The 242,934-nt window shown below is 38.5% G+C and overlaps 8 protein-coding genes and 4 long non-coding RNA genes across 21 annotated transcripts; 8 read left to right on the forward strand and 4 right to left on the reverse strand.

The window, feature by feature from the left end:
• The first annotated feature begins 16,894 nt into the window (after positions 1-16,894).
• On the forward strand, positions 16,895-33,405 carry LOC105842974 (hematopoietically-expressed homeobox protein HHEX homolog). Its single transcript, XM_012697600.4, has 3 exons — positions 16,895-17,418; positions 29,076-29,251; positions 32,375-33,405. Exons 1-3 carry the CDS (start codon positions 16,983-16,985, stop codon positions 32,501-32,503), a joined length of 741 nt encoding a protein of 246 aa, XP_012553054.2. The 5' UTR covers positions 16,895-16,982; the 3' UTR covers positions 32,504-33,405.
• Positions 33,406-33,643: 238 nt separating this feature from the next.
• LOC101740767 (protein jagunal) lies at positions 33,644-38,850 on the reverse strand. The gene is made up of 4 exons (XM_004923221.4): positions 38,558-38,850; positions 36,380-36,521; positions 35,348-35,578; positions 33,644-34,769 (listed from the first exon to the last, which is right to left on the reverse strand). The coding sequence occupies exons 1-4, from the start codon at positions 38,644-38,646 to the stop codon at positions 34,638-34,640; spliced, it is 594 nt and encodes a 197-aa protein (XP_004923278.1). The 5' UTR covers positions 38,647-38,850; the 3' UTR covers positions 33,644-34,637.
• A 2,598-nt stretch (positions 38,851-41,448) lies between these two features.
• On the forward strand, positions 41,449-43,102 carry LOC101740907 (uncharacterized). Its single transcript, XR_005244890.2, has 3 exons — positions 41,449-41,689; positions 42,110-42,211; positions 42,924-43,102. It is a non-coding gene; the product is annotated as an uncharacterized LOC101740907 (long non-coding RNA).
• Positions 43,103-44,512: 1,410 nt separating this feature from the next.
• Positions 44,513-52,549, reverse strand: LOC101741050 (uncharacterized). The gene is made up of 8 exons (XM_004923222.5): positions 52,296-52,549; positions 51,572-51,697; positions 50,945-51,064; positions 49,295-49,458; positions 48,571-48,689; positions 47,440-47,557; positions 46,247-46,389; positions 44,513-44,643 (listed from the first exon to the last, which is right to left on the reverse strand). Exons 1-8 carry the CDS (start codon positions 52,406-52,408, stop codon positions 44,539-44,541), a joined length of 1,008 nt encoding a protein of 335 aa, XP_004923279.2. The 5' UTR covers positions 52,409-52,549; the 3' UTR covers positions 44,513-44,538.
• A 2,724-nt stretch (positions 52,550-55,273) lies between these two features.
• LOC134199124 (uncharacterized) lies at positions 55,274-59,964 on the forward strand. The gene is made up of 2 exons (XR_009973477.1): positions 55,274-55,500; positions 58,689-59,964. It is a non-coding gene; the product is annotated as an uncharacterized LOC134199124 (long non-coding RNA).
• Positions 59,180-75,577, reverse strand: LOC101741198 (jupiter microtubule associated homolog 1). 3 transcript variants are annotated; one of them, XM_004923223.5, is made up of 3 exons: positions 75,424-75,577; positions 61,182-61,367; positions 59,180-60,599 (listed from the first exon to the last, which is right to left on the reverse strand). In XM_004923223.5, exons 2-3 carry the CDS (start codon positions 61,348-61,350, stop codon positions 60,373-60,375), a joined length of 396 nt encoding a protein of 131 aa, XP_004923280.1. In that variant the 5' UTR covers positions 61,351-61,367; positions 75,424-75,577; the 3' UTR covers positions 59,180-60,372. The 3 variants fall into 3 exon arrangements, with proteins under 3 accessions (XP_004923280.1, XP_037867941.1, XP_062525296.1); XM_038012013.2 differs by lacking the exon at positions 75,424-75,577 and adding an exon at positions 65,213-65,528; XM_062669312.1 differs by lacking the exon at positions 75,424-75,577 and adding an exon at positions 65,302-65,427.
• Positions 75,578-78,157: 2,580 nt separating this feature from the next.
• LOC101741340 (gamma-taxilin) lies at positions 78,158-88,143 on the forward strand. Its single transcript, XM_038012084.2, has 8 exons — positions 78,158-78,383; positions 79,144-79,476; positions 80,139-80,336; positions 81,222-81,399; positions 82,036-82,142; positions 82,460-82,624; positions 84,690-84,821; positions 86,898-88,143. Exons 1-8 carry the CDS (start codon positions 78,309-78,311, stop codon positions 87,426-87,428), a joined length of 1,719 nt encoding a protein of 572 aa, XP_037868012.1. The 5' UTR covers positions 78,158-78,308; the 3' UTR covers positions 87,429-88,143.
• A 747-nt stretch (positions 88,144-88,890) lies between these two features.
• Positions 88,891-114,505, forward strand: LOC101741477 (tol-Pal system protein TolA). 2 transcript variants are annotated; one of them, XM_062669313.1, is made up of 5 exons: positions 88,891-90,613; positions 105,331-105,382; positions 107,342-107,838; positions 111,833-112,036; positions 113,534-114,505. In XM_062669313.1, exons 2-5 carry the CDS (start codon positions 105,349-105,351, stop codon positions 113,714-113,716), a joined length of 918 nt encoding a protein of 305 aa, XP_062525297.1. In that variant the 5' UTR covers positions 88,891-90,613; positions 105,331-105,348; the 3' UTR covers positions 113,717-114,505. The 2 variants fall into 2 exon arrangements, with proteins under 2 accessions (XP_062525297.1, XP_004923282.3); XM_004923225.4 differs by lacking the exon at positions 88,891-90,613 and adding an exon at positions 105,071-105,246.
• A 712-nt stretch (positions 114,506-115,217) lies between these two features.
• On the forward strand, positions 115,218-118,646 carry LOC134199125 (uncharacterized). The gene is made up of 3 exons (XR_009973478.1): positions 115,218-115,574; positions 115,719-116,093; positions 118,428-118,646. It is a non-coding gene; the product is annotated as an uncharacterized LOC134199125 (long non-coding RNA).
• Positions 118,647-121,822: 3,176 nt separating this feature from the next.
• LOC101741616 (ribosome biogenesis protein NOP53) lies at positions 121,823-129,422 on the forward strand. 2 transcript variants are annotated; one of them, XM_038012079.2, is made up of 8 exons: positions 121,823-122,077; positions 122,771-122,936; positions 123,323-123,536; positions 124,394-124,575; positions 125,320-125,439; positions 125,829-126,046; positions 127,697-127,893; positions 129,224-129,422. In XM_038012079.2, the coding sequence occupies exons 1-8, from the start codon at positions 121,956-121,958 to the stop codon at positions 129,391-129,393; spliced, it is 1,389 nt and encodes a 462-aa protein (XP_037868007.1). In that variant the 5' UTR covers positions 121,823-121,955; the 3' UTR covers positions 129,394-129,422. The 2 variants fall into 2 exon arrangements, with proteins under 2 accessions (XP_037868007.1, XP_037868008.1); XM_038012080.2 differs by lacking the exon at positions 127,697-127,893.
• A 2,496-nt stretch (positions 129,423-131,918) lies between these two features.
• LOC101747065 (mucin-2) lies at positions 131,919-223,251 on the reverse strand. Of its 6 annotated transcripts, none has more exons than XM_021353521.3 (8): positions 223,179-223,251; positions 221,748-221,877; positions 198,616-198,673; positions 144,742-144,811; positions 139,303-139,343; positions 138,541-138,706; positions 137,145-137,260; positions 131,919-136,630 (listed from the first exon to the last, which is right to left on the reverse strand). In XM_021353521.3, exons 4-8 carry the CDS (start codon positions 144,803-144,805, stop codon positions 133,202-133,204), a joined length of 3,816 nt encoding a protein of 1,271 aa, XP_021209196.2. In that variant the 5' UTR covers positions 144,806-144,811; positions 198,616-198,673; positions 221,748-221,877; positions 223,179-223,251; the 3' UTR covers positions 131,919-133,201. The 6 variants fall into 6 exon arrangements, with proteins under 6 accessions (XP_021209196.2, XP_037867961.1, XP_062525303.1 ...); XM_038012033.2 differs by having other exon boundaries at positions 221,748-221,788; positions 223,179-223,248; XM_062669319.1 differs by lacking the exons at positions 198,616-198,673; positions 221,748-221,877; positions 223,179-223,251 and adding exons at positions 184,567-184,765; positions 190,282-190,548.
• On the forward strand, positions 144,821-180,049 carry LOC134199126 (uncharacterized). The gene is made up of 2 exons (XR_009973479.1): positions 144,821-146,320; positions 179,823-180,049. It is a non-coding gene; the product is annotated as an uncharacterized LOC134199126 (long non-coding RNA).
• Positions 223,252-242,934: the final 19,683 nt, after the last annotated feature.

The raw sequence follows: 242,934 nt of genomic DNA on the forward strand, positions 1-242,934 counted from the left end.
TCAAATTTATTTTCTATTTTTTTGTTGAATTTTCTTTAAAAGCGTATTTTGTTAGTTTTTTTAAACTATTATTTATTTTTCATTTTTTAGTTGAATTTCAATTTTCTCCATTATGTTTTTTTTTTCAATTTTTTTTTTTTAATTTTGCATTGCCATCGGTCCTTAATAAGTATACCAAATTTCGAGTTAATCCGACGTTTTGAATGTGGGTCAAACTCATGTTCAAAGATTCCGTTACATACTAACATACATACGTCTGAAGCTAATAAAAGCGTATTAAAAACCAATACAAACATTAGGCGACATCTACCACGCAATGTTCTGTGCGGGTCGCGAGGGAAAATGAAGCCTTAACGTTAATTGAAGCAATGAAGCGAATGTAATTAAACCTGGTCGTTTATTTGGCATCTACCCCGTGTGCTCTAATACCTAACGTATTATATTTGCAACAGCCAAACATATGTAATGAATCTCAGTTCGCTTTATTATTGAGCGATTAATAGATTTCAATTTCGTGTATATTAAATGTACTACCACTAAGTACTCTAATTTGCTACTACTTTTAAAGTATATAGATTAATAGTATATAATGTACCTACATATTATAAGCTGGCACAATACCATCATCCTGCATATCTCTGCCACGAAGTATACATATACATTTTTTTATTGCTTAGATGAGTGGACGAGCTCACAGTCCACCTGGTGTTAAGTGGTTACTGGAGCCCATAGACATCTACAAAGTAAATGCGCTACCCACCTTGGGATATAAGTTCTAAGGTCTCAGTATAGTTACAACGGCTACCCCGCTCTTTATACCGAAACGCATTACTGCTTCACGGCAGAAATAGGCGCGGTGGTGGTACCTACCCGTGTGGACTCACAAGAGGTCCTATACCAGTAACCTATTGCTATCAGAAGGAATCATCGCCGTAATGACGCTGGTGGTGTTTCGGCCTCATGTCGAGCATAGTATTTTGGTACCTCTGGTAGTCACTTGACATCAGATCAGTCGTGACTTTGTCTACAGCATGAAAAAATACCAATACTCTAACTAATACGGAAGGTTTTGTGAGCCCGCATGAGTAGGTACCACTATCCTATTTCGACAGTGGTCATAAGTTCCGTATAGAATTGTGGGTTCTCTATACAACACTTGAAGATGGTGACCACGAGCCAATGGACTCAGATTACCACTTTTGCACCAGGTAGGCCGTGAGCTGGTCAGCTCATCCAGCAACAAAGTCGTTGACCGCGTCAATACAACTAAACACAACTAAAAACAACTAACAAAATAACTAAACAAAACCAGTTATTAAGCATTCAATCAATCTAAAAAGATTCCATATTAAATATCTCTCAAAAAAAAGAAAAGAAAAGAACATGAGAATTTTTGTTGTAAATACTCTGACGATTTCAGATTCGGTCGTAACAATAAAATATGCATTAAGAATGACGCTAATTACGTTTAATGCTGTCCTCGGACAACGCCGCCTCCTTAGATTTATAACGATCATTAAATATTGTTTATAAAGGCTCCTTGTATGTGATCCGAGATCTAGGGTTCTGTAGGTACAAATTTGAGGTAAAAAAATTGTAATGCTACAAAAAATAACGAACGGTTTAGCCGTCTAAAATAAAGAATTGATTTTACAAATACTTTTGTTTTTCTTTGCCAACAGGTGATTTAGGGGCTATATAAATATTTACTAACAATCACGCCACGTTAACTGGTCCCGTGCTAAGTTCGTAAAGAACTTGTGTTACAGGTACCAGATAACGGAAATAAATATAATATTTTTATTATACACATACATATATTTAATATACACCCATAACCCTGGAAAGACATTTATATTTATCATACAAATATCTTCCCTTGGCGGGATTCGAACCCGCGACCCCCTTGTGTAGTGACCATGTCACTTACCACTACACCAGACGGCCGTTTTGTATATATAGAAGCAGTTATAGACCAGTCCCTAACTAAATAAGTAAGCGGTTACTATCAGTTGTGCCTTAAGTCGATCTTGAGACTGATAACCAATTTAATAATTATGTAATCAATTCATTTCTGAATCAGACTTCCTCTATACACGTGCACCATTTGGAAATTACATTTATTTATTGCATTTGATTTTTTGGACGATCTCATCGCGCACCTATTATGGACAGCACAACATTAAAGACGTCAGAGATCTTGAGACATGGGGTCGAAGTTACAATTATACGTCTCAATTATAATATACTAGCTTTTGCTCGCGATTTCGTCCGCGTGAAATAGTTACTTGAGCATAACGCTAAATTTTACCCGATTTTGAAACATTATTTATGGTTGCTCCGTATGTATTGGTATTTAGCGGTAGGCAGCGGCTTGGCTCTGCCCCTGGCATTGCTGAAGTCCATGGGCAACGGTGACCACTCACCATCAAGTGGGCCGTATGCTCGTCTGCCTACAAGGGCAATAAAATAAATAAATAAATAACGTGATGTTATATAACCTATAGCCTTCCTCAATAAATGGGCTATCTAACACTGAAATAATTTTTCAAATCGGACCAGTAGCTCCTGAGATTTGCGCGTTAACAAACAAACAAACTCCTCAGCTTTATAATATTATTAATTAGTATAGATGTCGTGATCGGACACATCAAACGGTTGTTGTCATTTAGCAGAGTCGAGGTTTCATCGCTCGGGTTGAATTGAAGCACATTCGTTGCCTGACTTCGAAATACTTCCATTCCCAGTGCCCTTAGAGCCACTATCACTGCTTCTTCTTCTTCTCAGTCGTTCACTCCTGGCGGAGTGGTCGTGGTTACGTAAGTCTTAATATTTGGTTGCGGCTTTTGAGAGGCTTCTCCATCTCTCTCTATTTGTGGCGGTACGTGTACATTCAGTAAGGGAACACTTCGTAGAAAACTTAACCAAGTCTGTCCACCTTGTGGGTGATCGGCCGCGAGAGCGTTGACCGTCTACTCTTCCTTGAACCACTAAACGTTCCAAACTCCGTTTTCACTGCTAGCAGCAGCTAATCTATAGACCATGTGCTTGTCGAGCTCCTAGCGTTCGATGTAAAACTTAAGCCCCCGAAATTCTCAGCTGGTGCCCGACAAACTTCCTTCAGAGACGCTAGGGTATTTGTTAGTAAGCCCCTACCCTGTCAACTGAAAAACACTTAAACACGGGAACCTATCCTAGTGAAGCTCTGTCTTTGAAAGGAGAACCTTTCAATCTAGTGGCCGCGAAAGAAGAGCGACATATGCCCCCGTGACCATCACAACATACCACAACCACCATCAGTTTCGAGGAAGTGAGAAATTAAACAATTCAAAATCTGTTTATAAAATCCCACCAGAACCACATTCCATGGCAGCTCTACAAGGTATACTTATATCCGCTACCTGCATTCTCCGTCAATGATAGAATACAATCTCATCGATTGTAAAGCACTCGCGGCTCTGTAAAATAGTGCACGTCCGATACACACTTAGGTAGCAAAATCAAGTCTACACGTATCACAACTTCACGTGAAGTGTGCTCACGAGTGCTCAAAGTCGACAGGCAATATAGGCAATCTACAAACAATCACATGGACGACGAATATGTCACTACACTTACAATATTTAGTTCAGACTGAAGCTAATGTACATATTAATATGAATCAGTTGTTTTTCCATTTTTATTGTCACTGAAAGACAGAGACTTGGAAAGCAATCTCTGTTACTGTGCGTGAGTGACCCTGAGCACACGCTATTGTGGCCCGTGATATGATCGTCTTCCTTTGAAGGAATTAAAGATGTGGCATAAACTGTACCCACGTATGCCATTTAAAACATTCCTATCTTAAAAAAACCCCAAACATGACAGCCATTAATAAAGTACAACAAGAAAACAAGAATTAGAAACCTCTTAATTTTATTGGGACTCATAATAAAGACATCCACGATATATTTTTTTTAGAGATCGCCTTTATTTAATAGCCTCATCTTAATTGTTTAAAAGGGAACTTTAGGAACTATTGCCGGAGTAGGTAGTCCGAAAAAGGACCAGTTTTGAAGTCTTTTTACGGGCTTGTGGAGAAGTTTTTTTTATGTTTTTTTTTTTCGTAGAGAACGCTGAGTTTTTGATGGTCGATACGACGAATTAGCCGCTTCGTTTATTCGTTGTTTTTTAATTTCGGTGGCATTAGAACAGCAGAGATTAGAATGACCCTGACCAGCTTCTAACACATAACACTTTTTTTTTATGATTGAAAGATTACTGTTGGCCCGGAGGCCTTTCCAGTTTCACTAGGACAAGTGGGCGAGCAAAGGCTCAGCCAGGAGAAGTGGGATTTGCTAACAACTGCCCTAGCGCCTCCGAAGGAGACCTAACAAATCAAGAGCAATTGCTTCGCTTATGAATCTACTACCGCTGAGAAGATCCGGCGAGAAACTCAGCGGGCTGATGCATGGGTTAGGTTGCACGTTGACCTCTTTGTCGAGTTCGACGAGTACAGTTACCGGGGTCCCTAAGCCTGCTCCTAGTGTTAGAGCTGAAGGCGTCTAATGCAAAGGTTATTGGATCTGATGGATCCGTAAGGACGTGACATAATACATTGTGGTATTGTGCATAAATTGATATTTTTTTCGTAAATACCTTTATCTAGTTTTGTACCTGACTCTATGATTTATAAAATACTAGCTGACCCGGCAGACTTCGTAGTGCCTCATTCGATAAATAAAAGACCTAAACTTTTATATAGAATAAACTTAAAACAAACAAAAGGAATCCGTCCGACGGGGGACACGTCAAAGGGAAAACAAAATTGTTATTTTTATTTAATTCCGAGAATTTTCATATTTTTATACCTTTTAAACCTTCTCTGGACTTCCACAAATAATTCAAGACCAAAATTAGCCAAATCGGTCAAGCCGTTTTCATGTTATGTCGTGACAACGGAAAACGGGTTTCATTTTTATATATATAGATAGATTATTCCTGCCTTATGTTTTCGCAAGCGCATACGACCCGTACCATAATCATACCTGTATCTCTTTTGAAGGTTAAGACTTTAAAAATTTCAGTGTGCCCCACGTGATCGCCGAATAAAATTTTGAGTTTCTCAATTTAATAAAACTCCTCAATTAAAATCAATAGTTTATAATTAAAATGTATTTGTATGTTATCGTATAACTGATTCGTAATACGATATGACGAAGGGTCACAGAACTCAGGTACTGCGCTCAATCAATTTAGCGAAGGGTCGGAATATCAAACGGGTTAAGGGTCTTGTTCTTGCCATGGTAAACATCGCTAATCTCCCGAAAATAATAGGGTGTTTTATTATTTATGAAGCAGGTAAATGAGGGCGGTGTATGTCGAAGAGAAGTAAGCTTTCATGTGTCCTTAGTAAGATATTATTTTGAAAGGTCATCCTAGGGTCATTAACACCCGATTACGATCGGAATAAATTCCCGGGTGGAGCCAATGTCTTACGTCAAAGACATATCGCATACGGAATGCACATATCCGATCCTGTGGACCAAACGATAAACAGTCGACGTGGGCCTTAGCACGTCATTACGGATCCTTCCGATCCATTAACGGTGCTGTTAGGTACCACAAGCACCGATCACTGTCCTCGTCGAACCCGTCGCTTGCGACGAAGAACTCGTCGAGTAAATTAACCCATAGACACAGCCCACTGAGTTTCTCGCCGGATCTTCTCAGTGGGTCGCGTTTCCGATCCGCTGGTAGATTCTGCGAAGCACTGCTTTTGCTACACTCCTGGTTGAGTTGAAAAAAAACGGAATGCACTTTTTCTTGCCTCGGATGTGAATTTCCGACTCGCATTTCACAGGAGACAAGCCTTATAAAGAGATGAATATGCGTAATTTATTTACTTTTTCGTATTTTTAGATGAGTAAGCGAGCTCATGATCCGCCTGGTATCAAGTGTTACCGCAGTGCATTGACATTACAATAGGAATACCGCCCCCACCTTCACATATGAAGTTTAAGTCTGAACAGAATTCTGTTGAATTGTATTGGCTTGCAGCTCTGCCATCGTTGGAGCGCGAACGCATAACTACCTTGCGGCAGAGATAGGCAGGATGGTGGTACCTACCCGTACAGACTTAGAATGCGCCCAACCACTAGTAAATACCGAATAACGATCGCACCACGCCGCCATAGTGCTCAGGGTATAATACAATTCAAGAGTCAGGTATGTTTCAAATCTATGTATGAAAACTGAATCTATAAATGAACACCATGATTCCAAGCAGAAGGAATGAATTCTGTTCCGATGGTATGTGTTGGAAATGGTAATAGTACAAAGATGACAACGGAATCGGCACAAGCAATTCTTTACACCACTCCGTGGAGCATTTGGCATAATCTAGAGCGAACCAATGTTACTCGTTAGCGTACACTTAAAAACACTCTAACTACACTTTTCGGTAGGCAGCGGCTTGGCTCTACCCCTGGCATAGCTGAAGTCCATGGGCGACGGTAACCACTCACGACGAGGTGGGCCGTATGCTCGTCTGCCTACAAGGGCAATTAAAAAAAAGGAATGACTGTACTTCAATAAATACTACCTTTAACCAATTTATAACTTCGAAATAACATCGAAACACCAAAAATCACATCTCAATATTAATATTGCAGTACGGATATAAAATGCGATCGATTCAAAAAGGTCAGCACTTCGTAGATAAAGCCTAAATGCGGAATGACGTTTCAAGTCGTCCGGGTTTAGCGAGCCAGGTGGCCCGGAATAAAAATAGACTCAAAATCAATACAGTACTTGCCGAGATAGCCTTAGTGATGGGCGAATTCATTCCCGCGCGATTATCGATATTCAGTCTTTCTTTTAACACGCTTTTAGGGCTTGACCTGTTTCTATTTATGTATATGAGTAACGAAATCTTCATAAACTTTTAAGTTATTGTATAGCTTTTATCGCGGGCTTTGAGCGCGCCGATCGAATCAAGAAATTCCGTAACGAAAATAAAACCTAACACCCCCACTCCGCCTACTGTGTAGCTCGCGTTTAACACATTCACACGTTGCGCTTGTGTAGTGTTTGTGAACAAGCGCGTGGCGTGACGTCGCACTGCATGCGCATCGTGAAAAGTCTGCCCATCTCTCTCTCTCGCGCGGTCTAGCTTATGAGTGTGAAGGGGACAGTTAATATTTTGTTTTTGGAAATGTTTATAAATATAGCATAGTCTTATTTTATTATTGTTTTAATATTACATTATTATTGTCTAATTATAATTGCATAAGTTGATAAAAAATGCTATGCAATAGCTTTACCGCGGCACTCCCCGAGTGCCACACGTGTTTTTTTTTATTGCCCTTGTAGGCAGACGAGCATACGGCCCTATCTAATGGTGAGTGGTTACCTTCGCCCATGGACCTCAGCAATGCCAGGGGCATAGTCAAGCCGCTGCCTACCGTACTACTACAACTACAAGACAATTTTAAACATTGAAGAAAGATTTTTGATTGCTATTAGTTTTGCAGCATAAACAAACGAATTCATACCCCCTTTGTTAATGTTCTGCGATCGTGATATGTATTTCAGTAATATATTTTTTTTTTCGATCGAAATTATATATTTAGTCTTTGGTAATGTAAATACTATGGACCTTAAAAATAACAATAACGAAACCAGTCATACATTAAGTTATAAAACTTACTGAATTATGCCTTTTCCGTATGATATGTTTCTTCAGACTAATTTTACATGTCCACGTCACTATATTTATAAGGTGTTCCTTTAATCCCTATCTAAAAATAATTCCTAAAAATTAATTATAGATAAATATACAAAATTTTACGTCTTTTTATCTTAAAATGTGCCAATTAAGTCTTAGTAGTACAATACAAAGTATATGTTTAGAGATGACATTTAATTGAAAAAAAAAAAAAAAAAACACGTTATCGACTGCAAAACCAATTTCACAACACTACAAATCCCTTAGGGTTGTCAGCTCACTAAGTAATCGCCCATTATCTATATCGATTCGGAACCGCTACTGTCCGAATCGGCACCGCGGTCTACCCGCCCTCATTTTATCGCCAACTATTAATACATTGCCGGTTTGAAATCGAACTCATTTGTTTTGAGGAGAACCAAAACGACAATGTATAATTTAAAAAAGAATATAGTTGCGATTGTATAGATCGCGTAGTAGAACGCTACCGAACATCGTTTGACCTGTAAGGGCGAGCTAATGAGGCGATTGACGATAATTGATTCGATCCTTTTTTTTTTATTCTCTTCCTTTTTTTATTGGTTTTAAAACGTTGGCAGTTCTCTGATTTCTTCATTGATCTGTTTAGATTTTTTGTGAGTTATTTGTTTTTGTTCATGTCAAGAATGTTTTTTTAGCGAATAATTGTTTTAAATAAGGTATTAAGGTAATGATATAAAATTATATTAGGGTCAGGTTCGGCGGTGCGATCTGCTAAATCAAGATAAACGTAGGTATTATATGAACTAAGAACACGGCACACACCACTGCAATACATGACTGCTTGGCGACCCACCACCAGCAAATACAAGCTTGACGATTGCAGTACCCTTGTATAATACTAAAATAATGCTAATGCTGATTCTTTTTTTATAGCTTCGATGCGTGGACGAGCTCACGGCCCATCTGATGTTACGTGGTTACCGGAGCCAATAGACTCTAAGTTTTATAGTGCAACGGCTGTCCCACCTTTCAAACCGAAACGAATTACTGCTTCACGGTAGAAATAGGCGGGGTGGTAGCCCTATCACCCTCCTAACCGTGCGGGCTCATGCTCTACCACTAGGATTTACGCAGATGATAATATTTGCAGGTTTGATTCTGATAAAACTTCGCTCTTCCTTCACCGTGGAACCATTATTCGTGAACATTCTCTCGAGGATCGCTTAGTCGGCTTTGCGAGACACCCACAGGAGAGATGGGGGGTGCTAATCTAAGCCACCACACAGCCAGCCGCGTACCTCTATTAAAACCAACCATAATTCGGAGAGGCCATTTATTTGTTCATGTAATAATACATTAATATAATTGTTACGCTTGTCTGTCCTAAATCCGTAGACAATCTATGATATCTATGGGCTATCAGCTAATCCTTGTTAACATTGAAAGAACGTATTTAACTTCATAATCCCTTCTTGCAGGACATAGAGCACACTGTGCTTCGTTTTTATAAATAATTGTATTATGGCGTATTCATTTTCTACCTAGTACCATATGGCAGCTACTCCCATGTACCTACTTCGTTTTTGACGGCCTGACTTCGGAAAGCCCTTTGCCTCCCCCTCTAGTCTCACGATCTACACGAAGTGGGTTTCCTTCCATCACTGAGCTATACTGCAACTAATCATTTGAAGAGTTTAGAATGGAACTATTATATACATACGTATTGTTCGAGAACATCTTGATACTGACTCATACCCGATCCTGTTGACCGTATGGTAAACAGTCGACGTCGCCCTAAGCACGTCATTACAGATCCATTAAGGGTGGTTTTAGGTACCGCAAGCACCGGACAGCGTCCTCGCCGAACCCGTCGCTTGCGACTAAGGGCTCGACGAGTAAATTACCCCATAGACACAACCCATTGAATTTCTCGTCGATCGCGTTTCCGATCCGGTGCTAGATCATACTAAATTAGACTGCATGTTTTGTTGAAAAACCTATTACATTGTGAAATTTCATCACAATCCGTTCAGTAGTTTTTGTGTGAAAGAATAACGTGCTTCCATCCATACGCACAAACTTTCGTATCTAGTATCAGTGGGGCTGTCAACCGCTTCAATAGCTCTAACAGGTCAAGGATATTCTAAAATATTCTAGTACGAAACTTAAATTACAGTTACAAGTATTGCAAGAATATGGTTCTGCAAGATACATTTCCGTTCTTTTATAATTGCATCATACATTGCTGATTCTTTTGTTCACGAATCTTCCATCCACTAGTAAATTTAATTATCCTTCTTGTTCCTCGCGTAATTAAAATAAAATAAATAAATAAATATTTACTAACAATCACGCCACGTTAACTGGTCCCGTGCTAAGTTAGTAAAGAACTTATGTTACAGGTACCAGATAACGGAAATAAATGTAAGATTTTTATTATACACATACATATATTTAATATACATCCATAACCCTGGAAAAGACATTTATATTTATCATACAAATATCGTCCCTTGGCGGGATTCGAACCCGCAACCCCCTTGTGTAGTGACCATGTCACTTACCACTACACCAGACGGCCGTTAATTGAATCATATATCAGATTAAGTTAGGAAAATCAAGCTCATTTACTAACTACTAAAAACACTTTCGAATTGTTTTAATCTGAATTATTTAGCGTCCGTTAAACTAAATATTCTGATGGATCGCGTCAAGTATTTTTTGCAATTAATGCATCTCATCTATTTCCAACATCTTCGACCTGAATAAGGTTATACTAGGAACACATATAAATAAATATAAATAAATAAATATTTACTAAAAATCACGCCACGTTAACTGGTCCCGTGATAAGTTCGTAAAGAACTTGTGTTACAGGTACCAGATAACGGAAAGAAATGTAAGATTTTTATTATACACATACATATATTAATATACATCTATAACCCTGGAAAAGACATTTATATTTATCATACAAATATCTTCCATTGGCAGGATTCGAACCCGCGACCCCCTTGTGTAGTGACCATGTCACTTACCACTACACCAGACGGTCGTTAATATCTTATCGAACAAGTCGAAAGTATTTCACAGTACGAGATCAGTCAGTATCTTTTTTTCCTACCTATGCTTGAGAGCCTTGAGAGGCTATTTTAGCTCCTCCTTGACGTGTAGTTGAGCTCACGGGACTTAAGCCGGGAGTGTTGCTAACACTGGCCCTAGCAAGAGCAATGCTTCGCGGAATCTACCACCGGATCGGAAACGCGATCCACTGAGAAGGTCCGGCGAGAAACTCAATGGGCTGTGTCTATGGGTTAATTTACTCGTCGAGCCCTTCGTCGCAAGCGACGGGTTCGGCGAGGACGCTGACCGGGGTTCCTATGCCTGCTCCTAGTGTTAGAGCAGAAGGCGAATGCAAGGCTTACTGCATCTGATGGATTCGTAAGGACGTGTCTAGGGCGTCGACGGTGACTGATTCCTGATCAGGATTCGGGGAGTAGTAAGCAGCGGCAACGATAAGGCGATTATCATGACGCATAGCCTTATCGAAGTACCGTTCCGTCGCTGACTTCATGTATTTCCGGATTGATTCGAGGCCCAGGTCGTCGTGTAGGTCAACATTCCTCACGAACCACGGAACCCCGACGGCTAACCTGCAAATGCGGGACTGTAGGGATTGGAGGGTGTCTATGTGTGTGCGGGACGCGCGAGCGAACACCACACTCGCGTAAGTCATGACGGGGGTTCCTTCTACTCGATATCGAAAAGGGCGGTTCGACAAGAAGTCTCGTGTGATGAGCACGACACTGTCCGGTACGCCTATGCTGAAAAGTTTGGAAATCAAACCGTTGTGACAATAGAACTATAAGTAAACACGAACGAACAAAATTTTTAATACGCAAAATCGTTCGCCTAATGAATAACATAAGCTAGTTGCCCTCAGGCGTGGCTGTCTAATCCGATGTAATTATTGTTTATTAACACAATTTAACGATTAGATTGTAGATTCGTTTTTAATTTTTCAATTTAATAATCAGGACTGATCACTTTTTAATCCTCTATAGACAACGTTTTCAAAACGTGTTAAAGATTACAAGCATACGACATGGCTAGTACAAAATTGGAACACAAATAAATATGTAAATAGTTTGAATAAAACTTTGACTGGCAATGAGCTCTCTACACTTTGAAGAGTGGAGCATATTCTAGGATACAATTGAGAATTCGACATCAAGACAAAGGAGTTAAGATCAGTGGTGATAATGCCCTTTGAGTTTCTCGCCGGATCTTCTCAGTGGGTCGCGTTTCCGATCCGGTGGTAGATTCTGTGAAGCACTGCTCTTGCTAGGGCCAGTTTTAGCAACACTTCCAATTTGAGCCCCGAGAGCTCACCTACACGCTAGGGTAAAGCTGAAATAGCCTCTCAAGAATATCAGCCTAGGTAGGAACAAATAAAAAAAGGCGATAATCACCGTGTATTATTTAAGGGCTCTAGAAACCACTTAATAACACTTTGAGCTCGTTCCTCGGAAGATACGTAAAACCATTCAGCGGGAACACATTTCAGAGGCTATTAGATACCGTTGCGCTTCTACTGACGCTCAGACGAGATGGGCAGCAAAAGTACTGAAATTGATCTACTGAAATTGTAACGCCATCTATCCGCAGTAATTGGAAACTTTTGAAGCAGGCTACGAGCACACTGATTGGTTAGATTATACTCAACAATCGATATACCTTATTTAAAATTGGATAATGTAATGGAATGTAATACGGCTTTAGAAATAATCATTTAAGACGCATTGCCAATAAAATTCTGAGGAAATTGTTGAATGTTTTTAATAGGGATGTATAGTGGTTTGAACGCTTTCACACAAATTGAGTGTTATTATAATGTTTTTATTATTGCTTAGATAGGTGGACGACCTCACAGCCCACCTGTCCAGTAACCACTGGAGCCCATAGACATCTACAACGTAAATGCCGACACCAACCTTGAGATATGAGTTCTAAGGTCTCAATATTACAAGGACTGCCCCAACCTTCAAACTGATACGCGTTACTGCTTCACGGCAGAAATAGGCAGGGCGGTGGTACCTACCCATGCGGACTCACAAGAGGTTCCATCATCAGTAATTACGAAAATTATAATTTTGCGGGTTTGATTTTTATTACACGACGTTATTTCTTTACCGTGGAAGTCGATCACGAACATTTGTTAAGTACCAACGTATTTCATTAGAAAAATTGGTACCCGCCTGCGGGATCCGAACACCGGTGCATCGCTAGATACGAATGCACCGAACGCAATACCGTCTTTACCATAAGGGCACACGGGGCCCGTGCCCAGGGCCCCCGTTCTCAGGGGGCCCCGAAAGACCGACAATTTCTCTCACGCGCTTATTCTCAAAACATTTTTGTCAGGCACATTACACTTTTTTCAGTAATCAGAAGGTATTTACAAGGCGTATAATAGAAGCCTATAATAGAAGATTTTGCTCAACAGAAATCCCGAAAGAAACCGTTATCGGAATCTTAACCAAAAAACCAGCAGCATTTATCATTAATGGCATATTATATCATACTGTATTTGATTACCTATATATAATAAATGGTCTCATACTCAGTAATTTTTTTTTATTATAATTCGCTTTTTCTACTTTCCAAAAGGGCCTCAAATTCTTGTGTGCCCAAGGGCCCCATCCTAGTTTAAGATGTCCCTGACCGGACGTCTTATCCTTTAGGCCACGACGACTTCCACGTCACGGCTATAGCACACTTTGTCTCTCATATGTAAATTAAAACGATTTTAACTTCTTGATTGTTTTGGCCGGTATTAGTTTTCATTGAAACATGATTCACATTAAACAGGATAAATAAAAAGATACCATTGGAAAAATGCACCAGTTAAATAAACCTTAAAAAAATATTTTAATTTTTCATATATATCTCTCTCTTGTGAGTCCGCGCCGGTAGGTACCACCACCCTGCCTATTTCTGCCGTGAAGCAGTAGTGCGTTTCGGCTTGAAGGGTGGGGCAGCCGTTGTAACTATACTGAGACCTTAGAACTTATATCTCAAGGTGGGTGGCGCATTTATGTTGTAGATGTCTATGGCCTCCAGTAACCACTTAACACCAGGTGGGCTGTGAGCTCGTCCAGCAATCTAAGCAATAAATAAATAAAAAAATCCACAGTCGAAGTCACTGTTTCAGTGATTACACCTCCAATTAAATTCTAAAAATGTTATTTCAGTTCGGTTGAATTTCGTAAGAGCCAACAGTCCCCCAAAGGGCAGCTCAATTAATTAAAGGCAATTAGCCGCCCTTCCGGCTTCAACAAAAGGTAGAAAAACTCTGATCATTAATAAAACGACAAAAGGGTATTTCTAGGTGTAGTACTTAATTTTAAAACTCCCTTTTGTTTCAGAGATGTACCGAAAATCGGGGGTAAATACTGAGGGATGTTTTCGTTCATCTTTTTTTTTAAATGATGCAGTAGAATAGATGTTTTCGCCACGATCGATTTTTGAGTCGCGTGTAGCTGGAATAGTCCCTTAGGCTACCAACAAATAGGTAGGGAACGAAAAAGGGCGCGCAGTTTAATACAAATAATAATGAATATTCTTAAGATAAATTAAATTCTAATAAAACAAAACATGGGTGCATTAACTTAACTATTGTACTGGTGGTAGGACCCCTTGTGAGTCCGCGCGGGTAGGTACCACCGAAGCAGTAATGCGTTTCGGTTTGAATGGTGAGGCAGCCGTTGTAACTATACTAGAGACATTAGAACTTATATCTCAGGGTGGGTGGCGCATTTACGTCGTAGATGTCTATGGGCTCCAGAATCCACTTAACACCAGGTGGGCTGTGAGCTCGTCCACCCAACTAAGCAATAAAAAAAATAAAAAATAATGGATCCCGCACGGGAAGATCCCAGTGTCCGATCTAACTCTGCCGAGATATAATCACATTTTCAGGGTTGAAATATCTTTGAGGTACTTCATGTCTCAAGGTAGTGGCGTTCAAGTTTCGAAGTCCCTCCCAGTGGGTCCCTTAGCACGGATGAGCTCTTCTGCTCACCTGAAGAGTGATTAGTGATTCTATTGCTGCGATGGCTGCTCCGTCATACAATCTTTATGTGACGCTTGAACAAATACCATCGCACCGCCCGCCACCGGAGTAGAGTTCATCCATACTACTAGGAGCCACTGTGTTCATCCACAGTGCATTTACAGGGATTTTTTTGCCACGTGCCGTCCAGCTTTGAAATGAGCTCCCCTCCACGGTGTTTCCTGTGCGCTATGACAATGACATGTCCTTCTTCAAACGAGGCTTGTGGAGAGTACTTAACGGTAGACAGTGGCTTGGTTCTGCCCTTGGCATTGCTGAAGTCCATAGGCGATTATATCCACTTACCATCAGGAGGACCGTATGCTCGTCCGCCTACAAGGGCAATTAAAAAAAAATTCGAATTATATTTTATTTTTGTAAATATCCGTTTAATTTTCATAATAGACCAATTTTTTTTACAGATATAGACTATGGGTACAACTCTACCAATAGTCGGATTCGTTTCGTGATGTTTTGATAAACGTACGCTGTCTGCCCTAGTAGCGAAAAAAGTCGAGTCGCGGTATTCAAACATTTTAATATAATAACGTAATAATAGTCGTTCGTACAGGCACTTTCGCTAATTACAAGCTTTCAAAAGCACAGATTACGTTGACACTCGCTTATCCGGCCGCTACATCATTGGAAAAACGGGCGAAACTGTCATTTGTTACCGTTCGATTGACTTACTACGAATTTATTGGATTTTTTGGTGTTCATTTTCTAGCAACTTGTTTTTGAGGGAAATTACCTAACTGATATCATCATGGTTGGTGTTGTTTGTTCACCCAATTTGTCGTATTTAAATAATAACGTGGATAGTTTTATAGAATTTATTAAACACTAGCTGACCCGGCAGACTTCGTAGTGCCTTAATCGTTAAATAAAAGACCTAAACTTTTGTATAAAATAAACTTAAAACAAACAAAAGGAATCCGACCGACGGGGGACACATCAAAGGAAAAACAAAATTGTTATTTTTGTTTAATTCCGAGCGTTTTCATATTTATCTACCTTTTAAACCTTCTCTGGACTTCCACAAATAATTCAAGACCAAAATTAGCCAAATCGGTCCAGCCGTTATCGAGTTTTAGCGAGACTAACGAACAGCAATTCATTTTTATATATATAGATTACTTTAGTAGACACAAAAAATCTTTTAAAAAATTGCAGCAGTAATGGAGGGAAAATGCAATGATACAGATTATACCGATAAAATAGATTAACAAACTCAACAGGTGTTGTGTGATTGAAAAAGTATATTACCGAAATCTTTACACCGGAGTTGATGGCAGCTACAGATGTAACCATGGATGTTAACATCGCTACCGCTAAGATTGGTTTTTGAATTCGTGGGATACGAGGAGGTTAAACAGATTAATGAGGAATCAAACGTCTATCTCGTTGATAAATGGGTTATGGATGTATATTAAATATACGTATGTGTATAATAAAAATCTTTCATTTATTTCCGTTATCTGGTACCTGTAACAGAAGTTCTTTACGAACTTATCACGGGACCAGTTAACGTGGCGTGATTGTTAGTAAATATTTATTTATTTATAAATATGAGAGCACGTTCAAATCATCTAAGGTCCCCGGTACAGTCCTCTGCTCTCGCTAAAATTCGAGGGCCATTCTCGGACGTGGCAGAATATGAATCCAAAAATTGCTCATTGATCTGCTGAATCAAATTTGTTTGCCAACGGTAATGCCAAACGTAAAGATGGTGTGGCCTAGTTTAGAACTTTAAGGAGAACACTGAAGAAAGGAGTATAGATACTTTAAGATTTACATAAATTTTATGTATAACTTTTTCTTTTAATTTATGTTATTTAAAAAAATGATATGTCTATTTCTAAGTTTTTAATGATAACACAAAACCGAATCAATAAACACAATGAAGCTAAATGGACTGACGAACACAGAAGAAAATGTACAGTTTAAAAGAATCTCATTATCTCAACGACAACAAAAAAAAAACTTTAAGTTCGCCCTTCGCACGAACATAAACTCGCTTCGTCGCCAGTCAATCCTAAGTACACATCAGCAGCGTTTTAATCAGCACACAGATTATACATGTCCATTAAATAAGTAGCTATCAATTACCGAGCTTGTACTGATAATTTTTAACACATCGATAACGAACGATTCGGCAGTACACGTACGGCGGGCATCATGTGCGCTTGTAAGCAAAGGAAATCCTTTCTCATCGACGACATCCTTCAGGACGTGAGAACAAAGCCCTACGCGCCATTCAGAAACGAACCCACGAAGCCTTTGACGTGCACGAAGACGCAACCCAGCGAGAACAAAACTAAATCCAATCACGAAAATGCGGCCCGTCTCAACGCGGTATGTGAGGTTCGGAATGAAATGGAAATCGACAGAATGGCCTTCGAGCAGAGGAGGAACACGTATCCGTTACACCCTACGCCCATCAAACCGAACTTGACGTGGCCTCATCGGAAGGACCCGCTGTATTTGGAACCCCGTTTGGCATACTACAGTGACGCGGTGTTAAACAACAACCATTTATTGAGGAATCAGTTGGCTGCGAATAGATTTTTTTCCCATCCATACACGTTACGACAAGCATACGGCTTCGACAGAGGTAATTATGAACGAATTTCATTTAGCTATGGAAACAAACGTTAAGAAAAAAATATGTAGTAGATACGTAAAGAACTTTCCAAAGATAAATCTCGCGAATTTTTAGTGTTAATATTTTATTTTATCTTTATTTGTTTACACTAGTAATTTTGTCACTTCGTAGTTAACAAAACTTTGATTGTCTTTGTATACATTAAAATTGTATTGTATAAATATAACTGCCTTATGAGAAACTAAACGAACATCAAAACAATTGAAACAACTAACGCCATCTGGCGTCCTTCGTTAGAAGCAAATGAACGTTTATTTTTTTTAAAGTAAAAAGAATGCATTCATATAAACTAGTATATTTTATATATACTTATTTATTAAAGGATTTATTAATCTATCTAACCCTATCATCTATCTAATAATCTATCTAACCCTGTGATCGTGGCCGCTGGTAACAACTACATTCCCGATCCTGCGGACCGAATGGAAAGCAGTCAACGTCACCCAAAACACGCCATATCGGATCCTCCCGATCCACTAACGGTGCTTTTAGGTACCTCAAGCACCGGTCATCGTTCTCGTCGAACCCGTCGCTTGCGACGAAGGGCTCGGCGAATAGGTTAACCTATAGACACTGCCCACTGTGATTTTCGCCGGATCTTCTCAGTGGGTCGCGTTTCCGATGCGGTGGTAGATTCTCCGAAGAACTGCTTTTGCTAGGGCCAGTGTTAGCAACGATATCAGGTTTGAGCCTCTTGAGCTCACCTACTAGTTAAGGCTACGCTGAAATGGCATAGGTAGGAAAAAAAAATCAATGTATCTAATAACTTTTTTCATAATCCCGTTAGTTTTGTAAACCGAGTGAGCCCATGGACCTATGCGTTAACAACATAACGAGTTCTCTCTACATGGACGATGAAGTCGAATGTTAAGTGCTTAGCGAAGACATCAGATTGTCTTTTTTTTTATTACTTAGATGGGTGGACGAGCTCACAGCCCACCTGGTGTTAATTGGTTACTGGAGCTCATAGATATCTACAACGTAAATGCGCCACCCACCTTGAGATACAAGTTCTAAGGTCTCAAGTATAGTTACAACGGCTGCCCCACCCTTCAAACCGAAACGCATTACTGCTTTACGGCAGAAATAGGCAGGGTGGTTGTACCTACCCGGGCGGACTCACAAGAGGTCCTAGGGTTGTTTTCAATTTTACGGCCACAAAAGTAACGATTTCATGAATTTAAAATTTCTCTAATTTTCCAATTTTTTTTGTATTTAGGCGTGTTCAGAATAAAAAATGCTTCATCACAATCAAGTCAATCACTCATTTATTGATAATATTATGTAATATTCATGTATATTTTTCATTTTACGCATATGATAACGCCAACACGGATGACAATTTAAATAGGAACTTGTTTAAAAAGCTTAGAAATCGTGCTTCTTTTGTTTTTAATAATGTTCTAATATCCAGTTAGTTTTCCTATATTATTGCATTATTGAAAAATAGCAAACAAGTTAAGAGTTTGAATTTTGAACCAGTGATACGAATGAGATTTGAGATAGTTTTTAAAGTATAACTCCTAACTTAACAGTGTTCACGAATATATAGTTATAGGACCACGTGCCTGTTGTCATGACAACAAATTTACTGCACTTATAATTACGGTAACATTAAGGTTACGAGAATTAAATCAAATAACTCGCCTTTGGCCCCAAATTTGACGTTTGAAGTACGTATTTCATTTGAAAAATTGGTACCCGCCTGCGGAATTCGAACACCGGTGCATCGCTACCTACGAATGCACCGGACGTCTTATCCTTTAGGCCACGACGACTATAATGCCTGCTCTATTAGGATGTATACAGGTTGGCTTTCGGAAAGGTCACATCCTTCAAACTTATTTTCAGACTACCGAGACTAATAGCTTCACTATCGGCTGCTGTCCAGTGTCAACTCTGTTTAAGAACAACATACCCGTGAGTAAATGAATGATTCTTATTGTTCTACAGTAAAATAAACTCGAAATTTGAGGCTTTCCAACCGATGCTCACGACGCCTCCGATTTCGACTTTATTTTATTATAGAACGATAAGAATCATCCATTTACTTGAAAAACTAGAGTTATCAGAAAGTTGTGTCATTGATATCTTGACTACACAGGATATCCGCTAACATGATTCGCGATAGATTAATTTACAATTAATAGAGTAAGCTTTATAACATGTTAGGGCATTGTTCGGCGCATAAAAAGCAGACTGATTACTGATTGAAAAGAAACGTATAATAATTCGCAGTATTTCACTCAAAACCAATGTCTTCCAGGCAACTAAGAATTTTAGGATTCTCTCTAACCCAATTACCTATATATTTACTTATCTCAGTACAGCTGTTTAGCTTGTGTATCGACTATTATCTAGTATCAAAACCTAAATCAGTTTTTCTTTCTAAAGTGAAAAATCAATGATGGTATCCCGCATTGTTTTGAATGATACTTCTTGAAATGTGTTATTGAGGTACACGGGTAGGCGAAATGACAGCCATAATCTTAGGTTATTGGAGCTGGACCACAATACAGTTGTTCCTGCTCACATCGAGAAACGAATTCAAAGTCCCAGGTCTGTTATACCAACGGCTATCCCACCTACAGACCAGAATGAGCACTGCAAATACAGATAAATGTCTTTTAATCGTGGACTTTATCAAATAAGCGTTAGTCCTTAGTCCTTCAGCCTAACCCATGCATCAGCGCGCTGAGTTTCTCGCCGGATCTTCTCAGCGGGTCGTGATTCCGATCCGGTAGTAGATTTATTTGCGAAGCAGCTGCTCTTGAGTTGATAGGTCTCCTTCGGAGGCGCTCGGGCAGCTGTTAGCAAATCCCACCCCTCCTGGCTGAGCCTTTGCTCGCCCACCTGACCTGGTGAAACTGGAAAGGTCTCCGAACCACCAGTAATCCTTGAATCATAAAAAAAAAATTTTTAGCGCAGCCTTTCTGCCACTTTCTTTTATTCTTCCCTCTTTAGCAAATACTAAGTCATGTAGTTCCGTAGCGAGTGATGCACTGTCTTTGTAGGTATTGGTATTGCCAGCTGTAGCTGTCAACATCGAGATAATAAATCACGTGGAAGTAAACTCAATAAGGATTATATAACATAATTGACTGGTGATTCGAAAATTTTATTTATGGTTCAGATTAAAACAATATTACTCATATACTAATAAAATAGGATAATACATATAATTGTGATCGCTAAACTAAAAATGTAAGTAATCGTATTTATCGTGAGTTGTAAATGCGTACAAGTATGACAGGTTTTTGACAATACGTATTTCACAACAAAAATGATCAGTGTGCCACTTAAGTAATTGCAGGTATTACATTTACCGACACCCATTTTCATAAATCAAATTACAAGCTGTTTAATTGAAACAAAACATTTTTCTAATTTTGAAAAAAAAAGTGTATGTAAGTAAAAAAAGGTTTTTTGAATTCAAAATTTGAAAAAAAAAACTGTTATTTTTTTTCACTTAATCCCGTAACATTGTAAAATAAAAACCAGTGCGTTATGGGTGGTTTTAAAATTTGATTAGTATCCACAAATTTTATCTTTTTTTTTTTTTATGATTGAAAGTTTACTGGTGGCCCGAAGGCCTTTCCAGTTTCACCAGGACAGGTGGGCGAGCAAAGGCTCAGCCAAGAGGGGTGGGATTTGCTAACAACTGCCCGAGCGCCTCCGAAGGAGACCTAACAACTCAAGAGCAATTGTTTCGCGAATGAATCTACTACCGGATCGGAATCGCGACCCGCTGAGAAGATCCGGCGAGAAACTCAGCGGGCTGATGCATGGGTTAGGTTGCACGTCGACCTCTTTGTCGAGTTCGACGAGTACGGTTACCGGGGTCCCTAAGCCTGCCCCTAGTATTAGAGCTGAAGGCATCTAATGCAAAGGTTATTGGATCTGATGGATCCGTTAGGACGTGTCTAGGGCGTCGACGGTGACTGGCTCCTGCATGATCAGGATTCGGGGAGTAGTCAGCGGCGGCAACGATAAGGCGATTATCATGACGCATAGCCTTATCGAAGTATCGTTCCGACGCTGACTTCATGTATTTCCGAATTGATTCGAGGCCCAGGTCGTCGTGTAGGTCAACGTTCCTCACGAACCACGGAGCCCCGACAGCTAACCTGCAAAAGCGGGATTGTAGGGATTGGAGGGTGTCTATGTGTGTGCGGGCCGCGTGAGCGAACACCACACTCGCGTAAGTCATGCCGGGCCTTATGCAAGTTTTGTAAAGTGTCACCTTGTTCCGAAGGGACATTTTACTCCGCTTACAGATCATGGGGTAGAGTCTACCGAGAATAAACGCGGCACGGTCACGGACTGATTTTATATGCGGGCGGAATGTCATCGATGCATCCAGGGTAACGCCCAGGTACTTGACCTTCCTGGCCCAGGGTATGGGTTGTCTAAAGAGAGTAATCGGGGGTGTGAGATTCCTCCTCCTAATCCGGGAGGAAATCCGTGTGGAGCTTCCCCTCTGAAATAGCACCGCAGTACTTTTCGCTGGGTTGATGTCTATGCGCCATTTTCGGAACCACTGTCCTAGGGCTAGGGCTGCGCTCTGAAGCTTCTTCGCGATTAGGGACTTATTTCTACTAGAATAGTAAACAGTCGTGTCGTCGGCGAATAAAGCTAAATGGGTCGGCGGCGACCGGGGAATATCGTTGACGAATAAGCTAAATAGGAGGGGTGAGAGGACAGAGCCTTGCGGGACTCCAGCTGTGAGAGGTCGTGGGGAGGAGCGGGTTCCCTCGACTCGATATCGAAAAGAGCGGTTCGACAAGAAGTCCCGTATGATGAGCACGAGACTATCCGGCACGCCCATGTTGAATAGTTTGAAAATCAAACCATTGTGCCAGACTTTGTCGAACGCTTTTGCGACGTCGAAGAAGAGAGCTCCCGTGTATAACGGTTTTGGTCGATTAAGCCCCACAAGAATGTGCTCCGTGAGGCGGTGCACCTGTTGAACGCATGAGTGATTTGTACGGAATCCGAATTGTTCATCGATAAGAATGCCCTTGGATGAGACGAAGTCTCTGAGTCGTTTGTAGAGCAGACGCTCATACAGTTTGCCTAGAGACATGAGGAGGCTAATCGGGCGGTAGCTCGTCGGATCATTTTTTGGTTTACCGGGTTTATGTATGCCGATAACGTCCGCTTCTTTCCACACCGCGGGAAAGATACAGTTCGCCATAGCGGCATTGAAAATAGATGCCAACATCACGATGAGTTGGACGGGTAGAAGTTTAATAACGCGGTTGGATATACCGTCGGAACCGGGAGCCTTGCGAGGACGTAGGTCTTTGATCAAGTCTTTAACTTCCATCGGGGTGACGGGTGGTAACGCATCAGAGGGTGGCAAGGAGGCTCTGCGTTCTACCTCACTGTCTACTAATTCTACATGAACAGGGTCCACGGATTGAGTGCTGGGCGTGCACTGGGTTTGCAATGTATCGGCCAGCAGCTCTGCTTTTTCGTCATCATCGAACGCCGCGAGTCGGCCTGAGGGGCCTACGAGGGGGGGCATAGTTACTACCGTATCCGATTTGAGAGTACGAGCTAAGCGGTAGTAAGACCTTTGGGAGGGCGCGAGTCCTTCTAAGAAATCAGACCATCTGGCATCTCGGACTTCGGCGATGCGAGACTTTACGTCGCGTTGTAGGGCACGCATTCGAATACGATTTTCCGCGGTAGGATACCTGTCGTAGGCGCGTATCGAGGCGTTCTTAGCTCTAAGAAGTTCCCTAATATCGTCGGACAATTTGAAGCGGTGAAGGAAGTCCTCCGCTACAACTTGTTTCGATGACCTATCTAATGTCGAGGTGATGTGTGACGTTAAGATGTCTATGGCTTCAGCGGTATCCTGAGGAGACGGGATAGAGTCCGGGTTAAACGGGAGCGATGGTGGATCAGATTCAGCCAGGCTGATGCCCAGCGTGTGCCAATCCACCACAGTCCTCGTGACGGGAACGGAATCGGGAGCGCGACCGAGCTTCATAACGACGGGACGGTGGTCTGAATCTAACTCTGAAACTACTTCGATCGAGTGTAAGCGCAGAGTTACGTTTTTTAATAACGCTATGTCGAGTATATCCGGGCGATGCGCGATATTTAGCGGGTAGTGAGTCGGGGTTAGCGGAGCGACGATATCGAAGGCGAGATCATCGACTAACGCGTCAAGCCGCCTGCCATTCGGGGTTGTGGTGTGTGAGTTCCACCTGATGTGTTTACAATTTAGGTCGCCCGCCAGAATGACAGAGCTCCCCATACCGAGCAGCGCCTCGATATCACTGCTTAGAACGATCTTATCCGGTGGAAGATAAACGGACGCGATAACGATCGGCGCGTGTCCCGTCAGTGAGATTCGGCACACTGATGCTTCGATATTAGCGAGCGCGGGAGGATCGAGCGGGACGCAATGCAGGGCTCTTCTATAGTAAATGACGGTACCACCACCACGGGCAGAGAGCCTGTCGTTCCTGACCATGTTATAGTTCGCGATTTTAGGGTCACGGCGCGCGGGCTTAAGTAGGGTCTCCTGCACTAAAAAGATATCAATTTGGTGGTCACGCAAAAAGTCAGAAACCTGATCACGTTGATTTGCGAGACCGTAAGCGTTAAAAAATCCTATCGTTACGGATAGGGGCTTTATTCTACTTATATACGCCATTGATTACCGGCGGAGTGAGGGGAGGACGTACGTATTTAATGACGCGTATACGTCGGCGTATTCCTGCACAACGGCGATAAAGTGTTGTGCAGTGGAGGCAGCGCGAATGGCGTCGCCCAAAGCGTTAACGCGCTCAAAGTTGATCGACTGAAAGAAGTCGATCGCTAAAGCGAGATTGTCGGACGCGGTCGGAGGGCAAGTCGCGGGAGAGGGACGAGTCGCGGGGGCGGGACGAATCGCGGAGGAGGGAGTTGTAGCCGTGTTCGTGTACGGCAGCGGTTTTGCCCAGGCCGAGACACTGGGCACCGCCGCCGGAACGAACGCTGGCTTAGCCTGCGACGCAGAGGGTGCCGAGGCTTTGATGTCTGGGCCGGAAGCTCGGAGGCGGTTTTGGCGGGCGACGCGGCGATTTATTTTAGGGGCTCGGGGGCAACCACGGTAATTCGCGGGGTGACCCTGTGTTCGACACAGGACGCAGCTAGGCGGTTCCGTCGCGGTTTTTTGGTCGCGAGCGCAGAGGGCCGTGGCGTGATCGCCCAAACACTTAACACATCGGGGGCGCGCGTGACAGTTACGGGAAGAGTGCCCGTACAATTGACAGTTATGGCACTGGCTAGGAGTGCCTTTTTTATGGGGGGCTTCGACAGCGATACCAGAGAGCCTACAGACGGTCTGTGTGTTAAAGATTTTCTTACCCTCGGGGGTAGGCTGGAGAGCGACTAGAACCATATTATATGGCTCCCTACCGCGACCGGTGTGCATACGGTGCACAGAATTCACTGGTAGGCCTTGTTCTAACAGGTCGGCTTTTACGAGCTCTACATCTAACTCTTTAGGGATTCCGCGTATTACAACGCGGAGTTCGCGCTCCTCCTATAGCGTATACGTATGGAAACTTATACGCTCCTTACGGAGGTAAGAAGAGAGGGCCCTATGGTCGTCGGGTGTTTGAACCTTAATTTGAATGCCGTTCGCGAGGTTACGGGCATTCGTGAAATTTATATTTTTGGCCTTAAGGGCCAGGCAAACTCGATCCCAAGCTGCCTTCTCCTGAAGGATAACCGGGGGAGGGGTCTGGGTTTTATTTTGTGCCACCGGACGCGGCGACGGAGTGGCACGGGCTGGGGGCGCAACGGGAGTCTGAGGGCGGGGGCGCGACGCGTTCACGGCTTTGCTAATTTTAGCGGCCGCGGGAGCTCGAGACTCCGCGGCACGCTTCTTACCCTTCTGTACCAGGGTGAATCCATCCGTCGATGAGGCGGGGGCGAGGTCGACCTCCATGTCCGAGTCAGAGTCGGAGCACGAGGAGGCGGGTGCAGGCGACCTACGAGCAAGTGTAGGTGTTTTAGAGGGCGCGACGGAGGCCGCGGATGATCGCTCAGCTGAAACGATGGTCACGGCGGACGACGCAGCAGCTTTTCTCGCCAGTATAGGCGACACGGGAGCGGCAGGCACGACAGAGGCTGCGGTGCTCAATGCAGAAGCTCTGCACGCAGGTACAGGCGACGCAGGAGCAGCGAGCGCGGCGGAGTCCTCGAGAGGGCTCGCAGTGTGATTGGCCTTGAAGGCCAAAAACTCCGAGGCGAGCTGTGGGTGGCGAAGTCGGAGGAATTCCGCGAATACAGCGTCCATGATCGCTGAGTACCCAGGTGGGGCGGCCCCGGGTCTTGAAAACACTCGCCTTGCGGCGAGGCCCCAACTTCCCGGACCTGAGCGGTTCTATTGAACACAGGTGGCAATGCGGCGCGATTACTACAGGACAAAGAAAAAGCACAACAAAACAGAAATTACGAAAAGAAACAAAACAAATAAATACTTGCAGGAAACCACTTTGTCGGCAGATGTACCACGAACACAGAAACAACAAAAGGAAACAAAACAAATAAAAACTTCCAGAAAGAGCACTTAGTCGGCAGATGTACCACAAACACAGGCCGCGCGAACAATGGCCGGGCTAACAAAAGCCGGGCGAACAAAGACCGGGCGATCGAGTGGACGATGAGCACGTCCGCACGTGACGGGTGCCTCTATCGGAATGAAATTTTTTTTTTTTTTTTTTTTTTTTTTTTTTTTTTTTTTTTTTTTTTTTTTTTTTTTTTTTTTTTTTTTTTTTTTTTTTTTTTATCTACTCTCTAATTACCATCTATGTTGTTACGCGGCACTCCAATAACCCCTTTACACCAGGTATAACATGGCCTCGCTCTCATCGAAGAAATAAGAGTCTTGAAATCTCTCAAGTGACCAATCTAAGTGACATCACATACACACGACGCTAGTTTAATTGTTGCAAAGTGAATTCGTGGTACTCCTCTTGTTTCCCATGGGTTATGACGTGTCCTTCTTCAAACGTGGTTTGAAAACATTCCTCACTCGTAGGCAGCTCGTTAACGGTACCTCTGGCATAACTGATGACTAAGTATCTCATACCTTTGAGAGCTATAAAAAAGATTTTCAGGAGGTCTACGACTATTTTGACTCGGAATACTTTCTACAAAGTACCAATGAAACTTTGATCTTTTAATGAGTGAAAATTAACCAAAACTAAATGTAATGAATTACGTAATTCCGCTCAATGATTCTAAATAAATCAAATAAGAAATATCTTCATCTCAAAATCGCGTGTTAATGAAAAATATTCTTGCGTTTTGTTACATATTTCGTTCAAAAAATGTTACATCTCAATCTTACTTTTTTTTTAAATCGTGTAACTATTTTTTATAAGCTCCGTAAGAATCTAATCCATGAACAGATAATACTTTATCATTTTAAATACACATACAATATAGAAACGAATACATATCAATTATTGCTATCGATTGGTGCGATAAATTTTTTTGAAATATGTTACGATTTTTATGCTGTCAACTATGTTATTACGATAACGAAAATTTTCGTGTACTCAATTGCTTTTATATAATAAATACATCTAAATAACACGTTAGGTAATTTTCGGGTGATTATAAATCACTTCATTAAATCCGATCCGGTGTTTTCCGAGCGCTATGACATGTCCTTCTTCAAACGAGGCTTGCGGAGAGTACTTTGTGTTAGGCAGCGGCTTGGCTTCGCCCTTGGCATTGCTGATGTCCATGAGCGACGGCGACCACTTACCATCAGATGGGCCGTATGCTCGTCTGACAACAAAGGCAATAAAAAAAATTGTTCCGCGCTTCTCGTGCATCTGAAGTATTAGAACTATAGAAATTATTATAATCTATGGCATTATTTATAGATCTTTAAGTGATCCATAGAATTAGGTACACTTAGGGGTGATGTGTCAACTAAAGGGAAACTTTAATTAAACGTAATGATGTTTTTTTGCGTTTTATCATACCAGTCGGGTAGAAAGCATCTGATGACCCACCCAGTGTTAACTGATTATTTATATAATACTATGTACTATTTAACGAAATCTAAGTATACTTTTCACCAGCTTCGAGATTTATGGTTACCTTGAAAATTTGCACACATTTAAATGGAAATAATAATATTATAACTTTGAACCAAAGTCGTTACAATGAGAGCAAGATAAAAAAGAAATGACTATTTTAATTTTTAGTTCGTCTTGCTATAAGAGCTAGAATTTAGTGTTTCAAAAAAAATTAACTTGGAGATTCCTTTTTTTCCTGACTATTCCCTGGTAATCTTAAGGGCTATTCCAATTTCCAGCTAATTACTTAAAACTAGCTATTCAAATATCTCCGCTGCCGAGTTTTTTCAAACGTAGCGTAGTTTGAAGAGAACTTTGATTCAGGTTCCAACTTTTTCTACAAAATTTAATGTAATGTAGTTTACTTATATAGCTTAGCTACGATATCGATTGATATATTTTAGGACTCAGAGCAAAATAATCGGTTGCCAATGGCAGCTTCTGAAAATTTTAAATATAAAGAAAAATTAAAAAAAAAGTTCTTTTTCGTTTACATAAGAACGACACGATAACTTTTTAGCCCAAAAACTCACAGATAATGTAAAAATATAACGAAAACAAGCCATATTGTTTGTATTGTCGATAAGATTAATTGATACGAACAAAACACAGTTTTTTAATAAAGATTTCCTTTTATCGATCGTTGTCTTCCGTTACCACAATTTCTTTGTACGTAATGAGTAATGTAATTTATATCAGGCTTCTTACTGTTGCTGTACACACATGTGTTGTATCGCATATCTACTTTATTTCATCTATGCCATAATAGTAAAACTCTGAAAAATATTGTCTATGGATATTCGTTAAGAAAATACCAATTACTTCATAATCCTTGCAAACTTAATTCTCTGACGTAGACCTAATAATAACTATAATAATAACCTAATACTAATTATTATAACTTGATGTCTGTAACCATCCCTGAGCAAAAGGGTCGTAAGCTTCGAACAGACAAATAAACAGATAGCAAAACGAACTCACAAGAGCTTTTTTTTTCTTTCGATTCCAAACTTTTTTTTATTGCTTATATCGCGGACGATCGCACTGCCCACCTGGTGTTAACTGGTTACTGGAGTCCATAGACATCTAGAACGTAAATGTCGGCACACACCTTGAGATATGAGTTCTAAGGCCTCCGTTTTTACAGTAGAAAGGCTGCTTCGAACCGAAAAGTAACCTGCTTTAATAGGAGAAATAGATAGGGCGGTAGTATCCGCGCGAACACACAAGAGGTCCTACCACCAGTAATTATGCAAATTATATTTTATTCGGGTTTGATTTATGTTACACGATGTGTACGGTGATATTCCTTTATCGTGAAGTCTTTCGTGAATATTTTATTGAAAATTTGGCTTTTGGATTTTTTTGAAATCTTTTTGATTAGAAATTTAGATTCGAGCATCGGCACTGTCGCATCGCTCGATACGAATGCACCAAGCGTCTTGTACTTTAGGCCACAACGAATTCGTAGGGAAACTTTAATAAATTTCATTTGTATTCCAGTGCCCTCGAATTGCTGTAATCCATGGTGGGGTTTGGGGGGGCGGAGGAAAGGTGGCCAGGTTCGGTTCACGGCCGCTCAGACAGGCGCCTTGGAGCGTCGCTTCAACGCCAGCAAGTACCTCAGTCCAGACGAGAGACGAGCTCTCGCTACAACCTTGCGGCTTAGTGACAGACAGGTGAATGTTGCGATTATTATTTATTTATTTATTTAATAAAGGGAGAACCTAACATTCTATAATAACATAACAAATAATAAAAACAAAAAGCCAATTACAGATCCTCACAAATATAAACAAATTAAAAACAATAGAGAAACAAAAGGATAGAAACAAAAAAATTAAAAACAATCAGCAAGCAAAAAACAACATAAGGAAAGGAAAGAAAGAAGAAAGAAAGAAAGAAATCATTTATTCGCCAAGCATAGTGAAAATGAGTTATTACATAAATTAAAAGCAGCGTGTATGCTTTGTCATTATTTGACATGCGAATTTTAGTGCAGTGCATAGTTATAATAATATATAATTTACCATTCATTCATCCATAATTCAACTAATAATTAAAAATCCATTTATTTTCAATGTCATCCCCAAGAAAAACACCAGACTAATTTAAATGTACGCTTATATATAAAAGTCAAAAATTAATAAAAATCAGTTGTGCTACACATAACCGGCACATGGCCCCGCACCCTTTGTCCCGTCATCGCCCAGGAAAATTCGGGCACTCAGCTGACGTCTAGGTCCTGTGATAGAGGTGTAGGTAGGGTAGGGTATTGCTTAGATGGGTGGACGAGCTCACAGCCCACCTGGTGTTAAGTCGTTACTGGAGCCCATAGGCATCTACAACGTAAATGCACCAACCACCTTGAGATATACGAGGGCGGCACTGAAAATTTCGGGAATTAACGAAGTGACACAACATTACTATTGAAAAATGTATTTATTGCTTTTCGAAGTATTCTCCGCGAAATTTGACACATTTTTCCATACGATGGAACCAATCATTGAAGCAACCATTCCATTCGGAAGTTGGGGTCTCTAAAATGGCTGTTTTGTTGGCGTCCACAGCTTCTTCAGGTGATGAAAATCTCTGTCCACGCAATTTATTCTTTATTTTAGGGAAAGTATAGAAATCATTAGGGCTTAGGTCGGGGCTGTACGGCGGATGGTCTAATAATTCTATGTTTTCTTGCTCTAAAAACTCTTTTGTTCTGTGCGCGGTGTGAGAACTCGCATTGTCGTGATGTAGGATGATGCGGCGGTTGCAGTTCTCTTTACGGAGTTCAGAAACGACCTGTGGCAAACAAATGCTAGCATACCATTTTGCATTAACCGTTCTTTGTCCCTCAAGAGGAATAGTCGTAATATGGCCGGTTTTGGAGACAAACGTGGCCACCATTTTTTTGCAACACTCCGTGAACGAACAATTTTTGTTGGCTTTAACTCATTTTCGAACACCCAAACTCGTGACTGGTTTTTTGTTTCGGGTTCGTACGCGTATATCAAGGATTCGTCACCTGATACAATGTTGTATACAGCATTTGAGGATCCTGCGTGGAATCTTTCGAGAGTTCTGACGCACCAAGTAACGCGAGCCGCTTTTTGCTCTTCACAGAGCGAATGCGGTATCCATCGGGAAAACAACTTTTTTACACCTAATTGTTCATGCAAGATTATTTGTATTTGACTCATGCCAATGTCTAAAGTTGCCTGAATTTCGCGGTATGTCACATGTCGATCTTCCTCAATCAGCTTACGCACAGCATCAACGTTTTCTTGGGTGACTGCAGTTTTTGGACGACCTTGACGGGGATCATCACTGAGCTTGACACGTCCACGTTGAAACTCAGCAAACCAGCGATAAATTGTGGTTTTGGATGGGGCTTCATCACCAAATGCAGAAATCATCCGGTCAACACACTGTTTTTGTGTTAAACCACTTCGAAAGTCATAATAAATCATCGCTCTTGAATTTTCTCGGGTCAATTCCATTTTCTCAACGACTAAACAAGTTTGACAAAACCTCGTGATAAGACCGAGAATCTTTTTTTAAATAAATAAATGGTATTCGATTTTTAAAACCAAGGAGTTTTCAATTAAAAAGATTTTAATATGACAGGAACAGTGAATATATTCCATTCCCGATACTTTTAGTGCAGCCTAGTAAGTTCTAAGATCTCAAGTATAGTTACAACGGCTGCCCCACCCTTCAAACCGAAACGCATTATTGCTTCACGGCAGGGTAGGAAGGCACGGAAGGGTAGTCTTTGTAATGTAAAAACTGATACTTAGAACTTATATCTCAAGGCGGGTGGCGGCAATTATGTTGATGATGTCGGGTTAAGGTAACCACTTAACACCGGGCGGGCCGTGAGCTCCTCCATCTACCTAAGCAACAAAAAAAACCGTTATCAAAAATCATGAATAAAATCAATATTTGGTGCACAATTCGATAACTTCGTATGCCGATTGATTACCATCGAAACAAAGTCATTCGCAATACCTATCGAAAACAATCATATTAATGTTTTGAAATTCGTAATGTAATTTTTTTTTTCATTGCCTAGATGTGTGGACGAGCTCACAGCCCACCTGGTGTTAAGTGGTTACTGGAACCCATATACAATCTACAACGTAAATGCGCCACACACCTTGAGATATAAGTTCTAAGGTCTCAGTATAGTTACAACGGCTGCCCCACCCTTCAAGCCGAAACGCATTACTGCTTCACGGCAGAAATAGGCGGGGCGGTGGTACCTACCCGTGCGGACTCACAAGAGGTCCTACGACCAGTAATTATGCAAATTATAATTTTGCGGGTTTGATTTTTAATACACGATGTTATTCCTTCACCGCGGAATTCAATCGTAAACAATTGATAAGTACGTATTTTATTAGAAAAAATGGTACCCGCCTGCGGGATTCGAACACCGGCGCATCGCTATATACGAATGCACTGGACGTCTTATCCTTTAGGCCACGACGACTACTTTACTTTCCAAGATTAGCTCGTCCGTCTTCCAACAAGCTTATCTTATCATTTTACTAATGGTAGGGCCTCTTATGAGTCCGCAAGGGTAGGTACCACCACCCTTTACCACATTATTACTAATGCGTTTCGATTTGAAGGGTGGGGCAGCTGTTGTAACTATACTGAGACCTTAGAACTCATATCTCAAGGTGGATGGCGGCATTTACGTTGTAGATGTCTATAGGCTCCTGCAATGCTCCGGCTATGCAATAAAAAAAAGGTAGACAAAAAATGCCTGTAAAATTTCAATAACAAAATTTGTTTTTAAGGTAAAGACGTGGTTTCAAAACAGGCGCGCCAAGTGGCGTCGCACCACGCCGGACGCAGCCGACGCCGGCAGCCCGCCCACCGCAGACGAGGGTTCCGATGACGAGGTCCACATCGCTGATGACGAATGACTACGAATGACAGACCGACGGGATACCCCCCCTCGGGACCGGGCACGTAGACACGTGACGTCACAAAGGGTGCAGTCGTTCCCGGCATGGCAATCAACATCGCTACTGTAGCCTAAGCCGAATACAACATTACTTGTCGCGATTCCGATCCGGTGGTAGATTCATTCGCGAAGCAGTTGTTCTTGAGTTGTTAAGTCTCCTTCGGCAGCTGTTAGCAAATCCCAATGGTTAGCGGTAGGCAGCGACTTGGCTCTGCCCCTGGCATTGCTGGAGTCCATGGGCGACGGTAACCACTCACCATCAGGTGGGCCGAATGGCTCGTTTGCCTACAAGGGCAATAAAAAAAAATCCCACCCCTTCTGGCTGAGCCTTTGCTCGCCCGCCTGTCCTGGTGAAACTGGAAAGACCCCCGGGCCACCAGTAATCTCTCAATAAAAAAAATAAATAAATAAAAAATACTTGACAAAGCCACGTATAAAATAGGGGTTGAAGGATATTGTATAGAGCATTGTGACGCGACACTACCCTGGGGACGTCCCTGACGTTTCCTTGATACCGTGGGGCAGATGATGTATTAAATAACTCTTATTTAAAAGGCGGCAGGCTTGCGATACAAACCAGACTGCGACCTCATGTTTAATGATGGGTGCTGACATTCACGACGGGTGTCTGCGGGTTTCTGTGCCTCAGGTTGACCACGTAGACCGTTAGCCTATTCACCCATTGAAGCTTTAAAAAACACATTGAACGCAAAATTAAAAAATAAAATGTAAAAAAACACACCCTGTATGTATGCAGTGAGACTGCCCGAGTGAAGCCGCCTGCTCGCTTACGCCCTCGGGGAGTTAAACATGTTAAGTATTTAGGAGTAAGAATTAATTATAATAAAATATTATAACAAATTTTGGTTTATTTTTTTAATGAATCTGATTAAGAAATGATTGACGTCGTGACGGTCACATTGTGTCAACATGTGACACGTTGGCCTAACATTCTGAGGGTGTCACTAAAACACAGAGTTATCTGTGCACTAAAAACAAAGATGTCATTTGCATTTCGGCTTGCCGTATATGCGTTTTTTTTTTAAATTAAAAAACGTAAATAATTATATTAAAATTATTTCAAATTAAAACGCATCACTACAAACAGTACACAATATATTAATTACAGTATTTATAAACTCGTTTCGGGTCACGTTTTTACAAAAGAAAACTTAACAAATAAAAATCATCTTTTATATTATTAAAACTTTTCACTCGGAGTTCTACAGGACGGCGAACGCGCTGCGAGAGATTTGAATCATTGTTTGTGTCGAGTTCTTTAACTGAAGACATGAGTGGATGGAGGGGATATGATACAATTAGTTAATTTGGAGAAAAAGGGCAACAAACTTTTGTTATTTTTACTTTTTCTTCATACATAACTTTTAAAAGTATCCTTTAAGCCCAGAGTTTTAAGGTCTAGTTATAGGCACACAGCACCTTCATTCAACGTAAAAACTCAAAAATCTTAAATATGGTACTTAACCACTTCATCCGCTCATGTCTTCAAATGATAATCACTTCCTATTCCTACGATTCAAACGAACGATTTATAACAAATGTGTAGGAAAGCTGAGTCAACTTTATCTATCTCTAATTAATAACACTATCAATATGTATAACGGTCAGATCATATAATTACCTGGCTTAAAATGATAATACGTGAAATCAGATAAAACATTACGTTGAATGTTACCAAACATTGGATACATATCATAAAATACATTTTTGTTGTAATTTTTTATATATTATTATTAACTTTATATATATTTTACTTTCCTTAAATTGTACAAAACAGATACAGATTGCTTCTACTACTTCATCACTAATCAAACCTTAACTAGTTTCTTTAAAAAAATTCAAATTTAGGCCTTTTACAACCAGGTAAATTTATTTTTATTTCTCTGTTAGTATAATACAACCGCCCACATCGAGACATAAAGTTCGAAGTCTCAATTAATTTTTATAACAATCGTTGAATGGTGAATATTATATAAGTTCTATCACAAACAATAATTCAATCCCCACATAAGAACACTTTTACACTGGCAGTGTGCTAGACACAAACAATATTGCTTTAACCAGATACAGTTCTAATCTGATTTCCTGAGGGCTCCTCGAGCTCGCCAAGCTTTTAGTAAATTAAACGAGAAGTACAGTTGGAAAAAATGTACTTGTGATGCTAATAGCACGAAGGCATACCATAATAGGCCATAGGGGTAACCCTGAAATATAAAAAAAGATTATTGTAGTCTTACTGAGCGAGTTATCCAACAAAAATAAGCTTAATGTGAAGTTTTTTTGTTTATTTTTAAGAGTATAATATTATTATAAGCAAAAACAATCGTCACGGCCTAAAGGATAAGACGTCTGATGCATTAATATTTGGTAATGCAGCGTTAGTGTTCAAATCCTGCAGTACCAAATTTTGTAATGAAATACATACTTAAGAAATGTTCACCATTGACTTTCATGGTGAAGGAATAACATAGTGTAATAAAAATCCGTAAAATAATAATTTACGTAATAACTAGAGGTAGGACATCTCGTGAGTCTGCACGCGTAGGTACCTCCACCCTCCTATGGGTTTCGGTTTGAAGGGTGAGGCAACTGTTGTACTATACTGAGACCTTAGAACTCATATCTCAAGGTAGATGGCGACATTTACATTGTAGATGTCTATGGACTCTAGTAACTACTTAACACCAGATGAACCATGAGCTCATCCACTCTAAGCAATAAAAAATAATAATATAGGTACTACTTTTTAATTTCATCATGCGGTTGTGTATTCAGAACTCACCTGCCACAGTTCTATATCCACCTCAGAACTATCATCTTCATCATCATGTGACAAATATCTCCAAACATCCCCACAGTAGTACAATACACAGTACAATAACGGACAGAATCCTAATGCCACTATGCCATAAACATACTGCCGGAGGTGACGTATGTTGTTACGTTTGATTGCTGATAGACCAAGAAACGAGAGTAGCAACGACAAGCACCAGATGTATTCCCACCAGAGGGGCTGAAATAATTAAATTTAACAAATGTGTTTTGTGATACCACTATGTTGTTGTTGCATACCGTTTGCATAATGAAGGAATAATATGTGGAACAAATGCACAAAACCTTATAGAGTTGCTTAATTACTGGTGGTAAGTTCACCATTCTGTTTATTTCACTGCAAAGCAGTCTATCATTGCAGTTTGAAGGGTAAGACAACTCTTATACAATAGAATTGAAGCTTCAACTAAATTAATTTTGAAGTCGTCGTGGCCTAAAGGATAAGACGTTCGGTGCATTCGTATCTAGCGATGCAACGGTATTCGAATCCCGCAGGCGGGTACCAATTTTTCTAATGAAATACGTACTTAACAAATTTTCACGATTGACTTCCACGGTGAAGGAATAACATCGTGTAATAGAAATCAAACCCGCAAAATTATAATTTGCGTAATTACTGGTGGTAGGACTTCTTGTGAGTCCGCACGGGTAGGTACCACCGCCCTGCCTATTTCTGCCGTGAAGCAATAATGCGTTTCGGTTTGAAGGGTAGGGCAGCCGTTGTAACAATACTGAGATCTTAGAACTTATATCTCAAGGTGGGTGGTGCATTTACGTTGTAAATGTCTATGGGCTCCAGTAACCACTTATACCAGGTGGGCTGTGAGCTCGTCCACCCATCTAAGCAATAAAAAAAATAAAAAAATTATTACTAAAGGTTGGTAAAGACATTCACCTTCTGAAGTCTATGGACTTCTGTAGCCACTAAGCACAAGGTGAGCCATAGAAAGCATATACCTGTTTAAAGCATAAATCAACATACCGGTGGAATTTGCAACTCTTCAACTTCAAGTATAAATATGTCAAGTTTGTCAAGTACATCTGCAGAGAGCTTTGCCATCATCCCGAGGAACAGTATGTGGTGGAAGAACACACAGTACTTGAGGCGAGATTTGTTAAGTGCACTGAAAATATTTTTATACAAATTATCAATAATCATTTATTACTTCAACAACAGTATTTGTTGAAATTGACCTTTAGTACATGTGACAATTTTTTTAAAATTTATATTACTGAATCTGCTATGGGTACCATGACATGGGGTAAATTGGGATCCTGGGGTAAATTGGGACAAACCTGCGGAAGATTCTCAAAGTACCTGTAGCACGGAATCTACCTAATTTTGTTTATGTTAATATTTATCAATGTATAGAAGAAAAACCAAGTTAACTATGGAAGTACTAAATATGAGTTAAGTTGGTCCCAAAAATTCGTCAAATTAAATTGAAAATAGTGGTTGAAAAGTGCGTTTTGAAACAGCTTAAAGAACTTTAAAAAAAAGTAATATTATCGTTGTTTTTTCAATAAGATCACAGTTTATATAAGTTTTTAATACACCTGGAAATACCACAACAAACGGTAAGTTGCAATATTTTTATTTTAAATACAATATTTCGACAAAATAAAAAATGTATATTTTTTCCTTTCTTTTTGGGGAAAATTGGGACGTATGTAGGGTAATTTGGAACGAGACTGGAAAAATTAGGGACGAGAAAACACAAAATTGGAACGCCAAAAGACAAAATAGGGAAGGCTTGTTAGGGTTGTCACTGATATCTTATAATATATTTTTTAGCCTATACTATCACTTAATTGCGTGATGTAAAGAAGGTTAATGTGTTTATCAGTTAGTTTATGTAAGTATTATAGGTAAAAGAAAAGTATATATATAATTACTTTTTTTCGCGACATTTACCTTGTAATATCTGCCCGGTCGTATGTTCTTTATAGCAATAAAAAAAATTAAAAGTTAAAAGAACTCAACGAATCAAAACTTTTGTTATTTCAGAATCTATTCCCGCGTCGAATCATGATTTTGTTAACATTCACAACGAACACACACAAATAAAAACAGGCCTCAGATTTTAAATGTAACATTAATTAAAAATCCGAGATATCCAATTATGAGTGAGTGAATTAATTGAGTTTAGTTATTAAGCTTAGAAAGAATTTCTTTTATTTTTGTTAAGTAATCAGATAAAGCTGTTTTTTTATCTTATTCACCTGATTGATATCTTACTCTTGCTCAAAGATCATTTTGAAAATGTTGATTAAATAAAATTGTATTAATGCATTTCCAGTCCTTTTGTTTTCTATTTTTTATTCTATTTTATGATTTTGTTTCAGAGTTGTGATTTTTAAGAAAATTTAATAATAATTTTCTAAAATATAACATGCACATACTTTTTTTGATCATTGTATTGTTGATTATCATTCACGTCACATCGCTTCGGAATAGAAACCAGCTTAATTTACACTATGTTGTGTATTGTGCTTAAATTATGGATTGTGTAAAATTATGGATTTCGGTCTATATAAATAATTATATGGCACCTACCTATATATCGCAGTACTGCGAGTTGACAACCCTTACAAATATCCCAATTTAACCCTTAACCGTGTCAATTTACCCCGGACGCTGGGTAAATTGGGACGGCCATTATTTTACCGATTATTTCTTTAAAATGAATAATTAAAATAATGTAACGGTTTTTATCACCTAGGTACGTTCAAGACTCAACTTATTTCTTTGGTTGAGTAGTGACTATTTAATTGGAACTATTTTAAAATTCAATCTGAAGGTCGATTTTGTCCCTATTTACCCCATTGTACGGTACAATAAGTGAAGAGCAGAAATTGCAGAATTTTTGGAGAACTATAATCTTTAGTGACAGTAGACAGTATGACAGTAGAACACAATTTAAAAAAGTACAACGTATTTAGATTTATTTATCAACACATTGTAACCTCGACCATGAATTCCATATTCAAATAATTGGCGCGCAACCATAATTCGCTATCGACTGCTTTCAGCTAAAAATAAGTTGACAAGAACTGCTTACCAATTAAAAGTAACAATTACCATTATATTTTAATTTAAGTAATGGTTTAGTTAAGATTTCAGCTCTAATTTGAGTCATGAATATTATGTTATTCTCACCTTATGTGATACTGTATGGCTACTTTTTCACGATGTTCAAAATCAGCCCCGTTTGTCCCCGTCACCATAACACCACCGCGGGAAGCCATTTTCTGACTAAAAATAAGTACAAAACAACAAAAAACTATCCCGTTGTATAGTGCAGCCACACACTGCGTCTCATTCAAGTAATCCTGGCTAGGGTTCTTTAATTTCGCTTTTATTTTCGGATTTTTCTACCCATCTTGTTGAAATCTGTCAACTAGAAAGGAAATGTCAAAACGTGTGCCAAGTTGTCATTTCTCAATATTGTCAAAACGTTCCCTAAGACGCAAAATCTCTAGAAAAAATTAACTTTATACTCTAAATCATAATAATTTTAAAAAAAGCTTACACACTTAGAGTGTTACTTACTCTAAGTAAGTATACTTAGAATATTGCTATTTATTTCATCGAATGTTAGTTTAAAACATATTTTTTACGGTGTTTGGCATCTTTATTTCGATATCGTTCATAAAAACAAAGATAATATGTATTATTTGCTTTTAGGTAATTGGTGTTACGCTAACTCAAAAGTGTAGCGTGTTTTTTAATCTAAAGCATTTATGCCGGAAATGATAAAAATCACTAGATGCGTGAAGACTCGTGTGTCATAAAGCAGGCTCGGCCTAAAACGCGAGTTCACAAAATTTGTCCTAGGATCACATTTATATATATATAGCTTATGAAATAAAGTGATGAGTATCTTTTCACCGTATCCCTTTGGGAAATTCTTCCCTAACAGGGTGCTACACTTGAACGGATGTGAATGCGTTGCACCCAGTCTGTGAGTAAAAACCGTGGTGGACGAAAAAATTTGGTCCTCTATATTCAGATATTATGTATTAAAATACACCATAGAAATAGTATATTACTTACTTTTGGATATGTAGGTATATTACACATTAGAAAAAGATCAATGCCAACACACAATATTCAATATGTATCTACGAACGACTTCAGCACTATTTTCTGAAAATGTAGATATATCTACCTACTAAATTGCAAGTTATTCATCTATTAAGTGGTTGGTGTTAAGTGGTTACTGGAACCCATAGACATCTACAACGTAAATGCGCCACACACCTTGAGATATAAGTTATAAGGTCTCAGTATATGTAGTAGGCGGGGCGGTGGTACCTACCCGTGCGGACTCACATGAGGTCCTACTACCAGTAATTACGCAAATTATAATTTTGCGGGTTTGATTTTTATTACACGATGTTATACCTTCACCTTGGAAGTCAATCGTGAACAATAAAATTGTTAAGTACGTATTTCATTAGAAAAATTGGTACCCGCTTGCGGGATTCGAACACCGTTGCATCGCTATATACCAGGGGCTCCCAAACTTATTTCATCTACTGCCCACTTTGAGAATAATTTATTTTGTAGCGCCCCCTTTTTTCACGAACTTAAAAACCACTATAGGGAGAGCTCAGTCGGTGTTTAAGAGTCCTCCTAGATGAAATTACAAATCGCCACCAAAGCCTCTACACAGCGCCCCTATTTTTTTCTGGGTCTCTTACCGCCCCCCTTTAGGCCTGCAGCGCCCACAAGGGGGCGTTATCGCCCACTTTGGGAAAGGCTGCTATATACGAATGCACCGGCTGTCTTATCCTTTAGGCCTTAGCCTATAGGTCTTAGCCTTTAGGCTTAACGCTGAATTCATCCATAATTACTAGTGGGAAGACGACTTGTAACTCCGCACTACATCAAAACTTGAAATGTCGCCACCCAACTCGAGACATTTTTTTATATACTGAGAACAAATCACGCACGGTCAACCGGCTCCAATTTAGAATTCCGTATTATGGGCACTAGAGACCGACAAACATACTCATATACGTTTATATATACATATATAGAAAATAAACATCCAGGCAAAGAAACCTGTTCATCACATGAATGTTTGCTCAATGTGGGAACGAATCCACGACCCTCGGCTCAACTAAAGACTTTGTGACCGAAGGAAAGTCAATGTACCTTGACAGTTTTATACATATACATGTTTCATTCGTTTATTCATGTTGTTTTTTTTTTTGAATGTGTGATTACTGGTGGCCTAGAGACCTTTCCAGTTTCACCAGGACAGGTGGGCGAATAAAGGCTCAGCCAGGAGGGGTTGAATTTGCTAACAGCTGCCCGAGCGCCTCCGAAGGAGAACTAACAACTCAAGAGCAGCTGCTTCATGAATGCATCTTCTACCGGATCAGAATCGCGACCCGCTGAGAGGTTTCGACGAGAAACTCTGCGAAAATTAAGTTGCACGTCGAACTCTTTGCCGAGTTCGACGAGTACGATTATCAGAATCCCTAAGCCTGCTCCTAGTGTTAGAGCTGAAGGCGTCTAATGCAGGAGTTATTGGATCTGATGGATCCGTAAGGACGCGTCTAGGGTATAATAATACCCCCAACACTCACTCATTATAAGTAGTATGTAGATAATGGAACGGCATTTTTCACGACACCCTGAAGTTCGACAATAATTTCATCTAAACAGGGCCACTACACGAAATTCAAGGGTTCCTTCTTTAAATAATCCAGCTGTACAACTCAAGAAGAGAGTATATAATTATGTTACGCTACACGCCAAGAGTTATTTTTTTTTATTGCCCTTGTAGGCAGACGAGCATACGGCCCACCTGATGGTGCGTGGTTACCGTCGCCCATGGACTTCAGCAATGCCAGGGGCAGAGCCAAGCCGCTGCCTACCGCTTAATACTCTCCACAAGCCTCTTTTAAAGAAGGACATGTCATAGCGCTCGGGAAACACCGTTATTAATACACGTGATATTAATTATAAATTGAAATGTGCCTACTCTCATAAAGTATCGTTGATTTCCGTCAATTCGCAACGCATAACCAATTAGTCATCGTCATATCGATAATTTCAAAACAATCAACATAAAAGAAAAAAGATTTTTTAATTGTTCGTGCTGTGTTTTATAAACACTAATTAAAAGAACCAATTTTATTTTGCTTCCGCCATCACGAACGTTAGGGCGATTATAAATAAGACGAGTGATCCGTGAAATTTTTTAATCTGTCTCGAAAGTACTTAAAAATGAAACTGTTGATTTTTTTCGGTGTTCTAGCTTTCGTGGCTATTGAGGTAATAACTTTAAACTTCCATTTTAAGTAAATAATGCTAAAACTAAATAAGTAAATAATACTAAGACTGAATTAATTAATTTATATTTTTGTAGTAAGCATAGATTTGAAACGTGCATGGGATCCGTTCTTTAAGCCGAGAAGTTACTATTATGTAATTTCCCGCCCGCGATCTCAGGGAAGGGCAAAAATCTCCAGCACTAGATTTTGCAAACGACTCTTACATCCAAATTATAAAACAAAAGTTAGATAGGCCGCTAAGTTTCGTCTTTATGTTGCTAATCTCATGTTTATTTGGTTTATTGAATACTCTCTATGCTTTGATCAAATAATAATTAGATAGAATAATAATTAGACCTGCTTACAATTAGAAACCTCTGTAGCTGTTGGATAAATTTAATACATTAATTTGACTATTTAGCTAATCCATTCCAAACCCGTTGCCGAAGAAACTAAGAAGGATGAAACAACACCACCCGTGACAGTTACAGAGGGGGCCGCAAGAGCTGCCGGAGTAGCATCCGTAAGTATACTTAAGACCTTAGAAACTATATCTCAAGGTGGGTGGCGCATTTACGTAGATGTCTATGAGCTCCAGTAATTACTTAAGACCAGGTGGGCTGTGAGTTCGTCCACCCATCTAAGCAATAAAACAAAAATAAAAAAAAGTGTAGCTTACATTGTAAACTCCGTTGTATGAAAAAAATACTGGTAACATCGATCATATTTCCATATTTTTTTACCACAGTTAAAATCAAAACAGGTTATGAGACTTTTTGGCGGGAACGCGAGAGGTGAAGTTGTTTGATTTATTTTATTTTGTCTAATTAGTGTTTCTTCAGGTTTAAATGCGTAATAACGGTGGTTTATTAACTGTTTAATAACTGTGCAATTGCACAAATGTGGGAAAATGAAACAAAGCCACTCGACGTAACTTCTCGGGATCCTCCAAAAAGTCCACTGAAAAAATCTCAGTAGATGTCCACCATTATACTGAGATTATGTTTCATCCCATATCATCTCATTTCATTTCATTTCACTTCATATTATCATTTTTCATAAAAATAAGAATATAAATTAAAGTTAGACTTGACCTAAAGGTATTAGTTACCAGGTCATAAAATCCCTTAAAAAACAGGTTATGGCGGGAATCGTGTGTAATGTCAAAGCAAACGTTCAGTCGACAATCGACATTAATAAATTCAAAAATAATTACACATTGTACATGATTTCAGGATAAAGCTACTTCAGCGAGTACGAGCGCGTCTCAAACGGTTGCCACGGTGAAGGACGCCGCTGTCAAATCTGCAGCTAAATAATTTTAAGCAGAAACTAATTAGGGTAAAATGAACTTGTTTTAAATTTGTCAAATTGCATAGTAAAATTCAATAAATAAAATAAAATGGGACCCATATGATAAGTAGTTTTCTTTCTTTATGTGATTTTTTTTTGGCGGACCTAAGAATTGATTTAATACATTTTGTTATAATACCTACTTAAAAAAAATTGGGTGTTAAATCAGGTCTACATGCGATATGTACATAATTCCTTTTATTTTTTTAACCATTTTATTACCCAGTAACGACATTTTTAAAGTAAGAATAAAATGAAATGTCTGCTTCGATCAATATTGTTGATCGAAGTATGTTTGTGACGACAAATTAATTAGTCGTTACGATCGATGACATTAAATTCACGGTAGCTTATTAGGTTCTCATCATTATTTTAAAATTTATTTATAATTTATAAGATAACTTGCACATTCCTTTTTATAACACTAGGAGTGGGCTTAGGGACCCCGGCAACCGTACACGTCGAACTCGACTAAGAGTTCGTCATGTAACTGAATCCAAACATCAGTCCGCTGAGTTTCTCGCCGGATCTTCTCAGCGGGTCGCGATTCCGATCCGGTAGTAGATTCATTCGCGAAGCAGCTGCTCTTGAGCTATTAGGTCTCCTTCGGAGGCGCTCGGGCAGCTGTTAGCAAATCCCACTCCTCCCAGCTGAGCCTTTGCTCGCCCACCTGTCCTGGTGAAACTGAAAAGGCCTCCAGGCAAACTGTAATCCTTTCTTAAAAAAAAAAAACAAATAAACGGACGAAACATGAATAAAACTGTCAAAGTATATTGACTTCCCTTTGATCACAAAGTCTTTAGTTTTGTAATGGACTATAGTTAACGTCGGCTCAAAAAGCACCGACGTTGCAGTGTAGGATTCGTGTCAAAATCATATGATCATAAATGCTTTTCGAAATATTAATATCGCGGTTAGGTTCTTACGTAACATTCATTTTGAAGTCGTCGTGGCCTAAAGGATAAGACGTCCGGTGCATTCGTATGTAGCGATGCAACGGTGTTCGAATCTTGCAGGCGGATACCAATTTTTCTAATGAAATACTTACTTAACGAATGTTCACGATTGACTTCCACGGTGAAGGAATAACATCGTGTAATAAAAATCAAACCCGCAAAATTATAATTTGCGTAATTACTGGTGGTAAAACCTCTTGTGAGTCCGCACGGGTATATACCACCGCCCAGCCTATTTCTGCCGTGAAGCAGTAATGCGTTTCGGTTTGAAGGGTGGGGCAGCCGTTGTAACTATACTTGAGACCTTAGAACTTACATCTCAAGGTGGGTAGCGCATTTACGTTATAGATGTTGTATGGTATCCAGTAACCACTTTACACTAGGTGGGCTGTGAAATCGTCCACCCAAAAAAAAACCTTGTTCTGGCTGTTAACAAAAAAAATTTACCTACTCTAAGAAATTTTATGTTTACTAAATTACGCTTTCAAAGTTATCAAACTACAAAGTAATAAAAGTTTAATGCATGACTCGTTTATTTTAATTATGTCGTTGTGAAGAACAGTATATCCCTAACGCTGCCGGCTGTCGACAGCTCGGCGGCAGTGCGACCTGCCGAGCTCTCCGCGCCCTGGATCAACAGCGTCACCTGCCAAACAGACCCCAAACCTCAATGTGAAACTTAGTTTCTGGTGACATTTTTTTTTCCTACCTTTTTTTTTTTTTTTACCTAATCTGAGAGCCTTGGGAGGCTATTTCAGCGTAACATTAGCTAGTAGGTGATATAGTTGCCTGCTAAGATTTCAACCGTATCTCCAATATGCCTATTTATATTAGTACTATCGTAGGTATAATTATATCGAGTGACCACATAACGAGTGCACACGAAAGGCCGCGGTATGCTAGGAATGGTGACGTCTTGTGAAGAGCACCACCGCTCGGACTGATGACCACGACCACTCTGCCAAGAGAGCAAATGACAGAGAAGAAGAAAGTATAACTAGGCCGCTTCAGCAGTCCACTACGAGACTGCGATGAAACTGATCGACGCATCTGCCAGGTTAGGGGAAAGGGGAAGAACTAAATCACGATTTTTCTTTCCTACCTAAGCTTGAGAGGCTATTTTAGCGTAACCTTAACTAGTAGGTGAGCTCACGGGGCTCAAACCGGAGTGATACTAGCACTGACCCTAGCAAGAGCAGTGCTTCGCAGATTCTGCCACCGGATCGGAAACGCGACCCACTGAGAAGATCCGGCTAGATACTCAGTGGGCTGTGTCTGTGGGTTAATTTACTCGTGGAGCCCTTCGTCGCAAGCGACGGGTTCGACGAGGACGGTGACCAGTGCTTGTGGTTTTTAAAAACACCGTTAATGGATCGGGAGGATCCGTAATGACGTGTTTTGGGCGACGTCGATTGTTTACCATTCGGTCTACAGGATCGGGTATGTAGTTTCCAGCAGCCACGACAAGAGGGTTCTCATGTCTTGCCGCCTTCTCAAAGTGGCGCAATGATGCCGATTGTAGATACTTACTGACTGTTCTTACGATAACTATATTAACCTATCTGTGGAACTCAATTTTTTTTATTGTTGATCCAATTTGTTGTAGACTTTAAATATGTAATAGCAAGTACATACATTCTATAACCATTTTACGAAAGTATATCACTGCTGCCATGATGGACCTTCGTTCTCCCGGTCGAATTTTTACTGTTTATTAATACGCTTTTATTAGCTTCAGACGTACCTATGTCTGTTAGTATGTTAGTATGTAACGGAATCTTTGAACATGATTTTGACCCCCTTCAAAACGTCGGATTAACTCGAAATTTGGTATACTTATTAAGGACCGATGACAATTCAATATTTCAGAAAAAAATTGTTTTTTTTTTTTAATTTAAATTGAACTAAAAAATTAAAAATAAATAATAGTTTAAAAAAAATTAACAAAATACGCTTTTATAGAAAATCCAACAAAAAAATAGAAAATAAATTTTAATAAATTTGAATTAATAATAGTGTAAGAAAAATGATTTTATTGTTGGATTTTCTATAAAAGCGTATTTTGTTAGTTTTTTTAAACTATCATTTATATTATTACGAAAACCTCAGGCCATCGCAGAGGGAGTGGCTCCCGCAATGAGGACGGTCCGTGGTCTGTTCCCTATTGGTGATAATATCCGGTTTAAGCCCCGTGGCTATCAGCATAGGTAGGAAAAAAAAAAGTTGATATAGGCATATCTAAGTCTCACCTGAGGCATAGGTCCATGCCGACTGGTTTCGCTCGACAGTGGAACGGATCTCGGTTCTCTGTTATTCTCCTTTCTCCTTCTCTTGTAGTTCGATTTTCTAGTGCCGCTGTCGTGGCGCTTGCGACCGTATGTTGTGCATGAATCTGTTCATATAGATCGCATCTATTGTTTCTAAATACTAATTTGGCTAGGCTACACTATAAAAAAATATTAATGAAGACAAACCATATTCTATTTTCAATTTGACAGCAGACGTCAAGAACAAAAGTTTGACAATAAATAGTATGCATGCGTGTGTGCGTCAAATACACGGTATGTAGTGTGTGTAATGTTTTCTTTATTGATTTATTGTATCTTTTATGCATTATTTTAAAAAAATATTAGCATTGTGCACTTCTTCTCTATACTCTCTATAAGTGTGGAAAATTTCATACTCCTCCGTCCGCGCAATTTTCGTAAAAAGGGATACAAAGTTTTTGCTTCACGTATTTAATATATAGATAAGTCAACACAAACAAACGTCAATGTCGTCGCAGTTCAAACCTTTGTAAGTATTGGTGATAGCAGGAGTTTGCAATAGAAGACGTAGTGGTAGGAGTTTGTAATCAAGGATCACTTAGCCGGGTAGGTACCACCACCCCAGGCTTAAAGGGCGGGGCAGCCGTTGTTCTGTTACAACTGAGACCTTAGAACTCATGTCTCAAGGTGGGTAGCGGCATTTACGTTGTAGATGTCTATGGGCTCCGGTAACCACTCAAAACCAGTTGGGCCGTGAGCTCGTCCACCCATATAAGCAAAAAAAGAAGGAGTAAGTAATTGAGAGTTTACTACTAGAACGGATAAGTTAAGGGAATGTTGTCAGAACCGCTAAAGGCAGGTCGTGTACCTGCAGCCCTTGATAAGCTGCTGGATATACCAAAATCAATATTCCTATCCGACCGAATTATTAGTTAGTACCAAAGTAACATATAATATTAAGCTGAAATAATATTAAAATTAAATCTTTAATCTCGATCGACATATTGTAATTTAAGTTGCTTAGTCTTGAATATATGACTTAGAAATTGATCTTGAACATATGAAAATATCGGATTCAAATTGGGTTAACACAACTGAAGTGCAGGTAGACCCTGAGATCGTTTATCCATCTACAACAATTAAAACAAAAAAAGTCATTTTACGTATACGTTTACCGTCATTGTCACGAGGTTCGAGCGGTGGTAGGGAGTGCAACGGTATGGGAATCCTGGCGAGCTTCGAACGACGAGACTCAATCAAACGCACAAGACAGTCGAGCGCGGTCTGCCTGTTCTGTGTGCAAAGAATAAACAACAACCACTAAAAATTATACTGGTATCATGCTGGTAGTCATAATACTGGGCGTATTATGAACCCGCACGCGTAAATACCTCACGTCATTACGGATCCTCCGATCCATTAACGGTGCTTTTAGGTACCTCAAGCAAAGGTCACCGTCCTCGCCGAACCCGCCGCTTGCGACGAAGGGCTCGACGAGTAAATTAACCTATAAACACAGCCTATTGAGTTTCTCGCCGGATCTTCTCAGTGGGTCGCGTTTCCGATCCGGTGGTAGATTCTGCGAAGCACTGCTCTTGCTTGAAGTAGCCTTTTTTTTTATTATTGCTAGATTGGTGGACGAGCTCACAGCCCACCTGGTGTTAAGTGGTTACTGGAGCCCATAGACATCTACGACGTAAATGCGCCACCCACCTTGAGATATAAGTTCTAAGGTCTCAAGTATAGTTACAACGGCTGCCCCACCCTTCAAACCGAAATGCATTACTGCTTCACGGTAGAAATAGGCCGGGCGGTGGTACCTACCCGCACGGACTCACAAGAGGTCCTACCACCAGTAATTACGCAAATTATAATTTTGTGGGTTTCATTTTTATTACACGATGTTATTCCTTCACCGTGGAAGTCAATCGTGAACATTTGTCGAGTACGTATTTCATTAGAAAAATTGGTACCCACCTGAGATTCGAACACCGGTGCATCGCTCAACACGAATGCACCGGACGTCTTATCCCTTAGGCCACGACGACTTCAAGCCTCTCAAGGCTATCAGCAAAGGTGGGAAAAAAAACACCACAATCTAATCAATATCTGGCGCGAAGCAGTCATGCGTTAAAATGGTGCGTGTGGTCAATCCGCCGCGTTTCTACCTGTAGATAAACGTTCTAAATGTATGTTTGATAAAATGAATATATGTTCACAAGTGCGGCTGATCTCTAAGCAATTCCTGTTGTGTAAAATTACGAGTACCGACCACTTGTCGCAAATATTTGTATGCTTTACCCTACCTTGATTTCCTCAAGCAATGGTTCGAAGACAGTAGGATCTGTGGAGTCTTTGAGCGCCTCCCAACTCTTGAACAGCTTTCGGTCCGAAAGTCGAACGGTGCTTTCTAGTTCACGAACCTCTTTGGAAATAATATAATCCTTTAAATCAACGCTGTTTCGTGAGATCATGCTCGTGGAACACACAGACACAGGTGAGAAAATCTCCGTTTTCGATTTTAAGACCTAAAGTCGATCGCTGTGTCTGAAGAGTTCTAAAATTGATCAGGACATGCTTTATTTTGAAAAGGAAAACAAACCAGTTTCCTTTACATCAACAAATGAAGACAATCTATAAAACAGTGACGGTATTTACAACGTTTGGATCAGTCTATCTGATCTCGGTCCACGAAACACTGCAGAATGCGGCGCCATATTATCAATATGGAGGTTCCCGTACAAAAGACTAGACGGAATAATGCTACTGCATATTCTAACTCTACACGAGTCGTATCCTCAAGTGCCATATTTTGAAGCGAAGTAGGCGGGACAGTCGAAATCAAATGCAATTGTGACGTTGATCTTATGTCTGTAGATCGCAGAATTCAGGCTCTAATGCATCTATATGGGTAATTTCATAATTCAGTCGAGTCAGATCTCGTCTGCCGATCTTCGCTAATCCACAACAGGTAAATTTGCGGTGGCCGTCGCAAAAGAATACGATAAAAGGAAAACAAGAGCAGCACACCTGTCTCCCGCAAGTTATTGAGTTGAGCAAGAACTTGCTTCTTCTGTGCGCGCACAGCTTTCCTTTGTGTCCGCGTGCGCGATACGACGTCCCGTGCGTTCCGTGCTTCCGCGGCCAGTGAAGCCACTTCTCGGGCCTCTTGCTCTAACCGACGTTCTAGCTCGCTACGAGTTTATTTAATTATTTACCTCGTGGCGTCGCTAAGTCGTCGTGGCCTAATGCCTAGTTTACATTACGAAATTAGTGTCATGCATGTTGAGCTCAGTTTCACGAAAGTAGTTTCGATATATGCGAAAGTAATTTCGTTAAAAAATTAGCGTCGCGAACTCCACAGTATCGCAGTAACCATGGCGCCTTCAGCATCAAAGCTATAATTTGCTATATTCAATGTAGCTAAAGAAATGCTTATATACCTATAAACTTAAAAAAAGACTATCAAGAAAAAAAAAGTTGGTAGATTCAAGGATGGTCAACAAGAAGGCATTTAGGTGCAATGAAGTTAGTCTCTGAATTAGCAGATGAAGATCCTGAGAGTTATAAAAACTATTTTCGAATGAGTGAAGATAATTTTGATTTTTTACTGTAGGTGTTTCGGGACCCTTGTCATTGATATTCATTAATAAGATCTATATTTTTTTCTGTACTCCATCGTTGGTTTGCCATTTTCAACGCTTGAAGCGCGTCCGAACTAACAATACACACGTCCGCACAGCGCAGGCCCTTTCGCGACATTAGTTTCACGTCGCGTCTACACTATGAAATTAGTTGCATGACACTAATTTCACCAAAAAATCGCGCAGGGCACGAAACTAATTTGCATGCATGAAATTAATGCATGCATTACGAAAGTATTAAATTACACGTGAAACTGTTGGTAAAACGAATGTCACGAAATTAATTTCACGCCACTAATTTCGTAATGTAAATTCGGCTTAACGGATAAGACGTCCGATGCATTCGTGTTGAGCGATGCACCGGTGTTCGAATCTCAGGCGGGTACCAATTTTTCTAATGAAATACGTACTCAAGAAATGTTCACGATTGACTTCCACGATGAAGGAATAACATCGTGAAATAAAAATCAAACCCGCAAAATTATAATTAGCGTAACTACTGGTGGTAGGACCTCTTGTGAGTCTGCACAGGTGAGTACCACCACCTTGCCTATTTCTGCCGTGAAGCAGTAATGCGTTTTGGTTTGAAGGGTGGGGCAGCCGTTGTAACTATACTTGAGACCTTAGAACTTGTATCTCAAGGTGGATGGCGCATTTACGTTGTGAATGTCTATGGGCTCCAGTAACCACTTAACACCAGGTGGGCTGTGAGCTTGTCCATCCATCTAAGCAATAAAAAAAACCAAAAAAAAAACCTAATAGCCTAAAAATAGCAAGAGGCTGTTCTTAATGGCGTGTTTTTTAAATATAGTCCACAATTTCGATAGGTAACATAGCTAATGGAAGATATTTGTTGACACCAAACAGGAAATAGGTGGTATGCCAAGACATAATAATTATCAAAAAAAAAAACTAACTTATGTATCTTTAAAAATATAGATTTTTGTTTCAAAAAATACAGCTGCCCATGCTGGTTTTTTAACTCTCCAATACCAGAAAGCACCAATCGTATTTTCAAGCAGAATTCGCATTTCACCTGGGGTATTCTCCAGTGACCTTCGCATAAGACTGGATGTTCCTGATTACTTCCACTAAATGATGAAGCTGAGCGCAGAATTCCGGCAGCTGATCTGGAGTAAGGTATTGTCCGCCATACCTTCAGGATGAAAATAATGTTCATAGGATTTTAGCAAAATATGCTACATGATTAAGTAACTTACAACCTAAAGGATATAAGCGATTGGCCTAAAATACCTATTAATTTAAGTTAAAATGAAAATGCGCATAGCGATTTGATCTAGACAGCGAAGAGTTCGGTAAAGGTTCGGCCCCCCCACTTTTATTATCAGGTAGAAAATTTCCTAAAGAACATTCAATCAAACATCTATTCAATTGATTAGAACAGCTGGTTAGATTTTTACAAACATAACAACATTATAGGTACTATAATAAGTTAATAACTTCTTGTTTTAAAAAGGTACCTAACTCAGACTGCGCGTAGACATAGTTATTATCATAATTATAAATTCGGTCCATCAAATTGAAGAATAAATCATAGTAAGTAAAAGAAAACAAACAATTACTCAAAGATCTACATATACCTATATAACCACTCCGTTCTTGTAAATATCGAATATTTATTTAGGTTAAAAACTATTATTACCTTTGGTCTATTTTAGTGGCGAATTGTCCTGGATCAACAGAATTGACGTTAGAAGTAGCATTGCCTACAGGATCTATTTCTTCTTCATCGGTAGTCATGCTACCGCAGGCGATATTTTCGCTCACACTAAAAATTGGCATTTAAGTTATTGCAACAGTACCTACTGGTACCTTTGAAGCCCTTCAGACGGACGCCGACGTGATCATTATAATTTGATCGTCACGTTAGTTTTTTTGTGAAAAAAGAATTACTGGTGGCCCGGAGGCCTTTCACCAGGACGAGCGGACGAGCAAGGGCTCAGCCAGGAATGGTGGGATTTGCTAACAGCTACCCGAGCGCCTGCGGAGGAGACCCAAAAACTCAAGGGCAGCTGCTTCGCGAAAGAATCTGCCACGTTAGTCTGTTAGTATTCGAGAAAAATGACTGTAATGCAGGGTTCCACGGCAGTTTCTTTTTTGGTAGTCAAGGTTCGCATGTGAAACATAGTTTGGTGACATATTCTCGACTGGCTTTCTACCCTCAGCTAAAACCACATGGCACAGCAGAGCACCGAGCTCAACTGTCGCGTCGTATGAAACGGTAGCTCATATTATTTATTTCACAAATTATTAACACCGATACAGAATATTGTCAAAATTGGTTCAGTCGTTTTGGACGTTAAAATGTTACAGAGATACTTTATAATTACGTAATATCCATTAGTATGTATTTCTAGTGTACTTACCCTGAAGATGTAACTGAAAATCGTTTATCAAGCAAGTTGTACTTGTGATGGTCACCTCGGAGTCTACCGAGAAGCCTGCTGAGGAGACGGGACTGCCTCCCACCGCCCTCCATTATTCCACCCCAATTTTTATAAGCTAAACTGAATAATATTGCCGGAATGGTTACATTTTTTTTTGTTAAATTTATTTATATGGTTTTATAGTTTTTTTTTTCTCTAACTTTATTGCAATCGCAATGACGGAACGTCAATTACTGGCTATTCAACCTCCGTGGTATTTTTAAAGAGAGCGTTTGAGTGTAATAGGTCGCTGCGAATTTTTTATTGCTTAGATGGGTGGACGAGCTCACAGCCCACGTGGTGTTAAGTGGTTACTGGAGCCCATATACATCTACAACGTAAATGCGCCATCCACCTTGAGATATAAGTTCTAAGGTTTCAGTATAGTTACAACGGCTGCCCTACCCTTCAAACCGAAACGCATTACTGCTTCACGGCAGAAACAGGCAGGGTGGTGCTACCTATCCGCGCGGCCTCGCAAGATGTCCTACCACCAGAATAAACGCATGCAAGCCGTGCAGAATTAAACTTTCAGTTCATTGGTATTGAAATACGTAGTTCTCAAACACGTGTCACTAATAACTTATACAGGGTGGCCCATAAGTCCTTTGATATGAAAAAAAAATTATTAAAATAAAACTAATTACATTATGAATTAAATTTTTATTTACATAAAAAGCTTAAAAAACGGGAATTATTTTTTGAAAATAACATCTCCTAAATGTAATCCGTTGCGATCACGGCACTCTTGCAAACGAAGTCTAAAATTGTCGATGACTGCGCGGCACGTCACTGCTGAAATGCTTGTCATTTCTCTGCGGATGTTTTCTTTTAGGGCCTCAATTGACCGCGGGTTTGTGCGGGTATCTTCACATGACATCTCCCTTTCTTTACTCAAATAAACCTACAAAGTAACCAATTTGAAGTTTTATTTAACTTAGATTCTAACTTAATATAAGACTTGACCCTTTAGCCAACTTGGTTGTTTTACCTGCCTTCCAGACCTTGTTTGCCTTATGTCAGTATTTACATTTTCCAAAGTTACTGACTTCCTATTGCTAGTAGTGTCATTAGACTGTATATTGTCATTGTCACTCTCAATATTGTCATTGTCACTGCCAATGCCACTACTACCAATTGAATCTTCTATATCACCACTGTTATAGTCTCTTTGTCTATTAGAAGAGCCTTTGTAAATATTGTATCTATTTCTTTTAATCACTTGTCCTTGCTCTGTTAGAATATTGTATGCTCTATGTTTGTTTTTTTGTATTATTTTCCCCCTAAGATTTTTATTTTTACTATCCCTTATAAACACATTTTGACCCTCTGTAAACTCAATTCCTTTTTGATTATTTCTTCTATCATGATAATATTTGTATTTAATTTGCTTTTTCTGCAAACTATTCCTAACTTTCTTTAATTTATTTTTACCTTGCAAAGAAGATCTGGTAGGTAACAAAGTTACTGTTTGTCTTCCTAAGAGTAACTCATTAGGAGACATGTTAATTTCTGAATCTATAGGTGTGTTGCGATATTCCATCAAGGCCATATAAATATCTTTCTGATCAAAATCACATTTTTTAAACATTTTTTTAACAATCTGAATGTGCCGTTCAACCATACCGTTGGACCTCGCATAATATGCACTAGATTTAACTAACTGAAATCCCCATTCTTTCACAAATTCTTGAAATTCGTAACTATTAAACTGTGATGCATCATCTGTACATAGCTTTGTTGGAATACCCCATCTCGCGAACATCTGCTTTAATGCTAATATGTGACTTTGCGTGGATTGATCCACCATATTTATAATTTCCACATATTTAGTTAAATAATCTACAACCATTAAGTATATATTATTTTTATAGAAGAACATATCAGCTCCTATTATATCCCAGGGTTGTTTCGGTATGTCCTAGACTTGCGCAAAACATCACTTCCCAATGTAATATGATATGACATCACTTTTACAGATAGGTGATATTACTCGAAAACATTACACATCACTCTTAACATTACTCGGTGCGTTCAATAGATACTGTGACGACGAATACATTGTATCTATACACCCGAATCATTACTTAAGTGATGTGTTGATACACATCACTTAGGTAATGATTCGGGTGTGTCATTACAGTAGTGTATTACAATACAAAGTATGAACTTTGTATTGTAATACACTGTTATATTACTTGACAGAGATTGACTTATTTAATAATATAATAATTTTATTTTTTACTTAATATAATTTATTGTGGGATGAACGGATTTCATATGGCGACTTAGACTGCAATTTGAGCTCGACAATAATGTTAATATACGAGAGCAGTAGATGCATTGTTTCGGCGCGATATCCTCAAAGTGCATCCAAGGAGGACTGTACTTTCATTTAGACGCCGTTATTTCTTTCACTTATTAAACACGCATTAAAACAAATAATAAAACTATCTTCAAACAAGTGCTTAAGTAATTCAAATCAAACACAAAAATTAATATGAAATATTACTAAACAATTGCGAGCGACTAGCGATTTTACAAAAGTTGCGAATAAAAAATTAAGTAAGTACTTGCGGGGAACTACCGGCTGGCCGCATGAAAAATATAAACACAAATACCTATATTAAAATTCAGACGTACCATAGGTATAAAAATGTACCTAGCGGCCAGGACATACGGTTCAAAATCACTAGGAATAATTCCGTGTCGCTTGCTCATTTATTTTGCGTCGATCGGTCTGTCTCGCTCGCTCGGTTCCGTTCGTGTATTAAGCAACATTACACGACAAAGAAAGAAACATGTTGGGTGATAGTGTGATGTTTGTTTTCTTCGCGTAATGTGTGATGTTGCATTACATCGTAGAGTAATATTACCCGAGTAATATCACTCGCATTACTTACACATGTCTAGAATTTAGTCGCGATGGAGCGTTTTACCGGAGCGGACCGTGCGTTTTGTGTGCGCGAGTTTTATAAAAACGACAATTCGGCAACCGTTGCGCGGCGTAAATTTCGAGAACACAAAGGTTTACACAACTTTGACGACACTCCAACTCTTCAAACGATTAAGAACTGGGTTGCTAAGTTCGAGGAGACCGGTTCGACGTTAGATAAACCGCGATTGGGTAGTCCAATAGACATGTGTAAGTAATGCGAGTGATATTAATCGGGTAATATTACTCTACGATGTAATGCAACATCACACATTACGCGAAGGAAACAAACATCACACTATCACCCAACATGTTTCTTTCTTTGTCGTGTAATGTTGCTTAATACACGAACGGAATCGAGCGAGCGAGACAGACCGATCGACGCAAAATAAATGAGCAAGCGACACGGAATTATTCCTAGTGATTTTGAACCGTATGTCCTGGCCGCTAGGTACATTTTTATACCTATGGTACGTCTGAATTTTAATATAGGTATTTGTGTTTATATTTTTCATGCGGCCAGCCGGTAGTTCCCTGCAAGTACTTACTTAATTTTTTATTCGCAACTTTTGTAAAATCGCTAGTCGCTCGCAATTGTTTAGTAATATTTCATATTAATTTTTGTGTTTGATTTGAATTACTTAAGCACTTGTTTGAAGATAGTTTTATTATTTGTTTTAATGCGTGTTTAATAAGTGAAAGAAATAACGGCGTCTAAATGAAAGTACAGTCCTCCTTGGATGCACTTTGAGGATATCGCGCCGAAACAATGCATCTACTGCTCTCGTATATTAACATTATTGTCGAGCTCAAATTGCAGTCTAAGTCGCCATATGAAATCCGTTCATCCCACAATAAATTATATTAAGTAAAAAATAAAATTATTATATTATTAAATAAGTCAATCTCTGTCAAGTAATATAACAGTGTATTACAATACAAAGTTCATACTTTGTATTGTAATACACTACTGTAATGACACACCCGAATCATTACCTAAGTGATGTGTATCAACACATCACTTAGGTAATGATTCGGGTGTATAGATACAATGTATTCGTCGTCACAGTATCTATTGAACGCACCGAGTAATGTTAAGAGTGATGTGTAATGTTTTCGAGTAATATCACCTATCTGTAAAAGTGATGTCATATCACATTACATTGGGAAGTGATGTTTTGCGCAAGTCTACTAAATTCCCAGAAACCGAAGTTACTCCCCCCGCTTCCCCTGCACCGCTCACGCGCGCCCTTTTCGTTTTATTCAAATTTTACTTTTCAAAGGACTTATGGGCCACCCTGTATTATCATCATCATAGCAGTCCACTTAATAGCCCAAGAGCCCACGACAGCCAGACCTTCGTTATTTTATAAAAGCTAAAAGTTTCCCTGTGTATGTCTCCAACACAGGTAAGAACGACCCGCGATTATAGAGTTCCGGTTGTGGTTCCTTGGGCAGGTAACAGGCAGTAAAGGTATATAAAATAGTACCTTAAATTCGTTAAAGTATAAAGTTTTTTTATTTTTATTATTTACTCCAGAATATCTTTAGAAATCACGATATCCATTGCCGGACACTTTTTACAGTTCCTACCCCCTGCCGGACACCCGTAAACTTTAATTATACTTTCGTTATACTATAAAAGCTGAATTTTATATATGTTACTTAGGGACTTATAAAAATATGTTACCCCAATAGCCAGACAGTTTTAATGGTTCTTACATCTTGCCAGACACATTGAGAGCAACTGTTCAAGCGGGTGAGATAGAGTGTTTAGTCTATTGCGATATTTTACTGCACATCAGCTGTCATTTATGGGATTTATCGTATTGCGTACCTACGTATTGCGGACTGACGGGTCGGACGTCATGATAATCGCCTTATCGTTGCCGCCGCTGACTACTCCCCGAATCCTGATCATGCAGGAGCCAGTCACCATCGACGCCCTAGACAGGTCCTTAAGGATCCTTCAGACCCAATAACCTTTGCCTTAGACGCCTTCAGCTCTAACACTAGGAGCAGGCTCAGGGACATCGGTAACCGTACTCGTCGAACTCGACAAAAAGTCCGACGTGCAACCTAACCCATGCATCAGCTCGCTGAGTTTCTCGCCAGATCATCTCAGCGAGTTGTTCGGTCCCCTTCGGAGGCGGTCGGGCAGCTGTTAGCAAATCCCACCCCTTTTGCCTAAGCCTTTGCTCGCCCACCTGCCCTGGTGAAACTGGAAAGACCTCCGGACCACAAATAGTTCTTCAACCCTAAAAAAAAACCCAGACGGATAGGTAGAGCGATCCTGCCCAGTTCTACCATGAAGCGGTTATGCTTTGAGGCTTTAAGGGAACATCTATTATACAATCGTACTGAGGCGTCGAGCTTCTGTTCCTGTTACCAAGATACCAGGTAGACGCTCCTGGGTGACAGTGGACAGGCGGCTCCAGACCCTCGGGCAGATGTCGCTCTTCGTATTCAGTAGCAGTACCCTCACCATCTTTCAAGTTTTGACGTAGATACTATATAATATGATTAGGTAGTGTATTTAAGCCGGACAATATAATAATGTTATCGTTTCAAAAATTATGGACACACCTCCAACTCGTGTGTAGTTCAGTTTCAAAATATATTGAGAAATCACTCACCGTAAACTACATTAATTAATTTAAAAAAACCCAATACCCCGAACATACATTAATATTATACACACGCAAAGTGCACTTACATATTTTATAAGATAACGCTACTCATATGGTTTCTCAACTCAGCTTGTGACATCCATAGATAATATACATAAGGGGACTGGTGACATCGCTCATAACGTAAGCACTGACCGAAACTTGGAGATTTGTAAGACAGGTCTTTGAACCTAGTACAGACATTCACGTTAACATCTATGGTAGACTTTTCAAAGCAACAATTCTAATCAAAAAATTTCGTTCTATTCATCATCATCATTATCTTGCCATTCTCCCAATCACCTGGGGTCGGCGCAACATTTTTCTCCTTCCATGCTCCTCTATTACATACCATTTGTTCGCTCATTCCCCTCTTACACATATAGTCTTTCACGCAATCCATCCATTTCTTCTCAGGTCTACCTCTTCTTCTGAAGCCTTCCACATTTATAGTTAAAACCCTCTCACAAACCTCATTGTCATTTAGTCCCATTATTCACCATACGATCCCAAACGCGCACTTCTCAACTTCTCCGTCACGGATGCAAATTTCCAACTTCCTCTAACATATTCATTCCGTATTCTATCCATTCTCGTTACTCCACACATCCATCGCAACATTCGCATCTCTGCTGCATGCAATCGCCTTTCATCCACCGCTTTAGCGGTCCAACAACTGATCAATAGTAGACGGGAGGCCTGATTTAAGGCATATATCTTCCCTTTCAGAGGAAGCGAAATGCGAGTCACACGTGGTGCCCGTGACCTGCCGCCATTTCATCCATCCTGCAAATTGTGCCTCACAGTATGATCCAGTTTGCTGTTGCTTTGAATATCAGACCTTATCGGAAGTCTTGACGTACTGGCAAAGGTGCTCCGTCGAGAGCAATGGGTGTAAAATTGGAGACCGCCAAAATCACACAACAGGTGTTCAGGTTTGAATCTGCTGATTTTTACGCGAACACTCTCCTGCAACCTGCGTCGCCATTTCTCCAGTATGTTTTAGAACACAAGTCAGTTTTCCTTCAAAAAAATTCTTACCTTCAAATGTTTACTCTAAATTGACACAATTTTGTAATTTCATCATTGCATTGTATCGTTTTCTAAACCTTTCGAGTTAAATCTCATGTCAAAAAGAGTGCTTTATGTCATATTAAGTCCTAAACATAAGTCAGTGTAATGTTGTTCTAAAAGAATGATTTATTAAATAAAACACCATATTCGAATTGTATTGTAATTCATATAAAAATACAATCATTATTGTTTTATTCATTATACATAAAATCGCTTTTGCCGGAGTAGGCAGAAACACCAAGTATGCAAAACATCAAATGCTTCAAATTTAAGTACAACACAGTTTTTGAAACAGGCACATACATTTCAGTCTGTTTTACAAAAGCTACAATTTACATTATGATAAAAAACAAAAATCTCAAAATGAAGAATTGAAAAAAAGAATACAAACTTGGGATTTAAAATTGTAATATTAAAATGTTTGCTATCAGTTAAATTTGGCCGAAATAGTCTTTAGTTGAAAATATTGTGACATAGACAAAAAAAAACCTAAAAATTAAACACAAGTGAGCGAAGATAATAAAAAAGCTAAAATATAATGCAATTTTAAATAATCTCCTATTTAATGACAAAAATACTAATTAAAAGTGTTCCCAGTAAATAATTAGAACATAGAGTATGCGAGCGACGCCACACCATCACACAACATCTTCAAATCCTTCAATTACTCTCAGTTTTGAATCAACTCTGACCCTAAGTAGTGACCGCTATCAACAAACAGTAATCAAACACGTGTATTGCGTACTTTATAATAAGTTTGATGTAAAACTTGGTACACATATCGAGATTGTGGGTAAAATACTGCATCAAGCAAGCAAGGTCGAGTCGCTCCACGTCCTATCAGCAACAGAGCCCAAGGACCAGTCAAAACAATCAGTAACCAAAATCATTTAAACAAAGGCACATTTCATAACATGTTCCAAACCCAGCACTGGTCCCGGCGAGGCTTAGAGCGAAACGTTACAAAAATCTAGTCACAATCACAACCTTACCCTCCTAGCTTTAAAATTTAAAACGAATTGCTTTAGGCGAAAGTAAAATAGGAAGAAGGGCAGCTCGCGTGACTGAGATTTTTAAACTTAGTTGGTTAAACTATGAGCGAATACAACCAATTCTAGCATCACTAGCAGACAATACAACATTGATCATTTCAAAAGGCAAAATCGGAAACACACATTGTTTTGAGCATCTTTGATCACAATTGCAGAATTTTAAAAGGGCAACCGGAAGCGTACCTCAAGAAAAACTTAGCCTCGATACATATTTGTGACATAATGTGAGTTAAATGAAAATCGAAGATTTGATTGTACAGACTCACAGCCAACGGGTGTGGTTCGGTTTACCACAAGCCCGAGGAGAACCCGCCGGGGGGGACCCTGACGCGCTTGGGGGCTTCGGCCCGGGGCTGCTCCGGGGCCGCTCGGACTGGACTGTCGGCTTTAGGAGCGCGCTCTGCTGCAGCAGGTGCCTCCTGCTGGATCTGTGGCTCCGGGCTCTCCTTAGGAGTGGACTGACCGTTGGTCGCTACTGAAGTGCCGTTGGTCGCTTTCGGCTCATCTCCTTGTCCTGAAAGAGTCAGTTAGGCATTTAGTCAGATTTTTTCATAGCAAAATGATGGTTAAATGAATATAGTTATTTTATCAAAATTTTCATCAGTGTTGCATAATGTTATTTAATAGTGTTGATTTAATTATATATTTTTATTTCATACATCCACAATCCCAAATCTATAAATCAACTTGGTTTTTACAGATGTGTTTTTACGGATAACTACTAAACCATGCATCCGATTGACTTGAAACTTGGTATCCATGTAGAAAATACATGTACTTAATGGATAGGCTAATATTTATATGAGTGTTGGGCTCCTTAAAAATAATGAAAATAAATAATAATGTTAATTTTAAATGCCCAGCGAAGTGGGCGAGTACGGCTTAGTCTAAAATAAACAGATGATGACAAACTTTTGAAACTGTTCTGATAGACTTTTGGAATGACACATGAACGTAATTAAATATTATAATGGCGACACATCATGACGTGTAGAGTTGCAGTCATCGCTTGAGTATTACGTGATAGGAAAACAATATTTGACCTTCATAATCAACTCCAGTTCAGGAAATGAATATTACTATAACAACAATTTACCGTGGCTGAAAGTGCTCGTTGCGCTTGGTGGAACGGCACGGCGCCCGGTCCTCGGTGGCTCCGGTTCGGAATCGAAGATGTTAGTGTGGCCACCACCGGGGGGGCGGAGCACCCTGCTTGATAGACGAGCTCCGTCATTGAGGCCAACGTTGAATGGTGTTGAAGTCATTTTGTTCTTTTATTTATCTGTGGAAATAAGAAAAAAAAACTCTTGTAGGTTTATTCCGTTACTTTCTAATGTGAGACATGGATTTTGGAGAAATAAGAGTTTCTGCCTGATTTAGATGGGAATTTAAGAACCAGATGGATAAAGGAAAAGTAATTAGTAGTATTGTAGTACTTATGACCGAAAAACTGTCCTCATTGGTAATGGTCTGCCACAGCCTGTATACGGACCACACTCAATTATATTAGATGTACAAGTTACCAGTTTTTTAAGTAGATAACAAAATAGTGTTGTAAAATGTATTAACGTTGGGATAACATAAAATTTAGTCAGAACCGATTTTAAGAACAAAATGATTAATAATGCATGTACTGAAATCCCGACACAAAACTTAACTTAAGACTCCGTATTCTACGGTTTTATTATTTATTATAATTTTAAATGACAATTGAAAAAAAAGCCAAAACTTAAACTTCATAAAGATTTGCAGGGATTTCACATAAGCAATTTCTTTAGCACTAGGAACAAAACCCTCAGAGACAAATAAATACTTTAGTTTTCACATATTACTGTTTGCACTGAAATAAATTGCAAATTCGTATTAAGACTTATTTATGCGTACTAGACTTATTCGTGTCATCTTTATGCGTGACTATGCACGCTTTCGAAATCTACCTGAATAATCGGGTCTTCAATAGCAGCAGAGTTCTTTGAATCGAAATCCTGAAGACAAACACACCGTTAACTTAGCTGACTAGCCATTCAAACGCTAATGTCCGTTTCTATAACGGATGGTGGTACGTGTAACGTTTTATTTTTGTATTTCTTTTCCATAATTGAGGTTCGGCTTAGTGCGAGTATTGTCGACGTCGCCCAAAACACGTCATTACGGATCCTCCCGATTCATTAACGGTGTTTTAGGTACCACAAGCACCGATCACCGTCCTCGTCGAACCCGTCGCTTGCGCCAAAGGGCTCGATGAGCGAATTAACCCATAGATACAGCCCACTGAGCTTCTCGCCGGATCTTCTAAGTGGATCGCGTTTCCGATCCGGCGGTAGATTCTGCGATGCACTGCTTTTGCTAGGGCCAATGTTAGCAACACCTCCGGTTTGAACCCCGAGAGCTCACCTACACGCTAGGGCAGGGTAGCACTGATATAGCCTCTCAAAGCTATCAGCATAGGTAGGAAAAAAAGCGAGTAAGTCGCAAGCTGAAGCCTGTCCCGTTCCAATGCCGCTCTGTATTTTCAGTATCCGAAGATTAAACGCAATTGTTACAAAGAGAATTGCAAGTATTCACGGTCGACAGCATATTAGTTATGCACTTACTGTTGTATTCAACGATGTTAATGGCACGGACTTGAGTGTCTGTGAAGCCGCCTGTTCGTATTCAATTGCGAAAAATAAAAACAGCGCAAAAAACCGATTACGTTACTTTCGAAAATATAAAGAATCATCACATCTTCTTATAACAGACATTCTCAATTGTGAAAATCATCATAGAAACGCGTGACATGAAAATAACTGTAATTGTTGCCATATTGTACCGCGCTAGGAACTCAAAAATTTTTAGCTTATGTTTACGGTACAAATTGATAATTAATGATAAAACATATTAAGAAAAAAAAAAAAGGTTTTTAAATGTATGTATCAGTTACGTGAGGGATACAAATCCAGTCGTATCATCGTATAATGGAGAATAAATAAAATTACATTGAAATCAGATTAGGTCTGCGACTTGACACATGTCCGGTGGTTTTTTGTTATTATGTATCATCCTATTATTTTCATCTACCTTCATATGTATTAAAAATAAGTTCAGTCACACACGAGGGTTTTTGTTTCTAACATGACTGAATAATTAATGAAACTTATATTTTTTTTCCTTAGCAAAAAGAGTTAGGACATTAAAACTTATGCTATTAATAATTTATTTTCTTAGAGCTCTGGACAATACTACTTCAATTCATAAAGACACCATTTTAGTTTGGTTTGCCTTTTTTTATTGCTTTAGATGGGTGGACGAGCTCACAGCCCACCTGATGTTAAGCGGTTACTGGAGCCCATAGACATCCACAACGTAAATGCGCCACCCACCCTGAGATATAAGTTCTAAGAACCCAAGTTTAGTTACAACGGCTGCCCCACCCTTCAAACCGAAACGCATTACTTCTTCACGGCAGAAACAGGAAGAGTGGTGGTACCCACCCGTGCGGACTCACAAGAGGTCCTACCACCAGTTGCCTTTCTGGGTAATGAATTTTTTTATTTATAAATTTATTATTATCTAAGATTCAGCGTTTATGGACATAATTTAAAACAGGAGATCATTAAAACGTGTTCATTTCCTACGTCGCCACATAAATTCGTACAAAACAATCTTAATGGTTTATTATATGAAAGGAGAACGGTTATTAATTACACCGTGGGCGGCATGAAACAATTCAACAATCAACGGTTTGTATTCCGTAGACTGACAGTTCAATTCGCTAACTAAACAATGTATGGCTTACCTACTTTTAAGGAGATGCTTATCTATTGTCCAAATTTTATCGTTCATAGGCTCAACGTGCTATTTTTTTTTATGATTGAAGGATTACTGCTGGCCCGGAGGCCTTTCCAGTTTCACCAGGAAAGGTGGGCGAGCGAAGGCTCAGCCAGGAGGAGTGGAATTTGCTAGCAGCTGTCCCAGCGCCTCCGAAAAATACCTAACAACTCAAGGAACTACTTCGCGAATGAATCTACTACCGGATCGGAATCGCGACCCGCTGAGAAGATCCGGTGAGAAACTCAGCGGGACTGGCTCAACATGCTACATAGTAACACTAACTGACTGAGCGACGACTCAGTGATGCAGTAGCCCCCTGACTATTGCACCGGGGTCGTGGGTTTGATTTGCACATCGGGCAACACACATTGTGTGATGAATAGGTTTTATTTGCCTGTGTGTATTTTCTACATATGTATCTATTTAAACGCGGTAGGTACAGCCCACTGAGCTTCTTGCCGGATCTTCTCAGTGGGTCGCGTTTCCGAGCCGATAGTAGATTCTGCGAAGCACTGCTCTTGCTTGGGCCAGTATTAGCAACACTCCCGGTTTGAGCCCCGTGAGCTCACCTACACGTCAAGGAGAAGCTGAAATAACCTCTCAAGGCTATCAGCAAAGTTAGGAAAAAATGGTAGGTATTTACACTATTACACTATTTTTGATAGTTGAAAATTCGTTACAAAGAAGTTGTTCGCAAGTAATCATCGCAATGTAAAGGTATATTTTACATTGACTCTTATGGACAATTCAAGAGGATAACGAAGAATTTGTTAAATCGAGGAATGTTGTTATGTTAAGATTGCACTGTAATAAGACTCAACAATCCTCCTTCGAGTTACTAGTCTCTGGTTAGGTATTCGTATACAGACAAAGTGCAAAGTTCCTCAACTAATTCTTATCATGAATCAATATTGACGTATTTTATTGTGTTTATAAAATAATCAATTTAAAATTCTCCTCAACAAACTGGATGGCGATATAGATGGCCAGTCTCCATCGGGCTCAGTATTTCGTAGCCTCGTTATTTTGGTTCGATATTATTTTAGTAACCAACAACATAGAATATTATCACGAAGATAACACGTTCGATAAAACATGGTCCAGTGTCTAATTAGTTTCAGTTAGTTCACTCCCACACAAACCAGATTCGGCAGTAACGATAAACCCACTGAAAAACATGAAAAGACAATAGCGTCCACTGTATTTGGCTTAAAACAGTGAATCAGAAACGGTGGGTGTAGTTTTAAAATGTAATAAAATGCGACTCCCTATTCCCTAGTACGTGTACATTGTTCTGTGTATTGATATTCTTACCTTTAACAGTAATATGTACACACGTAGAATTCGACACAACCAAACGACAGAATGTTGTTTATTTCTAAATGTTATACTGCAACACTTACTACGCACATCGCATGATCTCTGTCCTACTAAGCAAGCAACCAACCAACCGTGTACAATGTGGAAATTTTATTACTGAACTGTTTGCAATACTACACAGGTATAAAAGGGTGACGAATATTCTAATCTAAGTACGAAAAGGTACACAATTTCGTCAATTGTCTTTATGACACGTCATCCGATAAGCAATTCTTGGTACGATTAAATTTTGACTTTCTGTATGAAATCATTGCACTGTGTGACAAATCGTAATTTTTCCCGGTATTGTTTACGTCGTATTTTTGTACCGAGAATAAAAACGCAATTAAAATGTGATAGGTAATTAAAAGAACGATTCATTTTCGGCGCAGTCATGACTAGACAATGTTAGGATTGAAAGTTTTAATCTGTTTTGTCTTGGTAAAGTTATTTATGAATTAGGTACAGATATAATGCGACAATGCCTTCGATGAATGTTACGCTTTTTATCTCACGCTGATGAGCAATAAGCGCAAGATTGTGCGCAATGCGAACATTATTGTATTTCTTAATAGTGAAGAAGGAAGAAACGTATTTTTAATCCAAGTGTATTTGGTAGAAATTCTTAGAAAATACAAGGTATAATCTTGTCCTCAGCAGAAAGCGTGCACGCGATAAAAAGCAATGGGGTTTTTACTATTAGCCATCCGTCATTTCAATTAATCTGATTCTGCATATCCGCAATGTCCGCAATTGTAAGTACACCTAAACAAACGGACCTTTCAACTGTTGTCAAATGAGTCGTCTATTATCAAAGGTGGCAATCTGTGCATTTGGACAAAAAAATGTTATTGATATGTCAATACAGATTGATTTGAATATAATAGTCTCCTTCAAAGAATACGGTTCAAAACCAGCATTAAATAAAGGTTAATACTTAATCTGTTATTTATCTAAGATGTCGTTCAGAAGAGTTTTGTGACTGCCAATGGAATCCAAAGTCAATAATTAGTTTTTCTGATTTACCAATAATTATCCAAAAGTCACATTGCCGGCTTTGATAATAGTCGACTCAAATTACTCCTCGCGAAGCATCTTGAAAACACTAGTATTCTGAACGAAAAACTTAAACAAATTTATAGTAGTTGTTTTTAACTTCTATTAACTGTAAAATTAACATCGCAATGTAATAAAACAAGCAAAATCAGAGCCTACAAGTCGTAAAATCGTTTGCATATCTTTACCGGAATTTATGATATCGGATATGGCGGTCGGCCAACTCAATTGGCGATACGAAACGAGAGGTCAATATACGAAATCGCGAACAATATCTTCAATTACATAGTCGTGACGAAAACTTGATTTATTAACTAAACAGTTTAAAATTGTTTATTATGTTAAAAGTGAATGTTTTCTATTAAGTCTAATGGCTGTATAAAATTTTTGTAATTTAATTCAACAGAACAAGATAAGAAATTGAGCCGTTGCGTAGGTTAAAGATCATCTTTCATCAAGTTGATGACATGAATGATAGTTAGGTTTTTGATGAAATGGAGCGAAACACCAATGAGATATTTACAAAATAGCTATTTTCTTTTTTTGCCCGGCGTTTTTTGGCCCACCTGGTGTTAAGTGGTTACTGGAGCCCATAGACAGCTACAATACAACGTAAATGCGTCACCCACCTTGAGATATAAGTTCTAAGGTATAGTTACAACGGCTGCCCCACCCTTCAAACCGAAACGCATTACTGCTTCACGGCAGACTATCTATCAGACTTCACTATCATAATGTATAAAAAAACAATTGAAGACTGCTAAATACACGGTGTCACGTTCAAGATGAAAATAACGGTTAGTTAAATAAATTACGTATAATAAAAAAAAACTCAGTTATAATAATTTTTAAAAATCATCGCAATTAGCTCCACAAAACCTCGAAAAAGAAAACCTACTCGCAATTTTCGGTAACTTAGAAACAGCCTTCATATCGTCGGCTTATTGCAAGAACTCATTAACTGCAAAAAATCACTAAATGCGTTTTTATCTATAATGGGCTTATTTTTGCATATTCTACAAAATGCAAAAACACACTAATTCCTAGCTGGCCAATTTTAGCCGTTACGTCTTTGGTAGAAAATTGATAATTGCAACTTTGGAAGTCAGGCATTTACAAAGATTCACTAAGCAGCACTAGTTATTTTTATTAAATGGATAATTATTTGTAAACAGCATACATTACATTACAGAACTCATTTTCAGCATCTAATTAATTTTATCAAAACAAGTGTAGTATAATATAGCCTAAAATTGTATTTCGATAAAATTCATTATTTACATTTAGTTAGTTTCTGTTATGAATCATTTCATCACAAATGCACAATAAGTAATCTTAATGATTTTTATCGATATTAATATAATTTAAATCATAATATTAAGATTTCCATAAAATCATTTATTCTTTTACATTATTTTTTCATTTTGTTGATGGCATGATTTTAATAAGTTAACATCGATTAAAATAACATAGTAACTTCTTGCAGGCTATGTGGTTCCTCGATTGTAGTTTAGTGAGTTATATAGGGTTTGTTGAAATGCGACAAAAGAGCTTGTCTAGGGAACATGGGGCATAGGACGAACCCGGGTGAGGGTGGGTTTGCGCGGGACGAAAGAGTACTGCTTCGCTCGGTCAGTTTGTGGCGAGATACGTTGATTACCACGCCTGTTATAGAAGTTAATGATTTCTGACAAAATGCAACGAAATCAATGTTTCAAACAAGGACGAGGAAACAAGATGTTAGAGCAATTGAAGTTCCGAACAACCTTCGCACAACCTAGCAAGCAAACGCCTGACCTACAATAGTATCATTCTTTCCACACCTGTAAAAGACGTTAAATGATACACTGGAGAACGGGCAACATCGTTATCTGAGAATCATACCAATGGACTACGATTGCCAACTTGTATTTACTGATAGGATGGTTGGTATGGCGTAGGGCAAGCCCGTACGAGTTGGTACCACCATCGAAGAGAAGCAGCCGTGCGGTTTGGTTTGAAGCGTGGAGCAGCTGTTATATGGAACAATTTAGATTTAGATTTCGGGTCTCAAGGTGGTGGCATTCACATTAACACCAGCCTTTTTTTATATTTTTTTAGAATTGAAGGGTTACTGGTGGCCCGGAGGCCTTTCCAGTTTCACCAGGACATGTGGGGTAGCAAAGGCTCAGCCAAGAGGGGTGGGATTTGCTAACAGCCGTCCAAACGCCTCCGAAGAAGAACTAACAACTGAAGAGCAGCTGCTTCTCGAATAAATCTACTACCCGATCGGAATCACGACCCACTAAGAAGATCCGGCGAGAAACTCAACGAGTTGATGCAAAAGCGTAATCAGTTTCTGTTATGCTTAATGCTATACTTAGTTCAAATTATCCACCTTGAGGTGATTGAACATAAGTATTTAGAATTGGGCCACACACATATTATTATGGAGGTCGATATTATGCATAGTGCTATCGAGAATCAAATGCGTCTTATGCTAATTTTTTATCTGATAGACCTCTGTAATGTTTTAAGATTGGCTAGATTGAACAGAAACCTAAACAAGAAAAAAACAGCAATGAAGCCGTATGAACCTATGTAATGAGCCACCTTGATATCTTGAACCTAAAAGAGTTGAGAAACAAATTAATGCTTAATAAGTCAATTGTAGGACAGAAGCTACAGTCGTTGAAAGTTAAATGCTTCAAGTTTGGAAAAACCGGCCTAACATTGTTCAATTTAGGTATGACTACGTTTCCAATTTTAAAGACCTAGCCTGCAGAGCTACACCATTGGTATAATAATATACCTGATAAAGAAGGTCCAAATTATCTTAATGAAGAAGAAACCTTTGATACATATATTTTTTTACCTAGATGTTTTTTATTTGTTTTATATTTTTATATGGTGTTTAAGCTCAGTTCCTAATTTTCATTAAAAAATACATGATTGATTGATTGACTAACAGGGAGAAGAAAATTATTTTTAGTTTATTATTGAAGCCGTCGAGGCCTAAAGGATAAGACGTCCGGTGCATTCGTATATAGCGATGCACCGGTGTTCGAATCCCGCGGGCGGGTATCAATTTTTCTAATGAAATACGTACTTATCCAAATATGTTCACGATCGTCTTCCACGGTGAAGGAATAACATCATGTAATAAAAATCAAACACGCAAAATTATAATTTGCGTAATTACTGGTGGTAGGACCTCTTGTGAGTCCATACGGGTGGGTACCACCACCCCGCCTATTTCTGCCGTGAAGCAGTAATGTGTTTCGGCTTGAAGGGTGGGGCAGCCGTTGTAACTATACTTGAGACCGGCGGGTTTGATTTTTATACACGATGTTATTCCTTCACCGTGGAAGTCAATCGTGAAGATTTGTTGAGTACGAATTTCATTAGAAAAATTAGTACCCGCCTGAGATTCGAATACCGCTGCATCGCTCAACACGAATGCACCGGACGTCTTATCCTTTAGGTCACGACGACTTCAAACTTAGAACTTATATCTCAAGGTGGGTGGGCATTTACGTTGTAGATGTCTATGGGCTCCAGTAACCACTTAACACCAGGTGGGCTGTGAGCTCGTACACCCATCTGAGCAATAAAATAAAAAAAATTTTTATCGAAAACTTGAGACTGCGAAGTTGTCGTGAGTACTTGCCAATATTAGCAATTGCAAGTTTTTACGTCAACTGTTATGAAAGAATTGTTATTGATTGTTATGTAATTATTCGTTTTTCTTTGTTTCAATAAGGTTTGATAAGTATTTTGTTGTTTTATTTTAATTTAAGAAATAATTAATTCACATATCAAACCGACTTACAGTAGCCAGAAGTCATTAACTTTTAGTTTTGATTTATAAATAATATATAATTTTATATGACTACCGACTCTCACTTGTTTTAATTAATATACATATTAAGCAAATCCAAAACATTCAATTTTTCTCACTTTAATAATGTATTAAGGAAAATATGGGCTAATCAACATAACCACTAACTAATTCCAACTAAAATGCCGTTTTCCCAAAATAATGAAAATGTCACATAATGACTTCTTGCAATAAGCCGACGATATTAAGCCGTGAACGAATCTATAACAAAATAGGGTTTCTCTACCACGAAATCTAATTATGTTTTAGGAATAGAACAATGGCAAATTTTAACCTAAGGCAATGCGAAATGTTTAATATTTTCCGCATCCACGAGGATAATGTTCAATATTTCGCTAATAATATGTGGATGGAGTGCGGACGTGATTAATGACATGTTACTGTTCACCGGAAGCTAATAAATAATTAATGGCTTCAATTGCCCTATGTGTATCAACCCTTTCTTTTATCATGAACACATTAACATCGGGCATGTCACGAGCATTGCATTGCTAAATAAAGGATCGGTGAAAAACGAGTTATTAAACATTAACCTACACTTATCTTATTTATTCACAAGTAATATAGGTATATGAAGTCTTATGTTACTTTTTTTAAATTACATTATTGAGAAAACTTGTCCTAGCAAACCTGTGGTATGGTATGCGCAATACCCACAAATGACGTCAAACGTTATGATGCGTGCTGGGCGACAGAAGAAAAATATCTATTGTGTTTTATTTTGTGATTCCATAACTTTGACATTAATCTTGACTATTCATTGAAATTTTATATCAGAGATTAAAACGTTCTCTCTGCCTTATGTGCAGGTCATTACTGTGAGATGACAAATGCCGCTGTTCTTTTATACATAAGTATATGTATTCTAGATTAGTGGTGGTAGTATGTATAAGGTACTATTGTACGTGATATATAGGGGATTTAGAAATCGCTCCAGAAGCTATAACGGGAATAAGCTAAGTTACAACAGAATAAGAAAACAAAGGAATTGACTAAGCATTAATAGCTTTAGTGAGCTTTCATAAACACGGACGTAATATGAAGCTAGACCGTGGGATCAGCGCGACAGTTGATTTTAAATTACTATCTATAACGAAAAACATTAAGCAAACTTAAAAATTATTTTCAAAAGTTCTACCGCTTTATATTAAAAGCTTTCGAAGCTTCTACGTGGTAACAGAATTTTCCAAATACGACAAAGAAATTGTGGGTTAGGTTACACCCCTTTCACCAATAAACCCTGCAATTGGATCAGTCTGGTCAGACCCCTTTCAGGATATACTAAATTATAGACTACGTATTGATTTCCACAATTTCCCGGCATACAAACAAAAGCGGCACGTCATTAAGGTTACTATTGGACATGTTGGAGCATCGCGTGTGGGGTGGTCGCCGCAATATGTTTGTCGTATGAACAAATAACGATCTGATCTAATCAATTATACCTCTAGGTACGCTAGGATTTTCTAGGAAATTGACCCTCCGTTTCCCTGTATTGGCTATGGCTCATTACTGCGCATCACAAATATGATGCTACATAAATTTTCTAACTCAACAAACAAAATCATGAAAATTAATGTTTTTTACGATTACTGCATTCAATTCAAACAACCATTCAACTAAGATCTAGGTATATTAAAATAAATTAAAATAAATTATTATAAAGAGGAAAGATTTGTTTGTTTGTTTGTATTGACTAGGCTCCGAAACTACTGAACCGATTTGAAAAATTCTTTCACTGTTTGGAAGCTACACTATTCCCGAGTGACACAGGATATAACCTTTTTTGAAAGTAAAAAAATTACCTAAAATATTCTTTACATCGCGTGCCCTGCGACAACTATTGATGATAGAATAAAATAATGTACTACGACTTTGTAGTACACATTATTATTTACAAAAAATTTCGCGACAGCATACGTCTAACTATTATAGTTATGTCGCAGTAAGTGTTATTTTATTTAAAAAATAAAACAACGTTAAACATCGTTGAAATTTTTGTTAAAGACCCGAGCGGAGCCGGAGCGGGCCGCTAGTATTAAAATAATTCTATTAAGTTAAAGATGTTTCCAGTAGCTTGTCAATGTTCACAATTACAGCCCAAAACAGGCCCAAAAAGGTTGGAGTTTCCAGAATTAAAGTCGACGGCAATCGGGGCCAAAGCTTGTTTAAATAAATTGCACAAAATATTGGAGAAAATCTGGTAGGCGTTGATTTTGTTAGTATTAAATACGCCATAATACAAATACATTTTTCGTATTGAATGATTTGAGACTAACTGAAATATTGGGCATACTTAAAACTTGTATCTTCGTTAAGTCCCAAAATAGATTATTTAAGCGAGGTACTGCGCCTAGAAAATGTTCGAGTGAGCCAGACACCACCACACCTACGATTTAAAAACACGCATTACACAAAGGCATGCAACATTGCATGTCCCATCCTTAACACACTATGTATGGTCAAGGAATTTATACATTTGCTTTGTAATCAGAGGAAGTGCATTAGTGACCATAATGAAGGGTTCAATGTTTTCATATATGGCACCGTGGTTTATTGTTTGCTTAAGAGTGATTGTATGCATGTTGTATTAGCATTTTCCTTAATGATTAATTTTAGTTTTTGAATGGCCACCTTTTTACTCTATTTCAGATGATGCTTTGTAGGGAGATGAGAATATGGCTCTACTGATAGTAAGTATTCACAGACGCTCATAAACTTCAGTCATGCTAGAAGCTTAGCCAAGAATCTACCCAGTAAACTAATAATGAAGTAGATTACTCAATCACTACCTCGTGTGTTTGAGGATCCAAATTTCTTCACTCTTGCAAGTTATATTGTAGGGTAATTATTTGTTTCTGATACCTGAACCTTGTTTCTGATGAACCCTGTCCGAAAATCTGTCCTCTTATTATGCACTAAAGAATAAGGCAGACAAGAAAAAAAAATCTATAGTTAAATTTTTTGTAACAAGACTTTTTTAAAGACCATTGCTTTAAATAAGGACCATAATTATAATATTTTCTTACTATACTATACTTGTATATCAATCAAGGTTGTTAAAGATAAAATTTAAAACTAGTTTTTATTGGAAATAATACTTTTTATTATTGATAATTAATTATCAAATCAACCGAAACACTTTCAAGAAATTGTGTACATGGGGGATTGCTTTCCTATCCGTACAAATTTAATACAAGCAGTGTGTAGTGAATTGATTTTTTTTTTATATTTGAGAGATTACTGGTGGCCCGGAGGCCTTTCCAGTTTTACCAGGGCAGGTGGGCGAGCAGGGGCTCAGCCAGGAGGGAGAATTGAATGAATATGCCTTTTTTTTTAAGAATTTGGCTCCAACGCCTTTGGCATTGATTTTGCCAATGTCAAAGTATGTACAAAAATGACAAGTGCTTAGAGGAAAAAATTTACACAGAATATTTATCTGTTTAGAATAGACTAAAGTTAATAAAGAATTAATATTAATAGGCCGGGGAATGTCATTTGGAAGGATATCATAAAGAGGGGATACAATATTGGGGCAGTCGAAGAAAATGTGATCCAGGGTACTCTCATCTAATCCACACTCACCAAGAGAATGGTCACGGTGAATATGTCTATTAAAAACTCAGATGTGCTTAGTGTGTGTGTTTGTTGGACTCCAAATAGTTCCCGATGAAAAATGACCAAAGTGGAACCCGTACATGTACATCATTGCACTACATCCACATAACACTAAAGTTATTTAATTTAAATTGAAACAGGAAAGCTGCAGTTTATTTAAATACAAATTTTGATGATTTAAAAGTGATGTATGTGGACAATTTTATGTTTTTTTTTTATTTCAAATATAACACTAATTTACGGGAAAATTCAATAAATCATTTGAATAAATTAATCATTTTGAATTATTCTCATGTTAGATATCATATACCGCTGAACCTATACATTTCCCATTGTTCTTGAAGTAGATAGATGCTATACTTGTGTTCCTATTACAGAACATTATGTAAACTTTTGGATACATTTTCCAAATGTCCAAATGTACCAATGATATGGTGTTTATGTACACATACCACTAGCACATACTATTGAGTGGTGTTGGATTTGTGTTTATAAATTTGACATTAATATGCATTCCAATTTTATCATAATAAATTTTCCCAATAATGATTGGTGTTGCTTTACTTTATCATAAAAATATTTCATTTAGTAATCATAGCCTAATTATATTATATACCACTATTAGGTAGTGTAGAATTTGTGTTTATAAATTTGACATTAAGGTGCACTCCAATTTTATCATAATAAATTTTCCCAATTATGTACCTACTTAATTGGTGTTGCTTTACTTCATCACAAAAATATTTCATTTAGTAATTATAGCCTAAGTACATTATATCATCATCATCATCAACAGCCCACAGTCGTCCACTGCTGGACATAGGCCTCTCCCAATCCAAGTACATTATATACAGTCATTTATTTGCATCACATATCGTAGTGATTGCAACATGCAATACTTGAATCACAGACCCTATTATAAACCCACTTAAGGCAAGTTTGTAAATCTCGATTCAAACTTGTCTGTAATTTGTACACAATAGCCAATAGCCAATCCTAGATAATTTACATTAAGCCATAAAAGGTATAAAAAAATCAGCTACGTACAACGCTGTGGATCTAGGGTATAATCAAAAACGATGAAGCTTGAAAATAAGAGAAAAAAAACGATGAAATGTAGGTCAAGCGAAAACTGCAAAAAAAACTATAAGACCATTTGTAAAGCTGCAATTATAAGTCATTTTAATCGTTAACTGTAAAATTGTACAGTAAACAGACATCGTCGAGTTCACTTCGTCTATTTCATGTGATAGGCACCATTGCGGTGATTTTTTTCTATTCTCCGAGAACCGCATTTTCAAATCCGGAAAAATCCGATTATAACGTATTTCTTATGCAAAAATGTGGTTCTTATTTGCGCATCGGAAACCTTGTCCTATGCCACCGAGGCACAATGACCTTTAGTAAAATCTTGAAAAATAACGGCTTGAACAGTACGACCGGCATCACAGATTCTAACAAAGAAACGCTGTATTCGCCTGATTAATTTTCTAAAACCAATATGGAAAACTCATATTGGCAAATAATAAATAGTATAGTCTTCAATTTAAGGGAAGGATGAATAGTGTTCTAATAAAATGAAATTAAAAAGAAATATTCAAAGATTACTCACCACTTCACACAAGTCTTCTTTTTGACGGAATGCGAAAAACGAGACAAAAGACCGAAAGTTATCTATTGCCATGTGATAAACAGTAATACTACCAATTTTAGCGTATGTAGTAGCTTTCAATTAATTTCATTAGAGCCTCCACGAAAATCCATTCGGTAGCTCACTTTCTATCTTTCGGCATGAATATTTTTCAAGATGAAAGATATCTTTTGTTCTTTTTGCAATCCTGGCCACTTCCGACGTGCACGAAAATCTTCATGACGATTTTATAAGTGAATATTATGTTTTTTATTTATTGCTTAGATGGGTGGACGAGCTCACAGCCCACCTGGTGTTAAGTGGTTACTGGAGCCCATAGACATTCACAACGTAAATGCGCCACCCACCTTGAGATATAGGTTCTAAGGTATAGTTACAACGATTGCCCCACCCTTCAAACCGAAACGCATTACTGCTTCACGGCAGAAATAGGCAGGGTGGTTTTTTTTTTTCGGGCCGGGGGCCGAACCTCCTACGAGGTCCCCGCGCATAAGGAGCACGCGGGGTATGTGAGACTCAACGATCTGCAGGTGTTGAGAGCAGATCGCGGGCCCGAGGATTTTATATCCGTAGAGAGTGAGATGAGGACTGCCAACGTGACCTGGAGTGATGTCAAGAAGCAAGCGCAAGACAGGGTAAAGTGGAGACAACTTGTGAGGGCCCTATGTACCAGCGGGATACCCTAGGACTACAACAACAACAACAACAATAAGGGTGGTGGTACCTACCCGTGCGAACCTACAAGAGGTCCTACCACCAGTAACACGGGTCAACACCAAATTTGACTTTGATTGCAAACCATAACATTTCGATATTTTAGATCTTAATTAGACGAAAAAAAAAAACATGTCATGAAACAGTTTGCTTTTGAACTTTAATAAATTGACCACATATAAAACAAAATGCATCAGCATCGCATTTGCACTTTCGTGACATTTTAAGTTTTTGGGGGCTTGTACAAACACCTGATCGTCGTTTATGACTCGAGTGCCATCTAGTAGCACTGTGTAAACGTAAACATCTCACTCTCATAGCGCGGTTTTTTTAAAGTATTAAAATTAATTAAAATTTATAAAAAAATTGAAAAATGAGTATTATTACTTTAACTATCACAAAAGCAAACTTTATACCAAAAAAAATTATTTTATTTTCGTTTTTGTGAATAATTAACCGGAAAAACATAGTATAAACGTTAGGACAAAGAACGATTTTTTGTAGAGTTGTGTAATTTTTTCGTTTTAATATCGTTGTGTATTTATTGTTTTAATAATAGTAATCATTTAAGATTAAATGTGCTTTAAATTGGTTCCCTTCCAGAGACAGTGAAAAAACCTTAGTAATTAGACGCTAAAATGCGAATACTGATGCCCACTTATGTGTTTCAAGCTCAATTTGCATTGAAATAACAACAGTCTTTCTTCTTAAAATCTTTGAAACAGCAAAAAAGATTTATTTCGAAGTTCAATGCTGATTTCTTGTACTAATTTAGTAGAAAACTTTCTTGATGACAACTGTAAAATTTACCGGAAAAAGCCAGTTACGGTACATCTTAGATTACTCGTTCAAAAACCTATTCGAAATGATTGACACTTCAACTGAAATAACATTAATTTTATTTTTATAATAAGCTACATAAATTATAAATATATTAATTAAATCGTGGTCAGTTTCTTGGTAACGTTTATAGTGGTATACATGAAACTTTCTTGAGGGCAAAAAATTGGGGCTTATTTGTGTAAAAGTTTCCGTAAATAAAATTATTTGAAGACATCGTTACTATAATTTTTTTTATTAGATTTGAAAGGAACCACCAAAATATTGTAAATAGCTGTTACTGTTTTTAAGATAATCCTTATTGTGGTGTACTTGGGATTAAGGATCAGGGTGTAATTTTTATTACGTGACCAACCATTAAGACTAAGTAGGTATCAACTTATGCCTCAATATTAAGTGTATAATCTATGTACGTGACAAAAGCTGCATGCGCCATGGCGCCACTTTAATACATTGCTTTGTAAAGCTCATTTATCAAAATATAATTTTACTAAATATAAAATAAACTTAACATATAAAACAAAAATTTTTTTTACGTTAATGTTAATAATTCTATGAGGAAAATCGTTATTAATTAATAAATAAAACTGTGTATGGTGTACATATATTCGTACGTAAGATGTACTACTTCTTTGGTAATATTGAATTATTTACCAACTGAACAGTAAAAAAAATATTTTTATATATTTTTCAACAACTTCATCCAACTTCAAAAATACCGTGTAGTGCAACCAAATACACAGTTATAATTTCACTACATTTGCGCGTTATTAAACCACTCAATGGCGCCATGGCGTCTGAGAAGTATAATTTCTTACGTGCGAACTTTTGTACAGACGCGTTTGATTTATGTATTTTTATTATTTTTACTTTTTTTATTAAAAAAAAGAAATGTTTTACTAATAATTAATAACTACGTAAATATGTACCTTGAATTACACACAGTTTTAAAAATAAGTACAATTCTACTTCTAAACATTCTGTATTGTGATCTTAGTCAATGAATAGGAAATTAGTTAATTTGTTGCCCTAAGAGATTGATTATAAAAAATTAAATGCAAGCATCTTTATGAGTAAAAATAATGCTGAAGAATCAAATAGATACTTTGAAATAGTAACCCAAAACTGAAACTTAGTGGGCGAGTTCATTATTGCAATGGTTTTAGTGTTGCAAGTATTTTGAAGCAAATACCTGATCGCGTAAATACGCACCTTTCATTGTACCACAACACTATTTCTCTACTAAACATTCTTGGTAGATGGATTAGTTCAAAACGAATCAAAAATAATTAATGAAAATGGAAGCAACCGCTGAAGATACACCAAAAGACAGTGCCGAAAATGTTCTACCTGAGAATAATATCGCTGTAAGTAAAATCAGAGTCGTAATTCCTGGAAGTTTATAAATAGATGATAGCATATCATGTGTCGGCTAACTTGTTTCATTTTAATATAGAAATATATAGATATTTTATTATTTCAAGCTTTATTGTTCATACTCATCACTTGTTGAATACAATATACTTTAGTTTTGCTTGGTTTTCTGTTAAAATCTTGTTAAAATCGAGTAAAATCTTTAACCTAAACAAAACTGGCATAATGCCAGGGTTAGATGTTTTTATGATATTTTTGTTCTGTAAACGTTTCACGTGCTTTCTTCTTTTATGGTATAAGATATCAATATATAGACCCGTTAGATTTAAACCTAGATTTCGTCATCAGTATGCAATAATTATGTCGTAAATGTTGTAATTTACGTTGTATACTTTAAACGCCCAATTGTCCTCACCATTCCTTCAGGAAAACTTATGGATTATTTAGATAAATGTTGGATCCTCCGATTATTTTGACTTTCGTTAGCCCATACAATATACAAATTTATGAAATAATTTATTAGATTGATTGATGATTTTTGGATCTAATTGAGATGAAATTTTGCTACAGACCTACAATATTGTATTCTGAACATGCTAAGACACATAGCAGCAAAAGAACAGTAGATTCAAAATTTTTTTATTGGTAATTTCATATTTTTCATTAAGATTTAAATCAAACAAATTACAATTTAATTAATTAAGTAATTATTGTATTAATTGACATTGTCTTCTTGTTAATGACAATCTAAAGGAAAAGCCGACAGCAGCTGTGCCGGAAACCTCAAGACGACCAAAACGTGATGACCGTAACAAAAAAGATGAAAAAACTGTTGAACAATTCATTAAATCTTTAAACTCAATTCCCACAATGGAAGAAAAATTATTAGTAGTCAGCAAAAAATATGTACAGGCTTCCGAAGATAATAAAAAAATGCAGTTTTACATTAAACAATCAGACAAACGCTATGCCTTATTGCTGAAAGAGAAGGAACAGTTGCAGTTGGAATTCAACAAGACAATATTATTGAAATCTAAACTGGAGAACCTTTGTAGAGAATTGCAGAAACAGAATAAGGCGATAAAGGTTTGATTTCAAAACTTATATTTGTACTGGTCATTTTATGTATCCTTTATATGGGCCTACAAATTCATTTGTATGTCTATATTCTTAGTATTAATGGTGGTTATTACCAGAATTATAAAATCTATGTAAAGTGACTGCTATGAGGCAAAAATGTGTTATAATTTTAATGGTTAAAAAGTTAATGTAAATATGATATAATAGATGATAAATCCTGCCAACATTTTAAATTCAGTTATTACTGCAATCAATTAAAATTACAACTTTACGTCGCTGCAAATTGAACTCGTCAAACTATGAAAATTTTAATAAATTAAAATAGGATAACAGTAGATCAACAGTACCTGCCATCGACTTTACTAGGATGTGACAATGGTCTCGAACCTAATATTTCATGAAATATTCATCCCTTCATACTTTTAAATGTCCCAAAAAAGGAGGCAACAAAATAATGTAATCACACATGTATGTAATAGTTCTCATGAAGATTAAAATTTATGTCCTAGAAAAATTCCTTATAAATTCCTAGTGTATGTTTAATACTGAATTGGACTTCTCAGTTGATTCATACCAATAACAACAAGTCTTACATGTGATACATCCTCAGATATACATAGTTACACATAGATAAATATACAAAAAATTATATAATTGTATTTTTTCAGGAAGAGTCTCTTCTTAAAATTAGAGAGGAAGAAGAACGCTGTAAAGAGACTCAGAGTAAATTTCAGAACACTTTGACGGAATTTACAACTCTGCTCCAACAAAACAACGAGAAAAATGCGAAACTTCGTGATGACAATATCAATATGACCGAGAAATTCAAGAGTGTTGTGACTCAGTACCAGTTGAGGGAACAACAGGTAAAGTGTGCATCAATCTATTCCATACTAGCTTTCCATCCAGAGCTTTGGTTGCTTGGATTAAACTTGATATTGACTACGTTACGCCAGGGCTTTCACACATAAGATCTATTACAATGAAAATACAATACAATTACATATATAAAACATTAACATTACTTGTTTATAACAAAAAGCTACATCTTAGTTTTTACACAATTAACCATTTTGTGATGGTTATAGCAACTATAACTTCTTTTATACAAACAAATGTAATTACTATGAAACAGTTCACAAAATATAGCTTAATATTCACAATACATATTTTAGTGATTTTTATATGACTGACATTAATTTATTTTACATGAATTACTTTTAACTAATCTAAACTAACATTGTTATTATCCAGCCTAATAAATAGATGGCGCTAACATCATTTTTATAACAAATACAATACCTAATTAATTTATTACTGTCTATTATAATATAAATTATTATTAATATTTATGCTTTATTAATATTTAATTATTTATAGATTAATTTGTGTTTTTAAACAATATTATAAACAATAATCATATTCTGAACATTTTCACACCAAAACAGATGAAACAGAGAATTGATAAAGTAATGAAGTTTGAGTCGAAACACAAATTAATATTTTCTTCAGAGTTCTGTGTTGTTAGATTGTGTTACATTATTTTATTATAACTCAGTATTGCAACATTACTACTACCATACTTTCTAATGATAGACAGTCGCATTAGATTGAAACTGAAGATATTCATATGTCTCAAAATAGTTATGTTATTGTTTAATTTTAAGTTACAAATTGAGTTCATTACTATTGTTCTACTTATTTAAAAGAATTATGCCATGAAATCTACCAACTTTTCAAATATTTTTCAGGTTGACAAAATGGCAAAACAAATGGCATTAGAATCTCAATTAGCGGATGCCAAGCTTCAGAAGGCAAGCCTCGAACATCAAGCGGACAGAGAGAGGCTGATGGCTGAGATGGAACAGATGAAGGTGAACCTAGCCCAGTACAGAGCTAAGATAGCAGAACTTCAGGGCACTGAAACTAGTGAGTGTTCATACAAACACCGCAGCTGGCACACATACACACATACTATTGCACCTGGAAACTATAGAAGGCATTGACCCAAATTTTTGCAAATTCACAATTAAACCACCTCGAGCAGCTGCCTGTCTGAACTGTTCTGTATCAATAGGACCACCACTGCACCCCATATAATTCAAACTACTTGAATGGTTTATTCTCATAGTTAATATTTCCATGTTATTACACCACAATACTGGTGGTAGGACCTCTTGTGAGTCCGCACGGGTAGGTACCACCACCCTGCCTATTTCTGCCATGAAGCAGTGATGCGTTTCGGTTTGAAGGGTGGGGCACCCATTGTAACTATACTGAAACCTTAGAACTTATATCTCAAGGTGGGTGGCGCATTTATGTTGTAGATGTCTATGGGCTCCAGTTACCACTTAACACCAGGTGGGCTGTGAGCTCGTCCACCTAAATAAGCAATAAAATAAAAGAAACCTCATCTTTCGAATACTTAATTTTTTAAATTATATTTGACGATAAAGAATCTATTTAGTGATAATAATGTTTATGAATTGTAAAATCAGCAGAGAATATTGAACCCTAGAGTCTGTAGGGAGATCGAACAGTTGATTGCTGAGCCGCGTGTTGCAGGTCTGCGGTCCCAGCTGGCCGTCTACACCGACAAGTATGATGAGTTCCAGAACGCGCTGGTCAAGAGTAACCAGGTCTTTGGGGGGTTCAAGGAGCAGATGGAAAAGGTACGCTAGCTCACCACAACAGTCATCATCATCATCATTCTCCTGCCCTTCTCCCAGTCACCTGGGGTCGGCGCAACATGTTTTCTCCTGCCATACTCCCCTATCATATACCATTTCTTCACTCACTCCCCTCTTACACATATCGTCTTTCACGCAATCCATCCATTTCCATCATTCCAGCTCACCACAACAGTACGGGTTAGAAATTAATTTATCTACTCCCAGCTGTAACGATACATTGTCTTAAACAATTCAAAGGATATCCTTACTGATTGTAACGATCCGTGCTCACCATGCTTGTCTGTCTCTTCGAACAGATGTCAAAGAAAATCAAGAAGTTGGAAAAAGAGTCTCTCACGTGGAAGCAGCGGTGGGAGACATCGAAGACGGCCCTCATAGACATGTGCGCGGAGAAGCAGGCCGGCGAGGAGCGGTCCGCCAGGCAACTACACCACATGCAGGGCCTCTGTCGGACGCTGCAGGTTTTTAAATTTTTTTTATTGCTTAGATGGGTGGGCGAGCTCACAGCCTACCTGGAACTAAGTTACTAGAGCACATAGACATCTACAACGTAAATGCGCCATTCACCTTGAGATATAAGTTTTAAGGTCTCAGTATAGTTACAACGACGGTCCCACTCTTCAAACCGAAACGCATTACTGTTTCACGGTAGAAATAGGCAGGGTGGTGGTATAGTAACCGGCAAACTTCTTGAGCAAATGACCTTGACTGCGCAGAACCGAATTTTAGATCACTTTGGTGGTGAGGGTGAGGCGCGACGGCAGGGGAAATCGTATCGAGCGCGTTATTGGTAGATCAGTCGAACCTTGCGTCCCGCTCCGCGCCTTCATTCCGCTTGCTCCCAAAAGTACGCTTGCGTACAGTGGAAAGTCTATCGTTATTAATCGTTAAGTTATTCGTTATAATTGCTTGTGGACTTTGTTGCCATTGCTATTTGTTGAGTGTTTGTTGATTTTTTATAAAAAATACACTATGCCGCGACAAACTGGTGTAGTATTCAAAAGAAAGGGTAGAAAAATTGTGTCCGACGTATATTGCTTCATTATAAAACAGGGGAAGAATGATATGGCAAAAGTAAAACAGACTTCGGAAGCAACAAAAACATCAGTGAGTACTGTTAGGTGCATTATTAACGAAGCTAAAGGCTCTGGCTTGCTCGCCGTGTTTCGGACTCCGGGTAAGAAAAGATCAGGGAAGAAGAAAGTTACCGGAATGAATAGTTTCGTTCAATCTGTAATAAAAAGATGTAATCATAATAACTACATAACAAGCAGCGAAACTCCGTACCGTAGAAAGGCTTCGAAAAATTTCAAGAAGATATACATTTTAATGGCTCGGAATGAAGTTTACGACGAATTATGAAAGATCTAGGCTTCAGATGGAAAAAAAACAGAAAATAATCAGAAGCTAGTAATTGAAAAAAGTAACATTCGATTACTACGAATCGAATATCTTCAAAAAATAATTAATTATAGACAAAAAAGTACACCGAACCGACCGAGTTGTAAACTACACCGATGAGCCCTATGTCGACTCATCACGATGATGGCGACTCGGGTGGTGAAAACAGTGATGATGATGATGGTCAAGATTATGATAACGAAAAAAAATTACAAATACTAGCTTCGCTTCAACTGAGCCAAGACCTGGCAACAGCTCTAGTTTTGACTTAATAGAAGGAATATCTATTTTACCCCAAGATTAAATTATTACAATTATTAACCTATATTTTTTGTTGATGTTCTAATAATATATAAATAAATACATATGTTGATTTTAATAATTTAATTGCATTATGACGTAGAGTATATAATGTTTTTGCACGTGAGTGTACCATGCGCAAACGTACCCCCACTACGTCAACAAATGCTCAAGAAGTTTGCCGGCTATTATACCTACCCGTGCGGACTCACAAGAGGTCTTATAATCAGTAATTACGCAAATTATAATTTTGCAGGTTTGATTTTTTATTACACGATGCTATTCCGTGGAAGTAAATCGTGAACGTTTGTTAAATATGTATTTCATTAGAAAAATTGGTATCCGCCGGCGAGATTCGAACATCAGTGCATCGCTACATGCGAATGCACCGGAGGTCTTATCCTTTAGGCCACGACGACTATTACTACAGCTACCGTACTACATTAATGTTGTGTTTCATATCTAGTGTTAGAGCCAACGGGACCCCAGATTTATTTATTTTAGTCTTCTTACAAATTACACAATATAACTAAAACATTTGTAAGGTATTAAAAATATTAGCTTAAGTAATTTCTAACGACAGCTATAAATCGCTGCTAACCATCATGGAATACGTACTCCAGTGTGCTTAGTGCGAGTTTTTTAACGTTCTCGATAGCGTAAAAGTTAGCTGATATTTGTATGGAATGGGATCGTTTGCGTACGTTTGCCGCTAGGGGCGCTGTTCCAACTGCATACAAAATTGGATTAACTTTTACGCTATCGAGAACGTTAAAAAACTCGCTCTAAGCACACAGATGTAATCGACACGTCTGTTGTCGGCAGGCGGAGCGCGCGGTGCTGCTGAGCTCGCTGAAGGAGCACGGCATCGAGCGCCCGCCCCTCCCCGCCGCGCCCCCCGCACCCGCCGAGCCCCTCGCCGCACTCCCCGCCCCCGCGGAGCCGTCCGGGGAGAAGGTAATAGCAGCCACGTCCTTCTGAACGTGTCCCTCACACTATAGTAGAACTATTTTGTCCATGCAGTTTGGGTCACAAATAATCGGAGCAGTGAAGCGAGTATTTCGCTCTCTCTTCCACTCACGAGCCTTATGAACGGGTACAGTGATGCGCATTATTGTTTTCGATAAGCGTTTTTTTTTTTTTTTTTTTTATTGCTTAGACGGGTGGACGAGCTCACAGCCCACCTGGTGTTAAGTGGTTACTGGAGCCCATAGACATCTACAACGTAAATGCGCCACCCACCTTGAGATATAAATTCTAAGGTCTCAGTATAGTTACAACGGCTACCCCACCCTTCGAACCGAAACGCATTACTGCTTCACGGCAGAAATAGGCGGGGTGGTGGTACCTACCCGTGCGGACTCCCAAGAGGTCCTACCACCAGTAATTACGCAAATTATAATTTTGCGGGTTTAATTTTTATTACACGATGTTATTCCTTCACCGTGGAAGTCAATCGTGAACATTTGTTGAGTACGTATTTCATTAGAAAAATTGGTACCCGCCTGCGGGATTCGAACACCGGTGCATCGCTACACACGAATGCACCGGACGTCTTATCCTTTAGGCCACGACGACTTCAAAAGCGTTATCGATAGTGTATTTAGTTTTGTCATTTTGTGGGTTAGTGATAAAAATGAAAGTAAAAATCACTAACCGAACACTAACACCACATATGGCCGCAGCAAGTTAACGAGAACGGCAGAAATTAACACTTTGTAACTTTTCGGGATCTATTTTCATTTCAGTGAAATTTTTGAACACATTGTTGATAACAACACGTGCAAATATTATTTTGAATAAATTCTACCGTACAAAACAAAGGAGTAGCCATTGTGTTACTAAAGAAATTCAGAGAGCGAATGCATAAAAATACTTCTCTTCATCATATTATGTACTATAATTTGCAGGTAAGTACAACAAATGACTCTTAACATAACAATGTCTCACCACCCTTCGTATACTGCCCCGCCGCCGTGTTACTGCCTTCGATGACTCATTTTTTTAATCGATAATGGCGTTGATAATGACGTTGCGCCCGCGCAACATGCTCACCGCCCTAACCGGGCTATGTTTTATGACCTAAACTGCAGCGACAAAATAATTCTACTATAGTCTAGCCGCGCACTCGCACGCACAGTCCCTAAGCTCAGCCGCTGGTAGATACACGGAAATAGTCAAGTCGGTGAGAATGTTGAGAGACGATAACGAATCGTCTTGTTAACAGTCACATTACCAGTGTTGCTTGTGTAGGGCTGCCTCGATCAACTACAAGTTTTTAATTTTAATCAGCTACCGTAAAATGGGAGGAATCGGGACGCTTTTTTTTTTGTAGATATAGTAATAAAACGGAGATCATAATGGTTCCAGTAGTTTAAATTTTCATATATAATGTGTACTATATAGTTTATTAAAGAATAAGCATAAAAATTTGCACAAAACTCCAAGTGAGTTCCCTATTATTATTATTATTATTTTTAATTTTTTTTTTATTGCTTTGATGTGTGGACGAGCTCACAGCCCACCTGGTGTTAAGTGGTTACTGGAGACCATAGACATCTACAACGTAAATGCGCCACACACCTTGAGATATAGTTCTAAGGTCTCAGTATAGTCACAACGGCTACCCCACCCTTCAAACCGAAACGCATTACTGCTTCACGGCAGAAATAGGCGGGGCGGTGGTACCTACCCGTGCGGACTCACAAGAGGTCCTACCACCAGTAAAACCGGGTGAATCGGGTCGCTAAAGGGGACAATATAGGTTTTCGATAGGGCTGGCATTATTTAGTTGTTAGGTACCTAACTTTAGGTAATCAACTTTTTAATATCTTTAATGAGTTACGAAACTTCGATGACTAAATTAAACTATTTAATATTCTTGAACACTAAATAAAAGTCATTTTCATTTCAACAAAGTAAAATCTAACAACTCAACAAAAGTATTGTGACATCTCAGATTTGTCTCCATTCTAACTCTAGTCCCTATTCTACTGTACAAAATAAAATATAATTTTTCAATTGAATCCATAGGTTGAAGCGTTAAAACACAGGCTCTCTCAGATACAAGATCAACTTAAAATATTGAGAGAGACTCCGCCCCCGGCACAAGAGGAACCCCCGAAGGCAGAAAAATCAAAAAAATCCAAATCAAAGAAGAATAAAGAGAAGAAATCGCAGGGCTCACAGAAGAAGGACGCCGTCAAGCCTGAAGACAGCGCGGAGACCGAACTGCAACATGATGATGAGACCGACGGGAAACTTGCAGACGTAGGGGGGGAACCGGCCACCGCTCCCCACTGTCCCGGACGAGCTGACAGTCCTGTCAATAACAACTCTTGCGATCTAGAAGCTGCCAAATCGGACGACAGTCTAAACGTCAGTCCACTGCACGAAGCCAACAGTCCGCTACCGGAGCTATCACTGAGCGACCTGAAAATAGCAGCCAGCCCCCCGGGCGAAGCACCCGCAGCCCCGAGCGCCGCCACCAACGGGCTCCCGGACGCGCAGCCCGCGAGCCCCGTCGGAGACCAGCGGAGCGGCGAGGAAGTCACCACTATCTAATCTCAAACCTATCAACTGTATAGTTTTTTGTACTTTTATAAATATATAAGATTTTGTGATTATCATTTTCAAAGTACAAAACGTGTGCCGCTATTCGTTTAGCGTTTGTGCGACCCTCCCGCGAAACCTGCACAGAGTCTTTCTTCAGCGGAGACAGTCTCTGGTGTGTTTATACGGAAAAAGATTTTTTGAAATTTTACTTCTTTGTTTTAACAGTGGCGGTAAATTGTGACGCAGACAAGTAACTAAGTACAGGGTGAATGTGTCAACTGTCAAGTGTCAGTGGATGACAGATGAACGTAAACGTCAAAATGTAATGTTGCCATGTTTATACGGCACTTGTACCTGCTAATTCTGAAACACCCTGTAGCCGGCACATAGTGTTGCATTGTTCTTACAAAAAGTAATTGCAATATTACAGTATTACTTTTTTGGCGACCAACAACAAACAACTCTCTCATTCGAGCTGGTAAATGTTGTGCCTATATGGACGTCAAGCTGTGTCTTCATGAAGCTTACCCTTTATATTTTGTTTATGAAATAATTATTTACTGTAGTTCATGAATATTGAGAATTACAACTACATTATTAGATATAGGTACATTAAAGAGTTACAGACAGTATTTTGATTCACAATTTTTGTAATTTTCCTTGTTTTTTTTTTTTGACAATTCTAATGTTCGAGCCAGTAATAAAGATGAATGTTTAGAAAAAATGTGTTTCTCTAATTTACTTAGGCAAAGAAATAATTTATTTAGGCTTGTGTTGAATCAAAAAATCCTTTGTGTTGAGATATTTTTTTTTCCCTTGTAGGTAGACGAGCATACAGCCCACCTGATGGTGAGTGGTTACCGTTGTCCATGGACTTCAGCAATGCCAGGAGCAAAGCCAAGCTGCTGCCTATCGCTAGACACCTATAAACCAAGGAAATTGGTGAAATGCTTTATCGTCGTCATCTCGTGTTCAGTTTAGTGTCCGACAATTAACATTCCGGTGACTTCCGTTAATGTGACCACGGACGAGCAGAACGACCGCCGGTAAACGACGATTCATTCTCGAATACTGGTGGTAGGACCTCTTGTGAGTCCGCACGGGTAGGTACCACCGCTCCGCCTATTTCTGCCGTGAAGCAGTAATGCGTTTCGGTTTGAAGGGTGGGGCAGCCGTTGTGACTATACTGAGACCTTAGAACTATATCTCAAGGTGTGTGGCGCATTTACGTTGTAGATGTCTATGGGCTCCAGTAACCACTTAACATCAGGTGGGCTGTGAGCTCGTCCACACAGCTAAGCAATAAAAAAAAAAAAATATGAATATTTGAGTGCTAGCAACTGATCAAGTCACACACGGTAGAAGTGAAACTAATAAACAATAATAAATACTGACTATCCCACTACACAGCATATATGGACAATGTTTAGTAGACTATAGTGGGAATGCTACGAAGAGTCGCACAAAGAAGAGACCGAGAACGTCTAATGTGTTCTATCTCATTCTCTCGCCGGCTGTGTCCTATACATTTATGTGTTTGTGTCTCTATGGACTTATTTTTTCGTTTCATCGAGTTTGAAATCATAACGATTCTAAAGAAGTTTCACTTTAATTATTTAATGTTACAAAAAATGGGACTGTAGATGAAATAACTCGCTGTCTCTCTCGCAGGCCCGCATTTTGGTCGCAATGACGTCACGAGCCGTTACGCGCGTCCCATATCTAGAACGGTTATGGATGGATTTTTGCATTAGGATAAATAACTTTTATAGTGAGGGGTAGATCTCAGGGGTATTTTTATTCAATAAAACTATGGGTTAGCCACCAGTATCGAATTTCGAATTCTAATCTTTCTTAAACACAAACAATTTTCAATTTTAAAACGATAATTACATTCCGACGCAAGCGCACGCTATTCACACTCAAAACGGAAGCGCCCGGAACATAGATTATACACTCTGTTAAAAGACGGACATAGATACTAGCTATGATAGATATGATAGATAGATACTAGCTTCACTGCGAAGAAGGACCCTTTTGTCATGGCGCCGGAATTTCAAGGAGTATCCCTGCAGCTTTCCGCGAGTATCTGGATTCTGGGGGTCGATATTTCGAGCGATGTCCAGTTTCGGAGTCATTTGGAAGGTAAAGCCAAATTGGCCTCTAAAATGTTGGGAGTTCTTAACAGAGCGAAGCGGTATTTCACGCCTGGACAGAGACTTGCGCTTTATAAAGCGCAGGTCCGACCTCGCGTGGAGTACTGCTTTCACCTCTGGGCCGGGGCTCCCAAATACCAGCTACTTCCATTTGACTCCATACAGAAACGGGCTGTTCGGATGGTCGATAGTCCTGCTCTCGCGGATCGCTTGGAACCTCTGGGTCTACGGAGGGACTTCGGTTCTCTCTGTGTTTTATACCGCATGGTCCATGGGGAATGCTCTGAGGAATTATTCGAAATGATTCCCTCATCTCCTTTTTATCATCGCACCTCCCGCCATCGGAGCAGAGTTCATTCATATTATCTGGAACCGCTGCGTTCATCGACAGTGCGTTTCCAAAGATCTTTTTTGCCACGTACCATCCGGCTTTGGAATGAACTCCCCTCCACGGTGTTTTCCGAGCGCTATGACATGTCCTTCTTCAAACGAGGCTTGCGGAGAGTACTTTAAGGTAGGCAGCGGCTTGGCTCTGCCCCTGGTATTGCTGACGTCCATGAGCGACGGTGACCACTTACCATCAGGTGGGCCGTATGCTCGTCTGCCTACAAAGGCAATAAAAAAAAAAGTATAGCGAGCGGGCATACGGCCGCGAGAGTGACGTACGGGTCGGTTTGCTATACTTTTTAATTATAATATGAAATAAAAAGTTTTTATGCAATTTTGATTTGCCGAGCGATACTGAAAATGTAAAATGTAGCCTTTCGCTAGCGTCAGAAGTTACAGTAAAAGCGTGGCCATGTTTAGAAACACCGCAGAACGACTGTTATGAAATAGGCTAAAATGCAAAATTCACGAAAACTGTACAAAGTTATTCAATCAATTGTTGTACAATCATGGATCTTTTTGAATGTGAAACGTAATATTACTAAATGAAACGATATCGTGACCCGAAGTCTGAACTAGAAGGAAATTGGATCTAACTGAAAACAATAATGCATTTTACGTAAGTTAAAAAGATGGAGATACAAGTTGGAAGTAAGTTCAGGCCTTGAAAAGAGCGAATAAAATTTTGGTTTTTTTTTATGAGCGTCAATTGGTAGAGATCATACCTTACCTTGCGTTAGTAACTAGAGTTCATAGACATTTACAGTGCGCATACTGCCGACCATCTTAAAAACATGAGGTCCTATATACAAACAACGGCTGTCCAACTTTTCAAGCAGGCACTGCTCGCACTGACTAATGGGGTCAACGCCCCACCTTTCGCACTTGCAATACCAAAAATATTAGGGGAGAATTTGAAAATAGCGTGAGTATTCTGCCTTATTTTGGTGCGGAACAATCATGAGTTTTAATTTGAAAATTTGTCCGAATGTTCCACTTCCTCGTGTATTCAAACGACAAACTGATTTTGTCATACCTTCAATATTGCACCACCCACCACCGTAGAAGTATTAACCTCTTCTATTTGGTACCTTTACATTAAGAGTGCGTTTTCATGAATATTGCTTTGCTATTGTTTCTCCAAGGTTTTTTTGAGGGAAATTATATGATTCTTCAAATGTTGTTGGAAAAGAGTACTACATGCTACGTATTGTAAAATGAAAGTACTAAATATTACATAGCGTAATGCTTACGGATATATTTTATTAAATACTTAGTCATTACAGAAATATATCAGAACAAATAGAATAATCCTTTGAAATGGTATGTGCCAAAGGCGAAATTCAATTCATAGTTGAATTTTCTTCCAGCAAACCCGAAAAGGTAACACAGTTAATATTAGGTGGAAAAGCGTATGTTAAAATTAGAATCAGAGTGTATCAAAATTTTGTGTATTGTAAGTAATAAAGGTGAACGGTCGGTTAGTTCTTTTGTCGTCTATTCTATGCACATATGAGAACGGTCGTTCCTTGTCGTCTGGTTCGTGTCCCGTCTTTTAGGAATTCAAAAAAAGTACTGCCTGCCGCTAGTTACGTCCGCCCTCGTTCCATTTCCAAATATATTAAGTGTATAATCTATGTTCCATTTCTCTTAATTTCTGAATTTTGGACTTTTTGGCGGGAACGCGAGGAGTGAAGTTGTGTGATTTGTTTTATTTTGTCTATTTAGTGTTTCTTCGGGTTTAAATGTGTAATAATGGTGGTTTATTAACTTTTTAATATCTGTGAAAGTGCACAAATGTGGGAAAATGAAACGCTGGACGTAACTTCTCGGGATCCTTCAAAAAGTCCACTGAAAAAATCTTAGTAAATGACCACCATTTTACTGAGATTATATTTCATCCCATTTCATTTCATTTAATTTCATCCCAGTTGATTAATGACTCAAATTAATCATCTTCATTTCATTTCACTCCATATTATCATTTTTCATAAAAATATGAATATAAATTAAAATAAGACATGACTTAAAGGTCTCAGTTACCAGGTCATAAAATCTCTTAAAAAAAAAAAACTGAATTTTTGTCAAGTTTCTGTCTTAGTCTATGTCTAGTCGTTGTAGGTCTTATGTCCTATCAAAGAGGTTGCATGACACGACAAAAAGGTTAAGGTACAAGTTTGGTTCAAGGTCCATTGAATCTCTCCTCGCTCTACGCTCACTCCGCGCTTCCCGCTTGTTTTCTGGCCACACACGAATGCGTTCATCCATTGCGCAGGTTATCTAACGACTTTGTTCTTTATTTGTAAGACAACAGTCACCGTTGTATTGTACGGGTTACCTGAAAAAATTCTCGAAAAATTGACAAACGGCCGTGATTTTATTAAACCTTATTGCCCGGATCTAGTCTGATAATTTTAAACGATTTTTCTTACGTTTTAATTCGATCGGAATTTACTTTCAATGATAATAAAAGAGTCTAGATTTGAATAGTTTTTGTTTTAGTTACATAGCGTGTGGCATTTTATTAACGAAGTGTGGCAGAAATAGGCAGGGTGGTGGTACCTACCCGTGCGGACTCACAAGAGGTCCTACCACCAGTAAAAATTAGTAGTTATTATTCAGTATTATAGATTGCCACCTCAAACTTTCTTGCAGTTTGAATGCAACATATTTGAAAGGCTTAGAGAATACTTTGAAATATCAATATTTGTATTGTCTAACTGCTGTTTCATCGTTCAAACAGCGGCAAATAGTTAAATAGTTAATAGGTTCAAATAGGCAGGTCTGTGGAACCTATCCGTGCGGACTAGCAACACGCAACTACCAGGAAATTTGCTGTAAACGTTTTAATATTTTGCTAAACAAGGTTCGCATGGATTGGAAATTTGTGCGTCGACGTCTTAAAAAAATATATTTTCTACGTAAAGGCACACCGTAATAAGTACCGTAACGTACTGTTTCAGAAATTTTAAATCTGCATCACTTTCTTCAAACCTTTCAGAAGCTGTTTAATAGGTCTTTGATTCCTAGGTTTGTTTAAAAATATAAATGTTGACCTATTGAACCACCAAACATCTCTAGTTCCTCAACTGTTTATGACTGGATAATTAAATTTGTGGTAAATTAATATATGTAAGAGCGTTAATAGATGAGCAAGCTGTTTGTACGAAATGGTAATCTCCATCATGAATAATGTCAATACAGCTAACAGGCTGTACAACTGTGAGCATTCGTGAGTACAAAATACCAATTAGTCACGCAAGTTACTGCCGGGCCACGAGCGGGTCTACGTCTATCGGCGCCCGATGTCCACTAAGGTCATGCTCACGGGGAGTTTACATCAGAGTTTCACAAAGCGTTGGCCAACGGCGCCCAAGACGTGATTGCACAGTTGGACACTGCACTATTACAAAACTTATCGAGCAACAGTCTTCCTGCTTAGGCATAAGAGCTATTTTAGGTCAATTTTCTTAAAATTACAGCAAATCACGTGTTTTAATCGACTCGCAAGAGTCAATTCATTTGGCAAATGTATTGCAGTGTGAATATCTCAGTAGTCGGACGAATACAAAACTTGAGAACATTATGTTGAACAAATTTTTCTACAAATTTTAATCAAACTTGCGTAAAATCTAGGTTGACAATGAAATTACAAGTTAGCTATAACCTCAATCTGAATAAACTTAGTGTATTACAGTCGAAGAGTAGAAATCATAAAATACCACAGACCATCGTTTAAATTTTAGTCCAAGCAAAGCTATTATATCTAAGTACTTCAAGCCTTTTTCTTACATGTTTATTTAGCTGTTGAACTTTTACTGCAATTAATTACGTATTTCAAAAAGTACCAACCTTACAATCAACCTTAAGTTATTGTTATTTGGTACCGAACTTCCTAATACCTTAATATATTGGGTGTTGATCACTACAAGACTGTACAGCCATCATTTTCAAGTATGTATATCTGAAGTCGACCGCTGTGATACTGACAAAATTGTGCCATCATGCTACATCTCATGGTGGACAGCGTTATTCAAGTAAAAATTAAATAATAAAAATTCATAGACTACTTGTCTATGAATTTTGGTGGCCGATAGCACCAGACCGCCTGTGCGTTCAACTGGCCGACTTTGTATTAAAAAATCTCCTTTTTTTATTGCTTATATGGGTGGACGAGCTCACAGCCCACCTGGTGTTTAATGGGTTACTGGAGCCCATAGACATCTACGACGTAAATGCGCCACCCAAATTGAGATATAAGTTCTAAGGTCTCAAGTATAGTTACAACGGCTGCCCCACTCTTCGAACCGAAACGCATTACTGCCTCACGGCAGAAATAAGTGGGGTGGTGGTACCTACCCGCGCGGACTCACAAGAAGTCCTACCCATCCAATACTGTGTCAAATGATTCAATAGCACGAAGCGTTAAAAATATTCAAATCTATTGAATTATTTCTATAATAATCGATCCGTTCAGTGTTTGTTCGGTGTCTTCGTGCTTCGTGGGCACGTTTCCGAAAGCAATTGCATTTATTTGTCACCAAATCTAGGCATAAAATTCGAAGAAAAGAACATAACTGTTGCGTCGGTGAAAGGTTTTGAGCGATATGAAATAACTTGAGCGACTCGTTTTCCAATAGTTTCAAATGGGATTTCAACAATCGTTATACTGCTATTGCAACCGGTTTGTCTTTTTTTATTGCTTATATGGGTGGGAGAGCTCAAGGCCTACCTGGTGCTAAGTGGTTCCCAGAGCACATAGACATCTACAGTGTAAATACCGCCATCCACCTAAAGACATGAGTTCTAAGGTCTCACTTTTAACAGTACAACGGCTGCCCCGCCCTTCAAACCGAAACGCAGTACTGCTTCACAGCAGAAATAGGCAGGGTGGTGGTACCCACCCGTGCGGACTTACATCACGTCCTATCACCAGTAATTACGCAAATTATAATTTTGCGGGTTTGATTTTTATTACACGACGTTATTCTTTCACCGTGGAAGTCAATCGAGAAGATTTCTTAAGTACGTATTTAATTAGAAATATTGGTACTTGCCAGCGGAAATCGAACACCGGTGCATCGCTAGATACGAATGCACCGGACGTCTTATCCTTTAGGCCACGACGACGGCATAGCCTAGGATAAGCATAGTGTAGGTAGAGTTAACATTGTTATTTATATTTTCACATTCAACAAGTATGTTATACTGACATCTAAGTTGAAATAAATGATTTTAAATTTGAATTTGAATTTGTAGAATTGCGAGATTGAAGTGGCAGTGGTCAGGGCACATTACCGCGCGCCGGTAAACGCAGCGTGGATAGACCTCCTTCGTGATTAACCAACGACCCGTTAAAGGTCGGGGGAATCCGCTGGATATGCACTGGGCAGAACCGGTCACTATGACGAACCTTAGGGTAGAACTTAGTCCAGTCGTAAACTGATGCTGATGACGGGTAGCTACCGATAGTCTACCAACAACTCAAGTACTCTACAAGTCTACGTTGGTAGGTATTACCAACGCCAGTCATATTTTCGTCCTTGTCCACCACTATGTACTCTTTTCGTGCTTCGTCAAAACAGATCTTAAACACAGATAGGAATAAAAAGGAACCGGCAGATTTTGCTATGCCTATTTCTGCCGCGAAGCATTAATGCGTTTCGGCTGGAAGGGTGGGGCAGCCGTTGTAACTATACTGAGACCTTGGAACTGATATCTCAAGATGGGTGGCGGTATTTACGATGTAGATGTCTATGGGCTCCGGTAACCACTTAAAACCAGGTGGGCCGTCAGCTCGTCCACAAACCTAGGCAATAAATAACAAATAAAAAATGTTGGTTAATTTGGATCTCCTGCGAATCTCGCCATTCTTGATTCGTTCCCGCAGGAGAATAATCCAAGGCAAGGCAAAAAATAGTCGTGAGCGAGGTATTCTATAAAAAAAATGTATTCAGTGAAAGTCGTTCTTGTCTTGTGAGCCTTGTGCGTCACAAATGGACAATATTTTCATAACAATTACAAATAACTCTGTTAAATTGTATTATTGCAACACAAACAAAATATTGTAAGTTTAGGTTTTTCTGAGTTTTGCCTCGACCTGGACAATCAATAAAAAATATTCTGCATCTGACCACGTAAACTCTGAACTGTTTTTTTAATATACGAACGACTACTTAAACTATGCCATAAGCTCCTTTAATTTGAACCAGATGATGGCCGAGCTTAGCTCAGTTTTTCTTTATAACGCCATCTTGTAGTGTCTTTAAAGCGGTTAGTTGCCCTCAATTAAGAAAAATAGTATTATTATTCGCCAATAGATGTCGGGAAGAGTTGATTATTGAAAACACGAATAAAACAACATTTTCTGAAAATAAATCGTAGCTAGATCGATTTATCGCCCCCGAAATCCCCTGTATACTAAATTTTATGAAAATTGTTGGAGCCGTTTCCGAGATTCAGATTATATACATATATATATATATATTAATATACAAGAATTGCTCGTTTAAAGGTATAAGATAAGTAAGGATACACTAGAAAATAACGCGCAGAAATTGCGATCGAAAAATTACTCAGGGTGCATTGATATCTTTTCTGAAAACGAAGCCAGTTGTATTGATGATGATTGCTATCACGATAGCACATTCACAAATGATTAAAGATAATCGCTTTTTTGTATTTTAAGCTGTTTACTGATGTAATTAGCGTGTGGAGCTAGTATTCACGGTCCAACACGCCTGAACGTCGCGTCGGTGGCTTCAGCCAAGCCAGCTGTTACTGGTGGTAGGACCTCTTGTGAGTCCGCACGGGTGGGTACCACCACCCTGCCTATTTCTGCCGTGAAGCAGTAATGCGTTTAGGTTTGAAGGGTGGGGCAGCCGTTGTAACTAAACTTGAGACCTTAGAACTTATATCCCAAGGTGGGTGGCGCATTTACGTTGTGGATGTCTATGGGCTCCAGTAACCGCTTAACATCAGGTGGGCTGTGAGTTCGTCCACCCATCATTATAATGTTTTTATGATTGTTTAGATAGGTGGACGAGCTCACAGCCCACCTGTCCAGTAATCACTGGAGTCCATAGACATCTACAACGTAAATGCCACCCACCTCGAGATATAAGTTATAACACCGGTCACTCACATTCTCAAACTTTGCAAATGATTATGTAAAGTTTTCGCTGCATTCGTGGTTTTCCAAGCTGTGTCGGTTTTTTAACAGTCATGAAAGCGCGCGAACCGCGATCCTTCACGTAGTCTCCCACACATTCGTGTGACCAGTTGCGCCCAGGATTGCGAAGGCAACGGACGTTTCGCTATTTTCATAGATCGTGACGTCTACTGCGTAGCGTATCTTCATCAAAAGAAATCCCATAAAAACAGCATGGCTGTTAATGATGTCTGGGAAAGAATTGAAAACTCGTTTTTCTCTTCAATGTTCTATTGACAAATTAAAAAGGAGGAGAAATTCGTGAGACATTCGTAAACAAGTGTAGGAGGAAGCGCAAACGGGTTCGCAAATTGAGTACCGAACCCATTTGCACAGCCGCTAAGTTTGCGAATGAATGTTTGACGGCCCTTCACATGCGCGCAAACATTCGTACAATGTACGAATATTTGCGCGCATGTGAGTGGCCGGCATAAGATCTCAGTATAGTTACAACGGCTACCCCACCTTTCGAACCGAAACGCATTACTGCTTCACAGCGGAAATAGGCGGGGTGGTGGTACCTACCCGTGCGGACTACCAAGAGGTCCTACCACCAGTGATTACGCAAATTATAATTTTGCGGGTTTGATTTTTATTACACGATGTTATTCCTACACCGTGGAAGTCAATCGTGAACATTTGTTGAGTACGTATTTCATTAGAAAAATTGGTACCCGCCTGAGATTCGAACACCGGTGCATCGCGCTCAACACGAATGCATCGGACGTCTTATCCGTTAGGCCACGACGACACACGATGTTATTCCTTCACCGTGGAAGTCAATCGTGAACATGGTGCCCATGACTTATGAGAAAATAGCTGAAGATCGTTGAATGTCAAACGTTAAACGAGTAGTGGTAGCTATAATAGAATATAAGCATAAAAACCTGAATCGCGCTAACGACTTTTTCAAGGTAAGTTAGATAGAAGCTTCGAACAATAACAAAACGCGAGAGCCTGGCGAAAGATTTTCCCTTTGTGATTCTAAATACCTTTTGACTGTATTACGAAAATTATTAAAGTTAAATTTTTATTCATAATTCACCATTAAGCCCATTTTACATGCAATCATTTCGTTGTACACATGTATATGGTCATAGCTTTTACATTTACAGAACATTGCTTTATAAATGACGTTGTTTATTTAGTAATTTCTTAAAACATTTGGTGTCACGTGCATAATACGTGAGTTAATTAATCGAAAGGGAGTGAATGATAAGAAGTTTCGTTTACCTTGACCGCAGACTGCGGCGACATTGTTTTGAGGATAGCAACACATTTTCTCTGTGACTTTACACATTTTGCACGGGACGAAGACTTTTTGACTTGATAACCACTAATTACTTATTAAGTAAATGCCTATATGTATAAGTATTCTAGCCGACACCATCTAGGTGCGCTTCGGATAGCCTGCCGACCGAGAGGGCGGGTGGTCGTGGTCCGGCGTCCCGAGGGGGAGGGTGATGGGAGAGATGTGATCCGCAATAAACGCTTCACTTTCCCTCCTTTGCCTTTTCACGAGTTCTGTCTCATGCGAGGTGGTTCGGACGTGGGTTGTTGAGCGAGAGGAGGTTTTTAGTCGGTTCGACTCCGACATGCCCCACCCGCCATCCTAGGTGGAGGGCGGAAGTCCTCCTGCCCAAAAAAAGAGTGTATAAGTGTGTTTACTAGTAATTTTTTGTAACGTTGGGGAATACGTTTACGGTTGGCATTGGTAGCATACCGGGTTATGTCAGACTCTGGCGCCTCCAAAGAAGAAGAGGGAGAAAAGGACGACCGTAGTATGCCTACCAGTCTTATGTGTATAAATCCGGCTTGAGACGTGAAGTTTAATATGATCAAGTGTTTACTTTTGAAGCGCTTGAGCAATATTAGCGAAACTAGTATTAAGCTCCCAGTCAGGATCTAGGTCTCATCAATGGTATACGTAGCTAATAGACCACTAGTGGTGTCTATGAGAATATACAACGTAGCAGGTATTATAAGCTCGCAAGGGCGAACGTCTTGCTGTTTCTGTTAAGAAAAATTCATATAGGCCCATTCGAGGTTTGCAATTGGAACTTCTATCGTATATCTCTTTTTTTTTTCCTTACCTTACCTTACCTTACCTTAGCTGATAGCCTTGAGAGGCTATATCAGCGGAACCCTAACTAGTAGGTGAGATCACGGGGCTCAAACCTGACGACGTTGCTAACACGAACCCTAGCAAGAGCCGTGCTTCGCAGAATCTACCACCGGATCGGAAACGCGACCCACTGAGAAGATCCGGCGAGAAACTCAGTGGGCTGTGTCTGAGAGTTAATTTACTCGTCGAGCCCTTCGTCGCAAGCGACGGGTTCGACGAGAACGGTGACCGGTGCTTGAGGTACCTAAAAGCACCAATAAAATGGAGTGAAATGAAATGAAGATGATTAATTTGAGACATTAATCAACTGGAATGAAATTAAATGAAATGAGATGATATGTGATGAAATATAATCTTTTTCTTCAGTGGACTTTTTTGAGGATCCCGAAAAGTTACGTCCAGCGGCTTTGTTTCATTTTCCAACATTTGTGCACTTTCGATATTAAACAGTTAATAAACCACCATTATTACACATTTAAACCTGAAGAAACACTAAATAGACAAAATATAACAAATCAAACAACTGCACTCCTCGCGTTCCCGCCAAAAAGTCCTATCCTATATATTATATTGTTTTATTCTATAATAAGTTGTGACATAAAATGACAAAACTACAAGGTTTTGTTAAAACTATATACGTTACCCTAAAATTGAAGTTTAAGAGACGGTCTATAGTTAATAATGTTCTTTTTTTTAACAAGTGTGCGCCCACGGCACGAAATATTTGCAATATGAAGGCAATATCTACTTAAATTGTGCACGCCATTTTTCTTATTTGCATTATAATAAAATGTTTGTGATTGCTTGGTCGCTTACCGATAACTGAATTAAGTTTTGAGAAATGTATAGAATGAATGTTGGTACATAATTGTAATATTGATAAACTCCGAAACTGACTGATTGAGTTGAATTTTTTTATTATTGCATTGTGGTGTGAACGAGCACACGGATCCGGTTTTCAATGCTTATTGGAGCCCATAGACATCACGACGCGAATGACCACCCACTTTGAGACATGAGGTCTAAGCCCTAGATTGTATACTATAATAGCTGTCTTACCCTTTGTTATTAACTCGACAATGTGAACCAATGTTTTTTTACAGAAATCATTAAAATTAATTTCCCAACACTATCTTCTATTTATCTATCTAACAGCGACATTGGCCTTCAATTTTCCAACACTATCGTGAAACAAAAGATTAGGACGAATCCTTATTTCAAAATATTATTCTGTGTCCTATTGTTAGGAATATTATTAGGAATTGCGACCGAAATGTATACTCTTAAAATGTGGAATTTGATCCGTAAATTCAGTCTGATTCTATTGAAAGTAATTGAGAGTTTCTTTCCCATAGTTTTTTTTTTGTGAATAAATCACGCTCAACACGATCCACCGACAATGAATCTGCTTTCGATTCAAGAGTTTTACTTCACGGCTAGTTGGAGATGTTCTTACTTTATTTCTAAGCAATTCACAACGGCTTTTAAAGGCGTTTTCGTGAAATATCGTTATATTTGTGAATCGCTGCAACGCGTACGTGGAAAACTTAATAAATCACTACATAGTATAAAACAAAGTCGCTTTTTCTGTCCCTATATCCCTATGTATGCTTAAATCTTTAAAACAACGCAACTGATTTTGATGCGGTTTTTTTTAATAGATAGAGTGATTGAAGAGGAAGGTTTATATGTATAATAACATCCATTAAGTAGTGGAGAAATTAATAATGAATTACAGTTTCCGAAGTGAAGCGAGGGCGGATTGCTAGTAAAGTATATTTCACGACAGAGTTAGGCTACTGAATGTGCGAAGAATATGTCTGTCAACTCTATAGAACAGAAAAAAATATATTATACAATTTTTATTATTATTTAAATTATTAATAATTAATTAAGTTTAAAATGTATTATATATTTTTTTTCTGTAATTATTTAATTTTATCGACCGGAGACTTAATCGACTTCAGTGTTAATGAGCATACATAAGTTTCGTTTTGGATCACAACGGTTGTAAGATAGTCTCTACTGGCCGCTAAACTTCCACCATGAATTTTAGTTATCAAATTTTAAAAGATATGCACCATTTATATATAAAAGCCCTATGCACCCATTTCCTTGAGAACTGTCAACAGTGTTTTTATACACGACGGCCTGCCTGTCTTGCCTTAGGTGGTAGGACATTTTACAATTTCAGGGGTCTCTTGTCGACCCGTATATATTTATTTATTAGATTAATATTGAATTTCGTTGTCATTAAGAATAAATCGAGTAACACTCACTTGAGGCTGAGGAGACGTTAGAGAATGACCTGTTTTTCTTCGTTAGACATAAAATGTTCGGCTATTATGCAGTACAAAACAGGTCACTGTTACATATTTTCTGTTTATTTTTATTCAGGCGGCAATTGGGCGTCAGGCGGGATAGGTTAGTCGTTTAGTATGTGAGCGTCTCTATGGTATTTTCCATTTTTCTATACGGAGCGGAAACTTGGACCCTTAAAGCGGCTGATCGCAAACGCGTGGATGCTTTCGAGGTGTGGTGCTGGAGAAGAATGCTCCAGACACCTTAGTCAGCGAAGAGAACCAATGTGTCTATCTTAGACCAACTGCAGATCAAGACAAGACTGTCCACACTTTGCCTTCGCCGTGCATTCGAGTACTTCGGTCATATTGCTCGGAAAACACCGGACAGCTTAGAGAGACTATTCGTGACAGGGAAGATGGAGGGAAAGAGACCGCGCGGGAGCAGTCCAACAAGATGGTTCAATCAAATCCGCACCACACTAGAGATCCCATTCCACGAAGCCCTTCATGTGGTAAATGATCGAAGGGACATTACAAGAAGTAAAATCCTATCGAAATATAATGGTCACGACCCTCAGAAGTGACGAAGAGACGCGAGGAGGGGTGAGCCCTTACCATCTTCAACCACTGATTCCCTTAAGCTCTGTGCCCCGCCAGATGCATAAGCCCCGAACGGGTGCGGCCCCCGACGGACCCCCGGTGGCCCCGTCCCAAAAAACAGGTTATTTCATTGATTAATCAAGATAACATTATTTACTTCAATGCCAATTACAGATAAGACAAGATTTAAAAGGCATTGATATCTCAAAAGTATTTTTTGTTTGTTTCCACCATTTGATTGCTCTTGTTGATTATAATAACGAATTGTTGCGACATAATTGGATTGGGTTTGTGTGCAATTCGTTAACTTAGTATTAGCTTCGGCTACTATGATTCTGATACGATCTAAACGTTTTTCTGTGCGCATAAGCCGATAGGCACTTATTAATAAAACTTATTTAGTGACGGGAATGAAGAAGCAGATAACATGTTCTGTCTGGATTGTCGCGAAGCATTCATTTCTTCTTAGGTCTACCTCTTCCTCTATATCCTTCCACGTTCATCTCTTACTAACCTTATTTTCATTTCGTCTCATAACATGTCCATACCAAACGCGCACTTCTCAACTTCTTTGTCACAGGTACTACTTTCAGACTTCCTCTAACATATTATAAACCAATACATAATATAATTATTATTATATAAATAAAAAATATTGTTATATTGTAATATAAGTCTGTAATGTTCTACGAATGGCCGTCGGGGCAGAAAAGTTCTTGAGTGGGGACCGCGTATCGGAAGACGTAGTGTGGGTCTCCCACAAGATGGACGTAGTGTAGGCCTCCAACAAGATGGACCGAAGCCCTATTGAGGTTCGTGGGGATCCGCTGGACCGATCTTTGCGGTGAGGCTTGGGGGAGGCCTATGCTCAGCAGTGGACTTCTGTGGACTGATAGAATAGAATAGACATGTTCTACTACCTCTCTTCAGATTTAACAACACTTTACGTACGCTCCTGGATATTTGCGCCCCAAACATGAATCGTGGGCACGCGAACGTTGAGTGGTAGTAGTAGCTGAGCTTCCCCATCAGTCCTGGTGAACCTGTAAAGCCATTCCACCGAGAGCAGTGAGAAAAAAGTTACTATGGGTAGGGTAGGTATAGGTATGGTAGTATGGTATATTAGAGTTACGGCTTAGTATCTGGAAGGTGATCAGCAGGAATACAATGTAGGCCAGAAATGTGTATTACGGATTTAATATTGATCTCTACAATGCACGAATCTAATAATATGCAGAGATATTACATAGAGTTGTTAATAGTAATTTTGTTAAAAAATATATTTTTAACTTTTATTTTACCTACCTGTAAGGAATGCAAGGCCATCCAAGTTAGTTTTACTGCGAAGCAATGAAGTATTCAGGTTTGATGGATGGGATGCTAATAAAAATTCAAAATAGCACTTTCATATTAATATAAAGTATTGAAATTTACTTAAATATATTTCTGTATGGATAGTATTATCAAGTAGCAATCCTAGTAGTTTCACTATTTTGGTAATGGTGTTACATGCTGTTGCTCATTCATATCTTATCCTATATGTATATGATATCGAAGTGGGACTACATTAATTTACGGGCTATTGGCTTTGGCCATAAGCCATTTTATTGAGCAGCTTATCTTCATTGAGAATGGTAACAAAACGACACTATAGGGATAAGCGGGGAAATTAAGTTCATAAATATATTTTACTACGGATGCGGAGAGTTAGAAGAAAAGTGGTTAAGAACAGTTTCTGTATATTAATTCAAAAGCCAAACTGAAAAGTATTTTGTCGTTGGGCGTCCAGCATTGCGGTTGCTATGTCACCATATTGCCAGGACAAACTGATCCAGTCTCTTTCAAAGTTCGCGAAGAGTTATGTTCAGCAACGCACTTCATATATGCTGGTATATTTAAATGCAACTAATAAATGACTATAGCTATGGTATAAAATTATATTTTTGGAGAAATCAATGTATAGCGTCAAATGATTTTTTAGTGTGCGTTTATATATGTGTATACGTTCAACAGAGCTTGAGGAAAGTCCTAAGTCGTTTCTTGATTCTGTCATTATTGATGTGCAAAAAGGATAGTGCTTATTAGCCATATGGGTAGGTACCACCACCCTGCCTATTTCAGCCGTGAAGCAGTAGTGCGTTTCAGTTTGAAGGGTGGGGCAGCCGTTGTAAATATGCTTGAGACCTTAGAACTTATATCTCGAGGTAGGTGGCACATTTACGTTGTAGATGTTTATGAGCTCCAGTAACCACTTAACACCAGGTGGGCTGTAAGTTCCTCCACCCATCTAAGCAATAAATAAAAAAAAATGAGGGTCTGCACTTTTTTCTTTCGTACTTATTCTCTGGTAGCCTAAGGGCTATTTCAGCTTCGCGTAGACAGATAGGCGAGTTCAGGGGTTCAGTCTGAGAGAATTGGTAACATTGCCCCTAGCATGAGCAGTGTTTCGCTGATTCTACTACCAGATCGGACAAGTCCAATGAGGACGGTGACCGGTGCTTGTGGGGCCTAAAAGTACCGAGAGTGGATACAAAGGATCCGGCAAGACATTATCCTTTCACTGTCCTCTGGGTCAGATTTGAGTCTGTACGTTTGTGCGCCTTAGAAGGAAATTAGACAAACTAATCAATTCTAATATTACATATTTAATTTGTACATCAATGTATCTTTATCAACTGAAAATACACTAAGTAGAAACTCAGTAAGCAGTAAAATAAAATCATGGCATCGGTCATACCATGAAAAATAATAAAACAATAACATAATTTCCGCAACTAAAATCGATTCGATACAATCGATTAAATAATCACAAATGACACCGCACGGAATACAAATAATTAAATCGTGATCTTAAAAACGATACAATAATTTCATTGTAACATCTCTATATTGTTCGGTATCAACTTCGTTCTTTTGGTAAAGAAATAAGCAGTATAAATACAACTGATTGTTGGGATTCGGTACATTGCTACACAGACCGAGCGAGGGGCACAGCACCCCAGAACCTAAACCGAAAACAATTAATTATTTGTGAAAGTATTGGAAGGTCAGCCATTTTGTGCATTATGTGGTTTGATAAAAAACAAAAAAAGTTAAACATTTTTAGTGTAATTTTTTTATGTGTTTTCAGTTCGACTGGGGTATAACAATGAAGACTTTTAGGACTTTACTGCTCTGTATGGGTGAGTATTGTAAAATAACAAAATTATAATTAATATATAACATATAGATACGAAGCTTAGCTCGTTAACCTATCATAAAGAAATCTTTAGATGATTTTTTACAAAACTAAGTACAAAAATGTAAATCAGAAATCTAAGTTTAACCGATTCTCAATTTTTAAATTACAAATCCTATATTCCTTTATAATAATTATATCACGCAAATTAAATTTAAAGCTGCATCAAAAATAATAATCGATTCATGTTTATATAAAAATTACATGTGATATAAATAATAAATACTAATGGAATTTTTTATGACAAATTTGAGGGTTAAGGAAAAATTTAAGATTTAAAAAAAAACTATGAAATCTATAAAATTTCGTTTTTTGTTTATTAAACTTAAAAAATGAATTTAATTGAATTATTTTATAAAACATTTAGCCCCGAACCACACTAAAAAAACAAACATTTTTGTCCAGCCCAGCAGAGCGCATTTAGAAATATTCATTTTAACTAATCCTTCGAAAATGATAATGATAATTTTTTATTGTATTGCTCCGAATTAATTAACGCCCGCCAATGTTGCCGCCGTCGAAAAATAGAATCTCGCTCTGGGAGCTTGCTGGTTTATGTAGCCTGTCACTGTACCTAATTATTATTTTTAATTGTATTTCTCCCAATTAATTATCGCAGCTTAATGCACATTGTGCTAATTATTAAAACGTAAATTTAATTGATTCGTTTCTAATTCGGCGTAAGCAATGCAACAATAGTTTCAATAAAAGCATCGTAAAACCGATGCGTGCTACAGAAACACATAACTTTTACATAACGTTTTCAAAGGAAGCGTTTATGTATAATACTACCACTAGTTCCTTCCTAACACGAATATATTTTCACGTATCGATGCACATAAAAATTGCTTTCTTTGCTAATTTTTTTTTTTCTGTCATGTAACATTTGCATGATAGTCTCGCGATAGTTTTACGCACGCTGCTTTGTAAACAACAGTTGATTATTGTTTAATTATGTCAATTAAAATTGATAACTAATAGCTCTGGAATACACTATACTCTCCAATAGAAAATAGCAATTTATAGCAGATCAAACGTAAACCAATTGTTTGACTGTACTCTAAGACCTAACTCCAAAATGCGGCTAAACAGATAATTTCAAGTATTAAGTCGTCCACTGCTTAGAGACTATTCCTTTACCAACACCAGTTACCTTTATTTAGATTCATATAGCGATTGATTTGAAATCTCATTACTATAGGTCGATCTAACATTATTTTACACAAATTTAATGGTGGTAGGATCTCTTGTGAGTCCACCCCCCTGCCTATTTCGTGAAGCAGTAATGCGTTTCGGTTTAAAGGGTGGGGCAGCCGTTGTAACTATACTGAGACGTTAGAACTCATATCTCAAGGTGGGTGGCGGCATTTACGTTGTAAATGTCTATGGGTTTCTTTAACCACTTAATATCAGGTGGGCTGTGAGCTCATCCACCCATCTATGCAATAAAAAAAATTAAGGAGCAGTGAATTGAAATATATGTCAATACATACTAAATACAGTACTAAATTTAGTCAAGTAAAATCCTTGGATCTACGCTAGGAATTAATAATTAATCTGTTTCGCATAATAAATAGACCGCGGTAAACATTTAACAAGTCAAATGGCAAAAAAGATAGTGAATATTTATGTATCTACGTGGATACTGCGGCTGTAACGTTAAACTGAAGACTCAGCTGTTTATTTTGCTCACCAAGACAGCTGAAAACGACTTCTTTCAACTATCATTATGAATTTACTGATTGCTTTTGCCAGAGATATCTCAAAATAGGTAGTATCAAGCATAGCGTTCTAAAATGTTAATTATTTTATTAAAACTGTAATCAATAATAGTTTCATAATTGAAACAAAAAGAACCCTACTCGGATGTTTTAAACATATTCTATTATAATCTTTTCTTTAGGAACCTTATACCTGGCGTCGGCAGCTCCAGTAGCCCGGAATAATTCACCACAGCATGCCGAATATGAATACGATTACGACAGCTCCGCCCAGCAAGTGCAGGCCCAGGAGCCTCAAGAATCCGCCAGCCACTACGACGCTTACATCCAAGACGTCAAAGCAGCCACAAGCGGCGACACCAAAAAAGGTTACAGCAGAGGAAGTGGTCTAAGAACTATTGCTGTCGGTTCGGCGAATCAAGCGAAAACAGCGCTTGGAAATCAAGCCGCGGCGGCGTATCAGGCGGCGTATGTGGCCAAGAATACCCTCGCGCAGTCCGCGGCGCAGGCTAGTGCCACTGCTCAGGCGGCGTTGGCAGGAAAGCAGGTCATCCTGTCAGGATTAGAGCAGCAAGTCAGGGACGCCAAGGTTGCGCTCCAAGGTGAAGAAATGCAGTTGCAACAAGCCAAGAGAGCCGCCCAGTCAGCCGCCCAGGCCGCGCAGCAAGCTATGCATCAGGTACGTTGACTTTTGACAAACCAAACGATTTATCGACTAATAAAGACAATATTTTAAGTCGTCGTGGCCTAAAGGATAAGACGTCCGGTGCATTCGTATGTAGCGATGCACCGGTGTTCGAATCCCGCAGGCGGGTACTAATTTTTCTAATGAAACACGTACTTAAGAAATGTTCATGATTGACTTCCACGTCTGAAGGAACAACATCGTGTAATAAAAATTAAACCCGCAAAAATTATACGTTGTGTAATTATAGATGTCTATGGGCTCCAGTCAGCTAAGTACGTTGATGTAACTTGAGGTGACAATTCGTTCGCAAAGTTTGACTTAGTTAGTAACATGGTCAGCAGTCTCGTGGGCGAATCTAATCTACAGTCCTTAACAAATTGTGTTATATTAATCCGTTATTTTCTCGTTGTTTTAGTATGAAAACCTAAAGAATGTTCTGAGTTCAATGAACTCTGAAAAGGACTTGTAGTTTTATCAGGCAAGTTGATTAAATTAAGAGAGGGAATATATCGTTTACAATAACATAGTTTTAAAAAAAAGTAGTTTAAAAACTAAAAATAAACACGCCTTAATACTAGCAAGCCGAATTAAACATAATGTTTTTTTTTCTGGTCAGTATATTAGAAATATTCGCATTGTCTTTGCTTCGTGAGCAAATTTTCGTTAATCCAACATATTGAAGTTTATGAACATTATCTTGAAAGATTCCATTACAAATACGGATATAAAACTAATCAAGTCCACTATACTATATCCTAATACGTTAATTCGGTGACAAAATTTAAGTAACATTAAACAAAAACAATTTCACCTGGTCATCATTATTATCGATCATTATTATCTGGTTCATACTACATACTATTCTATTTAATACGTCTAAGTTACATACTATTATGTTAATTTATTATATCCTCCAAACAGTGACGAATTCAGGTTGCAGCGTGGCTTTAAACAATATTAAACTAAAGGATTTTTGATTTATTGATATTTTTGCCAATTTCAAATTAAAGATCACATCATTAAATTTAGAATAGACTTATTAAAAAATTCATGTGGAAAATTAGCATGAATATTACTTAAATTTTTACTTCATATCTTAATTATTATTCGTATTGATTGTGTTTAAAAGTTAAATGCTCGCATAGAATTTAATTTGTATGAACAAATTTTATTTAACTCACCTGAACAATCATATTATGGGTGTAATTAAAAGAAATTTTTAAATGTAACTATACTTGAGACCTTAGAACTTATATCTCAAGGTGGGTGGCGCATTTACGTTGTAGATGTCCATGGGCCCCAGTAACCACTTAACACCAGGTGGGCTGTGAGCTCGTCCTATCTAAGCAATAAATAAATAAAAAGTCCATTTGAATTCAAAAGTCGATTCCCCTTTTAATATCGATGACGAAAACGCTACTCCACACAAATCGATTCGCAATCGATATTTAGTAACAAACGTCTTGTCAACTGTAAAAAAAATCGATTTCGCATTCTTGAGAAAGATCGGCGCTGTGACTAATAATGTTGAAATTATAATAAACGTAAAATTAACGAAAACAAATCTTATTTAACGTTTGGTAATTTATTTTATTTCAGTAACATAACGAAATTTAAAATGGCGTCACGTGATTTAATGTGTAAACTAAATATAAATAAAAATCTGGTCATAATTTTCGAAGCAGAAGGCTTTTTATTATTACTTATTATAAATGTTTCATAACCATAAAAAAGATTTCAAAAAAGGTCGCTCGATAAATTGGATATTCAGTAACTGTTGGATAATCGAGTAGTTTTCTCGTAATCCCGCCATTATTGTAACGATGTTATGAAAATATTATTCTATTGGTGGTCAGACAAGCGCACGACTCGCCGTCATCATCAATTAGCCTTAGCACATAAGTTTTTCATTTTTTTTATTGCTTCGATGTGTGGACGAGCTCACAGCCCATCTGGTTTTAAGTGGTTACTGGAGCCCATAGACATCCACAACGTAAATGCGCCACCCACCTTGAGATATAAGTTCTAAGATCTCAGGTATAGTTTTTGGAACGAAGTTCCTTATGGGACGATGCGGAGGGGTACCCTAATCGGGAAAAAGCGTCCGTAACGTCAGATTTTTATTAGTAATGTACACAGTGTACGACTTAACTTTGTAATAACGTACAAAAAATAACACATATTTTTTATCATTAATTGACCACAATCTCAGAGCGTTCGTTTGCGCAATACACTAACTCTTATGCAAACAACCAGTGAATGAAGTGTACCACAGTAAGTTCGACCGTTACCGAATGACCGTGGGTTGTTGCGAAACCTCCAGTTTTATTTCCGTTATACCTCGAATAGAACTTAAAATTAATATTTTTATAATAAGGAATTTCGTTCCTATCCGGTGTCCCACGACACCGCACATCTTTGTTTTTATTGCAACCGTAGACAGACGAGCATACGGCCCACCTGAAGATAAGTGGTTACAGTCGCTCTTGGACGTCATAATATTAATTGTCACATCGTGAAAGTGATTTGACGTGGATGTCTCAAGTTTATCGGCTATCTTCAGCTATGAGTCGAAACGCCCAGGAGTTATGACCTTCTAGATTACGAGTAAACACATTATTTACCTATTAGGACTGTGAGTCTGGGCGTTGGTACCGATTACTATACATACCTGTGTTTTGCCAAATAATATGTCGAATCTCTGCTGTTTCAAAACGATTTGGTCTTCGTTGTCATGTGTCAATGTCTATGTCATATTAAGTCCAATTCCCAGTTGCCAAACGACCACGGCTAAATTCTAATTAAAACATTTTTAATATTAGAAATCACTGATTCGTGAACTTTTCTTTTTGTTTAGGTCAGTTTTTTTTTTATTATTATATCAATTGTCACGCTCCAATTACTAATGTTTGTATAGATATTTACACAGTCGGTAATTCGTTTTGTGTAATTGCCACTATAAGACGTTTTTGTGTATTTTAATAGAGGTCATTTTTTGTCTTCACAATTGCCAATTATCGTTGGACAATAACTTTTATAGTGATAGAATCTTGTTGCTTTCAATTCGTCTGTTTCCGTTTTTACATTGTCTGGTGTAAATACGAATCTTCTTTACTTCTACTGCACGCTGAGAGGGGATTTTGGTACCAAACCTTGTGAATTCAACCTTCCAAATATGACAGCTCTCTTGTTTGACCAGCTATTGATACAATCAGCGTTTAATGCGCTTTCACGCGGACCATTTTGTTCTTGTTTATATTCGTTTCTATGGACTCTGGAAATATTTTATGCCAGTCGGCTGTTATTTCATGTGCTCGCGTTGAGCAGCGCACTGTGTATTTGTCTAAGCTTCGTGCAGATTTTTGAACAGAAGCTTGTTCGGCTTAATGTTGGTGAGCTGATTCCAGGTAGTATCGGCATAGCATACTACCGGGAGTTAATCGCGGTATTCTACTATATCTTTGCAATCCTACAGGGTTTTTGTCTGTAGATGCACAGTCAAATTTACCTCTCAGAACCTCCTAGAAACCTATGAACGTTCCAACCTTTCCGAAAACAGAGGGGTTGATAGCAACTACGACTTATTTGACCATCATCGTTTTTCCTTTCTTTTTCTAAGTTCTAAGTTGAAATCCGGACGATTAGCTTGTCTGATCATTGGAAAAATAGAAACGATACAATAAATAAATCGAATATTTCGATAAACATTTATAGTATTTATTAGTTAGCAGTTGTGTCGGTCCCTTTCTGATTTGATTCCATCGACACATAACGCTGCAACACAGCTTAAGATGTCCAGGTCTTAGTTACAATTGTACACAACATCTGACCAACTCCTGAAAACTACTTAGAACTACTTAGAGCTTAGAATTACTTAGAACTAGAATACGTTTTAAAAGCGCTACTCGAAGTCAAACCTCCTTCCGGCTGCTATGGTTGTAACCTCAACAAGTGTATGTTAAAAAAACTATCATTTTCCTTCCAGGTGAACGTGATCCAAGCAGCCCTGAACGCAGCCCAAGCAACATCAGAGAACGCCAATGAAGCGGCCTCCCAGGCGGCAGGTGAATTAGGAGCTCAGACCGCTATGGTTGGAGCTGCAAGGCAGAGGCTCCACACTCTCCAGGAACAGTTGCACGGAGTCAGAATCGACTTCGAGGCAACGCAGTCGGCTGCCAGAAAGGCCCAGGTATGTCGAAAGCCAAATTAAGCACAAATCTTTGTTAGTGACATGTCTTATTAGCGCCTTCCCGGTCACCGTCCTCGTCGAACCCGTCGCGACGAAGGGCTCGACGAGCGAATTAACCTATAGACACAGCCCACTGAGTTTCTAGAGGCCGGATCTTCTATCAGTGGGTAGCGTTTCCAATCCGGTGGTAGATTCTGCGAAGCACTGCTCTTGCTAGGGTCAGTGTTAGCAACACTCCGGCTTGAGCCCCGTGAGCTGACCTACACACGTTAGGGCGAAGCTGAAATAGCCTATCAAGGCTATCAGCATAGATAGAAAAAAAAGCGCCAGTGAGAAGACGAAGGAGAGCCCTTCTTCGAAAAAGAAGCGCGACATGATAACCCTTTTTTCTTGGATGCCTTAATCGCTCCCCTTGCATCTCCGATCGAAGGGACGAAAGCTGCCGTCGCCTTAAGCATGTCCTATCCTTCCGATCCACTCTAGGTGCTTTTAAGCACTCAATCACTGGTGGCCATTCCCGTCGAATGTTGAATTCGACGCGCAACCTAGCCCATAGACACTGTCTTCTCTAGTTTCTTGGAGGATGTTCTCAGTGGGTTCCGATCCGGTACACCGATTTTGCTAGGGCCAATGATAGCGATTCTCTCAAGCTTAGCCTGTGAGCTCACCGGCCTGCGCTAGCCCTAGTTAGAATTCAGGCTATCAGCAATAAGGTAAAGAAAGAAAAAGAGAGCCGGAAAAGTTCTTGAATACAGTTACGCTAGTACATAAACGAAATTTTCTCATCGTGAGACCGTCATAGTGTGTTTTAAATAGAGAAGCAAAATAAACATGTAAACGTCGGTCAGCCTATGAAATTAGCAACAGCATAGGTACACCTCTAAGCAGTAGATAGCTAAGCACAGATAGCTAAGTTCTTTCATTAAATTTAAGTACAATTATTTTTAAAAACAGGAGTCAAAGATGGCAACAAGGATGTACGTTGTAGAGGATATACGGATTTCAATATTTTTCTAAAGTAAAAATTGCACTTTATATAATTTACATAAGGCTTTCTATTGTTCAACTGTTTCTGGATTCGAATGTTTAATAAATTATTTTGTTCATGTTAATTATTTTCTTTCAGTTATATGTACACCTTATGCAATATGGATAATTAGAGTTTAATTGCAATGAACTGGGCAGAATTTGAATAAAAGCTTGACACAATTTGACAAACAGTGACATTTCGAAAAAAAAATTTATTTTTAACTTTCATAAGTCAAAGGCTGAATATTGTACATACCTAATATTACTTCTGTATTCAATTTAGCCAACATGAAAATCTTAACCCTTTTACCATTTATTTACTGTTTTTTGTCGCATTTCACGAAAACCGACTTTATTAGATTGGTTTGAATAAATAAAAGACGATAATTTATTCAAAAATTATGTATATTGAAAATGAGTGTTTATAGTTATGCGACATTAACGCATCGAATTAATTCAATTCAATAGGCCGCGGCACAACAAGCTCAGGCAAACGCTGCGGAGGCTGCAGCCAAAGCGGCAGCCGCTGGTCTTGGATCCGGGCAGCACCACGACGCCTCACACGAAGGTACGAACCAAAAGGAGTACAAGGTAGCCCCCGGGCAGGACAGCCAGGAGTACTACTCAGAGTCGGACTACCAACACCAGTAGCAATAAGGTTTTAGGTGCTTATAACCTATTACGGCGGTTATACATTTTTTGACAGATTGACAGTTTAGTTTTTAACGTTGGTACTATGCAAATTTCGTAATGACGTAGGTTAGATATTTTTATGTATTTGTTTTAACCTATGTAGATCATTTTAAAGAATTAGAGAAAAGAAAGGTTTAGTATGTAATTGGAAATGATAACAAAACTTACACATCAAATGTCATCGTTAGTAATTTTTAAGTCAAAAAACTTGTAAACGCCGTAATTAAAAAAAAAAACCAATTAGAGTAGAACAAAATATCTTAAAAATTTATTTATTCCATCTCTTTAAGATATTCATGTACCTACTTTAATTGGGTTAGGTAGATTAATTAGATGTAAATACAATGTCGTTGTTGTAATTTAGATCTTGTGATACGATATGTTTTGTAACATATATTTTTTTACTTTTATAAAAGAAGTTATTTATAATCGCTGAAAGTTTTTTTTGTGTGTGTTTTTTAGAACCGCACATTTTAAACCTAGGCTCGATAAATTTACATTAAGATACTGTGTGAAATAACGCGACATGACCGAGTCATTGAAAACAGAAAATCAACTTGAAGAAAGTTTCTTATTAAAACAAAAATTTATTAAATTTTCAAAGTATCTAATATGAAATGACGATGCCAAGTCGTGTCGTAAACACAAGCAGCATCCAAAGTGTCATCACTAACATTATAATAAGTGCGATGTCATTCAGGTGAAAAACACAGAGATGTTATAAGAAATAAAACGTTACTGTTACTATGTTTGTTATTTCAATGATGACTTGACTTACTGACTTTCGACTCGACTGTTGCTTCCGACTTGACATCTCACTTTTACTTGACTAATTTCACTCGACTATTATCTATTAATATACCTACTAACCTTAAAGATTTAAGGACAAAACCAACGACTTGGTAAGTTTGGTTTTGGACCAATACAGTACACACTAAGAATGCGCATTTCTTCGATGAATAGGTGGGTACTTTTTAAAACAGGAGAAAGACTACTTATCATTTTACGCAAAGTAGGTAATGATGTAGTAAGTCAGGCTAATTTTATCTCTGCTGTACTTACTGTCTCGTACTGTGCGGTACTTGCTCCGCAATTAATACAATTAACAAGTTAAGCACCGAGATTTTTTAGCGATTTTTGCCAAAAGTAATAAAATGCATATGGATAAAGAATTACTCAAATAAGCTATTCCTGCTTTTAGTTATTTGATTATGCAATTATATTATCGAATAGTCCCCCTTCAATATGTTATGGCTACTAGCCTAGATGAGCCATAGCGGTCCGCGTTTCTTACATATTCAATAGAAAACTTGCGGTCAAAGCAAAGTAATAGTATTAACCCACAGGGACCGCTTCCGTCCTTAACCTGTTAGAGCACGAGCTATGAGCACGATTATTTGAGAAATCAATCACTGTGTAAGTGAATCGTTAAGTGTATATTTTTCAATTACAAATCAAAGAGAGGAATATAGAGAAATACTTCACATGTGCTTAGATAATACTCCTGAAGTATCGTGTCGATCTTTGTTTATCAGAAATATTTATGTTGTAATAAATTGCAAAATCATATTACGACTATTTACTAACGTGATCAATGAATATACACTATGCACTAGAAGGACATTAATATGATTGACAGCTGCATTCAGAATAATTGACTAACATTTGATTTGCCTTATCTCAATGAATAATGTAATAACCTGATTATTCTTTAAGAAAAACGCTATTGTAAAAATATAATACAAATGCAAAACTTAGAACAAATTATGATAAAAAAAATCGGCATTAGATACCTAATTAAGAGGTCTATGAAAAGGTTTAATCACACGTCTATTCCTAACTTAAATCATCCGCTTTCATACTTCTGCTTTATCTAAGTAACTTCGTTGCTTCCTGCTCGCTTCCATCGCCTAAATACGAATCGAAAAGATTCGTTAAGCGACCTCTTTCCATTTTCCAGAGAGGTCCAGACTCGCAAAGCGTCTCCAAACGAAAAAAGCTAAACCGATTCAACTCAAAAACCAAGATACACCGTCTCAAGCAGCGAAACCAAAAAAGCCCCTCGTTCTAGACCTAGCTCCTCATTCGAAACAATATCATTTCAAACAGAACAGCTCTGGTAATGGAGTTATCCACCAACTATTAACATCACCCAAGAACAATAATCAGAACGGGTCTATAAAATCTAAAACCAAGAAATTGGATAAGCCGATTTCTTTGGAGAAGGTCTTCCCTGATACTTATGTAAATTTAGATGAGTTTTAGAATAGGCGTAGTGACGGGCAGGGATCTTCAGATTTGAGTTGGTATACCTGTTCAGTGGAGGAAATCAAAGGTAATCAAAAGCCCTGGAAAACCTGTAAGCGCATCAGCCTTCCAGGCAATCTCATGTATCCTACTTATTTTAAATTGAAATTACGAACTTAGATATACCTACCTCTAGTAATATTTCTGACCTACTTAAAGCAAAAGCGGTAGTTGTAAAATAGCGGGAAAACGCACGAGAAAAACGCGGTAAACAATTTTTATAGATATCTTAATAACATATCCATCCTATATAATATTATAAGTGTATCTAAAAATTGTTTAATGATTCTTTTAGAAAAGTAGCAAGTGCTGCATATTCTTTTAGCACATGCTGTAGATCTGGTTAGAATAAGTAATATTTTCAAGCAACTGCAGTGTTTCTTGTAAAATATAAAATATACTCAAAGTAAAAAAAAAAATATCAATTTTCTTGTGCATAGATTAGCCCTTTGGGTCATAATTTTTGCTGAAGAGAAAATAGCACCAAAAAACGTCAATGACAGTATATTGTACCGCATTTCATTCTAAACAGTGATATACTAATATAGCTAACTATAAAGGAATGGCTTCGCAATATACTAAATTGACATCAAACCTTACAGTGCTCGCAGTGCATATCGGAACATAGCCTAAGTAATACTATTTACATACGTTTTTAGGGTTATTTACAAAACTGTTTCTATTGTACTGTTTCGAAGCCTCGTTTTAACAATGCGTAAATTAAAAATCACCGAGGGTATTCAATTGCTAACAAACTCCTAGTAGCTACCAAGTATTTATTTGTGAATATTGCCATAAGCAGAGCCCATTCGAAGCCTTGCATCAGTTGAATAATTAAAACAATTAAAATGACAATTGGTCCCTCCGGAATCCGGTTACTGCACTGTTGAAGATTCGCATAAGGACAATAAAAGCCAAGTCGTTTGAAGAGAGATATGTCATGGCGCCGCGGAACATCAAGACGTTGGTACTCAAAGGATTAGGTATAGAGTTAAGAAGAACTATCGTATATGTGGAGCTATTTTTTTTAATGCTTAGTTGGGTAGACGAGCTCACAGCCCACCTGGTGTTAAGTGGCTACTGGAGCCCATAGACATCCACAACGTAAATGCGCCACCCACCTTGAGATATAAGTTCTAAGGTCTCGAGTATAGTTATAACGGCTGCCCCACCCTTCAAACCGAAACGCATTACTGCTTCACGGCAGAAATAAGCAGGGTGGTGGTACCCACCCGCGCAGACTCACAAGAGGTCCTACCACCAGTAATATTTTTGGAGCTATGTTTGAAATTAAGCTACATGCTATAGTGGCGCTACCCTAATTGGTCGCTTTTCGACAGACGTTTGACTCTTTGGCGGGAAAGTGAGGAGTAACTGATTTTTTTTTGTTAATTAAATTTTCTGCGGTTAGGTATTAATAATGGTTACTAAAACCCTTTAGCATTTGCGAATATGCACAAGCGTGGAAAAATGTCGCTAGACGAGGCTTTTCGGGTTTCTCGCAAGAAGCCTATTATTATTATAATATGTAGGTACGGTATTTAAAAAGAAGAAGAAAACGACACTTTTTAATTTATAGAGATTGTGTTTCTCACCTCTACTGTCCTCTACTCTCCATATGGTAGGTTAGGTTAAAAAAAACATACAAGCAAAGGTTTCTTAATGTTTAAAAAAACAGTCGAATTTTGAGGAGGCAATGGGAATACGAAACATCGACTCCAAGTTTTTACACAGGTAGTATGAGTATGCGCTGCAGTTGTGCCTTTAGTACTATATTTGGGTAGGTCTCAGTAAACAATATCATCATTTTTAAAGCCAAAAAAACTTCTTCGACTTCCCCCTTTACTTTCAAATATAAATTAAGAAACCATTAGAATAGTAGAAAACTAACACCACATTTCTCAGCAATAACAAAATAATCTTACCCACACCAGTTTCTAAAGTTAACTATAACATAAATTATATACAGTTTTCTAAATTTAGATCGATAAAATCAAAAACTCTGTATTAGGAGTTAGTTACATGTCATTTTCCAGAAAAAAACTTTCGGTTGCGGAGTAATCACGCCTTTAGTCGAAAAGAACATAATATAATATCTGATAACAATGTTTCCCACGTCTCATGACCTCATGTCTTAAGATTCGTATTCAGCTATTGTATGTCAGCTATTGTACAGTATGCTTATTATCTTTATAATATAATCCATTACCTATTTGACATGCTTAACACTAAGTGAGCTGTGAGTTAGTCAAACCTTTTTTGTAATGCTAAGATCATGACAGATAAAGACATGGGAGCAGGAAAATAAAGACTTTTGTGTGCATTTTTATTATATTTAAAATCTTATACGATGATATTTCAGAAGTAGTCAAAGAAGAACAGGCAGAAGAAGAAGATTGCGAAGAAGAAGAAGAAGAAGAAAAGTAAACAGCATTCCAAACAGCTAATTGCCATTTTATTAAATTGTTTTATTTTGTGTAGCTAATAATTTCGTTGTTTTTTTATTTATTAAAAGTGTAAGAATAAATGTGAATACGTATTGTGTTAACAAATTATATTTATATACCTATTTGTCCCTCTATTCTGCATTTATTTTTCTTTATCAATCATCATTTAACAAATCTTGGAAAAACAAAAGTATCCTTTTTCAAAATATAAAAAAATTTTCTATTATATATTTTATGAAAGAAATCAATGAAAATTCAAGCCCCTAAAATACAACAGGTGCTCAAGACGCGAGAAATCGTTTTCACTGGCAACAATTTTATCAACAACAAATATACGTTACACCTAAATGTCTATTAAGAGGGACAATGAGCATTTAGGGTTTTTGGGTTATTTTACTTTGTGTCAGTACGGCAATCGACTCCTTACTTTGAAAGATTGATACTGTATTACAGCAAATGAGTACATTACTTGAACTCATTACAGACTAGTCTCTAAGTTAACAAAATGACTGCACTAAAAATAGCTACATGGAACATCAATGGCTTGGCACCCAACATCGATGAAGTGGAAATTCTGATCTGTCTACATAGTCTAGACATTCTCCTAATTTCAGAGACACATATGACGACCAGCAGCTCGATAAGAATTAAAGGATATAAGATCTATTCCACAAATCACCCAGACGGTACAGCCCACGGCGGAACAGCAGTGATAATCAAAGCCACTGTTAGACACCATGTGCTACCAAACTACTGTACCGAACATATCCAGGCTACCACAGTAGCAGTCAGTGACAGAAATGGAGACTTTAATATATCATCAATTTATTGTCCCCCGAAACATAAAATAAGTGAAGCACAGTTTTCTGACTACTTTTTAAGCTTAGGATACAGATTTATTGCTGGGGGTGACTGGAATGCGAAGCATTCGCACTGGGGCTCTAGATTAATAACTACACGTGGAAGGGAGCTGAAGAAAAGTGTAGATAAACATTTCTTGACTACTGTGTCAACTCCAGAACCAACACACTGGCCCACAGACCAGAACAGACTGCCAGACGTTCTAGACTTTTTCATCACAACAGGACTGTCTCGACTGTTCTTCAATGTTGAGTCATGCCTCGATAGCTCATCTAACCATATTCCTGTAATATTGACAGTGAGCACCACTATTCTTAAGAAAGAAGTTCGGCAAACATTGTACAACAAATACACAGACTGGGATAGCTTCCGGGAAATAGTTGATACGGAGCTAAGCCTAAAAATAGCACTTAAAACAGAAGAGGATATCGAAGAAGCCACAAAGCATTTCACCACAACAGTTCAAGCTGCCTGCTGGAAAACCTCTCCGGAGCACTTGAATCCCAGGCCACGGCAAAATAAGATATCGTTTGAAATAAAAGAACTGATTCTGAACAAAAGAAAACTGCGAAGAGTATGGCATACTAGCAGGCTCTCAGTAGATAAAAGAGCTCTTAACAAAGCAGTCAAGGATCTTAAACTTGCCATAAAAAATGCAAGGGACAAAACTATGGAATGTTATCTAGATTCCTTAACTGCAACAAGTGCTACTAACTACTCTCTATGGCGAGCTTGTAGGAACTATAATAGGCCTATGGATCCCAAACCGCCGTTACGGTTGCAGAATAACACTTGGGCAAGAACAAGACAAGGAAAAGCTGACGCCTTTGCTGTTCACTTAGCAAAAGTATTCACGCCTAATGATGCTGACCCAAACACTGATGATTCCTTCATAGATTCGGCCCTAAGTCAAGACTTCCAGCTCGATTTGCCGATTAGGCCTACAACTCCGAAAGAAGTCGTGGCAACAATCTCAAAATTTGAGGACCTAAAAGCCCCCGGGTTTGATTTAATAGACAAAAAAGTCTTGAAGGAACTTCCCAAAAAAGCCATAGTTTTCCTAACCATCTTATTTAATGGCATACTAAGAACTGGACACTTTCCATCACTGTGGAGAGTTTCACAAGTAATTATGATACCTAAAGTAGGGAAGCCAGTGAACGAACTTAGCTCATACAGGCCGATTAGTCTACTAACCGTAACGTCAAAACTTTTTGAGTCAGTCCTGCTGCACAGATTATTGGAGGAGATTCATCAAAGAGCCATAATCCCGGACCACCAGTTTGGCTTTCGCCAGCAGCATGGCACTGTGGAACAAGTCCATAGAATCTGCTCTGTGATAAGGAAGGCACTAGAGAGAAAGGAGTACTGCTCCTCTGCCTTCCTAGACGTGCAGCAAGCGTTTGATAGAGTATGGCACAAAGGTCTCTTGTATAAAGTAAAAACTCTTCTACCCTGTACATTCTTCCCCATCATAAAATCTTATCTAACAGAAAGAATATTTCAAATAAGAGAAGAAGAGTGTACATCGCCATTTCACTCAATCAAAGCTGGTGTACCGCAGGGGTCTGTCCTGGGTCCAGTCTTGTATACTATTTACACATGTGATTTACCACAAAGCGAACATGTTACATTAGCAACATTCGCAGACGATACCGCTGTACTGGCATGTAGCAATTGCCCAAACGAAGCTTCAGACTTCCTACAGACTGGATTGCAAGAAATTGAAACTTGGCTTTCAAAGTGGAGAATAAAAACTAGTGTGACAAAATCCGTTCATGTAACCTTCACCCTCCGTAGAGGAGACTGTCCGCCAGTAACTCTGTGCAATCAACAACTCCCGCAAGAACACTGCGTAAAATACTTGGGAATACACCTTGATAGGAGACTCGTATGGAAACAACACATACAGAAGAAGAGAGAAGAAATCAACCTGAAATACAGAGGACTCTACTGGCTGCTTGGCAGAAATTCCAAGCTGTCAGTAGATAATAAGCTACTCATCTACGAAATGCTCTTGAAACCAATTTGGACATACGGGATTCAACTATGGGGTTCGGCGTGTGACTCTAACATAAATATCATACAGAGGGTTCAAAATTACATCCTGAAACAAATATCGAACTGTCCGTGGTTTATAAAAACATCGGAGATTCATGAACACCTCAAAATCAGGACTGTTAAACAGGAAATCAAGACCTGGAGTATGAAATACAGAAAAAGGCTAGAAATGCATCCTAATAAGCTTGCCACGCAACTAACCACACCGGACCTAATAAATAGGCTTAAAAGGCGACAAATCCTAAGTCTTGATAGACACGGTTGACAGAGTGGAGCAGTCTCGATGGAGATTTTGCTCTGACCGTCTAACAGCTCTCAACACATCTGCTCATAGTCTAGCTGACTGATTGCAAGATAAAGAAAAAAAAAAAAAAAAGAAAAAAAAAAAACGTTTTTATTTTAAGAAATTTGGCTGTATGAGAAGTGTTCGCTTGCAAACAAAAAAAAAAACTCACACTTCCTTTAAAACGCGCTTTGTCGCGTAGAAGTTTTAGAAACAGAAATATTATTATTTGTTGGAAATGACGGAGACTAAGAAAAAGAAACATGTATCGAAAAAGAATAAAAAAGCGTGGCGGAAACACTGTGATATTAAAGACGTTGAAAATTTCCTGGAAGATCAGCGATTAGAAGAGAGACTAGGGTGAGGTTATGTTGATGTGATATTTTTCACTATTTTCGTTTAGAAGACCAAAAAAACATTGAAACTCTTAACTTAACCGAATTTAATACCAATATTATCGTCATAAAAAACCATAGGATTCATACAATGCCTAGCACATGAATTTTATCGTGAATCTATTTGCATTTTTCAAATTCAAATAAATTATATTTACAAGAAAGGATCTTCTTCTTCTTTAGTTTTTGGCTAAGGCACGGTTTGTGCTTTAGCCAGCGTCAAATAATAAGATTTTTATAATTCGCCGTTTTAATTATTTCAAATTTATGAAAATAATAAAAAACGAAGGAATTTAATCAATTGGCGTGAAATTAAATGAAATGATATGGGATGAAATATAATTTCAGTAAAATAGTTCAGTAAAAAAAATCTCATTTACCAAAACTTTCACTGAACTTTTTGGAGGATCCCGAGAAATTATGTTCAGCGGCTTTCCCACATTTGTGAACTTTCACAGATACTAAACAGCAAATAAACCACTGTTATTCCATATTTAAACCTGCAGAAACACTACATAGACAAAATTAAACAAATCACAATAACTTCACTCCTCGCGTTCCTGCCAAAAAGTCAAGAAAGGATCCAAAATAGAAAACCTAAAAATTGCATGTAGAGGAAATTAAAATAGAATTAAAAAGACTTACTATAATCTTTCAGTAAATTTGAAACAAAACCGGACAGTGAGATCTTCATCATAGACACGGGAGGAGATGGTATCAAAACTGAAGATGAAGACATTAAGCCTATATCATTAAAAAAACTAAGAAGAAGTAAGCTAGGGGAATTCCCTAAATGCTTTGAAATTTTACTACCCGATTCAAAGGTACATAATGTTAAATTAATAGTTATTTAATAGTGAAACAATTGTATACTCAGAATCAGCTAACTATAAGTGCAGAAAGACTAAGGCAGGTTTTTCATGTAAAATATGCAATATTATTATGATATGGTTCATATTCAATGATTTAACTTCAGAGTTATCATCTCTGTAATGAGTTCCGATCTGGGTCACGAGATGTATAGCAAAGCTTTTATTGTAAAATTCCATCCAGACTGAAAATTGAATCTTGGCCAGTAAAAGTCAGGATTATTGAATACTAGATGAGTTAAACAATCAAAATATTTTAAGTAAAGCTATGTTTCTCGATCGAATTATGTGATTGTATGTTAGATAGCAGAAATTGTAAATTTATTTTTTTGTATCATCAGGTGCAAGATCCAAATACAAAACGAAATACCGTAAAACCAGTAGGTTCCAAGCCAACGGCCTTCAGTAAATTAACTGATAAACGAAAATATGAGAAGGGTATTTATCAGAAGAAAATAGAAGATGCACGGAGGAACAGGAAAATGGCATTGCAAAAGAAGAGGCGGGCAAAACAAGTGCGACAGAATTTCAATTTGGACCTTTGGGGCAAAGATTGTAAGCTTACTGAATTCTTTTACCACTATATTTTCCACTGTGGTTATTTCATTTATAGTTTGAATAGGATATGTATTTGTATCTGAAATCCGTTTTAGAAGTCGTCGTGGCCTAAAGGATAAGATGTCTGGTGCATTCGTATGTAGCGATGCACCGGTGTTCGAATCCCGCAGGCGGGTACCAAGTTTTCTAATGAAATACGTACTTAACAAATGTTCACGATTGACTTCCACGATGAAGGAATAACATCGTGTAATAAAAATCAAACCCGCAAAATTATAATTTGCGTAATCACTGGTGATAGAACCTCTTGTGAGTCCGCGCGGGTAGGTACCACCGCAGCGCCTATTTCTGCCGTGAAGAAGTAATGCGTTTCGGTTTGAAGGGTGGGGTAGCCGTTGTAACTATACGGAGACCTTAGAACTTATATCTCAAGGTGGGTGGCGCATTTACATTGTAGATGTCTATGGGCTCCAGTAACCATTTAACACCAGGTGGGCTGTGAGCTCGTCCACCCACCTAAGCAATAAAAAAAAGAACCCAATTTTTTATTGAAGTCACAGTAACATAAACAAACAAACTAAATTGTTTTATAATCTTAAGAAGGGACAAAAACTGATTGCTTGGTATCACCATCTGTCTCTTACTGCTCTGATACAGCCGTTTGTACCATTTTTAAAGGTTTTGGGACAATAGTCATACAATACTGACTGACATTCAGGGTCACAACCCTGAACCTCCTTCTTTTTTGAAGTCGGTTAAAAAGGAGCTATATCTAAAATCAATCGAATATTTTTGTGATTTGACAGAGATTATGACTCTACTAGGTATAAATAAAGCAACATTTCTATCAACAGTACCAGATTCCAAAACCATCCCCTCAACATTATGCGATGAGTTCATTCCTCCACAAGCTCAGCTGCACAATGTGTTACCAGAACAGCGTCTTCGACAGAAGCCTCCACTTGCCCAGACTCTAGTGACTCGTGCCGCTGTAGATGTTCCACACCCTGGAGTCAGCTATAACCCATCATATCAGGTACTAGCGACCCGCCCTCGCTTCGCTTCGGAAACTGTAATTTATTATTGATTTCTCAACTATTTAATACATGTAAACCTTCCTCTTCAATCACTATCTATTAAAAAAAACCGCATCAAAATCCGTTACGTAGTTTTAAAGATTTAAGCATACATAAGGACAGACAGTTATAGGGACAGAGAAAGTGTAGTGATTTAGTCAAATGTGTTGGCAAACATATTCATAATAATATTTTAATTTAAGTGACAGTTGCTACAATTTGTGAGAACCGAAAATATAATATAAAATGTTGGTTTTGAACTAGTAATCACTTTATTCATTAAGTGTAACCTATTTAACTTCTGGTTTACTGGACAACATTTGAAGCACAGCTCGTTAGCTAGTGATGTAAGGAAACAAACTCTAAATATGTATAGTTTTAAAATAATTTGTGTATGTAAACTGAATAAATTTGTGTATGTGTATTTTTACTGGTGGTAGAACCTCTTGTGAGTCTGCACGGGTAAGTACTACCACTCGGCCTATTTCTGCCGTGAAGCAGTATTGTGTTTCGGTTTGAAGGGTGGGGCAGCTGTTGTAACTATACTGAGACCTTAGAACTTATATCTCAAGGTGGGTGGTGCATTTACGTCGTAGATGTCTATGGGCTCCAGTAACCACTTAACACCAGGTGGGCTGTGAGCTCGTCCAACTATCTTAGATAATGTTTGAATTTTAAAAATGAACGTGATTGTTGTTTCCCAGGAACACCAAGAGCTCCTGCAGGAGGTTGTGCAGCACGAGCAAAAACTGATCAAGAAGGAACAACATCTGGATAGGGTCACCACCAAAATGTTCAAGAAAGTCACCGCTGCTGAAAAAGAAGTAAGAATGTTCTTTAAAATTTTTACTTATTTAATTTAATAACAAAAATTGTAATGCCCATCCAGAAAAAATGCCAATGGTGTTTAGTTTCAAACAAAGGAAAATTATGACCAGGGCCACGTAACTGTAATACTTTAAGACAAAAAAAATTTTGTATGGAAACTAGCGACATCTTGTAGCAGATGCCCGTAAACTTATATGCTGTGAAAGTTAAGGCATTTAATTATTGTATGACTAAACACAGAAAATAAAACAAAATATAATTCATCCAAGTCTTTATTTGTTGTAGAAAACTAAGAAGTCTTATTACAAATTAGCTTAAAATTGTGAAGGAATTGAATTCAAAGTATGTCACAGATGTCACTCATTCATAAAATGAAACTTTTCAGAATCAATGGCGTGAAGAGATGAGTGAAGGTCTGCCGAAACCACATAACCCAGCGGAACATGACTCCGAATCCGACGGAGAGTACAAAGCCATCAACCCTCCCGTTAAGAACAAGAAGAAAGATCACAAGGCTCGAAGGAAACAAAAGGAGAGATTATTGGAGAAGGAACGCCTGAAAAGGGAAAAGATTGACAAAAAGAAGATAACTGATATTTACAAGTATGAGGATGTTCTGTTCTTTCTTATTTATAGAAGATTGCACAAAGTGGGAATGAGTTACTCGCTCCGGGCATTTCAATATTGCAATAATTGTTACGTTATAATACTCAATATAAAAATGAATATTTAAAAAAAACAAAATGTGTGCAATTCACACGTGGTAGAAGTGAAACCTTCCAAAATTAAAATACAATTATCCTAAACGTCTTAAGTATATGAAAATTTTTGTCATTAGTAAATAATTGTAAGGTAGCGCCCTCTCTGAATTGATATTTTAATTTCACGTATAATCCTAAATTAAAATTCACTACAAGAGCTTTCATACACACGTTAGTATTAAAAAATCTCACAGATGGCGCTGTATTAAATAGTATGTATATTTCTGTCTCATTCTTTGCTGGCTTCATCCTACACATTTTTGTATTTGTGTCTCTTACCTGTCGTTTTTTCCGTTGCATCCGGTTTGAAATCACAACGATTCTAAAGAAGTTTTCACTTCAAAAAAAACATGCCCGCTGAGTTTCTTGCCAGTTCTTCTCAGGACGGAGGCTAGTTCTTGTGAATTGGCGGTAGTTCTTTTTGACGTTCAACAAGTATGTACTTTCATTTATGTCGAATAAAATTTTTTTTGAAGTGAAACTTTAGGCGCATGAGGGTAAAATTTTTACAGAACGTCACGCAGGTATGCAACGGAAGTGACATCAAACTACTATTGAAATTAAGTACTTGTCAAATGTCAGTAGTAGTAGTTGTTCTATTTTTCCAACTGGAAAGGCAAATGTATTATACCATACAGCCTAATATTTTATAATTTTTTTTGTGAAAAATGTTAATAGTAATTAAAATGAAATGAAAAGAATTTGGAACATTAATCAAATAGCATGAAATTAAATTAGTCAATTCAATTGGCAAAATATTAGTCATTTACAATTTATAAATCTAAACATAATGTGACTGTCAACACTGAGGTTTGAGATTGACATCTGACAGACTTTTGGCGGGAACATATCTTCCCTTTTCCCTTCCTCTAAGTCTCGGAAATCTAAAGTTTTAGATTTGTATAAATATAAGCAAGACTTATAAATTAGTTCGCCAAAAAAGTTTCACTTCTGACATGTGTACTTTGTACGCACGCACTTTTTTGATTTGATTTGATATCAATAAAATGTTGTTTTTGGCTGTGTTCGTAATAGTCATAATTGGGTTATTATTAAGAAAAATAAGGATTTGTTAACGTCACCGCCCTGTCAGGTCATCCAGTATGTATTGCGCATTCGGGTGTGTATACTTTCAGGATGTCGGATTATTTTGTTTTAAAAAAAATCAAGTCACTGTTATGTGATTATAAATTCTTGGCATACATTTAAAAGAGCCTCTGAGGAGTGGAGTGCTCTGAGGAATTGTTTGATATGATACCATCATCTTGTTTTTACCATCTAGGACATATCCTTCTTCAAACGAGGCTTGTGGAGAATATTTAACGGTAGGCAGCAACTTGGCTTTGATCTTGGCATTGCTGAAGTCATGGGCGATGGTAACTATTCATCATCACGTGGGCCGTATATTCGTCTGCGTACAAGGGCAATAAAAAAATAAGAAGCCTCATTTTTAATGTTCAGTAATGATAATGTAGTTGTCTTAAATTTGTAGGCTTCGGAAACTGGAGTCTTCGATCAAGAAGGGCGAGAGGGTTCGCGAGGCTCAGCGCGCACAGCGAGCCGCCCGCCGCGCCGCCCGCGCCCGCGCCGCGCCCCCCGCACTCAGCGCGCACCCCGCGCCCGCCCCCGCCCCGCCGCTCGTCGCGCCCGCGCAGCTCTCCGGCGACCTGCGCCGCGTCGCGCCCGCCGGTACGGGACAACACCAACAGAAATACCAATTTCACATTCCCGATCCTGCGGACAGAATGGAAAGCAGTCGACGTCGCCCTAAACATGTCATTTCGGATCCTCCCGATCCACTAACGGTGCTTTTACGTACCTCGAGCGCCGGTCATCGTTCTCGTCGAACTCGTTCGATCCGGTGGTAGATTCTGTGAAGCACTACTCTTGCTAGGGTTCGTGTTAGCAACGTCATCGGGTTTGAGCCCCGCGAGCTCACCTACTGGTTAAGGCGACGCTGATATAACCTCTCAAGGCTATCAGCTTAGGTAGGAAAAAAACCAAATCCAACCATGACAAAATCAAAAAATTCAACACAATGCAATCTTCTTCTTTATTTTTATACTCCGGCACGGTTTGTGCATTAGCCCGCGTCAAATAATAACATTTTTATAATTTGCCGTTTTAATTACAGTTACAGTTTATGAATAATAAAAAACGAAGGAAAGTAAAATAGCGACATAACATAAACGATTAAATACGAATGAAATTTAGAAATGAGATGATATGAATGAATGTATGAACGAACGAATGAATGAATGATTTATTTTATTTCAGAAAACAACAACAAGTCCCTACGTGTACATAGTATCTTTGAAACATACTTAAAATTACCAAAACCAACAAAAAATAAAAAAGATACATTTTTTTCTAATAATTATCAGTTGAATACATTTCAAATATCCCATTCAACTGTTACTTACTTCGAACCAACCATTATTATTATTTAGTCCGCAAGTGAACCATGATACCAATGGTTCAAGTATGAAATTTGGTCATTTACTGTGACTTTTTCAGTGGACTTTCACAGATATTAAACAGTTAATAAACCACCGTTATTACACATTTAAACACGAAGAAACACTAAATATGTAGACAAATAAAAAAAAAGAAACATGTGTGCAATTCACACGTGTTAGAAGTGAAACCTTCAAAAATTAAAACACAATTATCCTAAACGTCTAAGTATATGTAAAATTTTGTCATTAGTAAATAATTGTAAATCATCTTTTATAGCATGAGGTGGCGTCCTCTGTGAATCGATATTTTAACTTCACGTATAATCCTAAATTGAAATTCACTACTAGAGGTTTCATACGCACGTTAGTATTAAAAAGTCACATAGATGGCGCTGTATTAAAATTTTTCGACACTTCCGTTGCATACCTGCGTGACGTTCTGTAAAAATTTTACCCTCATGCGCCTAAAGAAGTTTCATTTCAAAAAATTCGCACAACTTCGCTTCTCGCGTTCCGGCCAAAAAGTCAACACAATGCTTAAAGAACGATTTATTTTCCAGTGAACCTTCTCCGCGAACGTTTCGAGTCGCTCCAACACCGCGGCGCCCTCGCAGCCTCCAAGGTCATGATGAAGAAGAAACGGAAATTAAAGAGCTACTTCAAGCCGGGACACAAGGTCACCGACCAAGACGTACAGAAATTTATCAAAAATCATAATATAGAAGTATAGATTCACGAAATAAAGTTGTGTTTACAAAATTATTGTCGTTTTTTTTAATGATATAAATTGTAATGTGTATGTACCGATATTTAAATGGGACAGTCAATAAATTAATGTTTATATGACCAGCGGCCCGCTCCGGCTCCGCTTGGGTCTTCAACAAAAATTTCAACGATATTTGACGTTGTTTTATTTTTTTAAATAAAATAACACTTATTGCGGCATAACTATAATAGTTAGACATATTGCCGCGACATTTTTTGTAAATAATAAGGTGTTCTATAAAGCCGTAGTACATTATTTTATTCTATCATCAATAGTTTTCGTAGGGCACGCGATGTAAAGAATATTTTAGGTAATTTCTTATCACCTTGGGGTATAATATAGGAGTTTTAGTAAGGATCCCTATTTTTTTCAAAAAATATTATATCCTATGTCGCTCGGGAATAGTGTGGCTGCCAAACAGTAAAAGTATTTTTCAGTTCAGTATCAGGTTCATCGGTTCAGTACTTTCGGAGCCTATTCAATACAAACAAACAAATCTTTCCTCTTTATAATATTAGTATAGATTAATATAGACAAGAAATTATTGTTTAACAAAAAATATAGTAAAAAATGAATGTTTAAAACCATCCGCCATGCTTGCGCCAATCGTTTCCGTCTTCGATACAAGATGGCGCCCGTCAAGGGACGACCGCCGCAGCCGGGGGCCAGACATATAGTGCCCGGACGTTCCTATAATTTAGTCATCTACAATGTATATGGATTGTATATGGATTGTAATTTTTTTAATTTTCGAAAATTAAAAAATGTTTTAGAATTTAATATTTTTATTATTATTTTATTGCTTAGATGGGTGGATAAGCTAACAGCCCCATTGGTGTTAACAATACTGTCTTCGTCACGGGCCCCCATTCTCGGGGGGCCCCGAAAGACCGACAATTTCTCTCACACGTTTATTCTCAAAACATCTTTGTCGGGCGTATTACACTTTTTTCACAAATCAGTAATCAGAAGGTATTTACAAGACATATACTATGCCTATAATAGAAGATTTTGCTCAACAGAAATCCCGAAAGAAACCGTTATCGAAATCGTAACCAAACAACCAGTCTAATTCTATTATCTAATATCATCAATTCTAAATCAATCAATTCTAATATCATTAATGACATATTATATTATACTGTATTTGATTAGGTAAGTATAATAAATGGTCATACTCAGTAATTTTTTTAAATTATAATTCACTTTTTTTGCTTTCCAAAAGGGCCTCAAATTCTTGTGTGCCCTAGGGCCCCAACCTAGTTTAAGACGTCCCTGGGTGTTAAGTGGTCACTGGAGCCCATAGACATAATAAAGATCATATCAAGTATAGTTATAACGGCTGCTCCACCCTTCAAACCGAAACGCATCCTACCACTAGTAATTACGCAAATTATAATTTTGGGGGTTTGATTTTTATTATACGATGCTATTCCTTCACCGTGGAAGTCAATCGTGAACATTTGTTAAGTACGTAATTCATTAGAAAAATTTATACCCGCCTGCGGGATTCGAACACTGGTGCATCGCTACATGCGAATGCACCGGACGTCTTATCCTTCGGGCCACGATGACTTCATACAGGTACATACGTTTAAGAAAGATTGATCTATATTTTATCCCATTAAAAAGCTGAAACTGAGACGTAGACTATATATACTAATGTTTATATTAAAACTATCATCAAACTACAGTGCAGCCAAAGAAAGAAGAGGCAAAACTTCTCGTGACCGAGCGAAAGGTATTGAGAAAAATACTAGGACCAGTTCGGAAAGAAGACGGTTCTTGGCACGTCCGAAAAAATAAGGATGTGGAGAGGCTTTTTGGTGAGCCAAATATTCTGGGGGAGATGAAGGCACGGAGGCTCGGATGGCTCGGACATGTAGTACGTATGGAGCAGGATCGGGCTGTGAAACGGGTGTACACGGGTGTACCGGAGGGACGCCGCTTCGTAGGGAGGCCCAAGTACCGCTGGTGTGACGCTGTGGAAGGAAATTTACGGGAGCTCCAAGTGTCGGACTGGCAAGGTGTTGCGCAGCGCCGGGATGAATGGCAAAGTTTATTGTCGGAGGCCAAGACCCACTTCGGGGACATAGCGCCAGCTCAGTAGTAGTAGTATCATCAAACTCGGTTTTCTGTGGCGCAAAGAGCATCCTTTTTTTTACAAAGTGCTTTCAACGGAAACTATTGGTTTGTAAAAACTAAAGGCGGTTCTAAAATGAAATCTGTGTGCTTGACTTGCGAGTTTCTTAACGTTCTCGATAGCGTAAAAGTTAACTCAATTTGTATACAGTCGGGACAGCGCCCCTAGCGGAAAACGTAGGCAAACGTTCCAACTACGTTAACTTTTACGCTATCGAGAACGTTAAGAAACTCGCACTGAACACGCTGAAAGGATAAAACATGTCCGACTATTTATCCGATAGATTCTGAAATTTTGGGTTTGTGCACAGTTCCAGCAATTAATGAACTGTTTTTGAAAATAAAAGTTTATAATCGTAAATATACATTTAATATCAATAATAGCCTTAACATTTTTAATATAGTTAACTAAGTAAATATAATATTTTACAATTTTTTGTAACGTGGCATTGTAATACTTTACAACTTAATCTAATAAAATAAATGGTAAATCCTATTTATAATAATGTCACTAACATTTTAATAATATTACTGCACTTAAACACACTGTAAGCCTTTTAACCAGGTGATGTTAAAAATTATCAATGTTTTTGTTATTAATATAGTGATAAATACAGATAGGTATTAGTAATAAAAATAGATATAGGTATATTTTACTAGTTAATTTCAAATCGACAGATCATTTTGAAATTACTTTTAATTATAGATACCGACCCGCCGTCGCTTCGCTTCGGAAACTGTAATTTATTATTGATTTATCTACTATTTAATGGATGTTATTATATATATAAACCTTCCTCTTCAATTACTCTATCTATTAAAAAAAACCGTATCAAAATCCCTTGCATAGTTTTAAAGATTTAAGCATACATAGGGGTATAGGGACAGAGAAAGCGACTTTGTTTTATACTATGTAGTGATATGATAAGAATAGTTCAAGGATTGCTCCGGTCACCGAAGGATATCAGCATAGGGAGGAAAAAAAAGGATTGTTTAAACATGTGGTCGAAAGTAGTGCAAAGAGTGGGATTTTCGTATATCTGTGAAAAGTTACTTGTATATGTAATGAAATATAATTAATGTATTATTAAAGGTAAATTATTTCTGTATTGAAGTGGTTTTAATAACGTACTACCAAACCCTTTCACACTCAGTTAGGCTTACATTTAAAATGACAAATAGATCGTTAATTGTCGCCATATTTTTCTGGTGACTGATAAGTAGTCCTTAGTCATAATAATATTTAGGAAACAAGACAGTTAACTAAGATCTACTTTGGAAGTAACTTAAAAATATAATTTAAGTCGTGTTATATCGTATGAAACAATAATTTAACTAACTTAAAACAACTAAATCGTCATCAAACAAATTATTATATCCATAACTACTACACTCAAATACTGAAGTAAAAAAATGCTTAACGAAAAACAAACACGAAATATATTTCTCGTTGGCAAGATTCAAGAAGGCTAAAGTTCTAAGAACAATTTAAAGGTATCTACAAAATATTTACTAAGATTTACAATTACATTATATTTAGGGCTTTAAATAGATTCATCAATAAATGAAAACCGATAATAGTAAATCCCTAAATATAAAGGCAAAAATACCATTGACATTAGGAATATCTTCAACCCCATCTTGCTGCGATAGAGTATAAAGATTTGAGTAGCTCTAACGCTCTAGTGTCCGGAGCTGTTTTTAAATCTGAAGTGGCGACTCTTGCTTCTGCAATCGGTTTGTCGAAATTAGGTACTTTAGTAGTTCTCACTTCAGGCGTAGTTTTGTATTTCCTGTGTCCCCTTCGTCCTGCCGTCGTTCTAGGACTGAATGTAGTTGAAACAGGCCTCAAGTCTTCAATTTTAGACGTCTCTGTTGTAGACATTAAAGAATTTATGACGCTTGGATCCAAGTTTATGCTCTTCCCTCGTCTCTCGAACTGTCTGGGTATGATTTCATGTCTGTCCATTCTCCTATTGTCACTGGTTTTGTATTCATTTTCAGCGATTGTGGTTGGTTCTGTCATCTCTTCTTTAGCGATCTCCTCCATGTCTTTCTGTGAAACAGCCATCAGGGCCTCTAGTAGAGCCTTCTTTGAAGCTTCAGCAGTTGAGTTGTGGTCGTCATCGCATGTTTGAATTAAGAGGAGAATAAGTCTTTTGACTGTTTTGGATTTAGTCTTCTTCATGACATTCATTAGTTTCTCTGTTGTTGTGGAGTTCATGCCTCCCATTATTTCTTTGGCTTTTTCAACTACCGTATCGGTTATTGCTGATAAATCTTGTGAAGGTTCAGTTGATGAATCCTTGAGTAGTCTCCCAACCCTAATATCATTTTGGTTTTCAGTACTGGCTTCGATATTGGCAGTAGTGGTTTGTTCTGTAGTTTGGTACTCAGAGATGGTCGTTGTCGCTGAATTGTACATTTCGTCTCTCAATGAGTTATCAGGTCCAGTTGGACTTAGACCGTCATTTAACGTGATTGGATCAATGAACGTACTCTGCCAATTATCAAAAGTTGACCACTGTTGGTAAGTAGTTTTGTCAGTGTCTGGAGATGTAAAAACACTATCGGAGGTTGGTGCTGTCGTTAGGATTTCAGATTCTGCAACTCTAGTAGTCGTAGGAGGTTGAGTTGTTGGTATAGCTGTAGTTAGTTCGAAGTCTGCCGTAGTGGGGGCTTCCGAATCACCAATCTTATTTCCAGTTTCGTCTAAGTTTATTTGTTTTCCTTGGCGCGAATTTTGTGTTCCTACGAAAGATTGACTATGTGCTCTTTGTAACTCTTCTTCATTCTCTAGCTCCACGCTGTCTGTTTCTGTGAAATACACAGGCGTAGTAGTCGGAATCACAGTACTCGTTCTAATTCTTTTACTTTCGAAATCTTCGATAGTTGTAGGGTAGGAAGTGGATGCTGATGTGTCTATGCCCCAAGCTGTTGGTAAATTAGTGGCCTCAACATATTCATCTAAAGGCTGATTTCCAGTGAAATTGATGCTGTTACCATAAGGAGCATCGCTAACGGTGAGTGCATTATTATGGAATCCACCGTATTTAGGAACAGAGTAATCCGTTGTTTGTTCGGAATTAAGGTTATTTAAAGTATTGACCTCAAATGCCACGGTGTATGGTGTAGTTGATGCATTAGGCGGTGGGGGAGCTTTTGTATAAGATGCTGATATTCTACCGCAACATCTGAATGGATTTCTTGGAGTTGTCTGAGTCTGGGTCGTAGCCACTACTTCTGGTGTATATGTTGTTGCTGTTGCATCAGAATATTTGGTAGAGATTGCCAAGGCTTTAGGTTCTCTAACAGACGGTGCGTTATTTACTCGTTTGCTGTCATCGGAAAATCCTAGGATTTCATCGTCTTCTTCGTTAATTGTTGTTGTCGGTTCCGTATTTATTGCTTCTTCTGTTGTCGGAAGAAGATCACTGAAAGAGGGATGGGTTGGTCGGATGTCTGATAGCACCTTTCTAAATTGAACAGGATCTTGTAAATAGGCAGATAAGGCATGAGTGAATACTTGTGCTAGCTCTCGGACCTGTGGGGAGCTCGCGAATGGATTTTGGCTTTGTTGCACCATTAGATCTTCAGAAAACGCACCGAAAGTATTGTTTAATTCTGCTTTCATTTCTTCGATCAACTCTGCTTGTTCCGTTCCCTGTTCGAAGAGATTACTGTATTTATGTATGGTTTTCTGGCTAAAGAGTCCTGGAAGAGCTTCTTCCATTGCTTCATAATCATCAAAACCGCTCGTAGTAGTTTCAGTTTCTTCAGTTGTAGATGTTGTAGCCAGGTTGTCTAATCCTGTAGCGTAGTAAATAGCTAGGCTGTGTAATGATTTTGGCGTTAAGGAAGGTGGCACGATACGACCTGTCCTTAATGGTTGGTTTTCGTAGAATTTTTCTGTAGTCGTTACTGTTGGCGCTTCAGTTGATTCAATACTTTCCAAGTTCAATTTCCTTAAAAGCCTTTCACGTCTATCTTTATATGAAGGTTCCGTGGTCGCTTCGCTAACTTGATTTGTTGTTGAGAATTCATCGTTTTGTTTTGCAGTTGTGGTGGTTTCGGTAAAGGAAACACCTTCAGACCTTGTTGTTTGTGGTATTTTAGTAACAGATTCAAAACTGTTCTTAGTTTCAATTACTACTTTGTCCGTTTTACTTTCTACTTCATAGACTCTCTCAGTTGTTTCCGGTATTTTTTCAGTTGTGGTTGTTAAAGATTTATTCTTTTCCTTTTCCAGGAAACCTTTGAGCGCGGACACTCCGGGTCTAGTGTAGGGCTCGTGTCTCTGATACGCAGTGAAGCTCTTCGTGTATGGGACCAAAGTTGGCCGTTTGGTTGTCTCTTGTGTTTCTTGGGCTAAATGTTTGTCCCGTATGTCGTACAAAGTGGTTAAATTGGGATTTATTCTCGGCTTAGGTTTTGGTGTGTTGGGCGTGTAAACCGGGTAGGGACGATAGTTTTTAGTGTGTAAATTTTGCAAAAATTGTCTGTTGTTATTATTAGCGAAAGACGCTGTCTCGGCAGCTACTTGCATTTCTTTGATTTCAGTGGGCACTTTAGGGGCTTCTAGGTACGTGGGTAATGTTGGTTTTGGCACAGTGAAGCTGTTGGTGATCAATTGAACGAGATTTCTTCTTCTGTTTTCGAAACTGGTTGTCTCTTGAGTCCGTTGCGTTGGGTTGAAATCAAAAAGCGTGTGCAAGTTTCTGCCCGTTGGTACGTTGAAAGGTTTTTCAGTTTGCAGTTTTTGTCTGTGCCTCTGTAGCCTCTCTGTTGTACTGGGAACGTTGACGGTAGACCTCCTGGACTCGGCCCTGATCTGGCTATCTCCGATCAGCTGTAGGTCCTGCTGTTTGTGATTTTGGGATGTTTTCTGCGATTTCTTTTGTTCATTTGAGTAATACTCGGCGCTGGACTCGTATAAGGCGGGGGCGGATGCGCAGTCCACCTTGAACCACCAGTCGCAAATGAGATGGGACTGGCTGAAGATGGTCCCGTTTGGGCACAGGAATGATATCTTGCGTGACGTGTCGCAAATGTGGAATACCTGTAATTTTAAACAAGCGAATGTAAAATCCCTTTGTTAAAAAGTTGAGCGGCGCGATTATATCGGGATTTAAATATTCTGGCATGTACGTATGACAGGTACGTAAAATATACTTATAGGTTTTATTAATTACTGGTACGTAATTACTGGTGGTAGTACCTCTTGTAAGTTTGCGCGGGTAGGTACCACCACCCTGCCGATTTCTGCCGTGAAGCAGTAATGCGTTTCGGTTGAAGGGCAGCCGTTGTAACTATACTTGAGACTGTAGAACTTATATCTCAAGGTGGGTGGCGCATTTACGTTGTAGATGTCTATGAGCTCCAGTAACCATTTAACACCAGGTGGGCTGTGGGCTCGTCCACCCATCTAAGCATTAAAAAAAATAGTAGTCATGCGTTCCGATATGAAGGGTGGAAAAACCGTTTTACAATTCAATTGAGAGTCGAATGATGATGATCAGATTATGAATACTTAATGAGCCTAGAGTCTGTCTGTTTAAATTAATTCAGTTTACCTGGCAGTCGGTTTCCAAGTCGGCGTAGTATCCAGTTGGCACGTTCTTGCAGTTGAATTCAGTGCTGGGGATGTTAGGGTATGCAGGGAAGTCCACGCCCGCCTTGCCGATGACGCCTTTAATATGAAAATATATAAAATTAACATTATTATTTATTGTCATTATTATTAGGGAGTTCAACATTCATATAAATATTAACCTATCCATTAAGTACAAGCTGAAACGGAGTCACGATCCTCAGCAATGAGGGAGCGATGGAGAAGAAGAAGTACATGTATTTTTTACATGGATACCAAGTCTCAAGTCAATCGGATGCATGGTTCAGTAGTTATGACGGAACATCCGTAAAAACCACTGTAGATTTATATATTCGTATAGATTATACAAACAGCTGATTCTCTTTTTAAATTCCAATAATTATGTTCGTGACCGTTTTGTAAATATTTCCGGGGAACTTCAAAGCAAATTTAAGTCTTGTCGTATAGCGAAATTACTTTAAAATAAACTAAAATCTATTTTAAAGTAATTGGTGGCTAACGTAATATTCAAATGACGACGAATATCATTTTAGTCATTCATGAATAGCGAAAACTAAAGTGGCCGAAACGTTGGAAATAATAATATCGAGGGGTGCACGACAAGAGGGATTCATGTCGTGCCGCCTTTTCGAAGTGGCCCAATAATGCCGACTGTAGATACTTACTGAGTCAAGCTCCAGGTCATCATGGACAGTTCGATGTTTTTAATTCAACACATTCAATACAACAAAGTTTACCTCATTAAAATAACTAAAGAAGCTTTTTGTTTTGTTGTGATATTTTTGCCAAACTTTAAACTTGCGTAGAGTTTAAAAAATGTCACTTTAATTAAATAGCCTTTCATCCTTCGATATAAAGACGATACAAGGCCCTAAATTAAACTATAAAGTGTAAAAACTATAAACGTGCTATTCTATACTAATATTATAAAGAGGAAAGATTTGTTTGTTTGTTTGTATTGAATAGGCTCCGAAAGTACTGAACGGATTTGAAAAATTCTTTCACTGTTTGGAAGCTACACTATTTCCGAGGGACATAGGCTATAATCTTTTTAAAAAAAAAAATTGGTAACTTTACTAAAGCTCCAATAATGTAACCCAAGGTGTAAAAAGATTACTTAAAATATTCTTTAAATCGCGTGCCCTGCGAAAACTATTGATGATAGAATAAAATAATGCACTACGACTTTGTAGAACACAGTATTATTTACAAAAAGTGTCGTGACAGCATATGTCTAACTATTATAGTTATACCGCAATAAGTGTTCTTTTATTCAAATATCGTTGAAATTTTTGTTAAAGACCCGAGCGAAGCCGGTGCGGGCCGCTTGCTAATTATATTTTAATTACTGGGCTTACCTTGAACGTCCAGGTCTGGATGGCTGTCGGCCGGTATGAGTCTCTTGACCAGCGGCCGACCCTCGGTGTAATGTTCGAAGCCCGCAGCGCCCATAGCTTCGGCGAGAGCTTGTAAGCTCTCCGCGCTTGGAGTCGGCTCGTAAAGTTCAGCAGTTCTCGCCGTGTCCTGAACGTGTTAATGAACAGAATCATTGATAGCTTTCGTGTCGTTGGAATCCAACGCTGTTTTTGTACCGTAAAAAAATATTAACGAATTCATAAAATACTAACGACCCGCCCTCGCTTCGCTTCGGAAACTGTAATTTATTATTGATTTCTCCACTATTTAATGGATGTTATTATACATATAAACCTTCCTCTTTAATCACTCTATCTATTAAAGAAAACCGCATCAAAATCCGTTGCGTAGTCTTAAAGATTTAAGCATACATAGGGACAGACAGATATAGGAACAGAGAAAGCGACTTTGTTTTATACTATGTAGTGAGTGATGATGTAATTTTTATTTATTTTAAACTTTATCTAGCAACGTATTTTATGTACGTATCTTTGTAGGCAGCGGCTTGGCTCTGCCCCTGACATTGCTGACGTCCATGGGCGATGGTAACCACTCACCATCAGTTGGGCCGTATGCTCGTCTGCCTACAAGGGCAATAAAAAAAATGCTAGGTGAAATTAAAATTTCCGAATATTGTAAGGTCAGCAGGGATGCATAATATTATTTCCTGTTTTGATTACTTATTTAAAAAAAAAAAAAATTACCTGCCGACGTTGCGCTGGTCTCCTGGCGCAGTCACAGAGCCCTGAAAATTAAAATGGTTAAATTAATTATTTATATTTTCTTTATATAAAACTGTAAACCACGACTTAGGAAAACCAGTGATTTTTATCCACAAAACACTAAACAATCCGACAAACTCATCTAACTTTATTATTGGTGGTAGGATTTCCGCGCGGGTAGGTACCACCACCCTGCCTGTTTCTGTCTTAAAGCAGTAATGCGTTTCGGTTTGTAGGGTGGGGCAGCCGTTGTAACCATACTTGAGACCTTAGAACTTAAATCTCAAGGTGTGTGGCGCCTTTACGTTGTATATGTCTATGGGCTCCGGTAAACACTTAACACCAGGTGGGCTGTGAGCTCGTCCACTCATCTAAGCAATAATATGTACATATATATGAGTCGTCTATTATCAAAGGCGGCAATCTGTACATTTGGACAAAAAATTTTTATTGATATGTCAATACAGATTTATTTGAATATAATCGTCTCCTTCAAAGAATACGGTTCAAAACCTGCATTAAATAAAGGTTAATACTTAACCTGTTATTTATCTAAGATGTCGTTCCGAAGAGTTTTGTGACTGCCAATGGAATACAAAGCCAATAATTCGTTTTTCTGATTTACCAATCATTGTCCAAAAGTCAGATTGCCGCCTTTGATAATAGTCGACTCATATTAAAAGAAAACAGGTCCTGTCCGTATAACCGTCGTAAAAGCAAAAACTTCCGATAATGCTTTGTCCCATTTTAACTGACAGTAGTCCCACAACGAAAGCTTGGAACTTGTCAACATCGATGTGAAAGTTAGTAATGTCTCTGCATAAAACAATAAATAATTGCCACAGCTTATGCATACTATGTACTGTGGTAGTTCATTCACTACTTTGTTCGCGGCTGCCATACGTATACACATATAGGCACCATGCTTATGGCATGTAGGTGTATTTTGAGCTTTGTATAACCTTTTTTATTAGAGGATGAATGCTTTTGATTTAAGCTTTTCGAATTTCATATCATAGATAGATAGATTTGTTATAAATAAGCAACTCAAGCTCTCAACAAAAATGTTTACGGGCGTCGGCCACTAGATGGCTTTGTTTCAATTAGTTTCTCATGCTCCTGTAGATGGCAGTTACATATTACCTATCCTATATTTTATTTTTAATGAAAGATTTTGTAAATTTGTAAGGAACTACTACAAATTAATAAAATTTAATCATTTTGTCTATAATAAACAAAGACTTGCATGAGTTTTTTTATTTTTATTTTCTGTGTTTTGTTATACAATAAATAAATGCCTTAACTTTAACAACATATACGTTTAGGGACATCCGTTACAAGATGTCACTGGTTTCCATACAATTTTTTTTGTCTTAAAGTTCCAGGGCCCTGTTTCAAGTTACGTTTAGTTTAGCAAGTACAGTCAGTTGTCTGCAAACATTTGAATTTTAACCAAACACATACTAGATGGCGTTGGTGATTTTATTCATTACATTCGTGGAAGGTCACGATCGGACATAAATCTAATTATGTCTTTACATAACTATCGTTTCATTGTAAGTACTGATATCGTATACCTACAAAAACATATTTCTAGTTTAAGCACGACCCGGTCTCCAGATAAATTAATTAAGTTATACTATATTAATAAGATATGGCGTCGTTTAGTAAGTGCAAATGATTTTAATTCTGTATTATTTGCAGCCCACTATACAAATTTTAGATTTGACTATTTAGGAATACATTTCTTCAATTAATTGATTTTTAAATTATACTAGGCTAAGCACGGATCTGTAAAAACAAACTTACAAAATGAAAATCTTACCCTTAACATTTTTTGGTCATTCTACAATTTAGAGATTCGGGTAATTTCAATAAACTGTAGAACTAGTCATGTTTCTGAGTCATGATTGAAGAAACTATTGTATCATTGGCACACTACTACCACACGGAAGCTCTCTTCGCTAATTTAATCTATAATGATTGGCTTCCTCAAGAGTACCAGCGCGTTCCACCACAAAGGAGTATAACATTTGTTTCATATCTTTAACGTTCCATTTAGTCGTAACACCATTTCCTGTATGAGTTCCGTAGTTACGTGTTTCGACCGCAAGACATTGTGACCACTCCTGTTCCAATAAGGTGTCGTAATATGATTGTCATAAATTCAGTACATAGATATTATATAGTTTTAATAACACTAGATTTTCGATACAAGCAATTCCACTTGTAGAGCTGACTCTCAATTTCTGGTCGATTCTTGTCGGCGATGAAGGTAAAGTAAATTCAAAACATATCCAAAGACCTCATTGAATAAAAGCTTTTTGATATGACAGTTTTATTTTACCTATGCTGATAGCCTTGAGAGGCTATTTCAGCGTAACCTTAACTAGTAGGTGAGCTCACTGGGCTCAAACCGGGAGAGTTGCTAACACCAGTCCTAGCAAGACCAGTGCTTCGCAGAATCTACCGCCGGATCGGAAACGCGACCCACTGAGAAGATCCAGCGAGAAACTCAGTGGGCTGTGTCTGTGGGTTAATTCGCTCGTCGAGCCCTTCGTCAGTAATATTTTCTATTCTATCTATTGTATGCAACAAATGTTTTCGTTCGTGCTTATTTACGACTGACTCGATGCTGGAGTAGTTAGCGCTCCTGACCTTTGGGATGAGAGCCTAGGTTCGATTCCTACATCAGACAAACATTCGTGTGACGAAGAAGTTTCTTTGCACTTTGTTGAGTTCCTTAATATCTATATAGGTATGTTTAAATATATATAAGTATGTGTATGAGTCACTGGTTCTTATAGTACAGTGTATCGTAGTTTGGGGCCAAATGATAGTCTTTGCTTCATAAATAAGGAGGATTTGATTCTTATTTTTTCCACCTTATCTCACTAGATGGGGTCGGCACAGCTTATTTTTTCCTCCGTTCTCTTCTATCAGCCGTCATCTCAACACTCACTCTCCTCCTCTCACACTCCTCTGTCTCTCATATCGACATTCACACACTCCATGTCTTCTTCGGTCGACCTCTTCCCCCTCTACAATCCCCCTCTTCAATAATTAAACAATAATAAAATGTTTCGATAATTATTATTGTCAGGGATTTTTTTTATTGTTGCATAATGCTCAAATAATATCAGCATCGGTTAGCTTTTGTTTTGGATAACGAAGCTCTCTAAAAACTTGAACCTTGTACAATATATTAAAGTAACAATCGATACCTTGGACTGTTAATGTATACTAAGAATTATCTCATATTTCTCACGGTTGTTACGCAAAATTACATAGAACCTTTCATTAGTCTGATATAAAATAGGATGAAGGATTTTTCTCCATTGTATGATAAAAGAACAGAGGAAATATTCTGATCGCATCATTGGTCTAATGGTTAGTGAATATTTTTAATGCGCCACGGTGTCGGGGCGTATTAAAAAACAACTTCAACCGAGATATGAATCTCGGTTGAAGTTGTTTTCTTTATTCGCGAAGTGAAGCGAAGTAAATTGTCCCTTCGTAACAAAGTGTCATTTTACAAAACTTGTATATGCTCCGTCATAACCTATGTAAGTGTAATGTTTGCTCACGCGGCCCACATGCACATTAACTCTCTCCAGGTCATCCAATCCAGTTTGTTGTGCAGGATTGTCGCCAGAGCACCACAGTATGTGACAAATGTTGATCTTCACGAAAACCTAAATATCGAATTGATCCGAAAGTATCTTAACGAAGCGTCAGAACGCTACTTTGAAAAAGCGGTGCGACACCATAACCTTCCTATCGTGGCCACCATTAATTATATATCCGATCCGATCCAAGTCGTCGCTCAAAACATCTCTCATCGGCTCCTTTGGATTCGGTCTCGGTCCTCGTAAAACTCGTCTCAACGAAGAGTTCAACGAGCAAACTAACTCAAACAAAACCCACTGAGTATCTCACCGGATTTTGATTGTCGCGATTCCGATCCGGTGGTAGATTCAGCGAAGTCCTGCTCTTACTAGGGCCAGTGTTAGCAATCCTCTCTAGTGGAACGGTCGCAGGTCACTTAAACGGTCGTTTGTTCTATTGTCGTCTTATATGAGAACGGTCAATTCGTTCTTTTTCATCTTTTTGTGGCTCTCTTTAAGGACGTCAAAAAATGTACTGCCGTGCCGCTGGTCACGTACGCCCTCGTTCCATTTCTCTTCGAATTATTTTCAAATCTCTGTCTTAGTCTGTCTATGTCTAGTCATTATAGGTCTTATGTCCTGTCAAAGAGGTTGCACGCCACGACACAAGTTGAGTTCGTGAACTCACCTACCGGACCACGTGCAGCCTGAACAGTCCCAGCTATCAACGATTAGATAGGAAAATAAAATCCTCTGTGCTTTAATTAATTCGCTTCCATCTGCGGGCGGCACGAACGCAATGACTTGAATACCGACCTCAAGCGAAACTGAGACACATTTTCGCAAGGTCCCGCCACACCTTTGTATTTTGCAATTTTAATATTCGTAATCTTAACTCGGGAATTACAAAATTAAAATTTAATGACACCCAGGAAAGTTAATTAAATATTTATTCATAAAATATTATAAAAGCGGCCGTGCGGTTTGTTAATTTCACTGACCTGAATTTTGGAATTGTTGTAGTTTAAAACAATGTAAAATGTTTGATTGTTTGATATTGTTGTTCTTTTTTACTTTTGGACTATGATAGCTAATTCTATAATGCTTTATTTATCTATTGGTTTATCTATTGGTAAAGTTCCTCCGACATTTTAATTTGTTTCGCTGTGTCAGTTAACTCGTGCTGGAAGTTTCTTTGAAGTCATCTTGTCAGGGTTATTTGTCACTCTTAAAATCACTCCATGTTATTTTCTCGCTCTTAGTTTTTTTTGTAAGCAAAAATTAATAATTTTACCTGTTGAGCCTTTTAAATTGTAATTACTCAATTAAACTCTTTAATATCCTTAGTAGCGACTGAAACGGTATTCAAATCGCGTAGGCGGGTACCAATTTTTCTAATGAAATACGTATTTACCAAAATGCTCACGATTGACTTCCACGGTGAAGGAATAACATCGAGTAATAAAAATCAAACCCGCAAAATTATAATTTGCGTAATTACTGGTGGTAGTACCTCATGTGAGGCCGCACGGGTAGGTACCACCGCCCCGCCTATTTCTCCCGTGAAGCAGTAATGCGTTTCGGTTTGAAAGGTGGGCAGCCATTGTATTGTTAAAACTGAGGCTTTAGAACTCTTGCCTCAAGATGGGTGGCCGCATTTTTTCTGTAGATGTCTATGGGCTTCGGTAAGCACTTAATACCAGGTGAGCCATGAGCTCGTTCACCCATCTAAGTAATAAAAAAAAACATATCCAAGGTGTAAATGCTAAGTCCATACTTATTGTAGTAAAAATATAAAAATTCTGTTTCATACCAAGAAGCATCGCAGCAAGGACTATTGATATAAGTTCCATGTTGTTTCTTCTTCTCCACCGCATTGTTATCTGGAAATATAAAATATAGTTATGTATAGTTTTATACGCAAGGAAAGCCAAACGGGCATGATGTTTAATTTTTAATACGCTTTTATTAGCTTCAGACGTATGTATGTTATAATCTTCGATCAATAATACTACTAGATTCGCGATTAGCGCTTCAAAAACGGCCCGAAAAATAAGACCACAAATAAATTTGTGGTCTTATTTCAAATTAGTATGGTCCAATCATAGCCAACACTAAGACGTCAAAACGCTGCAATGCGCGTTCAAAAACTGAGTAAAAAACCACCGTAACACCAAGGTTTTGGAAGGAATATCTTTTTTTGGTAAATTTATATTATTAAGTGTTTTTCATAAAATAATAAACACAATTATATTGTAAATAAAACACAATTTACGAATATTGTAATTGTTTGGCCAATGTTTGCAACAAGGCACCAACTATTGTAACAAACATCACCTATTCTTGGACAGGGAATGCATAGAGTAGTTTTGTTATTTTATAATGTTATTTTTGTTTGTAGATTTCCTAGTAGCCCCTTGTCGCTGTGCACAATGGATATATATTGTCGCGAAAGAAAGAGAAGAAATATAGAACCCTTATAAAAATTCTAGAATTGTTCAATGGTGGTGGCAAATCAATGCAAAAAAGTATTAAAAAAACTTTATATGTATGTGTAAATATTTTAAGCGTATATGCTGAAAAGGATTTGTTTTCTGGGGGAAACGAACACAGCCATAAAATAAGCCTAAATTAAACTGATTATAGAAAAATTCATTGATATAAGATTACATTATATTTGTAAAAAAGAAACCGCTCATATAAAAATGACTTCTAAAAGACAGCTTTATAACAAACTGAATCTGTTTAAAGGTAATTAAACCTACATTATTGTTTTAATTACTTCTGTATAAAGAATACGTGGAAAACATGTTTCGTGTTTCCTTTCATATTTTTTTTACTTTATTCAATTTTATTTTTTATCACCTATTTGTTGTAATAGCGGCAATGTCAAATATTATCTACTACTTTTTCAATCGGTCAAAAATAGTTGCGACCATACAAAACAAACCTAAAACAAATATGTATATTCTGCAACTCTATGTCTTTCAATATTTACTGTGTTCTGAGCATTGAAATGTAATACCAAGAACTACATCTAGTTCCACAATACAATAAGCCCGAAATTTTAAACAAATATTTTTAACCTTATAAATTAGGCTTTAAGTATCATTTTAGAATAAATATTTTTGTACTGATGACTTTTTATGTTCAAGTGACATTTTAAATTTATTCCATAATATTCTTTTTCTGACGAAAGGACCTAAATACATATATTTTGCAATGGTAATTAAACTTTATGTTTAAGTATTAAGGTTTATAATAAACTGAAGTCGTTAACATTATTAAACTTTTTTCTAAGACATGAAGATGTTTTCGTGTCTGCAAACGTGGCCACTGGAGCGTCTCATTTTTGTTCCTGATCCTTAATCTAGTACTATTATTGATCGAAGGTTATAATAGTATGTAACGGAATCTTTGAACATGATTTTGACCCCCTTCAAAACGTCGGATTAACTCGAAAGTTAGTATACTTTTTAAGGACCGATGACCATTCTATATTCAAAAAAAAAAATATTGAAAAAATTGAAATTCAACTAAAAAATGAAAAATAAATAATAGTTTAAAAAAACTAACAAAATACGCTTTTATAGAAAATCCAACTAAAAAATTGAGAATAAATTTTAATAATTTTGAATTAAAAATAGTGTAAGAAAAAATTATTTGCATGGGGTGTATGGTATCAGTAGTTACAAATATTTTATGAACAGATATCAGTAGAACGGTTATTTTGATAATATCCTGAAAAGCACCCCACGCTTTTTTACAATAAAATAATTTTTTCTTACACCACTTTTAATTCAAATTTATTTTCTATTTTTTAGTTCGATTTTCTAAGTAAGCGTATTTTGTTAGTTTTTTTATGCTATTATTTAGTTCGTTTTTTTTTGTTAATTGTAATTTAATTTGTAACTCCTTTGTGTTATTAAATTAAACAATCAAAATACATTATTTCTGCCGTGAAGCAGTAATGCGTTTCGGTTTGAAGGGTGGGGCAGCCGTTGTAACTATACTGAGACCTTACAACTTATATCTCAAGGTGGGTGGCGCATTTACGTTGTGGATGTCTATGGGCTCCAGTAACCACTTAACACCAGGTGGGCTGTGAGCTCGTCCATCCATCTAAGCAATAAAACAAAAAAACATTCCAAATGTAATCGAAATCGAAAAGAGTGAGTAAGGAACCATCTCAAAACGTTCATTTCTTCTACTACACTGTTATTACGAACGAACTATATGGTGACATAACAATGAACAAAACTCAATTAAACGCGAAAACCATAAGGCGTGGTGGAGACGTGACCAGATATTAGATCCGACCCGGATGCGACTTTCGTTTTCAGAAATACTTACATACAGTACGTGATATAAAATACTATGTTGTATTCACACGGCAATGTGTCACGATTTCGCGAACGCTCTCGGCGCCATTTTAAGTTTATCTGTCAAAGTTTTGTTGTCTACAGGACGTTTTAAGTATTCTTTTGAAAATACGAAAAAAGATGAGGTTTTTATAGGAAGTATTTATACCAGACTGGCCCGAAAGAAGGCTGACAAGCTTCAGTTTTAAGTGTACATATCTATATATTAATACGTGAAGCAAAAACTTTGTATCCCTTTTTACGAAAATTGCGCGGACGGAAAAGTATGAAATTTTCTACACTTATAGACAATATAGAGAAGAAGTGCACAACGCTAATATTTTTTTAAAATAATGCATAACAGATACATTAAATCCATAAAGAAAACATTACACACACTACGTACCTTGTATTTGACGCACACACGCATGCATACTATTTATTGTCAAGCTTTTGTTCTTGACGTCTGTTGTCAAATTGAGAATAGATTAAATATTATTTGTCTTTGTTAATATTTTTTATAGTGTAGTCTTGGCGAAATTTGTGATTATAGAAGTATAAAATACAATCATAATAGTGTACAAACTTACAATTCCAATTAATTATAGTCGAATTTCGACTACTGCGGGACTTCTAGTTTTAATTAAAACAAATAAAATTAAAACATATAAATAAGCCTGTTCTTAAAACTGTTTGCCAGTAACAAAACAGTGGAACCCATCGGTACACGGATATAATTTTCCGGTAGCATAATATGTACAGCAATGCACATGTATTATATAAGAAATGTCGTATATGTAATAAATTGATGTACAGACTACATGCTCATGCGTTATATCACGCAGCCAATCAAGTATTACTAGTTCACAATTAAGTAATTAAGTTACTTAGGGGTAATTATTTAGTAGTTGTTCTTGATCACTTAATCATCTTTCAATTTTACTTTATGACGTGGGCAACTGTCATTCTGAGACATTAAAATAATTCCTAAGTTAATAGTGTTTTTAAAATATAGGATATGTATTTTTAATACGTTTTTATTAGCTTCAGACGTATGTATGTTTGTAACGGAATCTTTGAACATGATTTTGACTCCCTTCAAAACATCGGATTAACTCGAAATTTGGTAAAAAGCGTGGGGTGCTTTTCAGGATATTATCAAAATAACCATTCTACTTATATCTGTGCATAAAATATTTATAACTACTGATACCATGCAACCCAGGTTTTTGACAATAAAATCATTTTTTCTTACACTATTTTTAATTCAAATTTCTTAAAATTTATTTTCTTTTTTTTAGTAGGATTTTCTATAAAATCGTAGGGTAGGTACCACCGCCCCGCCTATTTCTGCCGTGAAGCAGTTATGCGTTTCGGTTTGAAGGGTGGGGCAGCCGTTGTAACCATACTGAGACCTTAGAACTTATATCTCAAGGTGGGTGGTGCGTTTACGTTGTAGTTGTCTATGGGCTCCAGTAACCACTTAACACCAGGTGGGCTGTGAGCTCGTCCACCCATCTAAGCAATAAAAAAAAACATCGCTTATATAAAGGCTGGCTAGTGTAAATAGTGGTGGTACCTTTCCGTGCTCCTAAATTTTATTATTATAATAGCGTTTGGCGTGTTTTGGCGACATTAATCTCGCTTGTATTGTTTTTATTTTATAACTTGCGTTTAGTTGTTTCGAATAGTTCGTTATCGTCGTAGTCACCGACAGTAAGATCAGTTAAACAACTCATTTTTAATGAGTACAAAAAAAAAGTGTTTGGAACACCCTGTATTTATTAAATAAAACTGAAAATCAGCTCACGACGACGGGTGGAGTACGGCCTGTGTTGCTTGCTATAAATCTTGAATTTTATCTGAGCTCCGCGACTCGGCTGGCTCTCGAGGGAATATTTATGAACAAACATTTTTGATTATAGACAGAGAGTGTTCGTTAGAGATTTTTAAGCGGTCCGCGTATTTAAGCGAATCCAGGGAAGGAAACGCACATGACTCCATCAAATTAATAGACCATTAAAAATGTTAAAACTCAACATTATACATATAGTAGATTTGTGCTGGCTCTAATTATTGCTTTATTAATTATTAATTAATTTACACTTCATGTCTTATTTACATTGGCGGACTTTTTATTTTTTATTGCCTTTGTAGGCAGACGAGCCTGATGGTAAGTGGTAATCGTCGCTCATGGACATCAGCAATGCCAGGGGCAGAGCCAAGTTTCTGCCTACGCTGACTTAATGCCTAAGGCATTCTCTACCATTCAACCAAAGGTGGTACAGAGTCATTAATGGTAAATGTAATCAATGGTAGGTGGTAATTATTAATGTCAGCATTACTATTGCTTCGTAACAAAATTCTCTATAATAAAATAAATAGGCAAAAATAAATTAGTTTTTCTTGTACATTTTCCATCTATACAAAATCTATAATGGAAATAAATTTATTAATGTATTCCGATATTAGTAAAATAATTTAAAAAGGTTCCATAGCGCAGAGCTGTTGAAATAAACATTTGTATAACTATTATGTTATATTTGTGAATGCGTATTACGTAGCAGCCAATATTATGTTTATCTGTATTTTGTAAATATAGCAACAGTTAAAATCTGATATTACCGCGTTCCTAAATTCCTGACGCCTACATCAAATCCTATTGAAACTTTCAACAAATTTTCGAAATAACCGTCCTACCGACAGCGATCAGTTCATAAATCTAAGCCATATACTCGAATCCGTGCAGAGTTTTGACGCGAATCGTTAAAGAGAAAACACCATTGTTCCTAACCTCAGGCAGTGATTGATTTATTTTTGAAACGATTTCTGATGATTTATCAACTAATTTTCTTGTTACGACACGATAAGGAAGTACAATTTTTTTTTATGTTATTCAATCCGATTTGCAACCCTGAGACAAAGCCCACTGAGGTTCTCAATTGATATTCTCTGCTTTTCCGATCTGATGGCAGATTCTGCGAAGCTCTCCTCTTGCTAGCGCTAATGTTAGAAAAATTACCAGGTAGAGCCCCGTAAGCTGGTCTAGTCGCTCGGTGGCTCTAGTATGTAACTCTCAGAGGTTACTAGAACAGGTAGGCAAAATACGCTTTTCTTTATTTAGTTATAAAATAAATTTAAATAAATTTGAATTAAAAATAGTGTAAGAAAAAATTATTTTATTTTTGTAAAAAAAGCGTGGGGTGCGTTTTAGGATATTATCAAAATAACTTTTCTACTCATATCTGTTCATAAATTTTTTGTAACTATTTATACCTATTTATAATTCAAATTTATTAAAATTTATTTTCTATTTTTAGTTGGATTTTCTATAAAAGCGTATTTTGTTAGTTTCTTTAAACTATTATTTATTTTTAATTTTTTTGTTGAATTTCAATTTAATCAATTTTGTTTTTTTAAATATTTAATTGTCATCAGTCCTTAATAACTATACCAAATTTCGAATTAATCCGACGTTTTGAAGGAGGTCAAAATCACGGTCAAAGATTCCGTTACAAACATACATACGTCTGAAGCTAATAAAAGCGTATTAATGACGTACTATTTCAGCTTCCAAACAAAAATGGCCAGTTAATAAAGACGTCCGCTACTGACCGTCGATTTTCAAGGCGACTGGGTGGAAGCTGGCTGGTGCTAATTACTTTCAACAACCTACACACAAATAGGCAGGGCGGTGGTACCTACCCATGCGGGCTTAGAGTGCGTCCTATCACTAGTGAGATGGTATAAATACTCTGCGATCATGTCTGCTCTTCTTTTAGAAGGTCTTAGTCTTTTACGACACCCATGGGACAGACGGTGGTGGCAATTTAGGCCGACACAAGACAGTCAATATTGTTAGAATTATCTTGACATTGGAGTCCGCTTTTAGAATTCAAACGAAACTTTTAAGGAAAATTGTCTTAAAATAGATAACAGTATGTTGAGATGCAATTTTCTAATTAATGGAGATACCGTATGAAATTTTGTGGCCAGTCAACTATTCAACAGTCAACAAGATGAACGGTCTGCGCGCGTTGCTCATTGAATCTATAATCTTTGAGGGCAAAGTGTAGCTACCGGTTGATTACACGTGGATCTGTAGTTGTGGTCCAAGTTAGAACATTTATGATACGACGCTCACACAAGCCGGAGAAAATACCCCACGAATAAAACCGTTCATGTAAAAATGATGTATACTGAAATTAATTTCCGCGAATAAGCACTTGTTCAAAATGTGTTTCTAAATAACGCAATACCCGGTCATTTTTTAGTAATGACTAGCTGACCCGGCAGACTTCGTAGTGCCTCAATCGATAAATAAAAGACCTAAACTTTTGTATAAAATAAACTTAAAACAAACAAAAGGAATTTTGATATTTATCTACCTTTATAACCTTCTCTGGACTTCTAGAAATAATTCAAGACCAAAATTAGCCAAATCGGTCCAGCCGTTCTCGAGTTTTAGCGAGACTAACGAACAGCAATTCATTTTTATATATATGTAGATAGAAGCCGACGTCCTTTTTATTTGACACGGATATCTTTTAAATCGGAAGGCGTACTTAGTTTCTGGCTGATTGTGGTGGTGGTACATAATTATAATAATTACAGAAAGGCTACCACAATAAAGATCACCAGAAGTAGGGTACTCAGTGCTACCGCCTAAGATGAATTTTTCGATATTTCTGAACGAGTGTCGGCTGCTTATAGACTGTACTACTGTAAGCTAATGGAACTATATAATTATAGTAGATAGTTTTGTTGATTCAGTAGAGTATTCAAAATTCAACTTTGCCCCAAACTCTCGGCTCTTGGGTCAAGAACTAAGTATAGTTCGTTCCCCTCAATACAAAAAAAAATCGCTTCTGTCAAAACCACTTAGACCAGACTACAAATGGTAACTTCCTTATCGCTTTACTATCTTCAAGGGTTTTATTATGAAACTTTCATAAGCACGATCGAGCTTTCTGTCGGTCACGATCTTACGAATATAGTGCACTTAAGCAGCTAATTTTTACCACAGAACTTTTATTTATTCGGCGAGCTTGATTATTATTTTAAAGCAGGTAGGTAGCCATCTTAGAATAAGGTATAAGATATTTGAAAAAATCTTGCTAACGACATGTTCGAAATAAACTTGCACATATTATGTATACCTATAAATATTTTTTTTATTGCTTAGATGGGTGGACGAGTTCACAGTCCATCTGGTGTTAAGTGGTTATTGGAGCCAATAGACATCTACAACGTAAATGCGCCACCCACCTTGAGATATAAGTTCTAAGATCTCAGTGTAGTTACAACGGCTACCCCTCCCTTCAAACCGAAACGCATTACTGCTTCACGGCAGAAATAGGCAGGGTGGTGGTACCTACCCGTGCGGACTCACAAGAGGTCCTATCACCAGTAAAAAGTAGTTAGATGTCTTTTAGTGTCTACTCACCCCACAATACCCATCGGTCAACGTCGTCTGTGAGTTTCGATTGGATTTTTCTACTCTTTCCAAAATACTCTACAATTTACACACACTACATAAGTTACCATTCAGCTCAGCAAAGCGGGTGCCATATCGTCGAGTTCCATTTACTGTCCGTCCATCATAACTCATTTTTACGGGTGCTAGGACCTCTTGTGAGTCCGCACGGGTAGATACCACCGCCCTGCCTATTTCCACCGTGAAGCAGTAATGCGTTTCGGTTTGAAGGGTGGGGTTGCCGTTGAAACTATACGGAGACCTTAGAACTTATATCTCCAGGTGGGTGGCGCATTTACGTTGTAGATGTCTATGGGCTTCAGTAACCACTTAACACCAGGTGGGCTGTGAGCTCGTTCATCCATCTAAGCAATAAATAAAAAAAGCTCAGCAACTAAAGGGCCAGTCATTTGTCTAAGGAAACCTAGCTTTCTGTGAAACAGAAGCAGTGGTTGAATATAAGCAACTCCGCATCGCGGTAAGATCAGCGGTTATTTACCTTACGCAACTTTACCGGGTATTGTTGTGTACTGGCGGATGAAAAAATACATTTTACACTCGACACTGAGTCGCTTAAGGATTTAATTTAATTGCAAAAGTTCGTAATTGATTCATAGAAGTGAACAATAATATTTTCCTCGCATATTTACTGGTGGTAGGACGTCTTGTGAGTCCGCACGGGTAGGTACCACCGCACTGCCTATTTCTGCCGTGAAGCAGTAACGCGTTTGAAGGGTGGGGCAGCCGTTGTAATTATACTTGAGACCTTAGAACTTATATCTCAAGGTGGCTGGCGGATTTACGTTGTAGATGTCTATGGGTTCCGGTGACCACTTAACGCCAGGTGGGCTGTGAGCTCGTCCACCCATCTAAGCAACAAAAAAAAAGAGGACATCTTCAATCAACAAGTGCTCATTGCAACCTAACGATCAGTAATGATTATTATAAAAGTAATATTTAGTGTGTGAGATGACGAAATTGGTACTTGTTATGTTTCATTTGTGATTTATATTGTAGAACTAGCTGACCCGGCAGACTTCGTAGTGCCTCAAACGATAAATAAAAGACCTAAAAATTTTTATAAAATAAACTTAAAACAAACAAAAGAAATCGGACCGACGGGGGACACATCAAAGGAAAAACAAAATTGTTATTTATTTAATTAATTCCGAGCATTTTCATATTTATCTAACTTTTAAACCTTCTCTGGACTTCCACAAATAATTCAAGACCAAAGTTAGCCAAATCGGTTAAGCCGTTCTCGAGTTTTAGCGCGACTAACGAACAGCAATTCATTTTTATATATGTATAGAGATATTTTTCAGGGGGAAGGTTTTATCAATAATAACAGCACGGAATCATCAACAGTTCAGTGGGCTTTCCGGCTTCTCTACAGATTTCCATTTTTAAGACAAGCATCAGAAGAGGGTGAATGATTCATTAAGTATTTTGAAATTTGCGCTATATTTATGTTATGTTATACATATCGACGCTTGAAAGGCAAACGTGACTAAGCGACAATGCGTGAACTTTACAGTAGACTAATTTAAAGTTGAAATACCTGAAAACAAAATTTATTTTAACGAATCTAGCTGTAGTAGAATCTAGCTAGTAGTTGTAGGATTGAAATGATTTTAATCGACCTACAAATATATTTTTTTGCGCATTGAATATGGTTATTGCCTATCATTTATGTACAAAGCAGTTACTGTCGCTTAGTAATGTTTGCCTTTCAAGCGTCGATATGTATACAGCCTAAGCCTCATTCAACAAAAGAAATATTGATAACTGTCTGCTTATTGCGAATTTTAAACTTCTCGACCGCGTTAAAGCTAACTCAATTTTTTATGGGGGTGGAAGAGGATAGTGGTACCCACCCGCGTGGACTCTCAAGAGGTCCTACCACCAGTAATTACGCAAATTATAATTTTGCGGGTTTCATTTTTATTACACGATGTTATTCCTCCACCGTGGAAATCAATCGTGAACATTTGTTGAGTACGTATTTCATTAGAAAAATTGGTACCCGCCAATGATTCGAACACCGGTGCATCGCTGAACACGAATGCACTGGACGTCTTATCCATTAGGCCACGACGACTATTTAAAACCCTATTTTGAAACATTCTTTATTTGTGCTCCACTTGTATTGGCTTTACCGTGATGCTATATAGCCTATGGCCTTCCTCAGTAAATGGGTTATCTAACACTGAAATAATTTTTCAAATCGGACCAGTAGTTCCTGAGATTAGCGCGTTCAAACAAACAATCTCTTTAGTTTTATAATATTAGTATAGAATTTCCGTTTTTCTCTGTCCGCGACAGTACAACGGTTATGTTAAATAATTCTCATAGATGAGGTTAACATTGTTGTTTACTTCACTGTTCCAAAACAATTTACATAAACAATGAACTATTTTCTTTTACTGTCTTTATGATTGTACGTTTTGTTACAAAACTGCTAATCAATTTAGGTTACTTCTTGTTTTTTTGTTGTTGTTGTTGTTGTGCTGTTTGAATTTTATTAAATGTATCTATTGAAGATTAATTTCATGGTGCAACTGGTGATGAGTCGGCAAACGTGCTGCTAGAATTCTGCGTGCCTCTTGAAAATCAAAAGTTGTTTGTTCGTGAAAATTGAGATCAATGAAGTTATAATAATTAACTATATAATAGTTCTTTAAATACCAAGCAAATACAAGCCGAATTGAAAATCAAAACAAGATCTATAGATTCTATATGAGTTAAAAGCGTGTTACAATAATAAAGTTATACTCATTTTTTATTTACTACTAGCTGGGTCCCGCGATGTTAGCCGCGGTTGACGCCGCGGGGCAAAGCTAGTCTAAAAAAATAGCCTAATTTATTCCTTATATCATCAGCTACCTATTAGTGAAAGTCTCGTCAAAATCGATCCAGCCGTTCCAGAGATTAGTCGGAACAAATATACAGACAGACAAAATGAAAAAAAAAATTTGGTATATGTACTGTGTATACATAGTTACACATTTAGTAAAAAGTGGTTATTTTATTATTACGAACAGATACTCCAATTTCATTAATTTGTATAGATTGACAAAAACCCTCATATTATTAGTTACTGTCTATCTAGTAGGTAGTACTATTTACACCTATTTTCTCCTCTTCCCCCCCAGTTCTTGACCCCTTAATTTCTAATAAATAATAGATAAAACTGTTTAATATGTACACATATCAAAAGAATTTAGTTTTCTTTTGAAGCATCAAATAACGAATATGTCAATTTTGATGGCTGTCAAACAAAACATAATCGATGATATGAGTATTTATAAATCGATAATTTATCAAACTGCCAATGATCCGATGATTTTATTGAAACCAAAAGGTCATTTGTGACTACGAAATTGTAATTTACGAAATTACTTCTCTTAATAAACTTGTTTAGCAATAAATCTTCGGTATTACAAATTAAATTACCGCTCTATTAGGACGTGTTAGAATTTGAAGCTGTGATAATTGACATCAAGTGTCAAGTGTCAAATGAACATATTTGTCAGCGTTACGTTGCAATAGGTTTTTAAAAGTAATGCCATGTTTTTTTTTTTTTTTTTTTTTTTATGATTGAAAGTTTACTGGTGGCCCGAAGGCCTTTCCAGTTTCACCAGGACAGGTGGGCGAGCAAAGGCTCAGCCAAGAGGGGTGGAATTTGCTAACAACTGCCCGAGCGCCTCCGAAGGAGACCTAACAACTCAAGAGCAATTGTTTCGCGAATGAATCTACTACCGGATCGGAATCGCGACCCGCTGAGAAGATCCGGCGAGAAACTCAGCGGGCTGATGCATGGGTTAGGTTGCACGTCGACCTCTTTGTCGAGTTCGACGAGTACGGTTACCGGGGTCCCTAAGCCTGCCCCTAGTATTAGAGCTGAAGGCATCTAATGCAAAGGTTATTGGATCTGATGGATCCGTAAGGACGTGTCTAGGGCGTCGACGGTGACTGGCTCCTGCATGATCAGGATTCGGGGAGTAGTCAGCGGCGGCAACGATAAGGCGATTATCATGACGCATAGCCTTATCGAAGTATCGTTCCGACGCTGACTTCATGTATTTCCGAATTGATTCGAGGCCCAGGTCGTCGTGTAGGTCAACGTTCCTCACGAACCACGGAGCCCCGACAGCTAACCTGCAAAAGCGGGATTGTAGGGATTGGAGGGTGTCTATGTGTGTGCGGGCCGCGTGAGCGAACACCACACTCGCGTAAGTCATGACGGGCCTTATGCAAGTTTTGTAAAGTGTCACCTTGTTCCGAAGGGACATTTTACTCCGCTTACAGATCATGGGGTAGAGTCTACCGAGAATAAACGCGGCACGGTCACGGACTGATTTTATATGCGGGCGGAATGTCATCGATGCATCCAGGGTAACGCCCAGGTACTTGACCTTCCTGGCCCAGGGTATGGGTTGTCTAAAGAGAGTAATCGGGGGTGTGAGATTCCTCCTCCTAATCCGGGAGGAAATCCGTGTGGAGCTTCCCCTCTGAAATAGCACCGCAGTACTTTTCGCTGGGTTGATGTCTATGCGCCATTTTCGGAACCACTGTCCTAGGGCTAGGGCTGCGCTCTGAAGCTTCTTCGCGATTAGGGACTTATTTCTACTAGAATAGTAAACAGTCGTGTCGTCGGCGAATAAAGCTAAATGGGTCGGCGGCGACCGGGGAATATCGTTGACGAATAAGCTAAATAGGAGGGGTGAGAGGACAGAGCCTTGCGGGACTCCAGCTGTGAGAGGTCGTGGGGAGGAGCGGGTTCCCTCGACTCGATATCGAAAAGAGCGGTTCGACAAGAAGTCCCGTATGATGAGCACGAGACTATCCGGCACGCCCATGTTCAATAGTTTGAAAATCAAACCGTTGTGCCAGACTTTGTCGAACGCTTTTGCGACGTCGAAGAAGAGAGCTCCCGTGTATAACGGTTTTGGTCGATTAAGCCCCACAAGAATGTGCTCCGTGAGGCGGTGCACCTGTTGAACGCATGAGTGATTTGTACGGAATCCGAATTGTTCATCGATGAGAATGCCCTTGGATGAGACGAAATCTCTGAGGCGCTTGTAGAGCAGACGCTCATACAGCTTGCCTAGAGACATGAGGAGGCTAATCGGGCGGTAACTCGTCGGATGATTTTTTGGTTTACCGGGTTTATGTATGCCGATAACGTCCGCTTCTTTCCACACCGCGGGAAAGATACAGTTCGCCATAGCGGCATTGAAAATAGATGCCAACATCACGATGAGTTGGACGGGTAGAAGTTTAATAACGCGGTTAGATATACCGTCGGAACCGGGAGCCTTGCGAGGACGTAGGTCTTTGATCAAGTCTTTAACTTCCATCGGGGTGATGGGTGGTAACGCATCCGAGGGTGGCAAGGAGGCTCTGCGTTCTACCTCACTGTCTACTAATTCTACATGAACAGGGTCCACGGATTGAGTGCTGGGCGTGCACTGGGTTTGCAATGTATCGGCCAGCAGCTCTGCTTTTTCGTCATCATCAAAGGCCGCGAGTCGGCCTGAGGGGCCTACGAGGGGGGGCATAGTTACTACCGTATCCGATTTGAGAGTACGAGCTAAGCGGTAGTAAGACCTTTGGGAGGGCGCGAGTCCTTCTAAGAAATCAGACCATCTGGCATCTCGGACTTCGGCGATGCGAGACTTCACGTCGCGTTGTAGGGCACGCATTCGAATACGATTTTCCGCGGTAGGATACCTGTCATAGGCGCGTATCGAGGCGTTCTTAGCTCTAAGGAGTTCCCTAATATCGTCGGACAATTTGAAGCGGTGAAGGAAGTCCTCCGCTACAACTTGTTTCGATGACCTATCTAATGTCGAGGTAATGTGTGATGTTAAGATGTCTATGGCTTCAGCGGTATCCTGAGGAGACGGGGTAGAGTCCGGGTTAAACGGGAGCGATGGTGGATCAGATTCAGCCAGGCTGATGCCCAGCGTGTGCCAATCCACCACAGTCCTCGTGACGGGAACGGAATCGGGAGCGCGACCGAGCTTCATAACGACGGGACGGTGGTCTGAATCTAACTCTGAAACTACTTCGATCGAGTGTAAGCGCAGAGTTACGTTTTTTAATAACGCTATGTCGAGTATATCCGGGCGATGCGCGATATTTAGCGGGTAGTGAGTCGGGGTTAACGGAGCGACGATATCGAAGGCGAGATCATCGACTAACGCGTCAAGCCGCCTGCCATTCGGGGTTGTGGTGTGTGAGTTCCACCTGATGTGTTTACAATTTAGGTCGCCCGCCAGAATGACAGAGCTCCCCATGCCGAGCAGCGCCTCGATATCACTGCTTAGAACGATCTTATCCGGTGGAAGATAAACGGACGCGATAACGATCGGCGCGTGTCCCGTCAGTGAGATTCGGCACACTGATGCTTCGATATTAGCGAGCGCGGGAGGATCGAGCGGGACGCAATGCAGGGCTCTTCTATAGTAAATGACGGTACCACCACCACGGGCAGAGAGCCTGTCGTTCCTGATCATGTTATAGTTCGCGATTTTAGGGTCACGGCGCGCGGGCTTAAGTAGGGTCTCCTGCACTAAAAAGATATCAATTTGATGGTCACGCAAAAAGTCAGAAACCTGATCACGTTGATTTGCGAGACCGTAAGCGTTAAAAAATCCTATCGTCACGGATAGGGGCTTTATTCTACTTATATACGCCATTGATTACCGGCGGAGTGAGGGGAGGACGTACGTATTTAATGACGCGTATACGTCGGCGTATTCCTGCACAACGGCGATAAAGTGTTGTGCAGTGGAGGCAGCGCGAATGGCGTCGCCCAAAGCGTTAACGCGCTCAAAGTTGATTGACTGAAAGAAGTCGATCGCTAAAGCGAGATTTTCGGACGCGGTCGGAGGGCAAGTCGCGGGAGAGGGACGAGTCGCGGGGGCAGGACGAATCGCGGAGGAGGGAGTTGTAGCCGTGTTCGTGTACGGCAGCGGTTTCGCCCAGGCCGAGACACTGGGCACCGCCGCCGGAACGAACGCTGGCTTAGCCTGCGACGCAGAGGGTGCCGAGTCTTTGATGTCTGGGCCGGAAGCTCGGAGGCGGTTTTGGCGGGCGACGCGGCGATTTATTTTCGGGGCTCGGGGGCATCCGCGGTAATTTGCGGGGTGACCCTGTGTTCGACACAGGACGCAGCTAGGCGGTTCCGTCGCGGTTTTTTGATCGCGAGTGCATAGGGCCGTGGCGTGATCGCCTAAACATTTGACGCATCGGGGGCGCGCGTGACAGTTACGGGAAGAGTGCCCATACAATTGACAGTTATGGCACTGGCTAGGAGTGCCTTTTTTATGGGGGGCTTCGACAGCGATACCAGAGAGCCTACAGACGGTCTGTGTGTTAAAGATTTTCTTACCCTCGGGGGTAGGCTGGAGAGCGACTAGAACCATATTATATGGCTCCCTACCGCGACCGGTGTGCATACGGTGCACAGAATTCACTGGTAGGCCTTGTTCTAACAGGTCGGCTTTTACGAGCTCTACATCTAACTCTTTAGGGAGTAATGCCATGTCTGTTACGCAAACTAGTATGTAAATCTATACTAATATATAAATCTACAGTGGTTTTTATGGATGTTCCGTTACAACTACTGAACTATGCATTGACTTGAAACTTGGTATTCATGTAGAAAATACATGTACTTAATGGATAGGCTAATATTTATATGAGTGTTGGACTCCAGTTGTGGGGGCCTTAATGATGAGAATCTTTGTGGGGGTGAGAGATAATAATGTTAATTTGAAATGCCCAGCGAAGCGGACGGGTACAGCTAGTATCTTTTAAAGTAACACAAATTGCGACCGTTCTAGCCTTTGTACCAATCTGGTTATAACTTCAACCTCATTCAATTTCATTAGATGTCGGTAACAGATCCACACCACGTAAAAGGTGAGTGCACCTAATTATTTGATAGAAAATTTAAACAGTCAACTAAATTTATTAATAATATTAATATTACTGTCACAAAACGTTTAATTTTTGCACAAAGACTGCAGCGTATCTTCCAATTACAGAATAATATCTTCTTTATTTTATATAATCCATCATTGTAGAAATAAATGCCTTTTGGTCTACGTTGTCCTTGAAGTCGCAGAGATAAAGCCTAATAAAAAAACAATTTAATGAAAAATTTCCAAATATGCTCTTTATCATCATGCAAGAAAACGATCATCGTTGTCTGCTGGTCGGATCAGAGATAAAGAGGCTTGGGGGAGCGTGAAATTACAAACGCCTTCGCAATGTGTATTACTTAGGAGTAACTCCAGCAATGAAGCTATACGATTTCTGTTATTTATTATAGCGGTGGAGTAGAATTTCCATCCCATATCATCCAACGGCTGCGTTTTTTCTTCTATTGCTTATATTATATAATAAATAATTTGAATTTGAATTTGAATTTTGATAAATTATAATTTGCGTAATTACTGGTGGTAGGACCTGTTGTGAGGCCGCACGGGTTGGTGCCACCGCCCTACTTAATTCTGTCGGTGAAGCACTAATGCGTTTCGGTTTGAAGGGTGTGGCAGCCGCTGTAACTATACTTGAGACCTTAGAACTTATATCTCAAGGTGGGTGGCGCATTTACGTTATAGGTGTCAATGGGCTCCAGTAACCATTTGACCAATGGGTATCACCAGCATATTGCGGTTGTTAAGCCGGATTTACTAGTGGTATGACGTATCGTTACCCACATAGGTAGGTACCTCCATTCTATCAATTCCTGCCGCGAAGTAGCCATTTCGTTTCGCAGACTGAGGTGGCTATTATATAGAATTTGAGACCTCGTGTCTCAAGTCACAGTATTATGGTGGTACCAATGGGCTTTAGTGACCAGCTAAGTCCTCTAACCTTCAGGTGGACTTTGAACTCATCCTCCCTTGGACAGCAATAAAGAGAACGATACTAGCTCTCTATATTATGGGTGCATCGCTGGTCGTGTGCCACAAATTGTACAGACAGACAAACAATGAATAATAGTGTGTTTGCAATCAGTCGACGATTTGTATAAATGGTTTGCGAGCTGCGGTCTGCATTCGGCAAATTACCCGTTTTTGTAACGCCGTGTTTAATTATAATTGTGATGTTGATAATGTAAGGTCAAAAGGGGAATTTGAACCGGTTTTTGGCATTATTGGATTGTACTACGATATAGGTTTGTTTTATAAAAAAAAAATTGATGGGAGGGGAAAATTGTGTAAATTTTATAACTTAAAAATGTTATATTTATATTGATATAAAGAGATGAAAATAAAATAATAAAAATTTACGATACTTAATGACGTTTTATTGGCTATTGGCATGTTTTAGGAAAAGGTATTTAATTGAAGTAACAAAAATATTTTGTCACAGTCCTATAATACGCAGTAATGCTTCCAGTTCCAAGGATGGGGTAGCCGTTGTACTGTAAAACTGAGATTAGTTGGCATTTACGTTGCTGATGTCTATGGGCTCCGATAGCCACTTGACACCAGGCGGGCCGTGAGCTTCTTCACCCGTCTAAGCTAAAAAGCTCGGTGGTCAAGTTTCCTTGAACAAAATCAACATATTTCGGAAGTACACATTATTAGGGATATGAAAGATTTCAAAACGTTATTGTATTTGAACAGTAGTATAGTTTTAGTTCTATTGTTTGAGAGCCTTGGCTTTGACACAAATAGCACTACGATTTGATACAGCATAAAGAACCAAGGTACTCTTTGTCTCTATTAGAAATGAAAAACTGTGAAGCATATTTTGGATCTCAGAATGGGTAGCGATAAAGTGATGATGACATCACAAACTTGGATGCCGCTACCCACCTTGAGGCGTGAGGCCCAAATCCAAATTACAACGTCCGTCTGGTGTAGTGGTAAGTGACATGGTCACTACACTAGGGGGTCGCGGGTTCGAATCCCGCCAATGGAAGATATTTGTATGATAAATATAAATGTCTTTTCCAGGGTTATGGATGTATATTAAATATATGTTTGTGTATAATAAAAATCTTACATTTATTTCCGATATCTGGTACCTGTAACACAAGTTCTTTATGAACTTATCACGGAAAGTGTTAACGTGGTTAAAAAAAAAAAAACATTGTAACATGTGAGAAATGAAATGTAAATTTTATTTCCAAACATATTTTTTTTCACGTACGATCATTAACAACCCTGCTTTGAAGTTTAACAAAATATTTTACTGAATACTGACTTTCTTCAGCCCTAAATTGAAGTCTAACTTGAATCACGATACGAAAGCTTGACCTCGGGGTCAAATTTAGCTTTTACCTTTGCCTCCTTACAAGGGCCGTGCTGTGTTGATTTCACTTTAACGTTACTAGAACTAACTGTCAATTAGGCATATGATACATTTATGTAGCATTGATTTATTTTTAAATAAAGTTTTTTTTTATTTATTTTTATTGCTTATATGGGTGGACGAGCTCACAGCCCACCTGGTTTTAAGTGGTTATTGGAGCCCATAGACATTTACAACGTAAATGCGCCACCCACCTTGAGATATAAGTTCTAAGGTCTCAGTATAATTACAACGGCTGCCCCACCCTTCAAGCCGAAACGCATTACTGCTTCACGGCTGAAATAGGCGGCAGAAGTGGTCACACCAGCCTACCAAAAGTACGCTACACAGAAATTCTTTTGACTTGAAGCTGAGAAATGGATGGATTGCCGACAGACAGTAAGTAGACTGTTTAAAAAAAATGTAATCTATATCATCTTATTTATTATTATCTTCTCATCTTCTTCATTCTATCTATCAGCGGATCAGAAAGCTCACGGCCGATTCAGTGTTGAGTGGTTACTGGAGACCATGTATATCATAATGTGAATACTGCCATAATAAACGCATGAGTTTCAACTATATCGTACCAGAAATAGAAAGAATAATAATAATTATTATTATAATAATTACATTTATTTAATCCACAATACAAATAACTTTTCAATGAATATGACATAAATTTCTAATTCTATCTAAACAATATTACAATATATTAATTATACTGACAGTGGAGATAAAATGGCCGCGGCTCAGCTTTAGATAGCTGAAACTATCGCTGATATTCTGCCGCTGCCTGTAATTTTAAACTAATCTAATCTATAAAATAATAAACTAAACTACTAAAACTAAAATAATATAAACTAATCTATAAAAAAATAATCTAATAATACCTAAATTTTAATATGTGGCCTGGTACCTGTCTGTGGGGTCTTATAATACGTCCGTAACTACATATTACTGAAAACAAATTCGAAAGCCTTAAATTGTTCAATAAAAACTTATATTACTTTATAATAGACTATAATATCTTATATGTTTGCAAGTAATTAAATAATAGCTGAAACGATTTCTCGGTCGAAAGACTTCTGTGCATCTCTCAGTGAAAGTAAACGTGTGGTACGACTTACAAGTTGAAGCGATTAGAACAATTAGATAATAAAATAACTAACTGCTTTTAATGTAAATAATATAGTGATTGCATACTGTATGTCAATTGTAGATATGTTTATTGTATAAGTGTGTTTTCTTTAATAATATGCGTGACGGCTTGGTCTAAATATTGTTAATAGTACACCACAACATACCTACTGTATCTTTTTCAGAATTTCTTTATAAATGTTGTTTAGAAGGGATCATTTTTAGTGATAAGATCACCTGTTCTACAGTTATAGCTGCCTGTTGACTGTTTTTGAATGTTTATTGTATTTTGGTGAGCAATAAAGTATAACATTCTCTCCCTCTTTCTCTCTTTTTCTCTGTTTTTAAGATTTATTCCAGCGTTTATTATTTCAGACATTACAAATTTATTTATAAGCACGACTTTACATTCTTCGTATAACTAAGATAAGTGTGCGTTGAATCTAACAAAGATTAATTGTTATTTACAAATTGACAGTTAAAAAAAATGCAAATCCGCTTTCGCTGCTGTCGTGTGTCGTATGATCTATGGTTACGCGCACGCAGTTTATCGGGTTACCGCACTGTACGGTATGTGCGATGAGACATAATCATTTTTTGAGTCTAGTGATGTACTCACGCTTGAATACGATATCTATTAAATTAAACAGAGTATTCAAGTATAGTTGAAAAAAAAAAACATTTTTAAAATTATAACCGAAAATCTAAGCTATAGTGCGATCTAAACATGACTGAACTTTTAACCAGTTTCCCTGAATTTTTACGGGATTTAAAATCAATGGAGGATGTTGCGTCGTTTTTTAGATCTTTTATTTAGTTGCAATATATTTTGAACAGTCAAAAGGTACCATGTTAGTGTTTTTGATAGTGTTATTGTGGGAGTTCATGATTGCTCGCATCAATTAACACCCTGCCTATTTCTGCAGCGAAGCAGTAATGCGTTCAGAGTTGTAAAGAATAGGATGCTCATTACGCAATACAATAGGATTAAGTGATCTATGACCTCGTGCTCCAAGGTTAGTGGCTTTCAAGCTATGAGCTAGTCCAGTCAATAAGAAGTTAAGTTGTAGTAATACAAGATGGTCCGTACGTACATTCGACCCCATTCGATAAACATCGATAAATCAGAAAATAAACGTGTCCTAAATCGATAAGTTACCTCGATATCGACACAAACCCAACACTGCCCACACAATTACACAGCGAAAGACATAATTCGATGATATCTAGCATTGCACAATGCAAGCTTGTTGGTTTAATGACAGTAACGACTGATCTTCGGATCTTGTTATTGGATGTCTGACTATTCAGATGTCGATCTGACGAGACAAAATTGCATGTAGAGTAGGCTTTATGATTGTTTGACTGGGTGAATCAAATTGAGTTAATAATCTCGGACTGATCGTGGCATAATAGGCAATGCCGTGGCACGACTTTTACCTTTTTTACTGGTGGTAGGGCCTGTTGTGAGACGGCGCGGGTAGGTACCACTACCCTGCCTATTTCTGCCGTGAAGCAGTAATGCATTTCGGTTTGAAGAGTGGGGCAGCCGTTGCAACTATACTGAGACCTTAGAACTTATATCTCAAGGTGGGTGGTGCATTTACGTTGTAGGTGTCTATGGGTCTCTCGTCCACCCATCTAAGCATAAAAAAAAGTTTACAGTTGTAATGGTTACGGACGACAAGGTTTCGTTTTCCTAATAATTCGTCGACATAAATATATACTTTTCCTGTTTCCGTTATTATTGTATGCTGTTTAAATCAATAATTAATCAATTTATCTAATCTAATCAACCCTTCAATCGCGATTCATAAGAAAACTGAAAAAAAGAACAGGTTAACTCTTATTTTGACTAATATACATATTTATTTAATTAAAAATAATATAGTTATTTATTTATTAAATTTATTGACTACAGTACAGGCAGAGATAAAAACAGTTGAACTTCGATTCATGATTTATTCGCTGTTTGTGAATCATTCCATTTCTCTCTTTTTTTTTCATAATTATTGTTGCAAATTTTACGAAATGATCATTTCTTTTTCAAAATCATAATAGTACAATCAACGTGAAAATGTAATACATACATAAAACAAATTTAAAACTATACTCAGAAAAATAATATTTCAATTCAGCCTACCTAAATCTTATAAATACTGTGGCAGCAGATGAAAGTGACAATAATAAAACATAAACAATTTGTGTACAATTCTATTGGAAACCGAATTAGAATTATGTAAACGTGAACACTGTCTGAGCTGCGTGTAGGAAGCGTGAATTGTGAGAGCGAATTGAAAAAAAAACCCATCACGAGCGATTCTTCGTGGGATAGACATAATATGTAATCTAAACTTGTAATAAAATTCATAATGGATATTACGTGCTCATAAAATGCTAATCATTTTTAATTTCAATGTAGAACGACAATGAAATTAAGCTTTTTTCTTAGTTACAACATTGTTACAAAAGTATTTTATGATCGAGTAAAAATGTACGGGTAAAGGGGAATGTCCATATCAGGCCTAAAGTGAACAATAGATTAGAGAAAAAATACTTAGTGCATTAATTTAGGCATAAATAAATATGCATTTACTTTCCTCCAAATAAGCGCCACTACAGTTTACAATAAGTAGTTTAAAAAAAGTAACTCTATTGAAAAAACAAGGTTGATGTTTTTGATGCCGGCAAAATATTGCCAGCATGTGTGTTGTTGTATACCGTAATAACTACAATTGGATAAAAATACATTAGAAACATCTCTCTTATCATAATTAATAAATTAAACATTAAGAAAAGAAAAGTTCTTGATCCGACAATTATCTATATAGAAAACTAACCTCAAAACTAATTTTTATTTTTATTTTATTGTATTTTTATAATAGTGGCCATAATTTCAATATATTTTTTAGATATCCAATACATTTAAGAATTTGAAGCACTTCATTTTTATAGTAATATTTGTTGTTCATTTTGGGCCTAGCACACAATGGAGAGTGGGCATTCCCCTTAAATGGTTAACATTGGCCAAATGAACTCTTGAGCTTAGATGAGCTCCAAAAACATCATTGGTTGGTATTTTTGATTATGGTCGTGTTACATTATTTTTTTACTTATTGGAGCAGAATGGGCTATTAAGAGACCCTGTAATTACGTATGTATTCAGGTTCATCATTATTTTATTCTACAGGCATTGGTTTGGTTAATTTCTATGTATGCACAGGCAAAGGCAAAACAGTTAAATGCCAACTTCCCTCTTGGTGTGAACTGATTTTATTCGTTTTTTGTTCATTTAATAGCTATTGTAGAGTTTCAGTGTTTAATTAAAAATTTTTTAGGTAAAAACAGTATATTTTCTCCTTCTTATTTCAAACGAATTTTTTTTGTTTATTAGTTATAATGTTGTCATCAAAAATTTTTTGGACGCCCTTCTAATTCTCATTTATATAACATAACAACAAGAAAACCAAAGAGTGAATATGATACAGAATATAAACCCAAATTGTAAGGTTTCAATGATTATAATCGAATTTGGAACATTGGGAACACTAATTTTGTTAAGTTTTGCAAGTAAAACCAATGTCCAAAAACCAATGAAGTTGCCCTTCATATCCGCCAATGTTAATTGTTTGACGATTGCCAGTCGAGAAATTTAATAAAACAAAAATCATTTTTCAATACGTCGCAACCGGTATGAAATTTTATTAAGCGTGACAAACAGAAATTGATGATCGTCGCGAATTTTATGTGTTTAAAAAGCGAATCTTATCTCTAACACGTAAAGTGGGGGTGTTAGCCTCGTATTTGCTAATTGGCACAGCTATCCGTCTCTCTTTATTTTATAAAATCAACAAAGAGAAACAGAGATAAATTGTAAAATTACACGCTGGATTACTTGGCTGCTTTCTCTAAAGCAAATATGGAATATCGTTGCCTTTTTAGACTAAATTTTGTAGCGTTTCTTTTCTCCTTTGAGGAGCTAGTACAGAGAATATCTCGATGCCTCCAATGAACACTACTCGAACTCAAAATTTTTTAATTTTCGTTTTTCACACAAATCGCTTCACTATTTTAAAAGTATTACAAATTAATTATTATTGATGGGGTTCGAAGCAAGAGTAAATCAGTTAGTTACACAAGAAAAAACCATAAATATATCTGCAATAATAAAGATTTGAATTAGAATTTGAATTTATCAACTTTTTTCATTTAAACTCTCCTCCTGTAAACCTACGAATTTGGAGTTAGAGTAGTTAGTGTTCATTGGAGGCATCGATTTTAAAATGGCATTATTTTATATTTAAACTTTTTTTTACTCTTTTTAAATGATATTTATTTCGATTGGTCTTAACGGATAATTTACCACCCAATTACAGTTCAAGAACATTCCTTTGTATTCATTAATCAGGGCGAACGAAATTCACAGTCTATTTAACTGAATTCGTAAGAAAGAGGATGTTCTAGATAACGATCTATATATGTATGTGTTGATATTTGATACCTTCAATGAAACGATAAGGACTGTATGAGAACATATCATTATTTAATTAACGAATTGTATGCATACGTTTAAATATTAACTATTTTATTTGGCGGCGCTGTGGTCCCATTAGCGGGTTACAGAGATCCATGGAAATTGTAACGTGGATAGCGTAGCCAACCTTAAGATGTAAGGTGAAAATCTGGTATCTGATAGTACTTGTTCTGAGCACTCACTGGTCTGTACCGCCCAACTTGCTACCAATTTCGATAGAGAAGCAATCGTGTTTACCGCCTTTAAAAATCTCCGTTACGTCAACAGTTCTTATAACTGAAGGTGGACGATAGCATTACAGCTGGCCTTGTCTAAGCGACAAAAATATATCTGCATCAATCGACATCTACTAATTCAGATAATCATCTTCATTTCATTTCACTCCACATTATCATTTTTCGTAAAAATAAGAATATCAATTAAAATAAGACATGGCCTAAAGGTCTTAGTTACCAGGTCATAAAATTCCTTTAAAAAAAAAACTAATACAGATCGGTGAGACCGGTGGAGCTTAGTGCGAGTTTTTTAACGTTCTCGATAACGTAAAAGTTAATCCAATTTTGTATGCAGTTGGAACAGCGTCCCTAACGGCAAACGTAGGCAAACGATCCCACTCCATACAAATTTGAGTTAACTTTTACGCTATCGATAGCGTTAAAAAACTCACACTAAGCACACGGCTCCCGTTTTTCGCATTTGAATGGCTGTTGTATTTCTTGATATTCAGCTTTTCATTGTCCACATTGCACAGCATAAATAGACGGCCGCACCATGACAGATTACAAGCTGTCGATCTGTTTTAGTTCAGCCACAAAATTCCATCTATTGTCGTGACTATTTCAAATCTCACTTAAAGAGTTCTGACGAACATAGTAAATAAAAAAATCAGCGCATAATATCTGCACGGGCAACACGAGATGCGCGGATGTACGACCTTGCTTTCATTCAATACTGTTATATACAGTCGTGAAGTAAAGTGCTGTGTGCGCCTTAATTTCATTGACATTGAAGAACGCGTGGCGAAAGACGAAGCATAAATTACGTTATTACTACTTAGATTTAGTTTTATTGTTAGTAATAGGCAGGCGAGTGTACCTTATTGGAGTTGAGTAAGCCAGCGTATAGCCCAGTTTTAGGGTGGAGTTGTATATTGATTATTCCATCCTCTAAACTATAACTAAAAAATAATAGTTTTTTAGTTGGATTTTCTATTAAAAGCGTATTTTGTTAGTTTTTTTTACTAGTATTTATTTTTCATTTTTTAGTTGAAATTCAATTTTTTCAATTTTTTTTTTCCCTTTTTTTTAAAGTATTGAATGTCATTGGTCCTTAATATGTATACCAAATTTCGAATTAATCCGACGTTTTGAAGGGGGTCAAAATCATGTTCAAAGATTCTGTTACAAACATACATTCATACGTCTGAAGCTAATAAAAGCGTATTAAAATGAACTCATGTCTGATTAGTGTCAGAAAAATACGGATTACAAAAAAGGCCTGGTATTTATTTGTGTTTTTTTTAGTGTATTGTGTTATGGCCCACCGATTTGTGGCTATCAGAGTCAAAAAAAACTTCATCCATATAATTTCAACCATTCAATATATGAGGTGTCGGTACTTTTCTAAGCGACATTACATCATCTAGTACAGTCAGCTTCAAAATTGCGCAACGCACGAAATATGTATCTCATGATGGTGTTCTAGCCTTCTTTCGATTACCGGATAGCGGAAGGTCAGTAGTTTGGTTCACAGCCGGAAACCACTAATTGTTCTATGAACCCATCATAGTTACGTTTTGATTAATGATTATTTTAGGGATATCATCAGTCAATTTGATTTATTTGATTCTTGACATCAGAAAGCTGATATTTCGCCCAACTAAATATAGTTATAACGGCTGCTCCACCCTTCAAACCAAAACGCATTACTGATTCACGGTAGAAATAGGCAGAGTGGTGGTACCTACCCGTGCGGACTCACAAGAGGTCCTACCACCAGTAATAGTATAATATGTTTATCAGGTAATCGCCAAATCACAACAAATAGCTCATGCTGAGTTATTATAGAGTCTATGACAGTATGGCAATCTGCTGGTCTAATATCTCTTTATTTAATCGAAAGGGGGGTGCTTTAAGATAAGTAGCGACACAGCTATCCCTTGGGCAGTTTTAATATCGCAGAAAAAAAAGGAAAAATTCCGTAGGATCTACTAATAAAATTAAATAGATCCATTGATCTGATCTTTAGACTAATGACCACTTTATGTTAACAGTAATGAATTACCCAATTCGCTGCATCTATTTTAAAACGAATTGTACACTAGGGATGGGGCGACTCATTTTAAATCAATTCAATGTGTTTGCAAATTATTTTTGTGTCGTTTAAAATAAACTAGAGGTCCCGCAGTAGTCGAAATTCGACTATAATTAATTGGAATTGTAAGTTTGTACACTATTATGATTGTATTTTATACTTCTATAATCACAAATTTCGCCAAAACTACACTATAAAAAATATTAACAAAGACAAACAATATTTAGTCTGGAGCCCATAGACATCTACAACGTAAATGCGCCACCCACCTTGAGATATAAGCTCTAAGATCTCAGTATAGTTACAACGGCTGCCACACCCTTCAGACCGAAACGCATTACTGCTTCACGGCAGAAATAGGCAGGACGGTGGTACCTACCCGTGCGGACTCACAAGAGGTCCTAGCACCAGTGATCTGTATTCATTATCTGTATTCATGTAGATAGGAGGTAATGGAGCTTAGGTAAGCACAGCGTAGCAACATTAAGATTCACTTCATCTAATAACTTTAGTCATGGAGTTGGAACGTTTGCCTACGTTTGACGCTAGGGGTGCTGTTCCAACTGCATACAAATTTGAGTTAACTTTTACGTTATCGAGAACGTTAAAAAACTCGAACTAAACACACTGTAGGCTTTTGTTTTGTTCGACTGAGGCTCTTCTGTCTGAGAGAGGTGCTGTAATTCCAAAAACCAGTCTTACATAATCGTTAATAAGATTGCAAATTGAAAAATATTGTACGATCGTAACAGCGACCGCACAGTTGCTTCTGATCTATACTAAGATTGAATTTCGAATTTTTATTATAATAGGTTATTTTATGTACACGTGTACACACTTTCTGTTTTATTGGTTTTGGTATTAGCCACCACTACACATACACAATAAGCACTAGTTGCATATTTTAGTTACAGTAGCCTATATCAATGGTTATGTCGATTTCAGAGGCGTATACCTATTTTTATAATGAAATAATATTACTTAAAATTAGTTAAGTTGTCGTATAGGAAATCTGTAGGCAGGGGCTTGGCTGTGTCTCTGGCATTGCTAACGTCTATAGGAGACGGTAACCACGTAATTACTGGTGGTAGGACATCTTGTGAGTCCGCGCGGGTAGGTACCACTACCCTGCCTATTTCTGCCGTGAAGCAGTAATGCGTTTCGGTTTGAAGGGTGGGGCAGCCGTTGTCACTATACTGAGACCTTAGAATTTATACCTCAAGGTGAGTGGCGCATTTACGCTGTAGCTGTCTATAGGCTCCAGTAACCACTCAACACCAGGTGGGCTGTGAGATCGTCAGCCTATAAGGGCAATAAAAAAAAACTTGTGTCAAAAATGGCTGCCCAAAGTAGCTAACACTAGCATTAAAGGCTCAACGTGTTTGTTTGTTACATCAATACTATCATAATTTAACATAAGTTCCTTGGAAGTTCCAGACCTACTCAAAACAGTTTGCATTGTATCACGGAGCTTTAATATTTTGTTTTGTGAAAAAAAGAAAAATCTTGGTTGCCTGTTATTAAACAGTAAATGAATAGTTATTGCGTTATTTTTTGATTTCCAAACAATGATTTTAGTTTTCGTGATTACTGATTTCTTTGTGGAACGAGATGTAATTTGTTTTTGGTATAAGTTATTTTGCATTGTTAGATAGACGAAAAGGCGAAGCTCCTGATTAGGTAAGCTTATCGTCAACGTGGCTCATGGGCATCAGCAATTCCAGGGTATGCATACGGTTAAAGAGTCTAATCTGTCTGAAAACCTAAGAAATTACTCAATTCGTGAATATTAATTTGAGTTATTATCTGTTTGTGTTTATCTATACTGGTGGTAGGACCTCTTGTGAGTCCGCACGGGTAGGTACCACCGCCCCGCCTATTTCTGCCGTGAAGCAGTAATGCGTTTTGGTTTGAAGGGTGGGGCAGCCGTTGTAATTATACTGAGACCTTAGAACTTATATCTCAAGGTATGTGGCGCATTTACGTTGTAGATGTCTATGGGTTCCAGTAACCACTTAACACTAGGTGGGCTGTGAGCTCGTCCACATATCTAGGCAATAAAAAAAAATCTATATATTAATACGTGAAGCAAAAGCTTTGTACCCTTTTAACAAAAATTAAGCGCGGACGGAGGAGTATCAAATTTCCCACACTTATAGAGAATATAGAGAAGCAGTGCAGAATGCTATTATTTTTTAAAAACCGTGCATTGAAAATACATTAAATCAATAACAAAAACATTATACATATACACACTACCATGTGTTTGATACACACACATACATATATATGCTCCATGTTTATTGTCAATCTTTTGTTATTGCTCAGTCTGTGGTCGAATAGAGAATAGGTTAATATTGTTTATATTTAATATAGCGGCCCGCTCCGGCTTCGCTCGGGTCACAAAAAATTCGAAATAAAAAATTATAATATACGTGTAAGGGTTAATGTGTATTAACCCTTATATTGGCGTCAGGTTTCTAAAAATATAAAATTATAAATATAGTTTAATGAACTTTTATTTTCATTCAAATAATATTTGTTTTTATCTATTATTATTATTTTTTTTATAAAAAAATATAGCCTATGTCACTCGGGGATAGTGTAGCTTACAAACAGTGAAAGAATTTTTCAAATCGGTTCAGTAGTTTCGGAGCCTATTCAATACAAACAAACAAACAAATCTTTCCTCTTTATAATATTAGTATAGATATAGATATGGAAGTATAGATATAAATTATTTGTCTACAGTGTAGTCTTGGCAAAATCTCTGATTATATAAGTAGAATAAATAGCATTTGACAATAGAACCTTAATAATGTTCAAACTTATAATTTAAATTAATTATAGTCGAATTTTGACTACGGCGGGACCACTAGTATATTGAAATGTTGATTGTTGTTTGGGGCTAAAATATAAATAATTGAAAATGTATATTGGTTTAAGATTTTACGTCATTCCAAATACTCATCATCATCATTATCCTGCCCTTCTCCCAGTCATCTGGGGTCGGCGCAACATGTTTTCTCCTTCCATACTCTTCTATCATATACCATTTCTTCGTTCACTCCCCTCTTACCCATATCGTCTTTCACGCAATCCATCCATATCTTCTTAGGTCTACCCATTCCTCTATATCCACATTCATAGTTAACATTTTCTTACCAACTGTTAACGAATCAACGTCACGTGATACATTGATGGCTGTGATTGGCCAACGATGACGTCATATCGCACGAACCAATCACAAAACAGGAAACGCAACAGTGGCACCAATTGTCAAAATTTAAAATTATTATAACACGAAGAAAAAAGATGGACGCGCATTTCAATTTTGTATTTGTAAAATAATTAAAAACAATATAATGAGTATTTGAAGAAGTAAACGCATTTATTCATTTTCTTGGCCACCTCAAGATACATCTAAGAAATAGACGCAACATTTCTATTGGACCTTCAGCACCGGATCATCAATTAAGTTGAACCAGACGCTTACTTGAGAGACGCATCGGCCATTGAAAAGGAAAATTCGAAAAATCTCACCAAATTCGCAAGATTACAGTGCTTTGGCAAGGCGTGCTAACCAAAATTTGCAAAAAATTTTTCCCCTTCGCGTATATAGTAGTACTCTGCTTTCTTCAAACCCTTTTTGTTTTTCATTTTGCGTACGTACGTACTTTGTTGTTTTATTATTTAAAAACTGTAAGTACACCACCATTTACTTGTTTCCACAATGACTACATCAGATCATAAGGTAGAATTATTGATGAAAGATCTTACAAAAAAACGCGCATCTATTAAATGTCGTTTGAATAACTTTGGAAAATACGTGAATTCATTCGAAGGTGTAGAATTAACTATTCATCAACGTACCGAGCTAAAACTGCGGATGGCAGGATCGCAAAGTTTAATGAATGATTTTAACCTCGTTCAGACTCAAATAGAAGACATTAGTGTTGAAATTGATATTGAAAAACAGTTAGAATCGCGTGAAGATTTCGAGCAAAAATATTATAATATTCTTGCCCTTGCTGAATGTCTGACCACCGCTGATGAAAAGTCAAAAGGTATGATGTCTGAACCACCGATTACAAGTTCCAAAAGTATTAAATTACCCACTATATCTGTCCCCACCTTTGACGGCTTATATGAGCACTGGTTAGAGTTCCGCGATACATTTTTGTCATTGATACATAATAGTGAAACAATTACAGAAATTCAAAAATTTCATTATTTAAAATCGTCTTTGTCCGGGAACGCTAAATCGGTCATAGATTCCATAGAATTCTCTGCTAATAATTATAAAGTTGCTTGGGAACTACTGTTAAATCGATTTGATAATACGAAACTATTAGTACATAACCATGTCAAATCCATGTTTACCATGCAATCGTTGACTAAAGAATCACCAGTGCAATTACGCAGATTAATTGATAATATTTTAAAAAACCTTCGCGCTTTAAAGCTTTTAGGGGAACCTACAGAGTATTGGGATACGTTAATCATTTACATCATTGTCACAAAATTTGATTCCATTACCGAACGGGAATGGGAACAGCATAAGTGTAGTTTAATTACATCAACCAATAACACCAAAACTGTAGTTCAACTAAATGACTTACTTCAGTTTCTTAGAAATAGGGCGGATATTTTGGAAACACTTATAGTATCACACAGTAAAGCAGGCGTATATAGCGCGACAGACAATAATAAAAAGCAATTCAGTAACCAGTTAACATCTAAATTTCATTGCAATATAGTTTCAAATAAACCAAATAATAATAATAAATCACAAGGAAAGAATGCACGTAATTACAGACCCTGTATAATGTGTAATGATTTACATCCGCTATATTCATGTCAAAAGTTTTTGGACCTTAGTGTACAAAATAGATTAAAATTTATCCAAACTAAACAGTTGTGCCCTAATTGCATGCGTCCAGGACATACTGTTGACACCTGTGTGTTCGGGCCATGTCGAAAATGTGATCAAAAACATAATTCGTTAATTTGCGATGTAATTAAAAATTATGATCATAGTTTCCCTAAAGTTACGTTGCCATCTTGTGAACAATCAGTAGTCCCGTCTAATACGAAAGATAATTCGAACGCACACTCTTTTCAGGCGCAAACTACTGACACAATTGATAGCATGCATCCAGCGCAACCAGTTTTGCTGTCCACAGCTATTGTAGAAATACGTAGCCAGTCGGGTGTTTACCATCAAGCGCGCGCTCTACTCGATAGTGGCAGCGAACGTTCATTCATCACACAAACACTTTGTGACAAATTAAATCCACCTATATTACAGTCCACTCAAAAAATCCACGGCGTAGGGAATACAATAACACAGTGTTCGCAGTCCTGTGATATTGAGATCCAATCACGCACTGGTAGTTATACTGCACGCATTCAGTGTTTAATTCTACCACAAATAACATCAAACTTACCTATGAAGACATATAACGTTAATTTGTTTACCATACCGGATAACATTGTACTTGCAGATCCAACGTTTTATGATAGTCAGCCGATTGACTTATTAATAGGCGCGGATTTGTTTTGGGAATTAGTTAGAGAAGGTAAAATGCGACTTAAAAATGGCCCCTATCTACAAAATACGCATCTTGGTTGGATAATCTCGGGCTCATTTCAATCTATTACACGCAAACAAAGACATGTTAGCTGCAACTTTACGCAAACCGTTGACAGTGACACATGCTCATTAGATCAATTATATACGCAATTTTTGGGAAATCGAAGAATTACCAATTAATTTTCCTAAGTTAAGTAACGAGAAGCGCGCTTGTGAGGAGCACTTTATTAAAACAGCCTCATGGATGGCCGACGGGCGGCTTAAGGTTCGATTTCCGTTTAAGCACTCTCCGAAGTTGTGAAGGTGACACGCGCACACAAGCTGAACGTCGTTTTTATGCCTTAGAGAAAAGGCTGCAACGCAATCCTAGTTACAAACAAATGTAGATCAACTTTATACACAAATACATTAACTTAGGCCACATGAGTCTTGTACATAGTTATCAAACACCACATTATTTTTTACCTCATCACGGTGTGTTTAAAACATTTAGCGCAAGAGTGTGAGGTTCCGTACGTGAAAGAAACCTAATGATAATTTTTACGTGGACGACTTAATTTGTATTGAAAATAGTATTTCAAGATTAAATCAAATTTGCGAAGGCTTTAAAATCGGCTTATTTAATTTTACGTAAATGGATTTGTAACTTTGACTGCGCTACTAATGACGACGCGCAAAATGTTAAAAAAAAAACTCGGCCTAGCAGGAGATAACGTTCAAAGCAAAACTTTAGGTATTGGATGAATTAATGTTTTACACGCAAATTAAGTATGATGCCAACAACATCATTACGAAACGCATTATTTTATGGGCGCATCACAAATTTATGACCCCTTAGGTTTAATTAGTCCAGTTATTACTATCGCTAAGATATTATTACAAAAATGTTGGCTGTTGAAACTTAATTGGGATGAACCGGTTCCTTGTGACGTCGCGCAATCATGGGATCGGTTTGTTTCTTGCCTATCATTGTTAAATAACATACACATACCGCGCTATGCTATGTGTATTGAACCCATATGTATAGAACTACATATATTTACAGACGCTTCGCAAACAGCCTATGGTGCTTGCGCTTATATTCGTACTATTGATAAAGATTCAAGCGTTGTTACGCGTTTATTGTGTTCTAAAGGTAAAGTGGCTCCGCTTAAAGCTATAACTATACCTAGGTTGGAACTATGCGGCGCTGTTCTAGGTGCGAGACTATATAAAAAAATTAATGAATCTTTGCGTTCTAATTTCAATAAGGTTGTGTTCTGGACAGACTCAACTATTGTCCTGGGGTGGTTGGGTATGCCGACTAACTTACTGAAATCATATGTTCAAAATAGAACTGCAGAAATTCATTGCTTAACGAAAGATCATCCATGGCGCCATGTATCTGGAAAATAAAACCCAGCTGACCTGGTTTCGCGAGGTATAGGTCTAGATACGCTTAGTACATCATCATTATGGTGGGAAGGCCCTGAATTTTTGAAAGATTCCAATTTTGAGGTACCAAATGTAGTCAATAATAAATATCTAAATGAAGAAGATTTACCTGAACTAAGGTCAAATATTGCTTGTCAAGTAGCTAATTGTAATAATGATAATATTCTATATCCATTTTCTAGATACTCTCAGTTCATAAGAATGAAGCGTGCAGCAGCGTATGTATTGCGTTTTATAAACAATGCGCGTTACAAGAATAACAAACGGACTGGTTTATTAACATTAAATGAGCTTAATTGTGCTGAAATAATTTTAGTTAAATTTTGTCAACAAGAATCTTTCCCTGATATATACGGGTCTTTAGTAAAAAGAGAAAAAATAAAAGCTAGTGCTCAGTTATTAAAATTGAATTTATTTATTGATAATAATCTTTTAATACGCGTCGGTGGACGTATTCAGAATTCACTCGACTTTAGCTACGATAAACGTCATCCTATTTTGTTACATTCTAAACATAATTTTACAGTTTTATTGTTTAAATATGAACACACTCGAATGATGCATGCTGCGCCGCAACTTCTTTTGTATACGTTACGAGAGTCATGGTGGCCTATTGGAGGTCGTAATCTTGCCAAGAAGGTGGTACATAGTTGTATGAAGTGTGCCCGATTGCGCGCAGTAACTGTTAATCCCATAATGGGGAATCTGCCTCGAGAACGACTGCAGCCAGGTTTTCCCTTCTTACGCTGTGGAGTGGATTATGCAGGACCAGTGTTCATTTTAAATCGTAGGGGTAGGGGAGCAAGATTACAAAAATCGTATATAATATATGTTTATTTGTATGTTTTGCTTCACGCGCCGTACATCTCGAGCTTGTGACCGACCTTTCATCAGATGCTTATCTGTTGGCACTGAAGAGGTTCATTTCACGTCGAGGAAAACCTATTGAAATATACTCCGATAACGGGCGCAACTTTGTAGGCGCAATGAATGAATTCGCAAAGTTTTAATTTGATGTTCAGATGACATTAAGGCATACGCGATTTCTCAAAATATAAATTTTAGATTGATACCGTATTATGTTAGTCATTTTGGTGGCTTGTGGGTGGCTGGTGTTAAAAGCTGTAAGTATCATTTGTGGCGTGTGGTTGGCAACGCACACCTTACATTTGAAGAAATGAGCACAGTACTATCGCAGGTTGAAACTGTCCTCAACTCCCGACCTTTAAACCCTATGTCCTCAGATCCACAGGATTTTCTTCCACTTACCCCAGCTCATTTTTTGGTTGGCCGTCCGCTAACTGCACCTGTACCTGATGACCTTCACGATGTTCCGGCTAGTCGACTTACCAGATACCAGAGAGTTGAACAGATCTGCCAGCACTTCTGGAGCCGCTGGGCTAAAGAATACGTGTCAGAGATGCAAACCAGGAGCAAATGGTACCAACTTAAGGGTGAGCTCAAGGAAAACATGTTGGTTCTTATAAAAGATGACAACTTACCGCCATTGAAATGGAGCTTGGGACGAATTATCAAAACATATCCAGGCAAAGACAGATTGTCACGTGTGGCTGATATTCGCAAAGCGGATGGGATTGTGAGACGGGCATTCTCCAAAATCTGTCCGCTACCCTTACATGAAGAATGATTACGCACGATAGCAGCTGCTGTGTTCCTGAATGATCACCGCCAATTGTTGGAACCTGGTGCTTCCAAGGCCGGGAGCATGTTAACGAATCAACGTCACGTGATACATTGATGGCTGTGATTGGCCAACGATGACGTCATATCGCACGAACCAATCACAAAACAGGAAACGCAACAGTGGCACCAATTGTCAAAATTTAAAATTATTATAACACGAAGAAAAAAGATGGACGCGCATTTCAATTTTGTATTTGTAAAATAATTAAAAACAATATAATGAGTATTTGAAGAAGTAAACGCATTTATTCATTTTCTTGGCCACCTCAAGATACATCTAAGAAATAGACGCAACACCAACCTCATTTTCATTTCGTCTCATCACATGTCCATACCATCCCAAACGCGTACTTCTCAGCTTCTCATTCCAAATACTATATTCATAAAAATAATTTATTAAATCCTTTCTATTTCGACAGCATATGAAGCTCTATTATATAATATAAAGCCATAACCTCTTAAAATTATCACTTTAAAACAATTGCTAACGAAATCAGATTCGTATCAAAACGTCTTATGTGTGATCTGCTTTATACGAAATAGGCTCTTATGTAAACCTAGTATAGATAAAATTACTTTCATATATCGTTTCATATGTAATTACATATTTTTGGTCGTTACATCGGTATAGTCTTCCGGTCATTTTGTTATGTTATTTAATGTATTGATGAGAGCGACATGTCAGTTAGGAAATTAAGATTTTTATCTATGAAGTACGTATTAAAACTGACCTCAATAACCTTTGTTTTAGGCGCAATTTCAATTGTCTTAGAGGTAAGAATCGATTAAGCGTCAGTCTACTGTGACATAAATAAAATTGAGTCACATTACTGATGGTAGGACCTCTTGTGATTCCGCACGGGTAGGTACCACCACCATTTACGTTGCAGATGTTTATGGGCTCCAGTAGCTACTTAACACCAGGTGGGCTATGAGCTAATCCACCCATGTAAGCAATAAAGAAAAACACATTATTACAGTTCCTGTACAACTTGGATGTCCCAGAAAACAAAGACAGGTGGTGGTGGTAGCAGTTAAAGATAATAGAAAACGGTGTAATGTACCATTTACCAGCGAACACTCTAGTTGATACAACATTATCAGCAGTTGCCAAGTACATGCGGTGATGGATCTTCTATTTTTATATTTATTCTTTGCGAGTATCTCCTCGTAAAATTTCAAAATATTAAAACGTCATTTATGTTTAAGAATAAAAGAAACATTAAAACCTTTAAAAAAATTCGCTTTATTACAATTTTTTGTAATGTCATAAGCGATACCGTCGCCATGGCTTCTCGAAAGATTTTTTATTTACCTAATGTCAGCTATAATTTTTTTCTTTTTGACTTTGGTGTCAAGAAATATACTTAGTTTAAAAACCTAAAAAAAACAGGTTTGGACAGCAAACCGAACTAACAATTCATGTCATGTCTTATAAAACCTGTTGATACTGGTCAGGATATTAGAGCGAAGTTATAAGGTTATTGTATAATCATTGGTGCGTTTGAAAATTTTCGAGTCGGCGATAATGATGTTTTTTTTTATTACTTAAATGAGTAGACAAGCTCACAACCCACCTGGTGTTAAGTGGTTACTGGAGCCCATATAGACATCTACAACGTAAATGCGCCACCCACCTTGAGATATAAGTTCTAAGATCTCAGTATACTTAAAACGGCTGCCCCACTCTTCAAACCGAAATGCATTACTGTTTCACGGCAGACATAAGCAGGGTGGTGGTGCCTACCCGTGCGGACTCACAAGAGGTCCTACCACCAGTAAATGATGTTCAAAGATTCCAAACATATACCCCAAACTAATGAAAGCGTGTTAAAAACAATAAAACTCAATCAGGTGTCAAGGTTTGTATAAACTAGCATCGTGAACAAATTTTAGTGGTTTGAATTGTCTATTTGTTTGTTTATTTGTAAAACGTGATAGTAACGATCGTGAGTCATTAACACAATCAAATTAAGTGGATGCTCATTTAGTGCGTGTTAAGTGCAAGTTCATTTAGTGCATGATAAGTGCAAGTTCTTTATTAATCATCTATCATCAAGGTGGAACTGAATGTTTATTTTGTTTTAGACCTAATGCTAATAACCATAATTGCAAATCATGCTATATCGGTGAACGCGGTAGCTTTTGTGGTAAATAAACCCGTCGCTTGCAACGAAGGGATCGACGAGTGAATTAACCCATAGACACAGCCCACTAAGTTTCTCGTCGGATCTTCTCAGTGGGTCGCGTTTCTGATTCGGTGGTAGATTCTGCGAAGCACTGCTTTTGCTTTTGTTAGCAACACTCCGGTTTGAGCCCCGTGAGCTACCCTCCACTTCAAGGAAGAATCTGATATAGCCTCTCAAGGCTATCAGCATAGGTAGGGGAAAAAAGTAAATAAAGGATGACAGTGCACGATTTTTGACTGCATAGTGTCAGTGTAGAATAGCACCACTCCATCTCTTGTGTGTATTGGTGTAAAAGGATGACAGAGGGAAGCCATCATTAGAGAACGGGCAGCAGCATTCTCTGTGTTTAATATCAGGGTACTGCGATCGTCAGATGTATTGTAAGACTGAATGGGTAAGTACAATTATCCTGCTGATTTCTGTCGCAAAATAATCATGGGTTTCGGTTTAAGGGGTGGGACAGCCATTACATAATACAATGGAAATTTCGACCTCATGGCTCATGCGGGTTGCGGCAACTGTTCTTTTCTTTTTTATTGCATAGTTGTGTGGACGAGCTCACAGCCCACCTGGTGTTAAGTGGTTACTGGAGCCCATAGACATCTACAACGTAAATGCGCCACCCACCTTGAGATATGAGTTCTAAGGTCTCAAATATAGTTACAGCGGCTGCCCCACCCTTCAAACCGAAACGCATTACTGCTTCACGACAGAAATAAGCAAGGCGGTGGTACCTATCCGTGCGGACTCACAAGAGGTCCTACCACCAGTAAAAAATGTAAGCTGATCGTATTTTTCATTATTCACGAATGGCCTATCCATAACTTCCAATAATCCTTTTAGAAATTGCGGTCACAACTCAACGGACGAACGCTCGGTTCATCCGGACCAAAACAAAAACGGTCTTGCAAGCGATTCCCACAGCACCACTTCTCAACGTCATCATTATTAACTTTTATTACTGTTTACTGTTTACGACGAAATATCCTGACGAAATATGTAAATTAGTTTACTTATTGTTTGATCATACTCGTGTTACGGTTCTTGTAATAGAATTTCGTTTATTTGTCAATAATTACTTTAAATGCTGAAATAGATTTAATGCGATGACGTTTACTATCAGCCCGAATTTCGTTTAAATTCATAATAATTATTTATTATTTACTAGCTGACCCGGCAGACTGCGTAGTGCCTCAATCGATAAATAAAAGACAAAAGGAATCCATCCGATGGGGGACACATCAAAGGACAAACAAAATTGTTATTTTTATTTAATTCCGAGCGTTTTCATATTTATCTACCTTTTAAACCTTCTCTGGACTTGCACAAATAATTCAAGACCAAAATTAGCCAAATCATGCAAGCAATTCATTTTTATATATATAGATTTAAAAACATATCGACTTACTGGTGGTAGGAGGTCTTGTGACTCCACACGGTTAGGTACCACCACCCGCCTATTTCTGCCGAGAAGCAGTAATGCATTTCGGTTTGAAGGTTGGGGTAGCCGTTGTACTGTTAAAACTGAGACCTTACAACTTATGTCTCAAGGTAGGTGGCGGTATTTACGTTGTAGATGTCTATGGGCTCCGGTAACCACTAGGTCGGCCGTGAGCTGGTCCACCCATCAAGGTAATAACCAAAAACATTACAATATGCTGGGAATCTAACGAGTAACATGTACTTTCTGTTATTTTTTCTTTCTTTCTGGCTTTTGTTACTTAGATCTAAGTACAACTTTGCCCACGTCGGGTAGTGGAGGTATCAACATAATTATGTGTATCGGACGTGACGTCAGCTGTCATGCCCTGCCGCCAGCCAAGCCGCCAAGCCATGTTAACACGCCACCTTCCGCCACTGCCGCTAGCCAAAGCCAACGAAGGGGGGATAGTGTTATTAAAACAAGCCACGCCAGCCATTTCTACCTGCTTTCTGCTTTCTTGCATAAATAAAAGAACTTTTCGTTACGCTGCTGGTACCACGGTACCACGAAACGTGGTCGTGGTAAGCTCGTCACTATCGCAAACCATCTTCCAACTATTTTCTATAGAATAGAAGGAGCGCATCCATAAAAATAAATAATAGTTTAAATAACTAACAAAATACGATTTTTTCGTACACTATTTTTAATTCAAATTTATTTTCTATTTTTTAGTTGGATTTTCTATAAAAAGCGTACTTTGTTAGTTTTTTTAAACTATTATTTGTTTTTCATTTTTTAGTTGAATTTAAATTTTACCAATTTTTTTTTTCAATATATATTTTTTTTTAAAATTGAATTGTCATCGGTCCTTCATATGTATACCAAATTCCGAGCTAATACGACGTTTTGAAGGGGGTCAAAATCATGTTCAAATATTCCGTTACAAACATACATACGTGTATGTGAAGCGTTGGTTCCCGGCTCGGTAGTATGGTTAAGCCGGTTATCGTCGCGACACACACACTGGGTCTGGACAAACCAATCGATCCCTGGTCGGGGATGGCTACGGAACTTGCCCAGCAAGGTATCCTAGGTCCCCGATGTACGTCTAGGATTCAACAAATAGTGTAAATGCACATACGCACCTGGGACTGCCACACGGAGCTCCTGGACGCGTGCACTGTTCCAGAATCACTAGGCCTTTGTTAATGAATTATAATTTAACTTCACCCGCGGTCGTCGATTTCGGTTAAGTTTAAAATGTTCTAGATTCGGTTGCGTGTTGCTCGGCTCCCGTTCGTAATCGATGTGTGTGTGCATGCGATGTAGCTTCGCTGTCATTTGCTGGATCCGAACGTGGAGATCGATTGGCGTTGTAAAATGTCAGATTTAAAATTTGCCGCGAAGACGGCACATACCGCCCACCAAAATACAAGTTATTGGATTTTCCACTAAGTTAAAATGATAATGAAAACCAAAGAAATTACTAAAGAAACCTACATCTAAATTAAATTAAAGACAATATAATTTTAATAATTTTAGAATTTTAGTTAATTAGAATAAATAGGTAGGGGAGCTAACTTCGTTAATGGCCTAGTGTAGAATTTGCCATTGGCTGTACGGACAGTGGCAATACGAACCACGCCATCAGGGCTGGCGTGAAGCTTGGAGACACGAGCTAAAGGCCAGTGCAACGGCATTGTACTTTCACTCTTAATCAGTACAACAGAACCATCATTCAAAGTTTCGCCCCTTTTGTTCCACTTTGCTCTCTGAGTTAGGGAATGCAGATACTCGGACTTCCAGCGTTGCCAGAAATGCCGCTGGAAACGTTGAATCAATTGCCAGCGATTCAATCTAGACATCTGATCATCCAACAAGTTAGAATCTGGAACGGCGGTAAGTGGTTCCAGAACCAAGAAATGTCCCGGCGTTAAAACGTTCAAATCGTTAGGATCTGAACTCAAAGAGCAAAGCGGCCGAGAATTTAGCAAAGCTTCGATTTGAACGAAAAGTGTTGTTAACTCTTCGAACGTTAAAGTTTGATTACTTATAATACGATGTAAGTGAGTTTTAGCTGCTTTAATTTGTATTTCCCATACACCTCCGAAATGTGGAGCAGAAGGGGGATTGAATTTAAATTCAATGTTTTGAGACTCAGAAGCAGAATGCATATAAAGATTAAGGATCTTCTGAGCTCCAATAAAATTCGTACCACAATCGGAGTGTATAACATTCACCCTACCGCGTCTCCCAACAAAACGGCGCAGGGCAGCAATAAAGGCTTCGGACGAGAGCTCACTAACCACTTCCAAATGAACTGCTTTGGTACTAAAACATACGAATAGGCACAAATAGGCCTTACCGATTTTGGCACCGCGATGCTTACCGAGTTTGATTTGGAATGGACCCGCGTAGTCCACGCCAACAATAGAGAATGGTTTGACTTGATTCACACGAGAAGCCGGCAAGTCACTCATGAATGGTTCCAATAATTTCGGATTAGTTTTATAACACGAAACACATTTTGACAAGCAATGACGAATAGCACGTTTAGAAGAGAATACCCAAAACAGCTGCATCAAAATATATTGTGTCGTTCCCAACCCAGGATGACAATTCTCTTTGTGAATTGCTTCGATGATCATGTATGTGAACCTAGAATGACGCGGCAACAGAGCAGGATGCTTATGACTAAACTCAAGACCTTGGTCGTCCAGGAATGGATTGAGTTTTCTCCACGGTTTGGGTAATGGTATACCATTCTCGAGCTTACGAATTTCATCCTGAAAGTTGAGAAATTGAATTCGCTTGGTAATCGTCATCAGGGCCCCATGAAGTTCTGCACGACCTAAAAAGGTACCCGGAACACGTGTCTGGTTTTTGTTAGCATTTCTGATAAAACGAAGACAATAACCAATAATACGTTGAACCTTACGAATTGATGAAAACCTTTCGAGCAAAGAAACGATAAAGTTAGGTTCATCATTCACGATCAACGAAAAACAGCGTTCCTCGGCAAGCATATCAGTCTCGTTCACCTCGAGACCGGAATTTGAAGGCCATGAAGATGAAGGTTGCTGAAGCCAGCTCGGTCCCGCCCACCATAACTCACTCTGGAGTAGGTCGCTCGGACACATACCGCGGGAAGCTATGTCCGCAGGATTTTCATTAGAGCGCACGTGATTCCAGTGAGTTTCGGGGACAGTTTCTTGGATATGACTAACCCTATTAGCAACAAATGTTTTCCAACGCGAGGAATGGCCACGAATCCATGACAGAGTTACCGTTGAATCTGACCAAGCAAATGTATCAGAAAGCGGAAGTAACGGTACATACACTTCTTTTACGAATTTGAGCAGGTCAGCGAGCAGAACCGCAGCGCAGAGCTCTAGCCTCGGCAATGAAACTCTCTTAATTGGGGCCACGCGAGACTTAGCATATAAAAGGATACTCCTATGACCATTATGTAAGTAGTCCAGCATGAAGTCCGAATACTGCTCATGAAGGTTTGGGCTTGAAAGAAGTCCTCGCTCCAATGAATGAAATCTTCGCAATGCATTTTCACGCGAACCCGGAAACTTTAACTCCCCATCCCTCTGCCTAAACGGCAAAGAAACGATGTACCTTCCAGATGTACCTCGAGCGTGGGTTTCAGTGAAAAGTTTCTCACATTGTTGCTCGTCCGGCGTTAGAACTGATGATTTAGGTATGACCTCCAACTCCCACAGTCTCCTCAATTCCTCATGGAGAGGAGTATCGTGTTCTCTTAGAAAAAAAGAATTTGAGTGTTTTGTCTCATCCCTGCATTTGACATTTCCCATCAGGATCCATCCGAAGATGGTGTTCAAGGCTGAGGGTTCATGAAGACTACCTGAAATATTTCCGGGCAGTAACAGCGTTGAAAACATTTCAGCACCGATAAGCAGATCTATTGGTCCAGGCTTATTATAATTCGGATCAGCGAGTCGCAAATTACGTAGGTGTTCGCATGAAGAAAGATCAAGACGAGCGGTGGGCATTTGTGCACAAATAGATGGTAAGATGAGAGCCGTTAAATTAAATAAATTCTTTTGATGAATTCCGAGTTGAAGCTCCACCATTCCAGTCACTGACGTCGATGATTGCCCCAAGCCACAAACATTTCGTGAAGTTTGCTTAGGCTTTAAGCCCAATCGTTCCATAGCTTGATTAGAAATGAAATGTGATTGACTACCAGGGTCGATGAGTGCGCGAAGAGTATGAAAGTGACCAGATGAGTCGCGCACTTCAACGTTAGCAGTAGCCAGCAGAACTACAGAGCTACCATTCATGTTTGTAAAAGCCTGGTTTGTGGCTCTTGACTAGAAGAAGACGGTGGCAGTCGATTAATCGATACATGACTCTTGGCTACGTCCTCGCTGCCAGTGTCACACAAATCTCGATGGAGAAGCGTGTGATGGTTCTTTCTACAAATTTTACATCTGAAGATAGATTTACAATTTTTTAATTGATGCGAGGCGCGTAAGCAATTGAAACACCATCGATGAAGCTTCGCATGATTGTATCTATCATCTACCGATTTTTGTGAAAATGATTCGCAAGAGACTATAGTGTGCTCACCGTCACAGTACGAGCACTTGAGTGTCGGTGGAGTAGAATTTACTACGGTAGTTGGTGTCAGCATATCCTTAGAATCGTTCTTCTTCGGTGGGGTGTTTGATAAAAAAGTAGAAACCGGTTTTTTATTGAATGACACGACGTTATGAATCGCAGCAGAACGTGGCTTATCCGGAGCAGGACGATCATGAACAAAGAAGTGGCCATCGCGTATAAGGGCTTCGCATTTGTTTTGTAAAAATCGTTTGAGGTCGTTGAAGGCTGGCAACTCAGAATCTGAAAATTGTATTTCAAAAGCACGACGAGTGTTTGAGTCCAGCTTTGAAAGAACTAAGTAGCTAAGTATAAAATCCCAACTGTCAGTTGGCAGGTTTAACCCTTTCAATATCGATAAATTTTCGTTAAACAAATCAAGACTACGTCGAAAGTCAGATGGAGAATTTAATTTTAAATTTACATTAAGTATTTCTTTCCAACAGGTGAAAGCTAAATCACGCTTATTTTGATAACGATCAATCAATGTTTGATAAGCCTCCTGATAGAATTTCCCTTCATAAGGGAAGGAGCGTATGAGTGCCACGGCATCTCCAGACAAACTTGATATTAGATAATGCATACGCTCTGAGTCCGTAAGTGTTGCGTTGTTATGAATGAGGGAGTGGAATACGTCATGGAATTTAGGCCAACCTTTTATTTCACCTGAAAACTGCGGTACAGAAATTTTAGGAAGTTTTATGTTGTGACTTGTTACCTTGGAAGATTCTAGCGAAGTGTTCAATTCGCTACCCGTTTTGATAGTCAACTGCCGATATATAGAAAGAATCTCCATATAAATATCATCAAATTCCATGCGAAGCAGGTCCTCAGCCTCCTCATCGCAACTGTCTATCAGTGATATAATGTCACCGTATGCAGCCTCAAAGGCACTAACAACTTTTTTTACTTCCGGAAAACAAGCAAGGAAGGTGTTACATTGTTCCGGATCATATTTAGCCGCTCGGGCAATAACTAAGGTTTTCTTTAATCGATTTAAAGATAAAGTACGCTTCCGTCGCAATACTGGTAGGTCCTGAACCGAAATTTCATCTGTGTCCATCGACCTCGATTTACTTTTCTTAAGTACTGCACACGATACCTTCCGCTTCACGGAATGTGACATTCTTAATCGGAGCTACGATTTTATTTCAATTGAATTCAAAAAAAATAAAACAAAAAAATAAAAAATTAGAAAATAAGTACTATGAATATTTGAAGGAAAATAAAGGATTAATGTAAAATGTTTTTGTAATGTAAAATGTTTTGTAATTACGCAACCAATACAAAAGGATAAAACTACAAGGTCAATAACCCATTTGCAATTGAATAACTCAGGTAAAAGATGACGTATGTGTTCGTATACCTGAGTTGTAAGTATTAGAATAATATCGCAAACACAAAGAACCGTAATCACCAAACGATATTTATAGGTAGGTAGGTAGTACGGAAACGAAAAATGAATAAAATAAAAATTCACAAAGTAACTCATTAATTTCTCAATACGTGGACGGTATTTGATCGTGTCAAAACAAGATTGGTATAGGTTTAGATTTAAATTTAAATGTTTTAAAATTAAACCAAACGTGATATTATTTAAAATCGGTATTAGCACAACAATTATATTTATGAGAATATAACTTTGTACCAAGATACATAATTAACTGATGGGCGAACAATGCAGCGTTATACGTTCAACAAACGAAGACGGAGGGTATCCTCGTAAAGTTGACGACAATTAATCTAGAATTATTTATTAGATTCTCTTTTACGTTTAATATAATGAATTTACAAATTAATGCACTGAAGAGAATGAAGTACATACACCGTTATGTTATTTGATTGTATGCACAGCGTTACGGATTGCAATTAATTTGCACAGTGGGTTGATGACGTGATTCGTATTGTCTTAGGCCTAATGAAATTGATCGTAATATAATTAAGAAAGCGGTTAAAAAGTAGTTACGTTAAATACTAGTTAAATTTAAGAACTTGTATTTTGCTGTGACGGTAGATTTCCCGGGTTTCGGCACCATAAAATGTATGTGAAGCGTTGGTTCCCGGCTCGGTAGTATGGTTAAGCCGGTTATCGTCGCGACACACACACTGGGTCTGGACAAACCAATCGATCCCTGGTCGGGGATGGCTACGGAACTTGCCCAGCAAGGTATCCTAGGTCCCCGATGTACGTCTAGGATTCAACAAATAGTGTAAATGCACATACGCACCTGGGACTGCCACACGGAGCTCCTGGACGCGTGCACTGTTCCAGAATCACTAGGCCTTTGTTAATGAATTATAATTTAACTTCACCCGCGGTCGTCGATTTCGGTTAAGTTTAAAATGTTCTAGATTCGGTTGCGTGTTGCTCGGCTCCCGTTCGTAATCGATGTGTGTGTGCATGCGATGTAGCTTCGCTGTCATTTGCTGGATCCGAACGTGGAGATCGATTGGCGTTGTAAAATGTCAGATTTAAAATTTGCCGCGAAGACGGCACAATACGTCTGAAGCTAATAAAAGCGTATTAAAATAGTTATCATGAAAAAAATCGAACGATTACGTCAAATAAGTCTAAACTAAACAAAAGATTATCAGATATCCTAAAGCGAACAAAAGATCAAACCAACGATAGTGAAATAGTCATTCAATACGACTTATTAATCCGCGCTATTGTTAATTTTTCTACTCACACCGAGCATGACAAGCGTGATAATTGTGTTCACATAAATATTAAATGACAATGCCGTTTTACACAAAAGCAAATAAAACATTACATAAGTACTGTTTGTCGAAAAACGCTTAGGAATACATTCCTAACCTGTGGCTTGCAATTTGACATTTGACATTAGTTTTGAAGTTGACAATTAAGCCTAAAAAGAGATACGGATATGCTTTTTTTACTTATAACTAAATATGATTCAGAAGGTTTTTAAATTATACATTTTTTTATTCGATTAATTTTTTTTAAATAATAACAAAACAAACTTTAATTTCTGCGTTTTAAGATTTTGGCTCCGTTTTTATATACATATATAGATTATTTATATTTTTAATTGGTTTATATTCACATTCCAATTACCACCTCAGTGTTTATTATTATTATTGTATTTTTTTATTGCTTAAATGGGTGGACGGGCTCACAGCCCACCTGGTGTTAAGTGGTTACTGGAGCCCATAGACATCAACTATGTAGACGCGCCATCCACCTTGAGATACAAGTTCTAAAGCCTCAGTATAGTTACAACGGCTGCCCCACCCTTCAAACCGAAACGCATTACTGCTTCACGGCAGAAATAGGCAGGGTGGTGGTACCTACCCGTTTGGACTAACAAGAGGTCCTACCACCAGTAATAGAAAGTACTTAAAATCATATTCATAGCTGTATATTAGATTGGGTCGTATTATGTCGTCGTATTACTGAATAGATGATGACCGAGCTTTGCTCGGTTTTTTTTGATAACGCCATTTTTTTGTGTCTTTAAAGCGGTTAGTTGCCCTCAATTAAGAAAAATAGTATTATTATTCGCCAATAGATGTCGGGAAGAGTTGATTATTGAAAACACGAATAAAACAACATTTTCTGAAGATAAATCGTAGCTAGATCGATTTATCGCCCCCGTAATCCCCTGTATACTAAATTTTATGAAAATCGTTGGAGCCGTTTCCGAGATTTAGATTATATATATTAATATACAAGAATTGCTCGTTTAAAGGTATAAGATAAGAAAACACCTCGTTGCACGATAGCAATAGAAAGGTTATTCGAACGGAAAACATCTGAAGATCTTTACAAATTCATTCAAAACACACACAGAAGTATCAAGACGTTTCAAATATTTGCATTGCACAATCACAAAAGCACCGTCTTTATTTATTTCCTGTACAATTGCGAACTATAACAACACCAAATAAGGTTGGAAAGTGTATGTACGCTTCGTTACAGGTCAAATTATGTTATTATTTGTTACTATTCACGGCTCTATCGGAGCTTGTATCGCGTGTGGCCAAAATACGATCAATTTGTATGGGAAATATGGGTTCGTTCACTCGACCTCACTAGGCGTAATAGTCAAGCAATCACATGATTTTTGATCCAAATTTATATTATTGTTATAAATGTAAAAGTTTTTTATGTTTATATGTAAAATTGTAAAAACGCAAAGTAGGTTGAAAGGACTCACAAGAAAATAGATAGTTTAAATCCTGGACTAACACATATTATTGTATTTTCTTAAATGTAATGAATGACCCGGGCGACGTCGGAAATCTCATGGTATTATAATAAGTGCGACAGTGTATATTCCCTAGCCCACTGAGTTTCTCGCCGGATCTTCTAAGTGGGTCGCGTTTCCGTTTCAGCAAGAGCAGTGCTTCGCAGAATCTACCATCGGATCGGAAACGTGACCCACTGAGAAGATCCGGCGAGAAACTCAGTGGGCTGTGTCTGAGGGTTAATTTACTCGCCGAGCCCTTCGTCGCCAGCGACGGGTTCGACGAGAACGATGACTGGTGCTTGAGGGACCTAAAAGCACCGTTTGTGGATCGGGAGGATCCGAAAAGACGTGTTTGGGGCGACGTCGACTGCTTTCCATTCTGTCCGCAGGATCGGGTATGTAGTACCGGCGGCCACGATGAGAGGGTTCTCGTGTCGTGCCGCTTTATCGAAGTGGTTATGGACTAAAGAACGATACAATGACACAAGTAACTCTTCAACAATAAGCAATCTTTTTTATTTATTTATCAATCAAATAATAATAAAATATAAAAAAAAAATTTTTTAGACTTTTAGTACATCTAATTCCGTCCGTAATTACGAAAGCATCAAATAAATATTTATAATTAATACGTAAAGCAAAAACTTTGTATCCCTTTTTAAGAAAATTGCGCGGACGGAGGAGTATGAAATTTTCCACACTTATAGAGAATATAGAGAAGAAGTGCACAATGCTAATATATTTTTTTAAATAATGCATAAAAGATACATTAAATCGACAAAGAAAACATTACACACACTACATACCATGTATTTGACGCACACACGCATGCATACTATTTATTGTCAAACTTTTGTTCTTGACGTCTGTTGTCAAATTGAGAAATATTGTTTGTCTTGGTTAATATTTTTATAGTGTAGTCTTGGCGAAATTTGTGATTATAGAAGTATAAATAAAATACAATCATAATAGTGTACAAACTTACAATTCCAATTAATTATAGTCGAATTTCGACTACTGCGGGACCTCTAGTATTTATAATTATACCCCCGTACAAACACAGCAACGGGTCAATATACAACACAGTTTGTACATCGTAAAGTTAAAAATTAATACGTAATGCTATACGAACACACTATGCTAATTTAATTGCAGCAAGCGAATTCTTTAAGCTTCGAAATACGCACGCAACGGCTACAGTTAATGCAAACGACATTTGGGAATTACGAAAAAAAAAAAAGAAGTAAGCTAATTAACCGCGAAAGGGTTTAAATACCTAATTAAGTGTTCGTGCGATTTAGCAACGATGCCCCAATAATCTCATCTCAGAACAATCGTTTCTCATGCTACACATATCGGTGCTAGTTATATAACACGCAACGTAATCAGGAATTTAGATTGGGAGGCGTGGGCCCCAACCATTTCCTTTTTGAGGCATTTCTTTTTATTACTTAAATGGGTGGACGAGCTCACAGCCTCCTAGTGTTAAGTGGTTAGTGAAGCCCATAGACATCTACAACGTAAATGCCGCGACCCACCTTGAGATATGAGTTCTAAGGTCTTAGTGTAGTTACAACGGCTACCCCACTCTTCAAACCGAAGCGCATTACTAGTTCACGGCAGAAATAGGCAGGGTGGTGGTACCTACCCGTGCGGACTCACCAGAGGTCCTACCCACAGTAAAATGTTAAACGTGCATTGTTATTTAAAAACGGTCAACTTTTACAAACGAACAAAATACCTTATACAACCGCTACCCTTGAAATTATTTACCGTAGGGGGAATAGGTATTCGGGGTAGAATAGGGCCAAATCTGGGTTGTCACAATGCTTTTGTGAGATTAAAATTTGTTCAATTGAAAATGACTTTTATTTAATGTTTATGAATATGAAATAGTTTAATTGAGTCATCAGAGTTTTGTAACTGATTAAAGATATTGAAAAGTTAATTACCTAAAGGTAAGTGCCTACCTAACAACTAAACACTGAATAATTTCATAGAGTTCTTAAGTAACGTGTTCACCAGATATTGTAACCTCTTTCGCTAAGGAGGACCTGAGTCCTACCCTGTAGTGTGTGAGCTCGCGAGATGCGTGTCTTCACCGCTTCGATGCCACAATGATAAGGGATCGGTCGTGTGAAACGATATCATCGCAGCTAAGCTGTTCAAAGTCATACGGCGACGAGAGAAAGTCGAACGATACGAATCGAAAATAAAATTTACGGTAGACAATGAACTAAATCACATAACACACTCATTGTAATTAGTTTGAAATGTTAAAGTTATAATGATAATTGTCGCTGTTATGTAAGTGTGTATCTATAATATTTAGATGCGAAAGTATTTTGTTCGTTATAATATCCTCATTTTAACCACAAATCGATTAGATTATTTTTGTAAAGATAAACTGTATAAATCGGAACGTGACATGATTACTTTTAATCCGAGCAAAATTGGAGATGTTTAGCTTTTTTTTTTTTTATAACTACTAAGAGGCAAACGAGCAAGACGGGTCACCTGATGGTGAGTGATTCACCGCCGCCCACGGTCACCAGCGTTTACGCCAGTGCGTTGCCTACTCTTCAGATAAGCTGTTTTAATATATTATTTGACTTGTCACGTGTGGACGAGCGACTTCCAAGAACATACTTTACTGGTGGAAGGACGCCTCGTGGGTCCGCTCTGGTAGGTACCACCACCCTGCCTATTTCTGCCGTGAAGTAGTAATGCATTTCGGTTTGAAGGGTGGGGCAGCCGTTGTACTGTAAAAACGGAGACCTCGTGAACTGGTGTTTCAAGGTGGGTGGCGGAATTTACGTTGAACATGTCCATGGGGTTCGATAGCCACCTAACACCAGGTGGGCTGTGAATCTGTCCCTTCCCGTTTAAGCAATAAAAAAACTGTGAATGATCGACTTAGATACAGCAGATTCCGAACTGTATGACTAATTACTATCTGTATAAACAGGACGTAGATTTTGTCGATATTCCAATAAAATTCCAATTTCCTATTTAAAGAGGGGCGCGATAGCTCTGATTCCTGTAACCCCCGGGAACCGGTTAACATCAAAAGTGCCAATATACTGGGTGCCAGGAGACCGCTTCCGAAAACGAAAACAGACGAAAACGGACGACTAATTTACAAATCAAATCAAATCAAACTTTATTTTAGCTAAAACACGGTTTACAAAGCTGTTGATAGTTATTTTATAGAACAGCGTGTCTCTACCAGGCCGGTGTTTTTTTTTTTTTTTTTATTGCTTAGATGGATGGACGAGCTCACAGCCCACCTGGTGTTAAGTGGTTACTGGAGCCCATAGACATCCATAACGTAAATGCGCCACCCGCCTTGAGATATAAGTTCTAAGGTCTCAAGTAAGTTACAACGGCTGCCCCACCCTTCAAACCGAAACGCATTATTGCTTCACGGCAGAAACAGGCAGGGTGGTGGTACCCAACCGCGCGGACTCACGAGAGGACCTACCACCAGTAATTACGCAAATTAAAATTTTGCGGGTTTCATTTTTATTACACGATGTTATTCCTTCACCGTGGAAGTCAATCGTGAACATTTGTTGAGTACGTATTTCATTAGAACAATTGGTACTCGCCTGAGATTCGAACACCGGTGCATCGCTCAATACGAATGCACCGGACGTCTTATCTGTTAGGCCACAACGACTTCAAAATGCGTAAAATTATTAACATTACATTACACTTTTGATGATGGAGCTATGTAAACAAATATTGACTATTAGATGGGCCGTATGCTCATCTGCCTAAACGGGCAATAAAAAAAAATACATCATAAAAATAGTAAAAAATTACTTTATCAACTATCATATACGGAATGAAAAACATAATTATTCCATTATGGAATGACCCTATGTAATTATTAACACGAATGTTGACAAGACAATGAGATAATACCTTGACACTAAGCGTGATAACCAGTGATTAGCTGCGTGATTTACTGCAAACACTGCTGCAATATAGCTACTGGGTGTTAGACCGCTTCCAAAAACGAAGACAGACGATATTACTAATGACACCTTTGGGATGTAAAATGGGACGGAAAAAAAATCGATCCTGATTTAAAAAAAACATATTTTTAAAATGTTTTACTAGCATTATTTACGCTCCATCCTGTTAGTACAGCTGAATGAAACGATAGTTTCATAAAAAATACATTACTTTACTGAAAAAAAAAACCAGCAATGAAACACAAAATCAAAAACAGTTGATGCTCGGATCAACGAGCGCACGGGCGTGGCGCAGATTCGTGCAATTGCACAAATACTTATTTATACCTACTAATATATAAAATTCTCGTGTCACAATGTTCGTTCCCATACTCCTCCGAAACCGCTTGACCGATTCTCATGAAATTTTTTATGCATATTCAGTAAGCCTGAGAATCGGCTACTATCTATTTTTCATACCCCTAAGTGATTAGGGTTGTCCACCCCTAACATATTTTTTTTATTTGGACATTTTTTTTTGTTATAGTGAGGTATTATGTGGTTGAATGAGGTTTTGTTATTTTTATTATATATTCCCTCATCGTTCACAGCACTACATACCTCTTTCACTCATTTACCACATCCTTACACGCTTACAATAAGTTAGATTTTTTTTCTACACTAGAAATTCCCTAGAAATCTTATATATGGCAAAACAATGTTTGCTGGGTCAGCTAGTTATATACAAAATTGAATTGCTGTTCGTTAGTCTCGCTAAAACTCGAGAACGGCTGGACCAATTTGGCTAATTTTGGTCTTAAACTATTTGTGGAAGTCCAGAGAAGGTTTAAAAGGTAGATAATACATCCATACATACAAACTTTCACATTTATTTTAGTAGTATTTAACAGACCTTACCTGAGTCTTCTGTGACCATGATAAGTATAGTTCTAGAAAGGCCAGAAATTGTGTACGGAAATAAATGAACACGACATAAAATTGTAACAGTAGTCTTAATCAACATTCTGTATGTTAAAAACATTGTTAAGAAAACATGTAAACACACACTTTGACATTTAAGTGTACCCTTGAGGAAGCTGTACCGGTTGAGGAGCTGAGCATTCTCCGATTCAGTTGAATTATAATTATATATATGGCTTGTTTACTAGTAGCTTCCATGGGTTTAAATATGCTCATAATTCGGTCATATACATTTTTATATATAAAAACGAATTGCTGTTCGTTAGTCTCGCTAAAACTCGAGAACGGCTGGACCGATTTGGCTAATTTTGGTCTTAAACTATTTGTGGAAGTCCAGAGAAGGTTTAAAAGGTAGATAAAATTAAAAGTGTCCGGAATTAAATAAAAATAACAATTTTGTTTTTCCTTTGATGTGTCCCCCGTCGGACGGATTCCTTTTATTTGTTTTAAGTTTATTTTATAAAAAATGTTAGGTCTTTTGTTTATCGATTGAGGCACTACGAAGTCTGCCGGGTCGGCTAGTGGTAAATAAATATCTTAAATGTGTACTAAATTAGTTTTAGCGTCCAAATGTACTAGTACAAAATGACCTAGATGCAAATACTCGCTTAAAATGGAAAGGTCATGCTCTCACGCGTGTGCCATCCGCATGCGAGATTAATTGAGTTTTGGAAGCCTACCGGGCCCCGAACGATCACGAGAGCTCACATACACCACGACCGAGAGACGAGGTTACAAATAATCATCTTTCAAAAATAATGAAGTAAATGGACATATTATGTATATATGTTAATTATTAATTAAAACTTCTTTTTCGGCTTTAGCTCCAATTTACTTTTTTCATTTAATTATTACTCAACTTTCGAATATTTTCCAGTATTCGTGGTCACAAGCGACTAATGTTTGGTCAACTATTGAATATCGTGCTAAGTGCTATTTTTGCATAAAAAATGTTTCTTCACTTTACTTTTGCACCCATAGAGACAGCCCACTGAGTTTCTCGCTGGATCTTCTCAGTGGGTCGCGTTTCCGATCCGGTGGTAGATTCTGCGACGCACTGCTCTTGGTTTGAGCCCCGTAAGCTCACCTACATGTTAGGGTGAAGCTGAAATAGCCTCTAGGTAGGAAAAAAATACTTTTGCTTTCAAACAGAACGAACGACTAGGATCTCGAGGTCTAGCTGTTTATTTGACTTGTAGGTTCATTTTCACGGTTAGAGTGTTTGATAAACCATAATTTCTATTAAACTTAAGGCGTTTTTATTGTTACGATAGGCTCGCGCACCATACGTGTACATATTTTTTTTTCTTTAGCAAATATTTGGATTTTGTCAAATCTTTATTTAAGTATAATAATAAATAAAATAAAATAATATGTTATAATGACTAATGTTATAGTGACTCACCGATTATTCTTCTTGCCTGCTTTGACCACACGAATCAAATTTTTTTAACACTTTACACCTGAAAAAAATAAAACAAAAAAAATTATTGGCATATTATTATCAAAAAAACACTTATCTCGTTATTAAGTGTCTTTGATATAAAGCTAAATAAAAATATTTCTTTTTCTAAAAAAAAATATTATTTATCCGTTGCTGATTTTTTACATTATTTTTTTTATTGCTTATACGGGTGGACGAGCTCACAGGTCACCTGGTGTTAAGTGGTTACTGGAGCTCATAGACATCTACAACGTAAATGCGCCACCCTGTAGATGTCTATGGGCTCCAGTATCCACTTAACACTTGCGGTAGGCAGCGGCTTGGTTCTGCCCCTGGCATTGCTGAAGTCCATGGGCGACGGTAACCACTCACCATCAGGTGGGCCGTATGCTCGTCTGCCTACAAGGGCAATAAAAAAAAAGACACCAGGTGGGCTGTGAGCTCGTCCAGCCATCTAAGCGATAAAAAACATGTTATGTAATTTTTTCCAACTTTTAAACTTTAAAGACGGTAATTAGTGCACTATTAAATTACCGTCACTAGCTGACATATTTATGTGTAACTTTGACCCCCAATTTTTTATACTTAATACGGCCCAGAATCTAGCGCGGCGTCACTGCGTCTTTTCATTTTATTACCAGATCACTAAAGGTCATCGCAAAGGCTCATCCTCGTGTTGCAACTAACTCAGCTCGCACTCACAAACTAGATCTTCTCGGGACCTTCACAAAATGTATCATCACGACGCGTATAATCATTTGGGGTGACAGAGATAATCAATACGTTGTGAAAGTTTTTGTTAAATTTGATTCGTAAGTACGTATTTCATTAGAAAAATTGGTATCTGCCTGCGGGATTCGAGCACCGATGCATCGCTCGACACTAGTATAACCGTCTCATCTTTTAGGCCACGACTACGTCTAATGTCGCTGTTAATAAGGAACGTTGTTGTACAAATTCAGCACTATGTCTTGTTTTGTCGTGCGCACGTAACTTATGTTGCAAGCCAGACTTCTTTTTACTTGTGTTTTTGGAACGAAGTTCCTTACGGCAGGCTTGGAGGAGATAGGGAATTTGCTGCGCGACCGAACTGAAAAAAATGTGATAGTAAAAACCGTAAGAAAAAGTCCGTGGAATAAGGCCTTGTTTTCCGCACAGCGATATTTCATCGCGCGATTTTTTTCTCGTAGGTAATTCTTTTTTTTTCTTTTTATATGGAACTTCGTTCCCATCCGGTATCCAACGACACCACACATCTTTTCTTTTATGTATCTTTTTAGCTTGTGATGTGTATTGTGAGCCTAATAAATAAATAAAATAAAATAAATAAATTAATGTCTCTTTTTTCAATTTTTTTTTACCGATTTGGAACTATTTCAAGGCTTCAAACCTACTCTGGTACATGCTAAATTAAACCCTCTATCCGTAGTTCACTGAAACTATTTTATTTCTGACAAGATTCTGTTTTCACCAGAGTTTTTCTATTCGCCGACATACGCCGCTACAGACATAAGGCCCAAATTGGCTTGTTATTGCATTGCATTTTACATAACACAATATTATAGTTTTCGTCACAAAACGTCGTAAATATAAAACCGACAATGATGTAGCGGTTTTGGTATTGGTTAGTTGGAACTCCGAGTTACTGCTTGTAGTATTGAGGTCGAATTAACTTTCGCGCAATATTAAAACGCTATTTTATTTTATTTTTTTAAATTCAACCTGTATTGCATGAGGCCTGATTGAAATCAAAAAATAATTTCTCAATGGACACGTGATCATGTCACACGTGCTGAATATCAAAATATTATATACTAGCGACCCGCCCTCGCTTCGCTTCGGAAACATTAAATTTAATTATTAATAGGTAGCTGAATCTCGCGACGTTACCCGCGGTTGTTGTCGTACCGCAAGTGAAGCCGCGGGACGAAGCTAGTGTAAAAAAAAGTAACCTAAGTTACTCCTTATATCATCAGCTACCTATCAGTGAAAGTCTCGTCAAAATCTGTCCAGCTGTTCTAGAGATTAGCTGGAACAAACAGACGGACAGACAGACAGACAAAAATTGTAAAAAATGTTATTTTGGTGTATGTACCGTACCGTACATAATATATTCATATGCATTTAGCAAAAAGCGGCTATTTCAATATTACAAACAGACACTCCAATTTTATTTATATGTATTGATAGTGCGTTTCAAATAAGAATGTGCACGTCAATGACCTTGAGACGTATGGACAGCAACAAAAAAAAATCTTTTTTTATTTAATTTTTTGCCTAATACCTAATAAATAACCTACAAGTAAAAATATCTAATTCAGTAGGATATACAACTGAAGTACCTTGTAATTTCTATGGTACTAATAACCACTTAACACTAGATGGCTAGTGAGATTATCTTTTTATTTTATTGCTTAGATAGGGGGACGAGCTCACAGCCCACCTGGTGTTAAGTGGTTACTGGAGTCCATAGACATCTACAACGTAAATGCGTCAATCACCTTGAGATATCAGTTCTAAGGTCTCAGTATAGTTACAACGGCTTACCCACCCTTCAAACCGAAACGCATTACTGCTTCACGGCAGAAATAGGCAGGGTGGTGGTACCCGCGCGGACTCACAAGAGGTCCTACCATCAGTAAAAAACGTACTAAAGAATTTATTATAGAACATGCTAACTTCCAATGAGTTTTAAGTTTTTTTTTTTTTTATTGCCTTTGTAGGCAGACGGGCATACGGCCCACCTGATGGTGAGTGGTTACCGTCGCCCATGGACTTCAGCAATGCCAGGGGCAGAGCCAAGCCGCTGCCTACCGCTTAATACTCTCCACAAGCCTCGTTTGAAGAAGGTAAATATTGACATAAGGAAATGGCAAACAAATTTATACAAACACAGAAATGCATGAAGCATTAACAAAGTTAGCACAATATTTTAATTCAAATACGGTTGGTTCTTAATCGGTTCGGCGAAATCATCGCGTGCAGTCACGCGATGCATCTATGTACGCGCGTATCTCAGAACCAAAAGCTTGTATGTCACGATTCCGAGCGAGCGAATTTCTAATTTATCTTATTAGTCTTTGAAAACGCTTTCTGCTGTTCAACTGAATATGTTAAATACGACTTTTTGGCTCCGATACGAGACCTGTAATGACAAACGAAAGTGAAGATTCTAATAATTCAGTAATAATGACGATTCGCGCATGAAAGTTTAATTGCTTTAACCTTCAGCGACTTGTTTGGGTAAAAGTGTTTTGTAAAAGTTTTTTTTTTTCGACTGTTCACGTCAGAACATTGACCTTGCAACGACGTTGTTTGTTCCAAGCGAAAAAAATCTCTTGTGTATGTGTGAAATAATAATGTTTACTTTCTTTTTTTTTTAACCTTGATTACCTTGAGAGGCTATACCAGCGTCGCCTTAACTAGTAGGTGAGCTCACGGGGCTCAAACCTGATGAAGTTGCTAACACGAACCCTAGCAAGAGCCGTGCTCCGCAGAATCTACCACTGGAACGCGACCCACTGAGAAGATCGCGCGAGAAACTCAGTGGGCTGTGCCTGGTTAATTTACTCGTCGAGCCCTTCGTCGCAAGCGACGGGTTCGACGAGAACGATGACCGGTGCTTGGGGTACCTAAAAGCACTGTTAGTGGATCGGGAGGATCCGAAATGACGTGTTTGGGGCGACGTCGACTGCTTTCCATTCTTTCCGCAGGATCGGAAATGTAGTTACCGGCGGCCACGATGAGAGGGTTCTCGTGTCGTGCCGCTTTATCGAAGTGGAATGTTTACGATTGCAGATGTTCAAATGTTTTTTTTACATATCAAAGTGAAAATTTGAAGTTTATAATTAATAGTGATTGGCCCGGTGGTGCAGTGGTTTGTTCACCTGACTGTTGTGCCGAAGGTCGTAGGTTCGATTCCCACATCCGGCAAACATACGTGTGATGAACAGGTTTCTTTCCTCTTTGTTGGGTAGATATGTACTATCAATATTAAGTATTTATTTAAAAAAAAAACGTATATAAGTATCTATTTCAGCCGCTGGTGCCCATAACAGCAAATTCTAAATTGGGGTCCGATGACCGTGCGTGATTTGTTCTTAGTTATTATCTATACTAATATTATAAAGCTGAAGAGTTTGTTTGTTTGAACGCGCTAATCTCTGGAACTACTGGTGGATTTGAAAATTTCTTTCAGTGTTAAATAGCCCATTTATCGAGGAAGGCTATGAGCTATATAACATCACGCTAAGACCAATGCAAGTTGGTTAAAAAGCGTGATTTTGGTAAAATAAATCCTTAACATTCAATTATTCAAAAATATTTTCACTTTCTGCGTAAATGAAGAGGCGGGTAAAATTTAGCAATATTCCAAAGTAACTATTCCACGCGGACAAAGTCGCGGGCAAAAGCTAGTTAATAATATAGTAATTTAATCACTTTTAGCGAACGTTTTGTCTTTGTAGAGTGTTTTTGTAAACTATAGACACAGATGAGCCACTGCCTTGGAGTGAAATCTATTTTCAAACCTTTTAGCAAACCTCGCTATGACATATCCTTATTCAAACGAGGCTTGTGGAGAGTACTCAACGGTAGGCAACGGCTTGGCTCTGCCCCTGGCATTGCTGAAGTCTATGGGCGCGGTAACCACTCACCATCAGGTGGGCCGTATGCTCGTCTGCATAAAAGGGCAATAAAAAAAAGTTTGAAGTAGTGCGTAAGGTAGAGCATGGAGGGACATGAACTTCCCTAGAACTTTCTAGAATAGGGTAGTACCTACGAGTATGTTATGACCCATTCATTAGTCCGCGTTTACGTTGAGTGGACTTTAAAGTGCCGCTTAATTCCAAAATAATTAAAGCCAGCTGCAAACGATTACAAAACCTAATTCCTTGCTTAGAGCTTATTCATTAAGGCATCCCGTAATTTGTCATATTAAACACATTCATTTTTAGTATGTTACAAAATTAAAGGTTAGACTGTTATTATTTGTTATTAAAATAATCATGGGAAATTTTGTAATTACATTCAGGGAAAAGTGTTTTCGCTGAAGGTTTTTTTTTATTGCTTATATTGGTGGACGAGCTCACAGCCCACCCGGTGTTAAGTGGTTACTAGAGCCCATAGAGACATATAACATACTATCGAGCCGCCTTCGCTTCGCTTCGGAAACTGTATTTTTTATTGATTTCTCCACTTTTTAATGGATGTTATTATACATATAAACCATCCTCTTCAATCACTCTATCTATTGAAAAAAACCGCGTCAAAATCCCTTGCGTAGTTTTAACGATTGAAGCATACATACATACATACGGATATAGGGACAGAGAAAGCGACTTTGTTTTATACTATGTAGTGATAACGTAAATGCGGCACCCACCTTGAGATATAAGCTCAAACCGAAATGCATTACTGCTTCACGGCATAAATAGACAGGGTGGTGGTACCTACCCGTGCGGACTCACAAGAGGTCCTACCACCAGTTTGGTTGTATCAGCGGATTTGATCGTCTTGTTGGCTTAGAAAGCTTTATTGAATATGTACCTTTGAGACTAGATTCGATTACTGACTGAACATATTTGCTGTGTGGTCACCGCCTTATTGGTCGTGTGATAAGCGACCATGACTCGAGGTCCGGGTTCGATTCGGGAGTTTTATTTTCGCCTGTGCTTGAGGCAGCCATAATACACGATAAAATCTACTTAGGAACTATCCTCCTTAAATTAAATCATTTGTTTATTCTAGAGGTAAATGGCTGACCTAGTCCGCAATCTCTTTCAAAAGTTTTCAAAGCTTTTTAGTTTAATGTATATTATTGTTTTTATTACGAAAGTAACCCTATCTATTTGTTAGGTATTCATCAAACTCTAATAGGAATTAATTCTGAGGAAGAATATGTGCTACTTTTTATTCAACTCCTCAAATGAAGTCAGATATCAAATGTAATCAAGGGGGGCGAAGCTCCGTGCGGAAAGCTAACACTTCGTAAACGTTTTTTTTAACTCAGAGCGTCTGGTCTCTGGCTCGGTTCCTGTAATTGCCAGGATCCATGAGCGATGGTGCTCGTCCGCCAGTTTTAGTACTCACTTGCCTAAGTGAATCGACTAACAATTGCCAATAATCAGCTTATTTAATCCTCTCATGCTTATAGTCACAGCTATCAGAGATTTTCAAAACCGTGTGTGTGATTTAGTATGTAAGCAATACTATATTATAAGCAATAGTATTTTCTTCGCATTTCGCGAGTCGTAGAAACAATTAAAACTACTTTCTTAGCTTAGGCTCGCGTTATTTGAAGTCATTATTTTATTTCCAAACGACTAAGGTCTTTTATTCGCCGATATTTTAATAGAGAGAAGAAAATACAAAAAATGCGTCATTAAAAAATCAGAAAAATTAGCAAAGCAACCGATGTACTAGTTCAAGCCTTAACTTTAAAACGGAAACGGGCTGGACATGTTGCACGCCTTCAAAAAAGGTAACAATATGAACGGGCCCACTAGGAAAAAGAAAGAGGGGAAGACCATATACTAGATGGGAAGACGATATAAAGAAAGTATCAACTACAAACTGGGTTAAAATTGCGTAATCTAGAGAAGATTGGCTATCCTTGGAGGAGGCAGCGGCTTGGCTCTGCCCCTGGCATTGCTGACGTCTATGAGCGACGGTGACCACTTACCATCAGGTGGGCCGTATGCTCGTCTGCCTACAAAGGCATTATAAATAAAAAAGGCCTTTAATCCGAGGACGGGTTCTTGCAAGTGGAAAATAATACCTAATATTATTCAACAAATACCTATAGTTAATTAATAGCATATATCACATTGCATCAATTTTTGTTTTTATGTCACTTGTATAAAATAAAAGGCGTTTTTGTTTTTATTTTTTATTTTGTTATTATTTTATTACCGTGCTAAGTATAGCTGTATGATAGATTTTAAATCTACCCTAAATTGCCACGTGAAGTTGCCAATTAATCATGTCTCAACATCAATGTTGAAAGTAAAAAAAAAAAACGTTTTGACCGTGACTTTTGGACGAGTGTACGTCATGCCTGAGGCGAAGTCGCGACATTTCGTATGCCGTGCTTCGTTGCGATGAGTGCTCCAAAAACATATTTATAGGTTATCAACATGTCGACATATAACGCTGTTTCAAATTACGCTTTGATTTATGAGCCTTACATAAATCGTAGACACGGATCGTGTAAAACACTTCTCGACGACAGACTTCGTTTATCCAAACGGAATTTACATTTAAGGCGTGTGACGGTAGCCATTTGAAGGTTGCGGGTTCAAATCACGTCGGAGTCATCAGATGGGGTAACAAGAAACGTATGGATCTTCCACTGCGCAGGTGATATTGCTCGCTAGACTGACGGTCCATATGTGTTGAGGAGATTTAGGCATCTGTTAAATATTTTGTGTTCTATAATGCTCGCTACAGGCCTTTGGAGATGGGTACCATAGGCCTTTTTATCCCTACCTAGGCTGATGGTCTTGAGAGTCAATTTCAGCGTAACCGGGCAAGTTAGTGAGCTTACGGGGCTCAAACCTGACGTTGATGCTAACACGAACCCTAGCAATAGCCATGCTTCGCAGAATCTACCACCGAATCGGAAGCGCGACCCACTGAGAAGATCCGGCGAGAAATTCAGTGGGCTGTGTCTGTGGGTTAATTTACTCGTCGAGCCCTTCGTCGCAAGCGACGGGTTCGACGAGAACGATGACTGGTGCTTGAGGTACCTAGAAGCACCGTTAGTGGATCGGGAGGATCCGAAATGACATGTTTTGGGCGACACCACAGTCCTACTTAATTCTGTTGCGAAGCAGTTACGCATTTCTATTTGAGGTTATTTAATACAATGGAACTGAACTTATGCCTTAAGACATGAGGTCCCTGTATGCAATAAAAATGCATCACTTGCGACTTCGCTCAGTGCCGTCTTTCTCGAATCGTATCGTATAAAAATCGTGAGGGCGTCACGAAAAAAATCGGACGCGCTTAAAATCGTAATATTAAGCTGAAAGCATTTCAGCGAATGCATCATTACATAACAAATGTTATTTTTTTTTAATTATAAGCTATAGCGGATGCATTAAGTACTGTGCATAAAGTTAAATTGTCCAAAACCGAATATTATTATTCGCTGTTTTAACGTAACACAAGATTATAACGTCTGCTATTTTGTGTCATTGAACTGTGTATCAAGCTATTAACGTTATATTTAGTATGCGAGTTAAATAACATTGTATGCAATTTGCTAATTCCTTTGATGTAATACGAAATTTTGCTCATTGAAAAATAACTGTGTTATATGTTTAGTATTTTTAAAACATCATATTATATAATACCAACGGTTTCAATTAATATTTGGTTTTTAAATGCCAGAATAGTATCATAACCTATGTGGTATGAAATGATTATCGCGTCTCTAAGACATTACAAATGTGAATCTCTTCACCTGCCTTGAGACATGAGATCGATGTCTCAACTGCATTTTAGAATGACTATTCCTCTGCTTAAAATATCGGAACACATTATTTGTAAGCTGCAGACGCAGGCGAGACGGTGGTACCCCACAGACACAGCCCACTGAGTTACTCGCTGGATCTTCTCAGTGGGTCGCGTTAACGATCCGGTGGTAGATTCTGCAAAGCACGGCTCTTGCTAGGGTTCTTGTTAGCAACGTCATCAGGTTTGAGCCCCGTGAGCTCACCTACTAGTTAAGGTTACGCTGAAATAGCCTCTCAAGCTTAGTTAGGAAAAAGAAAAAAAAGGTGGTACCTGTTCATATGGGTACATAACTTCATGCTCTCTACATAATCACTCTGGATCCAAACCAGCTTATAGGTTAAGTTAGATTTGTTTTAATTTTATTCCGAAATTGTTGTTGTCATTTTTATTTTATTTTGTGTTCTAAGTGAAGCGTTATTTATAATTTAATATGGATGTAATATCTAAAGTAAATGAAATAAATAATAGCCCTACAGTATACTAATAAGAAACATTTAACAGGATGACTGGGCTCCCGTTTTGCTGTTTTAGAGAAAATTACAAAGGGAAGATCTTCCACCGAGCGGATGATATTGCTCGGTATAGCGACGGTCCGTATCACGGAATAGATAAATGAGGTTATCCTTACCTATACCTTATTTATCTATTCCGTGGTCCGTATGTTGTCGTTTGGAACTTGTATATATTCAAACTTATAAATGTCCTTAGGGGGATTCAGGTATCCGTCAAATGTCTTATGTTCTATGATAGTCACCGCCACACTGTATATTCAGTAACCACTTAATACCATATAGCCAGCGACCATCGAACTGTCTATGACAAAAAATTGTTAAATAACCTATACAACAATAATCTTAATGACCGTGACGAAAAATGTGAATTACAAAAATAAAGTGCTAAATAGACCTTTTGTATGTACTTTTTTTATGTTATGAGAAAATAAATAAATTGATAGACCTACAACGGAAGCTTACAATACCCATCACTGCTCGCTTTTAAAGAACGTCCCTAGTTGTATTTTTATGAAAACTATTGGCCCTGCAGTAGTCGAAATTCGACTATAATTAATTGGAATTGTAAGTTTGTACACTATTATGATTGTATTTTATACTTCTATAATCACAAATTTCGCTAAGACTCTACTATAAAAAATATTAACAAAGACAAACAATATTTAATCTATTCTCAATTTGACCACAGACGTCAAGAACAAAAGTTTGACAATAAATAGTATGCATGCGTGTGTGCGTCAAATACATGATACGTAGTGTGTGTAATGTTTTCTTTATTGATTTAATGTATTTTATGCATAATTTAAAAAAATATTAACATTCTGCACTCCTTCTCTATATCTACTATATAAAAATAAGTCGGGTTTTCCTTCCTGACGCTATAACTCCAGAACGCACGAACCGATTTTCACGGTTTTGCATTCGTTGGAAAGATCTCGGGCTCCGTGAGGTTTATAGCAAAGAAAATTCAGCATTCAGCATATTCATTCAGAAAATTTTCAACAGAAAAGCGGGAAAATCTTTTTTCACATACAGCGCCATCTCTGATACATAGCATGTACTACAAATCAATATTTTAAGTAGATGGCGCCCGTGCGTGATACATTGTTTGACAGCTACTCATTGTTTTCTGCTCAGGGGACTTATTCCGCCCCGACTTTAGAAAACGTCACTTTGCTGGATGTCATTTTGAAAACCAACAAAACGTTTAGAAACCTTTTGAAATAAATAACGTTTTACAACATTTTTATTTGTTACTTTATATTCTTTTTAACATAAATCGAACTAAACATATAACATAGATTATATTTATAATAATCTCAAAGCTCAAAGCAAAGAACCCAGGAAAAATAATAAAAAGTTAAATTTCTGATCGATTAAATTCTTATTTTAAATCTAATTACTAAACGAATGTTTACCGCATGCTCATATCCTAATTTGGTTGCTGACCAAATTACATTCAAATGAAGTGGATGACATCGTATCAGCTGAAATTCCTGATCCAGTCACTAATCCCCATCTACACGACATTGTGACGACACAGATGGTGCATGGACCGTGCGGTGCATTAAATCCATTATCGCCTTGCATGGCTGATGGAAAGTACACAAAACGATATCCGCGACCGTTAGTTGCTGAAATAGTCACAGGGAACGATGGATATCCAGTTTATCGTCGACGTTCAAAAGAAGATAATGGTCGAACTATCAAAGTGAAAGTTCAAAATCAAGAGATTGAGATCGGAAATGAATTCATTGTACCATATTGCCCGCTGCTATCACGATTTTTCGAAACACATGCAAACGTTGAGAGTTGTCATTCGGCCAAATCAATCAAATATTTGTGCAAGTACGTCACAAAAGGCAGGGTTGTGTTTGGTATTGCGTCGGAAAATGCGAATGACGAAATCAGCAACTTCCAAATGGGCAGATACGTCACTACTAATGAAGCACTGTGGCGATTATTGTAATTTCAAATTCATGAAAGATATCCCACAGTTGTACATTTAGCAGTGCATTTGGAAAATGGCCAAAGAGTTTACTTCACTGAGGCTAATGCGGCACAACGAGCTGAGAGACCACCATCGACAACATTGACTCATTCGCGACAACATTCGCAGCGACGCTGATGTACGTTGAAATGCCCAAGTAGCACTTGGAATCAATCAACAAAGAAATTCCAACGTCGCAAACAAGGAACCCCAGTTCCAGATTGGCCACAGGTGTTTTCCACTGATGCACTAGGTCGCATGTATACCGTTCATCCTAGAAATGATGAATGTTTTTATTTGCGACTGCTGTTGGTAAATGTACGTGGACCAAAATTATTTGCGCATTTGAAAACTGTGAATGGCCACCAATGCCAAACATATCGAGAAGCATGTCAACTATTGGGTTTGCTGGAGAACGATTCTCATTGGGATTTAACACTTGCGGATTCAGTTGTTTCATCAAATGCGTACCAAATACGAACGCTGTTCGCAATTATCATCACCACATGTTTTCCTTCACAACCAATTCAGTTATGGAACAAATACAAAGACGACATATGTGAAGATATCTTGCATCGCTTGCGAATCATTCAAACGAATAATCCTAACATCCAAATAACCGATGAAATCTACAATGAAGGATTTATTCTGATTGAGGACAAATGCTTGACTATTGCAAACAAACTACTGATTGAAGTAGGAATGATTGCGCCAAATCGATCAATGCAAGATGCATTCAACCAAGCATTAAATCGAGAGCTGCAAAACAATGTTGATACATTGCAGGAATTCGTCCGAAATAATGTGCCGTTGCTGAATGAACAGCAAAAACAAGTATACGAAACATTAATGCAGGCGGTGAACAATAATACTGGTGGTATATTCTTCCTGGACGCACCTGGAGGAACAGGGAAAACATTTGTCATTTCATTGTTTTTGGCCACTATTCGATCAAGATGTGACATAGCTTTGGCGTTAGCATCATCTGGAATTGCGGCGACTCTTCTAGATGGCGGTCGTACTGCACATTCTGCGCTTAAGTTGCTACTCAATTTAAACACAATTGATACTCCAACATGCAATATTTCCCGGGATCCAGTGCAATGGGAAAATTGTTGATGCAATGCAAGCTCATTGCTTGGGATGAGTGCACAATGGCACATAAGAAATCACTTGAAGCACTTAGCTTCACACTGAAGGATTTTCGGCGAAATAACAACATCTTTGGCGACTTGATGATATTGTTGGCAGGCGATTTCAGGCAGACGTTGCCAGTAATTCCCCGTGGAACGCCTGCAGATGAATTGAATGTTTGCCTGAAGGCATCACCTTTATGAAATAACGTAAAAACATTATCGCTAACCACTAATATGAGAGTTCAACTTCAAAATGATCAAAGTGCTGCACAATTTTCCAAACAATTGTTAGCTGTTGGCAATGGAAAAGTCCCAGTTGACGCGACATCTGGATTAATTTACTCTTACCAACGACTTTTTGCCGCCGATTTGTAGACTCTCAATTAGCTCTTATTGAAAATTTTTTCCCAAACATTAGTGAGAATTATCAGAATTATGCTTGGTTAAGTCAACGAGCAATTCTTGCCGCAAAGAATAATGATGTACACGCACTGAATTTCACCATTCAATCAAAAATTGCTGGCGATTTGGTGACATACAAATCCGTTGATTCCATAACAAATCCCGATGATGTAGTAAATTATCCAACGGAGTTTTTGAACTCTCTGGAGTTACCAGGATCTCAAAGTCGGTACAGTTATTATGATATTGCGTAATTTGAATCCAGGGCGACTTTGCAACGGTACTCGACTTTCGGTAAAAAGACTTATGCCGAATTTGATTGAGGCAACCATTATTAACGGAAAGTAAGCTGGTGAAAATGTATGTATTCCTCGAATACCAATGTATCCGACTGATCTTCCGTTTGACTTCAAACGATTACAATTTCCAGTTCGCCTTGCGTTCGCAATGACAATTAATAAGTCGCAAGGCCAATCGCTTAGTGTTTGCGGGATAAATTTAGAAAATCATTGTTTTTCACATGGGCAGTTATACGTTGCGTGTTCACGAGTTGGGAAACCATCCGCTTTGTTTGTGTCAACGTCAGAAGAAAAAACAAAAAATGTGGTTTACCAAAGAGCACTTCAATGAAACGGATAATTTGCGGACACGTATAACGCTTCGATTCAGTATTTACTTTGGATTCACTTTCATTTACTTAGAGAAGTTCAACTAAATAACACTTCATTTTTGTAATCGAAATGAATTCATTACTGTTGTGAAATGATTTTTTTTTCTTTTCAAATATAAAACAAACAAAAAAAAATTCTTCATCTTTTAATCACCAAACGAAATGTTACATAAAACGAAGCCATCTGGTGGCGAAACGGAGTTCGCCGGGTTTGCTAGTTCTCTATAAGTGTGGGAAATTTCATACTCCTCCGTCCGCGCAATTTTCGTAAAAAGGTATACAAAGTTTTTGCTTCATGTATTAATATATAGATGACGTTGCGATTGTGAACTATGACCATCGCGATGCAAGCACGAATGTTTTGCTTATAGGTTTGTACACGAAATGTCTTGCACATGGAAAAAAACTAATCAACGAATGACCTTTTCGTACTAGCGCAGGTCGTCAGACGAGCGGTTTTTTATTACCTTCGTAAACAGACGAGCCTACAGCCCGCCTGTTTGAAAGTAGTCACAGCTCATGGGCTCACACTTATATCGGACAGTCGCTATCAGAGTCACACCCCGTGACTTACCGGAGATTAAGTTGGTTATTCGACAATCAACCTCTCTAAGTAAATACGTACTTAACACATTAATTCGCCGCCCCCCCCGCCAGGGTTTCGCCCCTGGACCCCGGCTTGGTACTCCACGGGTGCTAAGTTTTTTACAATGTCGAACTTAGGACCTGGTAGGAGAAAAAATAGCATGTGCACCGCGGGAAAAAAGTAGGACATCTCATCCCGTGTTTTGGCAATTTTACACGCGGGAGGAAATGTCCAACTTTTCTCCCTTGGTGCACAATGTACTATTGTGAGAAACATTAAATTTGCGTAGTTATGATGGTAAGAGTATTGTAGGAACGCATAAATACCAAAACTCTGCTTACTTCTGTTGCGTAAGATCTATTTACGCCAGTTTGTCCCATCAGAACATCGATTCTATAAGATCGAGGTTCTATATGGTCTAAGGTCGCGTCTTGTCTTTCTCAATTCTTTCTCACGTCTTTTAAGAAAAAGCTAAAAGATAATCTTATTAGTGAAAATTATTATCACATGATTTTCTTAGGGACGACATTAAAAATAAATGAATTTTTTTATTATTTGTTGAATTATGAATGATTGAATGGTAAATTATATAATATCATAATATTATACACTGCACTGCAAAATTCGCATGTCAAATAATGACAAAGCATACACGCTGCTTTTAACTTTTGTAATAACTCGTCTTCACTATGCTTAGCGAATAAATGATTTCTTTCTTTCTTTCTTTCTTTCTTTAGGCTCCCGTGAACATAGCACGAGATTGGTCACTAGGTCGACGGAGGCTAATACGGCAATAATAATAAAAACATTACACCTGAGAAACAAAATTTCAAATTCACGACAATGCGACAATTAAAATCATAATCACGACATAGGCCACACGACAATCCACAGATTTTGACATGTCAATTTCATTTATGACAGATGAAGACACCTCGCAGAGGTCTTGTATATGAGATGTCACAATAGTTGACATTTCTAGTCGTGGGACACTAATTACTGGCTTACCATCGCAAGAAGTTTCTATCTTTTGTAATGTTTGAAGGACAATAGTATAAATTGGGTAGATTGTTTTCATGGAGAATTCGAAAGGTTGTATTACAAAAGCTGATTAAATCGTGCCTTTAATTGATTGATTATCGTCAGCGTTTTGTTTTTAATGAGCTAGCTTCAGTTTGGTATACGGTCCACATAACAATTTTTGGGTTTTCCTTACTACAAGAAACAAGCTCACTAGTATTTATTGTTAGCGACTTGTCAGCAATGATTTGATGTTGTTATCGGGGTTGGCGAAGGCAAATCCTTTGCGTCTCCGCTCAGAAAAGGTTCGGAGAGTGGATAGGCCGATGTTTGTTACATCAAATCGAACTGACATTAACATATTGGAACTCATGACTACAAGGAAAGATGCAGGGTGGCGGTAGGTGCTGACCAATCCAAACAAATTGGACTTTGAAACATTTAACCATTAAACCATTTAACAAATGTACTAACTGGTGGTAGGGCGACTTGTGAGCATACACGGGTAGGTACCGCCGCCCTGCCCATTTCTGCCGTGAAGCAGTAATCTTATCCAGTTTGAAGGGTGGGCAGGGCAGCCTTTGTACAATAGAACTGACACTCGCAGCTCATGTTTCAAGGTGGGTGGTGGCATTTACTTTATTAGTGTCTACGGGCTCCGGTAACTTAACACCCATTGGCCTATGCACTCGTTTATGCGTCTAACCAAAAAATAAAAACTCAAACTATAACTTTCTCAAGACTTATGACAAATCTCAGGCTAATTCGTGCATGCGATTTGTATAAGGAAACACTAACAAGCCTTTCTTCACGTATTAAAGATACTAATAATACAAATGTGAAAGTTTCTGTATTTTTTACTAAACCACAAGAAGATGGTTGAAGAATTTGATCAAATGTTGCATTCAAATAGTTTACATATAATCTGGATGGACATATATCATATTATAATGGTAAATAACAGATCTAATAATCGACTCATAGTTTATGAACCACAGAGTAATACTTATTACTGGTGGTAGGACGTCTTGTGAGTCCGCGCGGGTAGGTACCACCACCCTGCCTATTTCAGCCGTGAAGCAGTAATGCGTTTCGGTTTGAAAGGTGGGGTAGCCGTTGTAACTATACTGAAACCTTAGAACTTATCTCAAGGTGGGTGGCGCATTTACGTTGTAGATGTCTATGGGCTCCAGTAACCACTTAACACCAGGTGGGCTGTGAGCCCATCCACCCATCTAAGCAATAAAAAAAAAAAAAAACAAGCAACGTTTTATCCCGAGAAAAATGCAACGTGTTTTATTCTTTACTAGCGATCCGCCCTCGCTTCGTTTCGGAAACATAAAAAATTATTATTGATAGCTGAGTCCCGCTTTGTTACCCGCGATTGTTGTCGTACCGCGGGTGACGCCGCGGGGCGAAGCTAGTCTGAAAAAGTTACTCCTTATATCATCAGCTACCTATAAGTGAAAGTCTCATCAAAATCGGTCCAGCCGTTCCAGAGATTAGCCGGAACAAACAGACAGACAGACAAAAATTGTAAAAAATGTTATTTTGGTGTATGTACCGTATATATATTCATATGAAGGTAGTAAAACGCGGTTATTTCAATACTACAAACAGACACACTAATTTTATTTATATGTATAGATGAATCAGAAGTTTAAGACGAGTGAAACCACGGAATATATTCTAGCGTTCCATAAATACAAACGGATCCCACGGCTGCTTACCCAAAACAAGATCGCCACAATGTTAATTGAAATGCTTGCGGCCTTCATATTTCAAAGTCATTACAATTCCTTCCATATAGAAAAATTACAAAATCTTTTATTGTAAAACAAATTACTATAATAAGGCATAAGTAGTAATGACTGCATAATATCTATTCATGTATAGTACGGCCAATTTCTAAGAGATCTTTCAATAAAAGCGTATAAGTAAATAATTATTGTGAAACATGTTGATTCGTGTGACTCAAGTTGGAAGATGTTAGCGTGTTAATTAAATAAATTATGGAGTTTAATTGATTAGTACTTTCAGTGAATCTTTAAGAATGAGTATTAAATTTTTTTTGCTTATCGAATGACTTGTAATTTCTTTTTTGCGTAATTGGCTAATTGAACTCATGATCCGCGCCTGGTGTTAAGTGATTGCCGAAGCCCGTAGACATCAGAGAGAATACCTTCAAACACGATTGTTAGTGGTGGTAGGGCATCACGTGAGCTTGCACGGGTGGGTAATATCACCCTGCCTATTTTCTGCCGTGAAGCAGTAATGCCTTTCAGTTTGAAGGGTAGGGCAACCGTTATACTGTAAAAACTGAGACTTAGAACTGATGTCTCACGATATTCAAACCGGTACGTATAACTGCTGCTTGGTATAAATGGACAGAATGACGGTATCTACCCTTGTGGGCGTACAACGCAATAAGAGCTAAAAATATTTAAATTCTTCTGGATAATTAATGCAGATCTCACGATAATATCCTTTTCCTCTGGTTTGAGGTGTAAGCATCAGTTAATTAAATTCAATTATAATTTCTTCTTCAATTCTCGAAGCAGAGTCTTGTTCGTAGTATAAGATTCTTTTTTCGAGCTCATGTTAAGAGATGGCCAGAATCTACCTTAGACAATACAACGCCGCGGGCGCTGGTAAACATGAAACTGCTATAATTTAATAGAATTATAACTGTGGAATGTATTATATGCGTTCAGTGTGCTTAGTGCGAGTTTTTTAACGTTCTCTCTAATAGTTAACTCAAATTTGTATGCAGTTGGGATAGCGTCCCTAGCAGCAAGCGTAGGCAAACGATCCAACTCTACTAAGCTCGCACTAAGCACGCCAATCACACTTCACTATGCGTGTCTTTGAAACGTCTTTATTTATTGAAACGGTCCACACGCCAATGCCCCTGGTCGTAGATATGTTGGTAACTGAAACTTTCCCTGAAAGTGTCAACTTAGTCTAGTCTAGTCTAGTCTAATATGTTCTAATCACTGGTGATAGGACCTCTTGTGAGTCCGCATAGGTAGGTACCACCACCTTGTCTATTTCTGCCGTGAAGCAGTAATGCGTTTCGGTTTGAAGGGTGGAGCAGCCGTTGTAACTATGCTTGAGACCTTAGAACTTATATCTCAAGGTGGGTGGCGCATTTACATTGTAGATGTCTATGGGCTCCAGTAACCACTTAACACCAGGTGGGCTGTGAGCTCGTCCACTCATCTAAGCAATAAAAAAAAAAAAAAAAAAAAAAAAAAAAAAAAAAAAAAAAAAAAAAAAAAAAAAAAAAAAAAAAAAAAAAAAAAAAAAAAAAAAAAAAAAAAAAAGATGTCTATGGGCTACAGTAACCATTTAACACCAGGTGTGCTGTGAGCTCCTCCACCTATCCAAGCTTCGATCAATAATAGTACTAGATTAAGGATCAGGAACAAAAATAAGACGCTCCAGTGGCCACGTTTGCAGACACGAAAACATCTTCATTTCTTAGAAAAAAGTTTAATAATGTTAACGACTTCAGTTTATTATAAACCTTAAAACTGAAACATAAAGTTTAATTACCATTGCAAAATATATGTATTTAGGTCCTTTCGTCAGAAAAAGAATATTATGGAATAAATTTAAAATGTCACTTGAACAAAAAGTCATCAGTACAAAAATATTTATTCTAAAATGATACTTAAACCCTAATTTATAAGGTTAAAAATATTTGTTTAAAATTTCGTGCTTATTGTATTGTGGAACTAGATGTAGTTCTTGGTATTACATTTCAATGCTCAGAACACAGTAAGTATTGAAAGACATAGAGTTGCAGAATATACATATTTGTTTTAGGTTTGTTTTGTATGGTCGCAACTATTTTTGACCGATTCAAAAAAGTAGTAGATAATATTTTACATTGCCGCTATTACAACAAATAGGTGATAAAAAATAAAATTGAATAAAGTTAAAAAAAAAATGAAAGGAAACACGAAACATGTTTTCCACGTATTCTTTATACAGAAGTAATTAAAACAATAATGTAGGTTTAATTACCTTTAAACAGATTCAGTTTGTTATAAAGCTGTCTTTTAGAAGTCATTTTTATATGAGCGGATTCTTTTTTACAAATATAATGTAATCTTATATCAATGAATTTTTCTATAATCAGTTTAATTTAGGCTTGTTTTATGGCTGTGTTCGTTTCCCCCAGAAAACAAATCCTTTTCAGCATATACGCTTAAAATATTTACACATGCATATAAAGTTTTTTTAATACTTTTTTGCATTGATTTGCCACCACCATTGAACAATTCTAGAATTTTTATAAGGGTTCTATATTTCTTCTCCTCTTTCTTTCGCGACAATATAATATATCCATTGTGCACAGCGACAAGGGGCTACTAGGAAATCTACAAACAAAAATAACATTATAAAATAACAAAACTACTCTATGCATTCCCTGTCCAAGAATAGGTGATGTTTGTTACAATAGTTGGTGCCTTGTTGCAAACATTGGCCAAACAATTACAATATTCATAAATTGTGTTTTATTTACAATATAATTGTGTTTATTATTTTATGAAAAACACTTAATAATATAAATTTACCAAAAAAAGATATTCCTTCCAAAACCTTGGTGTTACGGTGGTTTTTTACTCAGTTTTTGAACGCGCATTGCAGCGTTTTGACGTCTTAGTGTTGGCTATGATTGGACCATACTAATTTGAAATAAGACCACAAATAAATTTGTGGTCTTATTTTTCGGGCCGTTTTTGAAGCGCTAATCGCGAATCTAGTAGTATTATTGATCGAAGTATCCAAGCAATAAAAAAATAAAAAAAACAATGAATTGTGTGATATGCAAACACGTGGCAATTAATCAAACTAAAAACTATAAATTGAGTACATATTATTATGTACTATTACATTAATAAAAAAAAAGGTGATTTCAATTTTATTCTAATAAATACATAAAATTATATATTGCGAGAACTCGACTGCGTGTCTTAGACGTTGTTTCCTAAGATTTCATTTTTTTTTTCTTTCACATCGCAACATTTTTTCAATTACACCACGTCCTACACGCAAGTTGAATATTACATCTTACTACTTCACGTATTAAGGTTGCTAACACCTTTGATGATTAGGTACGTTCTCGACTCACTCAACAATAACGAATATAAGATACATTTACTCGTACGAGATAATCTGGGATTTATGGATTATTTTAAATTAATATGTCGTTTATTTTATGAGCTAACTAGCTGACCAGGGAGACTTCGTAGTGCCTCACTAGATAAATAAAACACCTAAACTTTTGTATAAAATAAATTTAAAACAAACAAAAGGAATCAGTCTGACACATCAAAGGAAAAACAAAATTGTTTGTTTTTATATAATTCCGAGCATTTTCATTTTGTTTCACCTTTTAAACCATCTCTGGACTTCCACAAATAATTCAAGACCAAAATTAGCCAAATCGGTCCAGCCGTTCTCGAGTTTTAGCGAGACTAACGAACAGCAATTCATTTTTATATATAAAAAATAGATATATGAGCATATTTAAGCCCACAGAAGCTACTAGTAAACAAGCCATATAATTATAGTTCAACTACATCGGAGAATGCTTAGCTCCTCAACCGGTACAGCTTCCTCAAGGGTACACTTAAATGTCAAAGCGTGTGTTTACATGTTTTCTTAACAATGTTTTTAACATACAGAATGTTGATTAAGACTACTGTTACAATTTTATGTCGTGTTTATTTATTTCCGTACACAACTTCTGGCCTTTCTAGAACTATAGTTATCATGGTCACAGAAGACTCAGGTAAGGTCTGTTAAATACTGCTAAAATAAATGTGAAAGTTTGTATGTATGGATGTATGTTTGTTTCACGCAAAAACGACAGGTTAACTTTGATGAAACTTTACAGTAATATAGTTTACACATCACAATAACATATAGGTTATAATTTATAAAGATATAGTGTGAATTACTCAAAATATAAAGATAAGTGTCAAGTAAATAGGTGAAAATTTGCTATCTGCGAGTATTCTGACTACAAGTATTCTGGCGTGCGCTACAAAATCCGTTGGAGCTACACGTATATAATGTAAAATGGAAACGTTTATCTTAAATAGTCCTATAAAAAGGCCCGCGTCGGCATATATCTTTTACGTGTAAGCCATTATTGTCAAAATAGTGAACCATTCATATAGGAAGAGCAAAGGTTAGATTACATTCTGCTTTTATTGTGTTTTTTACTGTCAGGACCAGATTTGTATAAAATATTTTTTTTTATGATTGGAAGATTACTGGTGGCCCGGAGGCCTTTCCAGTTTCACCAGGACAGGTGAGCGAGCAAAGGCTCAGCCAGGAGGGGTGGGATTTGCTAAAAACTGCCCTGAGCGCCTCCGAAGGAGACCTAGCAACTTAAGAGCAATTGCTTCGCGAACGAATCTACTACCGGATCGGAATCGCGACCTGCTGAGAAGATCCGGCAAGAAACTCAGCGGGTTGATGCATGGGTTAGGTTGCACGTCGAGTTCGACGAGTACGGTTACCGGGGTCCCTAAGCCTGCTCCTAGTGTTAGAGCTGAAGACGTCAAGTATAAAAGAATATTCATTAAGATCGATAATAAATTACAGTTGTGACGCGAAGGCAGGTCGCTAGTTTATAGTAAATTGGTATGAATTTTGGGTTAACCACCGCCAAATCTTGAACTTCATCTTACTGATGGTTGGCTGTAGGTAGACCCATTGCGTCAGCTGTTCCGCTATGAATGGTACAACCGCTACACCATTGAGGCTCCGGAGACGAACTCACTTTTACTGGTGGTAGGACCTCTTGTGAGTTCGCACGGTTAGGTACCACCACCCTGCCTATTTCTGCCGTGAAGCAGTAATGCGCTTAGGTTTGAAGGGTGGGGCAGCCGTTGTAACTATACTTGAGACCTTAGAACTTATATCTCAAGGTGGGTGGCGCATTAACGTTGTAGATATCTATGGGATTCAGTGACCACTTAACACCAGATGAGCTGTGAGCTCGTCCGCCCATCTAAGCAATAAAAAAAAAGAAGCTCAAGTTTCTCGTTTACATTTCAATCTTCATAAGCTGCGGTAAATAAATAAATAAATAAATAAATAAGCGTAAACCTGACTTGCTTAATGAGGTAATTCACATTTAATGAATTTATTTCATGTCTTTAATTTTTTTTGTTTATTGTTTTTTTGCCTACCTAATAACCAGTAGCGTTGTGGGCTATTCTTGCCCGAATGTGCAGGTGAGCCCATGGGCCTGAGATACTATTAGAATCTACCATAAGGAAGTAGTACGTTACTGAATTTACCATCGGATCGGCATCGCGACTCACTGAGAATATCCGGCGAGGAACTTAGTGGGTCGTGTCTGCTTTTAACTAAACTCTAATTAGTATGCACATTTTAATACAAATCAAGATAGTTTTTTTTTTTCTACTGTAAGTGTTGTAACTATACTTGAGACCTTAGAACTTATATCTCAAGGTGGGTGGCGTATTTACGTTGTAGATGTCTATGGGCTCCAGTAACCACTTAACACCAGGTGGGCTGTGAGCTCGTCCACCCATCAAAGCAATAAAAAATATACAAAATCTCCGTAAACCTCATTTGAAGAAACTTATAACATAGAATAGCTCCTATGACGTGTCCTTCTTCACGTAAGCATGACTCGAAGCGTATCTCCCTTCGTAACGTTTGTCTTATTTCAATACACATTTGAAACACTAAAATAATATTATGATATGTCAACACTATGAAAAACCTAACCCGTGCTGTAAAATCACTTCAAATCAAGATAGAAATATAATTTTCAGACAGTAAAAAATCTACTAGTAGCTAAAAGTCCACAAAGTGTTTTAGAACACAGGTGAATACACCTCATGAACTCTGTCTTTGGAACACATTGTCAGCCATACGGCTTGAATGAAGCTCGTTCATAACTATTTCTGCCGCGAATTAATCATGGCTTCAGCTTAAGAGCTGATGCAAGCACTATCCTAAAAGGATTGAGGTTTTTTTGTGTCTCAGGTCATCCGTGTTTCTTTGTGTAACGTCAGGCGATTTCGTCTGTATATGCATATAAAATACCTCCAATACGTGCCCTAAAAAAGAATTCACAGAGTGCTTTTTTGCATACCAAACTCACAAGTCGGCCATTCTTCTACATGTCCAATTACGTGCATTCCGTGAACATAGCAAAGTAAACAATGAATATAACAATTAAATTATAATCTCTCACCCAGATCAGTTCGTTCCCACGGCGAAGCCTTCGTTATGTCACTTGTCACAAGAAAATAATCTTTTAATCACTTATTTAAACACTTTCAAAATGCTTGAGAAACAAAACAACGAAAACAAAAAAAAAATCTCTGAAATAGACAAATATTTTGGTTGGTTCAATCGTGTGTGATAATTTATATTCAAGATATGTAATTTTGATTGCGTGTTACTGTTGAAACTGCGAGATTTGTGCGTTTACAAATAGTTTTGGGCAAAATGCATCCCTTCACTCTGACTTTTGCTAGATAATAACAAAACGCAAATTTCTTGAAACGACTCGCAAGCAATTCTACGCGCTTCTACCAAATTTCATCCCTTAAGCGTTAACAAGGTTATGAAAGTATGAGTAAGAATTTTGTTAGAAAATCAGTAAATAGAATTGAATTTGTGCATTTTTTTTCACGAAACACATAACTGGAATTGTTTTTTATGTTCAAAATCGTGGTACAACTGCGCTCCGTCATTCTGACAGCCACCCACAAGTACCCGCGTTGTATAACGTCAAAAAAACAAGAGTACGAACGCGCGACACGATGTTCGCACGTATATTGCACAATGTATTCATGTAATTAGCAGTTTCTTGGACAATATCATGAAAAAATATGTTTATATATTTGAAAATTGTGTACGTTGTGAATTAGATGAAGCATTGTGCTCTTTAGATTTGAATTCTGCGATTAGAATGAGGTTGTATAAAGTCGGTCATGGCGCAAGATCAGAGGAGTTCTAATCAAATATTAATAGATTTGTTTGTTTATATAGATGTGCGTGTATGATTTTATTTTTATGAAATCGACATATAGTAAAGTTCATTAAAAAGAAAAATTGTTTAATTATACATTTAAAACGATATTATATGATTATAAAATTTGACTATATTGATTAGAAATACTAAAATTAAAACGATTTTAATCGATTTTATGTACCTAAACAGAAATTACATGTATGCATAAACAAATCTTACAAGTGTTTGTATAAAATTACTAGAATCATCAATTAAAAGTAGCGCCCACGCAAAAAAAATTTTTTTTTGTTATTTAGAATGAATTTTCTAACAATTAATCGAAAAACACACACAAATAATTCATACAATAAATTACTGTAAATTTTATTATAAATTGTTTTTATTTATTTATTTATTTATTTATTCAATCTTTATTTTTTAATCACTGCAATGAAGTAATAAAAAAATGCTATAATAATTGTACTATTCGCAACTTTTATTTAATGTTATTATTTAAAAAAATGTTTTTATAAAATTTGTTGGTTAATATTTTCCTTTTTAAATACTCATGGCTTTATACTACATAATATCTTTGTTTAAAACTCTTTAAGCTCGTTAAAAATGTTTGTGAAGTAAAGCATTCTGAAAGTGAATAAAAAAGGTTACCCGTTAATAAATGTAGATGGTACGTGCGAACTGTGGATGCGCGCGGACGATCGCTGCGCCGACGACGACTGGTGATGGCAGCGGATGGTCACCGTCCGACCTGCCGCAGGAGGGGAGACTCGACTATCACCGCACGCTCAAACTTTTACACTTTTAAATTCAGTCGCGACTGTATAGGGTGTGCTTTTATTGCTAGAGCTTTACGATACTTAATATTTGTTTATTAGTTATTGTTTCAAACGAGCAAGCAAAAAGCTTAGACATGGTCTTTCGTCAGTGTTGTCCATAATAATAACAGTAACACATTGCAATATCACGTTAGGTTTTTAACTTTGTTCTTACTAACATTTTTTTCTTCTTTTTTTTTTTTATTGCCGTATAGGCAGACGAGCATACGGCCCACCTGATGGTGAGTGGTTACCGTCGCTCATGGACGTCAGCAATGCCAGGGGCAGAGCCAAGCCGCTGCCTACCGTTTAATACTCTCCACAAGCCTCGTTTGAAGGAGGACATGTCATAGCGCTCGGGAAACACCGTGGAGGGGAGCTCATTCCATAGCCGGATGGTACGTGGCAAAAAAGATCTCTGGAAACGCACTGTGGATGAACGTAGTGGCTCCAGGTAGTATGGATGAACTCTACTCCGGTGGCGGGCGGTGCGATGGTAAAAGCGAGATGTCGGTATCATCTCGAACAATTCCTCAGAGCACTCCCCATGGAACATACGGTACAGAATACAGAGGGAGCCGAAGTCCCTCCGCAGACCCAGAGGCTCCAAACGATCCGTAAGAATGGGATTATCGACAATCCGAATTCCTGCCCATTCTGATAGCCTTGAGAGGCTATTTCAGCTTCACCCTAACGTGTAGGTGAGCTCACGGGGCTTAAACCGGAGTGATGCTAACACTGACCCTAGCAAGAGCAGTGCTTCGCAGAATCTACCACCGGATCGGAAACGCGACCCACTGAGAAGAGCCGGCGAGAAACTCAGTGGGCTGTGTCTGTGGGTTAATTCGCTCGTCGAGCCCTTCGTCGCAAGCGACGGGTTCGACGAGGACGGTGACCGGTGCTTGTGGTACTAACTAATGTGAACTGATAATGGTATGTTTTTTTTATTGCTTAGAGGGGTGGAAGAGCTCACGAACCACCTGATGATAAGTGGTTACCGGAGCCCATAGACATTTTCAACGTAAATGCCGCCACCTACCTTGAGACATGAGTTGTAAAGTCTCGTTTTTAACAGTACAACGGCTACCTCACCCTTCAAACCGAAACTCATTACTGCTTCACGGCAGAAATAGGCAGAGTGATGGTACCTACCCGTGCGGAGTCACAAGACGTTCTACCACCACCACCAAATATTCATCTACAGAAGTTAAAATCAACTTTGGGTTGAAGTTTTGTGGTCTCCAACGAAAATTTAAGCTTTAAGGTAGATAAGTTTAAAAGCTCACAAAAAATCACGTTTATTCTTTCGCATGTTTGTATGTATGTTCGATTTGTAACTAAATTTGAAATTGAAAGAAATGTCATAATAATTTCAATACAATTCACAACTTCAGTATCTATATAAAAAAATTAGTAAATAAGCAACCAGATAAATATAGTCATCTAATTGATAATATTTGTTTATATATGTATATATTTATGATATGTATATGTATATATATGTATTTATTTAAGTAGGAGTATTTGTATCTATAAATGTTATTTATGTTACATATACACATATGTTTAAGAAATATCACCTTCACCCTACACCTACCAAGGTTGATCTCTGCACTCCCCTAAGGTAGACTGTTAGAGAATGCCTATGGCATTAATTCCGCCTTTATACTTTCTAGTATATGAAGTTATAAATAAATAAAAATAAATACACAATCACCCTGTATATTAGAGTTCGATCCTAGAAGAGTCAAAAGAATACAAAATAATTTTTATTACATTCATAACTGTTATTTAAGTAACAAATTAAATACTTCAAGATTTCATTTCAACAATTCATTTTTACTCAACAGCGAAATAGACAAAAAAGGATTATAGTTTTTACATGTGAGCAGGAAGCTTGAACGTCTCAGAGAATTTGGGATTTTTTAATTTATTGCTTAGATGGGTGGACGAGCTCACAGCCCACCTGGTGTTAGTGATTACTGGAACCCGTAGACATCTACAACGTAAATGCGCCACCCACCTTGAGATATAAGTTCTAAGGTCTCAGTATACGAGGGCTGCACTAAAAGTATCGGAAATGGAATATTTCCACTGTTCCTGTCATATTAAAATCTTTTTAATTGAAAACTCCTTGGTTTTAAAAATCGAATACCATTTATTTATTTAAAAAAAGATTCTCGGTCTTGTCACGAGGTTTTGTCAAACTTGTTTAGTCGTTGAGAAAATGGAATTGACTCGAGAAAATTCAAGAGCGATCATTTATTATGACTTTCGAAGTGATTTAACACAAAAACAGTGTGTTGACCGGATGATTTTTGCATTTGGTGATGAAGCCCCATCCAAAACCACAATTTATCGCTGGTTTGCTGAGTTTCAACGTGGACGTGTCAAGCTCAGTGATGATCCCCGTCAAGGTCGTCCAAAAACTGCAGTCACCCAAGAAAACGTTGATGCTGTGCGTAAGCTGATTGAGGAAGATCGACATGTGACATACCGCGAAATTCAGGCAACTTTAGACATTGGCATGAGTCAAATACAAATAATCTTGCATGAACAATTAGGTGTAAAAAAGTTGTTTTCCCGATGGATACCGCATACGCTCTGTGAAGAGAAAAAAGCGGCTCGCGTTACTTGGTACGTCAGAACTTTCGAAAGATTCCACGCAGGATCCTCAAATGCTGTATACAACATTGTATCAGGTGACGAATCCTGGATATACGTGTACGAACCCGAAACAAAAAACCAGTCACGAGTTTGGGTGTTCGAAAATGAGTTAAAGCCAATAAAAGTTGTTCGTTCACGGAGTGTTGCAAAAAAATGGTGGCCACGTTTGTCTCCAAAACCGGCCATGTTACGACTATTCCTCTTGAGGGACAAAGAACGGTTAATGCAGAATGGTATGCTAGCATTTGTTTGCCACAGGTCGTTTCTGAACTCCGTAAAGAGAACTGCAACCGCCGCATCATCCTCCATCACGACAATGCGAGTTCTCACACCGCGCACATAACAAAAGAGTTTTTAGAGCAAGAAAACATAGAATTATTAGACCATCCGCCGTACAGCCCCGACCTAAGCCCTAATGATTTCTATACTTTCCCTAAAATAAAGAATAAATTGCGTGGACAGAGATTTTCATCACCTGAAGAAGCTGTGGACGCCTACAAAACGGCCATTTTGGAGACCCCAACTTCCGAATGAAATGGTTGCTTCAATGATTGGTTCCATCGTATGGAAAAATGTGTCAAATTTCGCGGAGAATACTTCGAAAAGCAATAAATACATTTTTAAATAGTAATGTTGTGTCACTTCGTTAATTCCCGAAATTTTCAGTGCCGCCTAGGTAGTTACAACGGCTGCCCCATCCTTCAAACCGAAACGTATTACTGCTTCACGGCAGAAATAGGCGGGGTGGTGGTACCTACCCGTGCAGACTCACAAGAGGTCTCTACCACCAGTCTAAAATGAATGAGTATCATCAACATAGAAATCAAGTGGTAATTGGAGCTCATGAACATCAATACGTTAATGACACTTTGTGACATGAGGGGGATCTGGAGAGGAAGGCATGCCATATTTCGGCTGACACAGATGCTCACGGATCGTTGCTGTTCCTTTCATTACCTGCACAGCAAGAAAGCAGACAACGATGGGGTATCACCGTTGCGGTTACCCCGAAGAATCAACGAAGCATACGATCGCAACCTGCTCTGCTTCTAAGCTGCTTCTCTCCGGATCGAACTGCTACTCTGGAGACCACACTAGGAAAAGAGCTAACGTTCATTTTCGGCAAAGAAGTAGTAGCAGTAGAAAGAAGCTTTTCTGGAAAGGTCGGGGTGACCATAGCGATTTAGTTCGCGCAGTGTTGATATTACAGATTAACCAGTTGATGGTATATGGATGGCAGTAGATGGCAGTCTGGTTCTGGTCTCGCGAGGCATCTCGCATAATAGCTGGACCGCCTAGGCCTGAATTACCACCGACCAAGCAGGGTGACATTAGTTGACAACTCTGTCAGTCAGGCGTTGGCTAGCTTGCAGTTTTGACCGCAGTCGCCTCATCTATCTCTCTGGAATTGCTTAAAGAATCCCTTCAAATCAATTGGTGTAAGAATATCCGGCGCGTAATGGCAAAGGAAAAAAAAGTTGGAGTCTCATCAATCGTAATATGAATATTGCGTCAAATATAGACAAGGTGGTAATTGTCTTTCTCAGGGTACAGAAAGCCTTACCACCAGTGGAATTTATTTGGTAGAACAAAAATACCTTGACTGTGATATGCGTATTCAGAGAGAGATGACGTAGGCTGTCAAAACTTAGCCCTGGCCAGAGAATATTACAAATCGAACTTTCGTCAGCAAATGTTTAGAGACTTTATTAAATTGTAAATAACGTAATCATTTTTACAGCTCTTAATAGATATTGTGTGGATGACATATATGACCAAAGTTTGTTCGTTCTATGTCGAAAATTAACTATTATAAATATACTAGCTGACCCGGTAAACATTGTTTTGCCATATATAAGATTTCTAAGGAATTTTGTAGTGTAGAAAAAAAAACTAACTTATTGTAAGCGTGTAAGGATGCGGTACATGAAGGAAGAAGGGTCGTCGTACCCCCTTACGGGGGCACGGAACGGGCCTCGGGGCAAACCCCACTGCCCGGGACGAAGCTCCCTGCCACACAGGGCAGGGGTGATGTGGATGCAAGATGTTATACTAGGGGGGGGCTGCTCGTTATGCGCGTCTCGGGGCACTACATCGACAAAATAAATAAATACTTAAATATAATACGATGGGCTTGTTTTCCTGGGTGGAGTGATGCCCGTGGAGGAGTCTCCCCGGCGCCGGCTGCTGTCCTCTGCTTCCTAAAGCTAAATTTTTTTTTATTTTTTTTTTTCCCTAACTACTAACTGTAACTAACTAAAACTAAACTACTATTAACTACTACTATTTACAATATATACAAAGCGGGACAACAGTCAGCACCGTGGGGCCCGCCACCGGCCCCATGCCGCGGCCCCACCTCTACAAACCAGAGGAGGAGCCGCGGCACTGGTTTGGCGCTCACCCGCTAGGGGCTCCCCAGAAGGGGAAGACCGTTGCGGGGAGGGACCGACTTAAGACACTCCCCAAAAGGGGGAGTGGTCCACCCTCGGGGGTGGAAAATGGGTCCCCATAGGGGGGCACCCCAACAATGTGGGGGGAAGTGACGAGTGTGGACAGCTCAGTCCCATGGGGGCACTCATTATGAGCACTCCCATATCACTCCGATTAAGCCGACTATCTTACCATAGCCGGGGGTTCCAGTAGCTCCCTTGGTAGCGCCAGACCATCAGGTGGTCTAGCGTGCAAGGGAGCTAAATTGTGGAGATGCTCGTGGGGTCCACCGTCAGCCCGCTCGTAAAGATTACGAGCTAGTCTCCGGATGAACTCCTCGAGCGACTCCACATCCAGATCCCGGGCGATTACGGCATTACTGACGTAACGCCCTGCTCCGACTATCGTGCGAAGAGCCAGATTCTGCTGGGCCTGTAACTTCACCCGCGTGACTTGCGGGATGAGGTGATACCAGGCCGCAGCTGCGTACGTGATACGGGAACGGACATACGTCTTATAAATGCCGAGCTTAGTCCTGACCGGCAACCTGGAGGCCAACACCGGTCGGAGGAGGAATCTCGCGTAGCGAGCGGCCGCCAACGCCTTATTGGCGTGGGCGGTCATCCTCAAACTCCGGTCGATATCGACCCCCAAGTACCGGACGCTGGATCTAAACTCGACATTAGCGCCACGGAGACTGAGCTGTCCCGGGACGACTCTTGTGCGGACCGGACCGAAGAGGATAGCCGCGGTCTTCCCCACGTTGACCGCGACCCTCCATCGGTCCAGCCACTGGGGCAGTAAGTCCAATAACCTCTGCATCCTCGAAATGGCCGCAGAGGGGAAGTTGGATGACGCGAAGTAGGCGCTGTCGTCGGCAAACAGCGCCAACTTCACGTCGGCTTCCCAGGCTTCGAGGTTGCCCTCGAGCGTGGGAATATCGTTGGTATAGAGAGCGTAGAGGAATGGTGCCAGGACGCTCCCCTGCGGAACTCCGGCCGTGACTGGGCGCACCGACGACTTGGCGCCCTCGACCGCGACAAGGAAGGATCTTCCCTCCAGGTACGACCCCAGCAGTCGCACGTAGGCGTGCTGGAGGTCCGTGTTCTGCAACAGCTTGTGGATCAGTCCCGCATGCCAGACACGGTCGAAGGCCTTCTCGATGTCGAGAAAGACTGCGGCCGTGTACTGGCGCGCGTTGGTCCGATCCGCCAAGTGATGCATGACGCGGACCAATTGCAGCGTTGTCGAGTGACCGCTACGAAACCCGAATTGCTCGGGTCTGAGAAGGATGTGCGGCGACATCCTTCTCAGCAGCAGCCGCTCGAACAACTTGCCCACGTGCGACAGCAGCGTGATCGGACGGTAACTGGAGGGATTTCTCCTGTCCTTGCCGGGTTTGGGCAAGGCGATAACCTTGCCCAATTTCCAAATTCCCGGGAAGTGTCCTGTGGACAGAATGGAGTTGAACAGCCGTGTCATATATGACACGACCGTTTCAGGGAAGTGGAAAAAAGCGAGGGAGGGAATACCGTCCTCGCCCGGCGCCTTGCGCCTCTTCATCCGCTAGATGATGAGGCGCAATTCGCTGGGAGTGATGAGATCACCATCTCCCAACGGTGGCACCGGGGAGGAGAGTAGGCTTGCTACGCTCTCTTCCACCGATTGGTGGAATGCGGCCTCTGAGGGCGCAGAGTCATTAGGAGCGAACTGCCGCTCCAGCATTTCGGCCAGGATATCGGCGCGGGCCTGAGCCGAGAAGCATCGGTTGCCCCTCTCGTCCACGAGTGGACAAGTCGGGGCAGGCCGATTTGAGAGCTGGCGACAAAGCCGGTGAAGGGATACTGAGGAGGGGTCCTCGCGGGCCTCCTCGATCCTCTCCTGCCAGGCATAGCCCCGGAAGGTGCTAATCTTTGTCGCCAGCTCCGCTTCCAGTTCATTAAGCTCGCGCTTTATCCTGGGACAACGAGTTGTCGCCCAGAGCCTCCTCAGGCCCCTCTTCCGGCGAATAATCGCCTTCAGATGGGCCGGGAGTATACCTCTGGGCCCGCCGCTGGGCACAAGAGTCGTCGCCTGGTCGATCGCTCCCCTGATGGAGTCAACAAGGCGGGTTGCCGCATCGTCGACCCCATCAGGGGTGTTGGGGTCCTGAATCACGGGAAGGTCGACTAGTCGTCTCTTAAAGAGCTCCCAGTCGACCTTCGGTCGTAGGGGCGAGGTCGCAACCCGGGTGAGCCCCATTCCCAGTGTCACCAGGATAGGGAGGTGTGGGGTACCCAGGTCGTACAGTGCCTCGATGGTTACGGGGCACCGTAGCCCCTTGTGCACACACACGTCCAGCACATCGGGCTGATAGCGCGCGGCGGTCGGGACGTGTGTGGGTTCGTCGGGGCCGACCACGGAGTAGTCGCCCCTATCGGCATCTTCTAACAGCCGCCTGCCCACTGCTGAGTTAAGTCGGGAGCCCCACGCGACGTGCTTCGCGTTGAGGTCCCCGACCAGCAGAGCTGGGCGGCTGTCGTGATTCAGGGCCCGTCTTATGTCCTCAGGGTGAAATTCAGGCCCCGGGGGTCTATACGCGGCTGTGGTACATGAGTGAAAGAGGTATGTAGTGCTGTGAACGATGAGGGAATATATAATAAAAATAACAAAACCTCATTCAACCACGACTCATTATAACAAAAAAAAAAAATCCAAATAAAAAAAAAAAAGTTAGGTGTGGACAACCCTAATCACTAAGGGGTATGAAAAATAGATAGTAGCCGATTCTCAGGCTTACTGAATATGCATAAAAAATTTCATGAGAATCGGTCAAGCGGTTTCGGAGGAGTATGGGAACGAACATTGTGACACGAGAATTTTATATATTAGATTTTTTTTGCATTGATTGTGAAATTTGCTCCCAGTCCGTCAGGTCGATGTGCTATATTTATTGCAGGGTACTTGTACAATCATATGCCAAAACCACTCTATATCATTATATAGGTAATAAGCGTAAGGCCACAAGTATTTATGTCAAGGTTGACTAACTATTGATTTTCGGAAGCTATTTCTGTAATTATGGTTATAATGTAGTCGAGATAAGTTACTGCCCTACTAAGCCTCGCTTATGGTTAGTGAGTGATTCGTTTATCATATTCATCAGGATCAAAACACGAGTGATGTGCGTTTTTATCGTTACTTTGATTCATTGAATAATTGTGGACGTGTATCATATAATCTTAAATTTCACTGTAAGCAAATGAAATTATATAGAATTCGACAGAATAATTACCGCAAGGTTAAACGTTTAAATTATAATAATAATAATAATTATTATTATTATTTATTTATTTCTCTCTTAAAGGTATAGTACAAATGCAAATGGAAAATCAACCTTATAATTAATTTTGTAAGCCTTTGAAAGAGCTGAAGTCTTTACTAGGTTCAAAGACCTGTATTACTGATCTCCAGGCTCCCTTCTTCTTAAGATAGATTAGGTTAGGTTAAGTCGTGAACAGATGCTGCGGACTAGTGTTGAGAGATCATTAGGTGTTATCATTTAAGGTCATTATGCGTGTGTGTGTGTGTGTGTGTGTGTGTGTGTGAATGCGTGTGTGTTTTTGTGTGAGTGTGAGTGCGTGTGCGCGCATGCATGTTGTATTGTGTATGTGTGAGTATCTGTATCTATACGTGTTTATTATTACTATTACATAGGTATAAATAATTATTGTTATTGATGTATAACCAGCTCAAAATAAATATAAATGTTTTGAGAAAACAAGAAGTTTTTTTTATTGCTTAAGTGGCTGGACGACCTCACAGCCTACCTGGTCTGGTATTAAGTGGTTATTGGAGCCCATAGACATCTACAACGTAATTGCCCACGTCCTAACAGATACATTCAGTGTTTTTATGTGCTACAGGCCCCTTTTTTTAATTCTACCTATGCTGATAGCCTTGAGAGGCTATTTCAGGCTCAAACCGGAATGTTGCTAACCCTGGCCCTAGCAAGGGCAGTGCTTCGCAGAATCTACCACCGGTTCGGAAACGCGACCCACTGAGAAGATCCGGCGAGAAACTCAGTAGGTTGTGTCTATGGGGGCAGTCTAACCTCATGACTCACGTGGTATCTGAGAGCTTCAAAAGTTCGTCTGTCTCTTATAACACGCCAATATATTTTTTTTATTACTTATTTGGGTAGACGAGCTCACAGCCCACCTGGTGTTAAGTGGTTACTGGAGCCCATAGACATTTACAACGTAGATGCGCCACCCACCTTGAGGTGTAAGTTCTAAGGTCTCAGTATAGTTACAACGGCTGCCCCACCCTTCAACGTGTTGGTACCTCTTGCGTACTCACAAGAGGTCCTAGCACCAGTAATTACGTAAATCTATATATTAATACGTGAAGCAAAAACTTTGTATCCCTTTTTACAAAAATTGCGCGGACGGAGGAGAATGAAATTTTCCACACTTATAGAGAATATAGAGAAGAAGTGCATAATGCTAATATATTTAAAAAAAAGATACATTAAATCAATAATGAAAACATTACACACACTACACACCATGTATTTGACGCACACACGCATGCATTCTATTTATTGTCAAACTTTTGTTCTTGACGTCTGTTGTCAAATTGAGAGTAGATTAAATATTGTTTGCCTTTGTTAATATTTTTTATAGTGTAGTCTTGGCGAAATTTGTGATTAAAGAAGTATAAAATACAATCATAATAGTGTACAAACTTACAATTCCAATTAATTAAAGTCGAATTTCGACTACTGCGGGACCTCTAGTTATAATTTAATACATATAATTTTAGGAAATAGATTTATTATTTGATTTCTAGAATCTTTAACTGAAACCATATGAGAAAGTCGTTCATTATAATAATATGTCTATTGCAGACCATCGACAAAAGGGTTTAGCTGTCACTTCGTTACTGTCCCATTGTCGTGGGGTCGCAGGCTCAGGACTTTCGCTAGGCAATGATAATTCTGATCATTTCATATATCATTGTATAATGTTAATGCAATCCGAAGCAGTGATGAAATTATTTAACATCAATAATGTCGAACCCATATTTGATATGTGCAGTCTTTTTTTTTTTTTTTTATTGCCCTTGTAGGCAGACGAGCATACGGCCCACCTGATGGTGAGTGGTTACCGTCGCCCATGGACTTCAGCAATGCCAGGGGCAGAGCCAAACCGCTGCCTACCGCTAAAGATTCTGTAAAGTCTGTAAAGATTTCAACATTTGAACTGCTTTAGTTAGGAATTATCAATAAAAAAGGATTTTTTTACTGAAATTGGTTTGACAACAATGTTACATTCGAATGTAAACTTCATAAGATGCAAAAGAAAATACGTATTAGCTTACATCGGCAAATAAAACTGAATATAATAATATGTAGACTAATACTCATGAGTATTTTTGAAGAAGATTTTACAAAAACTGGTTATGTATTGTATAATATAATAATAATAATAAATTCTCTCAAACAATTACATTCGGGCAAATCAGTTATGTAGGACAATTTGCTTATTTGTCTACAACAAAAAAAATATTAAAAACTAGCTGACCCGGCAGACTTCGTAGTGCCTCAATCAATAAATAAAAGACCTAAACTTTTGTATAAAATAAACTTAAAACAAACAAAAGGAATCCGTCCGACGGGGGACGCATCAAAGGAAAAACAAATTGTTATTTAGCCAAATCGGTCCAGCCGTTCTCGAGTTTTAGCGAGACTAACGAACAGCAATAAGTTATAAATAACGTATTGTATATATTTTTTTTTTATTTTTGGAGTTTACTCCTTTAGAATCGATTTACATATATAGGCCCGGGGTATGAAAATTATGGGGACCAAAATCGTACTAGCATGTCACACGAAATGCGTTATGCGCCTGATTGGCTCCTGATCGCGTGATGCGTGCGCGCGCCAATCAAAATCGTACTAGCATGTCACACGAAATGCGTTATGCGCCTGATTGGCTCCTGATTGCGTGATGCGTGCGCGCGCCAATCAGGAGCCAACGCGCGGCCGCGTTATCGCAGGTGACGCCGGGCTGCTGCGCCGGCAGTCCGCCACAAAGCCTCGTACTGATCGCGCGTTTCTCTCATTATTGTATTTTCATATATTTGTTAGTCGTTTGTTTTGTGTCTCGTTAATTTGTTAATAATCTGTAGTGTATCGTGTTGTCGTAATATAGAACTATTTCTCGTATTGTTTCGTTTAATTTTTTATATCCAGTAAACTCCAGTCGTGCGTCGGAGCGGACACACACACTTTTTTTTTTTATTGCCCTTTTAGGCAGACGAGCATACGGCCCACCTGATGGTGAGTGGTTACCGTCGCCCATGGACTTCAGCAATACCAGGGGCAGAGCCAAGCCGCTGCCTACCGCGTTATATATATATGACGGCGTTAACGATATTTATGTTATATAGCACGTGCAATAGGAGTGACTCACACAAGCCAGGTGCGCCGGCCGTGTCGTTCCACTCGTAAACAACAGCTGCAACAGAAGTGACTCATAAGCCAGCTGCGCCGGCTAGTATAAAAAGGCGGAACGTGCCTTGAAATGAACATCTACCCGATGATATGTAGGCGAAGTAAAATGTCCCTTAGAAATAAGGTGACACTCTACAAAACTTGCATACGCCCCGTCATGACCTATGCAAGTGTAGTGTTCGCTCACGCGGCCCGCATACACTTAAAATCCCTTCAAATTATTCAATCCCGTTTTTGCAGGATAGCCGTCGGAGCCCCGTGGTTCGTCAGGAACGTCGACCTCCATGACGACCTGGACTTAGAGTCCATCAGTAAGTATCTGCAGTCGGCGTCCATGCGCCACTTCGATAAAGCGGCACGACACGAGAACCCTCTCATCGTGGCCGCCGGTAACTACATTCCCGATCCTGCGGACAGAATGGAAAGCAGTCGACGTCGCCCTAAACACGTCATCTCGGATCCTCCTGATCCACTAACGGTGCTTTTAGGTACTTCAAGCACCGGTCACCGTTCTCGTCGAACCCGTCGCTTGCGACGAAGGGCTCGACGAGTAAATTAACTCTCAGACACAGCCCACTGAGTTTCTCGCCGGATCTTCTCAGTGGGTCGCGTTTCCGATCCGGTGGTAGATTCTGCGAAGCACGACTCTTGCTAGGGTTCGTGTTAGCAACATCGTCAGGTTTGAGCCCCGTGAGCTCACCTACTAAAGTTAAGGCTACGCTGAAATAGCCGCTAGGGCTATCAGCTTAGGTAGGAAAAAAAAAAAAAAAAAAAATGAAATGAACATTCGTTGGACTGCGCTTGCCTGGTGCACTTACTATATCCTTGTTACGTTGTGTGATTCAGTGACTGTTGTACGTACTGGTTAAAGTTGGACAAGTGTTAAAGTGAATTGTTAAAATAACATATTGTTGATTAAATCAGGAATAAAAAAGTGACATCGTTTTACTTGGTGTTCAACAAGATAATGTCTACCCTCAAGCTTACATATATATATATACAATTATTAAGTGCTGTCAAAAATTGTTTTAATTATGTGAAGTACTTGCAAAAGTCCAAAATATACTTTCACCTAGTTTTAAAAGAACTTAAAACTACTTTTATGGATTACCGATGAATACCTTCACACTATTCGTCTAGTGCCAATGAAGATCCGTGATTGAACCGAAAGACTACCGAGGATAATTGAGTCGACTATTATCAAAGCCGGCAATCTGACTTTTGGACAATGATTGGTAAATCAGAAAAACGAATTATTGACTTTGTATTCCATTGGCAGTCACAAAACTCTTCGGAACGACATCTTAGATAAATAACAGGTTAACTATTAACCTTTATTTAATGCAGGTTTTGAACCGTATTCTTTGAAGGAGACGATTATATTCAAATCAATCTGAATTGACATATCAATAATTTTTTTTTGTTCAAATGCACAGATTGCCACCTTTGATAATAGACGACTCAATTACAAATTGACTTGTTTAGAACAACATTGTTTTCGCTATCAACGAATATGTATACTCGAACATATGTATACCGAGAGCCTCTGAGCTAAGATCACAAAGCTAGCTAGACAACATCTGTCGACACACATCCACACGTGCGATGTGGAGATAGTGTTGGTTTATGTTCGACTACCAACAATGGTGGTTTATTGGTACACGCAACCAGGAAGTACGTTGATCGATTCATGGGACCACGTTACGTGGTATATCTTCATCCTGACTATGTTTATGGTATGAGCAGAGATACGCGGTGTAAGAGAGCGGCTTGCGGCTTAAGTATAATATTTTTTTTAATTTATTATTTATTGCCCTTGTAGGAGGCAGACGAGCGTACGGCCCAAATGATGGTGAGTGGTTACCATCGCCCATGGACCTCAGCGATGGGTCATGGGCACAGCCAAGCCGCTGCCTACCGTAAAATAAATGAACGTACCTAATAAACGAAAAGTAAAATTATCATAGTGTATTATATTACATTATTACATCTTCATCTTTTTCTCTACCCTATCCCTCTAGGTGGGGTCGGCACAGCTAATTTTTTCTCTTCCATTCTCTTCTATCAGCTGTCATCTCAACCTTCACTCCTCTCTCTCTCATATCATCATTCATACACTCCATCCATGTCTTCTTTGGTCGACCTCTCCCCCTCTACCTTGCACTACCATTTCCATACATCTCCTAGTCACATGCGTCTTCTCTCTACGCATCACACGTCCATACCACGCTAACCGTCCGCTCTTTAATTGGTTAATTACCGGGGCCACTTTCACACTTCCTCTGATATACTCACTCCTTATCTTGTCTATTCTTGTCACTCCACACATCCATCTCAACATTCGCATCTCTGCCTCTCTGACATTATAAAGATAACTCTTCAGATATACTAGTTTCGAATGACAACATTTTTAGTGTATCGAGCGATTTCAAGCGTTAGATGGAAAATCTTCCCTGTGATATCCAAAGTGATTTTATCCAAAGATTATTTGTTTTCATGGCAAAATTAAGGAGTTTAAATAAAAAAGTATACAGTTGTAGCTACTTATCCAGGATCGGATATCGTTTGGGGTGCTCACTATATCGATACGACATTTATTATTATACGATACGATACGATATAAGTATTATATCGATGTATTATATAGTATTATATATGTATACGATCGAAATATGGTAGATACGCAATTCACCGGTAATTTTCAAGTGTTTTTTTTATATGAAATTACTTCACATGCTTAAGTAAATAAATAAATAAATATTTACTAACAATCACGCCACGTTAACTGGTCCCATGATAAGTTCGTAAAGAACTTGTGTTACAGGTACCAGATAACGGAAATAAATGTAAGATTTTTGTTATACACATACATATATTTAATATACATCCATAACCCTGGAAAAGACATTTATATTTATCATACAAATATCTTCCCTTGGCGGGATTCGAACCCGCGACCCCCCTGTGTAGTGACCATGTCACTTACCACTACACCAGACGGCAGTTGTAGCTACTTATCCAGGATCGGATATCTTTTGGGGTCCTCACTATCTCGACACGACATTTATTATTATACGATACGATACGATATAAGTATTATAGTATACGCACGAAATATTGTAGATACGCAATTCACCGGTGATAATTTTCAAGTGTTTTTTTTATAGGAATTTCTTCACATGCTTAAGTAAATGATTAATGATTGACAAAAGACAGGCGCACTAAATCGCACTAACGCAAATATTATAATCAACGTCCAATAGTTCAAGGATACGTTATTAGCCATGGACATCGCGTTGAAGGCGGTCGTGTTTGTTTACTTATTTATTAACTTAGAGAAGTCAACGAATTCGTTGACTTTTCAAATAAAAATCGAAACAAATAGAAAATATGTTTTAATTATTTAGTTAAAGATAAATGTAGTGTGCAGCTCGCCTAACCTTATATTTGTAACTGCACACACTGAATTATGACAGTATTATACGAATTGTCGACTTGAACAATTCTCTTTTATTTTGCCTACATCACTCCAATACATGGCGACCCTGCCAGGATTCGAACCTGGAATCTTCTGATTACTCCAACACATTAATATGCCAGAGCGACGTGGGTATCTCTTTCGAAAAACATCTTGAAAATCACTATCCTGAAAGTGCAAATTCACTTGGCGAATTATTTTAATTACAAAATAGGACTTGGTGTTTAAAATACGAGCTAAATAGTCACGAATCTAGGTTTTGAACAGCAAGGACAGTTAACGCAATTTTAATATAATTTTTTCATAATAACAGTTATTGTACGAGTAAAATGTTTCAGTCTGGCAACACAGATTGGCACAGTGTGACCGCAAGCCAACGATTCAATTTTAAAAACTTTAACTTTTTTTTGTGTTTTAAGTGTGAAATGAGATTTTTTTTTATAAGCGTACCTTTGTTATGAGATTTATGCCGGGGCGGTATGATTTTTTCAAATAAGACGCATATTTACGAGTGTTTATGGTCGATTCCTAAGACTTTTCCTAAGACTTTTTCCCTACCTATGCTGATAGCCTTGAGAGGCTCTTTCAGCTTTGGTAGGCAGCGGCTTGGCTCTGCTCTTGGCATTGCTGAAGTCCATGGGCGACGGTAACCACTCACCATCAGGTGGGCCGTATGCTCGTCTGCATACTAAGGCAATAAAAAAAAAAAGCTTCACCCTAACGTGTGTAGGTGAGCTCACGGGGCTCAAACCGGAGTGTTGAGCCTAGCAAGGGCAGTGCTTTGCAGATTCTACCACCAGATCGGAAACGCGACCCACTGAGAAGATCCGGCGAGAAACTCAGTGGGCTGTGTCTATGGGTTAATTCGCTCGTCGAGCTCTTCGTCGCAAGCGACGGGTTTGACGAGGACGGCGACCGGACCTAAGACAGGGGGTCATCTAACATACACCTAGGTTAGTAAATAACAAAGTGGACATGATAACGCCAAAGCCAATATTTCAATTACGTTGGCTGTCTTACCCCGCCACTGGAACGCGATCAGCTCTCAATGCGTCAATTAACCCCATTTTTAAAGGGGAGAGTGTTAATTACTTCCTTTTGCAGGTGACGGAGAAGCACAAGCCAGATTGAACCTCCAGAAGTCGCAGCTATGTGTCAGCTCTACAAGGCATCACACGTATTAGATCGTGAAGTTGTGCAATGATCGCCAGGACGCGATAGTCTAGATCGTTCCGTTCCCACCATTATCTTCTTAGTAATAACAAAAGTGAAATTGTATTTTGTTTATCAAGAGTTCGTGGCGCGTTTGTTTGAACGCTAAGCTCGGTCACGGATCATTTGGTATATACGTGAGATGTGGCGTGTACAGTGAGCTTAGTGCGAGCTTTTTAACGTTTACTGGTGGTAGGATCTCTTGTGAGTCCGCACGGGTAGGTACCACCGCACCGCCTATTTCTGCCGTGAAGCAGTAATGCGTTTCGGTTTGAAGGGTGTGACAGCCGTTGTAACTACATTGAAGGAAATCGCCGGACTTCCGCCCTTCACTGGGGATGGAGGGCGGGGCATGTCGGAGTCGAACCGACTAAAACCTCCTGTCTCTCAACAACCAACGTCCAAACCTCGCATGAGATAAAACTCATGAAAAGGCAAAGGGGGGAAAGTGAAGCGTTTAGTGCGGAGCACATCTCTCCCATCACCCTCCCCCTCGGGACGCCGGACTGGCGGTCGTCGGCGCCACGACCACGAGCCCTCTCGGTCGGCAGGCTATCCGAAGCCCGCCTAGATGACGCCGGTTAGAATGGTCTATCCTACGGAATACCCCGCTGGGTCAGAACCAGCGTGGGTTGAGGATAGCCGGCCTTCCATCACCCGGATGCTCATGCATAAAACGCGTGCAGAGCAGCTTGCACGTCGTCTTCTTAGGCCCCCTTCGCCGGTCCCCAGGCCGACATGTGAGGGGACCCGAAACACTTAGAGGGCCAGGGCTTGGGCGATATCCGCCTCCCTGGCCCCCGCTCGACGGCGGCGGGCCTGTGCGTCTCTCACGCGCCCCGCCGCCTCCTTCTGCGAGATGGTGCACTCGCAGAAGTCGAGCATCGCCTTCCACGACTCGTCCTCACCGAGCATCGATGCCACAACACTCGGCAGCGACAAGTCGTTTCCTATTTTTGCGACGAGGACACGGCGCCACCCCTCCCATGCGGGGCAGGCGACGAGCGTGTGCTCCGCCGTGTCCAAGTCGCAACCACAATGGTGGCACTCTGCCGTCGGCTCGGCTCCGATCCGGTGCAGGAACTCACCGAAGCAACCATGCCCAGTGAGCACCTGCGTGAGCCGGAAAGTGAGGCGTCCTCTGTCACGATTCACCCAGTTCACAAGAACCGGGCGAATCGCTTCGACGGTCCTACGACCAGCCGAAGGATCGGCCAGCCGTCTAGACCATGACTCCAGCACGGACCGCCGAGATTGGGCCCTCCGTGCTCTGACCACACTGGGGCTGGGACGCGCCACGCCCCGGACACGAAGGTCAGCCCGCCACTGATAGTCAGCAGCGAGCGCCTCCGCCTCCAGGACCCAAGGTGGCGTCCCAGCCAGTACACACGCCGCCTCGAAAGAGATGGTGCGATAACCACGGATGACCCTGACCGCGATGGTGCGTTGCGGCCGTTGCAGCAGCTTCGCTACCCCCACGGCCAGGGACTGGCCCCACACGGGCGCTCCGTATAGGGCCATTGATCGCACCACCCCTGTATAGAGACGGCGCGTCACCTGGTCAGGCCCCCCAACATTGGGAAGGAGCCGGCTTAACGCGCCGGCCGCCCCCAACAAACGAGGGACCAGATTCTGAAAGTGAGCACGGAAGGTCCAACGACTGTCTAGAATGAGGCCGAGGTACTTCACATTGAGACCTTAGAACTTATGTCTCAAGGTGGGTGGCGCATTTACGTTTTAAATGTCTATGGGCTCCAGTAGCCACTTAACACCAGGTGGACTGTGAGCTCGTCCACCCATCTAAGCAATAAAAAAAAAAACGTTCTCGATAGCGTAAAAGTTAACACAAAATTGTATGCAGTTGGAACGTTTGCCGCTAGGGGCTCTGTTCCAACTGCATACAAATTTGTGTTAAAAAATTCGCACTAAGCACACTGATGTATTCTCAGTATGCTAGAGTCACATACGTAGACTAAGTGTGAACGAATTTTGTTCGAAAACAAATAGTTAGGTGCTGTTAAATGGAGAATTGTATCGAAACCTGAAGTTCGTCTTCTTCTTTTCCTTATCCCACTATATGTGTTTGGCCGCAGCATTACCTCTTTTCCCATTCAGGCCTATCATACGTCACTTATCCATTCACACCCTTCTCTCGGATATCATCTTCCATACAGTCCATCCAAGAATCTTTAGGACGTCCTCTCCTGACGTTACTCTGAATGTAATTGAAGTACTATAATCTTTTAAATAGCTACTTAAATTAAAAATAAAATAAAATCAGATAGCGTTGATGGCTGTATTCACTGTGTAGATAGAAATTAATTATGCGGCATAAATCTGATTGTATTATATTTTTATCGATTTTTATTTATAGCAGATATTGTGTTAATGGTGAAATCGTATTCCTAACTCAACAAAATATATTTGTCAACAAAATAATGTATATATTTACGCATATTTTTTTCCTACCTAAGCTGATAGTCTTGAGAGACTATTTCAGCTTCTCCTTGATGTGTAGGTGAGCTCACGGGGCTCAAACCGGGTGTGTTGCTAACACTGGCTCTAGCAAGAGCAGTGCTTCGATAAATCTACCACCGGATCGGAAAAAACGACCCACTGAGAAGTTCCGGCGAGAAACTCAGTGGGTTGTGTCTTTGGGCTAATTCACTCGTCGAGCCCTTGGTCGCAAGCGACGGGTTCGACGAGAACGGTGACCGGGGACCACCAAAACTGTAAAGTATTCGATGTATCGAGATGTAAAAAATAAAGGCGGGAAATAAACCGTAAAAGTAATTTTAGTTTTGATACGTTATTCCCAATTCAAATAAAGAGTTCAGTTTTTTATTTATTTATAAGGTAGGCAAAGAACATACGAACACAATTACGACCGAACTGATGGTGTGCGGTTCTCGGCTCTCGTCGCTAATGGACATCATACCACGGACAGCCTTTTTTTTTTTTCTGGACGAGGTCCGAACCTCCTACGAGATCCCCGCGCCTAGGGGGCGCGCGGGGTATGTGAGACTCAACGATCTGCAGGTGTTGAGAGCAGATCGCGGGCCCAAGGATTTTAGGGCCCACCCACTAAACGACTCCCCTGCACTCTTACACCGACGTCCGATCTCCGTCCGGGGTCAGAACCTGGTCAGAGTAGAGGGGTTCCACCACGGATAGCCTACCGTAACCCACCCACGCAGTAAAACAGTTTTTGGCACAAAATAATAAAGTTAGATTAGCCAAATCGGTCCAGCCGTTCTCGAGTTTTAACGAGACTAACGAACAGCAATTCATTTATATATA

The sequence above is a fragment of the Bombyx mori genome, chromosome 7 (genome assembly GCF_030269925.1).
Source record: "Bombyx mori chromosome 7, ASM3026992v2".
NCBI lineage: Eukaryota > Metazoa > Arthropoda > Insecta > Lepidoptera > Bombycidae > Bombyx > Bombyx mori.

Excerpts from the sequence above, each read along its gene's own strand:
- LOC105842974 (XM_012697600.4), top strand. The coding sequence starts at position 16,983 with ATGTGCGCTTGTAAGCAAAGGAAATCCTTTCTCATCGACGACATCCTT. Across the intron at positions 17,419-29,075 it reads AGCATACGGCTTCGACAGAG|TGCCCTCGAATTGCTGTAAT; the intron begins GTAATTATGAAC and ends TTTGTATTCCAG. Across the intron at positions 29,252-32,374 it reads TGCGGCTTAGTGACAGACAG|GTAAAGACGTGGTTTCAAAA; the intron begins GTGAATGTTGCG and ends TTTGTTTTTAAG.
- LOC101740767 (XM_004923221.4), bottom strand. The coding sequence starts at position 38,646 with ATGGCTTCCCGCGGTGGTGTTATGGTGACGGGGACAAACGGGGCTGAT. Across the intron at positions 36,522-38,557 it reads GCCATACAGTATCACATAAG|TGCACTTAACAAATCTCGCC; the intron begins GTGAGAATAACA and ends AAATATTTTCAG. Across the intron at positions 34,770-35,347 it reads TGGATATAGAACTGTGGCAG|GGTTACCCCTATGGCCTATT; the intron begins GTGAGTTCTGAA and ends TTTATATTTCAG.
- LOC101741050 (XM_004923222.5), bottom strand. The coding sequence starts at position 52,408 with ATGGAGGGCGGTGGGAGGCAGTCCCGTCTCCTCAGCAGGCTTCTCGGT. Across the intron at positions 49,459-50,944 it reads GTCACTGGAGAATACCCCAG|CGAGCTAGAACGTCGGTTAG; the intron begins GTGAAATGCGAA and ends ATAAACTCGTAG. Across the intron at positions 47,558-48,570 it reads CATTGCTTGAGGAAATCAAG|AACAGGCAGACCGCGCTCGA; the intron begins GTAGGGTAAAGC and ends CTTTGCACACAG.
- LOC101741198 (XM_004923223.5), bottom strand. The coding sequence starts at position 61,350 with ATGACTTCAACACCATTCAACGTTGGCCTCAATGACGGAGCTCGTCTA. Across the intron at positions 60,600-61,181 it reads AACGAGCACTTTCAGCCACG|GACAAGGAGATGAGCCGAAA; the intron begins GTAAATTGTTGT and ends TGACTCTTTCAG.
- LOC101741340 (XM_038012084.2), top strand. The coding sequence starts at position 78,309 with ATGAAAATGGAAGCAACCGCTGAAGATACACCAAAAGACAGTGCCGAA. Across the intron at positions 79,477-80,138 it reads AACAGAATAAGGCGATAAAG|GAAGAGTCTCTTCTTAAAAT; the intron begins GTTTGATTTCAA and ends GTATTTTTTCAG. Across the intron at positions 84,822-86,897 it reads CGGAGCCGTCCGGGGAGAAG|GTTGAAGCGTTAAAACACAG; the intron begins GTAATAGCAGCC and ends TTGAATCCATAG.
- LOC101741477 (XM_062669313.1), top strand. The coding sequence starts at position 105,349 with ATGAAGACTTTTAGGACTTTACTGCTCTGTATGG. Across the intron at positions 105,383-107,341 it reads GACTTTACTGCTCTGTATGG|GAACCTTATACCTGGCGTCG; the intron begins GTGAGTATTGTA and ends TCTTTTCTTTAG. Across the intron at positions 107,839-111,832 it reads CGCAGCAAGCTATGCATCAG|GTGAACGTGATCCAAGCAGC; the intron begins GTACGTTGACTT and ends TTTTCCTTCCAG.
- LOC101741616 (XM_038012079.2), top strand. The coding sequence starts at position 121,956 with ATGACGGAGACTAAGAAAAAGAAACATGTATCGAAAAAGAATAAAAAA. Across the intron at positions 123,537-124,393 it reads GGACCTTTGGGGCAAAGATT|TACCAGATTCCAAAACCATC; the intron begins GTAAGCTTACTG and ends TTCTATCAACAG. Across the intron at positions 124,576-125,319 it reads GCTATAACCCATCATATCAG|GAACACCAAGAGCTCCTGCA; the intron begins GTACTAGCGACC and ends GTTGTTTCCCAG.
- LOC101747065 (XM_021353521.3), bottom strand. The coding sequence starts at position 144,805 with ATGCGGTGGAGAAGAAGAAACAACATGGAACTTATATCAATAGTCCTT. Across the intron at positions 139,344-144,741 it reads CCTTGCTGCGATGCTTCTTG|GGCTCTGTGACTGCGCCAGG; the intron begins GTATGAAACAGA and ends TTTAATTTTCAG. Across the intron at positions 137,261-138,540 it reads TCCAGACCTGGACGTTCAAG|GCGTCATCGGCAAGGCGGGC; the intron begins GTAAGCCCAGTA and ends TTCATATTAAAG.